Source organism: Erpetoichthys calabaricus, chromosome 1, assembly GCF_900747795.2.
Source record: "Erpetoichthys calabaricus chromosome 1, fErpCal1.3, whole genome shotgun sequence".
In the NCBI taxonomy this organism is placed as follows: domain Eukaryota; kingdom Metazoa; phylum Chordata; class Cladistia; order Polypteriformes; family Polypteridae; genus Erpetoichthys; species Erpetoichthys calabaricus.
This window is the reverse complement of record NC_041394.2, coordinates 54,080,985-54,330,717: the sequence shown is the minus strand read 5'-3', so window position 1 is coordinate 54,330,717 and position 249,733 is coordinate 54,080,985. Positions and strand designations below refer to the sequence as shown.

General features: G+C 38.4%; 2 protein-coding genes across 3 annotated transcripts; one reads left to right on the top strand and one right to left on the bottom strand.

The window, feature by feature from the left end:
* Positions 1-30,378: 30,378 nt before the first annotated feature.
* Positions 30,379-33,036, bottom strand: LOC114650672 (uncharacterized). The gene has a single exon (XM_028800861.2). It carries the CDS (start codon positions 33,034-33,036, stop codon positions 30,436-30,438), a length of 2,601 nt encoding a protein of 866 aa, XP_028656694.1. The 3' UTR covers positions 30,379-30,435.
* A 39,916-nt stretch (positions 33,037-72,952) lies between these two features.
* On the top strand, positions 72,953-218,669 carry ebf2 (EBF transcription factor 2). Of its 2 annotated transcripts, XM_028799604.2 has the most exons (16): positions 72,953-73,581; positions 79,858-80,014; positions 86,347-86,410; positions 90,220-90,275; positions 91,812-91,885; positions 99,614-99,682; positions 188,937-189,018; positions 196,150-196,291; positions 198,004-198,134; positions 198,769-198,895; positions 201,136-201,224; positions 204,019-204,084; positions 205,228-205,405; positions 207,914-208,096; positions 213,412-213,573; positions 216,592-218,669. In XM_028799604.2, the coding sequence occupies exons 1-16, from the start codon at positions 73,448-73,450 to the stop codon at positions 216,621-216,623; spliced, it is 1,746 nt and encodes a 581-aa protein (XP_028655437.1). In that variant the 5' UTR covers positions 72,953-73,447; the 3' UTR covers positions 216,624-218,669. The 2 variants fall into 2 exon arrangements, with proteins under 2 accessions (XP_028655437.1, XP_051784287.1); XM_051928327.1 differs by lacking the exon at positions 213,412-213,573.
* The last annotated feature ends 31,064 nt before the right edge of the window (positions 218,670-249,733 follow it).

Here is a 249,733-nt window from a genome sequence, read left to right as displayed (position 1 = left end):
TGAAAAAAAATCTGGCATGTGTGAGAGCTGGAGTGTAGAGTTCGGCTCAGCTAATGCTAGTGTGTCAGGCTTAATCATTGATCACACAGAAATAGTCCTTCAGGCAATAATCCTTTTTGGCCTTCCATATAAAAAAGTTTTCTTCATCCTCTGAGTCTGGTGAAACTACCCAAGATTGCACTGTATTATTTTTTACCTTGATTTTGGGATGATTGAATTTCGAGATATAATGCATAACAAACATGTGTTTTCTGCTGACATAACACTAATATGCTGTCAGCGTCACACTGTACTTTTGTGTTTGGTGTGGCAGGTACCCCTTCAACATTTATGGGTGATTGAAGGTTATGCCTTTGTGATTAAATCTGCTTTTGAGATACATATGAACTCCGTTGCCTGTTCTTGCTAATTGTGTTAGTGGGAAGTGATAGTTTCAACCTGTAATGCCAACTCTAAGCTACACCACTGGTCACTGAAAATGTTCTATAGATTGTTTTGTTACAAAAATCTAAGTAAAACTAAGTAAAATCTGCAGTAATGGCGAAGGTACAAGAGGAGTGACCAATGTGGCACTTCTTGTTAAGTGCCAGCCTGGGGCTATAAAAAGGCAAGTGGTTGGCTACCTGTCTGTTTGGCTCAGGCCAGTTTAAAACTTTGCCGCACACCAGCGAGTCAATTGTTTATGGATTGCATAGACACTTTCTTCTTTCTTTGAATAGTGGCAATGATCTTGATGTGAGTTTACTTAGAATGTCTTCTTTTTTGTTTATATTTTTAGAAAAAATATTGAAGAAATGAAGTCCAGCATTCTAGAAAATATCCTCTTCTACAGTTGCACTAGAGTACGGGATGAAGAGGCCTGCTGGTTGCTCAGGAGCTATGAAGATGATTGTCAGGCTACTATCCAATTACATGGCTGCCATATAAAATTGTTAAAATAAAATCATAAATGTAAATACATGTATAATTTAATTATGTATTCACAAGCAGTTGTATGTAATTTATTAAGATTATAATTAATTTGTCTTATACATTTCTCTTTGTAAGGATTTTCTTACAATGAGTCACAAAACTTCTGTTCTTTCACACTTGTGTAAGAAAACTAAATTGGTTTTCAGGGAGATGAAAGCCTTTACTTTTCAACAGTGCATTCCATGAATGTGCCCAAAGGGGTATCTTAGTTGACACTTGTCTGTTCCTCATGGATATACATACTGTGAGTCATTTCTTTTATTTAATCTAATCTGTATACAGCATGTGACTCTGCATTTATGCATAGTTGTTGGTTTCAACTAGTAAATTAAGTTTGAATTTCCTTTTCACACTATAATCTACAATCAGTAATTTAAAGTACTTAGAGATGAAATACCAAATTTTAAACAACTTTTAATTGAATAAAAGCAATAGATTAAATGTCATGTAAAGTTAATACCCATTTAAGGTAAATCCCATGACTCTATGCTTCATAGTTTGTAAAATGAGATTCCCTAAAGTAAAAAATCACTGATTTCTTTCTCCAGTCAAGTTGTAATATTTTTGTGTGATCTAAGGAATATACTTATGTGTTTATGCTACAAATACATAACCTCAATAAAATGTTGCCTTTTTATAATTAAATGGTTTCTGCATTTTGTTCTTCTATACAGTACAGTTTAGAGGAAGCCCATGTTCTTTTGGGGCAGCATAAAATAATGCATTCAAATTTGGGACATAGAGTATATTGTACTGTTGGTTTAAGGTGATATTTTTTATCATGTATACAGAGTTCAGTGAAATTCTTAATTGCATACACTAATTAACATGCAAATCTCAGAACAAATGTGTCATTACCAATGCAGGTTAAAATCATACTGCCAAGGTGGATGGATAAGAATAGTACTCAGTTATAGATAGACAGAAAAAACACTGTATATGAGAATAAATGCATCACTTAAAGTTTCTTACTAGTTCAACAACAACATTTATTTCTATAGCACATTTACCTACAAGTGGTGTAGCCCAAATTACTTTACAAAAATAAATATTTCAGAAAATCAGAAAATTAAAAAAAAACTTTAAAAATTGTCTCGGTAAAGCAGAAAGCAGCATAGCACTACTTAACCTTCATTTCTTTTACTACACAGCTAATATACTCACAATAAAATGTTGGAAATCATCAGAAATTCTTGAATGCATTCCAGCCTGACTTGTAATGGTAAAGAAAAGAAATACTACTCTAAATCGTCCTTGCATACCCTGCTTTGTGCTCCACTCAGTGCTAACTATCATCAGTTTACCAGTAACACAGTCATCCATCAATTACTTAAACTATGGATCTAATGCAGGACACGTTTCAAGGTAGAGAATCTCTTATATGATCCTCTTTATGCATGATGATTGCCTTTTTCAGTCTTCTCAGACTTTCTGAGTGTTTAACCGATGGAAACCACTATGGATTAAGACACTGAGAGATCTTTATATAGACAATATATTTGCATCCTATGAATAATTATTCTCCAAATTTACCTTCCCAGCTACTAACCTCTTTTCCATTTTACAGTGCCCTCCATAATGTTTAAGACAAGGTCACATTTTTCCTTGATTTACCCCTCTGTTCCACAGTTTAACACTGCAAAACAAACAATTCAGATGTGATTAAAGTGCACATTGAAGACTTTCATTTAGGGTAACTGCATACATTTAAGTCACGCCATGTAGAAATAACAGTACAACACTTTTTATACATGGTCCCCATATTTCAGAATTAATCTTGCTTAACTGTGTCCTATATTAACTCAAATAAGAACAAAATCTCGTTCTTTCTTAGGGAATAGATCTAAAACTTTTTTAAAAGTATGGCTAGAATTCATTAATACTATTTAAGGATAAGAATGCCTTTTTGCATGTATCTCTCTTCCTTTTCTCTTTCTTTTGGGTGGAAGTTAAATCATACTTTACTTTGTTTTTTTATCTTTGTACCTTTGTACATCTACTTTTTTGAAAATAAAATATTCAATACAAAAATAATTAATGTAATGTTATAGAATGAATTGATACATACAGAAAACAACAAATTTGACAAAGGAGAGGAAATCATTCATTACATCAAGCTTGCTTTTTTAGCTAATATTTAATCTATCCCAGTATCTCATCTAGATTCTTCTTAAAAGCTGTTAAGGTTTCTTCTTCAACTACATTTCTTGGTAGTTTCCTCCGGATTCCCCCAACTCTGCATAAAGAAGTGCTCCCTGGTGTTGTGGTATGAAATTTTGTATACAAGTTATTTTTTGTATGTCTTTATTTGAAACGTAGACAAAGCAATGTAATATTAATGTTTCATTAGTGAGAAGCATTCATGTTTACCACTCCGCCCCCACTCCCTTCGGACTAAATCAGGATAGTGAATTTTATGACAGGGTCAGGGGAAGTACCTAAAACCAGTTTGGCAATGACTCTCTCAATCAGCCCCCACAGGAAAGCCAGATTACCTAGCTGGCGAACATTAGCTCAACAAATGGTATTGGGGGCAGGTGTGAAACCATTACGTCATACCAGGATTCTATTGGTCTAAAGTTGCCTGCTTGGTTTTAAATCAGAAGCCATTAAGTACCATATTGGCTGTAGGGTTTGGGCAGAGAATCAATAAATTTGCTTGTTTTCCCATCCCCATCCCTCTCTTCTACCATCTGATGAAGGAGCATCTCACACACCATGAACTGAAAAAGACCACACCGAGGAGCATAACTTGGCATCCATATTAAGACAGGCATGCGGCCTGTTCTGAAGAAAGCTGACCAAAAATCATGCCTTAACTAGAGACATTTTAAATAACAAACAAGTCTGTGTGCCACCTGAAACTACACACCAGCATTTATCAGGTTGTATGGTTGCTAATATTCACTTGTACTTTGCTTATTGTTGTTTATTTATGAATATGATCAATAATACATTATTTAAAGTGTAACTTAACTCCTGCTTGTCTTTTACTACACCTAATTGTCTAATGTTATAAATGTAAAAGGGAAGGTGGGGAGAAATTATATATTACAATACCTTATAAACAGTGGTAAGTCTGTGACATTTGAGGCATTCTGACAAAGGCTACACATTAATAATACAAAAGGGGAAAGTAGAGCAATATAGAACTCTACCAGGCTTTAGTCTTAAGAGCAGTTCTCCTTAATTTCCACTGGTGTTCGAGTATGTGATTCACCCTTAATTTTACTTTATCTACTTTATCAATGCCTTTGGGGATTTTGAAGTCATGGATTAGGTCCCCAAACAGTCTCTTCTGCTTGAGACTAAACAGGTTTAATTCTTTGAGTCTGTCACAGTAGGACATGTCCATAAGTCCTGGGATGAACTTGGTTGCTCTCCTCTGCACAATGGCAAGTGCTGCTATGTCGTTCCTATAACCACATCTGCATACAATACTCCTGATGTGGTTTTACTAGTCTATTACATAGTCTAAGTATAATGTCCCTCAATTTACATTCAGAGTTTTTTATGATATAGCCTAAAATTGTTTTTGTCTTATTAATTGTCTGTGCACATTGCTCAGATGATGAAAGCATTGTGTCAACATAAACCACTAAATCAGTCTTGTATTTATAGTTGATGTTCCTTTTGCTCACATGTATTTTACACTTTTCTACATTAAATTGCATGTTTTAAGTATTTGCTCAGTTTTAAAACTTATCCAAGTCTTTCTGAATTGTTTTTGTTGCCACCTCATTGCTCCAATTTTCATGTCTTCTGCAAATTTCACAAGTTTACTTATTCTACTGGAATAAATGTCATTAATATAAATGAGAAAAAGTAGCAGTCTAAGGACAGATCCCTGAGGGATTCCACTGATGACATCACTGCATGTGGAACATTCTCTTCTTATCTGTACACTTAGTATCTGTACACTTGGTTTCTGTATACTTGATGTATATTTTTATACTTGATATGTAACTTCATTGAGATCTTTCATATACATATATACATATTATATACTTTGTGTCATTGTGTGAGGATTGGTCTTGTATAACAATTATAACTTCTACCCCGAGCCATGGGTTGGTAATATCATTTACCTTTTCTTTTTTTTGGCCTTAAATCTGAAGACAGATGACTTGCTAAATAATGATGTAACTTCCTCTTCCACCAGAAGTCCCACCTTATAAAACCTGACTGTAGCAGAAGTCAGCTGTCGGTTTAAGACTCATGTCTGAACAAGATGTTTCTGGAAGATCAGTGTGCTGGCCATTTTTTTCTTTTTATTTGTTATGTTTTGGCAAATCAAACTTCCAATTAGACAGAGTTCACCCTGTGCTATCCCAATTCATAGAAAAAAAAATAATAATTCTGTGATGACAGATATACAGAAGCCTATTGTCAGATGGCCAGGCTGGTGAGAAAAATAAAAACTCCAGCTAGTATGAATACTGGAGAAAAAAAATCTTTAAAGGTTCCAAGGCAAAATAACCATATGGTGAAATGTCTCTTCCCTGACTGAGGTTCAGCTTCATGTTTTATGCCTCTTTTGTTATTTTTTTGATCATTTTATTAATGTTGTTTATTTGCATCACTCACAAATTAGCCTGAGCATCTGGACAGAGAGGTAAACTGAAAGAAGGGGCAGAATGTTAGGTTAAGTTAAAAGCCTTCCTGAAGTGATGAATTTTAAGTTATTTTTTAAAGAATGAATGGAGTCAGCTGATCTAATTTATTTTAGCGAGGTCATTCCAAAGTCAGGGAGCTATATAGCTGAAGGTCCTGTCACCCATAGAGTGCATGAGTGTGAGGCACAACAAGATTGCCAGAATCAGAAGATCTTAGCAGGCAAACAGGAGCACAGTGATGGAGAAGGCCATTGAAGTAGTCCGGTGTGAGGCCATTTAAAGCTTTTTAGATTATTAATAGAATTTTATATTCAGTTTTGTAAGACACAGGGAGCCAGTGAAGGTGAAGCAGGATGGGTGTTATGCGTTCACTGTTGCTGGTCCATGTTAGGACTCTTGCAGCAGACTTTTGAATCAACTGGAGCTGTGATGTAAGATTTGAAGAGGCACTTGCCAGTAGGGAGTTACAATAGTCGATGCGGGATGTGAAAAAGCACAGACAAGTTTCTGAACATTCTAAAAGGAGAGGAACAAGCAAACATGAGATATGTTACGGAGGTGGATATAACAAAGTTTCTTAATGTGGTTTATATGGGTGGAATAAGAAAGGGAGGAACCAAAAATAGATAGATAGATACTTTATTAATCCCAAGGGGAAATTCACAAAAAAATGACACCAATATTCCTTGCAATAGAAGAAGGACTAATGAGCTCATCGCCTAGAGTGACTGAAAAGGATCTCATTTTCTTAAGTTGTGCTTAAGTGCCAATTTTCAGGATTTCCGTTTTGTTGCAATTTAATTTTAAAGAATTCTGCTCCACCCAGGCTTTAATTTCAGTGAGGAAAGTTGTGATCTGAGAAAGCTCTGATGAAGTTTCACTTTTAACATTGAAATAGAGTTGAGTATCAGCTCCATATAAATGATAACCTAGTCCAAAGCTACAAATAATATGGCCAAGGGGAAGCATATAGATAAAGAATAGCAGATGGTCAAGGACAGAGCTCTGAGGAACTCCTTGTGTGACTGGTGCTGAGCTGGATCTGCTGTTGTCAAGAACATTTACCTATCAGTTAGTTAGGACTTAAACACTGGAGGGCAGAATATTCTCCATTCTAGACAGTAGATTGTCATACTGTTGCAGTGTCAAATGCTGCACTAAAAAAAAGAAGAAATCAGGAAGAGAGGTTAATACTTTTTCAAAGCACTGTAGGTGACAGCAAAATGTTCCCATCTGTCCTAAGTGTCACTGTGCTACACATTATAAAGGACAGGATGCTTTGGTGGGGATATTTGGAACAGCTTGGGGGAGGTCAGGTGAGACAGCCTGGGACTTCTGAGGTTTTTTTCTTCACACTGGAAAGGTTCCAGGAACTGTACATGAAGTAAACCTGGCCCACTGAGCTTGGAATCAGGAAGCTAGTTGGAACAAAGAATAAAACAGTGTGGCCAGAAAGAATGTTTTGCAAGAGAGAAGATTGTGTGCAAGAAAGTGTTTAGATAGATAGATAGATAGATAGAAGAAGAAGAAGAAGAAGGCAATGTATTTGGGTGAAAGTACAGTAAAAAACTACCCTTCAAAACAGCAAGGTAACCAAACCATAATATTGAGCTTCTTTTGGGCAGCAACAGTGTATTTTATGTTGTATTTTTAAAATGCATGTTCCTTGGATCATCCTTTCCTTGAATGTTGTGCAATACACAGTCAATTTTAGCACATTTGTAGTATATCTACATTAATAAAAGGACAAGTATCTGTGTCTTTCTAGTTGCTACGGTTAGTAAGAAAATTAGGGTTAGGCTTAGGGGTAGGCTTAGGGTTAGTGACATGTAGAAGAAGGGTTAAATTAAAAATGAAAATGATAAAATATCCAAATAAGGGTTTGAAAATTAATCTTACCATCCTGTTCTGTTGTTCAGTGTTATATGCTGGCAACAGCAGCATGGTAGTGACATTCTTGCACCCACTCAGACTTTATTTATGAATTTATTTCTGAATGTATTCTTGATTCAAATAGAGATATACAATGATCCACATATTGACAAAAGTCCTTATATAAAGTCAGCTCTATTTAAAAAGCAATCTAAATAAATGTCATTTTTCCCACTCTCCAACTTCCACAGGCCCTTCCACCTCTCCTTAACAGTTGCAAAACCTAACTTCTCAATAAGTTTCTTTACTTTTTCTTCCATCTCATTTTTCAAACAGTTCTTCAACAACCCTAACCTCTGTGGTCACGTTGCTGATTATTAAATACAACTGGCATTCGGTTTTCCCTTCTTGACAATACTAATAAACAATAAAGGCTGAAATTTCAGTTCATTAGCTTTTCTTTTTTCTTACAGGATATATTAAAAAGTATGTCTATTCAGGCAAGCATCCATCAGTTTAAATATGAATGAGCATAAAGAAATGGGATACGTGTGGGAAATGAATGAAGCAAAAAATTAAAACTGAAGCAGAGCATGCATACTTTATATATTACCAATATATTAATATATTTGATATTACCTTATCAAATAACATTGATTGTACTGTTCTATTTAAGTGAAAACTTTAATCACGGAAGTCAATATCAAATATATATGCAAAATATATAAGCCCATATGTACTGTCCCCTAGAGCAGGAATTCTCTTATCTTTTCCTGCTACAAGTTAAGAAGGTACAATAAACACACTCAATGAGTTTTTTATTTGGTAAAATGGGAGTGTGTGATAGTGTGTATGTGCGTGTGTGTGTGCGTGTGTATGTGCGTGTGTATTGTCATGTTATATTCAGTTCTGAAAGGGCAAACAGATATACTATATCTAAACCAATATACTGTATATATATCTGAACAGATGTATCTAAATGTGTATATATATATATATATATATATATATAGTGTGATGGACGGCCGGGGATCCTCCCCAGATGGGGCGCCCTTTATAAGAGAAGACCGGGGGAATGGGCATACTACCAGGTTTACCTCCCTCAGGACACAAGATGGCAGCCCCCTTAGTTTACATCGGGGCCACTGATTTGGAGCCAAGAAGCTCAACCCGCTGGGGGTCCATGGCCATCACCAGGGGGCACCTGGACAGCTCCAGAGTCTGGGCATACAGCACTTCTGGGTGTGGCGGAGGAGAGGAGCGAGGTTCCTATGCAGCACTTCTGCCACACCCGGAAGTGCTGCTGGAGGTTAATCATGAGACACCTGGAGCACTTCTGGGTGCACTATAAAGGAGGCTGCCTCACTCCATTCACCATTCAGAAGCCAGAGTCGGGAGGAGGAGGACGAAGCTTGGGAAGAAAGGAGCAGAGGTGGCGAAAGGAAAGAAAGGGAAGATTGTTGTGTTATTGGAGCACTGTGTTGTGTGCGGGACAGTATAAAGAAATAAATGTGTGTTATTTTGGACATTTTGAGTCTATGTCTGTCTGTGTCTGAGCTGATCTTCTACAATATATATATTTATATATATATTTTATTGTCACGCACGTGCGTCGGAGTATCTCCTTGCGGGCTTACTCGAGGTAGGTGCTAATCTGCCAGGGTGAGGGGGGCGCTGCTGCTATGTCATCTCCTTTTCTCCCTGCAGCTCCGAGAAGCTGTTTAGTGAGGGGAATTAGCTCCACCCCTTCTGGTCCTCCAACTGTAAGAAGCCTGACTGCCTCCACTAAGCCATCCTTTCTGACCAATACCTGATGGCTGCACAGCTGCATCTATTATTTCTTGGAAAGGTTAATCAGAGACCTACTTTTCTTTAGTGTTTTGACCAATGGGCTTATGCCCTTTGCTGCCAGAAGGCACTTATTTCAGTTTAAAGAGGGAAGGTCAGAGAATAAAAAGGACGATCTGCCTGGCATGGCAGCTATGCTTTGCTTCTCTGTTTTTACCCACACCTGACCACACAACTATATATATATATATATATATATATATATATATATATATATATATATATATATATATATATACACATATATATATATATATATATATATATATATAGTGAGAAACAGCTTTATGCCTTTTCTTGATGATAGAATGGTGGAGAAACTGCAGGAAGAAGACAAACATTATTTCTGCCTCCACTCCACAAACCCTGGCCCTTCCATTTACATCGCTATTTAAACTGAGAGCTCACTGGAAGTCAGCATTCATTCTTGGTTCAGCTTCTGAACATGATGGAGCTCCTAGTAAGGCAAACTTTTTTTAACTATTTTGAAGGTGATTAATGCCTGCCTGCTTTGCTTATCTTTTATTCCCAGACAGACTTTGAACATTAAATGGGGCTTTGCATGCAACCTCAACTCTTCTTCTGATCCATTTATGGAATTTTTACAGTATATACTGGATATCCATCCAAGGCATATGAACCTATATATGGGCAGAAGTAGATTTAAATTTGTGAGTATGTGAAACACAGTTTATTCTTGTATTACGTGAACTAAGTGCCCTGTTCCATGGTGACATTCTTTTCAGTTAATAAAGCTTTTGTAATTATCATACCCTGCATGTCAGTTTCCATATAAACAATTGTAAACATACTTTTACTCACCCCTGTATATATACAATATATATATATATATATATATATATATATATATATATATATATATACAATATATATATATATATATATATATATATATATATATATACACAGTATATATACAGTATATACACACACAATCAAACCTTGATTATTCATCACTTGATCAACCGTCAATCTCTACTAACTGTCAGGGCCAAAAAAAAAAAAAAAACATGCACGCCAGCACCTACCTATTACTATACTACTACTGCCATTCAGTACCCTGCAAGCTTTGCACATTGGAACAACTTAACCTTGTGCTAGTGCGTAGTGTTCTTCCCCAGCACCACAGTGTCAGTTATGTACCTTTAGTTTTAATAGTGTTTTGTACCTTTTCTCTTTTGTTATAATTAATCTACTGCACATTGTTATGGCCAATAAATGTATGTGTGTGGTGTTGGAATTGTCACAAAAATTGAAATGTTTTCAAGTATTGCTTTAATTTACGGAGTAGGAAGGACAGTGAAAGATATAAAGCATGATGCCAACAAAATTGAAAAATAGGTTGAAAATGGAAACCACCAACGGCAATGCTGTTCTGTATTAATGTTAATACTCTTCTGTATTGTAATTTTCCTTTTAAATTCTTTTAAATTCTGTTTTGTTCATTTATTATGCCATGCAAGCTGCTTGTGATGCACTGTACTGGAGCATAAAGCATAAAGTGTGGAATGAATGCTGTAAATGATGGGCCTGGGTGAAGGGCTTCTGTTCTGTGAGGGGCTCTTAGGAGATCAGTGACAGGAGAAGTTAGGAGAAAAAGGAAAGTGTGGTGTAAGGAAGGTTTGAGTAGGAAGTCAGGAGACAAAAACAGGAGTGTTTGCGAATGTAAGTGGCATGAGATAACCTGATTGTTAGGGAAATCTTTCTTTTATTGTTTTGGAGTTGTGCTCTGTAACCCAGATAACAGGGATTAAGACAGGGTACTGTTTGTTACAGACCAAAGACTCCAAGTAAAACATAGCAAACTCCAGTACATCTGAATTGTATTTGCTTTTTACACTAGTTGTTTCAATATGATAAAAAATAATTAATTTTGTTAAGACTATATTATACTTTGTAAATATAGCTTTGCTTTGTAAATAAATATGAGTATTCGCTAAACTAATCTGTATATCATTTTTAAAGTAGCTTTTATCCATCTCTTCTCTTATCTGTCATGGCCTTGGTCCAACCCCTGACAAATACTCAAGGTTTTGCTGTATATCTATCTATATACATATATACATTGTGATTGCTGGCCAGGGTCCTTCTCCGGCTATGACGTCTATATGATGGATGGACCAGTTGATAGAGTGGGTCCAGGAAACTCTCCAGGGATGCTAGGTGGCAGCCCCTCTGGGTTGCTACAGGGCCACAGCCCTACTTGGTTCCACGGATGCTGCCAAGGGGAGCTGTGAAGGTTGAAGAGCCCTACTACATTGGGCTTTCACCACACCTGCGGGAGATTCCAGACCTGGCTAACGAGCCACCTGGAGCACTCCCAGAAATAGAATAAAAGGAGCTAGCTGCAACTACTCTGGAAGCCAGGGGCGGGAAGAGGTGGATGAAGCTTTCCAGAGGAGGAGAGGAGGAAGAGAGAGAGAGAGATAGAGAGAAAAAAGAAGGAAAGAAAGGACTGTGTTTATTTGTGCATTTGGTGCTTTTGTACTGTGTTGCTGTATACAGTATATATATATATTGTGGGGGACAGACCGGACATAGACAGGTAGACATGTTGGTTTCACCACACACATGTTAATTATACACTATATACATTGTCCAAGTGCACAAACCCAGTGCCGCAGCACCAATCACCCCTTAAGTCCTTGGCCACACAACACAATGCCTTCAGTCTTTGGTCCACCTCCACTCCTCTCCTCTGAGCTCCGTCCTACTTCCACCCGACTCTTGCCAATGACTGGAGGGAGATGGCCCCTTTTATACACCTCGGATGGACTCCAGGTGCATCCTGAGGAGCTTCTGTAGCCACACCCCTGTGTGGCGGAAGCTCTGGCGGTGTATCCAGAAGTCCTCCGGGTGTCCCCAATCCTCTTCCCCCCAGCACTTCCGGGTGTGGTGGAAGTGCTGAGGTCCAGGGCTCCCAAAGCAACCAGGAAGGATGCCCCCTCGTGTTCTGGAGGAGGCACAGGCCCTCCTCCAGTCCTCCTGGGCATTCCGGCCGGGCATGAACCCCAGCCGGGTACCACAGTGCCCCATCGCCAATGAAGACCCGTTTGTCCGAGCGACACACCCCGTTAGGGCGGTTCAACCCCGAAGTGGGTCCTACTATTTGTCCAGGGTCCAATCCGGCACCCTGGAACTCTCTTCTTCGGCACTCTCTCCGAGGTCTTCGCGCCCCTCTGTTCTGCGCCGCTCATGCCTTCGTAGCCTCCGCCAGTTGTGGGGCTGCTCCATCGCCAGCGAAGTGTCGTCCTGCCAGACGGTCCGTCTGATGAGGGTCGGCTTCCCACGAAGCAGGTCCTACTGCTCGTCCTGGGTCTAGTCCTGCAACACACAGAAACAAGGGGGCAGAGCCGCTGCCTGGACACCCTTCCCTGGCGTCCCTCTGTGCCGCGCACTGGCAGCGCTCCCCCTTTGACGGGGACCCCGGAATTAGCCTGTTCAGAACCCCCTTCATGGGTTCCGTGTCCCTCTGGATGACGATACTGATGGGACCGCCTGCATTCCTTTCTTTTTCACTGGCTTTGGGGAGTGACCCTTCTCTGGACGTGCGCACCCAGCTGCACGTCTCTTACTGTCAGAAGAACTGACATTCACCCTCAATCCCTCCTATCCCTCTTGGATGCCCCGGTGGTTTGAGTCTGCACATGACAAACGCACAGACCCGTTCCCGTCTGTGTCCACCAACACCGACGGGAGACTGTCGCAGGCTTGGGGCTTCAGGCTCTAGGACCCAGGGCACTCATCAGCCCCTGTCCTGTCTGCCCTGTCTCTGTCACTCCCCTCACCTTGCGAACAGCCTGCACCGCCGCATCCACTTTTGGGAGACCCACCAACATGGTTCCGATCACGGATGTCACGGGCCCCATCAGTCGGATCTCCCCTTTCCTTTACGGGGTCGGTCTCACTTACCTTCCCCGCTGAGTCCCTCCGGCTGAAGACTCCAGCGCCGCGCTGATCCGCCCACTGTCGCAGCATCATCACGTACTCAGCTGCCTTCACCTCCAGCTCCTTCAATCCTCTACGGAGGACACGCACCACCTGGAATAACAACTCAGCGGGCTGGAGACACTCCTCCAACTCACGCAGAGCCACTAGCAAGCACAGATCATCAGTCGGCGGTTGCCTTACCTTTTTGTCAGGCATATCCTCCGGCTGCTCTCTGAGGGGCCTTTCCACAGGCCCCATCGGATCCTTCCTCGGCCCGGGATGGACATTCCTTGGGCCCACCTCCATCCAATCATCGGCGGACACGCAAGATACACCGCCCAATCCCAAGCCTGTCCCGGGTAGGAACTTCTGGTCCGTGGCCATTTTGGCTCTGTTTCTTTTCTTCCTGGTGTGGCGACGTGCTTCTGAGGAGTCGAGCAGCTGCTGCGGCCTGTCGAGCTGAAGCGACCCCCTCCTCTTAGCATTGCGTGCTGCCGCCTCGGCGCCGACGACAGCCTGATGATTGGCATACCGCTGCCACTGACGCAGACCCGGGCAGTCCCTGCCTGCAACACAGAAGGTAAGCATGCCCCCGCAGGGCTGATCGCCGTTGGGCAAGGCACTTACCTCCTGGGTCTCGTCTCCCGGTGGTGCCGTCCTCGTCGTGCTGCCGTTACGGACATCCTCAGCGACAGTGTGCCTGCTGCAGCCCGTTGCAGTCCAGCAACGTCTTTGATGGTCTCCCCGCCCCAGGGGAATATAGTCGTTTAGTGGACCGGTGGTTTTCCATGAGGTGATTTGCTCACGCTGGGTTGTGCTATCACCACTCCCGCGGCGCATGTGTGGGCTAACCTGCTGCTCCAGACTGCCCACAAAATTATTTTTTTGGGGTCCCTGCCTTGTAGCAGGCAGAGAGTCCCATCTGGGATGCCATTGTGGGGAACAGCCCGGACACAGACAGGTAGACATGTTGATTTCACCACACACACATTTATTATACATATTTACAGTAGTTCAAGTGCACAAACCCAGTGCCGCAGCACCAATCACCCCTTAAGTCCTTGGCCACACAACACAATGCCTTCAGTCTCTGGTCCGCCTCCACTCCTCTCCTCTGAGCTCCGTCCTACTTCCACCCAACACTTGCCAATGACTGGAGGAAGGCGGCCCCTTTTATACACCGCGGATGGACTCCAGGTGCATCCTGAGGAGCTTCTGTAGCCACACCCCTGTGTGGTGGAAGCTCTGGCGGTGTATCCGGAAGTCCTCTGGGTGTCCCCAATCCTCTTCCCCCCATCACTTCCGGGTGTGGTGGAAGTGCTGAGGTCCAGGGCTCCCAAGGCATCGGGGTGCCCCCTGGTGGTGACCACGGGCCCCTACACGGTTGAGCTTCCAAGCTCTGTACCTGTGGCCCCCAAAGCAACCAGGAAGGATGCCCCCTCGTGTTCTGAAGGAGGCACAGGCCCTCCTCCGGTCCTCCTGGGCATCCCGGACGGGCATGAACCCCAGCTGGGTACCACTATATATATATATATATATATATATATATATCAGATTGTGACACAGACTACGAATGCAGTGAATATATCTATATATATATATTGTGACAGATAGGGTCTCCGTGACCCCTTGAACCCTCAGACTAGACGTCAGACACCAGGTAAAAGTCCAAATAATGATTTATTAATAATAATAATTGTGCACAAAGCACCCTCCTCTCCACAATACTCAATAATAATAATAATAATAACAATAACAATAATCCTCCACACTCCCAGACACTTTGCCACCCTTCCTCCCAGCTCAGCTCAGTGTACCGGGCTTCCCAGAGTCCTTTTATACACCCTGACCCAGAGGTGTTCCCATTCAACAGTCCACAGTTCCTTTTCCCTTTCCGGGTCAGGGTAAACAGTCCTTTTCTTCAACCCGGGAGCACATCGTTTCTTCCTGTCACGTGACCGTGACGTACTCCCGGGTTATAGGGCACATGCGAGCCTACGAGCCCCCTTACAGCGACGCCTGGTGGCCCCCAAGGTATCCAGCAGGGCTGTGTATAAAAACTACATAGTCCATGAGGCCCTGCTGGAACTCGGGGCATGTCCACGTTGCTGGGAGAGCTCCTCCTGGCGGCCTGGGGGTGAGGGCCGGAGTAGAAAGCCAGCAATCCTTCACAATACCCCCCCCCTTAGTGAAGCCAACTGGGGCGAAGTGACCAGCCACCGCGAGGGACGTCCTCCTCCAGGAGGACGCGTTAGCCGAACCGTGGCGACGTTGTCTAGGCTCCCCAGCGAACCTTGGGGGAACGGTGTATCTTCTGTCCCACCGCTCCCCTGTCCTCTGGGGACAACTTCGCCACAAGTGGCCTGGCCGACGGCAATTGTAGCACCGACGCTGCCCTCCTGGTAGTCTCTCTTCCCGAGACCTGAAACATCTCGGGAATTCTGTCAGTTCCACCCTCTCCTCCGCTAAGGAGGGTTTTTCGGCTGCTTTGCTGCTCTCTGCCCGTTTCTTTACTTTGTCAGGAGACCCGCTTTTTATTTCGGGGATCTCCTGCTTACTCTGGGGCTTGTGCACAGCGTGAGGCTCTCTATGGAGAAGAGAGAGCCTCTTTGCTGTTTGCACGCCCGTTGTCCTATGTATTATAGGAGGCGGCGTCATTAGCACCACATCGTTCCGGGTAACAGCACTTTCCAGCTGCCCTGGTTTGATTGGCACTTCCTCCGCCCCTCCAATAACTAATGACAACTCCCTTATCACTTTATCAGCAGACTCCCGTTTCTCTTTTAGGATCTCCTTTTTAATCTGGGGCTTGTCCGCAGTTTGGATCTCTTTATTAACAGAAAAGAGTCCTTTTACTGTCTGACTTTACATTAACCCGAGGCGGCGTCTTCAGCACCTTATCGCCCCGAGAGACAGTACCTTCCAACTGCTCCGGTTTGATTGGCGCTTCCTCCGCCCCTTCTGTCCTTATCCCACACTCTCGTGTAGGGCTCGCAGTGGTTTGGCACCCGCTACTTATCAAACGCGGGCCCATTTCATACTGCGTCCCTATTTCATTATATACGGTACCGGTATTTCCTACTTGTACCGCCAAATCATATAACACGGGACGCTCCCAACCTAGTCGCCGCAGGTATTCCTCCACCTTTCTAAAAGGCGCTTCGGCCGCTGCTCCCAGATCCCCAACGATCTTCTTTATCGTCGCCACAACCTGTAAGAAACTGTGCACAGGCTGAAGCAACTTCTCCAGCTCGTGCACGTCCAAAAAGTTATTTAATTCAGCCGGAGGTATGCTCAGGAGATCACTAGCCTTACCCTCCAGCTGGGAGCCAATGAGCACGTCCGCTGTCGGCACGTGCTCTGACGGGATTCGCGGAGGCTTCTGGGATTTGGAGTTTTCTTCGTCCGAGGGCCGGGTTGCCTTCTTTGGCAAACTGCCGTCTGTCTTTAATAATTTGTCGCCAGATCGAACAGCTACACCCCAGCCCTCCTTACCTTCTTGCGAGTTGAGCGGTGCTTCGCTCGCCTCCCCCTTCCTTTTCGGAAAAACCAAGTCCGTCTTTTCCGGGTTGAAGATGTAAACAGCTGGACACGGACCTTCTCCTTCGGGGTGGGTCACGTGTCCGTCACCAGCACCCGACATGCGGAAGTCTTTCTCGCTCGACTGCTCCACTGATGTGAGTGCACTACTGCCTTCTGCATTCTCTCCTGCCTCCCGCAGAACCTCCAGATGGACCCCTGGGAGGTATGTGCACGGGACAAAATGCGTTATTTTAAATAAGTTTTCAAATTCGCTCCCGGCACATACCTCATTTCCATCGTCCTCTTCCGGATGCTTCTCCCGAAGCACGTAGCCACTCCGTGGCTCATCATGAGAGCAGGCAATGTTGAGCCTTAGACCTCCGCTGTTGCTGGCGCTCTGCTTTGTCTTCTTCTTTCCCATGACGTCCTTGGTAAAGGTGAGGTTTGGCGATTTTTCTGTGTGTCTGGACGCTGCCTTCTCCGGGTTCTCTGCCCACAGTAAAATTTATTTATGTACAGGTCCTCTGCCAAATCGACGGCCAGAGGATCCTGCTGAGACTACGCCAACTGTGACAGATAGGGTCTCCGTGACCCCTTGAACCCTCAGACTAGACGTCAGACACCAGGTAAAAGTCCAAATAATGATTTATTAATAATAATAATTGTGCACAAAGCACCCTCCTCTCCACAATACTCAATAATAATAATAATAACAATAACAATAATCCTCCACACTCCCAGACACTTTGCCACCCTTCCTCCCAGCTCAGCTCAGTGTACTGGGCTTCCCAGAGTCCTTTTATACACCCTGACCCGGACGTGTTCCCATTCAACAGTCCACAGTTCCTTTTCCCTTCCAGGTCAGGGTAAACAGTCCTTTTCTTGGGTAAACAGTCCTTTTCTTCAACCCGGGAGCACATCGTTTCTTCCTGTCACGTGACCGTGACGTACTCCCGGGTTATAGGGCACATGCGAGCCTACGAGCCCCCTTACAGCAATGCCTGGTGGCCCCAAGGTATCCAGCAGGGCTGTGTATAAAAACTACATAGTCCATGAGGCCCTGCTGGAACTCGGGGCATGTCCACGCTGCTGGGAGAGCTCCTCCTGGCGGCCTGGGGGTGAGGGCCGGAGTAGAAAGCCGGCAATCCTTCACAATATATATATATATATATATATATATATATATATATATATATATATATATATATATATATATATACAGTATATATATATATATATATATATATATATATATATATATATATATATATATATATATATATATATATATATATATATATATATATATATATATATATATATATATATGTAGTGTCTATGTAAATAAACTATATGGACAAAAGTACTGGGACTCCTAACCAGCTGTGCTCTTCATTGTGTTGTCCTTTTCTGTTCATGCATCAGTTTGGTAAGAGAGAGAGAGAGTGACGGAGTGAGCAAATTTACGGGTTTCTGTCCAACCCCTACAGCCAATAGGACATCATGGTACTTAAAGGCTTCTGATACAAGCCTCTTCCAAACAGCCATACTTCATACTAATGGGGGGATAGAACATCTTCACACCTGCTCCCCAAACCATATGTTAATGTAAAGCTTGGCAGTTAGGCAGCCTGGCTTTCCTATTGGGGTTGAGAGACTTCAGAGAAACACTTATCAAACTTGTTTGAGGCACTTCCCCACAACCCTATTGTAAAATTCACTTTCCTGACTTAGTCCTGGGAGAAGGGTGGGATGTAAACATGAATGCTTCTCACTAATGTAACACTAAAATTACATTACTTTGCCTAAGTTACAAATGAAATACAAAATATGTATCAACTTGTTTGCAAAATTTGACATCACAACACAGTTCATCCCTGTCAAGTTCTTCCACACCAAACTCATCCAACTATGTCTTTAGAGAACTTGCTTTGTGCACTGGGGCACAGTCATGCTGGAACAGAAAACAGCTTTCCCCAAACTGTTTCTACAAAGTTGGAGGAATAATGTTGTCCAAAATATCTTGGTATGCTTAAGCATTAAGATTGCCCTTCACTCGAAGTAAGGGGCCTAGCCCAAACTCTGAAAAACAGGCCCACACCATTATCCCCCCTCCACCAATTCATAGTTGACAGAATTCAGTCAGGCTGGTAATGTTCTGCCAGCCTCCTACAAACCCAGACTCACCCATCTGACTGCCAAATAGAGAAGCATGATTTGTCAATCCTTCGAAAATGTACTTTTAACTGAGCTTCACCCAAGTGTCAGTTCCTGCCTTGAGCCAACATTGGGACCGATTTAAATAATGCATGGACTGCATTTTCCCAGCACTCACACCCAGTATAAGGAAACAGCATTGGAAAAAACCCTGAATGGGACAATGAGCAAAGATAGTTCCAAAACTATGGTTGTCATTTAACTCAACAGCATGCTAGAAAATATGGAAGAAAGAATGTTGCTTCAACCCTCTAAAGCCTTAACTGAAAGAAGTATAAAAATTAATATTTCATACCCATATTTTGCCTTATCATTGTCAGAGCAATATGGGGCTGCAGTTCTTAGCAATAACATAAATGGGTGAAATGTGAGTCAGTTTGCTCTAATCAGGGTTGGCTTCCATCTTGTGCCAATTCCTATTTAGCATTTCATGGAGGTAAGACCCTTTTCCAGAAGCTTCTGGTTCAAGGCAAGAACCAACTCTGGACAGGGCACCATAATATTCTAAACATTGTTTAATCCAATTTAAGTTCTTAAGGTATCAGAGCTTATCACGGAAGCATCAGGTCCTAAGCAAGAGCCAACTCTAGATGGGGCATCAGTTAATCTCTGGCCGCATTTGTGCACACACTCATGGTGCCAATTTGGAAATGGTAAGCAACCTGACACACCTATCTTTAGGATGTGAAAAAAAAATAATACCCACATAGAAATCCAAAGAACATGCAAACTCCAAATAGGCAACTACTCAGTCAGGATTTAAACTTTGGGTGGTAGATCCAAGAATCAGCAACACATGCTACGGCAACACTGTGCTGTCTGTTCATCTGGCTAGAACACATATGGATAATTCAGGTATGCTAGGCTCTTAAGATAGTTTTAGCAATCTAGCAATTAAGCGTATATTCAAAATCACACACACACACGCACACCCACCCACATGCACACACACTCACCCACACACACACATATGCACACTGCATTTACCTGACACAAAGCATATTGTATAATTACTAAAATGTTTCTTCTGAGCAGCACCCTACAGTTTAATGTGTTATGATAGTTCCTAAAGCACAAAATCCAATTCCCAAAATGCCCACTAGAGGGGGAAAGTGTCCAAAACTGGCAAGTAACATGGGAAAAAAAAGAATCTATAAAAAAGATATATCTCACAAAAAACAAATTGCGAAGCTCCGAAAGACTACAAAAGGCACAGAGGCAATGCCTAGAAATGGCAATTCCAAAAGTAACCAAAGTCTGAGTTTGAAATCCAGGAGAGGAATAGTGGCTGTAATAGTTAATATAAATATATGTGTGTATATAAATTTTATAATACATTAATATAAAATATAATATTTTTTTATGCAGTTGCGCCTTGTACTTCAAACTTAATTTGTTTCAGGAGGCCATTTGAAGTCTCAGTTGTTCTAAGTCCAAATCAATTTCCCCCATTAGAAATAATGAAGAGTGAATTGATCCATTCCCAGACCTTAAACAATACCCATTTCGATAAACGTAAACAGCAAATACATGTAATTTAAGGTAAAAATAACACAATTAAATGCCCTAAATAATAAATCAAAACATGAACACAAAAAATGCAATATGTAAATATTTTGTTAGTATAATAAAATGAAAATTGCATTCACAGTACCTGAGTTATGGTTAATTATGTTATGGGTAATAGTATATATAACCAAACATACCAAAAAAAAAGCAAAAAAAGCACTGAAAACACACAAGCGTAACGTGAGAAATGCTTTCACAGTGAGAACGAGAGACGACTTGGATGCACAGCAGATGACGTTTACGTTTGCTGCGTAAGCTCCAGCTGTTGCTGCATTTTTTTCCACTGCGTGGAACTCCAGACCAAATTTTTCTTGAATTTAGTGTTCAAACTCTGGAATGTTAGAAGTTAGAATCGTTCGAAGTATGACGCACCAGTGTATATATAATATATACAATACAACATATATTAAAGAAGAGAGAGAAAAACAGAGACACTTATTCAGCTATGCATATCTGCAGTAGATACAGCATGCACATAAGGTTTGTTTTCATTTGATTTCACATATTCAGAACTGACATAAGTTTTAAATTAATACATTCCAAAATTGACACCATACAAAAATTCATTATATATGGTTGCTTGGCATGTCAAAAAATTATATACAGTATGTATAGTATATATAAGAATATGTCATGTAACGCACAAGCACTTGGTTACCTCTTTAAATTGCCTAAAAGGGTCAACAATACCACCCCAGACAAGATGGTACACCATCATTAATACTCATCTTCTTTATCCACAGTCTGGAATTTCTAGACTGGAGAACTAATCGCATCACTTCTGCCTACTTCACAATCCACCTTTTCCTGTTCTCCACCTATAAAGGACACAAGCAACCAGAGCACCTTGTTCACTTTGGACCAAGAGACCATCTCATGCATTCGGACCTTCTTTCCTTAATGTCATACAGCTAAGGGTGTAATTTTGCACTCTTGCGTGCTGATTATTTTCACATTTTTTCACATCCTTCATTAAATGGGGTTGCCATTTGACTTCCCAACTTTCTGAGCTGTTGAACCTGTTTCTTTGCATTTATTGGGGCATAGTTGGCAGGATTATTGATGGAGCCATGACACAATGTGTGCTCTTTTGGGTCTGGGCTGGTAACTCGAAGGTTGCAGGTTCAACTCCTAGCAGTGACAGAAGGAATGCTGCTCTCTTGGGCCATTCAGGAAGGCCTTCAACATGCAATTGCTCCAGGGGCGCTGTACAAATAGCTGACCCTGTGCTTTGACCCCAAAAAACACTCAGTGTTAGTTGGGGTATGTGAAAAATAAATTCCATACACAAGAAGTTGTAAATGGCACATAAAGTAAATTAATTAGACGCTATCTGAAATGTGAACTAGAAGTTGCGTCAACTATAGTTACAAGTGGCAACATAACAAACAAAATTCTTGGAAGCAGAGATACAGTGGAACCTGTGTCTTTGTATTCACCACATGTACTTCCATCCATCCATTTTCCAACCCGCTGAATCCAAACGCAGGGTCACGGGGGTCTGCTGGAACCAGTCCCAGCCAACACAGGGCACAAGGCAGGAACCAATCCTGGGCAGGGTGCCAACCCACCGCAGGACACACACAAACACACCCACACACCAAGCACACACTAGGGCCAATTTAGAATCACCAATCCACCTAACCTGCATGTCTTTGGACTGTGGGAGGAAACCGGAGCGCCCGGAGGAAACCCACGCAGACACGGGGAGAACATGCAAACGGCGGCACGGTGGCGCAATGGGTAGCGCTGCTGCCTCGCAGTTAGGGGACCTGGGTTCGCTTCCCAGGTCCTCCCTGCGTGGAGTTTGCATGTTCTCCCCGTGTCTGCATGGGTTTCCTCTGGGCGCTCCGGTTTCCTCCCATGGTCCAAAGACATGCTGGTTAGGTGGACTGGCGATTCTAAATTGGCCCTAGTGTGTGCTTGGTGTTTGTGTGTGTCCTGCGGTGGGTTGGCACCCTGCCTGGGATTGGTTCCTGCCTGGTGCCCTGTGTTGGCTGGGATTGGCTCCAGCAGACCCCCGTGACCCTGTGTTCGGATTCAGTGGGTTTGAAAATGGATGGATATATTGTTAGGTTTGAGTTTCTGAGTTACACCCAAATACAGGCAGGATAGAACTGGGCAGTGAAACCTTTATTCTGACACTGGAAGTTATTAGAGTTTAATTTCAAATGCACAGCAAACCTGAAAAATTCCTATTGCTCCACTGGCAATCCTATGGATTGAAAAAATCGAAGGCAGGTTCCTTGGAGGGGTTCACAGATATAGTAGCATTGCCGCAGCTGAAGGTGGCCTGGATGGGACAGAGAATAGAACACCACGTTAAGTGTGGGGGCTTTTAAGCCTCTAAACACGATGTGATAACTGCCTTACATGCTAATGCCTGCAGCTGACTCCACATTGGTAAACTTAAAGCAATTTGAAAGTGTGTTTCTTTTGCATTGGAATGATGTTTGAAAGGCACAGAGAACAAAAGCTAAACATAATCAGTCACAATGCGTACACACATTGAGAAAACTTGGCTATTACTGCTTGAAATGACTAATTTATATTTTATTGTCCACATATGACTACTAGTCCAGTGTCCATATGGTAAAGCCCCTTCGCTCATCCTTAATTAAGCATGTAGAAATGCTAAATGGTTATTAGAGAAAATCCTGCTATGCTTTTTAGTAATGCAAGTAAATTTTCTTTCTTTGGATTGTAAAGGTGCTACCATTCATAAAATTCAGTACTAGGTCCAAAAATGGCATAAATGAAACAACTTTCTCAAGAAATACCTCTGTATATTTATGGTGTGCAAAATGAAGATTATTCCATGCGACTGATTGTCAAGAAACCATAAATACATACACAACTGTCAAGAACTGTGTTCAGAGAGTGGGATAGATCTAAACAGGATTGAAAAAGAACGAAAAGGCCCAGATGCACAAGAGGATTACTGCATCAGTCTGTTGAAACAGACACCTTGCATGTACTCAGTTGGCAGCTTTCTTAAATACACACCAAATACTAATGTCATCTGCCAAAGTAAAAAGACAACTCCAGGTTACTGGCAATAATACGCTTTTCCAGTTTTAACTCATCCATTTTATTTGTCAGTTTCAGATATGCCATTTTCTTTGAAACTCTGCCTTGAAGATGACGTGTCATCTTTTCATTGTAGCAGAAAGGTGTGTATCTAAGGATGGAGCCAACTGAGGTCCTGCAAGGCATTTGTTTCTCAGACTACAGACTCTAATGTACCTCTCAGCTGTGCGTCAGGGTCTTCCCTTTGTTTTTCTATCCTGCCTAGATCCATTTTGCTGTTGTCCCTCATGGTAGGATGCATGGAATGGTCTTTGTGTTGGAAGACATACGAGCGTATTCCTTGAGAAAGCTGTTTTGTTTAGTCCATTTCTGAACCCAGAATCAACTTGAGGAATGCCAGTACCTTCCAACCCATGGAAAGACATTTTAGATGACACAAATACAAAAGTTCTCTAATAATCAATTAGTATCTGAACCTGATTAATTACGAATAAGCTAAAAGAATTCACAATTAGGACACCAGAGTAGTAGCTGCTGATAGTGGGATTTTGCAGTCATTTGTGTGGCTGATGCTACTAACTCATAGCTCCAAGACATGTGTTGCAATTCTAGGACAGGTACCCTCTGTGTGTAGTCTTCTAACGCAACAAAATTAGCATATACAGAAAATAAAAAGAAAATTACCATTACTTGTTTTTGATAATATCTTTTTCTTTTTTCTTTTAGTTTTTCCTTACCAAATTGAGTTCATTTTTCAAAATCCTATATAACATCACTGACTAAAGTTTCAAGGATATCAGTTTCTAGACCTAAGGCTTATTGACATGGAATATTGAACAATTAACTAAATTTGTTGGAACAAAACAAATATGTAATTTAATAAAATTAATGAATACCATTCTTGGAAAAACAAAACCATATTTTTACACTCTGAAAGTTGCAATCATTATTTCAATGACATGGTAAACCTACTGTAAAACAATATAGATGAGTACACAACTTTTAATGCCATCCTTCAGGCCTATTTACAATAGAAAGTAAAATGCAAGCCAACAGAAAGAGCAATCCAAGACAAAACAAAATCCAGCTCTCAATGTGTATCGCTACCTTTTACACCTGCTGGAGTTTCTACCAGCAGCACTAAGTGTAAGGCCGGAGCAGAAAACTGGAAGGAATTTCAGTGCTTCACAAGTTACACTCAACACATACCCAAACTCAGTCAACATTTAGAAATTTAGAAAGAAAATTAGAATGAAAATTTCACAAATACAATATTGCCTATGCTAAACAAGATCAAGATTGCAAGGAGTGTGCTACAAAGATTGCTCACTGCCTTTGAGTAGCACTTACGAAAAAAGAGATTTAAGTGCAAATATAAAGGATATAGTACCAATGAATGTATTAAAAATTAATCCAGAAAGTACATCTTACTTGTTTCTTCCTGTTTCGTATTTCTAATGGAATCACAAACTTGGGCATTTCATAGTGAGGCACTTCATCACTGACTTGTTAGTGCTGTCATTCAAAAGTGATTAATGTGGTGAAACTGATCAGAGATAGGTGGACAGTTAGATACGCTGACTGATCTGTGGGTGGACAGATAGTTGAATTGGTAGAAGGATATAATAACAAATATAGCACATATGACAGATGTAAAAATGAATGAGTTGGAAGATAAATGGATAAGACATTTCAGGTCAGGAATGGGCTTCTACAGCTAGTTACAAATAAGTAGATGGGTAAACAGGGCTGTGCAGTCAGGGAGCCCTTCAGATGTCATATTTCCAAGGTATTTCTAAAAATTATATTTCTATAACAGGGTTCAAATGGTGGCACGGTGGCGCAGTGGTAGTGCTGCTGTCTCACATTAAGGAGACCTTGGTTTGCTTCCCAGGTCCTCCCTGCGTGGAGTTTGCATGGTCTGCGTGGGTTTCCTCCCACAGTCCAAAGACATGCAGGTTAGGTGCATTGGCGATCCAGCCTGGGATTGACTCCAGCAGACCCCCGTGACCTTGTGTTAGGATATAGCTGGTTGGATAATGGATGGATGGATTCAAATGTGTCTTTTTATGAAAACATTTAAAACTTCACACCAGCTGCTGATGTGCAGCATGACTCCAAATACCTGAGACGACTATGCAGCTAAAAGTGAATTTCTTAAATTTATTATTACAGTAGATTTTTTGGAAAGAAATTATAATTAGCAAAAGTATCTGGCATTGCCAGGCTATAAGCCAGGGAAAACGTTTTTTTGGAAATTCAACATGCTCAAATATAATTCACAATGAGACAAAAAGACAAAGGCTGTAATCCTGCGAGACAATGTCAAACTAATTGAGAAGAAAATGCTGTATGTACCTGTGGTCTTAGATGAGATTCTGCTTTAGCCGCTACAAAACGTTTTACGTGCTGATGATGAAATCCTCAACTCTGCACACTTTTGCGATGTTTTTATGTTGTCGGCTCTTGCATTGAAACACTATATTTTAATTTTGACAAACTGCAAGGCACATGCAAAATTTATCAAATTCTGTTCCATTTTTGCATTACTAGCAAACAAGCAAACAGACATTAAAACAGAAACAGCATCAAATTATATTTAAGTAGATTACTGATAGGGAACTTGAAAATTTAGAGTTAAGAGCAGTGAATGGCAAAAACTCATCTATTGGGAGAAAAAGAGGCCAGTGGGTTCCTTGAGAAAGGAAATTGAGGTAAGATGGAGTACTGTTGCATATTTTAGTGTTTTAGTGGTAAATAAAAGTGATTCTGATTTTGATTCTTGGGAAACAAATACTGGCTTAGTCCTCCTCTCCTGTTTCCCACCTGAGGCTTCCTAAGGTTCAAGCAGTGCGATTACTGCAGTATATCAGATATATATTTTTAACTTTGCCAGCAGTCACTGTTGCCTCCAGATTTGTATTCTATCTGTCCTTAAACCAGGCAGAAACAGAGCCTGGACTGAACCTGGTGGCCTACTTTTGAATGACACGATTAGACCACTCAGTAGCCTACAAAATTACAAGGAGGTTTTTAGTTGGAAATCTTTCATTCAGTCTTGATTGTTTGACTAATATAGCAAGTTTGGAGTCTTCAATTGATCTATGCAGAATGTTTTAACATGTGAGACAAAAACCAGAGTAGAAAAACCCAAGAGGACAGGGAAAGAATGTGTGTACTACTGTTGGTGGGTTTGTTGGTTGACCACAAGACTTTAACTTTACTCCAGGGGGAAACAGTTGAATAAACCACAGATCTTGATGTAATAGCAATGTAGTGTATCTTCAGCAACTCAACTTTTTCAGAAAAGGAACACATCATCACAGACTAAGGCATCAAACTAAAGTAACAAGGATTGAATGTGCAGCATACTGAAAACGCAGAAGACAGTGGGTGGCACTATGATGAATTATAAGTTGGGGCCCATGGGAACACTGCCCTTTTTAAAATTTACTTTAAAGGTTAATATGAAATTGTAATAAACATGTTAGCTATTTTTGCCAGTGGGAATAAAATAGATGGGCTGTCAGGCACCTGAGTCTGAGGAAATTTGCATGTGGATCTGTGTAGCAGTCAGATTGCTAAATATGTGTCAAAATCAGTTTCATTTAAATGAAAATATCCTTAAAAGTGCATCCTTCTATTAATCAGTTATTGAACTCACCCAGTTCAGCTTGAGCATAAAGTAGAAACCAGCCATGGAATTGATGCCAGCCTAAGGCTTAAATAATGGAAGTAAAAGAAATGTACATATTAAAACAAAGAGGACTTCTGAAGATAGGAAGAATGCCTTGTGAAAAAGAATTTGGAGTCCTAATGGACAAGCTAGGTGATATAAAGCAATATTTAAACTAGCTAATACATATCATTCACACTATGCACAATATGAGTCAAGAGAACAAGATTAAGTTCAGTATTTTTTAAGCTGGTGTTATTTCTCCACAATTATAATATATTTTAATTTGCCACCTGAAATAGTGTTCTAAAATGAAGCAAAGCATAAATTTAAAAACATAGCCCTTTCTTGTGTTCTATAATGGAAATAAATAGTACTGAGGTAACAACATGAAACAAAATGCATTAAAACATTCTGAATACTTTGGTTTTTCAATTTATTACTGTTATTAAGGATTGATCCTTGTCTTGAGATAGCACACATATTCCAAAGCAGCTTGTCCATGTCATTTTAGGAAGTAAAAAGGCAAAAAGAAAAGCATTTTTTGTGAAATTCAGACATTTTAAAAGGAAGTTAGCCACTGCTTATTTTCCTCTACTACACCCTTCAGCGCCAGAGATGTCATTACAGTCATTTGTTCTGTAGAAGACAAGACAGTAATCACTGCAAAAATTCACACTTACAATCACTCTCAGTCTTTCACTAGATGGAAGCTTAATTCTCTCTCAAAAAAAATAATTATTTTATTAAATATTGCTTACTATTGACAGTATCGCAATGCACACACATGCTTGATTATCTAGCAAGAGCAAGGTTGAGCACATACATATTGTGCTATAATGTGACAAAAGACAATAGACCAACATGTATGTTTAATCAGGATGAATTTTAATAAGTTTAGTACAAATGTTTTAGCATAGGCAGAGTGGTAGCGCAGAGCTGTCATTCCTGCCTCACAGCATTTGAGTCTGCATGGAGTTTGCACATTTTCCCCATACATTTATATTTATATTTATCGATTGATTGGCATCAGTTAGTGTTTCAAAAACACTGTCCTCAGCTGCTTTTTTATTGCCATATCCTCAGCAAAGGCGACTCAGCATATACTATAAAATTTGGCGTGTGGTGCTTCAATCTGTTTCATTTATGTTTGGCTCTATTGCACACTCTGCTGTTTTCATTTTCTCTATATTTTCTCAGTATTTTATAACATGCATGTGCATGACATGCCACAGAAAGTGTGTAATGCTGAGCATTGATTGAACCTGTGAGCTTAAGTGCTTACAATATAGAGGTACTTTGGCTCCTTCAAAAATCTAAGGCTTTTATAAAAAGATGTAATAGAGTGTAATCAGTTTAGTTAAGATTTATTATTATGTGTTTAAAGTGCAGTGAAACCCACAATGCCCACTGCGAGCAAGGAACATATCCTTACTTCAGGAAAAAGTACCAAGAATTTATATATATAAAAGTCAATGTATGTGTGTGTATGTATGTATGTTCCAGCATCACTTCCGAACGGCTTTAGCGATTTTTATGAAACTTGGTACACGTTTCTCATTGGTCAAATAAAAATATTTTAGGGTGAAATCAACCTTAACTCTCCACCTTCTGGGTTGGGTGGGGGGTGATCTTGCGGCGTTGTATGTCTGTTATCATCCAGTTGACACTCGGAATGCGCACCAGAGGGCGAACTGGAGGTGACTGCTAGCATTCATTATGTTTGAGCACCACCGTGCCCCTGTTGCTTTTGAAATTAAATAGAATTGGCTGGTTCCGAGCGTCTACTGGATGATAACATGCATACAAGACCGCAAGACAAGCACATTACTGAGTCTTCATTGTTTGTTCATTTATTTTTATTTTTAAAGTTGTGTTTTTTTAATTACATTTTCCTCATACAATAATAAAAAAAAACACTTTATGTTCCTCCCGGGCAACGCCAGGAATTTCAGCTAGTTTGTGATAAAATCTATTACTTCCAGTTTATTTTTGTTGTCACATGCATGCCTCAGAAACATGGAAGTCCTGTTTTTTTAAACACAAAACTCTGCTGTTTCTAAGAGGACATACTGGGTAAGTTTTTAGTCTATTATTTTCAATGGGACCCTTAACCTCTAAAATAAAGTGCAACAAGGAGTTTTTTTTTTTTTTACAAATTATAAAAAATGCTCCTCTTTAGAATGCAATTTCATGTGGTGAATTAATATATGCAAGAGATTGTGAAGAAATGACTTCGTCTTGACAAATACCAAACCAATCCTTTAAGCTATATGGCACAATTTCAAACAGTTTCAATCTCCATATTAAAAGAACAGCACTAAAGGCAGACAGAAGAAGAGTATCAAGACTGATTACAAGAATGTTAGGTGATTAAGTGGGGTAGAAACCAGAAATTACTTTTGTGATTTAACAAAAACTAAGTTTCATTGGTGGAAACTGGCTAAGAGTAGTTTTATATAAACGGTAGGAGAAATGTGGGATATGAAATACTGTATGTAGAATAAAACAGGGAGTAGTGGAGATGATGACAGTTCCTTTAAATTTTGACTGTTATAGAAACATTTGATAATGTTTGTATACGGGTTGTACTGGCCTCACTGAATCTCCTGTTCAATTATCCAGCAAGCTAAACACCTTCATGCAATAATTCCCGGAACCACGAAGTGATGTAGAGAATGTTTAATTACAAAAATGGTGTGAAACTGTAAATACAAATACAAACAAACACTAATAAGTACTTGTATAAGTAACATAGAGTAAATACAGCAGCATTTATAACTAAGAGCTTAACAGCCAAAGGCTCAGTAAATTTATGTAATGAAATACAACATTTACTTTGACACTCCTTAACCAAAGTTACTTAAACAAAGACTATAAAACTAGAAAAAAGAGAACTTACAGGGAATGCCTTCACAAGGGCTAACTAAGCAGGATGGCGAAGGATTGTTTGAGAGTACAAACACAGAGGTAATAAACACACCATGCTTACTGCTGCTGCACTCACTTCCTACTTCCTGCCTCCTGTCACATGGCTTCCTGCTTGCAGCAGTAGCATTAGGATTTTTATATTAGGATTACAAAGGTTTGCAGAAACAATTAGAACCAGAACACTCCCCGTCTGGTATCTTTAAGATACCACCAAAAACTGAGCCAAATACTTTAATCTGGTGATAAAAGAAAAACCAGTTCTGAAATAGGCCTGTAAAGGATTTTTGTTGCTCCTTGCTGAACTATCTTTATCTCGACCTTCCTTATTAATCCATCTTTGCTAGGAACAGCCTTCATTATTATTCCCATAGGCCACTCATTCCTCCTGACTTGCTTTTCCTTCAGAAGGACAACATCACCTTCTTTGATGTCAGGCCTTTTATTTTGCCATTTCTGTCGTGTCTGCAGAGTGCTGAGATATTCCGTTCTCCATCTGCTCCAGAATTCCTCAGCGAGGTATTGGACACGCTTCCATTGGTGTCTCAACATCTCACCTGTACCAAAGTTACTTTGAGACAGAAAAGGCGTGCCTATTTTTTGGGTGAGCAGCATGGAAGGTGTTAGGACATTAGGATGTTCAGGATCAGACGAAACAGGTACCAGGGGACGTGCATTAATTATGGTGATGACCTCTGCCATTAGCGTTGTTAACACTTCATGAGTAAGTCGTACACGACCAGACTGCAACAGCATGGAGTCTAATATGCGTCGTACCACTCCAATCATGCGTTCCCACACTCCCCCCATATGCGATGAATGAGGTGGGTTGAAAACCCAAGCACATCCTTGATCTTGTAGGTACTCCTGCACCTTCCCTTGCTTTGGAGCTTCCATTCCTAATTCTCTGCAGGCACCCACAAAATTTGTACCACAGTCAGAGATTAATTGTTTCGCTGGACCACGCAGTGCAAAGAAACGCCTTAATGCATTAATGAAGCTGGAAGAGCTCATTTCTTCAACAACTTCTATGTGGACTGCTCGAGTACACAGACAAGTGAAGAGTACTGCCCATCTTTTACTGTTTGCATGACCTCCTCTTGTGCGCCTTGTAGATACTTCCCATGGACCAAACAAATCTACACCCACGTATGAGAATGGAGGATCCATTTGGAGCCTTTCAGCTGGCAGATCACACATTCGCTGTTCATGTACTTTCCCTCTGAGCTTCCTGCAAGTCACACACTGATTAAGTATTTTACCTATGCACCGTTTGGCACCAACCAGCCATAGGCCACTTGCTCTGACAGCACCCTCGGTGAAGTGCCTTCCCTGGTGTTGTACCTTTTGGTGGTGATGCCTCACAAGAAGAGTTGCAACATGGTGGCTGCCAGGGATGATGAAAGGGTTAGTTTCTTTTGATTTAAGTCCGGACTGATTGAGGCGCCCACCAACTCGGAGGAGGCTGCTGCTGTCAATGATAGGATTCAGCTTGATGAGGGAGCTTTGTGAGGGAAGGTCCGATTTTGCCCTAATGCATCTGAGTTCTTTTGAATATACCTCATGCTGCACACTTCTGATGATTAAGCTTTCAGCCTTTACTAATGATCCATCTGAGATGCCTTTCTTACAAATATGCCAGCCAAGACAGCCTTCTGCTTGTTTTCGATTCCCAAAGCAGTCAGCAATGTGGCAGAGATGAGCCACAGCCTTGACTAGAGATGACCATCTAGAGAAACGTTCCCACCGTTTTGAGCTTAAGTGACTCTCAGAGGCATAAGTGGACAAAGAGATCACTTCAGGTCGGATATCTACATCACTTTCTGGGTTGATGAGGTCAAATTTATTTTGTTCTTCTGGAATTTTCTTTAGTGGAAGGCGAAGGAAGCGAGGTCCAGTAATCCATGTTGAACTGGAAAGCATGGAGGCTGAAATGGAGCGTGAACCATGATCAGCAGGATTTTGATCTGTTGGCACATAATGCCACTGTTCAGGTTGCACCCGATTATTTACATAGACACTAAAGCGTCTGGATTGATTGTGAATATAACCCAAAACCACTTTACTATCTGTATAAAAACTAGTGGAGTTTAGCTGGAGATCTATTTCCTCACTGACGACTTCCGCAATCTCCACAGCTAGCACCGCAGCACATAGCTCCAGCCTGGGCACTGTAAGTTCAGGTCGGGGGGCAAGTCTTGCCTTGCCGAGGACAAAGCCCACATCTATTTGCTTGTCATGGCTTAGAAATTTGAGATAAGCCACAGCAGCAATGGCATTAACAGAGGCATCTGAAAAAATGCACAGCTCAATGTGCAGGGCATTAGAAGGTGGAATAGCAGAATATATACGGGGTATTTGAATGCCTCTGAGGCACTGCAGCGAACTCTGCCATTGCACCCATTGTTCATGCATGCCTTCTGGAAGGTTGGTGTCCCAATCACTGCCGTGTCTCGAGAGTTCTCTAAGTAGTAAGCGCCCCCGGATAGTCACTGGTGCCAGGAAACCCAGCGGGTCAAAAAGACTATTGACCGTGGAGAGTACTCCTCTGCGGGTATATGGTCTCTCAGTTTCAGGTGCATAAAATGTAAAAATGTCTGACATAATATTCCATCTTACCCCAAGACTTCGCTGATCAGGTAGGTCATCCACAAACAAGTCAAGATTTTGTAGACCCTTAGCTCGATCTTCCATTAAGAACGCATCCATCACCTCAGCTTTGTTAGAGGCCACTTTGTGGAGCCTAAGATTTGAAGCTGCTAACATTTCCTGTGTTCTCTTAAGGAGATCAATTGCTTCCTCCACAGTGGGGACAGACTTTAAAGCATCATCCATATAAAAGTCTCTTTGAATAAAGCGGCACACATCACTGCCATACTCTTTTTCTCCTTCTTTTGCAACTCACCTCAGACCATAAATGGCCACAGCAGGTGAGGGACTATTACCAAAAACATGCACCCTCATTCTATGGTCAACAACCCTTTTGTCCTGGTCACTGTCCTCATACCATAGAAAGCGCAAAACATCCCTACAATCTTCTCGCACTAGAAAACAATGAAACATTTGCTGAATGTCAGCCGTAAGTGCAACGGGGTTCTTCCTAAATCTTATAAGGATACCCAACAGGCTATTATTCAAGTCTAGCCCAGAGAGCAGCACATTGTTAAGGGAAACCCCTTCAAATTGAGCACTAGAATCAAAAACCACACGTATTTGGGTGGGCTTTTGTGTGTGGTACACTCCGAAGAAGGGCAAATACCAGTACTCCTTACCTTCTTGAACCGGAGGCGCAAGCTCTGCATGACAGCTATCCAACATCCTTTTCATGAATTCTAGAAAATGAGCTTTCATCTCTGGATGTTTCTCAAGGGTGCGGCTTAGAGATCTAAAACGATTCATAGCATATACACGATTATTAGGCAATTGCCTACGTGCTTTGCGAAAAGGAAGTGGGGCCACCCAGCTGTTGCTGGAGTCTTGGAAGAATTCATTCAACATAGTTTTGAGAAACAAAAGATCTTCCATAGAAGGTGCAAGTTTGTGATCACTTTTTGTTTGGTAGAAAACCGATTGTCCAAGTTTCTCCCCATTTGCTCCAGTCAGATGGCTTTCACTGGGAATGTGGCAAAAGAGTTGGTGCTGCTCAGAAGGGATGAACCTCTCTTTGACCATCATATGGCTCTCGCATGGGTGAAAGAGACTTGGCCTGCCATTATCCAGTATGTAAGTTTTCATGATAGTGACCTCTGAAGGCCTGTGTGTACCACCCAGGCACACATCACCAATTATTACCCAGCCCAAGTCCAATTTTTGGGCATATGCTGCATCATGGGGCCCATTGATCTGCTTACGGACTTTATGCACCCTTAACATGTCCCTTCCCAGCAACAGCAGAATTGCTGCTTCTGTATCACGAGGTGGTATTTCATGGGCGATTGCCTTGAGGTGATGGTGATTGTGAGCAGCTTCTGGAGTAGGAATTTCATCCCTGTTGTCAGGGATCATATCGCATTCTAGGAGTGTGGGCAAAGGAAGACTTACTTTTTCATCTAATGACTCTATGATATAACCAACCGCTCGCCTGCCAGTAGTCTCAGCTATTCCAGAGCAGGTTTTCAATGTATATGCAGCTGAAGGTCCATCTATGTTGAAAATGTCAAAAAAATCTGGCCGAGCTAGGGACCTATTGCTTTGGTCATCCAGCATGGCATACATCCTCCTGCTTTTGCTGCGGTCACTGGCTGGATAAACATTCACAAGGCATATTTTTGCACAGGATTTCCCACTAAAGCCTTCACCACACACCTCAGTGCATTTGGACGTAATAGCGTCATCTGCTGCTTCTTTCTTCTCCCCGCCATGCTGTGCGAGGGGAGAAGGGGACTTGGACAGCCAAGGAGCTGGGCCTGGATGGAGGGCAGCTGAATGCCTGTCACTCTCACATTCAGAACATTTGACACTTGTTTCACAACATCTGGCAACATGTTTGGTTGATGCGCAGCATTTGAAACAGATGTTATGTGTTTTTAATATTCTTTTCCGTTCATCGAGGGGCATCTCTCTAAAGCCTCTGCACTTTCTCAGGGGGTGAGGTTTGCGATGAACTGGACATTGTCTATCTGGGTCATCATTGGCTGGGGAATTGGAACAGGGAGTAATATCTGTTTTGTGTACAGACACTGGCTTACGGGCATTACTGTGACTCTCGACGAATCTCTCTCTCTTGTTTGGGTTAACAGTGGAGGAGGGGAGAGTAAAGCTGGGGTCATTACGTGCCTTAGCTTCACCGCGTATGAACTGCAAAAAGAAGGAAAATGGGGGAAAGGTGACCTTGTGTTCTTGCTTATAGCGGGAGCCCTGCATCATCCACTTCTCCTGAAGCGCATATGGGAGCTTTTCTACTATTGGGTTAACACCTCTAGCAGTGTCCAAGTAGGAAAGCCCTGCTAAAAAACCATCTCGTTTTGCAGCCTCAACCTCAGACAGTAAATCACTCAGTTCCCTAAGCTTTTGGTGTTCTTTTGGTAATATTTTAGGAAAATTGTCCAGTTTTGCAAGCAGAGCACTTTCTATGGCTTCTGGTGACCCATAAATCTCCTCCAATCTCTCCCAAATGCGCTGCAGCCCAATAGACAAGTTCCGCACATTCGCTGACTTGATGCGACACGCATGTTCTGCAGATTCTGTCCCAAGCCATTTAATCAATAAATCTATCTCTTCTCCCGCTGTAAGACCCAATGTCTCTATGGCATTAAGGAATGTGAATTTCCAGGCCAAATAATTCTCGGGCCGGTCATCAAACTTATTTAGTCCGGATGATATCAGTTGGCTTCGTACCAGATACCTTGCTAAATCTGATGAGGCATGGTCACGAGAGTGTCCAGCAGTTTCATCCATGTGGTGGTTATAACGACTGGGGCAAGGTGTTAGCACAGGCAGGCTCCGAGCACTGCTTGGCTGATTACTTAAAAGGGTAGGATGGCTCCTTTGCCTTAAAGGAGACTCTTTATTGTGTACAGTAGTATCTGCAGGATGACCTGATGCCAGATAGCTTGCTTCTTCTCTGGCTATATTTTCATCTGCTACCAGGTTGAGGACACACATGTCCGGAATGGGGCCATTATTCAAACATCCTTCCCTGAATGAATGCCTGCCGCTATGCTCATTTACATACTGTTCAGTACGCTGCTGTGGGCTCTGTGCTGGCAGTAACTGGGATCCGAGTTCAATTTCTGCAGCCTCTAAGTTTGCAACTGCAGCCTCCATCACAGCTGCTTCAGCCAGCGCAGCCTCTGCCTCTCTCTCTTTCTCCAGAGCATCTAACGTGGCTTCTAGACGGGCCTTTTCCATTCTAAGTTCAATCTCCTTCTTTGAAAAGGCAGCTCTAGCTTGGGCAGCTTCTGCCTTAGCACGTGCTTTGGCTGCTGCTACACTGACATTTGAAACAGCAGAAGATTTAGTCGAACGACAAGCAACAGATCTAACTTCCAATTCTTGAAGCTCCATTTTACATAGACAACTGGATAATGTAGTAACTGTAACTCCTCTAGCAATTCTTGAGCAAATTACTGCGCTGTTATTTCTGCCTTAATATGCCTTATAAGACAATGGAGTCAGAGCCACTGAGCAATCTTGCTTGTAGGTCTCCCTTTTCACTGTACTGGCCTCACTGAATCTCCTGTTCAATTATCCAGCAAGCTAAACACCTTCATGCAATAATTCCCGGAACCACGAAGTGATGTAGAGAATGTTTAATTACAAAAATGGTGTGAAACTGTAAATACAAATACAAACAAACACTAATAAGTACTTGTATAAGTAACATAGAGTAAATACAGCAGCATTTATAACTAAGAGCTTAACAGCCAAAGGCTCAGTAAATTTATGTAATGAAATACAACATTTACTTTGACACTCCTTAACCAAAGTTACTTAAACAAAGACTATAAAACTAGAAAAAAGAGAACTTACAGGGAATGCCTTCACAAGGGCTAACTAAGCAGGATGGCGAAGGATTGTTTGAGAGTACAAACACAGAGGTAATAAACACACCATGCTTACTGCTGCTGCACTCACTTCCTACTTCCTGCCTCCTGTCACATGGCTTCCTGCTTGCAGCAGTAGCATTAGGATTTTTATATTAGGATTACAAAGGTTTGCAAAAACAATTAGAACCAGAACACGGGTACATAAAGCATTTTCTTCTCTGTTAGATTGGTATTGTCGTTTAAGATTACAGCTTTTGTCTAAGAGTTTGTCTTATTGTCCCTTCATGGGTTGTGTTTAGCCATGTGGAAATTCCAAAAGACTGTTTCCCCTGTTTTTACCCAGGCAATGCCTGGTACTTTAGCTAATTATATTTTCTTCCTGAAATATCTACTGTTTTGAGCTGAGTTACGTCTATTTACAAATAAAAATGTTTTATTGTCTTTTATTGCATTTACTGAGCATTTCTTTTAATGTTTTACATGCATGTTCAGCTGACCTAAATACAAAGTTTGGTCTAAAAGTACCTGCCTAAAATACTTTAAGTACACCAATAAGATGTACCAGATAGGTTCATATCTGACTGCATGGTAACTAGGTTCATATCTGACTGCATGGTAACTAGGTTCATATCTGACTGCATGGTAGCATGATAGCAAAGACCTTTCATTCAAAGAACTTTTACATTCCGAAGCTTTGCTTATGAAGAATGCAAATCACCATGCTTAAGTGTATTCACATTGAAGAAAAGGGAGCCAAGAAGAATGGCATAACTGCAGAACAACCAAGCAAAGGAATGAGTCCAGCTGTCTCCTGTGATGCAATAACACGGCAAAAGGAAACATATATAAAGTAGGTAATGAAAAGGGACTCTAAACTAATATTATAAATCTAAAATTAGCAGCAAATCACTCCAAAGTTATGCACACTCTACAAACAGTTATTGGTCAATGGAAGATTACAAATGCTGACTGATAAAAGTACAGGGAAACTGAACATTTATGAAAGATAACAGCCTTTGTTCTGTTTGCACAATTCTTTTTTTATTTTTATTTTTTTGCCTCAGTACTCTTAAGCACTGCAACAGTGGGATGGTTCTATCTCTTTCAAATACTCTTTCATTCTTCTTAATGCATACAATCACTGAAGCAATAAGTAAACAGCAGTCAGTACATCAAATATCAACAAATCAGAAATCATAAACTTAGACCATTTTACGTCTTTTCTAGTGTTGCCAAATGACTCAATAAAAAAAGATCCCATGGCCTTTGTGTAATTGTTATACTCAATCAGAACATGAACAGAGTCCAAATAATTGTTCTGCTAAAGCAGAAATTAAGTGTATACCTTGCATGTTTAAAAGCTGTGTTGACATAAAGCAAGAACTGGGTGTTGATTGGAGGAACTTCTTTTAAACTGAAGGATGAGAATAATTTAGAGGCTATTTGTAAGTAGTTGACAAACAACTCTTGGAGGGATTTGTCTTCCTTCTGACAAGTTCCTCTGAGAGGCTTTGAATTCTGTTAACTATAATGTCTACTTGTTGAGCTTAGAGGTAGAAATGTTAATGCTGATTATCAAATCAGTTAAACCAATACAAAAAGTTGAAAAACTATCCATGGATCCATGAACCAGCCATCTGGACCACAAGTGTGAACGACAATATTGACCACACCAGACAATATCTTTGGTTTAATAAAAGAATACTTTTGCAAAAGAGCTTTGGGGTAAACTAGTTTGAACTAGTGAACTTTTTCTGCTGCACTATTGAAAGTGTCCTGACTGGATGCATTATGATATGGTTTGGAAACTCCTCAAAAGAATTGTCCATACAGTTTCTAAAATAATTGGGTCTGACCACCCTTAGCTTCATACTATCCACTCAGCCAGATGTCTGAGGAGATCTGAATCCATCATTTCTGACGACAACCTCCCTGCTGATCCCCTGTTTTCACTTCTGCCTTCTGGAGAGAACTACTGGAGTCTCACCACTTGCTCCACCTGTTTCAGAGACCTCTTCTTCCACCGGCCATAATGTCACTGAACTCCCAGTAACCTTAACATACTTACCCAACACTGTGTACTGTACTCACCTGTTACTTTATGTGCAATTGTACTTTATGCTACATTTTATCCCACTCTTATTTACTGTGTTTATTTATCTTCTACTAATCTTATTTATCTACAGCATTTATTTATACTCCCACACAACTGTGGCACAAGAATTTTACTATGCTCTTGCAGTGTATGTAGCAATAAAGATCAATAATCTCTAATCTAAATAGAAAAATAACACAATTCTGTTGTGAAATAATGCAATACATCTGTGAAATTGTGCAATATTTTTTTGAGTGGCAGAAATAAGCATATAAATCAGCAACTGCCCACACCCTTAAGCTACAGACACCAAAGTCTTCAGTGAGAAAATACGTTATGGTATTTTCTAACCTGCTTAATCGTGACCAGGGTCATGGGAGGGTTAGAGCCTATCCCAGTTTGCACAGGGTGCAAGGCAGGAATAAACACTGGACAGTATGGCAGTCCATCCTTGGGCGAACACAGACACACACACTAGGGCCAATTTAGTATCATTAATTCATCTAATATACATGTCTTTGGACCTGGAGGACACCCACACAGACACAGGGAGAGCATGCAAAATCCACACACGGTGGACCTTGGACACCAACCACAGCCCCTATACTGTAAGGCAGTGGCACTACCACTGCACCACCATGCCATTTGCAACTGTGTATATGATTGTCTTTATTTGCTGATGATTAACACAGAAAGCAAAAATAAGATTTGCTCATTTACTGGTATTTAATATTAAATATACTTTTTGTTAAATTAAGGTATTCTAAAATCCATGATTATGCAATTATATTTAAACAGTACAAATATGAGGTAAAAACCTACTATGTTGGAATGGCACATGAAGCCTTGACATTGAGGAAACTAATCAAGGAAAATGGGTTTTTAACAAGAGAATTCAAAATAGAATAAACGCACATAATTGGAAAGTGATTTATGATTAGATAGACTTGTAAAGTAGTTTTGAAAACACATAAATGTAATTCCAAATCAAAAATAGTACAGTCCCGGGGATTTGTTCCTGCCTTGCGCCCTGTGCTGGCTGGGATTGGCTCCAGCAGACCCCCGTGACCCTGTGTTAGGATATAGCAGGTTGGATAATGGATGGATGGATGGATGGATGGATGGATGGATGGATGGATGGTTGACACCATAAGTATGTATCCTGGACTAATTAGTAACATCTATCCAAGCCCAGAACATGCAGTTTTTCTACACATTTTCTAGATCAGCCACTCCTGGAACAGTGTATTTGAGACGGATAGAACAATTAATTCCACCTTCTACTGGTTTATTTATCACCTACTTTGGGTATTTCTGGTTTTGGAATGACATAACAATTATGTCTACATATGTTTTTTGACTTCATCAAAATATTCAATACATTTTAACTCTTTTAGGACAGATGTTGAGTTTTGTCGACACAAGGGGTTGAGGGGGGTAAAAGCTGTAAACGTCGATACAACTTCCTGTTAGGTTATAGGCGTTGACGTTGAATGCCTGCATATGCTTGAATAGCGTAGTGTAAATAACGTCTACAATGGCAGCGTCATCGGGCGAATGCACAAAGCAAAATACTCCATGTAAATTTTTTATTTATTTTTTATTGTGTATTTTTGCTGAATCAGACTCTGACTTATCAAACTCTAATTTTGATCCAAATGATCTGGAATGTGAAAATGAAAGACAGGTACCTACATCAGCTGATCTGCACCAAGGTGATTGGTTCCTAGCTGATCGTAGTGCTGAACACACCCATTTAGCTGACACGCCCACAGCAACATTCACCCTGGGAGGACCACACAGACATAGATTAGTGGGAGGCAAGCCAGCTACTGGACTCCACCAGACAACACAGCTAGTGGACACTACAGATTAGCAGCCACTCGACTACTTCAGGTTTTTTTTCCAGAAAGTGCCTTTCAGTTTATGAGTGTTGAGAAAGCAGGTATGCAATAAGAATGTAATAAGTATGTGAATTTACATACTGTAGAGTCTCATGGAACATAAAACAGAGTGACATTTGTCATAAATAAGCAAACATTTTATGTTGCTTTATGTGTAAAATCACTGCTTCAAGTTTTTTGGGAAAATATTCAGCCCTGGGACAAAAGGAAAAGAAAATAGCCCTAAATGAGTGAAATCAATGAACATGGACCATATTTGATTAGCTTTTGAACACGTGTAAATATGAAGAGTTCAAACACTAAAAATATTCAGCGTTACTGGACTGCATTTTCAATTCATTTTGATACCCTCGGTGCTTTAATATTTGAATGTTTTGGTGACATCTGCTGGCAATTTTCTAAATCTACCATTTTCACTTAAGGAGTATAGCAAAAGTTAGATCCCTTATGACTCTGCAAGATGCTGAAAAATGAATGGGTTTAGTTGTCTAAATTACTGTAACGTACTCCTCCCAGGACTACCCAAGAAAGACATCAATCATTTGCAACCAATGCAGAATGCAGCTGCCAAAATCTTAAATTAGGAAAAGAAAATCTGAGTACATCTCTCCAGTTTCGATGTCATTACATTGTTTATCTGTGCCACTCAGAGTTGACTTTAAACTACTGCTAATGGTTTACAAAGCCTTAAATAATCTCACTCCTTCCTATATTTTGGAATGCCTGTCACCTTACACTCCAAGTCATAAATTTAGCTGTTCGAATCAGTGTCTGCTTATAATCCCAAGAGCTAAACTTAAAAGAAGTGGTGTTATGCACCTAAAATGTGGAACAGTTTACTGATAGAAATTTGCCAGGCTAATACAGTGGAGTGTTTTAGAAAACTGCTAAAAACCCACTACTTTAACATGGCTTTCTCATAGCTACATTTTTGTGTACCCCTAATAAACTGTATATTAATTGAATTATAATTTTCTTCATGTTCTTTTTCTGGTCTTTCAGTGGTTGCGATCTGCACCACCACCACCTGATCTGCACCATGCAGTCCCTACATTGATGGATTGAAGGCAGTACCCCATATCCACATGATCATCATCATCAAATTCTTTCATGTAAAGCGTGAAAGCCATAAGGTCTCTTGGCCTTGGAGCCCCTGCAGATTTTGTTTTTTTTTCCTCCGGCCCATCTGAAGTTTTTGTTTTGTTTTTTCTGTCCTCTCGGCCATTGGACCTTACTTTATTCTTTGTTAATTAGTATTACCTAATCTTACTTTTGTTTCATATAAACTTTTTTTTCTTCATCTTGTAAAGCATTTTGAGCTGCACTCTTTTTATGAAAATGTGCTATATAAATAAATGTTGTTGTTCTTGAGCATAAGCTGTTGGACTGGAGCGCAACTGAACTCAAGTTTAATTAAGTTCGGCTTGGCAACTGCTTTCTTTCTCCCTGTCTATTGCTTTTCTTTCTCTCTTTTTATTTAGTAAAACACAAGTGCTTTAGAAAATGTGAATGAATGTTTACTCTTAATAAAGTATGTGTAAAATCAGTTAGCCTGTGCCCTCCAATGTTGTAATTTTAAGTAAGTTTGTTATAATTTGAATATTTTTTATTTTCAATATTATGGCAGTTTTACACTTTCCCTCTCAAGCAAACAACTGCTTGGTTTCCAGAAAATTCTTTAAAGGGGTGCTAAGCTGCCAAGGCCAGTGTAATGCTGCACTACAAAACGACATAATGAGAGATTTGTACATTAAGTACATCAGATATGATAATTGGTATTTTCTATCAAATTTAATGTTATCTTGAGTTCACTTGTTTCATGTTGGTCGGACATACAAGTACAGGATTTTATTTTACTGTTGAACTACTGATTTAAATACTTTCCACAGTTTTGTAAGTTTAATATTTGAATGTTCTTTTGAGACTTGTGTTTTAAGATTGTGGCTATACTTATTTTAACAGTAAAGCTTTTTATGTTGTGATTGACTGTGTGGGGCTTGAGAAAGCTGAAAAATGGAATGGGGAATATAAATGAAGGGGAATGTGTCACTGCAAGAAAAAACTGAGGAAGGATTATCTGGCTTCTGTGCGTCTCATCACACCAGACAAACCTAACATCTTACCCTAGTAAAAATGTATCTGTACTCTGTACATGCCACAATACTACAATGTCCACAGACCAGTCGATCAGCTTTCCTTGAACTATCACAAGGGGTGAAGCCACCTAGAGACGCTGGCCATTAAAGTTGGCAGGTATAGCCTAGAATTTGGGTGGGGATGAGGCTGGGATGGGTGTTGGAAGGGTGCGATTAATTACAAACTGTCTGGAGGTGATTTCTGGTGCTTAATTAACTGCCCTGGCTGCATGGCCACTGACGTGTCTTCTTAAGGATCCAGGCTTGGATTGTTTCACAGAGTGGGGAATGTTAGGTAGATGATATTTTCTCTGAATCTTGGTCTGAGATAAAACCAATTCAATGAATGCTCAAAACATGGATAAGGCAGATGATGTAGTGATTTAAAGCTGACAGTGAGAAAGGAAAGGATGGGGAAATGAATCAAAGTCTTGGATAGAAGGAGGATTGTAACCAGAAAGACAAGAATAAGCAAGCGACTTTAGCCAAAACGCAAAACATACTTGTAATAGAAAAGGGCATGCAAGGATTCAAAATACCATGAAAAATGAATCAAAGGTTAGTCTTTTGCTTTTGAAGAATTCAGTCCCGGATACTGGGAGCTGAATCACACCAGTATTTATAGTGCCATATTAATGACGAAATTGTTGTGCAATGCAGGGCTACACCACCTAACTGCAACTGGAAGAGAAGTAAGCAATGGATACACAAAATGCAGATGAGGTCAATAAATGTTACAATAATAGTAATAATAATAAACTCCTCCCAAGAGACAGAAGCAATTACAAAACCCAACCAGGAAGATACTTCCTAAGAAAAAATATAATTTGTCACAGACAAAATAAATATTAGCCCCAAGAGGGATAAGAACTACACTTTACAATCTGATGATTGACAGCAGATGAGAATGTATGGAAATGAATGGAAGGCATCATGAAAGACCAGTGACAGCAGTGGCACCAAAGGGTGGCTAAGGAAGCAGATGGCAGTTTCAGCCATGGGAAGAACTAACAATCCTTTTAAGGGCTACCAGCCACCAATATTGACTTAATGCTAAATCCTTTTCTTTGTTCATCCCCTCCTCTGGTCATTACATTATGTTCTGTAATGCTACAATGAACCTAACTGAAATACTGCTGTTTTTTGGCCAGGTATTTTGTATATGATTTCCAATACTAAAAGAGAGTTCTGAGGCAACGAGCCATTGGGTATAAAATGGGGCTCCACTTGTCTAAAAGCTCTTCTGAAGGCTGCAGGAGTTTGGGGTGATCTTTATTCTAAATTAAATGATAAACATACAGTATTTTATATTTTATACAGTTAAGCCAAATTTTTTAGGGGATCTTTCATTCTCACTGTGGCAGTGGTGACTCTATTATAAAGTGGTAATAAATTTTTGTGAAATATTTAGAAGCGATAACCACACAAACTTAGTTATGCTTGAGTGATGTTAGTTATCCCCTGGCACACATTATTGTGTCATTTTAAATGTCTTTCAAATTACAATGACAATATTAAAAAGAACAAAAAAACAAATCTTGCTTGCAAAATTAGGTTTTGTAAAACACTGATTTACTTCAAAAGCTATGATTCACACCTGCCCTGGGCCTTCATGGCCAACATTTTTTGTGATTCAACACCTAATTCCATCCTGCTTTCACTCTGCTCCCAAAATATTCTGATGTCCACTAATTGGCAGGCATAATTTGAAGCCTGTAAGGAACGATACAATAATAAATAAATGCTGTTAATTTTGTTATACATTTTTAAAATATATTTTAAAATGGCACAAGTGCTATGGCACAGAACTCTAAAAGAAAGTAAAGTCAAAGAAAATAGTTTACAAGTAGTATAGTCACAGTATTCAAGGATTACATACATACTGTAGATATAAACTAAATATACAGGGGATACATGTGTTTATGAAAATAACAAATAAAAATAACTGTAAGAGCCATTTCTTAGTTACATAAGATTCATAAATGTTTTACTAAATGACAATGCATAATCTATGGGAGGTTCCTAGGCAATCCTCCGAATACCGGTCCCAAATTATTTAACAACTGTTTTCCTATCGAGTGGACAATACTACACTGAAAGCCGCGAAAAAATATTTATTGCAAGACAATAAGATGTATTTCCAATATTTTGTATTAATTCCAGCACAACAGCTGCAACGTCTCTTAGTGGTAAAAGTAGTTATTATAATTCACTATGGTGTCCCAGCTGGTCAGACCCTCAAACAACATCACATGCTTCGACTTCACGTCATACAGCCAGAAGTACATCATCATTATTATCTTGTCAGATGTCATGATGCAACCGATATTTTTAAATAAGTAAGCTGGTTATAACTAACCTTATTGCTCCCGCTCCTAAATATTGTCCACTCGATAGGAAAACAGTTGTTAAATAATTTGGGACCGGTATTCGGAGGATTGCCGATTCCTATAACCCCCATAAGTAGAATTGAATTGGTATATTCTTACCATTTCTAACAGCTCTGACTAAACATTATTCTCAGTTAGTGATCAGACTTGCCATGTGTAAGGTGTAGAGGGCACATGGTTTTAAACTGTGCCTCTCGTGCCTTTTGTGTGTGTTAAGTAACATGTAAGACAAAAGCACTTATTTTAATTGCTGCGTCGTACGCTTAAAGCGTACAGAAGGAGTTAAGAATCTTTAAGTATAGAAGAAGAAGTAAAGAACTTTTAAGTACAGAAATAACTAACATTTCTCGAGAAAAGCTAAGTTTAGAGAAGATACATTTTTCCTTTTTTTGTCTTTTATTCTACGTGTGTAACAACTTTTTTCTTTATTCTTGTGTGGATTATTTGCTTTTAATTTTTAATAAATATTTTTAAAACGAACTTTTAGACTGAGAGATTTCTTTACCCGTGCTTGAACTCGCCTTATACTTCGGCAGCTACAATAACACTGCAGTATCTCAAAAGTGAGAGTTTGCCATTTACTCAATTGAACTACTATTTTACAAGTCAAAGAACTACACTGACCTCTGCTGGTGAATTAACTATTTCTGAAATAAATTTCAAATAAAAAAACAAAACACACATCGACTTGTATTCGAAGTTAAAATAAACTACGTGCGTGTCAATTTGTGTTTAACTGCCTGAAAGGAAACATAAAAATCACGAATCAAAAACATTTACAATCAAATATTTCAAGAGTGGCTAATACAATAATTGAAAACAAAGGACTCAACCCTTGATGTGATAGATAGATAGATAGATAGATAGATAGATAGATAGATAGATAGATAGATAGATAGATAGATAGATAGATAGACGGACGGACAGACACTATTTTTAAGAATGCAATCTGTTTTTCATTAACATTCTTTAATGCATCCCGCCCTATAATCCTCCATTGTTTCCGGGGTTCGAACCCCAGTCTGCTAACGGTTTCCGTGGACCTTACACGTTTCTTCACATGCCACAGTGTTTTTTCGCCGGGCACTATAACATCCAATTGACATACATTTTGGTTATTTGTTGACTCTGCTTGGTTTCCGAATAAGCAGAGTGTGTGTCCATGAATATGCACTGGAAAGGTTTACAGGTCCGTTCACACGTCGAGCAGTCCCGGGATCCCGCGACCCCGAAGTGAGTTTCAGAAAGATGCACAATGATGTTACCTCATATATCATTACTCTTAGCACGGCAGACATTTGAAATTGAATGTAACATGATTTTAACAGCGAATTTCACGCAAAAATACACACTTTCAACCATTTTTAAACTAACACTGTGGTTCCTATACATATCCCGTGTCCCGTGTTTGAATTCTGCGCCTGTGTAAAGTACGCTTGTGAAGTATGCCTGTACCTAATTCGATTTTCTCCAGGTAATCCTCTTTTTCTTCCACACTCACACATAAAAGCATGGCAGTTTGAACTGCGATTGTAATGAGGGGGGCACAGTACTGGGTCAGAATGTATTATATTATGTATATTACAATAGAAATACTGTAAGTATTTTTTCTCAGTGGTTTGAGAGATGCTTTTACAAAATAACACAAATTTGGACAAGCAATGAAAACTGTACCGTACATGTGATGGTATTGCATACATTTCGGTAATTGTTACGGGTTTTGTAAATACTGTATTGTGTTATTTGTTAAAGTGTTTTAATATAAATTTCATATAAAGTACGGCTTATCTGTTTTTCAGGACAGATTAATCATAAACTAATGATAGTGCATTTCACGGTACGACACTACTTTAGATGTTTTAGGATATGGGACTCCGGAGAATAAACAAGCTAAAAGAGTAGAAGGTGCAGTAGACTGAATACAAACGGTTTTTCTTTTGATAACGCTTAAGCCAGAGTGCCGCACTACGAGTAACTGTTTGCTTTAAGTTTGTATCTCCGCAGAGGGGCGCTGCGCGTCTTCCTTTCCAGTAAAACCTGTTTGAGTCCGTGCGTTAAGACAACTTTGTGTATTCATGTGGTCGAGTGTTTTGCATGTAACTGAAGATTTCGCTTTATGTTAATTTTAACTCGTGTGAAATTTATGTAGTCAGTTTTTATGTTTGTGTTTACATTTCTTTGTACAATCGTTTAACTGATTTTCAGTTTTGTGAAACACGGTTGGTGTGGCTCACAGCGAATCTATAATCGCATTTTAATTTCAGTGTATAATTTGTTGTATTGCAGCCTCATCATTTCGTTTGCAAAATGCCTCTCTGTGGCGGTTTGTATCAAACGTTACAAAAAGGATGAGTCGGCTGCAATTTTAGTGTTCGATACTTAAAAAGTGTAATATAGATAATGTATAGGCTTTGTACAAGGTGATTGTATTAAGAATGCTAACAGAAAAGACAACGATAAATGTGATTTTCGTGCGTTTTCAAAGGCAAGAAGCCAAATGCCAAGGGAGAACTGCGCAATTTAATCTCCTCTGGGCACTTCACAGTTTTTGGACCCCAGTTTGGTTCCTCTTTCGGGTGAGATTCTCTCTCGGGGCTGTTCGTTTCCTTTTGATACATATGAGTTTTCTCCTCCAGTTGATTTTCCACAATCTAATGAAATGTCATTAAGTTAACTCTAGACTCGGTATGTGAAAGAATGCGATGTGATCATCTGGCGTCCATCATGTTTGGTTTATGCCTTGTGATTTATACTTCAGGAATAGGCCCTGGTGTACCCTACCACTGTACTGGGATATACAGTTAGGTCCATAAATATTTATACAGAGACAACTTTTTCTAATTTTGGTTCTGTACATTACCACAATGAATTTTAAATGAAACAACTCAGGTGAAGTTGAAGTGCAGACTTTCAGCTTTAATTCAGTGGGGTAAACAAAACGATTGCATAAAAATGTGAGGTAACTAAATAATTTTTTAACACAATCCCTTCATTTCAGGGGCTCAAAAGTAATTGGACAAATTAAATAACTGGAAATAAAATGTTCATTTCTAATACTTGGTTGAAAACCCTTTGCTGGCAATGACAGCCTGAAGTCTTGAACTCATGGACATCACCAGATGCTGGGTTTCCTCCTTTTTAATGCTCTGCCAGGCCTTTACTGCAGCGGCTTTCAGTTGCTGTTTGTTTGTGGGCCTTTCTGTCTGAAGTTTAGTCTTCAACAAGTGAAATGCATGCTCAATTGGGTTAAGATCAGGTGACTGTCTTGGCCATTCAAGAATTTTCCACTTCTTTGCTTTAATAGACTCCTTAGGTTGCTTTGGCTGTATGTTTTGGGTCATTGTCCATCTGTATCATGAAATGCTGCCCAATCAATTTGACTGCATTTAGCTGGATTTGAGCAGACAGTATGTCTCTGAACACCTCAGAATTCATTCGGCTGCTTCTGTCCTGTGTCACATCATCAATAAACACTAGTGTCCCAGTGCCACTGGCAGCCATGCACGCCCAAGCCATCACACTGCCTCCACCGTGTTTTACAGATGATGTTGTATGCTTTGGATAATGAGCTGTTCCACGCCTTCTCCATACTTTTTTCTTGCCATCATTCTGGTAGAGGTTGATCTTGGTTTCATCTGTCCAAAGAATATTTTTCCAGAACTATGCTGGCTTTTTTAGATGTTCTTTAGCAAAGTCCAATCTAGCCTTTCTATTCTTGAGGCTTATGAGTGGCTTGTACCTTGCAGTGCACCCTCTGTATTTACTTTCATGCAGTCTTCTCTTTATGGTAGACTTGGATATCGATACGCCTACCCCCTGGAGAGTGTTGTTCACTTGGTTGGCTGTTGTGAAGGGGTTTCTCTTCACCATGGAAACGATTCTGCATCATCCACCACTGTAGTCTTTCGTGGACGTCCAGGTCTTTTTGTGCTGCTGAGTTCACCAGTGTTTGTTTTCTTTCTCAGGATGTACCAAACTGTAGATTTTGCCACTCGTAATATTGTAGCAATTTCTCGGATGGGTTTTTTCTGTTTTCGCAGCTTAAGGATGGCTTTTTTCACCTGCATGGAGAGCTCCTTTGACTGCATGTTGTCTGTTCACAGCAAAATCTTCCACATGCAAGCACCACACCTCAAATCAACTCCAGGCCTTTTATCTGCTTAATTGATAATGACATAACGACGGACTTGCCCACACCTGCCCATGAAATAGCCTTTGAGTCAATTGTCCAATTACTTTTGAGCACCTGAAATGAAGGGATTGTGTTAAAAAAATGCTTTAGTTGTCTCACATTTTTATGCAATCGTTTTGTTCACCCCACTGAATTAAAGCTGAAAGTCTGCACTTCAACTGCATCTGAGTTGTTTCATTTAAAATTCATTGTGGTAATGTACAGAACCAAAATTAGAAAAAAAGGTGTCACTGTCCAAATAGTTATGGACCTAACAGTAAGTTGGACAGTTGGAATAATAGTACGAATGAACCGAATAAACTGAGGCCAATGAGGTCTCCAAATAAGATAAAGATTAGGCATAAAGATTGTGCCTTACGTTGATGACACTGATGGTGATACATTTTCCACTCTTAAACCACTTACTATGTTCATCAGTTAAAAAAAAAACGCTTTTCATGACAGGGTTAAATGATGGTGAATTTCATTGTCTAAGGTGTTCTTTAAAAGACAGTAAAAGATGTTACATTTTATTTTAGCACTGCCAAAACATTTAACCTTTTAACCAACAGAAATATAATTTAGTTTGACTTTAATAAAACAATCTGCTATAAAAATCAATTTTTAAACAATAATTACAGTCTGAAAAATGATCATATTTTTCAGTTTACATTTAATATCAGAAGTGTGTTTCTTTTTTAATCTATGACATCTTTATCAAGCACTTTCTACTAAAAACATTCCTCTTCTGCCAATCAATTCAATACGTCGCTATCAAAAGACATCTTCCTTTCTTTTTTTCCTTTTAGGACTTGTGCTTAAACTGTCAATTGGCATGACCCCCTATCTCAACAAAGTGCACTGTCCAGAAGTGATTTCTTTCTTTTCAATTCACTACATAAACAATGTGGATTGTGAAGAGGGTCTTTCCTTTTTATCAACAATCAGCGTCGCCAATAGCCAGGCTAAATGGATCCTTCAAAAAGCAAACAGAAGTAGAATAAATAAGACACATTAGCTCGTCCAGCCTTTTTACGCGCCGCTCTGTTGTTCTCTGGCTGGTGGTGATATGGCGGCAGCTGGTGGACCCCCAGGCTCCTAAAATAACCCTCGCGACCCCCGACAGCATCTGCCTGCGCTGCCCCTTGGGAGCCCGCCACACGATGCGCATTGTCCTAAAGGGCAGCCACTGGACACTGGAACAAGGAGCGGCGCACATGCATGCATAAACATTCACATCGGCGGAGATTCAAGCGCAAAGCAGGCCGACTTGGTGAGGAGCGCTGGCGCACACGGCTCTACGACAGCTGAGGTTAAATCGATTAGATTCCTCTCACCTCACACACTGAGAGAGAGTCACAAGCAGTGATTCATTTAGGCTCTCCTCCATACGCGGCAAGCAAACAAACGGCAGTTCGTTAGACTTATAACGTCCAGAATCCACCCAATAGCATCAAAGAAATGTTAAACGTTCTCCATAGACTCTATTGGCCAAGAAAGGAAATTCAAGGAAACCAGTACATTGGGCTCCCTTACCACGACGACAGAGCTTGGAATTTACTGTTCAGCACTGAAATAAAGTGCTAACACTATGCTGCTGAATTGTGAACTCTCGATTGGCCGACTCCGAGTTTGTGTGCGAGTGTGCCCTGGGATTGTGGAGTTCAGACCCCGGTTTATTCTGCCTTGCGGAAAGTTTTGGCTAGTAACCAAATGAAATAAAAAGTAGGCGGAAAAAATAAGCTGCAGTGATATTAAATGCGTAAAGAACGGAAATCGGGGGCATTTCGGGGGTCGTCAAGTGCACAATATTTTTAAAATCATACTTAAATTTTGGTGTCGCTGTTTGTGTTTCGGTCCCAAGTGGTTCTTACTAAATTGGAGATACCCTTCAGATCGGGGAGACAATGTATATTGGCCAAAGCGTGGCGATGTAGGGTGCTTGGTTACTTAATAACTTTACCAGTTGTGGCACTCCAATAATTTTTTTAGATCGCTTTTTCTTTGTATTACGTATAGTGTTTTCGAATAGCGAGCAAAGCAGGAACAAGCCTTTATCAGAATACCAGTATATCACAAAAAGCACAGATACAAGTCTTTAGAGTTTGGCAGTAAACACTGGCAGGGCAAACATACAAACAAAAATATTGACCAGACGGGATCCCTTTCTGTGTTCCAATAAATTTTGTTGAAGGTAACTCATGGTTCACCGCATTGATGTAGGAAAATGACCAGGCATTTAGTTCGACATTTACACACACGCAAATACCAGACACGCGCGCGCGCGCGCGCACGCACACACATATATGTCGTATGAATAATAGTAATAATAATAATTCCTTTTCAAAATTAGGTACTATCTTTGTAAGAATGAAAATCTGAGCACAGGTTAAGTTGTTGTCTCATTGGATTTTTTTTCAGCAATTCAATCAACACTTTTTCTGTGTATCGGTAATGCCTTCGTGTTCATAAAGTACAATACACTATTAATAAGTTTAATGCAGCACAATATGTATAAAATACAATTCAGCGGAATAAATTAAAACTTCTGCAGATTAATATTGACACAATTTAATTACAAACGGAAAATGAGCTTGTAGTAACTGGATTACATCACATAGAACTTTAATAATTCATCTACTTAACTATGATATTTCCACATATAATTCTAAACTCATATGATTAGTGCATGTTGCTAAGGTAAAAATTCCGTAGTAAGTAAGAAACATTCACTGCCATTTTTAATCAAAATAAATGAAAAATAGCAAGAAATAACACTACAATAGCAAAGGTATGAAGTAATCAACATACAGTATACATATTTAAAGCGGGCATCAATATATGGATTAACAACTGCTGAAAATGTCAATGCTTAGAAACTTTATTGAGTTTCACTGCACTCTCATCCACTGAGGCATGTGGAGACCTCACAAGTATCAGGAAAGTACCTCATCCTTACCTTGTATTTTATAGATATCCTTGATCTTTCAAATTGTATTTATTCTAAAAACCTCTCTTCAAGTTTAGAAAAAATGCATAGAGGTAAGCATTTTTGAAAAGTTGGTACAAAATACATTCATCTGTTGATGCTGTTGTATAGAGTTGGGTGGGCAGCCTTAGACTTACAAAGCCGCAACAGCTACAGGGCTTTCTGAATTTAATGTCAGTCTTGCTGTTAATTGAACTCCTTGTTCAATAAGACAGCTCACTCTTCTTCTCAGTCGGGTGTCTCAAAAATGAATAACAATGTGATATTTACTTCTTGTTGAAATTTTGAAAGATGGTTAAGTGCTGCTGTGATGTTTTGTGCATAGCAGTGTCTTAATCTTCTTTTTTTGGTTTTATTTTAATGAACTAGATTGCCAATAGTTTCATGTTCTTTATTGTTTCTTTTTAACTAGAAAGCAACAAACAATGAGCTATGAATAACAACAAGGGAGACCACAGCTGATCAGCTAAATTGGTCCTGTTTTCATTATATGTATTATATGTGTGTTTTTTATTATTAAGTATCTCATTATAATCCATCCAGTTTCCAACCCGCTGAATCCAAACACAGGGTCACGGGGGTCTGCTGGAGCCAATCCCAGCCAACACAGGGCACAAGGCAGGAACCAATCCCGGGCAGGGTGCCAACCCACTGCAGGACACACACAAACACACCAAGCACAAACTAGGGCCAATTTAGAATCGCCAATCCACCTAACCTGCATGTCTTTGGACTGTGGGAGGAAACCGGAGCGCCCGGAGGAAACCCATGCAGACACGGGGAGAACATGCAAACTCCACGCAGGGAGGGCCCGGGAAGCGAACCCGGGTCCCCAGGTCTCCCAACTGTGAGGCAGCAGCGCTACCCACTGTGCCACCGTGCCGCCCTCATTATAATATATTTTTAAAAATATAAAAAAAGAAAAATGAGGTATTCAATGGTCTTAGGTACATTTTGCTGCTTTTGTAAAAAAAAAAAATCAAATATAAGCCGGATGCAATTTCTGAATCTTCCAAATGATAACAGGGGCAGGTGGCAAAATATCAAATTGAACTGGCTGTTCTGTAAACAAGAGAAATTGGTATCTAATTAAGAAATTAGCCGGAGCAAAATCCTGCAATGCTGTAGCCCTACAGAACCAGGATTGCCTATCCCCGGCATAGTTACAAGGTTACAAAGTTGTGTACTCATCTTATTTTAATGAGAAGCAAAATTAAAAGAGATGCAACATTAAACAATCCTTTACGCATTTTGTGTGAGTTCTCCTACTTTTTGGCTTTATCAAACCTATACGCTATATATAAAAGTATCTGCAGTCACTGATCATTTCTTTTTCCATTAATATTTTGTATGCATTGCATTCCTGAAACAGCTAACTCTTATTAAGACAGAAATCAGCAGTGATGCTCAGCTGAATACCTTGTGGTTTGCTTGCTCATATCCTTCACCACACACTTGTGACTGATACTAGAAGGTTACTAGCGCATATTCTTTAGTGCATTAGTTCAAAACATTGAAGATAGTTTTCTGATGTCATAGGCCCTACATCAAACTTGCTATAGTATAGTGTATAAAATTTAGGATGAATAAGAATACTGTGTAAGTTTACCTGGAGTTTTTTTTTTGGCTTTAAATATTCAAAACGCTTTTTATTTTTTCACCTCTAAGCAATTTGTATGGATTGCAGGCAGCATTGCCTATTTGAGTGACAGGTTAATTTCAACTGGTGGTAAAGTATACAAAACATCCAATAATTATGAAATTTATTTATTTATTTTGTTTTTAATTAAAAACGATACTTGAAATGAAGATCTATAGAAAGCTTTCCATGGGTTAATTGAATGGGCTCATTCTCAAGAGATCCATTATGCCTAACAATGCACAGGGCTGGCTGATGTGACCGGCTTCATGGGGATTGTTTTCTTTACCATCAATTGTGTTTGATTGGCCTAATCCAAAATGATCTTCATCTCTTCATCTCAACTTTTCATGCTGCAAAAGGGCAACATCATTTAAATGGTGTAAAACTACTGTGCCCAAAAGAAGAGCAGGAAAAACCCACAACTCTTAATCATCCAATACAGAGGGATGAAAGAGAGTTCAGATTCATTGAAAGCCTTCACAGTTTGTTGAATTAAGGATGATTTTTTTCACATTTTTGTCCAGATTTTAACATTTTACTTAAAACTAACATGGGTTAAACTATTCTTCTGAAGAGAATAATTATGTCAGTAACTACATTAATTAAGATACAAACTAAAAATTGCTTCAACTTTCTTTGAGATAATCATACTTTGTTTAATAACACCTTTGTGCAAGTGCTCTTGTTATTTATCTTATAATGCAACTAATGATGAGATATATCAAATAATGGACTGAATACAGATGATAATAGAAGTGGATGGTATAGTCAAAAATAGAGAGTCCAAAAAAGAAAGGATAAAACAAAAGGCAACAAAAACTGTCACAGATTGTCATCGAACAGGCTTTAAATATTTAAATGGAAAGACCTTTAGTGGCAGAGCCATAAAACTGAATCAACATTCAGCAAGTGCCAAGAGGCTGGCTTTATGGCCGAGGGGCCACTTCTACTCTCCCTGTGTGTCACCTAAGCAGTGTTAATTGTACTTGTGTGGTTTTATTTTTGTAAGATTTGTTAAATGTATAGCAAAAGTTTCTTTTCAGAACACCCCAGTTTGGCTGCTTGATGTCGAAAACACACAAACATCTACCGATCTGCTCTAGCCAGCAGTACAACTTAAATTGCCTTTCAGCATCACTATTTATTGTGATATCTCCTTTGTGTACATTAACACTTCAACAAAAGCTTTTAAGGAGATTTCATGTTTTAATAAATTATCGCAAAACTACAGAAGTGCTTCTTGCAATAAGTGACTACCCTTTCACAAAGAACCTTGAACTTTAAATTATGATAATGTATATTTTTATGTAAACTAATATTCTGATGAGATAGGTTTATTGCCTTATCCATTTAGTTTTGTAACTGTTGGTGACCTGGTGGAGAATAGTTCACTAGTCTGCTTTCTTAGTGAAGATGTCTTTTTCTCAGACATTTTGGCATCTTCCAAGTGGATATACTGTATATTCATTTAATTTTCTTTCTTTATCTTTAAACTTGGAGGTTTCCAGGCATTGGTGTCTCATATAAAGAACATTTTTGATTCATCTCAATTATAGAGCCAATAAGATGAATTTCCAATCAGTGACAGAGAATTTGAAACTAATGCCCTTATCCATATTTACTTGGCCAAAGAAATCAGTTGACTTCACCTAACTCTTCTTTATATTGAACTGTAGTCCAGCACTTCAAATTTCTTGTGTTAAACTCCTAAAGACTGCTGTTCAATAATTTTATTTTACTTTTTACTTTACTTTTAACTATGATAAATGGTAATAGTGTAACTGACATACAGTGCATCCGGAAAGTATTCACAGTGCATCACTTTTTCCACATTTTGTTATGTTACAGCCTTATTCCAAAATGGATTAAATTCATTTTTTTCCTCAGAATTCTACACACAACACCCCATAATGACAACGTGAAAAAAGTTTACTTGAGGTTTTTGCAAATTTATTAAAAATAAAAAAACTGAGAAATCACATGTACATAAGTATTCACAGCCTTTGCTCAATACTTTGTCGATGCACCTTTGGCAGCAATTACAGCCTCAAGTCTTTTTGAATATGATGCCACAAGCTTGGCACACCTATCCTTGGCCAGTTTCGCCCATTCCTCTTTGCAGCACCTCTCAAGCTCCATCAGGTTGGATGGGAAGCGTCGGTTTACAGCCATTTTAAGATCTCTCCAGAGATGTTCAATCAGATTCACGTCTGGGCTCTGGCTGGGCCACTCAAGGACATTCAGAGAGTTGTCCTGAAGCCACTCCTTTGATATCTTGGCTATGTGCTTAGAGTCGTTGTCCTGCTGAAAGATGAACCGTCACCCCAGTCTGAGGTCAAGAGCACTCTGGAGCAGGTTTTCATCCAGGATGTCTCTGTACATTGCTGCAGTTATCTTTCCCTTTATCCTGACTAGTCTCCCAGTCCCTGCCGCTGAAAAACATCCCCACAGCATGATGCTGCCACCACCATGCTTCACTGTAGGGATGGTATTGGCCTGGTAATGAGCGGTGCCTGGTTTCGTCCAAACATGACGCCTGGCATTCACACCAAAGAGTTCAATCTTTTTCTCATCAGACCACAGAATTTTCTTTCTCATGGTCTGAGAGTCCTTCAGGTGCCTTTTGGCAAACTCCAGGCAGGCTACCATGTGCCTTTTACTAAGGAGTGGCTTCCATCTGGCCACTCTACCATACAGGCCTGATTGGTGGATTGCTGCAGAGATGGTTGTCCTTCTGGAAGGTTCTCCTCTCTCCACAGAGGATCTCTGGAGCTCTGACAGAGTGACCATTGGGTTCTGGTCACCTCCCTGACTAAGGCCATTCTCCCCCGATCGCTCAGTTTAGATGGCTGGCCAGCTCTAGAAAGAGTCCTAGTGCTTTTGAACTAAGGCCACTGTGCTCATTGGGACCTTCAAAGCAGCAGAAATTTTTCTGTAACCTTCCCCAGATTTGTGCCTTGAGACAATCCTGTCTCGGAGGTCTACAGACAATTCCTTTGACTTCATGCTTGGTTTGTGCTCTGACATGAACTGTCAACTGTGGGACCTTATATAGACAGGTGTGTGCCTTTCCAAATCATGTCCAATCAACTGAATTTACCACTGGTGGACACCAATTAAGCTGCAGAAACATCTCAAGGATGATCAGGGGAAACGGGATGCACCTGAGCTCAATTTTGAGCTTCATGGCAAAGGCTGTGAATACTTATGTACATGTGCTTTCTCAGTTTTTTTATTTTTAATAAATTTGCAAAAATCTCAAGTAAACATTTTCATGTTGTCATTATGGGGTGTTGTGTGTAGAATTCTGAGAAAAAATGAATTTAATCCATTTTGGAATAAGGCTGTAACATAAAAAATTTGTAAAAAGTGATGCGCTGTGAATACTTTCCGGATGCACTGTATCTACCATTGGTAACAGCCCCAGTATGGATTGCAGCTTCTTGACTCAAAGTAATGATATATTCCTCCCTTAATAATAACAGCTAGATATTCAGAATGAAAAATGCTAAGACTGGTATCTTTACAATTTAAATGGCTTAACTAAGCATTTGTCAAGCCACCAACTTTCATTTTTGGGTGGACAAAATGAAAAGCATTACAGCTGGGTCATATTCTGCTTAAATCAATTTTTTATCCATAATAATGAGAAGTCAAGCAAAATGACACCTTTTATTGGCTAACTAAAATATTACAATATGCAAGCTTTTGAGGCAACTCAGGCCCCTTCTTCAGTCAAGATGTAATACAGAAACTGGAGTTCCCTGTGTTTATATAGACACCAGGACAGCCTCAACATTGGAAAACCTTTAAGTGAGACATCTTAAATGTAAAAAATTAGACAGGATAACAATCTATAGGCAAGATCTTTGGATAAGATAACTGCCCAACAAAGTATTTTGAAGTTTCTGATGAATTTGCAATACAATGTGGATCTGAGTCAGTTCGAGAGATGAACACAGGTCAAAAGATATTGTAATCTTTTTAGTTAGCCAATAAAAGGTGTCATTTTGCTTGAATTCTCACTACATTCATAATGACTAACATGGTACAACACCCTAGTATTATCAGTAATAATGTATCACTAGCTAATACTCTAATATTAAGCAAAGCCATTTTAAGTCTTACAAAGACAAAGCTGCTTGGAATCTCAAGGACTACTAGAGATACCAGTTGCTGTTTACATTTATATTTTAAGGCATGTGGAATTAGTTATTCAAACATCAATGATATGCATCTCTTTAGTTAGATATTTGCTAGTACCTACAGTTAAATTGTCATTAAAAATTATTACCTTGCTTATGGAGTTTGTAAGATTCCTGGAACCTTGAATACTGCAGTAAAGGCCAACCAGTCAGAAGAAATGTAATGATTCTTGGGAGAGGTCCCAGTTATCCTTGTAGATGAAACCAAGCCTCTTGTACAAAGATTTCAGACAGGAGTTGGAAGATTCTGATGAAGGTTTTGTCTGCTCTTTTCTTTAACTTTAGGAGCCCAAAAATGATGATTCTTGTGGCACTAATCCTCTCTCTGACCACTTTAGAACTTTAGAAGAGATGAGATGTCTGTTTTTCATACTTCTGATCGGTGGTGGAAAATGTTGTTAGCTCTTAATTACAATCCCAGCATTCCTGTGCTTCTCAAAGACATGGTGTGCATTCCTTACAATGCTGAAAACATGAGTGTCAGGATAGCAGGACAGAAAAGTCTTGAAGACAGATAAGGAAAAGTTCAAGTTATGGGGTAAAGTGTCTCCAATGATGAGCACATCTCGGCAGTGCCCCGGCAAGTTAAGAGAGCGGAAAGCTTCAAATTGGTTGCTATGTCAGGTCAGCCTGAGGAAAAGGGGGTGGCCTAGGCTTGGGCTTCTGCATGGGAGGTGGAGTAAAACAAACTAGGCTTGGTCTGAATCTCTGTACCATTTGTTGGCTCCACAACTCACTTCACAAAGTCGATGTTGCCGACTCAGACCGACAGAGTTCTCCAAGGTGCACAAGTTCTCAATCTTATGCCGGAGCTCACCACTTTGTGCTCTTCATTTCAGTGTTCTAATGTGTAGAATCCATTGAGTTAAATTAAACCAAAATAATTTAATGTAGGAAAAATTAACTAAAGGCAGGCAAAGAGAATTCAGAATAATGTAGCGACTACCCCAGCAACTGAGTTTAAATCCAAATTTCCTGGTAAACACTTACAGTCTGGTATGGGCTTTACTACCTGGAACTGTCCTCAGTAGGCTGTGAGTCTCATGTGCTTACTGAGTAAGGAGTATATTTTTATGTATTTGATATTAGATTTAATTTCAATTTCTTTACTCTTTACCAAAGAATTATAAAATGCATTCTGAAAAAAATGTATTGAGACTGTAACAGACAGCCTGTTGTTTAATGTCTGTTCTGCCCTAAACGATTATTCCTATACAGTAAGTTTAGTATGAGTTTGATTGCTAATGACAGGCACAAAAGAGTTACGTTAGGCTTTTTGCCATGATTGATTAATTCTTAATATGTTCACTGTGGAAAAAAGTTGTGGTGACACAAAGATTTCACCATCCAAAAATAATTTATTTTAAAACGTTTTAATAGACTTAAAGGCAACTCATTTCCATTGAGTCATAGGAACTGATATTTTAATAATTTAGTTAATACTTTCTATTAAAGGCATCTGTTTAACACCAAAAAATGCCCTCAATGTACTACTGAGAATGTTGTATAGTTGTATTGTCATTAGAATTCTAACTCCTTCATTACTCTTACTGAACCATGGACCACTATTGTATTGCCTGTCCTTAGTTTTATTAAAAAGGATCCTACAGTTCTCTGCTAAAATTCAACTGTTGTCTTCACTTATTACCTTTATCTTATTTGAACAAATAAAGCTGACCAATTCCCAGTCACCAAGGGAGGTCATAACTGGGACATCTAATTGGTGGAACAACTGCCATTTGTTTCCACTGTTTGTCCAAGGTGATTTCAGCATTGGTTTTGACTTATACCATTTGAATTTCTTTCATATATGGCCCCTGCTCTACTGTCTCTCTTTCTCAAGGCTAAATGTAAAGAAGTCAGAATTGGCTTCATGTGTCTCCTAAATCTCATACTTTAGAGAGATGAGGTGAACTTTAATTGATGTTAAATATTGATCTTTATATCCTTCCAGAATGGCTAGGTGATACTAATAGCTTAAATTAATGAAGTAATATATAATTATGCTATTAATTAAAAGAAATACTGCACTATACTGTTCATTGCTTGGTTCTGTGAAACACTTTTTTAACAGTTTTGAGATGAGTATCTGTAATATTGATATTTTAATGGAAAACGGGACCCTCAACAAAAGCCTCCAATAGCTCTAGTCGGGACTAATAGGTTTTGAGGATGTTATGTTATAGTGCTAAATATATACACATATGTGTTTGTTAATGGAAGTGTAGCTTTTGAGAATAATTTTAAAAGAATTAAAATGTTTTTTTTTCAGAATTATGAAAAGACCCAACACACTCTCTTAATTATATACTTGATCTAATTACAGCATGTTGTTGAATTTCAATATGTATTTACCTGGGTTTGTAATGAAATCATTGAGATCATTATTTAGTTATTTGTGATCTGCCTGTGTCCTTGCTAATTACTGCTCAGGTAAGAACCAGAATAATGAGGCACCTAAATTAAAGGATTACTTCAAAGTTCACTGACACTCTGAGAAGCACAAACCATAGCTGTAAGACAAGTGTAAATTAGCTTCCAAATAATTACAACTCATCCATGAAACAGAGTTTAGATGAAGTAGTTCCTCTCAAAACAAATGTAATTAAAGTTAAAAGGAATTCACCATGGCTTAATGATGCCACACATTCTCTTCAATTAGAATGCTGTAATGTAGAGCATAGCAGAGCAGTGAAATGAAAGTTTACCATGTCCTCCAAACTGAGAGCAGCAGTAGATCATATGGCTTCTATATGGCATGTTCTGTTTAATATTTTAATTGTAATTATTTGGGGAAAATAACAATAACTTAAGTTTTTTTATTTTAAGAGCAGATCCATCACCCTGTTTATTCAAACCTGCCAATTCATCAATGGGTACACTTACTCATACTAACCCACACCCACTCAAAGCAGGGTAAATTACAGGTATCAGTTAAATTATATATATATATATATATATATATATATATATATATATATATATATATATATATAAGATTGAGTTTTTCAGGTATGATTTTCTCAAACAATTGCCAGAGAAAAAACTGGATGCATTTCTTTAAAAATAAAAAAGATTGTATCAGCATACCACTTTCTAATACCCTGGATCTCATTTTATCACTCTTTGCACATGCCACCTATCCATCCATTCATTTTCTTACCCACTTTTTCAGTTCAATGGCAATATCACTTGACAAAATGAGAGGAACAACCCCAGAAAGCTTCACAAAATGTTAGGCAGTAGCCATAACATTGTGGCACCATGTCACCTAAACTGCACATTCCTTATAAGTGAATATGTTTAAGAAAAGAAACACATTAATATATTGTCAATGATATGAGAAAGAGTTATTGTGAACTATCAGCAGTTGTACTTTAGTAGTTAATGTCTTACTTTTTAAAAACTCTTCACTATGTGCAAAAGCACCATACTGGCAATTTTTGTTCAAAGGTTACATGCCCTTTCAGACCATATTATTAACAAAAAGGCTTCAGAGAAAGTATTGATGGACAGACGTTTGAGCACAATACTACATTGGTTCCAATCTAGAACCAATGCTATTTTCTATGTGAATGCCACTAGTAGCAGATATTTGTACACAGTAATTTTCACACCTTATACAAGTGGCACTCAGCTCTATGTATCAATCAAACATAACAATGTTTGTTTTAAAATATCAATAATTATCAGAGGTGAAAAGTAAAATCTATCTGTCACAAGGATTTCTAGTATACTGTAAATACAACTAGAATTCTGAGTACAGATTGGTAATTGAAACTACTGCACGTAGTACTATGGCCTGGATGCTACCAGAATTAGTTAAGCCTGTTGTCAGAATTTGCCTCTCTTCTGCAATGAAAGTGAAGTATCACAGGACCTGCAAATGCTTTCAAAATCTGTCTTTTAATTTGTATGGTATGTTGAATGCAACATGAAATACATTGAGGTTAGACCAAAGAAGTCTTTTGCATGTAACTTCTAGGGCAGATCCATTGAGAAAACTGACCCTCATAGAAACCATATCACTTAAAGAGACAGTACAACGTCTGCAGCATGTATTGTCATTAGCTGTACTCACCAATGGGAAATGCTCCAAATTGTTGGGAATTTGTATAGAAGCTTAAAGTCAACTGAATGCAGTCTGGTTAATTCTTATACTGTGTTCTTCATTAATGAAAGGCTTAGAGGGCTTACACACAAATACAAAGCTAGCAAGATCATGTAATCTATATATATATAAAAGCCAAATACCACTGACTCACTCATCACAAAATCTCCCAAACCATGCAAACTTGGGACTTGTAATTTGGAAAGTAGGTTACACTTGGCCCATAGGTGCTTGCTAAGAAACGGTTTTAAAAATTTTGTGGTCCAAGCGCGTTCTGTCTGTATATCTGTCCACTTTTCACGAGAGAATTACTTAATGGATTTGGATCTGGTTCATCCATCCATCCATCCATTGTCTCCCGCTTATCCGAGGTCGGGTCGCGGGGGCAGCAACTTGAGCAGAGATGCCCAGACTTCCCTCTCCCCGGCACTTCTTCTAGCTCTTCCGGGAGAATCCCAAGGCGTTCCCAGGCCAGTCGAGAGACATAGTCCCTCCAGCGTGTCCTGGGTCTTCCCCGGGGCCTCCTCCCGGTTAGACGTGCCCGGAACACCTCACCAGGGAGGCGTCCAGGAGGCATCCTGATCAGATGTCCGAGCCACCTCATCTGACTCCTCTCGATGTGGAGGAGCAGCGGCTCTACTCTGAGCCCCTCCTGGATGACTGAGCTTCTCACCCTATCTTTAAGGGAAAGCCTAGACACCCTGAGGAGGAAACTCATTTCAGCCGCTTGTATTCGCGATCTCGTTCTTTCGGTCACTACCCATAGCTCATGACCATAGGTGAGGGTAGGAACATAGATCGACTGGTAAATTGAGAGCTTCGCCTTGCGGCTCAGCTCCTTTTTCACCACGACAGACCGATGCAACACCCGCATTACTGCGGATGCCGCACCGATCCGCCTGTCGATCTCACGCTCCATTCTTCCCTCACTCGTGAACAAGACCCCGAGATACTTGAACTCCTCCACTTGGGGCAGGATCTCGCTACCAACCCTGAGAGGGCACTCCACCCTTTTCCGGCTGAGGACCATGGTCTCGGATTTGGAGGTGCTGATTCTCATCCCAGCCGCTTTACACTCGGCTGCGAACCGATCCAGAGAGAGCTGAAGATCACGGCCTGATGAAGCAAACAGGACAACATCATCTGCAAAAAGCAGTGACCCAATCCTGAGCCCACCAAACCGGACCCCCTCAACACCCTGGCTGCGCCTAGAAATTCTGTCCATAAAAGTTATGAACAGAATCGGTGACAAAGGGCAGCCCTGGCGGGGTCCAACTCTCACTGGAAACGGGTTCGACTTACTGCCGGCAATGCGGACCAAGCTCTGGCACCGATCGTACAGGGACTGAACAGCCCTTATCAGGGGGGCCAGTACCCCATACTCTCGGAGTACCTCCCACAGGATTCCCCGAGGGACACGGTCGAATGCCTTTTCCAAGTCCACAAAACACATGTAGACTGGTTGGGCAAACTCCCATGCACCCTCCAGGACCCTGCTAAGGGTATAGAGCTGGTCCACTGTTCCGCGACCAGGACGAAAACCACACTGTTCCTCCTGAATCCGAGGCTCGACTATCCGACGGACCCTCCTCTCCAGTCCCAAGAGCCAGTTTCTGTAGCCAAGGATCGGACCGCCAAGGTCCCCGCCTTCGGCCACCACCCAACTCACACTGGATCTGGTTGTTTTCTATAATTTGATTGAATTTTCTGGTTGATTTTGCAACTTCTCTCATCGCGCTAAGTACCATAGTTCACTTGCAGTACCAATGTATTTATGCAAATCCAACACAGTGGCTGTGGGCCGAGAGCAAGGGGGCGGGGCCTTCCTCATTCCCTCGCCAGCCTCTGTTTGAGTTGGTCTACGTCTCGCCACGTGTTGGAGCGCACCTTGCCTCTGTTTAGTTAGCAATACCTGTTTGTTCAACAGACATTATCATCTACAAATTGTTAAGGAGTAACATTTGACGTTTTTGAGAGAGACATCAGAGCTACGTGTGTTTTAGAGGGTAGCTGCTGATTGCCAGAGATATCACGGGCATGTGCTTTTCTCCCCACACGGAGAACACTCTCCCGTCAGAGCTGAACACTCTCAGATATAGTAACAATGTCTATTGGTTTTTAAAGTATGTGGGCGCAGCCACAGGGTACAGCTAGTATTCAATAAATGTTAAATGTTTATGCACCCTTATTGAAATTATACATTTTTTTGTTTGATGTTAAGAATGATATTTAGTTACAAATTACTAATTTTTCAGGAAATTTTTTTTTTAAATGTTTAAATGCCTTGGACTAATACTTAACTAATACTTTGTGGAAGAACCTTTTACTCTAATTAATGTGATTAAGGCAGTAAGACTGTTCAGAAAGTTCTTTATCAACTTAGCTCATCTGGATATTTGAGCCTATTACTTGCTTAGCAAAAGAGTTCAAGTTCAGGGAAATTGTGACGGGATCTCCTGAAGACAACCCCGCTTTAGACAGATCTATACATTTTTTATAGAACTAAGTTTTGGGCTCAGACTGGGCTATTCCAGGACATTGGAGTTCTTTTTTGAAGCCATTCCTTGAAGTGTCTGCCTTGAAATGTTGTTATGTTGCAAGGAGACATTTCTTCTTCAAATTTATTTTCCTGCAGGTTTTGATCCAAAATATGTGCTATTTAGGACTATTCATTTTCCCTACTATCTTGACCAGAGCTCCTGATGCCACTCAAGAGACACCCTTGGCATTATGCAGCTTGAACCATGCGTGTCAGTGTATCTTTTGAGACAAACACTAAAACATTGTTCCCTGTCCTCAGCTGACCAAAGAAGATTTTGTGACATGGGTTTGGGAGGTACATTGCATCTTCTTGCAAAATGTATATGCATCTAATTTAAGTGTGTACACATGACAACAAAGTTGAATTTGTGAAATAACTTCCATCTTCCCAATCCTACAGCTCAAAGTTGCAGAGAATGCTCAGAATTATTGTAACATTCAGAGGAAAAACCAAGGCATCTTCATAGATGGAGACAAGTTCAAGGTTAGTAGTACAGCAAGGTCAAATAAAAAAGGAAACAAAGTGAGCCCAATGCTAGCGATCCTTGGTGCTATGTCATCCTCTTTCACTTTCCTAGAGATTTAAGCTTAAATCCTAGCCCACAAGAAACAACTGAAAACAACTTCTGTGTTTTGCATTATTCGTTATGTTCATTGCTTCTCTTGTGATCCATGCTAATAGTATTTTTTCTCTTTGTATTTCCTTGATATTCCTGCCTTTGATTTTTGCCTAAACTTTATACACAGACTAGCAAAATGTCTCTTCACATTAAGCCATACTGTAAACATTAACAACAACATTCAATGCTCTAGATACGATTGTTCACAAACTTTGTGTTACTTAAATGCATGCTTTTACTAAAAATAACAGAGCATAGCACTTTGATGAGTTCATCAGTGTGTGACACCACAGTCACTAAAAGAAAAAAAAATACGAGATATAAACCAAGTAGACAGCTGAAATAGTTAGGAAAATATCAACAAAGATGACATAAAATCACTTATGTATACAGTTTTTTATATGACTTGCACAATATTTTGCATGAATATTACATATCTTGATACTTTTTTTCCACAACACATTATGCCTAGAATGTGTATAAAAGCTCCATTTCAAAGGTTGTTTTATCTTTAAGAAGGTTTAAATCCTTGATATATATGAGAGTGGCACATCTATCCAAGACATTGCAGACTGAATTGGAAGGCCTGCCTGCACTATAAAACGAGTTACAAACATAGATCCAAACGGACACACAGACCCAAGACAAATCCATCCAAAATGATGAGAGATGAGGAGGACTGACAAATATGCCATGTATTGATTATAGACTGCAGAGAGTCACAAGACTGAACATCACCTATTATCTGCATGATGTTAATCTGTCACCTTGAGTTCAGTTTCAATGTCTCTCTCTGACCCCAGAAACAGCAAAGACTTGCTCAGTGTTGAGAAAGAATCCATTAATACTATGATTGTGCTGTCTTCACTTAAATGATTTTTTCTTTCAAATAACCTTTAGTGTTTGTCGGGATCTCAAAAGGACAAAACACTTCGAAAAAAAATATATCACCAACACCTAATGTCATGGCTTGTGGAGCTATAGCATGGAAAAGCTGATCCCAGGTTAGTTATCAATGATGGCAACATAACTGCTTGATAAATGATGATATGCCATGTTGTCATCCCATTCAAGGGAACCATTGAGGATGGGGGTTTGCAACACAATAATACGTAGCACTAACCCGAATCTAACTGAACATGTATGGAGCATTGTTGGAAAATACCTGGATTCTGTCATCACACCATCCAGAATAATGGCTAATTCAACAAGGAAAACATAATAAGCATTGGATGGCAATCCACAAGGATGTATTTAGGCCTTTATAAGATCTTTATTGCAAGAAAATTTTGAAAACTAGTCCCAAAGCCAACCATATATGAAACCATCTGTTTCATATAGAGGTTATGGGCATTGCTTTTGTGCATTAAGGAATTTGGCTCATGCCTTCAAAATGTTGTAGATTCCAGTTTCGACAGTGTACTTGGCAGTGTCATTTGGTGTTTGGTGTGAAAATGCATTACATCCACTACAGAGCTAGTGAAAGAGTGCAACATAACATAATATATCAGTGTTACAAGCGAGCCTATGTTGGCCGCTTGTCAGGAAGCAACCATGCCAGCCCACAGCAAAGTCAAGGCCCAGTTTAGATCCCAGCTTAGACTATACATGAATTCTTTGTCGAGATGCAGGTCATCTTTGTGTTACCATGGGTTCTAATAGATCATTTTTTTAATCAGATATTCTAAAACTTTTATTTAACATGTTTTATATTTTCTTGGTTGTTGATTCATTCATGAATTTTTCCAAAACTGTTTACTCCATAAAGGGTTACAGAGAGATGATCATTTAAAGTTCACATATTTGGTTGACTGTCAACTCTAAATTGGCTTTGTATGTTTGAGTGTTTCTTTTGGTGTGCCTTATGATGGCCTGGTACCTCTTCCAGTGCTATATCTTTATATGCATGATGCTGTTGGGGTAGGCTCCAGCTGTCTGTGATCCTATAGTTTGATTGAATGAATTTGGAGGTCAATGATATAAAAACACAGTATTTTATAAAATTAAAGGGGCTGTCTGCACCTTGTGCTTGACTATTACACTCCAGCATGGCAGCAAAGAGGGCCTCAGTGACTTTGAACAGAGTATAATTGATGGTGTGTGTTTAGCAGGCCCTTCAACAATAAAGACTGCAGAAAATGTTAATGTGTGATGAGAAAAATGGTCTGGAACTGTCATCACAGCTGATGATTGTTGTGAAGAAAAGGAACCTTCTCCTTCAGTGAAGCAAGACAGAAAAGCAACAGCTGGCACACTGTGTACCAAGTTCAGCATGTACAAAGAAGCTTCGATATCACTAGTGGGCTACATTACATTTGTCAGCAGACATTTGAGCATTCAGAGTATGATGTTAAAAAACACAAAACAGGCTACTGATCATTGTAGGAGTTTGACATTGTGTGACAAATTATTATTCTTTGCTGTGTTCTTCATGGATGGACAAGTATGTGTACACTGAAAAAAAAAGGTGATTCACACTTAATATTTTCAATCAGAACCAATATAATTCTTTTTAGCTTATTGATCCTACAATTTTTAAGTTGAGGCAAATCATTTAGAGTGATTGGGTGCAATTCACATGTTTTATACTTAATCTATTTTTTAAGTTGTTCTTAATTTTTGGCAGTTGGAAAGCCATCACGCTGGAAAGTTCGACTGGAAGAATATACAAATGGCCCCTCAAACACAGCACACAAACAAACTAAAATATTAAGTTAACTGAAATAGGATTTCTACGTTTATTCCCTCCACCATAACTTACTTTGGTACAAACAATTTTTTTTACTTTGATTGAGATCTGAAACCAAATATTTCAAGCTACAACACTAAATGACTAATCTTAAGTTGTTTGAAAGAGAAAATTTACGTTGAATGAACAACATCAATGTTATACTTTTTTCAGTGTATAGCAATAGCTTACAAAAGACTAAATATACGCTAAGTGTAATGGCTATGGCTGTCGTCAGTGCAAAGTAATTATCAAGATCCAGTAATAGTTTATGTTGTCTTCTGAGTGGAACTACTGTTCTCCCAGATGGTAATATCACAGTTTTCTGATGTACACACAATTTGAGGAGAGCAAAAAGGAAACTGGTGTTATTGTCTTTCCAGCCTCCATCTCCTGCCCCATAATAAATTTAGGGAAATATCTGAAGAAGGATCTTTTTGAAGAATAGAATTAGATTCCTTCAGTGCAGCTGCAGACTGCTAGATGTTTTATATCTGACGGAGGGACTTTTTAACCTTTAAATTCTTTTCTCCATTACCATTAAATGTTAGGTTTAGCAAAGGGTCACTTTCCTTTTTATAAATGTATGTGTTTTATCATCTTTGCCTCAGAATGCTAAGGGATCTTTAAGATTTTTTAAGAATGTTAGGTGTACCTTTGAGCTAATCTATTAGAAGCACTCATTTTGAAAACAGAAGCAAACTACGAGGTCATGTAGTCTAAGTAGAAAACTTTACAGCTTTTGTAAAGCATCTGGATAAGATAGTGGGGCAGCTCAGATTCAGCTAACCAAATGATTGTGATGGACTGAAGCACTGCCTCTTGCTTGTCAGAAGTTTGAGGTTATTTTGTTCTAATCAAACCCATGATATATTATACAGTATTTCTTACAGCTGACTTCAATGGAAATGATGGTGTCAGTCTACACCAAAAAACACTAACATAACTGTATATTGATCCAATTTTGTGTTTAAATGTTAAATTCAAGTAAATCTAAGTAATCGTATTTGAAAGGCAGAGGGACACTGGATATGCCTGGAGAACTAATCACAATAAACATTTGTGTAATTCTCCAAACACCACCACTTACGTCTTGCTAGAAAAAAAGTTTTAAAATTAAAGCAACTTAAGAAATTTGACATAATGAGTGATCAGCACAACCTGTTTGCTTGGTGAATTAACTAATTCTGCAGAGTGCAGACTGAGCAATTTAGTTTTCCTTCAAATGTAACCTGCAAAGTGTAATAATTAGTGTATTTTAAAACATAATAAATATCTTTCAGGCTTTTTCAAAGTAACATTTACTTCTTAAATCTGACTTTTATCGTGTTTTCTTTGTACAATGTACGCAGCTAATCATTGCGCTTCCCTTGAATTTAACTAAATACTGTGCTACACCTTACTTTGTTTTTAGGAGTGCATTATTATTGACAACTTTTTCAATTAAAATGCTATCAATAAGTTGATTCAATGTAATAATGTTACTGCAGTGTAGACAGGACTACGGCTTCACTGCTGCAGAGACCTGAGCTTGGTTACCATCCCCTTGTGGGGAGTTGATACACTCTTCCTGTGTTTGTGTGGGATTTCTTTGAGTGATTTGATTTTCTTCCTTGTTTCATGTTTGGCTAAATGAGCTGCCATGAATATGTGGGATGGGGATGTATGAGTCTGGAGCTGGGTTTGACTCCTAGCTCAGTCACTGTCATTGTGGAGTTCACATGTTATTTTCATGTTTTCCTGGGTTTTCTCTACTTCCTCTGGCTGTCTCCCACATCTCCCACAAGAATCCAGGATTTGTTCATGCATTATGTCCAAAGCTGTCAGCTTTCGGTCCAGTTTCCATGCACAATTCTTAAATAGTAAATTACAAAGGCGGATATTTATCTGTGAAATTCACTGACCTAAAATTGTACTTTTATATGAGAAAATATTCAGTAAAACATTTCATATAAAGGATTGCAAAAATAATCAGTGACTACAGCTGGCATCTGGTCCCCCAAAGCATACCGTAATTCATATAAAATAAGGAGAGACAGCAGTTCTTACAGACCCCAAAGTTTAGTTTTTATGGATCTATTGAAACTCCAAAGCTTCTATTTAGTTAAAGGAACCCAAACTGGATGGAAATACAGTTTAAAATATTAAAAATATGTCACCAGTTAGTCTTTCTTGCAGGATTTCGCATAGCAGGGAGGAAACTTTCTGGAAATGTTGGAACAGAAAACGTTGTACAAAACAAATTCAGAGCAATAGTTACACATTAGACTTATGTTTACAATGTTGAAATTACTACACCAAAGTAGTGCAAAATTCAAGCGCGTCTAATAGGCCAGAATTGTCATTAAAGAAAAGATGGTTTAAATAAAACTTGCGGTATATGTTAATAAATTAATACACAGATATCGAATATTGTACTCAATCTCACATACAGTATGGCCCAGTCGCTTCCTGAAGTTCACGTCGCTGCCTTGATAACTGCTCTCAGACATAATTAGAGATTTTTTTTCCCTCCATTGTTAAACTTTTTAAGAAGTTAATTTCTGGCATGTTTAAGAGCTTCAGCTAACAGCATCTACCGGCTTTGGGGTTAAACAGAAGTGTCAGGCCGGAGGACCAAAATCGTGAAAGGGATTCCGGGGGCTGCCCCTTTAATTGGGGGAACAGCTGACTTTGTAGCCGGCAGATGGTCTCTGAAGAGAGATTTGCATTCATTGTTCTATGAGATGTGTCTGCGAACAATGCCACGGCAGGACCAAAAACTTTCCTTTTCAATGAGAGAAAACGGAAATTAATGAAAAAATGCTCCTCTCAGATTTAAAAACCAAAAAAAAAAAAACAAACAAAAAAAACGGCTGTGCGCTGTATAATTAAGTTTTCAAAATGTCACTTCAGCATCATCTGAAATAAAAGTACTCGCAGACTGAGAACACATCGTTAAAGTTTGTCCCTCCTTTTACATGTGATTTTTATATACACTCGAGCTGTCTTGTATCTTTTCTGTTTGAAAAAAAATCCACACATCTGGCATTTTTATACTTTAACGTGAAAATCTTGAATCGACGAATTATTCCAATGAACAATAAGAAACGATATTGGGCCAGATTACTGTAGAGCCTATGCTTTCATTGCACCTTGTGTGCCACAGACGTAGGATAGGAGGTGGTAAATATGGGAAAAGACACTGCGGTAGCTGTAACAGCTTTTTCATTTTCGCGAGTCGACTTAAATGTAGTGTCCCCTATAAGTAAATGAAGGAAAACGAAGACCTACAGAAGTACAATTAAACAAAACAAAACAAACAAAAGAAAAACAAAAAAAAAACGTTTAACTATCTGTATAGCCTACTTGCAGGTCCTTAAACATTACTAGAGCAAAGGTCTGCTGTACTTGAATCGTTTTGGATTTTTTGTGTTATATGTATCGATCAAGAAGTTTAATTAAAGCTAATTGAACCCCGTTTTTTCTTTCAAACATTATTCTATACAGATGGACGAACGATGCAGTTCGGATTCTTCGGTATGGGCTTCTGGTTACTTTGTAGAACTGTAGAACGCTAAAAATGACTTCGGGGGAATCCATTGAGCTCCGCTTCTTCCTTCGGTTTGCAGATTTTATGCTTTTTTCTTAAAACAAAAAAATAAAAAATAAAAATAAAAAATAAGAAACTGCGTAACTCTGAAAGCAACACTAATTGTATAGATATAACTAAGTAGTTTTTTTAAAAAGTTGACTGAAGAGAACAACAAAGTGAAACCACTGTAGTTAATTAGACTCCTTTGTTCTTATACGCTTTGTTTATAAAAGTGCATCGCATGTTTCATTATCATTTATTACTTTAAAAGCTTTACATCTTGAATACCAATTATGTGTTGTAAAATATCGCTTAACGCTGATTTTTTTCTGAACATTTTAGACGTCTTCCAGATATTCCGGATTCAAGGGGTCATGCCCATTTGTTGTTTCACTTTTTCTGAAGTGCTCATCCCGGCAGCTCAGATAAGCTCTAAATAATTACATAAACGACCCCTAAAGCATATACATACTTGGGATCCTAGTCGGTCCTCTTATCGGTGACCTGGCTTTTCACATAAATTTGCTCTCTACATATGCAAATACAGATTAAACACTGTCGCCCAACTCACAGAAAGCACATTCACTCATAAACCAGTGCTTTCAAACACGCAAGCACAGAAGATATATTCTACGGCTTTTAAGAAAGTTCCAACATTAGTAAAGCAGTATTCGATTCGAGAAGAAAATGGAACAACCTTGTATAAATGTAGTGGTAAATGAATTAGTTTAATTCTTAATATCGTTGTTTGTAGATCTGACATACACATTTTTCTACACACAAAAATGCTGTTTGGTTTAATTTCAAAAATAACAGAAGTTGCTTTTAGGAGAAGGCAAACGTTCCCATATGACCCCTGATATTCTACATGCAGATTTGCTGGGCATATTTAAGTTCGTCATTAATAATAGTATTTATTAGTATAATTCCAAAGAAAAGAAAGCATCATAATTGTCATCCGTGTTTGGTTTATTCACCAAATTGAAGAATTGTGGTTGTCTGTAGTCCCAAGAGAAAGTTTATGCGACGCGACTGAAGAGCAATGATTGGTTGTTAGTCTTGGGGCAGGTCACAAAACTGTCAAGTGTTATCCAATCGAAATAGATATTTAAATAAAGGGCTTTCTAGCACGGGCCACAACCCCGCCTCTCCGTGGAATGTAACTCATTCATGCCGAAGAGAATGAACTGAGCACTTTCAGCACCCGGAGCTTATGTATGCGTTTACACTGCAGTTTCCTCCTAATCGCGTACCTGACCTGGATTAAAGGACACTATTTTATTGCACCCTCGTTGTGTTTGCGTGTGTATGAGTGTGTGCGTGTGTGTGCGCGCGCGAGTGTGAGTGCTCTGGCAAGTGGGCGAGTGTTTACGTTTTACGGAGCAGGTGATCTTTGATAACAGTGACTCCAGTTGGGAAGCATTTCGCTTTGTCGTTTCAACATGATTATGTCCCGAGGAGAATAAATCTATTTTTTTTTTCTTCAATGACTCTTTTGAAAAAAGAATACTGCATTTTTCCACATCAGATCAATAATCAATTATATTAATAATTAACAATCCATTCGTTGGGATTAATTTACTCTTGTTTCTTTAGTTTTTTTATTCACAATTCAATTTATTGTTAGACCTCCTGTATTTTTGACTTCTCTAAATGTTTGGAATCCAAGACCATTTAGCCAGAGGGGGACCTACCGTAAAAGACAAAGCTTTGGGACTGGAGATGGACTCCGTGAGGACTTGGGTGCGCAGTGTTGGAGTTGTGGATGCTAACGTAGCAGCACAAAGGTAATGTACTTGGAAATAAAATAATAACAATACTGAAAAAAGAACCATAAGGACCCTCAAGTTTTGATATCTGACAAAGTAACGTGCATTACCATAGCCTTAACTTACTGCTTACTGACAGGTAAAGAGTGCTTCAAGACTGAGGTTCAAATTGTACTGTAGACACTATCAAATCAAAATCATTTACAGATTAATCACAAATCTTTTTAACGGCTTTATTCAGAACTATTGCTGGTACTGGTCATGAAAATGCAGAAAAAAATCAACTCACGTAACACAAATGATTACATTAAATGCACTCTATAAAATGTAAAATGTGTCAAAATAATAACATTTCAGTGTTATCTTTTATAGTAAATTTAGCATGTTTGCTCAAATGCAAAGAATGTTTTCTGCCTCTGTTTTTAAGTGGTTGACATATCTTACATATATACTTAGATGAAGCATCAATGAGCTATATTGCAAAATATACATTTACTTATTACAGGTGTGTTCCTGCATAGGGGTGGGCAAAAGTAGGGTTACAGTTGTGAGTACGTGAAACACATAGTTTATTCTTATATTACTATTTATCATTTATTGTTTTTCTTATTTGTATTGTCTTCTCTGTCTTTTTCAATCATAACCACGTCTTTTTCCATACCAACATCTGTAAACCTACTTTTGCCCACCCCTGTATATTAAAACATTTAATTTACCCGAAACAATTCGAAAAATGCGCTTCTTTTGTAGTTTCAAACGCTAGGAACGTAACATGCGATAACATTAATGATGAAATACATTTCGAACACAAAAATAATTTAAGTGGTTATTTAGTAAAAAATTATAAAATTTTAAATCTCAAAAGCCATGCTTTATATTTTATTTGTGAAGCGCTGCACAAGTCTTGAAACGGTTCTCCGAGTTTATATAACGGTATTACAAAATAAACTTTATTACTATGCCAGCTGCGGTCAGTTCCCGATACATATATGAATTTAGATCAACGGCATTTTAATTATGCAAATCCAACATTTTTAAAATAGCAACAGGTCTACAGCACACAAACACACACACACAGACGCATATATATATATATATATATATATATATATATATATATATATATATATATATATATATATATATATATAGTGTAAGTGGGGTCTTAATACAAAGCAAAACATTCATGCCTTACATTTCCTCCGAGCTCGTATCTTTCTTGGTTAACGTGATAACACTTTTAAGTGCTTTGTAAGCATTTCATTAGCAACTTTCAAATGTGCTTCTTACTTTAGAAGTCACGCTGGAAGTCAATCTACCTAACAGTATACATGAACTCACCATCTGCCGCTTTCAACCCAAAGGCCTAAGCTACAAGTATGCATTGCCGATCTATCTCTTCAAGTTTACCAACTTAGTTCAGTGATTGGCTGATGCTCTGCAGTCAAATGTTGGTTCCCGACTTTCCTCCCTGCCGTACTCCCATGCAGCTGACAACGACCTTACCTGAAAAAGGACCCTTTAAAAAACTGATGGACGTTAGTTACTCCGTTAACAGCTGCAAACAAATACACGCTGAAACAGTTGCGCAAGTAAGAGTTAAAGGTGACATTTGTAACATTCTAGGTATATACCGATACCGGAGTCTTGAGAAATAATCGAAAATAGGTTTATATACAGACAGGTTTATAATATCCTGTTAAATATTTTAAACAGAGGTACAGCGGCGAGCAAGATAGTGGCTTTTTACTATCATGGCTGCTAAACTTTATTTCATATTAAAGCGGTAAAGCAGTAGAGTGTTTTTTTTATTTCATAAAGGGTAAATAATTTTTTTTCTCGTGTACCCAGCATGCACAGAGTTCTTAGAACCCATAACATATTAATTACAGCGACCGTTTTAATTCTCTGATAGTACTGTTCACATTCTCATCTTAGGTAAATGTATTAAATAGTTCATTGAGGCTTTATTCTCCTCCGGACTAAGTTTTCTATAATCACGTGGGGATGCACAGGGTCACTTGTCAAACGATACGACCACCTGTATCAGTGTTTGACTTTTAGTCTGTAAATCGTGCACGTCAAGACGTTCAAATCGACAGAAAAACAGTAATAATTGAGCCATGAAGCCAGCAGTTCCGAGAAATAGCCATCCATCCACTCATCCGTATCCTGGCCTGATTATCGGGGTCGGAGGGAGCGTGCAATAGTTATGATTAATGTCTTATAAATAAATGTAATGATCTCTTGTTAGTTCTATACTTAACATGATTAAAATATTGACCAACTAATACTTGTCCTACTAAAAGACAAATAAACTCCGACATCATCCTCAATTACTTCTAATTATTAGTATTATAATTATTTTATAAAACAGTTCTCTAGGTGTAATCAATGATGCATTTTCTGTTATTCTGATATTTTTGTGTATTATCACTCCGAACGGATCAATTTTTCAACTTTGAAATATAGAGAAAGGAGTACTGACTTTAATTTAAAAGATGAGATTTGTTTCTTGTTTGTTTTTGAAGTACAGCATCACAATATAGTCCGCAGAGGCACTGAACTCTCTGAATATAAATTTCGATCCCACATAAGTTAGTTTTATTGTAAAATCATCTGAGTCACGTAAAATGTAACATGGATTGAAAATCAAAGTACTGAAAGGGTGACAATCGGAATAATAATCGTTTTAGTGCGAGACGCAATTGAAATCACATCGTACAAGCAAACAACTTTACAAGAAATGAATAAAAGAACAAGAGGACGATAAGATGGCCGTTTGACCAACTAAATTGAAAGCAACATCTTGGCATTTATAATATATTTACTGAATATTAATGATGGGTTAAGAGTATTCCAAGATTAGTTGGTATAAATCATATAAACTTCATTTTTTTTTTTTTATCTCTGGCCATAGTTTGTTTTATGAGATTCAGCTATCTGTTACTAGTTTTGACAGTAGCATTGGGCAAATTCAGTACCCACTGAAACAATACTTTAAAAGGGTTAATTAACGAAGAAAAACGTGGTTTTAAAAATATCATTATTGTACCAAATGTGAGCAGTAATTTGCCAAACAGCAATAATGTATAAAGAATACTATCGCATGTGAAAGATGAGACTAATTCATCACTAATTCTGACACCGATTAGCAATGGCATCGCAAGGAAAACCTACACGGCTGGTAGGGTTTTTATTCAAAAGACAAGCGATTATCATGAGTACACTTGATAGTATTCTTTCACATTTTCAGTGATAAGCCTAATGCCATTATTATTGTGCTGTCACCATGTAGAACTGTTGCAAATGCACCATAACCTGTTGCACAAAACGTGTTTAATCACAGAGACAAACATAATCTCAAAACATTATACGCATGGAAATCCAATATTTATATTTGTTTAGCTTGCCGTAGCATAAATAATTGGTAGGAGGAGAGTAATGCCTGTCGTTTTATTTTGTTTGTTTTAAAAAAAAAAAAATTCAGTAATGTGGTTTTCTTTTAGTGGTAATTACAAAATACATGCCATACATATTAAAAAGAAATGTGGAATATATATATATATACCTTTATCACTTTCCTAATTATGCCATAAATTATATTATGAATGTGTATATTATTGCCTACCAGTAGTTTGGTTTCTGCTCTTTTTCAGTCTGCGTCACCTAATGCTTTATAAACATAATATTAAATACTGAGCAAGTACTTCTTAACGGCTTAAACATAAGCCATTTTAATTTTTCGTTTTTTACACTTCCGTTGTATTCTACACAATCGCCTTCATAGATTTATAACGTGCGCGAAATAAAATCCAATCAGAAAGGCATTAGGGTGATGAAGTACTTGTGCGCGTGTCAGGTATTGTAAGGAACTTACGAACTATGTCTGAATTGCCCAGTCAGCCGATTTTCTTCTTCTGACAGCTTTCGTGCAGGCGGTAGTTTGATGAATCGATGTTTCACGCGTTTAAAGAACATATGCGTGGAGATGTACAAGAGGACGCTGTTACTGCGATACATATCGAGATAGTATCATGAAGTAACTAACCAAATCTTCAGTTTAACATTTTTTATTTATCAAGCAGTATTTGTTTCAAAATAAAAAATCTATCTATCTATCTATCTATCTATCTATCTATCTATCTATCTATCTATCTATCTATCTATCTATCTATCTATCTATCTATCTATCGTTTCATAATTTAGAACATCAGAATATGTCTTGCGAAATCTTTAAGGCATTGATTCAAAAAACACTGCCAGCTTTAAGGCGGTATTATTTACACGTCAAGAAAATTAAATGCGTGCTTACACTGTTTACCACAACTTATTAATATGACGTATATATGTTTAGGTAAGTTATATTTAGGTAGTTGAGACTTAACTGAACTACATAAGAAAGGGGAAAAGTCACATTAAGAAGTAACAAGTGCACGATGACAAGGTTGAATCTAAGCATTCCAAACAGTATTGCATGAATGGAATGATTTTCCTTATGCATGTCTTAGGTTATATTAAAGTACGACAAACTGATAGAACAAAAACTGCTATGCATAAACAAAACTTTGGGAATAAAAAAGGATCAATCTAATGATTGAGTTAAAATAAAAAGCAGAATATGAAATTCCGTAAAAGCATTTCGCAGATCACGTTTGTCCTATAATTTCCAAAACCCAAAATAAAATCGATAAGAAGATTAAGAATTCTGTTGGTTCACCATTTAATATAATATAATATAATATAATATAATATAATATAATATAATATAATATAGACACGAACACATTTCTATGTTCATTGACAGAAAGTAAAATATTGATTTAGTTATCAACAAAAAGCTCACATTTATAGCGCCGTGTTAATTGAAAGGAAATCCTAAATGTAAGTGTGTGAAATTGCAACAGCTAATTAACGAAGAGATTTCAAGTTTAAATTCAAAACCCAATCATATCCGAGAATAACTTAGATTTTTTCAATAAATTATTTTCTGCAAATACTATCTATCTATCTATCTATCTATCTATCTATCTATCTATCTATCTATCTATCTATCTATCTATCTATCTATCTATCTATTCACATATACCGTTAATCAAATATTTCATACATATATCTTATATTAATTAAATTAATGACTTGTGGAAAGTTAGATAAGGAAGTTTAATAGCTGTCAGGAGAGGGAAACGTGTTTTATTTGAGTACCTAATTAATAGATGGATAAAATGATCTTTTTAGAAAAAAAGTCATTAAATACATTTTTTCAAGAAGGCAAATAATCTGCGCAACACTCTCAGATAAAAAAAAATCAAACAGATAAACACAGTTTTAATATTCTACAAAGAAAACACAAACTAACACATGAAATTCGCTTGTGTCAAATGAAAAATTATTGTGTTACTCATAAAACATGTAAAAAAGTGCCTCCATATTTTCACCTTAAAAATTGATTTGACATTGGCAACATTTTGCTGTTTATTAGTCACAATTTATTTCTTTATTTCATTATAACCGATATGATCATTTTTGGCTTTGCTTCAAACTACGTTCTTCAAAGCGAAGTACAGTTAAACCTGCTGAGCAGAAGTTTTATTATTTTATTCGATTACAGACTGTTAACTCTAAGAGTCCGTTCACCTCGAGACCCCCGTATATGTTATATACTCATCTTGGCTATTAAGCACCCGGAAAGAGAGCGCGCTGATTACTCCAACATCATATTTAGCTGTAAACGGAAAAGCGGCAATCATTGGCAAAACAAACGCTTGATTTGAACGGCAGTACGTATGACATGTACACTTAAAAAAAGAGAATCAAAAACTGTTGCTGCTGTTCTCCGCCGAAAGCCATTACTTGCGAAGAAGGTTTTCATAAAAATATACTTTATTTCAATTGCTGTAGTTTGATGTGCAGTATGAAGCGCAGTGAGGATCATTCTACATTCTATGATCTCTAAACAATAAAATGAAAACATACTGCAGAAGTTGTTGCAAAATGTTCTTCAATACTTATCGAAGTTCTGACAATGGTTTGTTGCATTTTAAAACCGATATTTTAAGTTTTGTCTCACCTCCGACACGCACTCCACTCCACATTTTCACGAAATTGTTTTTAGAGCAGAGTTTTTTGACTTTCTGTGAAAAGTTTCAATGTGGCTTTAAACTTAATGTTTTCTCAGGGGTTATCTAACGAGGAAAAGCGAATTTTTGATAATGGACGAATGGATAGGTGAATGACTGAACGGCCATTATGACCGACTGTTTAAGGCTGACGCTCGTTTTCTCTTCCCCACAGTGGCGTGGCTCTGTCACGGGCGCACTTTGAGAAGCAGCCTCCTTCCAACCTGCGCAAATCCAATTTCTTTCACTTCGTGTTGGCACTGTATGACCGTCAAGGGCAGCCCATAGAGATCGAGAGGACGGCTTTTGTAGACTTCGTAGAAAATGAAAAGGTAATTTATATCTTTTTTCATCATTCTAGTGTCGGTGAAGGTTTTGTCCTGGGGTTTCAACTAACATCAACTTTTCAAAACTTTCTTTCTCATAAAGTTTGGCTGCTCAACCGAATAGAAATGGTTTAAAATTATTTCAGTCATGAAAGGATAAAAAGATATCCATTGTAAATAGTTGAATTTAAAACTTTTGAATTAAGGAAAATCACCTCCAGGTTCACACTTATAAGGCTTTTCTTGAATGTCGTTGTATCAGAAGCAGTTTTTTGTTTCCTATTAACCATTTACGGAAAGGTCTTTAATGGTCTCTGTGTCATTTCTTGTTAAATGACAGCAAAATAACCTCATTAGTGTTTTAAGTTTTTCTTTGTAAAATAAAAAAGAAGAAGAAAAAAACTAAATAAAAAGACCATCCATCACATAAGTAGACAGAGACTTTGTGTGGACGAGGTACCAGGATATGTCTAGTTGTGGTAAATGGAGATGACAGGGTGCTGCCACACAGCGCTGTACTCCACGGTCTGAATCTCAGTGAGACTGTATGGGGTTTCTCTAGGTGTTCCAGTTTTCTTTCCTTATCTCAAAGACATATTAGGTTAGCTTAATTGCTGGATTTAAAGTTACAGGACAGTGTGCCCTGCCATAGACTAATATCACATCCAGGATTGCTTCATTTTCTTTGCACTAATGCTGCAAACCCACATTTCCAAAACACTGGCATTTGTGAAACAGTATTTAATAAGACCAAAATTTGTCCCACACTTAAAGGCACTGCTGTTTTACACTTACAAGTTGCATGTAAGAGAAAATAGTGTCTTGTAGGACAGTCAAAGACATAAAAAAGGAAGTACACACAATGATAGTGCCCTGAAAAGATACATTTTACTATCATGGTGATGGAGATACTGTGTAGAAACATCCTGGTGTCTACCTGTCAGAACACGAAAGCAGCTGCTGAAGATGCTGCACCCCAAGTTTGACCCTAAGTTTGAAACAAGGATTAGTTACTAAAACTAATAGCTTTGTGGCTTTAACTGAGAGACAAATCACAAACGACTTTTAGCATTTGCTAATTATAACCCCCTGGATTTGTAACAAGGTGATTTCAGGCCAACTGTCATACCATGTGGTTTGAATTAACAACAAGAGAGCTTTATGGTCTGATGGTTAAAAGTAAGAGACAGTGTGGCCTTGCAAGCATATTTAAAAATAAGCAGGTAATGCTGTCCATCACTCAAATGCATGGGAGAGAATGTCCTTTTAGAATTCATTGAGAGGGTGAAAATGAAGTACTGGCTAGCACAATTCACAACCCAAGGCTCTTTAAAGAAGATGAAACATCCAATAAAGTGGTCAGCTACAGTACTCTAAGTGGTTTTCTTGTTGATGTAGATAGTGGTATGAAATGATGGACCACAAAGAACAGTGGCTTTCAATCTATGACATGTAGGAGTTGTGGTTGGAAATGAGAGGCCACTGATTTCCCAAAGCTGAGTTAAGGGTGACCAGGTGGTGTGCTTTATTATCCAAATTTCACATAAAAAGTGGCCTTGTATTTTAAGCAGAGAGACTCAGAAAGTTAAGCGCCAGCTTCTGAGCTAAAGATCAGGGAGCGACATGATAGACAAGTATGTTTTAGTGACTCAAGTGTTGTGCAAAATGGGCCAACTTCCTACCAAGACTCCTTCTCAGTAAGACATTTAACCTGTTAGCACTGTAGTTGTAGAAATATGGAATAATGTACTAAGCCCTTGTGATTTATTAGTGACTGTAGATGAAACTAAATAATGCACATAGAATAAATAGGAGGAACATCCAACACGGTGGTCTGCAAACTGAAGGAGGGCATTGGCTGCATGTGTTTTCAATCTGGGCCAAAGATCTAGGGTGGTCGGCAGAGCAGAACCTAAAGACTGTGTGGTCTCCTTGTTGCAAGTGAGACAAAGAAGGTTAGATTTAATAGTTCAGAAATCAGCCATGTCTCTTCTTCTATCACAGATATATTAATACTTTAAAGACAATGTAGTTAGGAGGCAAAATCCAGCCTGGTCCTGTACTGGAAGTAATGTTATTAATTGGTCAATTCAGTTTTATAGTTTGGAGATTTGATTTTAATTACACAAGGAGTGATGATGAGAGGACCCATGCTCTCATTTTGTCACACCCCTCCAACTCATGTCTGTCTTTGCAATGATACATATTCACTGTCACGTTAGAAATGCCCTGACAGATTTAAACACGTGCAGAAGTGACTCTTCTGTACAAATGCTTATTTTATATGTTAGTGCCAGCACATATTTTCAGCATTTGCCATCTTTGCCCAGTTTCCAGCATCCAGCTCTCTGACATGTGTCCAAATGAATGGAGAAGTCACTCGGTAAAGGGGGTTGAAAAGCGTTCATTTTCTGCATGGTTGCTTGACATCTGTTCAGTGACAACACTTTACTTAAGAATTTTATTGAATCTGTAGCCGCCTATCCACCCCCAATAAATGCAGTCACCACAGACAGAAAATACTCGAAGGTACATTTTAAGTTTTGCTTATTTCAGCATTAATGGCAGTTTAATTTCTGTAATTGGAGGTCCAAAGAATGCTTTCTTCAGTCCATACCTGTGACCCTCCTGGAGTGTAAGGCAGGAATCGGCCATGGACAGCATGCCAGTGTATCAATGGGCACACTCAAATACACCAAGACTAATTGGAGACACCAATCGACTTGACAGATTGGTGCTTTGGATCTGGGTGGCCACCTGAAGGACACTCATCTGGACATGGGAAGAACATGGAAATACCATGCCACACAAATGATGATCAAGGTTTCTGGACTGTGAAGCAGTGATAAACTTCCTGTTTCTATTCAATTGATGTGAAAGTGACAACCTCCTTAATAAAATACACGGTCTTGATTTTTTTTTTTAATTCAGATGGTTGGAAAAAATGGATGAACTGTATTTCAAAATGTCAGTTTTGAGATATTATGGAAAAGCTTCCTAAATAAATGCCATTTTGTTGGAGAGGAACTTTCTATTCTCTTCTTCTTCTTCTTCTTTCGGCTGCTCCCGTTAGGGGTCACCACAGCGGATCATCTTCTTCCATATCTTTCTGTCCTCTTCATCTTGCTCTGTTGGAGAGGAACTTTCTATTCTATTTCTAGTTTTTCTTAAAATGGACAGGGATTCATGTTCCATCCTGAGCTAGTTCCTTTTTTTGTGCCCAACAGAATATGGGTTCCCCATAAAGCTACACGCAATAAATATGTTGAGAAAGTAGATGCCTGGATAGAGAAAATGGGCAAGGAATTATGCTGAGATGTATTGAAACATGTGTGACACTTCAAAAATGGACAGGAAGTTATCTAAAGTATGTAATTCATCTGGAAAATATTGAAACAAACAGGAAAAGTTATTGAAAAAACAGGGGAGTTTTAAATAAGGATATCTTGAAATGTATGAGACGTTAGTAGAGATATACTAAAATGCATTAAATATATCCTAAAATAAAAGAGTACTTAATTTTTGATTTTTCAAGGATACATTTGAGGGATTACCAAATATACAAAGGCAGCACCATGCATAGTAGTTACACCTGCAATGTCAGGTCTCTGTAGTTTAGAGTTTGAACCCACACCCGGTCACTCTTTACGTAGAATATGCACGTGCTCCAGTTGCCTATGTGGGTTTTTCTCTGAGTACTCTGGTTTCACTCCCACATTTGAATAACAAGCATGTCAGACTAACTGGCAGCTCTAAACTGACCCTGGTGTATACATGAGTAGGCCCATTCAGATCTGCAGAGCTGGTTCCTCCTTTGTGCCTAGCACTGCCATGTAGGCTCTGACCCTGGTGACCCTGAAATGAATTACATACAAGGTCAAAATCCGTCCAAGATATCATAGAAGCCATTTCAGATATCTTCAATATAATAAAATTGAAAACATACTTTGACAAATCTCAATCTGCAGATGTCATAAAAGAAAGTAAAACATTTGCAAGATAGGGGATTTTTACAGGCCTTGATTCTGAGGTATCTTCAGATGTACAAGATGTCACTTTCAATGGTTTCCTGAGGTGCATTTTTAATAGACAGAAATGTATTTAAGAGATTTAAAAAAATAAAGCTAGCCAATATTAATGAAATATTAGAGACGGAAATTTTTTAACAAACATTAGTGGCTGGAGCTCGCCTGTGCAATGTTGGCCACAAGCAGTAAGCAACACAAGACTGGACACTATTTGAAATACAGTTCAAACATCTTTAATGAAAACTGCAGAGATATGACAATAAGAAGAAAGTTATTTCGTAATTTTTTCATATGCAATTAAAAATCTGGATATTTATCATATGTTAAAATATAGTGGCAAGCTGACACTGCTTCCTTATAAATATAGCATGCTGGCTTCAAGTCAAGTCTTGTTTGTGTGAATTTTTCTCTAGTAACTCCATTTTACCTCCAACAAATGTAAGTATTACATTAACTGTTGACTGTAAGCAATGTGAGTGTACACATGAGTAGGCCCTGTGATGACTTGGCATCCTATGCATGTGTGATACCAGTGCTGCTTAGATATCCTGTCCTCTGCAATCCTGAATTGGATAATGCCGGTTTGAGAAATTAATGTTGTATGTGATGATGTATAAACAGGAGGTTACTCTGAATCACTTGGAAAATTGTTAGACGTATGCTAAAGAGAAGTGCTTATATCTCAAAATGAATTTCAAATATACTCAAATGAACTAGAATTAAATTAATTTAATTTAAATGAATATTGTGTATCTAATTCCCAGCACTACATTCTGAAATGTTCTCTAATGTTAATTTTCCCCGCTTTAATTGACAGTATTTCCATTAAGCATACTGTTTACATGATGCATGTCAAAGAAGAGCATAGAAGAATTCTTTGGTGTAATTTAAAATATTTGTCTTTATGTCTATCCATTGAAGTGACCCCCTCTATGCCAGAGAGTGAGTGTTGTTTAATGGATTATTTCTCTTTCTCAGAAGGCACCTTGAGTCTCCATATCCTTATCCCTATTCATCTCAATTGCAGTACCACTGCAGGATCATCCTCTATATCAGGGGTCCTCAATCACAGTCCTGGAGGGCCGCAGTGGCTGCAGGTTTTAGTTCCAACCCAGTTGCTTAATAAGAAGTCCTTATTGCTCAAATAACACTTCTGCTTCACTTTAGTTGTCTCACTCGTTGAGATTTTGAACCCTTATTGCTTATTTTAGTCTTAAACAGCTGCATTCTTGGTTTTTAATTGTTTCCTTATTAGCCATAACATGCAAATGACAAAAGAGATTAGCATTTCTCCATTTAGCTTGGTACCATTTACACTTACTGTGTATTTATTGTACACTATTGGGTTTAATTAAATACTTGGAAGGAAAGTGAAGAGAAAAAAGAGAAGGACTGAGAATTACTCGGCCGTTTTAGACTTCAAATCATTTTGATGATATCCTTAGAAAGGGGAAGAAAATCTCGGATATGAGAATGAGCTGACATAGTGGAGTTAAAGCACTAACAAGCCATGGCAAGAATTGCTTTCCAACTAAGCAACTGGGTTAGAAGAAAAACCTGCAGCCACTGCGGCCCTCCAGGACCGTGATTGAGGACCCCTGCTCTATATGATCCCCTCCATTCAGGTGGAGACAAAATTAATTTCATTTGCTAAGTTAACTTGTTAAAGTTTTCTCTCTGTGCAGGTGAACAGCCAAAAACATATCGTTTTGGTCAGTCCTCATGGAGTCTGATCATCTTTCAGTCCATCTAAATATGTATGTAACTGTAAGCATTCATTTCTGGGTAGAGATTCACTAACTGTCACTTCATTTCCAGGTTCATTACTATAATCTTTCAAGGTTATGTGTTTTTTATTATACAGCCAAATAAACTCAAAGAAATTCCACTCTGCCCAAATGAGAGACACTCTGCCTGTCCTTTCTGTCTAGATAATTAAAACAATTTCCTGCCATGCATGTGTCCAGTTGAGTTCATTACCAATAATCATTACATCTATCACTTTATTCAGTTGCCGATGGGTGAATATGAAAGCATCCTTCTACTAACATGAATGAATCCAGTTTTGTTCTCTTTTTACTTAGGCATTGATTGCTATCACAGTCAGCCCTACAAATAATGTGGCTGTCTGTTCTTAAGCAGAGTCTGAAACAGTCACATCCTGAAAAAGGGTTGAATATTCATAAGCAGGCAATAGGAAACACATACATTAGTACTAATATGGCTACTTTTGCTGCTTGTGTATTCATTCAGAGAGTTTTTGATATATATGCTGTATATGTTTTATTTTTTGTTTTTTGTTACTTGAAGGAGCAGAGTACAGAGAAGACAAATAATGGCACTCACTACAAACTGCAGCTGCTGTACAGCAATGGTGAGTTAAGTGACCTGATTAAGAAGCTTAGAACAACATTAGGGGAATATAATAATCCTAATTCCTCATGTGTACTGTTATCAAAGTAGATACCTGGATGTTGATTTACAAAAGAAAATGTATATAACTTCTAACAATACCCAATAAAATGTATACCTGCATAAATAGTTCATATCATCTTTTTGTTTGTATGATGACAATTAAATCTGACTATATTTTATAAGGTAGCATACAGCTTCAGTTCCCACTACTCACTGGTGGCATGGTGACATAGTAGTTAACATGGCTACCTCTTGGGTCCAGTGTTTTGGGTTCAAATTTGGCAACAGTTTTCATTTCTGTTTGTTTGGAGTTTGCACATTCTGCTTATATCTAGGGTTGCTTCCCTCCAGCTACATCTGTTCACCTAAATTCCTAAAGTCATATCGGTTAGGCAAATTGGTGCTTGAATGTGGCCCTGTGATAGATTGGTCAGGGATTGTTACTGCCTTATCTCCAGCTCCTGTTGGAATTGATTCTGGATCCCCACAACCTTATGTTAGACTAAGTGGGTGTGAGCATGCTATTTTCTTATAGGTTTAAGAAAGGCACAATTTAGTATTTTCATATAGGTTAACAAATCCTTCTTGAAAAAGTTTTACGAAACCATAAACTCATTTATATGAAACACAACAAAGCAATACATTAAAAGGATGATCAAAAGTAGAAGGTCCAAAGGCATTACCTGACTTCCAGCTTTACTACTGGATTGTGAATATTTCTACTTTGATACAATGGGAAGAAATGGAAGGTAATGGGAATGTACCTGTTTGGATATCATTAGAAAGAAAATTCCTCCCCTCTGTCAATTTACTAACAATCCAGCTGTGCACCACTTGCCCAAAATATGGATCCAATATATTAAACTTGTTAAGGTAGAGTTGTTATTCTCTGCAGCTTTATTACAGGGGAGTTTTAAATTCAAACCATCCTTAACTTCTATAGTGTTTAATATGTAGAAGTTATTAGTAATTTGCACTTTTAGAGATCTTTGTATAGACAAGAACTTCGTACTCTTTGATCAACTATGTCTACATCATTCCTTCAACACCTCATTTTTCCAACTTACAAGTCAGAAAGTTTGTTACAAGGGACTTGCGTAACTTTCTTAATCTTCCATCAGCATCAATGTATAACTAAATCTGAGTTAGTAATGAGGAGAATACTGGTGTTTTTTTATCAAATGGCATAGTGTGCACCTCTAAATGATCTTAGACAATGCTGGGAAAAGGACCACCCTTGTGATATCTCAAGCAGGGAATGGAAGTCTCTTATTGATAATATAACCCATCCATCCATCCATCCATCCATCCATCCATCCATCCATCCATCCATCCATCCATCCATCCATCCATCCATCTATCCATCCATCCATCCATCCTTCCATTATCCACCGCTTATCCGAGGTCGGGTCGCGGGGGCAGCAACCTAAGCAGGGAAGCCCAGACCTCCCTCTCCCTGGCCACCTCCTCCAGCTCCTTTGGGAGGACCCTGAGGCCTTTCTAGGCCAGCCAGGAGATATAACCCCTCCAGTATGTCCTGGGTCTGCCCTGTGGCCTCCTCCCAGTGGCACATGCCCGGAACCCCCCCCCCCAGGGAGGCGTCCAGGGGGCATCCTGACCAGATGCCCGAACCACTTCATTTGACTTCTCTCAATGCGAAGGAGCAGTGACTCTACTTCAAGTCTCTCCCGGATAACTGAACGCCTCACCCTGTCTCTAAGGGAAAGTCCAACCACCCTGCGGAGAAAACTAATTTTGGCCGCTTGTATCCGTGATCTTGCTCTTTCAGTCACTACCCAAAGCTTGTGGCCATAGGTGAGGGTAGGAACGTAGATCGACTGGTAAATTGACAGCCTCACCTTTTGGCTCAGCTCTCTCTTCACCATGACGGACCATTGCAGTAGCTTGCATTACTGATCCGTCTGTCTACCTCCCACTCCGTTCTTCCCTCACTCGTGAACAAGACCCCAAGATACTTGAACTCCTCCACTTGAGGCAGTAATGTGTTCCCAACCCGGACAGAGCATTCCACCCTTTTCCCGCTGAGAACCATAGCCTCGGATTTCACACTCGGCTGTGAGCCGCTCCAGTGAGAGCTGGAGGTCACTGTCCGATGAAGCCAACAGAACTACAGTACGTCATCTGCAAATAGTAGAGACGAGATTTTGAGGTCACCGTACCAGACCCCCTCTGCTCCTTGGCTGTGCCTAGAAATTCTGTCCATATAACTTATGAACAGAATCGGTGACAAAGGGCAGCCCTGGTGGAGTCCAACCTCAACAGGAAATGAGTCCGACTTATTACCGGCAATGCGGACTAAGCTCCTGCTCCTCCTGTACAGGGACTGAATGGCTTGTAACAATGAGCCTTGTACCCCATACTCTCGGAGCACACCCCACAGGATGCATCGAGGGACACGGTCAAATGCCTTCTCCAAATCCACAAAACACCTGTGGACTGGTTGGGCAAACTCCCATGCCCCATCCAGGATCCTGGCCAGGGTGTAGAGCTGGTCCAGTGTTCCATGGCCAGGATGGAATCCGCATTGTTCCTCTTGAATCCTAGATTTGACCATCAACCGAACTCTCTTCTCCAGCACCCCTGAATAGACCTTACCGGGAAAGCTGAGGAGTGTGAGCCCCCTATAGCTGGAGTGCATCCTCCGGTCACCCTTCTTAAAAAGGGGAACCACCACCCTGGTTTGCCAATCCAGAGGCACTGCCCCCGATGTCCATGCGATGTTGCAGAGACGTGTCAGCCCCAGAGCCTTGAGGAACCCAGGGTATACACTATAATTCAATTACAATTATATATCATTCACATCTTTATGAATTAAAATTACCTAAATATATCATTGATTGGAAACTAATTTTGAACAATCACATATGTTTTGGTATTGTCCCAAATTGAGACCATTTTGGAGAAAAATATCTGCTTAACTGTCAGATAATGTCTGACTTACATGTACTCCTAATCTTCTAATGCTCTGTGCAACATTGAGTGAAATTGGATTATCTAGCAGTATCTTGTAGTCATTTCCTACTCTACATTGTTGTGCCCCCCTAAAATAATCTTGATACATCCTTTTTCAAACAGCAGGAAGATAATGTCTTATAAATAACTACAAAAAATCAAACTTTATTTGTTTGGAAGAGGGCAGACTTTTTCAGAATTTTGCAAGAATTTATTAATATTATTGTGAAATAAGTCTTGTGAGCTCCATCCTCTGTTTCTTATCTACCTCCAGTGTTCTCATATATATGAGGACCAAGGGCAGTATATTACAGAAACAGTGGATTTCCAGAGGTATTAAAAGTGTCACAAACTGGTTTTAACCAAATGTATCTTGCAGTAGTCAGTATATTCCATTTTTATTTCTCAACTTGATGGGTTCAACTTTAAAAAATGAACATGACTATTTTTTAACAAATAAATTCTAGAAAGAGTATGTGTGATATTAAACAAAAAACAAAACCCCAATATTTGCAAAAATAATTTATCTCTGCTCAGGTAAGGTCATTGGAATGCATAACTAAACACTCAAGAATTAGGTTAAAGCCAGTTTATTACTTGTTAGTTATCAAATAATGAACTCCTCATGGGGCTGAAGGTTTTCCTATACTTTCCTAATGTTGATTTGATTATTACGGATATTTTGTGTAGTCTTAACCCATGGAAACGTGGAGATTTTGACAAGATTAAGAAAATGTAGTATCAAATAAGTTGTAGGGAGATTATAGAAATAAATATTTTGCTTTCTGCTTTCAGGAGTGCGGACAGAACAGGATCTCTATGTGAGGCTCATTGACTCCGTCTCAAAACAAGTAAGGAATGACATATGATTACTACTGAATTCAAAGCATACAGATTTTTAACCTTTACATTTATGTATATATAATGCTACTCATACAGAGACTCTTTCTTTGCAAGGGTTTGCAAGGTCAATTTTTGTAGAGTTGTAAGAAAGAATTCAATCGATGATGGATAAGAAAGCTGAAAACTAACATTCACAGTCAAATAAATAGGTGTCTTCAGGGACATAAGAATGAGAACCTGAGATAGTAGCAGAAAACCATCAGAGGTCCTCTATGCCAAAAGAGGATACTGGAAAGGGTCCAGAGAGAGCCTATTTTCATGAATAGCCTGGAAGCAGTCCTGAGTTCCTGTCTGTTTTGCTGAATTTCAGGCAAGCATGAATACAATGACAATTTAGATTACCACAGGTAGCTCACTACAACATTTATATTGAATACCCAAGCAATAAAAAGGAAATAATTATTAATCTAGTAGTAATAACAGTTTGGAAAGTCAGCAATGGCACATGTATGGATGATCAAAGACCCAGATGAATAAAAGCTTACATATTCTTCATGGCCTAACCAAACAGCTTTTTGTTTTCACTGTTAAGTTTGACTGATTGATATCTAAATTAAATTCTAATTTCCACTCAAAGATGAACTAGAATTGACTAGAATTTAGCAGTCATTTAATTTGGGGAATCAGTTTTCATCTCAAATGTCAAGGGGAAAAGTGGTGCTAGTACACCTCCTGGACACCTTTGCCACAGCTGTCCTTTTGATGCTACCTCCATTTTAAGAATCACTTAGTATAATTGGCTACATGCTCCCTTTTCCTGAGTAATCATTCTGTTCTCTTTTAGAAAGTAGTTGAGGAAACTTGAGCAGTATGTTTCTAGGACCCAACAGACATAGAATTCCTTCATAATGCAGGCTTAATGATGCTAATGCTAAACATTAGGTCAAAAAACACTATAACAGAACATACAATCCTTCTGTGACAAAATATTGTTAGGCCATTTAGTGTTTCCAGCCGCCTAATAGGTATTAATGTCCTGCCATCCCCTAGTGGCTCCTCTGTGCCCTCACCGATTATTGAGGGCTTCACTTTGAACCAGATTTAAAGCAATATCTCTTGTCATTCCTTAGCCTGTCAATTGCTCTCATATAATCCTTTGTACTTTTTCTATGACAAAATTTGGCTAATCAAGTGCTTAACCTCTTTACAGTATGCATTAAACTCTGCATTATTTACAGTACCATTTATTAAAGCAGGAGTATTTTTAAAGAAAACACAATCTGTTTATTTATTCATCTATTAACCATAGTCAGATTTTATATTACTAATATGAATATATCATGTTGACTTTTCTAAGTAATGGTGATACTGGCTGTTATATTTAGAAAATGTCAGAAATATGTGGAAATTAATTATTAAACTCAACACTTGGTTACAATTTTTGAGTTTTTTTTTAGCAAATTCATGTTATATGTTATTATTTTAAAGATGTACACAGTGGCCAAAATCTGTATCTAAAAATGTTATTTTCTGTTCCACAACAGCCTATCTCATATGAAGGCCAGAACAAAAATCCAGAGATGTGCCGGGTCCTCCTCACCCATGAAGTCATGTGCAGGTAAGATTCAGGTTCAGGTGAAGAACATTTATATTTTGAAATATAGATGACCCGGGGTTTGTTTCCTGCCTTGCGCCCTGTGTTGGCTGGGATTGGCTCCAGCAGACCCCCGTGACCCTGTAGTTAGGATATAACGGGTTGGATAATGGATGGATGGAATATACATGAGATAGGATAGTCATTTTTTGACAACAAATCCAACTATCAGGATTTTAGAAATCATCCAACAGCTATACACTTACACGGTAAAAGCACCGGTCTAATATTGTGCGGGTCCCCATTGTGCCATCAAAACATCGCTGACCGATCTGAGCATGGACTCCACAAGATCTCTGAAGGTGTCCTGTCGTATCTGGCACCAAGACGTTAATAGCAGATCATTTACATTTACATTTACAATATTTAGCAGACGCTCTTATCCAGAGCGACTTACAACAGTGCTTAGTAGTCTACGACTGTTCTTCAGTCTTTTTAGGCTAGGATTAAATCTACTGTCATTAAACAAGTTACCGCTGACCAAGTTGTACACAAAACCATGCTAGAAGAAAAGAGTAAGTTTAGTACAATTTTTTTTTTTTTTTTTTTATATATATAAAGAGAAAGGGTAGAAAAAAAGTATGGGGACTTTAGTCCCCCAAGTGCTGTTTAAAGAAGTGTGTCTTCAGATGACGTTTGAAGACAGTGAGGGTCTCCGCTGTTCGTACAGCAAGAGGAAGTTCGTTCCACCACTGAGGAGCCAACACTGCAAAGAGTCTTGATGCATGTCGTCCTCTTCTTTTAAGTAAGGGTGGTTCGAGACAAGCAGTGCTTGATGTTCTGAGAGAGCGAGAAGTGACACGCTGCTTAACCAGTGCTGATATGTAAGGTGGTGCAGTTCCAGTTTTGGCCTTAAAGGCAAGTGTTAGGGTTTTGAACCTGATGCGGGCAGCCACAGGGAGCCAGTGCAGGTTCCGCAGCAGAGGTGTAGTGTGAGAGAATTTGGGAATATTAAAAACGAGTCTTGCAGCTGCATTCTGGATCAATTGAAGTGGTTGTGTTGCCTTTAGTGAAAGTCCAGACATCAGAGAGTTGCAGTAGTCCAGCTTAGAGATGACCAAGGTCTGGACGAGAAGCTGAGTAGCCTCTGTAGTGAGAAAGGGGCGGATTCTCCTGATGTTGTAAAGAAGATATCTGCAGGACCTGGAGAGGTTGCTGATGTGTGGAGAAAAAGACAAGTCTTCATCTAGAGTGACACCAAGACTTCTTGCCGTTTTTGAGGGGACGATAACCGAGTTGTCAAAAGAGATTGCAAGGTCAAGATTCGGAGATGAGTTGCCTTTGATGTACAAGAGTTCAGTCTTGCTGGGATTCAACTTGAGGTGGTGGGAAGTCATCCAAGAGGAGATATCAGCAAGGCAGTTTGAGATGCGGGTTGAGACCTGCTGGTCATCTGGTGGAAAGGAGAGAATGAGTTGAGTGTCATCCGCATAGCAGTGATAAGAGAATCCATGTCCAGCTATTACCTTCCCAAGAGAACCTGTGTATAAGGAGAAGAGAAGGGGTCCTAGGATAGAGCCCTGAGGAACACCAGTGGTCAGTCTTCGTGGAGTTGACTGGGAGCCTTGCCAGGCAACCTGGAATGACCGGTCAGCAAGGTAAGAAGCAAACCATTGCCAGACAGTGCCTGAGATCCCAAGACTAGACAGAGTTTCCAGAAGTATCTGATGGTTGACCGTGTCAAAGGCTGCAGATAGGTCCAAAAGTATGAGGACTGAGGACAGGTTGGTAGATCTGGCTGTGTGAAGTGTTTCAGAGACAGCAAGAAGTGCAGTCTCGGTAGAATGAGCTGCTTTGAATCCAGACTGGTGAGGGTCAAGAAGGGCGTTATTAGATAAGTCCCGTAAGTTGTAAGGTGGGGTCTCCATGGATTGGACTTTTTAACCAGCACATCCTACAGATACTCAATCAGATTGATATCTGGGGAATTTGGAGGCCAAGCCAGCACTTTGAACTCTTTTTCATGTTCCTCAAACCATTCCTGAACATTTTTTGCAGTGTGGCAAGGTGTATTATGCAGCTGTAAGAGGCCACTGTCATCAGGGAATGCCATTGCCATGAAAGGGTGTATGTTGCCTGCAACAATCTTTAGGTAGGTGGTACACTTCAAAGTAATATTCACAGGAATTCTAGGACCCAAGATTTCCCAGCAGAACACTACCCAGAGCATCACACTGTGTCCGCCAGCTTGCCTACTTCCCAATGTGCATCCTGCTGCCGTCTCTTCTCCAGGTAAACAACACACCTGGTGATCCATATGATATAAAAGAAAACACGATTAATTACATCAGGTCACCTTTTTTCAGTGCTCCATGGTCCAGCTCTGATGCTCATGTGCCCGTTGTAGGCACATTCACTGGTAGACACAGTGTGGGCACTCTGACAGGTCTGAGGCTACACAGACCCATAATTAGCAAGCTGCAATGTAATGTGTGTTCTGACACCACTCTCTCTCTGCAGGCATTACATTTTTTTAGCAAGTTTTGCTACAGTAGGAATTCTGTGGAATCAGATCAGACAAGATAGCCTTTACTTTCCACACACAACAAGAGCCCTAGGAGCCATTGACCCTATCACCAGTTTACTGATTATCCATTCTTGGACCACTTTTGGTAGGTACTAAGTGCTGCAAATCAGGAACACCACATAGGATCTGCCGTTTTGGAGATGCTCTGACCGAGTGGTCTAGTCATCACAATATGTCCGACATTCTGAATACAGTGTTTTAGCTTAACATGATTAATGGACAGGCTATGAATATTAGGTTTGGTTCCTTTACCTAAATTCTATTTAAAATTTGAACCATCTAATCTCTAAAAATTATTATAAGATGTTAAATAGCCTGTGAACATCAAACATTTCTTCACTAGAGTCTTCAAGAAGTCATGGGAGAACACTGTCACAGATTCAGCTAAAGGACAGCTTATGGCAGAGTGTTCGCTTCATCCTACACATTCCTGCTTTATATTTGACCAGCAGTAACAAAAAGCAAGGGCATTTCAATTTTGCACTTTGAAAATAAGTAGTCCACTACAGGGATGTTATTGCATTTCATTAACATACAGTAAGCTTAAAATATATTGGCACTTTATGAAGTGCACCTATTCATTAAGCCAATAATGGCACTTCAACTAGCATGCAGATATGGTCAAGTGGTTTAGTTGCTGTTCCACCACACGTTGGCATGAACAGGACGTGTCACTTAAGAGATGTTAACCATGGTCTTTTACTACTCCTGTCAGGTTAGATAAAGCTACAGTGAGCACTTGATCACTAAAACTATAAAAATGAAGACTGGGAAAATGTCCCCTGCTCTGATCAATTTCAATTTCTACTGCTATGTGAAGAAAGTCAGAATTTAGCATGAACAACATGAATTAATGGATCCATCCTACCATGAGCCGTCGGTACAGGCTGGTGGTAAAGTATAATGGTGTTGGATATTTATTCTTAGCACACATTATGCCTCTTAAAAATAAGTAAGTGTTGTTTGAATACCACAGCATATAAAAGAAAAAAATACAGACCTCATGCATCCCTTTTAAATGTCTTCTACTAGCTGAATTATGTGCCATTTCTCAAAGCAAACATTAATATCAAGCTGCCTTCAGTTCACTTAAGTAGCCTTCACAGTCCCCAGATCTTAACCTAATAGAGCGCATGTGAGATGTGGTGGAACAGCAGGTTCTGGGAATTAATGTGTGGCAAAAAAATGTGGAGGAAATGCGTGATACATGAGTTAGCATGGACTGTAATTTCTAAGGAAAATTTCCAGTGCATGTGTTGAAGAATTCCCCCTGTCCTCCCCAGTACCATATACTTGATATAATTAAAAAAATCACGGTTGTTATACTTTGAAATCCCGCCAGGTCACTTTCCTTGTGTATTTTATTGATATTTCTGTGATGAAATAAACTTTTCTCTGAGTGCTTCCATTTTATCTAATACTGAAAAAAATATGCATATTGGCATAGTGCGAAGAATTGGCATCTTGTCTAGGGTTGACCACTGGCCTTGTGTCCAGTGCTTCCAAAATAGGCTCCAGCTGTAGTGCCCCTTCAGTGGAATAAGGGGGATAGGAAAAATGAATAAACACGCAGGGTAGAGAGTTCAGATAATCCAATAAATGATAAAACATGAGTAAAAGCGATGGAACATACACTATATTACATTCAGGATACAGTATGTGTATTTCTTGTCATAGCTCAAGATAAATGAACAACACAAGCTGCATGATATATCTGTCTTCCACAGGGAGTATGCTCAGTTTGGTATTATTGTTTTAGTTTTTTTGTTTTACATTTGGAATAATGGTGACACCTTACTCGGGATAACATAGTGAGTCAGTGGCAGGGACTGAACTGGCAGAGTTTGTGCATTACAGTTAAAGTCAGAAGCCATTAAAGCACTAATAAAATTAATGGCTTTATCCTCCTGATCTAAAGGTATTGTTCCTGCTTGTCTTCTCCTTTTGACTAGCATGTTGTTGGGGGTCTTCTTGCAATCCTTCACAGTCGACTCACCAATAAATAATTTACTATTTATTTTACATAGAAACTTTCACACAGAATGTATTCCTTATTGTTCTATCTGGAAACATTATGCCAAAGTAGTTTTGAATGGTAGTAGATGTAGACATTTTTATCGATTTTAAACAGTTTAAGAAGTATTATTATTGTCAGTGACTTGGTGGTGCAGTGGTTTGTGCCTCACAGTTCCGGAGATCAGGCTTGAATTTTTAACCTGGCACCTGTTTGTAGGAAATTGGAACATTCTTCTTGTGTCTATGTACACTTTCTCTTTCAAGCATGCTTCCTAAAAGATGACCATTTTAGTTTGATTAATATGTCTAATGTGAACTGTTATAATTGAGTGTGGATGTGAGCTCTGGTAAATTAGTATCTGTGCTTGAGGTTGGCTTTTGCAACCCAGCCCCTTGCAATAGATAAAGCTGGTTTAGGAAATCAACTAATTATCACTATTCTTTTTAGAAGACCCCAATGCCCAAACCATTTTCATAAATCAATATGTAAAGACACATAAAATATACCTAACTTAAGGAAGAGCAAAGTGAACAATTAACTGGGAATAACAACAAAAATCCCTATTTCTGATTAGCCTCCCAGATTAAAGTTTCATTAGTTGACATCAAGTCAATGCTTTAACATATAAAAAATAAACGTAAACTCTTGATATTGATGAAAACATTTAGCACTGCTTTTGTGCATGTATCGGGCAGAAAAGTGAGCAAGTAGCAGATTTTGTAATAATTCACACAGTTTAGCTTGTTTCAAGCTGTCCCAGCCTCAAATATTTTAATAATTTAATAATTTAACAGATTTGGCAGATCCCTTTACATTTAATAAATGATCTTTCAAATGAAGCTCTAATATAATAAGAAGGAGCTGTCTGTCATTTCCCAAGCTGAACTCCTATAAGGCATTGTAATCAGAGCAGATGCCCAAGCTGACTCACAGCTGGCTAATAACAGAGAGAGGGTAACCTTCACAGCTGGGATCTGAGCTGTGGGACGATATGGGATAAGGAGGGGAGGGGATCTGGGACAGAAGCCAGTCAAGCTGGATGGATGGGTCTGGGGTTGGGAGGCATGTAGGCCAAGCAGCCTGGGAGGGGGTGGAGTTGCAGTTTGGCAGATGGTGTGAATTGAGTTACTTTTGTTATATGGCTGAGGGGAGGGGCTCCTGCTAGCAAAACAAAGCTTGGCTGACTCAGGGAGGTGGCGGTATTGAAGGGGGTGTTTGATTTGAGAATTAGTGACAGATTGCTCATGTGCTGGATTATGACTTTTCTCGGGACCCTCCTACATTGTCATGTGAATGGAGCTTAAGTTGACAAAATGCAGCAACTACGAGATATTGCTCTAACGGTAATAATGTTTTACTATACGGATTTTCAGTTTATGAAAATTTCTAAATTGCGTCTAACACATACATATTAGGAAGCACATAGTAATGCAGACATGACAAAAATCATAATAGTCATAGAAAATTCTGATGATGGTTGAAACAGAGGCAAGAAAAGAAAATTATCAACCAAGAGTAGCCATGGACTATACCACAGTGGATGAGAAACTGCCAAGGGGAATTTTGGAATCAATGAAGAAGCAAGATGAATGATAACTATTGAGGACATAGGACAATGAAAAGATACTATTGTAGACTTGTCATGTCCTTTCTTTTTAAAATAATCAAGTGCATGAATGACGCAGACTTCCAGGTACTGATTGGTCCACCAGGCACATACTGTAAATGAATGATCATAAAATAGATTTTGCAAGTAGGAAAACAGGGAAACCCTTTTTAAGCATACCAGACAAACCAAAAAGTACATAAGAAACAATAAGTTTCTAGTAATATACTAGAGTAATATACACTCTTTACATTACAAATATTTTTTCAGAGGCACCTCTAGCTGTGAAGTGTGATACAAAATATAATATGAACTGCCCTATAGTTACCACCACCAGATGGTTGTCTTTTCCTTACATACCGTATGATTTTGGCTGTCTTTATAATGTTGATGACACCATTTATGTATGCCTTATATATCATTATCTTATTATCCTTCTATTCTAGAACCCCAATCAAGAACTGAGTAGGAGTAAAGTCTATCCAAACACTATAGGGTGCAAGGCTGGAACCATCCATTAACAGGGTGCCATTCCTTCTCAGAGTACACTCATGTACACACCCACAAATTATTAACAAAATTTACCTGCGTATCTTTGAGACCATGAGGGAGCAGCTGGTGAAAGAAAATGTGCACCAGAGAAAAAATGACAAACTGCACAAATACAGTGACTGAACCAAGTCCATCTCATGGAGCTGTGAAGAAATGGCACTCTTGTCATTGTGCTACCCATTATATCATGTTTGGATCTGAACATAGCGCTTAAGTTTATAAAATCAAAGCCATACATTCATTTTCTAGATGCACGGTTGTAATGAGTTGGTAACAACATCATTTGAAATTACTTAGACTTTCCAATTATATATACTGTATTGTATATGTTTAAAATGTGGGGAAAAAGAGTATCAGGGCAGTCCTCTTAAACAGATGAAGCGGACATGTAAACAACACATAGACATCACTAAGGGGTTAAGTGCTCTAAAAGGCCAGTGTACCGCCATGTCAGTCTGTCACTGTTACAATGTAGACATTATATGGTATTATTAAAGAGCTGTATCAGCATGTTTTTTTAATGGGAAAATGGTTTGAGGTAATTTCCATGCTGCAAAGGAAAGAAGTTAAGAGATACAACTTTTCAGTTGTTTAACCTTCATCAGATGTGTGAAGGCTATAGAGCCGATACTATATAAGACATTGTCTATGACTGTCTATTCATTGCAAGAACTGCCTTTCACCTTACAAAATAAACTAATTGATGTTTATTTTTCTTTACGTGTATGCGGGTATATGTAGGTGTATATACAGCATGTACTTATAACTGTATATACGAAGCATATGAACTTGTCCTTCTCCATGAATAAATGAGGTCTGTAACAAGGATGCCGCTGGCAGCTATCAGTTTACAGCATTTTACAATGTTGTTTTTTTGTTGTTGGGCATATTTAAAATGGCTTATGTGAAACTAAAACTTTGGCTGCTATGCCTAACTGTTTACTTTCAATTATTTTAGATTAAAACAGTGATTTTTGTTCTCTTTTTCAGTCGCTGTTGTGAGAAAAAGAGCTGTGGCAATCGCAATGAGACACCATCAGACCCAGTGATCATTGACCGGTAGGATGTGCTCTTTTCTATTTATACAGCTATTACACTTTGGGCAAATTGCAGGGTTTCTAAAGGCAGTAATTACTGATGTATTGTTGTGAAAAAAGGGAAATGTACTTGACAGTTTTATGATTGGATAGCCTTGCATATTTCCAACTTTTAGAAATGACTATGTGTGATGATCATTGCTGATAACTCAAAGTCCAGCAAAGAAATGTTTGAGATTGGACAAGCAGTATTTGCTTTCTTCTGTAAGCTTAGGCCAGAGGCAACAGGCTGCAGTCTTTTGAAGTTCCTGTATGGTTTATTGAAGTTTGTGTGTGTGTTGTTATGTCATCTCTGCCGCATATTTCAGTGGTTTTAGTATGTGCTAGTGTTTGGATCAGGCTTTGATTTTACACATTAAAACAGTCCAGTATGCACATGTCTGTGAGACTAGATCTTACAACTGAGTTTAAGGAATATTTATGTGTGATAGGTATAAAGCTCTCCTGGAGGGATTACACCTACAGTATCCTTTTGAAAGGAATTTAATTTTCTAAATGAGTGATGCATACTCTAAATACAGTATATCCTTCAAAAGAGGTGAAGAGACATCTGTTTTCTATACTCTTTTAACCCCATTGATACTTGACAAGTCCAGTTATTGTACAAGATCTGTACCACTCTAAATACATAAACATCTTACAATCTCAAATTAGTCATGCCAGCAATGTCAGATAAAGAAGCTACTGTGTCCGCAAGGTGTGGCCCAATGCAGTAGTTAGCACAGCTGCCTCACAGTTCCAGGCTCTGTTCAGCTTGCAGGCTGTCCCTGTGTGCTTTCTCCAAATGCTCTGGGATGAGGATGGAAACCTAAAGATTTATATGTTAGTTAATTGACAACTCTACTTTTAAATGGTGCATATAAGTTTCATTCTTGGAGTGTGTACAATGTGTATTTAGCAATGTATTGGCATCCTGTCCAATCTCTAACTCTTAGTTACCCTGTAAAGGAAAAGAGTTAACAATGTATTCATCAGCTTCATCTTGACCAGTCCATCCTTGGCGATGGGTCAGTTGTTTTTTGCTCTGATTTCATAAATGATCTCATTTTGAAGAGTGTGGAAACTCTCTATGGAAGAAGTGTAGGTTTACATAAGAGGCACATATAAACATATCGAAATATTCATTAAAACCAGGGCAATTAAACCTTGCAGTAAGAAAGTTGGGGCCTGAGAGGATCTTGAAATACCTCAGATATGTAACGTGGACACTGGGAGAACATTTACTCTTGATACAGAAGGAGTTCAAGTCTTTTTACTGAATAAATACAAAAAAAAAGGAAAAAAACACTCAATAAAAACATGCAAGATGTATAAAAAAAACTAAATACTTTGTTTTGTATTTGTTAAAAGCAACTGAAATGTTTTACTGATTCAATGGATTTGTATAATTTTGGAAATTTTATACAGTTTCCAGGAATTTTTGGAGAGCTGGGGAACTACAGCAGAGGAGAATGCATTTATGTAAATTATAACTGAGTTTTGTGAACAAGATTTGCTTAAAATCTTACTAGCTCATTTACATTGGGACATAGTGTCCTGTGCTGATCAAATGCAGGGATTCTTCTGGGTTCTTTAGAATGGTATAATGGTAGAATTCTATTTGAAGAAGCCTGGCCTCTACATTAGTAACATGGAAGATGCTGTCTCTGAAATACATTCAGGTGGGTCTGCCTATATTATGTCATATAACCAAAACTTGTGACTTGCACATTGCTCTCAGAATGTTATGGTAAAAATATAAAATTGGATGGAAGATCTTTCTAGTTTAATTCTGAGTAAGTATTATTCTGTTAAATATAAATTTATGAACAATGTTGCACTTCCTCTCTCTGACACACTGACACTCAGGACTTTCAGCGAACGAATCATTCAGTAGAAGTGTGTCAAGAAACACTACTGGGGGCTCCTTTATACCAACAGCAATATGTCTGCATCATGCTTCACTGCGACTATAACAGCCAAGTTTTTATTTATTTTTATTTTTTGCCCTTTTTAGTCATTCTGGTGTGTGTTCAGGCTATAGTGTGTATGTAAGCATCATGGAGCAAGACCAAAATCCTGCGGCACCAACAGCAGCATTCTGGTTGCATGGCCATCCGCCTTCTCTAGATGCCAGCCAGGCATCAGAGAGAGAGAGAGAGAGAGAATGTATACATATATGTATATAAATGAATATATATGCAGTATATATATATATTATTTAGAGGACTTCTGTAAAAGCTAAAATAAAGTTCTATCTAATCTAATTTAACATCTAGACACCCTTTCTATTGTTATTTTGCTTGTATTTTTGTTGGCTTCATTGAATTTGTTCCTGCTTTATTTTCTTTTAAAAATGTAATTTTCATTGTTGGAGTCAGTAACCAGTAGAGCAGATTTTCTGCCCAAGCTTTGCCTTAGAGTAAGTCTAACAAATTACGAGGAATGGTACTTTAGTATTCTGCACTTGGGGCTGAATGAGTTGTTGTCACAGGTTAGTTTCATATTACTCTTCACCTTCAGTAGCACACTTCACAATGGGAGAAATTCAATCTATTAACAATCGATATATTGTCCAATTGCATTGTTAATTTTCCACTAGCCTGTTTAGCAGTTGTTTCTACTGATTATCACATCATTTCTATTAACTCTAAAGATCAAATGTGCAAATGAGAGCGGTTACATCCCTGACTTGATATTAGCTGGTTACTCTTAAGTACATATCAAATGAATCATATACTAAGGAATCAGGACCTGCAGGTGGCTCAGGAGAAGTTGTCTAGAGTGGAATGGAAACACTGAAGGTTATAACATGTTTGAGCACATCTCCTAGAGAGGAAAATAAAGTGAAGGATCAGGAAATTTCAAGTGTCTACAGAGTAAATTGTGATTCGTTGTCTCCATTATGCTTCTGGGACAGCAATACAAAATCAACCAGCAGGCCTAACACTTTGTGAACTCTCTCAGGCAACAACAAAATATTAAACAGTAGTTTAATGCTTATATGATGTCTCCTGAAGAACAATACAGCATCAGCCAGTAATATTGTGTCAAATTTTTCTGGAGAAAATTTAAACCAGTGGTTTAATGCCTGCACCATGTCTCCCAGAGAGAAATGTAAAGTCACCCATGGCATTTGGAGATCTCCTAGGAAGAAACCCAAGTTCATTTTGTGATGCATGTGGAGTGCAACATCACCCAGATGTCTCATGGCTCCATTATAGCAAATAATACAAGATCAGGCAACATCCTCTTCTGTGGAGCATATTTTCTAAAGAGAAGTTCAAGATGAGTAGGTGGCCATGTATTTGTTGCATGTTTCTTCCAAATGAACAGAAGATCATCAAAAAACGCTTGTCCCCACTCAATGCCCAAGTGACCAGCACATAAACTCAATTGAATTTTTGGGCTGACAGAAGGAGATTGAAGTACTGAATTACTCCGAAAATGTCAGGCAGCATCTACTTTGCCTTCACTGTAAATCCTCTCTGCTGAAATTTCCCTCAATGCTTAGTCTGTCATTGTAGGTCTTTTTAAAGGTGTTGTCAACTTCACGTATCTTCCTTTCTGCCTTCATTTTCTAAATACTCTGTTTTCTTTCTTTGTCTACCTGGTCAGCATGTTTCTTAGAACAAGCCAAAGTTCCCCACCCCTGCTCACCCACCCCCTTCCCCACTGAACTCCATTGTAGAGCCTGGCTGGCTTGCTGACAGTATGTCTCAGAGGATCCCTCAAGATAGTTTTCTTTAAACATAAAAAAGAGATGGTTTTGTTTTTCTGGTTTCCCAGAATTCCTGAACACAGATGTTTTTGCCATTTTTAAAATAACTTTCCCAACCCCCAAACCTCACGATTTCAGTACAAATGCAAACAAGTACATTTGAGACAGTGACTGAAAAGGTTTTTATTTAATCAAGGGATCACTCAGAGTGGTGCTTGCAAACAGAGGGCATTCTTCCAGTCAACAGCAGGCAGAGTGCATTGCCCCACGTTTAAACAACATTTTCCAAAACAATTAGCCTCAATGGCGCATCTCTTACCGGATTTTGTGTTTTTGTTACTCTGGGGATATGGCAGGACTTTAGATTGAAAAGCAATTTGTATAGGCAGTCAAGGAAATATTGGGATTTGGAGGAATAAATAGGTACATTGTAAAGGTTCCGAGTTGTTTGAATTTTCTTTTTCTTATGAAAACAGTGGTGCTACTGATTTACATGCCAAATTACTGCTGCATCAGTGTTGTCCTCACAATTAGGTGGGCAAGTACCCATCTTTTTGATGACGACGAGTGATGCTTGTGTGTGAGTGTGTGTTAAATACAGCACGAGATCAGTGCACACTCCCTGTATGACTGTGTGCATGTACATGTGTGCTTGTATACAACAAGTTATGTGTCTGCACGTTTGTACATGTACACTGCTGTATGTTCTTCTATATAACTTTATAAATTTGTATAAGAGTTTGTGCACATACAATAGCCTAATTGAGTCTGCTTGTGTGTTGACCTGTGCCTGTATTCCTTTATAAATAAAAATCAGACCTTATATACTAGTGTTTGAAGTTCTGTGCAACTGTGCTATGTGTGTATTTGTGTGCTTATGAAAAACAGTGGTGTGTTTTCGGGCCTGCATGTGTGCCACTCTGTGCCTGTGTGTGTACAAGTATGACACGTGAGTCTATAGACGTATACATGTGTTTGAGCCAGTACTGTATGTACACCCCAGCTTTATAGTGAGTCTATTTAAATCTCTGTGTTTAGCGTGAAAAACAGACAAACGTTCTGAATAATGGAGATACCTAGGAGAAGGAATGTCAAAACACTTGAAAAAGATGTGACACCAAAAGACAGTCCCATCTTTTGTCAGACCAAATCACTAAACTGCAAATCAACATCAAAGACAGGAAAAAGTCAGAAACACCGAAAAGACCACGAACAATAACATGCAGAGATTTCTTTGAGTTATTTACAAACTCAGGCGAAACATGGCCACCAGTGCTGACCTTTAAACCTGTTGCCTTCACAACATCAGATGTTGCAATCTTTGCAACCACACCTCTGGCAGCCGGGAACCACATCTTGGCAAAGGGATTCACAAAAAAGCGGCACTCATGAAAAACAACATGCCATCAGGAAACGATGCAGTAAATAACTAACCATTAGAAAGTGACTTCTAGTGAACAAATAGTATTAAAATTGGGTTCTCCAACTACAAAACCTATGACCAGATACAAAATATCATCAATTAAACACAAATAAATGTGTAAAAAAATAAACTTAAATGGAAAGTATAATACATATAAATGTGTAATTAGGCTTGCATGTTACTGGATGGCTCTATATAACTATGGGTGCATGAATATCTATTTCTATACCTACTGTATGAATATATAGATGTAAAGGTAAATGAGCATTGCTGGGTGGTTGCATGCACTCTAGGTGTGTCACTGCATTCTTCAGTAAACCTTCATGTGTTTATATTTTACCTTTACAGGTCAATCCATCCATTTTTTACCTCACCCATTTCAGTATCACAGCATTGGGCACAAAACAGAAACCAACCCTAGATAGGGTGGCAATCCATTGCAGGACACACTCCCACATACGCATATACTCAATCACACAGGGTCATTTTAGAGAGGCCAATTAACCTAACATGCATGTATTTGAGATGTGGGATGACAAATAGAGTTCCTAGAGAGAAACACACATGAAAACTGGGAGAACATATATGCTCAATATGCAGCTCTCTGGGCCCAGGGTTTGACCTTACCAAATACCTCTTTTTGTTAGCATATGATTAACAGTATCTTTGTCCTCCTATTAACAGATAAATGTCCACTTAGGTGATAGTCTGTTAAGCAGCTTGAAAGGATTTTCATAACGGATAGTTGGACAAATGTGTCAACGTATAGTCACTCTGGTCTGTCCTTACTGTCAGAATGAAGATGGTAATGTCAGATATTTGTGGTGTTTGGTGACAGTGTGCTTCTGGATGTTTAGGTCTATTCCCTATTACACACCCTGTATTCCCTGTATTGTCAGAAATTTCCTTTATTACTTAATGACAATGACGTCCATTTAAAGATTGTTTTTGAAGTTCCAGTATAAATAAAAACTACACAGGGGGTCCTCGGGTTATGACACAGTTACGTTCCTACAACAGTAACCTGAATTTTTGTTTAAGTTGAAACACACCCTAGCCTAAGTTACTTACCTATCCTAACACATTTGCAAAATCATAATCTAGAACATAAAAACACAGCTTAGCCACAGAAAAAGGAAAAGGACATAAATATACTGTACTGTACACTGTACTGTAGTAACAGAAAAAATGAGGGTTAAAAAAATCCTTACCTTTATTCCTTCTCACATCTCAATTTTTTAAAAGTTTTTATGGCAGTGAGCGTTGTAAACTTGAAACGTTGTATGTCGAGACGTTGTAACCTGAGGACCCCCTGTACATACTTTTTATTGTTATAAATACTGTTTGAAATATATATATTTTTTAATTTACAAATAGTTGATTACTCTCTGTGTTTTTGACCTTTTTCATTCACTGTGTGGATACCTAAGTGCACTTCTTTCATTAGAAAAGAGGATATTTAAATATTTTCTTCTTTTGTAAATATTGTCCCAGTTTGCTTACATCTATTCAACCTGCCACCCAAGACATGACAGTTTGAATGTGGATTTTATAGGGTACTTCATATTTGTCCCGACAGAAATGTGGGGTCTTATTGTACTGGTACTCTTGAATGGATTGTTTTTGCTTGTTGCTGTGTAATTGAAAGCATAATAAATTTTAATTCAAAAGAAAGTGAAGGCTCTGCAGTGACTTCTGTCTGTTTTCTTTGAGTCGCACCCTGAGGGTTGGATGTGCTTTATATGCCTATATGTGTTGGTGGGGGTGTAACGATGGACCCAAGTGGAGACGTGGAGGGGGGAGTATGACCCCTATCCTGACCTTTCCCTGGTAGCTTCTTGCTACCTAAATAATTCATGTTATTGATGTTGGTCCTCGCGAAGCCATTTGTTTCCTGAGCAGCAGTAATCAGGAGTCTCATTTGGAGCTGCTCTGACACCTGTTCTCCAATTAACATCCCGTGAGCCGAAGCCCAGGCCGCCCCTTATACTCATCTCATATTGAAGTAATTAGGTAGGTCTGTTACAGCACATTAGGGATGTAAACGGAATAATTCTCAGACTATTGTGCAGCCCTTTTACTCTGAAAGTAAAGTGGGTCTTGGATTTGAATCTTGTTTGTTTACTTCTTTTGGGGGATGGGAAGTAAAAATTTTAATCCCAGATTAGAATGCAAATGATTTTAGGAGAATGAGATAAATAATTAAATAAATGAGTGTAAGGTTAATCACACTTGCTGGTTTACATCTCTAAGGCAATGTGAATATTGTTCATGTTTAATTATTTGAGTAATTAGCAAAATTCTTTTGTTTTGAGCCTAACCCCATAAAAGACATCCCACCAGAATCGAATTTACCATGTCCAAAACTTTCCCATTACAAATATCTTGTGTTTAATAGGACAAGACAAACAACATGGTCAAACTTTACATGACTAGGGAGCACCTTTAATGATTAAAAAGCAAAATAAATCAATAAATAAATCCCACTGAAAATTTGGCAGGCTTAGAGCAATTGTGAAGATGAGGGTTCCTAGTGGTGTGCTTTCAGAAGCATCATAATAACTTTTTAGGTCTCTTTTTGCTCCCTTGAGCTCAATCTGAACATGCTGGCACCTATTGCTACATTACCACTTGTACTGCTGAGCCTGCAAGACTGCCAATGGCGGAGGTAGGGATTGCGCTTTAGCTGCTATTTTTCAAGGCAAAGCTGACTTAAGGTAATAAGTGGAATGTGCTTACAGTTACATAATGAACATGATTAAGAAAAAAATGCTGTCTTTAATTGAATCCTATATGCTCTTTAGCAGTAATATTTTCTTCATCAAGATGAAAGATGCATGTGAGGATATTTGCTTGGAAGTAACATAATAAGTGAAGAAAGTGAAAATGAAGATCACAACCCTGAATGCCTCTGACTAGATATTCCAAGTGTAGGAGTTACTATGTGTAGTATCTTCAGTTGTGCCAGCCTATCCATGGTGAGAAAATTGAACACGGACCATCTCATATCAAAAGTTGGTTGAATTGGTTGTCTCAGTTATAGAAGTTACAGCATTTCCTTGGATCACCATGGCAAACTCATTTTAGTAAGGAAATTTCTATTTAATTTAGTCACAGCTCTCACTCAGTTAAGGCCAGTATCTGAGCAGTAAGAGAAATTTAATTCAATATGAAACATCTCGCAGCCCAAATTCTTTAACACTAAGTAACTTAATGCAAAATTGAAATAAAAGGGACATATTTCACAACTTTGAATCAGTCAGACTGGAAAGATACTGTAAAGATCAGTTTTACTTTAGCCCACCAGGCAAAGTAAGAAAACAGCATATTAAATAGATCTGGACAGCATCAATCAGGCCAGACTGAACACCTCAGGTTTATATATTATAGTATTCAAAAGTCTCATATTAGCCAAACCTTTCTTACTAGGAAAAATTTGCCATGATAATTTTATTTTGGCGAACAATTCAGATAAATTACCACTTTCAGTAAGTGGAAATGGGTCAAAAGTTGCAAGAGAATTTAGTAACGTGTGTAATGTAATACTTGTACACAACATTTCATTTATGTAGAGCGAAAACTTTGTCAAATATGTATGTATTACCTTTTGAACGTCAAAAGGAAAAATGCGATTATCTTGAAAATCGGCTGTTTTTCAAAAAAATGCAAAGGGATAAAAAATGCTTAGAATGTGGTGCTTTACCATACAATGATGTGAAATTATCCAATTTTAATATTTTTGGGGAAACGCTTCAGGTAAAGTGCCACTTCCGGTTGGCAGAAATAGCTCAAAAGTTGATGGAAGTCTACGTTTTGTACCTAATACTTGTATGCAAAATTTGGTTGACCTATGTGAAAGCGTACTCCAGTTATCTCATTTATATATACACACACACACAGACAGACATACACACATAATTCCAAAAATCGTATTTCCAGACTCAGGGAGGTCAAAAACATTGGGATTTATTAAAATCTTGAAATCGAATTTTTGGGCGATTTCAATACTTTCCCTATACTTTGTATACGAGAAAGTAAAAAACTACATGAGATATTTGATCTTACCTGATCTTGTAAAATAAATTAAACAAGAAAACCTCTGACAGCCTTGATACACTGTAAAATTTCTGTATCCATGAGCTTCACTTTTAACAATTTATCTATAGTGAGTGTGCTACATACAATGTGAAACACATATAAGTGACTTGGGCAGATTGGCTATCTATTGGAAATACTGTATCTTGTGGCAGATAGGGGTGCTATAACCAGGCGAGTTGGCATTCTAAAAAAAATAATTTTATTAAGGAACAATAATGGTTTATACAAGACAGTATACTGTACAGTATAACAGAAAGATAGAACATTAGGAAATACAAAACCAAACAACAAACAACATGCCTCTTGAGCCTAATTATACACAAAAATGTCTTTAAATAGCTCAACAGTGTTTTTCTTATTACTGTCAAATGTTCTCCTTCTCACCTCTAAACGTGTTTCTTCTCACCTCTAAATGTTACCTTCTAATTTTGACCTCCTTTTACTACTTCACACCAGACAATCATTGGCACTGGCTTCTTCCTGACTCCATGCCCCCCGTGAAGCCTGGTCTGGGAGCAGTTCTGAAGCTATACTTCGTACCTTTGTAACACTTTTGGGTCAGCCAAAGGTCCACAACAGCAATGAGGCCAATTCATTGCAATTATCCCCCATGTCCACAAGCAGTGCTGCCACTGAGATTACCAATGGTGACTTCAACTCTATGGAAGTCTGAATTATAAGCACAGTAAATCATGGATGCCCTCTGTTAGCTAGTAGACTGAACTAGAATGCCAACCCAGTGGTTTCTTGTCTGGGATCTTGAATTGCTTGCAGTTTGCCCTGCCAACCAAGTGTATTTTATAACTTCTCTTCTCATCTTTAGCCAGATCACAGCACACTTCTAAAATTTTCAGAGAAGTACCCAACACTTAAATCATACCTTTTATTTAGTCATACCGCCATTCTAGATACAGTTACTTCAGTAACTTGGTTCCTCTTGTTTTGCCACAGTCCATCCATAATTGAAACTCTGTATAGTATGTTCAGTTGCATTTACCATCATGCCATTCTTCATATTTACAAATAAAATACAGTTAAAATAGAACATTAAAAATCATGCACTGTATACTTATACGCACAAATCTATGAATGTAGACTTGTGATTTTAAATAAATTACACAAGTTAAGTTAAAGGAAATTGGTAGAGAAAAAATAATGTCTAGTTTGTTGAGCTCCTGGAGAAAAATAGATCCATGAACCCAGTACCTCTTGGGACAATCTACAATATACATGCGTATAATTTCAATGGATTTAACCTTAGTCTGCTCTTGGGTCTTTCACCTTTTACCTTTGCCTCCAATCCAGTCAGAGGTCTTCTGAACAAAATAATAGTGATGTCAGCAGCCACCAAACAATCTTGATAAAAAAAAACAATGGAAAAAGTTTACTAACTGTTGGTTCCTATGACAATTACCATTATAGCTAAAATGCAATATGCAAACATACACATTCAGCTTTAAGAAATGCATTTTATGCTAAAGCTGAAATACTGATACAAATGGAGCATCACTTTTAATTAAATGGACTCTATAACTAAAGACTCTGACACCATCAGTAGATTGATTCAGCCTTAAAATAGTAAGTTACCCTGCATCATAAGATGGAATTAGTATGTTCTCGAGGACAGACATTACTAATTTCTGTAAGGTAAGGGGAGACAAAGCTGTTTATGAATGAGTATTTCAGAAGGATGGTTCTGAGATCACTACACTGGATCCTAAGAAGGGACGTACCAGTTGGAGTTATGCCTTGAGTGTTGAACAGTGATTAAATGATTTGAAAAAACTTGTGGTAAAGTATTCTGTCAGTAAATTTTGTTCCATACAAGTGAATTAAATATTTTTTCAGTATCTCACTGTTATGATTCTTTGTACTTTAATATGTCAAAAATGCCCGTTTCAGCTTTAATAATTATTATTTTAGTTATTTATAAAAATAACCCTGCAATTTCTCATCAACTATGGAAAAAACCTGATATGTCAAATCTTTCAAGTATACAGCAAATTGAGAAAATGATGTCGCCCCTATAACTAATAATCTCTAGATTTCATTTTTTTAGATTTCCAATATGTTTTTATCATGAATCAAAAACACCTGCCATTTAAATCACGAAGTCGCAGCATTTAAATCACATGACTGTAATCTGACGTTTTCATTGGTAAGCGGTCTTTCCTCATTGGTCAGTGGAGTAGCTAGGCTTTTGTCTTGCAGTATGTAAAATACTGTGTACATACTAGCTTCTTCCATCATGCTATGATCGTAATGAAGACATATTTGGCCATTACCACTATCTTATAGCATTAGGAAAGACCTAGTAACTCCAAAAACTAAAAAAACTCAGATTTGAAAAAAATAGCAGTTATTAGGTTTTTCCATTGCATGTGAGATTTTTCACACAGTTATTATTTTTTATGGGTGTCACCATGTTGAGTTGCCATCATTACAACATATTGTATATACTGCAATTAACATGATTGACATGATGATATAAAAAACAATACATGAGACATGTCATTATCTGAGTTTGCCGACATCCTTATTAAACAATCTTATGTGCATGTGTGTTCAGTTCTTGTGCTTTAGATTCCTTGGTTTCTAATTGTTTGATTTTGTGTGCACACTGTGATTATTTGGTTAGCGTTTTGCGTGTGATGAATGATATGGTACATCTCTGGTTTTAACTTTGGCTTATGGTTATGTCTCTTCTCCTGTTCATTCCCTTTTCTCAGCTCATCTTTCTTAGGGCAAGGTATAACATTTTGATTAATTTCAAAAGTTGATCCTAGATAGCACAGAATTGAGATGTACAAAAATATATTAGTATCAAAGATAACACTGAAATTCCATGTGCATTCAGTCAGGATAAAATCTTGCTATCTGAATTAAGATCTGGCTTAAGTGTTGTCTTGCTATTTGCAGAATTTCCTCCCACTAATAGGACTTTATGGCATCTGCGTTTAAAATCAAGCAATTTCAACTCATTTACTCTTCATTGAAGCAGTTAATTAATGACACACTATAATAAAGATCAGTTTTTTTATTGATGATTACTCATGGGTGTCAGTATATACAAACAAAATAATTTTTCAAAAAGTCACTGAAGTTTGTACATACCCTGCTTTTTGGTGTTGGTTTTCTTCTTGGTACTCTGGTTTTCCTTGTATATAGCGCCCTCCATAATGTTTGGGAGAAATCCACATTTTTTCTTTATTTTCCAATCTTCTCCACAGTTTAATATTGCAAATCAAACCATTCAGACATAATTAAAGTGCAAACTTTCATTTAAGGGTATATGTTTTGGTCACACTATCTAGAAATTACAACACTTTTTATACATGTATGCAGTCAAAAGAGAGCAAGTAAAAATGTCTTTTCACTGTGCTGATTTGTTTTCCTTAATTAAACTAGAAAGATGTTTGAGTTGTTTTTTTAAGATATTAGTGTTACTACATCACAAAAAGAATGTGTGATAGCATCACATAAAGCATAAGCTGGCAATGGGCATTGTTGGCATTAACAAATGGCAGCACCCGTATACAATGAAGAAGGACAAGAAAAGGTTAAAATATGTTTCAAAATCCAAATAATGACAACTACCTTCTCTGGGATAAATTCATGCCTTGCACTTGATGAACTTAGGATAGATTCAAAACTTAATTTCATAATGGGCTATGATAAATAAATCAATATACTTACAAATAATATCTACTAAAAACAACATATAGAAACAAAATAGAACTGGTCTCAGCTATGAACCTTCAGAGATGCCATCACACGTGGAAACTTTCACACACCGAGATCTCAGGCTCACCTAATATAGGTTGAGCCAATTAGATACAAAAGATCTTTTGTCCCCAGAGCCATTAGACTCTTTAACTCTTCTAAAACGGGGCAGGAGAAGGCAGAGTTCAGGGCTCCTTCTTTGGTTATTAGGTATATTAACTATGCATTAGATCCGGTATGTCACTACATGGTCACTATTGCATAACTTTTTTTCATAATGTGTCACTTTAAACGTGTTACCCTATCAGCATAAGCTATGTCACTTTATTTTACTTTTACTTTATATTTTATCACTTAGTGTATGTCACTTTATTATTATGTGCCACCTGTCAGTTGGGTATTTGCACAACTCCCACTGCACTGGCATTATTGTATGCACCATCTTCATTGCCTGTATTGGACTGTAAGATTACAACCCCAGTGTACTTACTCAATGTTGTTTGTGTAGTGTGTACATAAATGTTTGTACCTAACTTGGTATAATCATTGGCTACTGTTACTTAAATTTCCCTTGGGATCAATAAAGTATCTATCTATCTATCTATCTATCTATCTATCTATCTATCTATCTATCTATCTATCTATCTATCTATCTATCTATCTATCTATCTATCTATCTATCTATCTATCTATCTATCTATCTTACCACTGAATCTAAAGTCAAGAATAATATCTTACACTTAAATAACTATTTACTATTGTTCTTAATAGAGATGATCAAACATTTATTTAAATAAATTAAATAAGAAAGATTCAACAGGAATGATGAAATACAATAAGGATTAAGAATTAAATCATTTGAATATTCAATAAAAAGGCTAATTAATATTTTAATCAATTTAGTCTAAACATTTTAAATATCAAAGTCTTGTAAAGCAGAATTCCTTCAATATCAACCAGTATTAGATTTCAGGAAACAAACTGTACATAAACAACAAAGAGGAAGAAATAAATACTTATCTAACAAATCCTCAAAATCCCTCAATCAGAACTAGAGAAGAAAACAAAATGTATGAAGCAAAAACTAAAAACATGTTAAAAAAAACCTTGCCAAACAATCTGAACTTTCCCTGAATATGTTCCTGGCAGCATGGGGTTGCAGTGGTTAGTGCTGCTGCCTCATGGATCCAAAGCTCTGGGCGTAAATCCCATACCCTGGACCTTGTCTATGGGGAACTCATTTGTTTCCTACACGTCTGTGTGGATTATCCTCTGGGTACTTTGGTGTCCTAAAAGATGTACAGAATAACTTAATTAGGGAAATGACTTCCTGTGCATGTGACTAACCTGTGATGGCTTTGTGTCCTGTCCAGGGCTGATTCCTACCTATGCTGTTGGAATGTTATGTTATATTATTTTCTTGAACAAAACAGGCTACAGGCAAATAATGATAAATGCTTGACCAATGCTAAGACATATTGCTACCCTTATATTTTAGTACACCCCCTTCTTTTGGGAACTGAAGGTACATTTGAAACCTGCATAATGTTTAGGAATATTTGGGTCTAAGCTTGATTTCTTTAACAAAGGCCTATGAAATGAAACAATTAATACTTAACACTTAGGAGAAACAGAGAATGCTGGCTAATAATGATGTCTTAATATTATTCACCATGGCAACTGCAAATACAGTACTATAATGGGCTTATCCTGTAATTTAGGTTTAATTTTGTCTAAATGGTAGATTTCGAATTTAATTTCTTAATCTATTATTATTTTACAGTAGCTCAAAATACTGAACAGAGAAGATTGACCATTTCAGTTATTATAACTCAGACATCTCTCAATCCTCATTAACTCACTCTGGCTAATTCAGGTGTTGGAAATAATAATACAGTACATCTTTCTGAACTGTATAGAAAGCTCCATACTTAAAGCACTGAGACAGACTGAAACTCAGTCTTGGCTCAGTCAAAATAAATGTCAAATTTAAGGAAACAAAATTAAGCATGTTAGGATTCATAGCAGTTCCTGGGTTTCAAACTCTTTGTAAACAGCCCTTTCTAAAGTGTCTTCTAAAAATTCACGTAGTGACAAAGAGTCCTGGTCTATGCCAGATAGAAGTGGGCTATTTGGTGTGGTCCCAACTATTGTCATAGTATTGTATTTAACCTTTTTATTGTCAGCATCCACCAGAATGCGCTTCAAACATAGTAGTACAGTATACATATTTTGTCTAGTAAAGGTTACTGGCACTGGGTAACAGTAAGATGTCTCAGTGACCAGCTGCTTCACCAATGAACAAATCATTAGGAAATGTCTGCACACTTTAAGGTGTATTTCTTCACCATAAGATAATGAATGACTTGGCTTAGGCAACATCCCATCATGACTGAGTTGCTAGACAGATGAAGCATCTCTAGCCTCCAAAAGCAAATTGGACCAGAGCACAAACAGCTTGCCGGTCAGCATATTTGCCATCTTTAAGAGAAGAAAAGCTCCTTGCTTAAAATGCAGGTATTGATTTTTGATCCAGAGGGACAGGAACAGCGATGGTTCTGCAAAAATACACAATTCATGAGGGACATCATTGCAAGCGCTAAGCTGCTTCCTTATTAGCAAAGCTTTATCTCTCAGAGAGTTTCCTCAACCCACATAAGCTCAGAGCCATCACTTTTCAAATTAGCATTGGTACCTGAATTAAACAATGAAAGGCCCCAGCAGCCTCGGACAGGCACTTCATGAATGTGAAAGACACATATAACCTTGGGATCACTTTTAAAAATGATGTTTTACTCCTAAAATCCCATAAGGAAATACCTTATAGGAAAAAAAAAATATTGTGCATAGTAAATTTCACAAAAAGAACAATTGACCTAAGTGTTCCATTAGTTTGAATGTTGTGAAATGTACATAAATCCATTTCAAGATAAAAGAAGTGAAGACTCATTTTGACAAAGTCAAATCTTGAAGATGAATATGTCCATTTCCAAGTATTTTGAAAGGATTGTTTTGTGTTCTTAGATATAATTGAGACAATTGCAACCTTTGCTCATAATCTTGTGTGTGAATTGCGCCCACAATATGAAAGTGATCTAGTTTGAATGTATTTGCAAAGTGTATTCAGACCCTTGATTCCATTCATCTGTTTCCTGAAACCGTATCATCTTTTTCTACAGGTAATGTCACAAATAGGTAGAGCATATTGTAGCAGCAGCACCAGCCACAAATCAGAAAAACAGCCTAGACAGAGATCCAGTGCATTATAATATAGTTGGGCTTTCAGTAGCCAATTTGAAAACAGCAGTTAGGTTAACCAGCACATTTTTAGGGCACATCTCCTGTACAGTATACCAAAGCATATATAAAATGGAACATTACATTCACATTTCAGCCTCAAAGAATCCAAAATGTTTAAAAAAGTAGCAAATCTTTGAGGTAAATATTTATGATTTTGCATTTAACAGATTCTAAATGAAAGTATTTGATTTTGCATTAATAAATTCTTAAGGAATTGTTTTTTCCTTAGAATAAACTGTATTTATTGGAAATGCAATAAAATGTTACCTTCAGAATGTAGACTGTAAAATTGTTATAGAAACTTATAAGAATGGCATATAACAGGGACTTTCACTTCTCCAAGTTAAACATATTTATGAGCACTGTACTGTATATCCAGTGCTAATGGCTAAATACATTCATCAGCACTACCTTAGAGATCTCAAGCATAAAATTGCCACAAATAGTATCACTATTTTAAGTATCCTCCTGTTTTTGCCTTACTTTTCATTAGTTATGAATACTGAAACATACAGGGACTGCTGCTTGGGTAGGATGAAATATCCAAAAAAGTACACTTCACGATTTTTCCAGCAATGTTTAGCTGCGTGCTTCATTCACAGAAACCTAGCAGGTCGAAGGCAGTCACATTGTGTTCCTGTGACTGTCAGTCATGTAGTCTAAAATCCCAAGTCACCAGTCAGTGAGTTAAAAGAGAGCAAGCAAAACCAGTCAGACTAGCTTTGATTTTCTAGGAAGTCGTAGGGCAAGCTTGTGTGTTTGTGTGTGTGTGTGTGTGTGTGTGTGTGTGTGTGTGTGTGTGTGTGTGTGTGTGTGACAGCTGACAAAGAATGTTCACTTACCTTTAACTACAATGCATATAATGCAGCTACACAGAATAAGGAGCATGGCTCTTTTGGACCTGGCAAACAGAAGATAGATTTATCTGTCTAATGTCTCATGTTTGACATACCACAAAACAATAGAAAAATGAAATAAAGGATGAGATTGAGGCTGAAGTTGGCATACCTGGAAAGCATCCATAAAGGCATAGGTGCTGTCGTTCCACACAACATGGCAAGCTTGTAATACTTTGGAAATGTGAAACTGCGTTGAAAAATCATCCCAAATTCATTTATTTTGTTATTCCTTGAACTTTCTAGTCTTGTAATCTACAATCCCAAAGGCAATGAGATCTAATAACTGTAGCTGTCAAGTTTAACATCCTCTCCAACTAGAAGTCATGTAAAGTGCTGCCCGTTTAAGATTCAGCCTCCTTTACTGATGTTTATAACTTTATGACATTATCACAACTTAATATTTCCCTTTCAGATAATAATTCTGTGAAGTTTGTTTATTGTCTACATATAAATGCTGCACACCCTTTAAACTAATCTACATGGTTTTTTTTCATGGAAATGCACATATCTTTCCTTTCTTTCCTTTTCTCCATGCCTGATTTCTATCACTTGTTGGGCTCCAACACTATATATTATGTGTTTGGGTAAAAGTATTCTCAATTATGAATATCTATTCTTAAATTTAATAGGCAACTGAAATTTCATATTGCAGTCTCAGCGCCAAGCACCGCAGTGGATGGATTGCTCTTTACATGACTCTTTGAGGTGGCTCACTAATCCTTAAAAGGACTACTTGCCTTTTGCCGCACTAGTTGGAAAATGCACCTGTGTTGCCATTTTTATAGGCACTCCTGCTACTGATGATACAATACCAGCTCATTCTTTTGGTGACTCATCCCTGGCTGATGTAATTTGTCCAGTGCTGTTGCATAGCTCTCCCTTCAAAATCGCTATCCCCGGTGGCCACTTCCAACTCTTTGCAATGGTGCACAAACTCGTTGAAACAGTATAGTGGACTTCTCTCCCACTTCAGCAGGGTTTGGGAGCACTGTATTATTGGATGGTGCAGTAGGGATTTTAAGTACTGTGATGTTGTGTGGTGCAACATTGGTGTTCAACACCAGTCAACTGTAGGCAAGCAGGCAAACCTCCTTGTGTGGAGATGCAGATGTACTACTCTCTTTGCTGTTTTCATTTACTGAACTGGCACTGAAAACCACATTACAGGTCTGGATCTTAGCTTTGAGACTTTCCATTCACCACCACTTCACAATGCCAATACAATTTGCCTTGTCCTTTGCCTATGCATTTTTACCACCGATCTTGCTTCTCACAGCTAACTTGGGGTCAGTGGCAACTCGATCTGCCACACTTTTCCCCAGCTCTATGAACCTGAAGCTCCACCAGTGTGGGCACCTGGGCTAATGGTCCTTAGCAGTTGGAGAAGCGGTGGTGGAGCTGCAGAAATGTCAGTCTCTTAGGTGTCTCCATCCGTGTACTGCTGCTGCAAACGGCACTCCAGATTACAGATCTGAGCCTTGAGACTCTGCAGCATCTCCTCTAAAGAGCCAATCAGGTTCATTTTAGGTCTCCAAAGCACTCTGCACTCTGCTGAGTCAGACTGTAGGTCTTCTCCATATCCCACTTCTAACACCAATGAAGCATTGGCACTGAGCTCTGCAATGGATGGATTCTTTGCTCTTTACATGGGTCCTTGAGGTGGCTCACAATCCTTAAAAGGACTGCTTTCTTTTTGCTGCACTAGTTGGAAAAAGCATGAGCAACAGTGCAGCATTGCAATTTTCATAGGTGCTCCTGGTTTTGATGATGTAATGCCAGCTTATTCTTTTGGTGTCTCATCCCTGGCTGTTTGTCCAGTACCGTTGCAATATCAGTTTTGGCTCACTGAAAGTGATTTTGATAATTTCTAATCAATCATAAAATGAGTTAGATGGGATCTAAATTTCTGACTACTGGTATAAGTGGTAGTGCTGCTGCCTCGCAGTTGGGAGACCTGGGGACCTGGGTTCGCTTCCCGGGTCCTCCCTGCGTGGAGTTTGCATGTTCTCTCCGTGTCTGCGTGGGTTTCCTCCAGGCGCTCCGGTTTCCTCCCACAGTCCAAAGACATGCTGGTTAGGTGGATTGGCGATTCTAAATTGGCCCTAGTGAGTGCTTGGTGTGTGGGTGTGTTTGTGTGTGTCCTGCGGTGGGTTGGCACCCTGCCCAGGATTAGTTCCTGCCTTGTACCCTGTGTTGGCTGGGATTGGCTCCAGCATACCCCTGTGACCCTGTGTTCGGATTTAGTGGGTTGGAAAATGGATGGATGGATGGTATAAGTGGTCTTAAAAATGTTTGCAGTATAGTCAATCATTAAGGCAACAGAATAATGTGATGAATAAAAAAGCATCAACTGCCACAAAAAAAAAACCAAAAAAAAAAAAAAACAGACTTGTCAGAAAATCAGCCTGTAATTGTCATCTACTACTATATATGTTCATTGCCATCTGATGCCATCTGATAAATGTACAGATGGCTAAGAAGATAAACACAATCCTTGGTTGCCTTTCAGTGAAAACATGCTAGAAAGCTAGATGATCTTTAGGTAAATAAAGTGCTGAACATATATCCAGTTAAATGGTAAAACAGCAATTCTTTTAATGATATTTGAACCAATACAAGTTTATGGTGAGTCAAATCCTGCACTCAAAACAGAAAAAAACAGCCTGAATGGGGCACAGAAAAAGGAGAAATATCCAGGAAAGACATCCTGTAGAAAATAAGAGCAATTGTAATGAATTACCTTTGTATCATTAGAAGTGTCACTTAGTTGGTGGTCATTGCTACATACAATGAAGTTCTCATTAAGAATGTCTGCTATTATAAAAAGGAAAATCAGCAGAATATTGACAGGCCTCATTAAGTGTATGTTTCTTGTTAAATCATTTTTAAGTTTCAGACATTAATCTGATTTTGTTAATAAAATGGGGCTTGTGTATCTAGGTTAAATGCTCTGCAAAAACACAAATAGCACAACAAGGCAGATTATATTGCTTGGAATGAATGTGAGACTCAAGATTTCCCTTGAAGCCGAAAAACACTGATCCATAAATGCATTATTGAGGAAAAAAGAAAAACCCCAGTAGGCTCAGGCATGAGGAATCATCATTTCATACTGTGCGGAAAGCAACCTCATAATAATATCCATCCATTTTCCAACCCGCTGAATCCGAACACAGGGTCACAGGGGTCTGCTGGAGCCAATCCCAGGCAACACAGGGCACAAGGCAGGAACCAATCCTGGGCAGGGTGCCAACCCACCGCAGGACACACAGAAACACACCCACACACCAAGCACTCACTAGGGCCAATTTAGAATTGCCAATCCACCTAACCAGCATGTCTTTGGACTGAAGGAGGAAACCGGAACGCCCGGAGGAAACCCACGCAGACACGGGGAGAACATGCAAACTCCACGCAGGGAGGACCCAGGAAACAAACCCAGGTCCCCAGGTCTCCCAACTGTGAGGCAGCAGCGCTATCCACTGTGCCACCGTGCCGCCCTCATAATAATATAAAGAAAGAAACTGTATTTCAAAATAAGATATTTTGAATCCACATAGTTCCTTAATTATTGGTCATATCATTTAGTAAGATAAACTGGCCCTTGTTTTGCTTGTCTTTTGAGAAATACTATTTTGTAATTTACTTTTCTAAAAATCAACAAATAGAGCAGTGGGTGAAAGTGGTTAACAAATATTAAAACTCTTCTTTTTTATTTATCTACTTTCCTTCTAAATCCTTTATCAAACTGGTGTCTTCATAATAAATACATGTATTGCAGGTGTAAATTATGGTCACTTAGCTTGGTAGCTGCTGTCTATCGTTCTATTTATGCTATTTTTCTATTTGAAATAAAAGTGAATTAAAAACCTAATAAGTGCAAACAATGCCAAATCATAATTCACTTTCTCTGTGAGATTGAAATAATACAATAAAAATATTAAATGTGGAATGCTCAATGATTTACAGTAAGTGGCATGGGTGCTCATTACTCTAGGAAGCTAATTCAATTCTGGGCTGTGTTTTCTGTGTAGATTTGGCAAATTTTCACTTTGTTTGCATTGGCCTTCTCAAATGTTAGATGCTGGCTTATTTAATACCTCTAGAACTCTAAATTAATTATAAGGATAATGAAGTGGAAAAGGAGGAGGTCCACTCAATGCTCATCCGCCAGTGAGGTATAAGAAGTGTGCTATATAAAAATAAATTGAATAGAATAAAATAATATGTTTAATCCAAACATGCAGTGGCTGTCAAGGAGATTAAATATGGATAGACAGCAGATTGAAACAATTAACTCAGACTTTTGCTACTGAATGACAATGGTATTATAAAATGCAGCTAGTGGCTCATCCCATTTGGTGTTTGGGGGAAAAGTTGAAGGATCAATCACGTTAAGAGCCTTCCCAAGTATTATGAGTTTTACTTTGTTTAAAGAAAGATTAAATCTAATTCATTAGAGTACAAAAGGTTCATTTGAACTTACTTGTTTCACAACTCAAGCTTCTCAGTTATATTTAAATAATAGCTTTGTTACAATACACAGCAGTCATTAATGTCGCTCACACACACGGGATAAACACAATGTAAACTAACTGTAGCCAGCATCAGAATACAGAGTGAGCCATAGGCATTCAAAAGTGACATGAAAATACAAAGAATGCCACTTATTAACTTAACAAGTGTGATCTTATTCACGTGCTAGTGATTTTTTGATTATATTTTTTCCAATTTTTCTTTTGTCTGTGGAATAACAAATGTGCCAAGTAAACATGAATAAGGAGTTCTGTGGACTGGATTCCCTACAGTTTCAAGAAGTGCCTTTTTACCAAGACTATCAAGGTTTAATAATTTCAGTATGGTTAGCATTTTTTCAAAAAGTTTCTTTTCCTATTAACACATATCTAAATGCTAAATGTGTTTTTTAGGTTATAGCTACAATGGGTATCCTACCATATTTCCACTAAGCATTTGCTAGTCAGATACCTTTCCACTGAAATATAAACTATAGGAATTCAGCTCAAACTAAAAGATCTTTGCTATCACTGCTCTGCTAAGAAAAGAGAAAAACCAATGTGGCTGGCAGGTTGACCTTTTCCAAGTTTCCATTCTGCTATCGTTTTTGCTTAATGCTACAGTGTTAACATTGCCCATGGTGTCAAAATAACCATCCGGCGTTATGTTTCTCAATTTGTGCTCTGAGGCAGTTTTTTTTTTTTTTTTCTAATAGGGAGACTCTACATTCTGAGGCTGATGAGTGTAGAGCAGTTGGAGGAAGGGTATCCAGGGACTTAAGTAATGACCAATTACATTGGGGAAGCCTGAGGACCAATTACAGAGTCCCTGAATCAATACATTGACTGACAGAAAATGAAAACTAAAAACAAGAAAAATCAATGCAATGTTCTATCTATTTAATTGATCGCTTGTGACAGTCTGTTCTTTATACGAGCTGGGACTTCTGGGAAATTTGCCGAGCAATCAATGGACGGCACAATTTCATCACCTTCCTTTTGATCTGGCTTTTTATGTTAAATTAACAACAGTTATTGAGAGTGGATTTTTAATAATGAGGAAAACTATTCAGATGCGATAGCATACAGGATTTATGTGATTGGTTAAATACTAGAATACTTGAGTTTCCTTAAACTTACAGTTTATGTAGTCCATAGCACATGACAACCAACCAATGTTTCATGAACAAAGGTCAGTAGCTAAACAGGAAATAATATACTGCTACTGTGTACTGCAGTGACAATTTAAGCCAAAATGAAGAATTTAATGTTTTAATTCTCAAGACAATATCTCCATTCGTCCACCGATCCCTTTGCACTACACACATACTCTTAATGAAATACAAAGCTTAGGGCAAGCTAAGAAATTGAACAAATCCTTAGAAAGTCAGTATTTTTAGCATTTTTCAATAAAAACAGACAAGAAAGCAAAAAAAAAAAGACATTAACATACCTTTCCTTATCGAGAGAAAGCCATCTAAAAGACAGTGATGAGAGAAGCCAACATTTATTGTGATTTCTTTGAGAAGGATTCTGGAGGAAGAATATCCCACAATCAGCCTTATCAATTTAATCTTCTTTGTCTTCTAATAAATTCATTGCAATCATTATCTCTGGCTTGGAGAGTCTCTGCCTTCATCCAGGCTATACACCTCAGACAAAGAGTTGTCCGTTTTTGACACATGGAAGGTGAAAGGTCGCTAGTGTGAGCAAAATCTAGAAAGGAAGGACTGATGTCAAACTGAAGGAACTGCACAGTTCATTTACAAATAGCAAAAGCTACAAAGAGTATAATAAAAGACACAAAGATTATCAGCGAAAGAACACTAATATGACTGATGGAACTTCTTTTCTCTGTAGACTACAAACAAACCTGCCTGCAAGTCTACGCAACAGGAAGACTTGACTACTAATGCCTCTAAGGTTGTACTCATAGTACTGTGAAATGTGTATTTGTCTTTGGGTTGTCCAGCTGGTTAGTCCCATCTAGGCCACTTTGGCTTCTGGCCTCCTTGTGCCTCATCTTATGAAGAGGAAAAAGAGCAGATGATATATTGCACCTTGTCAATACTGTGTCAGTTCAGGACAGTTTATTCTACGGAATAGGGGTGCAAGAAGTAATTTATATAAGATATTAATAGTCTCATTGAATATGAACAAATATGGAATGCAAAAGAAGCAATACAATGTAATAAAAACTATTGGTAGTGATTAACATGCTTTTGAGGCCACTATGAGCAGATTTTGTCTGAGCATTACTTTAAGGACATAAGACTACTAGAGAGATTTCACGGAAGAGCTCCCAGACTGACACGAGGAGTATCTTGAATGAGCTATGAGGAAAGACTGAAGGAGCTGAATGTAGAGACTGTAAGAGGATATGATGGAGAGGCTTTAAAATTATGAAGGGGCAAATGGGGTCATACCAGCTATTATTTAATTACTTATTAGTTATTTAATAACATTGAGCTAAGACACAAGTTAGCTAAGAGACGTTTGTAACAAATTTCATGAAGTGTTTTTCTGTTCAGAGTACTTAACATGCACAGTATGGGCTAGAAAACAGTGTAGATAAAAGTAGTACAGTAATCCCTCCTCCATCGCGGGGGTTGCGTTCCAGAGCCACCCGCGAAATAAGAAAATCCGCGAAGTAGAAACCATATGTTTATATGGTTATTTTTATATTGTCATGCTTGGGTCACAGATTTGCGCAGAAACACAGGAGGTTGTAGAGAGACAGGAACGTTATTCAAACACTGCAAACAAACATTTGTCTCTTTTTCAAAAGTTTAAACTGTGCTCCATGACAAGACAGAGATGACAGTTCAGTCTCACAATTAAAAGAATGCAAACATATCTTCCTCTTCAAGTCAGGAGCAGATGTCAGAGAGATAGAGAAAAAAAGCAAACAAATCAATAGGGCTGTTTGGCTTAAGTATGCGAAGCACCGCGGCACAAAGCTGTTGAAGGCGGCAGCTCACACCCCCTCCGTCAGGAGCAGGGAGAGAGAGAGAGAGAGAGAGAGAGAGAGAGAAACAGATAAAAACAAAGAGTGAAAAATCAATACGTGCCCTTTGAGCTTTTAAGTATGTGAAGCACCGTGCAGCATGTCGCTGCACTAAGCAGCTGCACACAGAAGGTAGCAACGTGAAGATAATCTTTCAGCATTTTTAGATGAGCATTTGTATCGTCTAGGTGTGTGAACAGCCCCCCTGCTCACACCCCCTACGTCAGGATCAGAGAAAGTCAGCGCAAGAGACACAGAGAAAAGTAAGTTGGGTAGCTTCTCAGCCATCTGCCAATAGCGTCCCTTGTATGAAATCAACTGGGCAAACCAACTGAGGAAGCATGTACCAGAAATTAAAAGACCCATTGTCCTCAGAAATCCGCGAACCAGCAAAAAATCCGCGATATATATTTAAATATGCTTACATATAAAATCCGTGATAGAGTGAAGCCGCAAAAGGCGAAGCGCGATACAGCGAGGGATCACTGTAATCTGAACATCTTGAAATCTTAGTCCAATAGTTTTGAAAGATTAGATGAGTGGAGTGATGACACAAGGGTTAGAGTTAATACCTCCTAGCTCTAGAGTCCTGTTTCAAATGACAAGACTGGTCATTTTCTATGTGGAGTTCTCACATTTTAAATGTGTCTGCATTCCTCTTGCATAGGTTTTTTTCCCAAATCATTAAGATGCGCTGATTCGATTAAATATGGAGGCAGAGTGCACTCTAAGATGGACGGATAACCCATAACGTATATTGTCTTTCTCAAAAATCAACTAATGTTTGGTCTAATACACAATTACAGACTTGTGTGTTCTACTTTCAATTGTAACTTGTAAATGTACAATAGCAAAAAAAAAACATTTCCACTTTGAAAAAAACAAAAAACAGAAAGAAAAGGTATGTGCATAACATTTCACATATGTTTTGTTCCTTATTTGCACCCGTGACCTAGATGTGACAGATTTCAAATTGTAGTAGTAATAGTAGTGGTTTTAAGATGCAATGCCCTCAGCCTTTTACAAATCGTATACTAGTGCCCTACAAGATGAGACTAAGTTAATGTGATACATGCTAAACCTTATTATCTACTGCTAAACCTACTAAAGCATTATAACTTGATCAATTAATGCCATACTGAATCACATTTTGCCTTTTTTGCTTTTGCCTTAGACAAAGTACTAAAACAATAATGATTGAAGTCCAGAATGGCTCTTATATAACTTTAATTCATTTTATTCTCAAATGTAGTTTAATTTTACTCTAATGAGTACCAACATATATTAGCTAAAAGCCAGAAGGAGTACATTTTTAAAAGCCATTCCTGTTTGAAGGCTGTCATAACAGTTGATTGTGGTAGCTATTGATAAATATTTACATCCATCCATTTCACACACTTGTTTCGTGTCACAAGTCTTAAAAATCTGGACTCTTTCTTGGCAGCATCAGATGTAAAACAGGGACCAGTCTTTGTGGTAGTGGCAGTTAAATGCAAGGCATATTCAAGCATACATTCTTACCATGGCAAGTACAGGGTGCTGTTAACACAACACACATTATCTTTGGGTGCAGATAAAACAAAGTACTGTATATCAAATCAAAAATACGAAGAAAGAATCTCACATGTATTTAAAGAGAACCCACAAACTCAACAGAGAGAGAGAGTGAGAGACCAAGTCAGGGTTCAAGCCCAAATTCAATCAGACTAATCACGATTTCCAAAATATGTTTATTTGATATGCTCAGCACGTGTAACAATATTGACACTCTGGCTTCAACATATACGATACCTAAAACCTCAACTTGCGGTTTTTGTTTTCATGGAGTAAGGAAGTTAAACTCTTAGCAACTTTTACAAAATGTATCACTACTTGGCACAAATCAAAAATGCTTTCAGATGAAGCACTAACTGACCTGATTAAAAACACTTTCCAAGACATGCTTCATGTTTATATACCAGGCAGAATGATCTATCACACCACGCAATTAGGCCTGAATCAATGCCAGTTAAAATTGTCATGGGCACAAATTGCCTCAGGTCATCTGTGAGCATTGTGAAATATAAATTGTACTAAATAAAATAAACACAACAAACTGATTGCTGTTTATTTGTTCAGTAAACTCAATAAAGACCTAAACACAATGTAATGGATTCCAAAGTTTGGCTGCATGCTTTGCTTTACCAAACATAACCGACAATTTAAGCAAATTCCACATTTTTTTTTCTATACAATGAGTGAGAAAAAACATTATGCATCTTTTTTTTATTGGCAATGCTTCTCAAAAAGGCTTCTGAACCTGAATATGTTTTAACCCTCTGTCTTCCAGAGTCAGAAAATAGCAGATGACCAAGTGGTGCTGATCAACAAGCAGCTTGTATTTGAAATTGCACTTTTATATCATGAAAAACATCCGCAAGCATGTTATTACTACAGATTCATAGTACAACTATTTAAATATTTGCTTTTTATTGTTGGATCACAGGCAGGTTAATTGACTTGCTCAGGGTCAAACAGTGGCTCTGGGGTGAAAATTGAATTGTTAGCCTTGTAGTTTAGAGTCTGGTTCCTTATCCTCTGCACAACTCCATTTAAAAATTGTTTCAGCTTTTCTGAGGCAGTTCTGGTATCACTAGGTGCAGGGCCTTTTGGAAGATAATAGCATTCCTACCTGTCTTTAAGAATAATTATTCACTTCTGTAGTACAGGCATACAATGTGACTGACTCAGTGTTACAGAAGAAGCTGGGAGTTGCACTGAAATGGTGTCATTTTTATTTAATTGCCTTAACTACTAGACATGCTACCTGAAGAAGAAGATGATATGGTAATTTACTGAATAAAACATGAAAAAACATATAAAACAAATCAAATACTGCAAAAAACGAATAAAAGTTATTACAAATATGTCTAAAAACAACTGAAGTAAAAATATAAACCACATTTCAGAGACTGAATACATTCTCATCACTATATATAGTCAAAAATGGAGACCCATGGTCTAAAAATCAACCAAAAAAAGGTCTCTGTCCCTATAGTATTTTAGCCTGGAGGTTGTGAACACTGGCTTTTCAAAGTTTGAAAATTTAAGGTGCGTTCAGGAATGTTAGCTGGAGTCATAGATTCTGCTATTTAAAGCATGGATACCAAAACACAAATTTTACAATAATTTTGTATTTTCCATATTTTTACATGCAGATTTAATAATTTGTATAAAGTATAAGACACACCAGATATTCTGATAAACAAGACCATGTAAATGCTAATAATACAATTGTGGAGTTTTAAAAAATGAATGTGAAAAAAAATCTATTAGTGTTCTGTACCCACTTTATCCAAAATCCATAGTTTGTATGAAAACTGCCTGGAGCTCAGGCCTCACTGAAACACTCGAATACACGTGGAGTTGGGAGTACCCATTGAACTTAACACACAGCCCTACAGAATGGAGGGAGCAACCAGATTACCTACTGAGAATCCACATCTCCATAATTACAAAATGCATATGCCACACAGACCATGCATGTGCTGACATGATGCAACAGTGACAACTACTGCCACCCTTAAGTGACATTAGGCATTTTATTAAAACACAATTAAATTGCATTATCTAGTATGTTTGAAATAAATAGTTAAACAGCATGTCAGTACTTTAGAAATGTGATGTTTAGAGAAAAAAATTCATGTTTTTATTTGCCATGGGGCTTCATTCATATTTATCTGCTAAAAGATGCATGCAAGGTTGAAAAAAACATTAAAAAACAAGGAGATAAAAATGAAAAATTAAATAAATTAATAAATTAAAGAAAGTTAGAAACCTTACATTTTATCTCTTCTGTTATCATGTTTCTTAGCAAATACACAAGAAAGAAATTAATAAATTAAAGAAAGTTAGAGACCTGACATTTTGTCTCTTGTGTTATCATGTTCCTTAGCAATTACAAAAGAAAGAAAGAAAGAAAGAAAGAAAGAAAGAAAGAAAGAAAGAAAGAAAGAAAGAAAGAAAGAAAGAAAGAAAGTGGGGTGTGAGGGCAAGTGGTATGTTTATTAAAAGCCATAAGTGACAGGTCTGGTTAAGGAAGTGTCCCTGTGAATCATTTATTTTCTCCTATTCAGGTTCTTCCAAAGACTCTCCACCACTGATGTTTTTCTTGGTCATTTTAGTTCTGAGTTATACAGTTTTGGCTCTGATCACCACACAAGTGTGGATTTAGAAGCTCTTTATTTCAATAGCTGTTGAGCTCTAATCTCACAACTACTTGACTCTCTGATTTTAAGTTCTACTGTGCCTTACTTTTCCTTTTTTTGAATATTGAATGACTAAAGAGATGCCTCACATACAATCTGAAAGGACCCCCAGACCTGAATGGGGCTCAGGCCTGCAAGCCACCAGACAAAGAGTTGACATTTTCCCAATGGACTTGTGAGACACTGTCCCTACCCTGTTTTAAAATTCAAGTGTTGGAGACTGCAACTCAGGAACTTCATCAGTGGGCACCGGGACAGTGAAGGTCTACAAATCCCATGACAACACATCTGACATGTTAGTAGGCATGTTCACAAGGGAAGGCCCTGAGTGATTGAGGGATAACTGAAATCAGCTGCTATGAATTATTACTGATGCCTAGAGTGCATTACCAAAGCACCTTGAAACAAAACCGCCAATCTCCTGCTTTTAGAAGCTGAAGGTTAAGGAACTCATCTGGTATGCAAGGTTTGGGTCTGTTTGATAGGGCTGAGATAAAAGCATAACAAATTTTGCTTGACTCCAGCAGTTCAGGACAGACAAGGAAATCAGGCCTCCTGTCTCGATCTGTTAAGGCAGTCTGAGGTCAGGTCAGTGCAGATCACAACTCAGTTACATAGAGCCAGCAGATTATTGTTTGTTAAAACCATGTGATCTGTCGACACATGTGGCCTTTAGTGAGAGACCTGAGATGTTCTTAAATTATTTCAGAGGTGAAAGTCTGACACTGAAAATCTGATCTATCTTTGCTAACCATGTCTTACATCATCCCTACTGCACATGCAACTGTGGTGAACAGCAGCTTTATCCAACTCATGAAAGTTTGCTTAGAACAACAACTTGTTTAATTTGATTTCTAAACACACAAGTATGTACGTGCAGTAGAAACCAAGGACTACATGATGTCTATAATGATGCCATTTCAGTGGATTTATTTCACACAGTTATTGCTAGATGTCTGTTTTGGACAAAATCTTTTTTAAAAGCATATTTTAACTGAGTGACCCGTCCCTTAAGAATGTAAGAAAAAGTTCTGATGAAAACAGGCCAAGCATAAGTCATCAATTTCTGTTCACCTCATGTCTTGAAGGCAATAGAGGGTTGAGATTTAAAAGGTCCCCAGGGTGCTACTTTACAGCAAGCTGCTAGTTAACTGGATTCATAGATTTTCAGTTCCCAGCAAATTATTTTCTAATACATGTGTGAGGTTTACTCTTAACCAATTTTGAGTTTTGTTCCTCCACTCCCTTTGATATATGTATCTTAATGTTCTGCTCTTAAATTTATCCATGTCAGAATGTTAATAAATTGTCAGTTTCAAATATTCCTGCTATTTGTTAAGCTGAGAGGATTCTGCTTTAGTCCTTCTTCATATTTCACTTCAGTCTTGGAATTAATCTGCTGCTGTAGCTCTTCTCTCAGAAGAGGTCATTTAGCCGACACTTGTTCATCTATATTTAAGGATCATATTAAAATAACGAGTATTTTTATTTTAAACTCTAATAAAGGTATGAATAGTAAACTGCAACATCTCAGTTTCCCAATTGATATATTTTTGCCACTGACCTAGTGGTCTGAAGATTCCCTTATAGTAGAACTTCCTTCCAACTGTTTAGTTTCCTTATTAAAGAAATGATACTAGTTTTTGTCACCTGTCACACTGCTATGAAGAAATGCATTCCCTTTGACAGTTTAGCATTCTAGGAACCTCAGATAACCTTTCCTTCTTGGACATTATTGAGCTTTTATGTCAGCAAGTGTTGCGCTAACTTGGCACATTCTTAATGGAATCCCAAAATTGACACTATATCTTGGACCATCATGGTGCTCTAACCCAAACTGCAGTCACCTTTCTTTGGTTTTCTCATGTCCATTGTTTCTGATGTGCTTGTTACTTTATTTTATTTTTTGTGGGTGGTCACTAAAGAGTTGATCCTTGATGTATGTGTTCCCATTTTTAAACTATTTTGTAAATGATCCAACACCGATAGCACTCTTGCTACTTATTTCCAAATACACTCTGGAGCTGTGTGTCAATGTCAGCATCAGAGATTTTTTTTGTCTAACAAGAAATTCAATTACTACACTTTGGCCAAATGACAAGACCTTTTCAGCCATTCTGTTACAGCGAACTATGAACATGTAACTGAATCAGATGACATCATTTTTAATACAAAACTGAGGCAATTGAAGAAACCGCTGGCTTTGATGTTGCACATTTCAATATTATTAGGCATTTCTTGATAATTTCAATATGGTCAATATTTTGGCATGACTATCACATATCATCTGTGTACTGTATATTCAGTACTAGAGTTATTGATTAAGAATTGCAATTCTGGTTATTGGTGAATTCTTGAGTTTGTTTTCCCTGCATTCGTGCTTTCTGGCTTCAGTTATTTGTGCCTTACTACAATTGCTGCGTGTTTTTAATATGTTTACATGTGTTCCTATACAGACAAGAAATTGTGAATGCAGTGAATAAAGAGGTAAACTCAGAAGTACAAGGTTGTCAGTTTGTAAATTGTACCAATATGATAGATAGATAGATAGATAGATAGATAGATAGATAGATAGATAGATAGATAGATAGATAGATAGATAGATAGATAGATACTTTACTAATCCAAAGGGGAAATTCACATACTCCAACAGCAGCATATTGATAAAAACAATATTAAATTAAAGAGTGATAAAAATGCAGGTATAACAGACAATAATATGCCTGTAGTTGTATTATTACTTAACATCCTTTGAATTCGTTTTAATTGACTTGTTTTTTAAGATTTGTTCCTCTGAATTTCTTCATCATTCCTCTGAATTGCTTCCTTAAATGGCACCAAAACAGAAATGAAACGTGAAGTGAGGGAGCCAACAGAAGACCTACTAAGTCAGGGCCTCAAACTCCAATCAATTTCACTCCAACCAGTTGCTTAATTAGGTGTTGATTCTTGTCGTTAATTAAACCCGTTCTTTAATTCCATGGCTTGTTGCTACTCTCATTGTGCAATAGCACAGTTTGTTGATTTTCTAAGAGCACTGTTAAAATGTTTTGGACAGCTGAGCAGATCATCATCCCTGAAACCTTCATCTTTCTTTATTTTCAGATATTGTATGATGGTTACAGTTTGCTGGCCCAGTTTTGGCTCATTTTGTATCTCATTATTGTTTGGCTGCTAATTAAGGAAAAAGAAACAATTAAGGGATCTGAGTCTTCAAGAACAAGTCAATTAAAATGAATTCAAAGGAAGTTAATTAACAGCAAAAACAGGCCACTAATTAAGAAAAGTGTTAGAATGAAAACCTGCAGCCACTGCGGCCCTCCAGGACCAGTGTGGGGGACCCCTGACTTCTGGACAAAGCTACAGTCTAATCTGGGGTACTCAGCTCCAGTCCTGGAGATCTGCAGTGAATGTAGGTTGTTTTTCCAACCAGTTTTGTAATTAGATGCCAGGCCTAGCAGATAATGAATCTTGGTATTTAATTATATAGCTTATTAGTGTTTTCATTCTTCCAAGACAAATCTTTTTCACATTGTAGATTTTTCATTTTTTCGAGATGACATTACCCATATGTTTTATGGACCTAGCTCTTGGTCCTTCCATTCTCTCTCATTTGTTTCAAAACAGAAATACTTCACAATGCATATAAACAGTTACAAATGGAAGCACGTTAGCTGGAGAGCTGGTGTTTCCTTTATCATTTACACCTCATTATTAATGATGGCTGGTTAAGAAAACAGGCAACAATTAAAACCTTAATGCAGGTGTTTAAAATAAAATTAGGCAATTAATGGTTCTGAATTGTAACAAATGAGATCATTAAAACTAAACCCCCAAAAAAACAAAATGCTTTAGTAGTAAATAAATGCGTTCTAATTAAACATTACTTTAATGCAAATACCTGCAGCCACTGCAGACCTCCAAGACTGGTGTACCCCTGCCCTAATCTCTTGATTAGAAATGCACATCCATTTGTTCACTATAAACATTAAAGGAGTGGGGGCTACTGGGGAGGTAATATTTAGCCATGTTCAAATGGGATTTACAATGATGAAAAAACAGAATATTAAATATTCTCTGAAAAAAATGACACATCCTAAAGGAAATGTCTGTTTATGCCTATGATATTAAGAAGGTGCTAATCATAGAAACCAGAGATTTCAGGGGTAATTTTTGAGGTCTAGTGGTAAAATAAAAAATAAATATGCTGAGAAAAGAAAAAAAATGTAAACTGCAGGACAAAAGATTGGTCACACCTAGAAATATGAGAAACAACACCTTACATGTCCTCAGATGCCTTCTTCCTTAAATCCAAATACCAGTGTTGTCTACAAAAGAGAAAAGTCACCTCCAGGATGCTGACCTAATTTATTTTTCCAGTCATCTTCCATCAAAAGTTCTTTTGCCTATTTTAAACTTTTTTTATTTGCCAGTTCTGATACAACCAGCATCCGGGAATCATTTTTTTTTTTAATTTTGCAGATGACATTGATGTTTGTTTCTTAAACTTCAGACTCTGATGTTCTTCTCCTCTCATGCAGTTGCCACTCTGGGCCTCCCCTTCTTCTTCTATCCTGGTTAGATCGAGTTTTCCCTCTTCTCTCAAGACAGTAACAGACACCTTTGTATGAAATCTTCAGCTTCTTGACAACCTGTCACATGGAATAACCTTTAAACTGGAAAGAATAAAAGGCTGAATCATTTCTTGAGAACGATGTTTCATTTTGGCCATTTTTGAATCTAGAACTAAACTTTGGGAAAGCCAATACCTTGTAACACAAGTAAATTGTATAACAGGGTTCGGCGGTGCGGATGCATTTGTAAAGGTTTCTCTAATAACCAATTAGGATTTTTACATGACAAATTAAGGATAAGCAAATGGAGTTGAAGGATTGGCTACTAAAAATCGCACTTTGTAGTTATTTGTGAATAATACATTTAAAATCATTCTTTTCAAGCAGTATGTATTGGCTGCAGTTTTAATGAATTTAACAGTGTTTTGTGAAAAAAAGTTATAAATTTCTATCAAAACATGAGTACTTGGGTGTTGTACCGTGTTAGCCATTATGAATGTAGAGAATGCTTGGCTTTTCTCTATCAAAACATGAGCATTTCTGGGTGTGTCCAAACTTTTGACTGGTATTACTGTATACTTCATAGAACTCCCTTAAACAAATTAATACACAAATGAGTGGAAGTGGGCAGTATTCACAAAGACCAATAAATAAACAAAATGGGGTAAGAACTTACCGGAGGTGCAGACTGAATTGGGCTTCCTGCAACATTGTCTTCCCTTCTCTTTCATCACATCACTTTCCTTGACTGAATCTGCTGTTTTGTAACTTGAGCTGTTTGTTTTATTTTCTAACTGGGATGCCACACAGAAAAATGTGAGTCTCCTCATAGACATCAAGTAGATCCCCCGTAGCTTTAATGAATCCCTCCTGTGAAGATTCATACCTCCCCACCACTTCACGCCACTTTAAGCTTTATTTGGAGTCTCTGAAAGGAATTTTCTGCTTTTGCACGCTGAAAAGGACGTTCTAACATTTATTTTTTTGCTATATACTGCTGTAGGAAAGATGCATGAGTGGCCACTGCAAAATTCATTGTTACAATTTTGTTTGTTTTTTAAAGAAAGAGACTACTTTTGAATTTGCCACACAGAGGACCAGAGATACATAAAAACATGTTTTCAAGCAGTCCATCTTGTCACTTGGAACAACTCGCAAGTTGATGTTATTTTGCAAACTTTAGATAAATACTAATTGACAAGCCATGTTAGGAAGAATGGACTATTGTTCTCAGACTTTTCCTTAATGTCTATTGTTGTTTGCTTTTCTTTTTATTGGGATCTCAACTGTACTGGTAAAATGTGCTTCTGGGCTTACATGTGTTCAGTGACAGCATGGATTGAGGAGATTTTTAAAGGCTAAATTCTTTCTTCTAGTCAGTTTCTAAAATTACTCTGAAATGTGTGGATAGAGGTGCAAACACGTAGAAGAAGCATGTAAGGAAAGCAAAGTTATTTATATGCAAAATTGCAACATATAACTGATAAAGGTGCTGTTTGTCTATTCATGAAAACTTCACACTTACTAAACTTGTACTATTTGATATCTATATTATTTTGTATAGTTTTTCTATTTATTTGAGCGTACTATTGAAGTTTGTGTTTTTGATCAAGAAAGTGTTAAATTTGTATAGTGGTTTGCAGGTAAATGGTGGGTTGAAATTGTGTTGTCTTGACATGGTAATGTCTTGTATTCCATGTTTTTGTTTTTTTGTTCTTTATTTCGCCTTATACAATTTCTTGTATTAGGAATTTGTTAGTTTTTGCATACCCCTTGGGGTCAGAGCGCAGGGTCAGCCATTGTACAGTGCCCCTGGAGCAATTACAGGTTAAGGGTCTTGCTCAAGGGCCCAGCAGAGTAGGATCTCTTTTGGCAGTGACGGGGATTCGAACCGGCAACCTTCAGGATACCAGCGCAGATCCTTAGCCTCAGAGCCACCACTCCACCCTATTTTGCACATAACCAAAGTCAATTCTGGTATGTTTTACAAGCTAGCAATAAAGTGATTCTGAAACTGAATGTAGGAAGTTGATCTAAACTTATCTGTGGCTACTTAATAAGTAAACATGTTTGATAGATCTGGAGTATTTTGCTTCTTTGTGGAAATGCACAGGATTTTCATTCATTGTTCAGAATGAACATATTGATCAGGAAAGCTTCATAGGACCTTTGGACCATAGTGACCTGGAGGATTAGCATTAGCATGGTGATACCTTCAGATAACTGCTGAACAATTTATTCCAGAGGCTGGAGGCCTGTTGAGCAATTTGAGGGCAAAATACGGAGGAAAGTGTTTGCTTTAAGCAGGTGTGAAAATTATTGATAAATTAGTTAAGCACGGCAGTGTGGCTGCTGACAGACTCCCAGCAGGCACGCTGGGATCCAGACAGCCTGTATCTTTTCGCAGCGCCCAACATTTGCTGTAGATTAGCTATGGGGTGTAAATTATGACAGTGCAGGTTTTGATTTCAGAGGCCTAAGTGATTCCATACTGGCTTCTTCACACATTCCCCTGTTCTGAAGTCCTAAATCATTGCCCCGAGGCTCGACTGTCCCAAATAACCTTCAGCAGACAAGACTGCACACATTGGCTTTCCTTCTACTCTCAACTTCCTCTCCCATTTTTCCTCCTTGTCTTCACTTGTTTCTAAGAGTGATAAAACAAACATCAGGATTACTGCCAATTCTATAAAAAAATATTTACAAGCAACTTCACTTTTTCTCCTCAGGATTTAATGGAGCTGCATATGTTTTATATGGTTAAGTGTGTACTGTAAAGATTCATCAGTTCCAATCAACAAAATATGTTACTGTTTTATTATAAACAAGACCACCAGAAATTGTAATAATTTTATGAAGGATATAGAACTATTCAGTATGAGAACACAAGACCGGGCTCTTCAGCCAAAGCAGCTCACAAATTGTATTTACTTATTTTTTCCAAAATAATTCACATTGAGTTCTGAAGGACTATAAAGTAACACAGTCTACCACAAATGATTATATTCATATTTTTAAATTATTTCATGGTCTCAGGGAGTAGGATCTGATCCTAACAGCTGGAATTCAAGATCATTGGTCCCTGATTAGTCTAAGAAAGGGTTCACTCACATCTAGAGGGACACATCAGAGTGGGTTCAGTAAATGGATGGACAGACTTTTACTTTAGTGTTGTATTGTGGTTCAATGGCTAGTGCTACCCCAATAGCATAAAGAACCAGGATTCAAATCTTCACCATCGCTGTCTGTGTAGGGTTTGCACATTCTTCTCATTTTTATATTGATGTACTCGTGTTTAGAGTATACTGTATATGCACTCCCTATTTCCATCTAGGTTTTCTCTTAATACTCAACTTTCCTCCCACATCCTAAAGACATGCCTGTTAGGATATTTGGTGACGTACATGGGTTTGTGTAACTATAACTGTGACAGGTTTAGGTCTCATCCTGGTTAAAGGCAAATGCTGCTGGGGTGGAATTAGCTCAAGCAACTCACAACTCTCTAATAGAATAACCAAGTTCAGAAGATGGATGGATTTTTTGTTGCAGCTCTTTCCCACTCTTTTCCACTTTAATCATTCACAGTTTTCAATGTTAATTTAATAAATCCGTGGTTTCCAGCATTTTTCATGTCTCTGTTTTCTTCCAGCCTACATTACTTTCCAAATTCTGGAAGTCATGCCTTTTATTTTTCCTTTATTGGCCAGATCTCTTGATATTCTCATATCATTTTGTGTAGCAACATGAAGAAAACAGCTTGTAAAGCCTTTAAGATGACTCATATTAAAGTCCATCCAAAAACTCAAAAAAATATGAAGGCCTCACCCCCCTATAATTCTATAAAGGAATTAAACTGAGCACTTAATTGATTTAGAAACGAAAAGTCATATTTCTTAGTAAAGATATGCTAAAAGGGCGGCATGGTGGTGCAGTGGTAGCGCTGCTGCCTCGCAGTTAGGAGACCTGGGTTTGCTTCCCGGGTCCTCCCTGCGTGGAGTTTGCATGTTCTCCTCGTGTCTGCATCGGTTTCCTCCCACAGTCCAAAGACATGCAGGTTCGGTGCATTGGCAATCCTAAATTGTGCTTGGCGTGTGTGGCTTGCGCCCTAGGTTTGGCTCCAGCAGACCCCCATGACCCTGTAGTTAGGATATAGCTGGATGGATATGCTGAAAGTAGTAAAGAGTTACGTATATTTTAAAAGTTTGGTAGTCATGTAGAAAATTTTCTAGCCATCTATAAATATGAAAGAGTTAGAATGGAAACCCAGCTTTTATTTTATATTCTTTTACTGCAGAGAGGGGTGTCAGTGAAATTTGTTTCTATTTCTGAATTACCCATCTAAGAGGACATTGACACTTTCCTTTCATATTGCTTTTTTTTTTTCTCGCTACATAATGCACACATTGGTGTGCCCCGTAGTCTAATGGTCAAGGGGTTCTTGAGGATAATTTAGAAGATTGCCATTTCAGTCCCAGAACTGATTCAGCATGTGCGTGTCACTTAACATGCCTGTGCTCTGACTGCACATCTGTAAAACTGCTGTACTTATAAAGTGCCATAGGATAGGGTTCACTATACAAAAGTGCCCTGCTAGATAATGTGCTTAGTTTGTGTAGATCATCTAAGGTAGAAACCTGAAGAGTTACAGAAAATAACAGATTTCTGCTGGTGATAAAAACAAAATAGGGTGGAATAGGAACTTAAAATCAACACAAAGAAATGTGTAGGCAGTTATTCCTTGATGTCCGGATAAAAGTCTTAGTGCTTAAAGGAATGTTCTCAGTCCGTTTTTTGCTTTCAAGTTAAGCTACTGCTTTAAGCACTGAAGCATAACTTGGAACAAGCACTCAAGAAAAAAGCAAGTTTGATAAATGGATGACTGAAACAGTCCAAATTCTAATCATTCATCAATCTAACCTTGTTGATTTGAGTTATATTAATTTTTTGGTGATTTAAGCGGCCCTTTGCTCATTTGGTGGTTAGTTTTGTGATACACAGCTGTGTGGATGTCTCAGCAGTAAATTTCCATGTAATGAGAGTGAATGTAAATGTCTCCCCAGGTCCTCATATGTACAGAAAGACAATTGTGTGTGTGTGGGTGTTTGTACACAGAAAACTGTGTTCAGGTTTCTGTATCCTGCTCAGCAGTAAATACTACTCTTTTACTCTAGGATTTTACCAGCAGAATGTTAGTGAAAGCTGTCGTTTGGTCCTTCAAAAATCAACTAGCTTGTATATCACTGTCCTGAGCTTACTGGCTCTGGGGACAGATGGGGAGGGGTGGGGGATTGTTGTGAGATCTGTTAACTTCATTAACCTTGTACAAATATTTGCATTTTGCTTGATAGTTGCCCACCCGACCTCCACCACATACTCCTCCACCTCTCCTGTACCCCCTGGAATACCACCTCTATAAATCAAAAAAACAAAAAAAAACAAAACAGAAACCCTTCGGCTGTGCTATTCTTTAAGAGCAGTGCTTTGTATACAATTAGCAAAAACTTTAATCACCGTTTCTATCCGAAACTCATTGCCCTCAACTGGAAAGAAAGTCTGATCAAGTATTTAAAAACAGTAACAGTATAATCTGCTGGTTTAAAAAGTTTAAACTTTAAAACTACAGTAGTTTTTAATCTCATTAGAAGTGTTTCTTAATTCACTCTACTGTATAAAGACAATAGAAAGTTGCAGTGAATTGCATCTCTGCATCACCACTTCAAAGTCCTGGACTCGGGTCTCAACGAGGGCATCTTCTGTGTGGTGTTTGTCTGTCTCACTATAATTACGCGATTCTACCTTTTAATTTTGAAATATACAAAAAAAATCCCAATTGTACCCTTAACAATACCCCTTCTGCTTACTTGGCTCTATTCAATATGTATATCAAATGTAAGGCCTCTCTCTGATTTGAGAGATAGAGAGTGTATCTTATCAGAGAGATTATGAAATGCTAAATAATTTCCCATTGTCCCTACCCATAAGTGATTTTATAGCCTAGTCACAGTCTTTGTGGTATTTTCATGTTCTGCCTGTGACTTCACAGAGTATTCTAATGTATTCCAGGTTTCCTCCCAAAGATGTTTGCATTTGGCCTTAACACCTTGTGACCCCGATTTGAAATTTCACTGCCAGAGTGACATCCTCTAATCAGCTATTGTTCAGTTAAGTTTTGCCAGGAAATGTTTATAACAGGAAAGGTGAAGAAAAATCAAATGTGATGAGACTGACTAGAGGAAATGATCGAAAGAAACAAACAGAGAATAGAAAGAACAAAAAAAACAAAAAAACAAATCAGATTGAGAATGTACAATTAGAAATAAAAAATGAAACACAGGTCGTGACTTCTTATTCCGTGTTAGGTTCACACTTTACTACCATGTCAAATGGGGTGCTCACCTAGACTTTTTAATCTTTAGTTATGTGCATACAGTGACTTTTTGAAATTTATTATTGCAATCTCATCATTAATTGTAGAAAATTGTTAGTCCTGGTACTCTCCCTAAAAAATCTATCCAGTTCCTGGACCCGCTTATTCCAACTTCAGAGTAAGAGCCAGAGAATATCCTAGCAGCATCATGCATGAGGGCAGGGAAATGTCCTGGGTGGAATGCTCCTGCATCACAAGCCACACTCTTGCGTTTACCCTCAAATGCAAGTTGACAGTTGTACTAACAAACGTGCTTGAAGAATGTGGAAGAAGACCTGAAGAATTCCTGGAAGAAATATCCCCATAGACATGTGCAGAAAATACTAATCAAACAGAAAGTAAACAGAATCTGAATATAGTCTTCTGGACTTGTGAGGCACCATGGCATTCAAAGATTTTATATAAAAAATATATGTTTGAGTGAAGAGGATAATTCCAGGCAAATATAATGCTTAAGGAAGTGCCTGTCATGACTAGAGTCCAGTATTCACCATTAACCGTCCACCTAAGCCAAGCATGTCACTAAAATCTATAAGAACATAACTTTATAAGACCAGAAGTTCACAATGTTGTGCCGCATCACTCTTAGTACCCAGGAGATGGCTATAAAGAGGTGAAGGAGGCTCTCAAAAGATGCCTTAATCAGGAGTGGTACTGATAAAACATGTGTATAGTTTAAACAGTAACAGGGATTAAGTAAGAGAAAGTTTGCTCCACCAACTATTTGCACAGATTCTTTTAATAATAATAATTTATTCCATTTATATAACACTTTTCAAGATACTCAAAGCTTTGGGGAGTGGGGAGCCACTTCAACCACCACTAATGTGTAGCATCCACCTGAATGATGCGATGGCAGCCATTTTGCGCCAGTATACTCACCAGACATTAGCTGTTAGGTGTTGAATGGATGAGAGATAGTTAGCCAATCAGAAACAGGGGATGATTAGGGGACCAGAATGCCTAGGCTGTGGTGGACAATTTAGCCAGGACTTCAGGATACGCCACATCTTTACAAAGGATGCCCTGGGATCTTTTATGACCACAGAGAGTCAGGACCTTGGTTTTACATCTCATCTGAAGGGCGGCACCATTTTTACAGCACTATGACTGCACTGGGGCATTGTGATCCACATTCAGACCACTGAGTAAGTGTCCCCTGCTGGCATCACCAACAAATCTTCCAGCAGCAGCCCAAGCTTTTTCCTGGTTGGTCTCCCATCCAGGTACTGGCTGGGCCCAAATGTTCTTAGCTTCAGGTGGATGACCTGTTCTATTTTAATTAATAGGAAACATAAATCCACCTACCTGATGTACTCCCCATACTTGTTAACTCACTAATATTTTATATCTCAAGATCCCAAACCAACTCTTATTTTGATGATTTATTCGCTTACTCCTTTTTTAAGTGTATGATTTGAAGCTTCATTTTACTGTCCCTAATGTTTAAACTTTCATCACTCCACCCACAGATAAGAGGATCATTTGCAAGTGATGAGTGTGAAGAACATTTATTTGTGGAGGAATTTTCAAGACAGTAAGGCTGTATTTGTACTCTCTAAAATAGCAACGCAGTATTGATTGAGACAATTTACAAGTCACTCAAGTACTGCGAGCAAGACTAAAACAGATGAAGATGGGTAATACTGAAGGAGTGACCTCCAGTGCTTGCTGCCAGAGGGAGATGTCTGACATTACAGGCAAGAATGAGTCTTGAGTTTATAACAGCAATGTACAGGCTAAGGGCAGGAAATTATGCAGGCTATGGAACTACCAGAATGTGATAAGTTGTTGCATAAGTTATTTGTTTTGGATCATATAAAGGAAATTTGTTGGATTAGACCAGACAGGCCTACGTATGGAACAAAATTCAAAAAGGTGTATAAAGACCAAAAAGCTAAACTGAAAGAATAGGGAAAACAGATTGAGAGTGACATGCTGTTGTTCAGAAGCATAGGAGTTGGGGGAATGAAGCAGAAGAAGAATAAGAACACAAACAAACCAAGAATATGAAAGTACATTGGCCATGTTAGCCAATTTCCAGTTATATATATTCAGAGTTATGGTTGGCTCAGTTGCAATTTCAAAAACTAGGAATCACCAGAGAGACTTTAGAAGTTATAGGCAGCACAGAGACATCACTGTTCTTATAATGAAGAAGAATGGCAGTATCCATCCAGGTTAATGAAATATTCTTTTTACTCAACAAGAAAACTCACTTGGTCTTCCAGTCCATGGGAGGATGGGAATAAACATGTCATTTGTTTGGTTCCAGAACACACCAAAAAGGGCGTAGGAGAGTAGGACTTTATATTACCTTATTAGACTGAATGTTCTTGTTACATATCATTCTACTCATCTAATCACATGTTGAAGATGCAACACAAACCTATTGTACCATTACTTTTTTTTTAATCGCAGAAGGTGCTAGCAGCTTGTTTTGGTCATCTATTTGCAGAACCAGCTCAGTCCAAGTCTAGGGTTCCAGCAAGGAAATGCTTATTTAGGTCTTGTTAAGCACAGTGCATTAATCTTGTCTAGTCCACAGTCTGCCATCTCTCAGAAAGCCCATTCAGAGTTGGTTATTACTTAACACACATCTCTTTCAGAAATGGGAGGATATCCACATAGACATTGTGGAGGACATGAAAAATCTTCACAGTGTCGAGTTTCAAACCTAGTCTATTGGAGCAGTGAAAGTTTTTGTAGCTACTGTTTTTGTTTAAATCTAACCTAACAATTTGGAATATTTAAATTATTCATCAGGTATCAAAACGATGCTGTAAAGACTACAAATTTTAAAATCTCTAAATTATTGATCCTATGCTCAGTTCTGGCTTCGCCATATTTGTACAAATGGTAGTTCAATACTGCGGTGTGCTGGCACCCTGCCCGGGGTTTGTATCCTGCCTTGTGCCCTGTGTTGGCTGGGATTGGCTCCAGCAGACCCCCGTGACCCTGTAGTTAGGATATAGCGGGTTGGAGAACGGATGGATGGATAGTTCGATAAAAAGTGACTCACCTTCTGGTGTGATAATAAAGATTTGGCAAGCAACTCACCAAGGTGATGGAGAATCAGGTTATTTGTTCTCTGATCTCCTGCTTTTTTTCTATGTCTTTTATCATAGCTGCTTGCTCTGCATTGAGGCAAACTCAGGAATTTGCTAATTTTTTCTCTTTGTAGGATTCTAGGTGTACAGGGGCACATGTACAGAGAAATCCTTAGTTTCATGTGTTAATCAACATGCAACACATTGCCAGGCTCAAGCTTGCAATTTAAACAACAGTGTGGATTATAGGAGGAATATGTGTGACAGGGCCCAAAAAACGAGAAGGTTTACAGCAAAAATCCAGAATTGTCAGTTTCTCAGAGAGGCAAAATGGCTGGCCTAATAAGAGTTAAAGTTATCAACACATCAACGGAAAGACTAAAGTGATGCTCTCCATGGTGGTTTTGGCTTTTGTGGCCCACCCTTCCACTGACTACAGTAGCTGTAACACACATCACACATCCTTCAGTGTTCTCTTCCCAGCAGAAGCCACAAGGGAACACAGAATGCATACCACTGCAGAAATGAATAAGCAAATAGATTTTGCTCATAAAGAGAAAGCTGGATTGACTTGGGACTTGCTTTGTCCCTGGAGCTTCACTTGGCTCTTCTCTTTGGAGAAATTTTTCTGTATAATTACCAGAAACAATTCTCTTTTTAATGTTGTTTAAAACCACAGGAATCCAGCAGGGAGGGTGCTTTAGAATTACAAGAGCCCCTACATGGCCTACAAGTTAAGATGCAGTCCAACAACTCAGCCACCATTAGATTTTCTTTCTGTCCAATAAGCTCAACATGCATAAAGAAGAAATGTCATGTATTTCTTCCTTTTTTTGAATACGAGTCCAAAAGGCAGGTTTATGAATCTCCCTTGGTGTTTAAACACAAATTTATCATGTTTTACTGTTCCCATAAAACAGAGCTGTTTCCTTGAGGGGAGAGGGGTCGGCATGTAAGTTATCTTACTCACCCTAAAACTCGGTTTTGAAAGACTGCAGTGCTTGCATGTAGTTGTTCCAGCCAACCAAACATTTAGAAGTGAACACTTGGATGACTTAAATTGTTTTTTTTTTGGTTTTTATAAACAGTAGGAGAGAGCTGCTTTTCTGGCATTACTATATTGCTTTTAGTTACTTTAATTTTAGTATTCCTCAGATTTTCACGCTTGTAATGGATTGACATTGGCGTAAGTAATAAGTTATAAATTAGTATACATCAATCACATTGATGTCTGCACTTCACAAGTAGGGTAAATACATGTCAGTGATCTCAAAAATGATACAACTTTGTACCCAGTGAGTTGGGTACTTTAAAATATGGGACAAGGTCAATAAGGGCTAAAATTAGATGAAAAATGTTCCATTACCTGGGTTGTTAGTAAAAGAAGCCTATAGTCGGCCCCCAACCTCACCACCTACCCCTACTCTTGCAGAAACATCCCCAAGAAGAGACTGGGGAGTAAAATGTCACAATCGGGCAATCAGAGGTCTGCTTAATACACAGAAACTGTGGATCAAATAATGCCAGTGGTAAAAAGAAACCCATGGCAACACCAAAAAGGTGATACCTTGAGCAGTATAACAGTACACAGATTGGGGCATCCCTGCTTAGGTGTCACATTAGTTTTCATGTCACATAACATTAAGAGTTGGACTTCAAACTCCAACTCCCACTTCTTGCATCTTCTAAACATCATAAATTTGAGGAAGCCACATGTCTCCTTCCCACCACATACATTTCATATATTTCTTATGTATTTCACAAGCCAGCTTTTAAGTTACAAGCTAGTTTTTTACATTCAAATAGTGAATGACGTGGCATACATATTCAGCATAGCAGAGGTTGAGAGCCAATCCCAAACTATCCCTTGACATGGTCATCACAGGACCATCTTACAATACCAAGAGAATACCAGAGAAAAACCAATGCAGACAAAGGGGGAGAACTCAGACTTTTGAATCAAGGACATTGAAACTGTGAGACAGCTTTTTTAACCGCTTTCACCCAAAATTTAATTTTATTTACAGAAAAGAATTCATGAAGGAAACAAATGTTGTCAGTACCCACCCAAGTGCCGAAAAGACAATGCTGATTAGAAGATTTAGGAATACCTTGTGGTTGAATATTTAACCCTGACAGCCTTTGGGTTGGACCATGTCAGGGTATTATACAGTTAAAACAGTCCATTGCATTATGGGGTCAATGAAATTATAGATAAGCAGTATAGAAAGTGTGAGGTCCGTGCTTCAGTCCTTGTGCATCTGCCCATTGACTGCACTCTTCCTTTTTATTTGCTGCCTTATGTTTTGATTAATTTTGTCCGCAATTGTGCAAAAACTGTTTACTGCACTTCAAATGAGAGATGCAATGCATATGATGTCCTTTTCACTTAGCATATCTGATAGTTTGCTTTGAACCCTGTTTGACAAACATGAACCTCTCAGTTATTTTAGAAATAAAAAAAGATTTAACCAGATGCTTAAATATCCATTTTAATTTGTCCTATTCAAGACCTGAGCATTTGAGAACTTAAATCAATATTTGCAGAATTCAGTCCCCTTGAGTATTTCTTCACAAATAATTCTCACTTTCTGGTTTAAACGTGCATTTTCAAGACCACCTAATGCTGGTTCAGTGATTAGAACTGGTGCCACACAAATCCTGCCCCAACCATTGTCACAGCTTTTCTTTGCATTTAAGTTCTCTGGTGTTCCTCCTGCAGAGGGCTCTAAACTGATGCAGTGATTGTTTAAATATAAAAAGTGATTGATTAAATGTGCCCTGTGATAAACTTGGGTCTCTTTTTGTTCTTTATTATATGCCGACATCATTTTTCTAAGACATTTTCCATGGCATGAGGGCTCTAAACCTAAAAGAGTTATATTTCCGCTCTCATGCTCTTCATACGCATAAAGAAGGTGAGATGTGTGATGTCAGTAAACAGATCTTAATATTAAATAGTGCCTTTCATAGTGTATATAGCTATTAAAATGTCTTGTGAGTTAATTGAAATACTGTATAAGAAAAGGAAGTCAAATATCTATAGTAGATAATGAGCTTTTCTTTTGTAATATGTGTGGGCTTTTTAGGGGAGCACCAGTAGCTTGTTTCAGTTGACAGCTGGGATGCCTTTTGCATGGAGCTTGTATTTTCTTCCAGTTCTAATGTATATTTTCTTGGACAGTTCAGAATCAGTACTTGTGTTGGTCTATGACTCTAAATTGGCTTTGTCTGATCTAGGAAGCATTCACAAAAGTCAAGTCTGTCTCTGCCAGAATAGGCTTTTGCACCAAATAAGAAAAACATGATTCAAAAAATGCATGGTGGATTAATACAGTATTTGCTCCAAACATTTTAATTGCACTGTAAAAAGATTTTCTAGAGATCATTCCAGAGATTAAAATGAACAACGAAACAATTAATATCAATAAAAGCACTACATTGGCATTAAAGATAGTGATCAGATGTGTGTGTACTCGTTCATTATAATCCATCACTTTTTGAACTCACTTAATCTCATTCAGGGTCCTGAAGAGCCACGGAGTAATCCACAATTGTGTAAAAATTAAACCACATATGAGAATAAGTGCAATTAAGAATTTTGCATTTTAAGTTTATTTTGAGGTGGTACAGTGATGTTACCTCACACCTCCAAGGTCCTGTGTTCAGTTCCCAGTTTGGTCACTGCCTGTATGCAGATTGTGTATTCTCTTCAATTTCACACAAGTTTTCCTTTGATTTTGGGTTTAGGGAATGAATAAAACAATAATACTGATAATCCGTATGTGGACAGACACTAAAAACGTGAGATTCAAGTCTACACATCACGATTCTTTGTCTCTGTTTGCTTTCATATTCTTTCATCTAAGTATCGAGGCATCAAAGTGGCTAATCATAAAAAGGGAATGTTGCCTTTACCTTTTAGTTCAGCAGTGTGGACAAATCACTTGTGGGGGGACCTGCAGACTTGGGCTTCTGCCAGTCACAGGACGGAACAAACTATGATATCGGTCAGATTTCATCAGTGACATACGAGTATCATTGTATGGACCAAAAGACACTGGCTCCTTTAGTTGCATGCAATGCACTGTGCAGTCACTGCTATAGCAGGTTCATTAAAGAGTTGCAAGACACCACTGCAGACTTGGGAAAGATGGTGCTTAGTGGTAATTACTCATTTCTGCTAGAGTACAGAATGTACAGAAAAACAAGTTATTTGCAACATTGTGTAGTGAATGTGTATATTTAGAAATGAAGACACGTGCATCTCAAAGTGCTTACTGTTTAGTTACAAAAACAGCTGAACCAGTGAAAAAGCCATACTTCAGTGAGAAGCTGGCATGTTTATTTACTACAAGCTACTTGGTAATATTATAGTAGATGCTGATCTCATCAGAAAAGTTAAAGCTTAGGCTTTAATGTGGTGTAAAACACTTGAAAAGTTGGCCCAGGGGGGTTATAATAGTTTGCCACGTTTAAAGAAGAAAGAGTCTGCCTTTAAAAGGCCGCAGGAAAGGTGAGAGCCAAAGACTGGGGCCGCACTGTTTGTCTGGTGTGAAAGGTCCCTGGTGTGGTATGCAGCAGGGTGGGATTATTTTGCGGACGGCTCTGTGCCCCATTAGCAGGGTCAGAGGTCAGCCGTCCTGTAGGTTGATCTCCATGACCCCCATCGTCTGGCATCAGACCCAGGGGAGAGGAAATCTCAGGTTGGAACGAATATTACATATTCATTGCTCCAGTGGTTTTTTGGTCTGGCACTTTTTTGAGTTATTTTGACAATAATAATAATAATAACAACAAGAAGAAGAATAATGATATTACTGGCTTCCAGTGCGTGGAAAATTATATCCTTACCTACCATACTGAAGACTTTGGAAAGGATTACATTAGTGCAGGTTTCATATGGAAAATATTTTATACAGTGCTCTCCACATAAGGTGCTATAAAGAAAAAAAAATGGAAGAAATGCCAAAGCAAATTTAGGAGATCAACTTCTTATTTAAAGTTATTTGTTTATGATGCATTTAAGCATATGCAGTATTCATTAAAGTATATAGATATGTGTATCTATGTTGCATCCCATTTAAATATGTAATACTTATGTATGTGTATGTATACTGCATTTAATTCATATATATGTATTTGTTTTCTTGAGCAATAGATACTGTTAAGCTGTGAACCAAGAATTTCTAAGGTCATGGGTTAATAAACTTTAGTATAAATACCCATTATATGTAGCTATGAACAAACATAATAAACAATCTATTTTTAACATAAAACAATTAAAAATTACACTAATTTACTATTTTGTTGATAGCCATTGTTAATGGAATAATTAATAAAATATTTATAGACTTTTAATATCTGGCTTATAATAAATATTAAACAGTGTGACCAACGAGGGTTTCCAATTCAGTTCAAATAAATGCAGATAAACTGAACAGTAGCAATCAGTGTTAAGAAAATGGGCAGCTAAGAAAAGGGTTCCGTTTGTATTTTCCATTCTTTTTAAATTAAATAGTGTTCACTTAATCCAAATGATATACATTTTCTCTTTTTCAAAACACGTAGCACTGATACAGGACAAGCTCATTACCGCTTTGTTCAAAGGCCTTAGGGGAGGCCAGGATCCTGGAAGTAGAAGAGTTTCACAAATAATTACATGTTTTCCTTCTGCCTTTTATTAAATTTAACCATTGACTTATTTTTAGGAAGCAGGATGATAACAAATTCTAAGTCAAGGTCGGTGACCAATGCTCCTTAATATTAAGAAACTCACGGACAGAATTTCTAGTTTGTAAGATTATCAGAGATGGCAACAAGCAGGTGGAATATGTCGTCATGCTCTTAAAATAAAAATGTTAAATCCTTCAGGGTGTTTTTGTGTATTTCTAAGGTTGTCTTTAAAAAAAGCCGAGGCATCTCAGCTACCACATTATCAAGATGGTATACTGGATGTCGTTGATAACCGAGTTTTCCGGATGTTCAAATTACTTTAATAAAAATTACATTAAGGCTATTATGTTAAATTAAAACAGAAACGGCAGGCTCAGGGGAAAGTGAATTTATCATCAAATGTTTTTCTCAAGTCATTCTCATACTTGCTCAATTCAGTCCTGGGTTGTGAGGAGCCCATCTGGGCAAAAGAAACCTGGAAACAGCTCTGGGCAGAAGACCAGTCCATTCCTCACCTCAATCACTCTCACAGGATCAATTGAAAATCGCCAAATAACCTAACCTCCATGTCTTTGAGTGTAAAACCAGAGTACTAACCTCCACGTCTTTGAGGATGGGAGTGTAAAATCAGAGTACTTGGAGCAAAACCCATGCCGACACTAAGAGAAGATGCAGACTCCAAAACAACATCCAAGTTTGGAATTTGAAACCAAAACACTGGACCCGAGAAGCAACAGTGTGAAATTTGAACCTTTTATCATCTCCAAAATAATGAATAAGTCTGAAACGTTTTAGGATTAGTGGAATATGCAGAGACTACTGGCTCAGGCTGACTAGACTTTGATGAAAGCAACAAGTCCATGTTAATGGTTTGCTGTGTATCGTGATCAGCGCTGCTTTTGTAACTGAACAGAACTTCATTGCTTACAAACACGAAGTGATGCTGCTGATGCAAGTTGGGCAAATTGAGCTTTTCTTGTCCAGTATGATGCATGCGACAACACAAGCTCCATGACAGTGGGACAAATTCCCAGAGGATCATAAATGAGCGAGATGGAGCCTGCAGGAAGATTCAGCAATCAGATGTTTCCCAGGGGAGTCCCCCTCTCTCCCATCTAAACTTGATCTTTGACCTGCAGGAGTGCTGAATGTGTGGAAAGTGGGGATCCCCTGAGAGGCTGAAGCACAGCCGATCATTTCATCAACCACAGAAGCACAGCAAAGGAGGAGATGGTAGCATACATGAGCATGAACTTACTTCTGAGTATTGCAAAACTGCAAGCTAAAACTTTGCACTGAAACAGCAACAATGCAGGCACAAGTTATTCTTGAAAAACTGGCATTTTGATATGTGAACCAGTTAGGATAGCAGCACTCCATGTAAACCAGAAGGCAACTGGATTACTTAGTTAGAGGAGCATCTTGAGTATGGTGTTACTTGTGCGTTCTGTCAGCAGTAGAGATGAGAGTGTGAAAGATTGGCATTGGTGGGCACTAGATGGAGAGCCTGGTCTCAGTTACAATATATTTCTACTACAATTCATAAAATTTGACTTTCCCCAGACACATTTTATTCCATAATCTAAACAGAAATGCTCCCTTTTGCATATCAATATCTTCACATATTTTGCATAGCCCTCTATAATTAGCATAACAACATTGTGTGGGAAGCCTAGCGGTGAGCAGTGTTGCTTCATGAATCCAATGGCCTGGGTTTGAATTCTGTGCCCCGTCAGGAGTTTGCATGTTCTCCTCATGTCCAAGTGGGTTGTTGTCTGGGTACCCCAATTTGCCTCCTATATCAACAAAGACATGTAGATTGGATAAGATAGCCATTGTCAGTGAATGGGGGTGAGAATGGGCCCCATAATGGACTGACCCCCTGTTCAGGGCCATGTCCTGCTAGGATATATGCATTGGCCCCTTGTAGTTCTAAATTGGATTAAATGGTTTTGGGAAAAAGCAAAACTAAAAATCCGGCATAGCACTTAAAAACGAAGGGGTGGTCGGAGTACCCCATAAAAAGTGGACATTGAACTATTGGAAGGAGTTTCAAATTTGCTCTGCAATCAGAGCTTGAATGTACACCTAGACATGAGGGAGGCTGTCCTGGCATTCACCTAAATTATTAAATGGCATAATGACTTTAATATCTCGGTTAATAAACGTATCATGGTAAAAAGTACTTTCATATTTTTCTCCTTTCTTTTTATTTTTTAACTTAAGGCCAAGTAAAAGTAAGAATGCTTTTGTCAATATGACTCACAGCAATTCAGTACTGAATTTGAACCAGTTAAGAACGTTTATGACTTGATTCAGCTTACTGAACAGTATGTGGAGACAGGAACATCAGAATTAGATCTTTAATTTAATGTGCCATAAAAGTGACATAAACTGAATTACTATTAGAAATAATCTCTTGTATATTGTGATAAAGGTATTGTCCCTTACCAAAAACTATATTAGGCTGATTTAAACATGGATCGATTGGGTTGAACTTGTATCATTTGCGGGGTCTACGTACTCCAACGATCCTTAAATGTCTCCCGGATTCCTTAATATGAGATATGTCCATGCTTTCAATTTCTGTTTGAGTTTAAATACGTTAAATGACAAAAGTCTTGAAACCATTTGGGATCGTCCTACAGGGTGCTGCATACTTCACCTTTGTTTAAATGGAGGGTATGCGCAGCCCCCGACATCTGAGAATGTATGAAGCACCCAGCGATGGCTTGTCAAGAGGTGACTCCTATATTGCACCTGATGTTTCCAAGACAGGCTCAGACACTCTGTGACCATGAAGCAGAAGCAGCAGGTTCACAGAATGGACAGATGTCACGAGCATCAATAAAACTGGAAGTTATAAAAACCGAACGCTAGAAAGTTAAAGGTGATGTGAAAATATAGCAACCACTGTAAGGAAATTATTGTGCCATTCGTTCAACTGTATTACATTTAATCCAAACGAATTTCTTTTTAAAAAATGATTCTTCCGCGAAGTTATTAATTTTTTTAACCGGCTAATTTAATTTCCGTGTAGTGATCGAGCGCAAATCGGGAAGACACACCGGACAGGACACGAATCTGTTTAGCAACAGTAATGTATCTAACCACGCTGAGGCATCAGCTATTCTTACCTGCATTTCTTTGTTATGAAAAATGAAAGCTGAGATTTTTTTTTAAAAAGAGGACAGCTAGAGGATATGCAAATTCCACACAGGTACTGACTGTTCCAAAAAGCGCGAACCCCCGGATCGGTCCCTAATACTGTGTTAGAACGAAAAGAGTTTACAACAACAAGCAACGGTGCTGGTTTGGAAGAATTCCGTTTTAAAGAATATCTTGCGATCCAACTATCCTTAATCGAACCAAGCAGTCGATTCGCACCGCTTTTGGGAATCCAAAGCATTTTTTTTTTTGCCGTGCGGCTTCACTTGTTATCAGTGCTGGCGTTTCACTTAATTCTCTAGTAAAACACCATAAGAAGGAGTACACATCACTTACATAAATAACACTTGCATGACACACTTCAGCATTGAGCGCAATGCAGGTAGCAGTCAGTCCGTAGAGTTCACTCTCGCAGTCACACCAGAGCCAGTCTGATATTGTTAGTTAACCAAACACGCATTAGGATTTTCAACGGAAAAACGCGAGTCCCCTGAGGGAAACCTGCAGACTGACACTCTGGAGTAAAGGGATATGTAGGCTGCAAGAAAGTCTTCATTTTATTAATTTGTATTCTACTTAGATTATTATTGGAATACTATGAAGAAATAAAGAAAAAACACGCATGATTTCCATTACCTAGTCTTAAATGAAGCATTAATTATAGTCATTAACACTAGTCCATTCAAACAACATTGCGCATCAGCTTGTGCACTTCGCTAGCACGCAGTGCTCTTGTCTTTAATACCCGCAATCATTATCATCACACATTAAATTCCTGATAATAAACCTACTAGTAGCCTCAGCGGTTACAGCTGATACGCATGACAATGATGAGCCATGACGGGATTCCAAAGCGATCGGGCGCAGCGATCTATTCTGACCATCTTGTTTGTTTGACTTTCGGAGCGTTCGTGACAGCGGGTTTAATTGCGCGAATTGAAAGCAATTTCAGCTCAGATTAAAACAGAGAATTTGAAACCCTTCCAGCACAGGAGCGTCCTGTTTTTATTGAGCCATCTGGTCAAAACTAAAAGTAACGTAATTTACTGTTCATTAGAAATCTTTCTTTGTCAACCCCAACCAAGGATGTAATAGTAACAACTGTCTGAACATCAAGATAATTCACAAAGCAAAAGCACTAAAATAGTCGGTTCTCTTTTTTATTAAAAAAAAAAAAAACTAAGAAATTTACCCTGAGACTAACTGAAAAATGGCTTTGTTAACTGATTGCTCATTTAAACACTTTTAATGTTTCTTCTGCCTTTCAAATGTATCATCTGACAAACTGAAAGAAACTTTGCCGTTAATCAAAAACTTAAACATTAATTTCAGCTTAAAGCAATCGTTTTAAAAACACTTATAGCTGCTCTAACACCTTCCAAGTTTTAGTTGTGCTCATATTTTTCAGTTATGAACGTTTGTGTTTTTTTTGTGTCATAATATATGGGTTTGCTGAATCTCACCATATGGGTGTGAGAAAGCAGCAAGTGTTTTGTTAGCTGGTGGCAGATCACCAGGGGATCCTCCATTGGCAGCTAATGAGAGATTGCTGCGTTGAAATGAGAAAAAGTTAGGAGCTGGCAGCACAGCGTGAAGATGACAGACACTATTTGCCTGCCTTTACAAGCAAATGTTCCTCCATAACTGACAGACGACTTAGAGATCAACATGCTGCATGACTGCAAACATTCAATGGCCTAAATAAAATAATCAGCTCCTGATTTATAAACAATCCGTACCTCATCTTAATTGAGAAGCATTTGGGAATCAACAGCTCCTTAAAATCTTGACAGTGGAGGAGTCAATGAAAAGCACAGAAATATTCAAACTGCTGCCCAGATTCTGCTTGCTTTCACTCAAGACAGTCATATATAAAAATCCTTGATTCTTTAATTCTGAGAATACAATATGTCCATTCAGTCACTAATTCTTAAACATGTTTAATGCACTTCAGGCTATGGCATGTTTGCAATTCAAAAAAAATAAATGTGTTACCTGCATGCTTGGGCGGCATGGTAGTGCAGTGGTAGCACTGCTGCCTCACAGTTAGGAGACCTGGGTTCCCTTCCCAGGTCCTCCCTGCGTGGAGTTTGCATGTTCTCCCCGTGTCTGCGTGGGTTTCCTCCGGGTGCTCCGGTTTCCTCCCACAGTCCAAAGACATGCAGGTTAGGTGCATTGGCGATTCTAAATTGGCCCTAGTGTGTGCTTGGTGTGTGTCCTGCGGTGGGCTGGCGCCCTACCTGGGGCTTTGTTCCTGCCTTGCACCCTGTGTTGGCTGGGATTCGCTCCAGCAGACCCCCATGACCCTGTGTTAGGATATAGCGGGTTGGATGATGACTGACTGACTGACTGACCTGCATGCTTCATCAGTCAAGCTGCTGAGAAAACAGGTTAGGAGGAAAAAATCAAGAGAGGCATTCGGACATCCATCCATTTTAAGAGTCACATTTTTCCACTTCAGTGTTTCCGAGAGCTACAGTCAGTCTAGGCACACAGCCAAGCACCCTCATTCCAGGCCATGTTATGGTAACCACCAAGGTTTGGTATCTGAGAGGAAGCTGAAGCATTTGGGGAACATTCCCAGTAACTGAGGGACTCCACAAGGAGGCCATATTTCAAGCCTAGGGGTCTGGAGCTGTTGAATAAGTTGTACTGCCATGCGAGTCAAGCAAGTCTTACTTTCTATAGCACCTTTCTAGAGTGAGCAACACCCCAAAATATTTTACGACAGCCCTACAGAGGTATTGCATACATACATTTTTTTTGCATTTGGAATATAGGCAGGTTACTACATGACTGGCTTAGGGTCACACAGTGAGTAAGAGTCACAGCCAGCCAGTCTTCTTCCAACCTGCTAATACAGGGTCACGGGGGTCCACTGGAGCCAATCCCAGCCAATACCGGGTGCAAGGCAGGAACAAATCCTGGGCAGGGTGCCAGCCCACCATAGGGCACACACACACACACACAGCAAGCACACACTAGGGACAATTTAGGATCACCAGTGCACCTAACCTGCATGTCTTTGGACTGTGGGAGGAAACCGGAGCGCCTGGAGGAAACCCACACAGACACGGGGAGAACATGCAAACTCCACGTAGGGAGGACCCGGGAAGCAAACCCAGGTCTCCTTACTGTGTGGCAGCAGCGCTACCACTGCGCCACCGTGCTGCCCGTGAGTAACAGTTATAATTCAAAAGGTTTTTTTATCCAAGTATTTTCATCTCTGGGGCACATGCAGCCACAAGCTCTATTTTTTCTCTAAATATGTTAGAATGCAGGAATGTTGTTCTGGATGTTATACCTTGCTAGAGTGTATGGGAACATGGTTAGACCATCCTCCCATCCTGTGAAAGTCACTCTATGTGTTCTTCTTAATCAGAAGGCTACATGTTTATTTTCTCAGACACTCAAGGTGTGGGAGGGTCAGAGCTTGACCTGCATAACGAAAGGGCCATTCCCTATAGTGTCTCTTGACTTCGTCCATAAAGGATCAGGCTACAATAAATCCCATCGGGATCAAGTTCCTTGCTTGTTACGGACACATCCGTTAGGTAGAAAAAAAAAAAAAATCTGAACAGATTTTCCCGAGATACTGCCGCACACACATTATGGGAGAAGAAAAGGTAATTTATCTGGCAGAACCCACTGGGAAAAAAAAACAATCTTCCATGCCGATGGTCTAAAATTAGATTGATTAATACATGTACCTTAACATTGCAGAGCATTTGTGTTGAATGTGCTTTAATGATTCCCTTATGAATCAAAACAGTTTGGATTTTATGTTTTAAACACTAATAAGCATTGGGATATGTAGCAGCTATTTTAGAGTTAGCTACGAGTCAGAAAGTGCGGTCACGTTAACTAAAGAAGGCTCAATCAGAAAAAAAAAAAGTTGTAATTTCACGGAGACACAGGAGTCCTTGAAAAAGAGTGTTCATTACAGTGCTGTGCAACATGTCGCGTAGAGCTACAACGTCCAGCTGGCGAGGCGGAACTGGTATTCCTTTTTTAATGAGTTTTGGAGAGCTGAGCAGCATACTGTATAATCACTTGTTTGTTTTAGTGGTCCAGAGGATGAGCAAAAAAAAATGAACTAATGCAAACCCCTGGTCAACAACAACAACAACAACAAAACATTAAAGATAAATAATCCTCCTGGATTGGATGATTATAATTTGAATGAAAAAAAAATTCTTTACAGAAAAGGAATCACTGATACCATCTAGAGGATCAGAAGTCTCCAACCTGCCCAACTCACGTGGATTTTACAGGAGTTACTATTCTGAGGTTACTATTGAGATGATTTAGTAGCATTTGCAGGCAGTGTGGCATAGTGGTTAAGAGTTCAAACCCTGAGGTTGTGGTTTCAAGACCTGCTGCTGACACTGTGTGACCCTCAGCAAGTCACCTGACCTGCCTGTGCTCCAATTGGAAAAGCTCAAAGAAATGTAACCCATTGTATCATAAATGTTGTAAGTCACCTTGGATAAAGGCATCAGCCAAATAAGTAAACATCAATTTGTTCCTTCATTGGTTTTAATACATGAAATAGCAAACACATTTATTACTCTTTCTTTTTTTTTATCATTTTATTGAATTTATTAAATGCAAATAATGTTCCATACAAGCAAGTCACATTTTACAAAACTAAGTTCATATCAAATCAACTCTCTACTTATCACTCTTTCTTTTAATATTAATGACTGTGTGGTTTGCTACGCCTTTTACAACGAGGACTCCTGATTAGGGTTATTACAATCTACCTTCACCAACAGAGGACAGCAGGTAGTTTCTAATGATTCATAGCCATAGTTACACCTTTTCTGTAATGTTGATTTCTTTGTTATAATGCTATGTATTTTTCTAGGCACCCACTCAACACAGCCACTCAAATCACCTAAACTAAGTTATTAGTGCAATGTTGACAAGTCATTACACATGTGGAAGCCACAATTACAACAAACAATTTAGAAAATTAACGCATGGTGCAACATTCTGGTGTGTTCGGGGAACTGATTTAAGAGTTGGAGCATTTCATGTTTTTGTTGTTTATTCAAAGAGTCAGTTACCACATTTTAATTTATAAATATATTTGTGACAATGAGTCACATGCAAGAATAACAAAATGCAGTTACATGTGTTAGTAAACTGTTTTAAATACATGTTGTTTAACAGCAATTTCCAATGTCATGTACTTAAAAACAGCCTAAACAGGATTGTGGTGACCCAATAACTTTTAAAGACAGCAGATCTCATTCAAAGGATGAAAAGATGGCATGCACTGATCTTTACCAACTAATCCAGGGCAGGGTTGCAGGAGCAATTCTTGGCCTAGGTAACAGTCCATCACATGGTGAATACACTGTGGCACGCGGCTGGGGGTGGTGTCCAGCCGGGATGCCCAGGAGGGCAGGAGGAGGGCTCATGCCCCCTCCGGACCACGAGGGGGCAGCCGCCCTGGTTCCTTTGAGGGCCACGGGTGCAGGGCTTGGAAGCCCAACCCTGGAGGGGCCCGTGGTCTCCGCCAAGGGGCGCCCCCATGCCTGAAGGACCCGGAACCCCAACACTTCCGCCACACCAGGAAGTGCTGGGGGAAAGAAGACAGGGAACACCTGGAGGGCTTCTGGGAGTATAGCCGGCACTTCCGCCACACAGGGGAGTGTCTTAGGAGTGTCGGGAATCACCTGGAGCCCATCCGGGTAATTATAAAAGGGGCTGCCTCCCTGCAGAGAAGGACTGGAGTCGGGTGAGGAGCGGACAAGGTCGAGTGCAGGAGAGTGGAGGCGGCTTAAAGGAACAGGCACTGTGTTGGAAGAGGCCTGGACTTTGGGGGAGTTTGGTGCGAGAAGTACTGGGTTGTGCACTTTATTGGACTTTAAATTATGTTTAATAAACGTGTGGTGGACTGTACAATGGTGTCCTTCTGTCTGTGGCCGGGCAGCTTATCACAACACATAAGCCAATGTACCAACAGCAATTCACCTAACCTGCATGTCTCTGGAAGGAAACCTAAGGAAGAAATGCAAACACCATACAGGGAACATTTGGGATGTGAACACTGGTCTTGTTGTTGCAATGCAGCAGCACTTCCAGTGTGCCACCCCAAGCTACAACTGTTGGTTGCTCGACACTAAGATGGAGAGCAGGCGTGGAGTTTTGCTGATAAATTAATGTCTAAGAAATACTGAATCATTGTAATGTGCTCATAATGTAGCCATAAGGTTATTTTTAGTGTAATGTAAAAACTGTCTACATATTTATTGTACCTTTACAAAGCAATGCCTGCACAGTTTCTATCCTCTTACATTCCTTCATAGAATGATTAACTTACCTCAAGCAGCAGGAGAAGTGAGCTGGTGTATAAGTGGCTTGCATTTGTCTAACTTGTATTGGGGATCCATTTTGCCGTCAGAAGTGACTGTCAGGCAAGTAAAAGAATAAAACATATACAATAAAGATTTTAGTGACCTCTCTGACGGTATATTTGGAACTGCAAGCTAATCTGTAAATTAAGTCCCACAGAATGTTTCTCTGGTTAAGGGCAGAATAGTTCTCAATGTTTTTCAATAAGGGATTTTGAAAATTAAAAAATGTGTCCAGTGAATGCTAGTCGAAATATTTCAATGACAGTTTAACTTTCCTGACAAATTTCCTTGAAGAATAAGTGTCCAAATTTTAACAAAATTGGTCCACTGGGAGCTCCGTTGTTTTAAGCAGACAGCCAGACATGTAAAAAAGGAAAAACACACATACTGCTACAGGCAAAACATTTATACTGAGTTTAGATGGCAATATTATTGAAAAATTAGGTACATTTTAAACAAGATAAACTTTTAAAATGTTCCTAATTAGCTGGAGGTTCTGGGCAGCTTGTTCTACTATATTTATCACCTGAAGTTGTCTTTTGCGGAGAGCACAGATGGCCAAAGCAAACCATCTAATGAGCATGCCTGTGGGTGTGAGCATCACAATCACTGGACATTTGATTAGTCAGATCTTCTGTCTGTTGTGAAAACAACTGATTTAATTGGAAGTTAAATGTAGTTACAAAGTAGGGTGCCCTGGATACAACAAAGTGTGTAACATCTGCGAAAGACAAATGGATAATGTCTAAAATTTGGGACATAAAAGTTTTTTTCAAGAATATGCAAGGTTGGTTCTTGAATTGCTTTGGGTCTTCATATGCGTGTAATAAAAAATAGATTCAGGAAATTGGTATGCAGGGTCATGCAAACAACGTTGCCCCCTTCAACTTTTCTTCAATATTTTGTATAGTGAAAGATTTTCAGTGAAAACCTTACATTAAGTAAAAGGAACCCTAAGTAAATGAATTACAGTACATTGCATTTTAGTACTTTTAAATAACCGATGCAATACCCATTGCTCCATATGAAAATGAATTGGTCCCTTAGAATGAAGAGCTAGTTATGTCACCTTTAGCAATACTAACTACAGCCACATGTTTATATTACAGATAACCATGTTAGGTTAATTGATACGTTTAAACTGATCTAGCGTGAGTTAGCACACTCTATAATGGAATGCCGCCTCAGCCATGGTTGATTCTCATCTGATGCAGCTAAGACCGTTAACCTTAAATCGAAATAGAACAATTTATAAAATAAATGGGTGAAAATTATAGAATTATTTCATTTCATATTTTTATTTTTTAAGTTTATGTTGTTGCTCAACAAAGATTTTCTTATTTAAGACTGAACCAGATGGGCAAAAGCCATCTAATTTTGCAGTCTACTCTTGGAGGAACTTTATCATTTGTAAAGTCTTGCTGTCCAGTCATGGACTACTAATTTAATGTCCATCTTGGCTGAACAAACTTGTTGGAAAGCTAAATGTTGGGCCCTAAATGCATTTTAATGGCTCACATCTGGTTTTCCCGTTTGCTGCATTTATCCTGAAAGAGAAGTTGTGTCATGTTTAGCTGGATGAATGATGACTAAGAAAGGACACCCACTACTTTTTTTATCTCTCGGTTCTTCTCATCTGCTCTCTTCCATCTCTCATTTACTGTATTTCTTTCTATACATGCTCATTCGCTCCCAGCTTTCGGGAATCTCCAGGGATCAACATTGCTCTGACCTCATTCCAATAGGATACATCGTTCCCAGACATTTTTGCTTTAATTGAATCCACTGGATCTGTCATGCCTGTGACAAAGTGCAGAAACTTTCTCACATCAAGCACATTTTTTCACTTATAGTACATACTATCAGTAATATTTTTAAACTCTTTAAAACTCTCTTTTTCCATGTGTTGTTTGGTCACTCCCACTTCCAAAAATCTTATATCTTTTTGAGCAAAGCCTCATGGGTCATGATTCCTGAAGCTTTGGCACTCTGGTCATGTACCTCTAGAGCAGCATTCCAAGATATACAATACCAATATTCTGATAAAAACTTGTGAATTAAGGTTCCTAACACTCCCGGTTCATCACCGATGTAAATGTTTTACATGATATCACAATCCCCTTTCATTGAAGGCTCATCTGTTTAATGTATACAGTATATATTTTTGAGCGTACTATATATGTGTCCGGCTGGACCTTCCTAGAATGTGATCAAAGAAAGAGAACTCAGCACACGTTCTCAGAAAAGACATCCTGAGTGTCATTTGCTCAAATCATAGTGTCATATGCAGTGTCTACAGAATGTTTATTCATGGGAGAATATTAAATTGGCCAGTGACACAGTGATTATCGATGCTGCCTCACAATTCTAGAGTTCTGAGTTCAAAGTCTGGACTTTTATCTGTCTATGTGGTGTTTGCATGTTCTCCAGTGTCTACTGGGTTTTCCTCTCACATGACAGGCATGTTTGGTTAATTGGTAAATCTAAAATGTTGAATGAATAGATTTCAGTCTTAAATTTGTAGAAATGGTTAACAAAAATGAATAGAGCAAATAAGCTAGATTTTTTTCTGTTTATTTTTAAACAAGGACAATGCGTTCATTCTAGCAACTAAAAGTGATATACTTTTGCGGCATATCTACAGCTTTCAAACTTATTAATTTAGGTCCATGATTTCCACTTACTTGCATGTAGGAAATTGGCAGATTTAAATAAATGGATAATCTTCTTATGAGGTAAACACACATGCTAACTGAATTTCAACAAAAGCAAAGGACTTTAGGTAGAGGTGCTGCCATATTAAATGAGCTTCCCATGCTAAGCATAGAGCAGCATCAAGAAATCAGAAGACATTTTAGAAAATCTCAGGGTTCATACAAGATAATGTGAAAGAGGTGCAAAATATGATTTAATGTCCAAGATTAGTATTTTTACAATACGTCCATCTTCTTCTTTTCCACCCTTGACTTGTATCTTACCTTGTACATCATGAGTCCATATAGCAGCTCTATGTTGCTGGTTTAACTGAGCTGAATTGGGCTATGTGGCAAGACTAGGAGAACAAACAAGACACACTAGAAGGCAAGTGAACATCTGGGAATTCCCTAGGGTCTAGTAGAAGCTGCTGAAGATAGACAGACTTAGTTTGTGCAGTAAAGTTTGCATTATAGGGCTTAACAAACAGTTCAAGACCATCTTAAAACATGCATGGCAACAGTATTACTGAGTTGGATGAGGGGTACTACACAGCCTGGTTGTTGTATTCTGTTAATGCTTCAACAGGAAGAGAATGTAGGTGAGCTGTAATGAAGCTTGGCAAAATATCTGTGTGCATGAAATTGAGATCTCCGATTGACATTATTAGGAGGATGTTAAGAATAGATGAGGTGTGGCAGTTATTAAACAGGCCACTGTCAAAAACATATTTGTGCCTGAAGTATGAGCACAGCTACAAAAACTGGCAATTTAAAGTAAATGTGAACTGTGTGCATTTTAGAAAGTCACTCTTGGACAAAACAAACAACACCATGGATAGCTTTATAAATAAAAAGCCATGTCATCACGTATATGAGGCTATGGTTTCTTTAACCGAGAGAATATCTAAATGTGTGTGTAGCTGCGGCGTTAAGCTCATGGCTGAATTTTTTTTCTTCTGACAACTGGTGTGCTCTGGGAACATTTGTCACTCTTTTTATGAATTCTGAGTAGATACGTATAAATGGATAGGCTATGCTGACTTGAAGCAGGCAGCCTCAAATCTTCTTATAATTATCATACATATAGTTTATAGCTTATACTAGTCATTAAACAGCTACATGGACAATTTACCAAATAACACTTAGGCCAACAGAGTAAACTGTAGGAAAAATAAACTTCGACAAACAGAAGAATGACATAATAAATATACGGATGTTTAACTGTGTGGAAAGTTCAGAGAAACTGACTATGTAAGACACTAGCCCTCTGTTAGGAAATACCATTGGTCTATTATGGAAATACAATGAAAATCATATAGAGAATTCAAATTAGGAAAGTTTGATAAAGAAGGTGGAAACTGGAGTGAATAAAATGTAACAAAACATTTTATATATAAGTCAAATGTGAATAAAGTGTATTGCTACTCAAAAACTGAAATTGGAAAAATAAAACAGATAGAGTGACATTCAAATAATTAAGACACTAAGATAGACAGATTGATTTATATGAAGGGCACTCTATAATAGATAGATAGATAGATAGATAGATAGATAGATAGATAGATAGATAGATAGATAGATAGATAGATAGATAGATAGATAGATAGATAGATAGATAGATAGATAGATAGATAGATAGGTTAAAATACATGATACAATAGACAGATAAGCTATTTTAATAGATAAATAAACATATACAGTATAGAGAATAAAAAAGCCTAAGGAGGCCACACATAAGCAAAAAAGGACATGTCTTTAACAAATAAAACACACAGACAAAGTAAAAACATAAACAACAAACACTAGAGCAGCTCTGGGCCAATCTCAGCAGATTTTGTATACCCATCTAACTCTAGGGTCTCTTGTCAACTTGTCCACCAGCACAGTAACAAAAAAGACTCCTTCTCTTCAGTCCTCCCTCATTTTCAGTTTTCCAGACTTTCTCTGTGTCTGTCTGTCTTTCTCCATTTCACCAACCAAGTACTTTTTCCCTCTTTCTTCCCACTACACTCTCAGCTATCCTTTATTAGGGAGGGATATATAAAATCTCCCCTGGTCCAGCATGAGGGTAGCTCTACGAAAGTAACATAGAGAGCAGCCCTGGGTTCCCTTTTGTGATCCCTGGTGTCCCAGCACTAGGCATCACTTGAAAGTCTGAGCTTGCCTCTTTCATATAAAGGACATTACCACCTTACTTGTGCTTGTCCTTTGCAGATTTCCCTCTAGTGCCTTCTTTTATGTCTCCCTTTCTTTCTTCCTGTCTGTTAAGTGTCAGCAGATTAAAGTATACACACTTTCATAATATCAGTTGCCTGTCCCCTTGAATGGAGATGGAATAATAACTACTCCTGTTGTACCTGCTAGTTGTCCTTTTCATTACAGATGTTCCTACCCAATGCTTGTCTGTACCACCTATTACACATGAGATGATGGACATCTCCTAGTGGTGCCACTTCATCCTGAAAATGTCCCTGCTTGCCTGTGTATCCACCTCCAGCTTTATGTAGCACTTGGACACAAAATACTGTCTTGTACATTTGGACATTGACAGCTGTTGTGATAAGCTTTTTGGTGCCAACAAGCAAAAAAATAACACAACAAGAGACAACAGACATCAGAATGCAGGGACAAGAGGCTGGGCAGTTATTCTGTTGGTGAGCAGAGACAGCTTGCTTTAAATGCTATACTTTATTATGAAATGGAACTCGGGTAAATGTGTGTGTCATGATGAACTCTGTTGCTAAGTAATAGACAATGCCGCTGGCTGACAGAAAGGTGGCTATAGGCAAGCACCAATGTAACAAAAGCCACTGAATTTACCACACAACCATTTGCTCAAAATTTACACTCAGCACTGTACTCCCATTATATAGGAAGACTTGAAATTAACATCTCACTTGGGGTTTCTTGCACTGTTGAATGCTTCCTAGGTAAACTACAAACCATTGTGCGCAACAACCTGATACCCATCACGAAGAGGAACACGGGGAGGTTCTCCTTATTTATGTTAAACTTTTGGAATGATGCCATGTGTAAATTAACAACAGGAATCCCCTGACGACTTCCCTCAGTCAACAATTTCAGAATCAGCAATGGGTTTATCATCCAGTTAGAAGTGAACCGCAATGAACAATTGAAGAGCTCTGCTTGAAGCCTAATTATTGAGAATATCAAGTAAACAGAATTAATTGTTAAAGGCGCTGTACGTCACACCTGCTGCGGGGGCAGGACTCATCTCTGCTGCGACAGAGCATGGATGACAAGCCGAGACACTTGTCAGCTGAACCACACTGCAGACCTAACCTGGGAAAGCAGCCGTTTGATTGTTACTAACTTGAAGTTTGTGAGATTTAGAGCGTACAGTAAGGTATTGCCTGATCTACAGTAGTTTTTTTTTTAAACGAGGAGGAGGAATGTTTCAGAAAACTATAAGCTGCTGTTTTCTTACAGCTAATTTTTCCAAAGTCACTGTGGGAAAGATATCGGTAAGTAAGGTGCAATTTAAAGCGTAAATTCTAAAAGGCTAAACCCATTGCCTTGGCAAAAGATCAGGATGGTGTGGCTGGTGGCTCTGGAACAACTGATATGTCTTTAGCAGTTTGAAAAATGACTTCCCTCTTTTAAAATAAAGCCATTCTAAGTTTTTTGCTATCAAGACCATATGAAATGAATAGCCTTGACACACTAAAACGGTTCGGGGCAGCCACCCGTATACTTGAACCCAGGCTGCAAAAAGGCAGGTATTAAGTACAGATGTGTACAGAGTTGAGTCCAGAACAGAACTGAGTAAAAGCAGGATATGGTCTGGCTTTTATGGCATCATCGAGGCCAGAACCAGAAGTGAAGTTATCAGGGCTCGGAACCGGTAGTGATGTCACCGGGGCCGGGAACCAGGCAGAATTCCCCGTGTCTGGTCTGTAAGGATAACTGAGAAAGAGCACCCCACCACCCTCTGGCCTGCCGTGGAGTAACTTTCTTACACCATTACAATACAACTGGCATGAAGGAATTGTTGGGGTTTTTTGTTAACTTTTGGGTCATTGTTTTATGTTAATGTTACATCCAGGTGTTTTGTTGGTGGTCTACCAAGAGAAGAGGCCTCCTGCCAATCACCACCAGGAACTGCCCTCCACCCTATAAATCTGGAGAGTCTCCCATAGTTCCTGGCGGTTTGATTTGAATGCGCTGGGGAGTTTTGTTGTTTTGCTGTGCTTTTGTGAAATTCTGGATTTTTCATCGTCTCTTGCTCTGTTTTTTTGACTATGTTTCCTGATCACTGTATTAGGACTTTGTGTGCATTAAATTGCCTTAATGTTTTGGGCAAGTCCTTTGCTTCTTGGGCTTTACAAAGCTTCATTGTATTGAACAGCATTTTGTGAAGAATAAATCTTTTATTTTTTTAAAGACTCTTTGAGGCCCATTTGTATCTAGCTGGGGATTTTAATAGTGCTTCTCCCCCGTGGGCATTACTATAAGTGCTTTTGAAACTTTTGGGCCTTATTTGGTATGGAAGTCCTAAGACTGGTTTAAGTCCTAGCAGGGGGCACATCTATATGGATTGAAAGTTCTCCCATGTTTGTGTGGGGTTTCCCCCAGGGTTTCTCTGTTTTTCCACCACTCTGAAGTCAGTCATTGATTCTAAATATGTTTGATTGTATATATGTGTGTGCCTTGTAGTGAATGATGTCATAACTGTTGTGAATTAGAGTCCCAAAAAAAAGCAAAAAAAGTGAGGATTCCAAAATAGAGGCATAAAGCAGGTCAGATTTTTTACTGGCAAGCCAGAAGAGACTCACCCAGACCAGCTTGCATCTGATTATTATCTGCTGGCTTTGGCTTGGCTAGGCCCAAAGTGATGAAAACTAGGTTAACATTTCAAAATCTCCAGAAATACCCAAAAGCAGGAGAATGGCTATAAACCTCAGGCTTGTGTGCGAAATGTCAAACAAAGAATCTATATTAATAAAGTGTTTGCTGAAAGAAATGCAAAAATCAGGAGAAAACTCTGAAAAGAGTAAAAATAAACAAAAAGAAGTTGTCCAAAAGGTAATCCTACACCAGTACGTAATCCAGAAGCAAAACTCAACGACAAAGCAGAAAAAAACAGACTCTGGCCAAAACAAAGATCTCCAGACCAAAACCAACAATCTCCTGAAGTGCTGATGTCAGGGTGACCTTGTCTCACTAGGTACAAAAATCTCATACGCCTACAAACAAACAAAAATCAATTTGAAGTAGCCAGCAATATATACTAGGTTTAGGGAGGTTATCCCACAATAATTTTTATCATTACCCACCCATTTAAACTTTTTTTGAATTTTCTTAACTCTATTACAGGACTGCACAACCTGTTTTGGCATTACATGGCAGGTAACTTAGTCCACCCATGGCACACATTGTCACACAAGTAGGACAATTGTTAAAGACATCAAAAGACTATGGCTACATTTGAGATACTGTAAAAGTAAACATTCTGCCACTGCTAATGCCAAAAATATGTCCAAGGTTTCTGATAAAACCAGAGTATTTGGAAAAATCCATGTGGACGTGGTGAGAATGTGTAAACTCCAGAGTGCCAGAGTGTAACATCCCATAAACTGGATCCAACCATCTGATTTCTTAACCAGATGAGCTTCCAGTTCTTGCTCCTCATAACCTGTTGTTGAATAGAATTCCATGGGAAATAGATTGATGGGTTCAGTATAAGGATAGATTAATGGATAGAATTATGAATGGAGCCATATTTTTCACATGGAATGCTGTAATTCAGTATTAGAACTAAAACCAATCACATTTCCAATATCTATTCAGTGCAAGACATTCAGTGCAAGAAGCCCATTTTCAAAAATAGCATTTTTAGTTAGTGAATCTTCTCACATATTGGTAGAATCATTGAAATACTGAATATGTGACTTATGACCCTGACTTTATAAGCATAATTCATAACAGATGTGTACTATTTTATGAGAATGACTAAAATTGTTTGAGTTTTGCAAACCTATTTTATCCAGTCCTCAATTTATTATCAAGTACAAATAGGGGTACAGGGAGTAGAGCCTGGTAGAGCAGCAATGAACAAAATATAAGAACCAGCCCTGGATAGGAGGAACATCATTCATTCATTCATGTTCCAAACCTGCATCTTCCTATATATGGTCTCATGGGTAGTTTTATAAATGTTCTCTTCAATTGTATTTAATGTCATGTTTTCAAAGAGCCAAAAACAGGTAATCCAACTTGTGGTTGACATTAATTAGGATTAAACCTGGACAAGGTTCTAGCTCATTCCATAGTCACTATTGTTTAAAACTATCAAAAATGCTTCACAAACTTTAAGCAGTCAAGGATGAATAAAAGCTTCAATTTGAAATTGTGGATGAGGTGAAGGTGAACGTATACTGTAAAGTAATAAACTATACTGCAGCTTTTTTTGAGAAAAAATGATTCAAAGCAGAAGTGAATAGCAAGAGCATTTCACGCAGTGGTCTTTGGCTATAAGAAGATGAACAGATGTTGTCATTCCTCTGTGCACATGTTACGTGGGCAGCAATCGTTGTTGGCTCTTCCTTCTCATTAACCTTTGCTTTTCGCCTCTTTTGGTTTTGCTGTATAATAGAGTTATCTGTTTTATAGTAAATGATAATCCAGTGTAGCACACTGAACTTGCATCTGTTGAGAATGATGATATTGCATTGAAGTCAATGGCAAATATGATGTATTGTCCATTTTTTTTCATGTCCTTCCCCCAGTCAGCTGCAATGGTTAAACTGGAACCAAGAAATCAGGTTACAGAAGGAAATCAGGCTCTGAGAACGTGACTGGGAGTTGGGGAGTTTCCACAGAGGATGCTGAATATTAAAAACAAGCTGCGGCCACAGCTTCAGCTGCTTGTCAGACACGCATGCAATGGAGGATTGTGTAGGCCAGAGGCAAACTGTCAAGTCAGTCATCAGCTGTACCCAGAGCCCCCCTACATCCCACAAACTGTAATGAAAAATGTAAAAAAAGCAGGAAAAGAAAAAAAGATGAGTGAAAACAAAGAAGTAAGAGAAGATACTAAGTGTTACATTTATATTACTACAATGTATGCCTTACTCCATTAAATTAGTCCTTACCACCTTCCCAAGTAGTGCATCTTCATGGTTAAAGCAGTTCCTTTTCTAACCAATGGCAGCAAAGCCACAAATGGAAGACCATTTTCATGGCAACATGGTGTCCCTCTGTGTTCATTGCTTCTATCTCAGCATGGATCCCACATTTTAAAAATAACCCACAATGCCAAGGCATGCATTTCCACTTTTCTAAATTAATTTTACTTATGGATCCATCCATCCATTATCCAATCTGCTATATCCAAACTACAGGGTCACGGGGGTCTACTGGAGCCAATCCCAGCCAACACAGGCAGGAAACAAACCCCGAGCAGGGCGCCAGCCCACCGCATTTACTTATGGATTGAAATACATAATTGATATATCAATGTGATGTTAAACAAATTTTAAATGATGTGTTTATTCAATTTTTCTGTCAGTGTGAACTGAAAAACAGCTTGCATGATTATCAAGTACTTAATAAAACAGGATGTTCAGGTCATAAAGGTATTGGGTCTGCACAGCCAGATCTGACCTAATTAGTAAAATTGTAAATTAAAAAATAGTATTTCCATAGTGTTTAATACTTCCATTAGTTTTTTTTTAGTCTCTGTCATACTGATCACACGTTACATGTGTTTGCATTTTTTGTTGCTCTACTGTATATTGAGGTATTCATTTTAATTTTTTGAAGTAGTGTAGGACACACTGTTCATCTGACTATAAGTACCAGCCTGCTGCTTCCACTTGGACAGCATAGCCAATCAGCAGTGAGACTCTGTTTTTTTTTTACTAAAAATCTCAGTAACCCAAATGCAGTTACTGTAACACTATGATATGTAGTGATGTGTGAATATGACTTTGGAGTTTGATTTAGTTGGTTTTGCTGAAATTGTTATAGGTTTACGGGCATCGGCCCTATGTCCAAATGAGCTATAGTAAAAATATTGTAACTTCTAACTGCAAAATCAGTTCTCTCTTGGTTAAAGAAAAATCAAAAAACAACAACTGAGTTGAAAACTGTGACTGTCTTTATTCTTTTACACAGATATTATGGACATTTTTAAAACAATTTATATATATATATTATTTTCATGTTTGCCAACAACAAGATGAAGACCTTTAGCACTGTCTGTAAATAACCCACCAAGGATCAGAAATTTCTGTCAATAAAATGAGATCAATAAAAATGATTTTTGACAATATAAAAACACATGAATGAGACCTACCTGAGCAGCATAAAGATAACAGTCAATTTAAATAAGCTAATAAGTTTTTTTAAACTTTCATTGACACCATAATTTCAGTGGCAGTACAGTCATTATTATTCACTACAGCAACAAGTAAGGAGGACAATGACAATTAGTCTCGGCTCACCCTCTTCATGTTCAGTCTAATTTCAAAAAAGAGAAATCACCTTTTAAAAATTATTTCTTCAACCAGAGCCACATTATATCTTATATAAGCAAAACATACAATATAACAAAGATACCACAATTCATCTGTTAGTCACAATTTTAAAAATGCCAGAGATGGATCATTTCTTTGCAGACAAATGCAGTTTAAGCAAATGCACATAAAACAATGTACAAAGACAAAAAAAGTGGCTACTGAAAAATTGTTAAAGCACAACTGGAGCTTCACCATAAAGAAGTACACGGTTCAACATTGTCCATGGTCTCCAACCAATTGTCAAAGTGAAGAGAAGAGCAGAAGCAGACAGCAAAATAGGCTTTTCATTTGTGACAGCTGCAGGACCACTGGCCACTAGGAGTGTCTGTGCAGGAATACTGAATGAGACAGGTTCTCAAAGATAAAAACTAAGAAAATGATATTAATTAATTTATAAATATCTGGCTTTTAGCAAAACAAAAAAGAGTGAAAGTATGTTGAAAAATAAAGTAGATAATTCTCAAACTAAATGAATGCATAAGAAGACAGAATAATAATATAATATAATATAATATAATATAATATAATATAATATAATATAATATAATATAATATATACAAACTGTTTTATTATAGTTCATGTTAACAGAGGCCTACCAAATCAAACTAATTAAAAGGACAGGCTCAGTTATGAGACACACTCTGGACCCCCAGGAAGTTGTAGTGAAGTTAAAAAAGAAATTAAAGCAAAGCTGAGTGCCATTATGAATAATGCTGCACATCCCCTCTCTGACAACACTAACATTGAGGACTTTCAGTCAAATTTATCTTTCAGCAGAAGTGTGTCAGAAAGCATGACTGGGGATCCTTAATACCAACAAAATTTTGCCTGTATAATGTCTAACTGTGACTGTGTGTGTCTGCCAAGTCAGAAGTTTTTTTTTTCTTTCTTTCTTTTTAGCCATTCTGGTGTAAATTTATTTACAAGCTGTGTTACCCAGCTCTTCCGGGCAAATTTAATAGGTCAATAGGCCTCAGTTATAGTGCCATGTATTAATCAGATGTATCAGAAGTGCTGTGTAACTAAGACCTTTTTTGTATACAATATTTTCATTTTATTTTTTAAAAGGGCTAATAATATTATTTCACATACGCTGTTTACTGTTGAACATGGTACATATAGTCCTCAGTGGTGTTGGTGTGAAAACAATTGCAGAAGAACTCCATATTAAAGTGATATTCAGCAATATTTCAAAGGTGATTTAAAGTTGATTCATTCAAAGCCAAAGACTGCTAACAATCTCTCCATTGGCATCATGGCCAAATATTAGTATTGCCTCAATATCCAAACATTCCTAATTACATTTACCACGCTGACCGACCTCAAAAGCAGTATCCCGTTCCCTTCATATCACATTCTTATAGAAAAAAATCATGCTTCGTTCTGTTCAGTTGTGACTTGCCTACATTGGTTAATTTGTGGTATTTTTTTTTATTTTTTATTTCCTTATTGTTTAATTAACTTCAAAAGCACTCAAAGCTGATCATTGATTGGTATTGCAAGCTCAATAACGATATGCAGATGGACAATTGTGTTAGCTTTTTTAAAATTGCAAGGCTACCGTATGTACCGATTAAAATATAGTCTAGTCAGATTATCTCAGATTTATTGTCCCATGTGACACACTCCTCATCTGTTGAAATGATCAAAAATGCTGTGCAATATTTTTCAACATTTCTAACTGTGTTCATTTCACCAAGGAGATCCCGTCCCCTAAAGTGATCTTTTAATCATGCTTAATTCATGATGGGGAGAACCCTCTGCCCTCATCAAATGCTGTTTGTGGGTCATCAAAGAATGTAAAAAGGTAAAACTGGGTGCCAGGGCCACAAAGGTAATATATCTATTATATACTGCTTTTCTTATCTATCTATCTATCTATCTATCTATCTATCTATCTATCTATCTATCTATCTATCTATCTATCTATCTATCTATCTATCTATCTATCTATCTATCTATCTATCTATCTATCTATCTATCTATCTATCTATCTATCTATCTATCTATCTATCTATCTATCTATCTATCTATCTGTCCAAATAGGGTGCGGCAGGAGCACAGTCTTTTCACGTATCTAATGACTTTGGTTGAACTTCTTCACCAGTTTGTTGTGCATGTGGAGTTTTCACATTTTCTCCATGTTTGTGGAGGTTCACCTTTGGTTGTTTTCCTTCCCCATGACCAAAACTGAACTGGCCATTTCAAACTGTTGTAGGTGTTGATATGTGCATAATTGGCTTTTGCAATGGACGGGCACACTGTCCAGGGCTGGTTCCATCAAACAGAGAGTACTTCACTTTGGAAATGTTTCTTCACTGCAGTTATAAATAGTGTTGGTTGATATCCATGAATATCCATGAATTCAAACTTCCCTGATTCTCAGCAGGATGTCTGCCATGCAAGAGTTTCAGTAATTTGTTTTCAAACTTAGTGAAACACAACTACACATTTTTGCTTGGCTTTTTGAATCAGTTATTGTAACTAAATTGTTGTTGCGACCCTAAACTGTCAACAGAACAGACCTCACTGTAGGTTTGTAGGTGTCTTACATTTTGCTGATGGTTTTTAACATAATATAGAGAATGCCTCCTATTGTGAGATGCAGATACAGAGAGAAGGAGTGAGACACCTGTTGTGAGACGGCTGGGACCTGTCATTCTCTGTCGCACCCAGAGACTTGCATATCTTCCTGTCACCTTCAGAAAGTGATCCTAATTGCACACGACAGCAAACAAAAACTGAGCTCTCTGCTGTTCTGACAACAGATCCTCTGAGAGAGCTGCCGCGCCTGTGCGTGCATGCGTGCGTGTGTCTGTAAGATGGCCAGCTTCTTTGTCATGTATATTGAAGACTTAAACACATAGTGCTAGGCCAGTGAATGGACATGCAGTGGTGTGTTTGGACACAACAGAGGATTTGCCTGTGATTCTTCTCCTGAATTTAATTAGTGTGGCCACCAGATTTTAATGATTTGATCTCTGGACCAGACTGAGGTTGACCATGTGACCACTTCTGTGTTTCTGCATTGTAAAAAGCTAAGGTGAAATGGTTATGCTGCTATCCCTAAAAGCCTGCCTCAAAATTTGTTGACCTACCTTCATGCTTTGCCTGGGCATGTATCTGTAGTTGGACTTTACAGATATTTAGCACATTAAATTCAAACCAGTTAATTTATTTAGACATAATACACTTTTATTTATTGAGAAGCCAAAGTGAGTGCAAGGATGGAATCAATTCGTGATTGTTTTTTTCCTTCTCAGTGTTTTGCCATTCAAGAAGATCTCTCTACTTTTCTTTGCTGAGTAGACTTTTTATTTAATGAATGGGCCCCACTTTCTATACTAGCTTTCAGAGGTATAGAGTCACACCAATTCTTGACACTGCCAATCAAGCATCAGTTATGACTGGAAAGCCAATTTTGTATAAATTGTATTTCTTTAGCAAAAAATGATCATCTCCACTGAACTCATGTAGCCTCTATTAAGTTTTCACTTTTTTGGCTGTAGGGAGTCTAAGTCTGCCAGTATCAGATGGAACATCGACTATCACATCAGTCCACACTCATGCACACATGGCAAATTCTAGTGTTGACCTAACATTAAACTACCATGCATGTGATTAGTGAAGGATGTGGAGGAAACCCATGTGGATACAGCTCCACACACACAGCCAGGTAGAACACCCTGGTGCCAAGGAGTGTGAGTTAGCAGCATTAACCAATAGTTGTAAAATAAGCAAAGCAAAATCATAAATCCAAGTAGTATGAAATCATCCCATCATCTCTCTATTAACAATTTTCACTCGAAGGTTTGCCACCTATTTCATAAGCAATAGAGATGAGACAGAATATTTAACAGTACAGGTTAATTGCTATATAATTGTCTTGATTGCACTGGCACCCTGTTTTTTGGCCTAAGATGTAAGGAGGACATGCAAGGCTGAACTTGCAGTTTGGGTGTTTTAATGAAGAGATGATTATACCCAGCTGAACTGTTATGAAAACACCTGTCCATCTTCCCTTTAGTTTGGCTGTGGAAAGTGAAGTTCCTCCTTTGGCTGTGATGTGTACGTGTCATGAACCTGTTCTCTATACAAAAAAACAAACAAAGACAAGAATGTATAGTCCCCAAATACAAGGCACCTTAGGTTTTACCCGCTGGTCAACATGCCACCTAGATTAAAAAAAAAACTCTTGTCCAGCACCTATTAAACAAAATGTACATTCAACTGATGATTATTGATATTTAGGTATAAGAATTAAAGCAAGTCTCTGCAGGCATGTGGTAATTTATTCTATTTATCACTCCTGTTGTATGGAAATTAATAAAAAAATTCCTTAAAGAAACCTTCCACTTTCAGGAATGAATTTGAGCACACTAGATATATTCTCAGAAGATGTGTTGATTTTTTCCCCCGTCGCCTGGCCTTTGATTTTCATTTTGTGGGCATTGCCTGTTTGATCCCCTGTATTTCTCCATCAATTTTCAATGCTCCGAACATTTCAGACTCTGAATGCAGATTTAGAGCCCTTTTTGAATTTCAAGCACATTCTGGTGCGTATGCCTGGGCAGGAGGTGAAAGGCTGACAATGGGAGGCCGTCTGCTGCCCCCGCCCCTGACTTACAGCACCGCGAGTCAGGTCAGAGTCTGGGAACCTGAGAGCTCCCCGAGACAAGCACATGCACTCCGATGCGGAGGGACAGATGTCTTCCTTCCATTGTCCCATACCTCACAGCCACTCCCAGACATCTGCACTGCGCGCTGAGTTCTCCTGGGAGACCTAACCCCTCCGCTCACTTTAATCACCAGGCAGCGTGGCCTGGTGGGCAATACTGGAGGCAGAGACCCCACCCCCTCCCCCATCCCTTCCGGGTTAAAATTAGCCATCTGTACTGCTCCAGCCCTTTGTATACATGCCCCATTTATGTTATAAACTTGATAAATATTTAGCAGGGGCATAAACACACAATAAATAAAGCAATGAAGCAGTCCACTGTGATAAATTCAAGGGAAAGAAGAACAGTATACACCACAGTAAAACAGAAATAAAATGACCGACAAGCATCAATCATTAATTATACATTTTAAAGGGCTGTGCCTCCATTCCTCTTTTGAATTAGATGGCTGATATGGCTTTATCTGTGCTGAGGTTACAAGCTGATTTAACTGCACAATTTTTGACTGAGGGAAGAACTCTTTGTGGTCATAGAAAGAGCATGCAGACTCTGTACAGAAGTCATCCCACCCTGAAATCACTTAGGTCCAATTGCTGTGAGGTAGGTAGCTCCTGCACCATGAGCATTTCCACTTTTTTCTTTGTAAATTGTGTTACTTAAAATGTTGAACTGGATTATTGGATGAGTTCTGATGTTTTTGATGTTTGGGTGGAGTGGGGACTCTGAGGCTGGGGATCTGTGCCAGCCATCAGAAGGTTGCCAATTTGAATCCTTTAAATGCCACCACTGACTTTTCTCTGTTGGGCCCTTGATCAAGGCCCTTAACCTGCAATTGCTTCATCCTGGGTGTAACGTTAACCTGGCAGCAGGTCCTCCTACTTACATGGAAAACTTGGGGATTGGTGTTAGGATTGGCACTCTAGCAACCATAAAAAAATCCTCACACTGTTCCAGTGTGGTGCTGAGGTGTCACCCACTGTACTCGGGTCCCAATCCAGGTGGTTTGTTGTGTGGTGGGTGCGGCAATGTCCTATCAGTGTATGCTCCCACCCTCTGAGGTTGACTATACTTCATCTACACTCTTATATTTACCTTATGCTTTCTTTCACCAGTTTTCAAAAGAAAAGGGCAAGAAACTCTAAAATAGGGTGGCAAGAAGATGAATGAGATTTGTCATTTGCACTTGTTTTCAAGGCAATCAAGTCACTATAAATACCCTTTTGGGTACTATGCTGTCTTGTCAATGAAATTACCATGTGACTATCAACCGTGGAAGCTTCAGACTTTACCTTTTGGTGCCTGGTCAATAAGATTAGCATTTGACTATCACTCATGGAAGCTTCAGACTTTACCTTTAATTGAAATCTCCTATTTTAGAAAGAGTCATCCACCAAGAGATACTTGAGCAATTATTGGACGACCTTTGTGTCAATAACATATATCCATCTAGTCGCTAAGCAGCTGAGATACCGCTGAAATGCAAGATTTCTACATTAAGGAGACAGCCTTCTTATTAGGTGAGGAAATGGCAATAAACAGCACAGCAAATACTGTGCAGCATGGAATAATGATAGGAACAGGATCAGGTAAGGGTGGCACAGTGGATGGTCATTGAACTCCAGTTTATTTTCAGGGTAAAATGCCTTCAGATTCTTCCTTTGTTCTGTGTAATCCCATCATGCAAAGATATGTAGTCAAGTTAGTTAATTGTTAAAAGGGCTGTGCTGTGACAGTGATTGTGAGTGCCCTGTTGTCTCCTGCCTTGCACCCATTCCTTCAGGGATTCCCAAGCTTCTGACCTGCATGTATGGATCAGAAAATGATGAAAGGATGGACCTAAAGAACTTGTCATTTTTAGTAGACTGGACTTCATGTTATTCTCCACACAGTATCCCCTCATTTATATTTTTTCTACAAGAAGGTGTTGATTCAAAGCAGTGAAGTTCAAAAGGAGTTGTTTTTATTTACTGTGACATTATCTTATGTTTAACTCTTTGAGGGCTGAATATTTTTTCCAAAAAACTGTTTTCTGAAAAGCCCACAAAGCAAAAGTTTGACAAATAAATCAATATAAAACTTCTGTTGCTGCAAGCTGTGGCCGCCAGTTTGCCATCTCTTGTGGCTTGAGCTGCTCATCATTTATGATGGTTGGCAGGAATGTGTGGCAGGCTGGCTGCCAGGCTGTCTTCATGTGACGGGATGGGGGTACTGCAGTAGTGGTCATGGTTGCAGTGCAGTGCAATCTGGTATATACATCTTGTCATCGTAAGTGGCAGTCCTCCCATGTGAACATTGGCATAGGTGCGTCAGCTACACAAGCGAGTTCAGCACCACGATCAGCTGAACTTTCGTTTTCAATCTCGATCTCCAGATCACTCGCATCAAAATCAGAGTCCAACAAGTCAGATTCCAATTCAGTGATAATACGCAAAACATCGTCCATGCGGAATTTTGCTTTGTGCTTTCGCTTCTATCTCTCACTAGATGTCGATGCCATTTTTGCCGTTGTTTGCTCTACGCTACACACACGAGTACAGGGAATCTCGGTCAAACCAATGAAGCAAACTTTCCTTCTAGCAAACTACATGTAACAATGGGTTGGTTTGGTCACCATTTACAGTTGATTATTGCCTTGAACCTCTCCAGTTGACAAAAGTCGACACCCGCACTGAAAGAGTTAAAACATTGTAAGAGAAAAAACATATGGGAGAAAGATTACATTGACTAATTCAGGTATTGCAGTTTCATTCCCATAAACATATAGTAGTAATTAAAGCATTATAATTATTACTATTATTATACATGTGGGCTCATTACTCCACATGGGGTCAATTTTGTCCAGTAGGATGGGGCTCTGTCCTTATACAGTGCAAACAGGTTGTCTGGTTGACAAAACTTTTCTCCTGAGGCAAAAATGTCAGTATGATGGTTCAGGGGAAAACCACAATGCACAATAATAGAGCACTTTGTACATGGCAGTGTAGGTCAAGGGGAATACAAAGTGATGGTACTTCTGTAGATGTGTCACCTGCGTTGCTGCATTCTCTCAAAATTTTGGGGACTTTTAGAAAGCTGCTGAAGGTTTCTCTAACCAAAAGGTTACAACAAGAGTATCTAATGTGACAATACAGGACCATCTACGGTGAAGGGCAGGCAGTGCCACAGACAGTGATGTTACTCAGGGTGTCATTCTATTGCGTGCATTTGTTGGGAGGGGAACCAAGTGTCAAATAGGCTAAAATGTTAACTGACTTTTCATTGGGTGAGGTAAACCTTTCCAGTGTGATGTGCCCACACCCAACCCATATACAGCCATTCTCCTGAATGCAGATATTAAAAGCATCAGACCCCATTGAAGGGAAGGAGGTGAATCTATGAAGAAATGATGAAAGGCCAGTGAATCTTCTTATAAGACCGCATTTTGAATTAGGAGCATCCATCAACTAAACAGCTTGGTCCCTGCTGACTAACATGAGAGCAGGCAGCATGATATCCACCAAGAATGTGTGCCCTTCTTAACATTGGTTGAACTGGGGTTCAAGGTTCAAGTTGAAACCTGAGATTTTAATGAATAACCTAGATTCTAAAATTCAGTTCAGGCATTGGACTTGAAGAGATCCCAGGTTTGCAGTTAAATGCTGGTTCCTTGCTATAGGTTCAATTAGTCCAGATTGAAATGAGTTCAGCAAAGGCTCACTAGGTATGTCAGAAACAGGAAAAAGGTGAAGGAGTTAGGTATCCCCTTTATGTGATATTGGAAGGTGGGGCAGGCAGGAAAGCTCTTTCACCAAACAGACAGGGCTATTCACCTGGTACAGATGGGGCCCAGTGAAACCTTGCTTTTATGGTTACTATTTCAATTCTAAGTTCATAGTCTCTCTATACTGTAATTGGTCTTCCTGCTCTCCTATTTCTTTATGCTAAAAATTTTTTAAAAATTAATATTATTTTCATCCATCCATCCATGTTTCCAACCCGCTGAATCCGAACACAGGGTCACGGGGGGGTCTGCTGGAGCAATCCCAGCCAACACAGGGCACAAGGCAGGGGAACCACTCCTGGCAAGGGTGCCAACCCACCACAGATATTATTTCATTCTCAGTTAAAACTGTTTTGTGGTGTTCACCTATATATATATATATATATAATATATAAATATATATATATATATATATATATATATATATATATATATCATTAAATTCATTGAACCTTCATATCACAGTTTTATAGATACTGAAGGCTATAATTGCAGCATCTAGCAAAAGGCAGGGAACCAACCCTTAATGAGCAGCCAGATCTTCACAGGCATCATTCACATAGTCAGTCACATGCATTCCCACACTCACGGCACAAAAGACCAGTTTAGAGGCTTCACAGATGCCAATTAAAGTAAGGTAGACACGGGGAAGAAAATCAGGGAGATTCATATACACTAGCTGTGTAAGGCCATGTTTGTAAAAAGCCTGGCTACTAGAAACTATTGGTTTCGTTTTGTGGACATGCTCATCCCCCCTTGTCTATCAGCAGCTTAGCGACTTTCTTTCTCCTTTGTCTATCCTCGGTGGTTTCACTTTGGCGACAGAGGTCGCTTTCTTTCAGCTACAATGCTGTAGCCTCATTCTTCTTTCTTCTTACTGATTCGTTAACTTGGAGCTGCCTTACCGCTCTTTGAGCTTCATGCTGTAGCCTTGCACTTCGTACCATCTTGGACTTCTGGGCCAGACAGGACAGACACAGACACTTCCACACATAGACATTTATATGTAAGATATATACTGTATATATACACTTGCCTTGGTCTCATCAGAAAATTAAAATCTGTCTCTCCCCGAATTCAACTATAGTTTTCTGTCCTCATGTTCAGCACTCATTACCAATCTTGTAAATCTTATCAAATGGTTCTTGTATTTATCGAAGTCATTTTCTTCAATACTCTTGCTTCCCTAGCCTTAATTTTCTTATCTGAATTTCCAATATTGCCCATGACTGTTTCTAAAACATTGCGCTCCTCTAAGCATGTTGTCATGTGTCCAGCCTTTGATCTACTTCTGTTCTTTGTTCCATGCTAAAATAAATCTATTTGGATAAAAAAAGTAACAACATTTACATTTCTAAGAAGTTTGCAGGATAAATGTTCTTTGATCAGCCTCATGACAAGATATCGATCCACTTTCAGAATTGATTTCTTTTCTGTTTGTGAGTGGTGAAGGTTGGACATGCCTGTATGAGAGCTGAGTGTGCCTGTGTTGTTTTCTCCCCTTTCTAATTAGCAGACTCGTTGTGTTAATTTCCTAAAGATTGACAATTTGCTTTAATGCCCCCGTTAGCAGGACTTTGCAATTAGCAGCAGAGGCGCTGTGCTGTAATTAAAAGCAAATGCTGCCAGCAGCCCTGAATTGGCAGAGCAGATGGGGCCTCACAGCAGCTGGAGAATTCCCCGCAATAAACACAACAGCCCCTGGCTTCTCCATCTCAAGCCTGAAATATTTTATCTCCAAAAGAAACAGAGGATATATAAGATTCTTATTATCACTCAACAGCTTACAGATGTGAATATGGAAGCCAGAAAGAAAGAAAGAGAGATATTGAGAGTGGGAGGAAAAGTTTATTTTTTTAGGGCCACCTTTCAAACTCTCCATTTGCCAAAGGTCCCAATTAGAAGACCTCCATTGTTTGGAAAGGTTAGTCCCATAGAAATTTTCGAGAAGAGAAAGGCTCTGGTGGTCGATTTCCCATGTCTATAAGGCAGATACAGGATCTAAAGCCTAGCGTGACAGCTCTTTTGTTTTAACTGCTTGGGAAGTGGACTGACTGAACTGACAGGGCAATCGCTGCTTTCTCACGCTGACCCAATTCCCTGCACAGTTTCAGTAAGTGCTCATCGCAAGACAGCTATGTGACACTCTGCACTGTAGTCACCATGGCACAATAGTTTTTGTTTCATGCTTTTCTTTTAAAATGAATTCTTTTTCAAATGCCTCAAATACCTGTTTGTATACCAATTAGTGTGGAATCGAGGGCTTATGTTGCTATTGACATCTTTGAGTAAGATTAAAATTGATTCTTGACATCTATATTTGACTTCGGTAGGCTAAGAAGCTTTAACTCAGAACTCACTAAGGTCAAATAATTTCCAATCTTGACTTCTTCTCACAACTCTATTCTTTTATCTGAAGCTCTCATTCTTCCACCTTTGAGTTGGCTCATATATTCTGTTTCTGTGCTTTGCTTACAGGAGCTATTCATTGCGTCTGTGTGTGGGGTGACTTAGATCTAAAAAACTGTCAAATGCATACTATGTAAGCACAGATATTATCAGTTAACATACAAATAAGATAATACCTAACTACTAAATAATTAGATGGAGAATGATGGAGAGATTACTGTCCTCACAGAAGTTTTGTTCAAAGTCTGGCTGACTTTGGCCAGCTGACCACCAAGCTCCTCCAAGGTCAGTCTCTAATAAGTAGTCAGTCTGTCCAGGTAATCGTCTCTGAAAGTGTAATGAGAATTAACCTTAAAGTAGGCTTCACTGCACTGCCTGTCTGTTCATTCCAGCTGGTCTTCAGAAGCAGGAAAGCATACCCTACAATGAAGGACCATTCACCCTTTAATCCTTAAATCCATCTCATTCCAAACCAGGTTTTTGGGTGATAGAGTCTGTCCTGTCAGCTTTCAGGAAGCAAAGTTGAACAGATGTCAGTCCATCACAGTGTTCACCTCTTATACACATCAACAAACACATTTGAAACAAATAATTAATATCCAATTAATGTGGAATATTGATGTAAAAACCCAGAGAATTATGAGAAAACATACACAGACAGTAAAAAAGAAACAGTGACATCAATTCCCTGGAATTGTTAGGCAGCTACTATGCACCTGGCTACCATGAAGTGTTGGCCAACAGTGTGAAAGCTGAGTCCTGAGGCCATATCCACCATAGTTCATATGTCCGCTCCTGCTGGTGAGCGCTCATTTAACTTTGTGGTTCTCACTATATCTCAAATGGAAATGATCAACATTAGAGTAAGTGATATTATTGAAAGTGTCTGATGTTTGTAATACTTGCTTCAACTGCTCCTTCTTTTGCTCTTATCTTATCCCTGTCATATGTAGCTGAACAGTCTACATTTAGTCCATCCATAAGCTCCTTCAAATTCCAAGTATTTTTACTCTTGTATCATCTTAATTGCGGTTTAATGTGATGCCCACTATGAAAAGGAATGCCTACAAGGGGGTAAAAAAAGACTAGCTGAGTGAATAAAAGCAGTAGAAGTCTTTACAGTACAATTTACCAGTTTGTACTTGTAAAGTTGCCTAGACCATTCTTGAATATTCTTTTTCTTATTATTATTATACAGGAGTGGGGAAAGAAGAATGAAAAAGTGAACAGCATTGTGCTTGGACTTTGCTTTAATCCCCAGCATGGATGTGTCCTGCAAGATATTTGATCCATAATTGTGTAGTTTTATGTAAGGGACTCCCATTGATAACTGGGTTAATTGGAAACTGGAAACTGTCTCAGGGTGAGGGAATGTCCTCTGCTTTGAATTAGTGTCCCGGAATGTCCTTAATACCCAACACTTCTGATTGGTAAAGAGCGGGTTGTTTTGTGGAAAGAGTTTACTGCAGAAAAGGTTAACACATGGAAAGTGAAGTCTTAGACTGGCAAGCAGACAACAGTTGTGTTTCTTTAGCTAACAACAACACCAACAATGTTTATTTGTATAGCACATTTTCATACAATTGATGTAGCTCAAAGTGCTTTACAAGATGAAATAAAAAATAAGTTAATATAAAACATAAAGAAACAAGATTAGGCTATAATACTGTACAGTATGTAACAAAGAAAAGGTAAAGTTGGATGGCCAGGGGGACAGAAAAAAAAACCTCCAATTAGGCTGCAGAAAAAAACAAAATCTACAGGGGATCCAATGCCAAAAGAATGTCCAGCCCTGACTGATCATTCTACCTAACATAGATGTGCTAAATCAGTCCGCATGGCTTTCAGGCTTCACAAGGAAGAATTTGATGATGATGGTCATGTGGACATCTGGGATACCCACCATTCAATCCATAAATGCAAGGGGCATATCATCACCACAGAAGAACTGGAAAAGAAAGCACAGAATGGTACAGATTAGTACGGAATTGCAGAGCCCAGAGGAAAATTATCATTCAATGCTCTTGTTGACTATAGGGATACAACTAAAATGTAGCTATGAAAGGGCCATTTTAAAAGAATGGGTTTTTAGCAGTTTTTCTAAATTGTTCAACAGTATTATCCTGGAAAATTTCTATTGATAAAGTATTCCAGATTTGAGGTAGATAACAGCAAAAGCTAATTCACCACTTCTTTTCAGGTTAGGTAAGAGGGGTAATTGTCAAAAACTTCATTTATCGGCTTACGCAAAGTTCAACAAAGGTGATAATCAAATCTGAATGTTTGCTTCACACATTGGTGCTTATTTCTAAAAAGAAATATTCACTCTTTCCATAGGTGTTAGTTATAGGTGCGTGGATCTTCCATAAATTGACTCACCTACCATAACAACACTTAAACCGACTATTCCTGTATCCGAGAGGTAGTGTACATTTCTTTAAAACTACAGAGATCTGGTGTGATGATGGAAAAGCCACGACAAGCAGAAACTTAATATTCAAATGTACTGTAGGGCGGCACGGTGGCGCAGTGGGTAGCGCTGCTGCCTCGCAGTTGGGACACCTGGGGACCTGGGTTCGATTCCCGGGTCCTCCCTGTGTGGAGTTTGCATGTTCTCCCCGTGTCTGCGTGGGTTTCCTCCGGGCGCTCCGGTTTCCTCCCACAGTCCAAAGACATGCAGGTCAGGTGGATTGGTGATTCTAAAATTGGCCCTAGTGTGTGCTTGGTGTGTGGGGGTGGTTGTGTGTGTCCTGCGGTGGGGTTGGCACCCTGCCCGGGATTGGTTCCTGCCTTGTGCCCTGTGTTGGCTGGGATTGGCTCCAGCAGACCCCCGTGACCCTGTGTTCGGATTCAGCGGGTTGGAAAATGGATGGATGGATGTACTGTAAGATGTCCTGCTCAGGAATTTGAATTCATTGATATACTTCCAAAATTCTACATGATTTAAGGGGCTATAAAGATCACATCCTTCCAGAAGTAATAAAACAGAACACTCAACTCAATCCTCCAACCATTTTCTGAATCTGTGTTATAGTATGAGGTTATTGAGAACTTTCCACTGTCTAAGGGGTGATGGACAGGACCAAATGCAGAACAGGATATCCATCCACTGTGGGGCACACTCACACCCATGCACCCTCACCCTTTAGATCTACCATTCAGTATATCAGCATGTCCTTCTACTTGTGGAGGAATCCAGAGACATTGACGGAAAATACCAGGATCATAGAAAGAAAGTGAAAACTTCACACAGAAAGTACCACAGCTAATAACAAACCTATGTGGCAGTAATGCAACCCACTATATGTCTTTTAATAATTGCAACCCAGGATAAATATAAACAATTTTAAACAATGATACACTCTAGCAATGTGCCTTCCGTGCCCTCCATCTTTTAGACTGTCTCAATGAATATAATCAGAGCATTAGTTTGCATTCAAATTAATTTCCCATTTGAGCAATGCAATGCAAATTACTGTTTTTCCTGTACCAGTCTAATGGATGTATGCATGTGTATTTAATTTTTATAAAGAAGATTTTGCTCTTGCTTGTGTTTTCAAGAAGGAAGCATCAACTTTACTGTCTTAAGGCAAGCAGTTCACAAAGTTCTCACACTGTAATTACTTAACAGATCTACGCAAAATAACAACAAAAAAGGAAAAACAAAAAACACAGGGGTGCAAGCGTGTGTGGGTGCGCGTAAGGGGGTCCTCTCCTTATTAATTATGCAAGATTAGTCTAATTATAATTCCGCAAATGAATATGTGGCAGAAGGTGTTTGGAAACATTGCAGCAGATTTGCATGTTAAGTGGATGGGGAGGCTGGGTAATGCATGCTAATTTATGCATTCGCTTCTCGCTTTAATTTGGAAATTTGCAGTTGTGTGTGTGTGTGTGTGTGTCTATGTGTGTGTGTTCTTCTGTGTGTTTTAGGAGAAGGAGTAGTTGAAAAGTTCTGTTAAGTCTAATAGTGACAACAAGGAATCAGAGTATGACCTGTGCAGCAAAGATGAGACTCACTTATACCTGAAATCTGCAGTAAATGCAATCACCTGCAGAGGCAGTAGTGAACATCGATGACAGTCAGTTTGCAGAAAACTTCAGCATTAATGGCGCAGAGTGCCTGCCATGTCCATTTTCCGCTCTAACAGAGTGAAAAAGCATTCATAAAAGTAGCAGCTCTTGCCAGCTGTCACTGAGCTGGCCTTTCTGGACACAATACAAATTCATCTTTTTTACCAGGGCTTCTCAAACCTGGTACTTCAAAAACAATTTGTCTTTAATTAAACTTCTTGTTTAATTGGGTGGCTTATCTAACACATCCATATATGTCTAATAAACTTTCTACTATTCATGGCTTTGAGAGAGGCCTAAAGGCGTTGTCACTTTCACTGCAGTTGTATAAAACACTCACCCATTCATTATCTAATCCAGTTTCGGTTAATGGTGGGGTGGAAGCCTACTTCAGTAGTTTTGAACAGGATACTGGAGCCAAGATTGAATGGGAAAACACTCATGAAAAGACCCCTGTTTAGAGTTTATATTCATGTCTTTGGGAGGAAAATGAGAGTGCCCAGAACAAAATCGAACACTGGTAAAAGCAGTGCACACATACATCATACAGTTAATGGCTGAACCAGGATTTACACCCAGTCTACTAGTGCTGCACAGGAGCAATTCTAACAACTGAGCCACTAACAAGCATCCATTCAAGTGTCATTTTGCATCTGTGTTGGCTCATCCCACTTCTAACATCACAAACATTTGCAAAGAAGTATATAAAGCACACGTACGCTCATACAGGGCATGCACTGTGACACCCACTCATACTGAGTTAGGGTCACAGGGTGAAGAACAAACCCTAATTACAGCAATCACACTCCTGTAATGCAGCTCATCATTTTGGCATGAACAGTGCAGACATTAGCCAATGGGTTTAAGAAATGTATAATAGTTAACTAATTTTATCAAATCAAAAACGCCCATTCATTTATTTTCTAAACATGTTGGATAGCTTAGAAGGGTGTGGAGTCTAAAAAAGCAACAGTGTACAAACAGCAACAGCTTGCCTTGATGTGGAATGCCATCTCTGGGCATTCGCTAATGCAACACTACGTCACAACATAGAGATGCCAGGCAGCTTAGCAATGTGTGCTTATGCATAAACAGAAGAAGGACACGTTATTAAAAACTCAATCCCACCATGTTAGAAATACCAGGTGATGAACCAGACTTAAAAAAACTTTATGAGGCCAAGAATCTTCAGACATAACAACATCAAACTATGGATGACGTGGTCTGTTTTCTCTGTATACTTGATTGAAAATAGATCAAATTAATGGTCCCTAAACTTCTTAGCTCTAAAAGCACATTGAAAAAATAAAGATGAAATGAAAACCCCAAATCTGAGAAACTCAATAATTATGTTTTATTTCAGAAAGTTTTCAAAAGCAGATGTGTTTTACGTTTCACATTAAAACATCAAATCAACAGGCAGCTGACTAACAACAGGCAGGGATGAAAAGAGGAGTGGACTAGTCAGAAGTTGAATGGGGTGGAGGGCGGATAACCTTCAGCCTCATCGTGCTGCGTAGTGATACCACTGAGTCTTCACGGCAATTCATTGATGAACTGCGTGTCTGGAGATTTAGGAATTGACAGTTGGAGCTCAGGGAGTCATTAGAGAGAGAGAGCCTTCTAACATATGATTATTATGATTGGGAGTATGATGTGGCAAGTAGATTTTATTTTGTATCAAGGTTTTTTTTTAATATATAAATAGTATTGCATATTGGTCAGTGAATAAGAATGCCACACAGATTAGAGAGGGATGCCACTCCAGCATTCAGATATTCATTATCAAGGTCATAGTATCACTGGTCCATTTTTGCACTAATTTGCACTATGAAAACTCATTTTAAGTTGTCTGTTTATTAAAGCCAGACTCAAATCAGAAGTTTGCTCATCGTGACTGTCAAATGAAGTTCATGCCAACTGCTACACCAGCAGCCAGCCTAATGTTGATCAGCGAGAACACCCAAGTGTAGGACTTGGTTCTTATTGTGTTCATTGATACTTGGAACACTTGACTCAATTTCCTGGAAGTAAAATAAAATCAGACATCATAAAAATGAACATTTTAAAATTTTTAAACACATCATAAGTTAACTGAGGTTTTATGAAGCGATGAAGTGTACAGTAGATATCTTTAAATTTCCAGGTTGAGTTTTTTTTTCAGTTTTGCCCCCATGCTTTTAATAATTCATCATAATTTCAGTAATTCTCTAAAGTTTGTCTCACACATGTCCTAACAATACAACAGCCATCAAATGACTGTTGTAACTGAAGTAACTACAAGGTAAGGCTAACTCCTCAAAGGTGACCTTTATTCTACAATTAAAGGTGTCATCAGACAAAGTAGTTAAAGATAATCTACTGTATTTGTCGATTTCTGTTTTATATAGAGCTTTCAGAGTGAACCCTTTTATACCGACCTGTGCCAAAGCTAACAAGAAAACAAGTTTTAGGGAAACTGGCTTCTTTTAAATTTTACCAATAAGACAAGACTTTACAAATCTTGAATTGGAAACATTTTACAAAGGGTACGCAGTTTTAGCTTTATGATTTGCCATTTTTTTCCTCAATTTTGTTCTGATTTTGCTAGTAATTCATAGTTCCCCCTTCACTAAACTGTTTGTCAGTCAAGACATGGTAAACTCCCCAATGGCAACCCCATATTCTACAGTAAAGGCGCCATCAGGCTACATTGCCAACCAAATAGACAATAATCTACTTTATTATATGGTAGCCACTTTATAAGACATTTCTCAAAATATAAAGGAAAGCAGATTTTAGGATAAATGTCCTGAAATTTTGTTGGAATATTGTCTTGATTGTTATTACAAATACAGAAGCGTGATTAAACATTTCAATTTTAAAACTCTATTTCTTTTTTAATCTGAGAAACCAAATACTTTGGGTCAAACTTTTCCCTTGATAAATGTTTATCTTGGACACATACTTGTTGTTTTGTTTTGTTTTGGTTTTTTTTGTTCTTTCTTATTTTGACTTTGAGAGCTTTGTGTATTTCACTGTAAACTAATCTGTCAGCGGCTTGCATTCCACTACTTCTCGCCCAAATCTTTCTAAACAAACACACACGCACATACACACTGGCAGTGTTGTGGAGCAGAGAAGGGGGCCTTGAGATTGCGGCAAAAACCCGGTTGCCATGGCGACACAGACGAGCGAGTGCCGAGACTCACCTGGGAGTTGGGGTTTTCTCCGCAGTACTGGAATTATTTTCAGGGACTGCTGATCTCCCCTAACAAAACAATTCTCAGTTGGGCCTTCCACTGCTGTCCGATTTGGGGGGATGTAGGTGGGGGGAGACTTGCATGCTTTATATGCAGTCCCTCTGGATGAAATGCTTTGGTCCAAAACTGTGGCCTACTTCTGATGAGATTAGGAGATGATATATTGGAAGCAATTAGTTGTTGCCATGCTGCTTCTTAAAGTTGGCTGGATTTTTTTTTTTAGTATTCTGTAATATCATGGCATGAACACTTCTGTCCTACATTTAAAATGATTAAATAATACATAACTCCATATGTGGGTGCTGTCTTGCTGCTCCAGAAGACTGGAATTTGGCCAGATGTACATGCATGTGTGCCCCACGATGGACTTACATTTTCTTTCTGGTTGCTTCCTACCCCTGCCCGTGAAGTTCTGGCTCCTCACTATATTTTCATTAGAAAAAAAGGCGTTAAGCAGAAGTAAGATTAAATTTGTTCCATTTCATCATTTACGTGAGGCTTTATCCCTGGTCTTTACTACCATATAACTTCTTTAATCAGTCAATGAAAATCTTATCTTAAGGACCATGTCTTAAAACTGAATTGTCTCAACCAGTTAAGCTAAAATGGAATGAAGGCTGTACTGTAGTAGTCTTTTAAAGCAATATTATTTTTTCCAGTATTTTTACACAAAATAGTAATAATACTGATAGTAATTCATTTTTACTTTTCATATATTTTGAAATTTCCTTGTGTGGGGAAGCCTTGGGTGCTGTGTGCAAGTGGTAGAGTTTGTGTAATCGTCTAACGTGTTGGCACATATATACATACATAAGGATCACAGTATCTAGCCACATCATGGGTTCAGTATCCTGGGCTGAATTATACGGGCACTGCACAGGGTGGGGATATCAATTAGACTTTCAGACAAAACATTCAGTAGCTTATAGAATTGCTCTGAACAAATGGTGATTATGTGCAAACTTTGGTGAAGATATGTTCAGTGTTGGGGATATGCATACCAGAACAACATACAGAAAAACACACATTCTATAGGACATAACAGGTTATTTCCTTATTGAAATGGAAAAAAGTAAGAGACAAAATGCTCTGCCTATATATATATATATATATATATATATATATATATATATATATATATATATATATATACAGTATAAATCTCTCAGGAAGCATGCTGTGTATCATATGTTCAACACCTGGCCACAGCTGAACCATTAAAAAAGAACAGTTTCTTGCCATGATGCTTCCCTCTTTAATGAGAACATTTATTCCTGTTCTGCATTACTTGGGATGGCCAAGGACAGCAAGACTTGTACATCTGCACTGCCCTCTGCTGGACAAGAACAAAATCTAGACATCTTGTTTCTCCGCTTCAGACTTTTCTTTACCCAGATCTCTTGGCACAGCTGACATGCTGGTGGTTACTGCAGAAAATGGTAATTTAATCGCGAAATGATTTCAGTGTGTCAAATAAACAACAAGCTGGACTTTTAAATTACCTTCAATTACCCTTGGATATAAACTAAGATGACATATTGCAAAAAAAGGTAGAAATATAACAGGCATGTATTATTAATGTAAATGTACTTATGAACTTCTTAAAATATACTTATGGAAATCTCTTTATTTTCACAGATTTTTCTTGAAGTTTTTTCTGAAATGCAACCAGAATTGTCTGAAGACTGCAGGGAATCCCAGAGACATGAGACGCTTTCAGGTAATCAAGAAGTTGTCTAGATTAGTTTGCCAGGAGGCACATGTATGAATTCAGATTTACATTTTAATTTACACTGTTCCCTTTGTGGGACACTCTCGGGACAGAAGGGTTGCCTAAATGCTCATTTTTCACTTCAGCCCAGCATCAGGTTGACTGAGTAGGCTTAACTCTATCCAGTAAACGGGTATCATTTATTTGTTTCATTTGCTCATTAATGTGAAAAGCCTGCTCTCGCAGTCATCTCTTCATACTTCTATACACATAATGGGATTCAGACATGGTTAAGTGGTTTGGTTGTTATTCAACCAAATACTAGGTCTAAGTAACTTTGACCATGGTATGATTATTATTGCCAGACATGGTTTTTCTTTTTCATGTGTCTGGCGTTGGATTCATCATGCTTTGGCTACATAGACAGCAAAGTGAAACTTGTTTTAGTTGGCCCCCTGTGTCCCTGCAGCCTAAAGCCTGCTCTATGCCAGGGACTGTGTGTAGTCCACTAAGAGTTGGGCAGTGGAATTATGACCTCACACTTAAATGGACAACTTGATCTTAGCTGCTCCATTAACAGACACTGTGTTGTTGCATGATGGCCAAGAGCCTGCCATCCATGGTCTATCACTGTGACACACACTGTCTCTCTTTCTGTCTCTCTTATTTTGGTGCTTCTACCTTTTCTAATTATGGGATATCGTGCAGGACAGAATTTAATATCCCTTACAGTTTGTCTGGTGACTGTATCCTTCCCGGTGCCATCCTGGTGATACCCTTGGTCACTGAAACCCTTTGGTTGCAGATACTCCTCACTATATACAGTTTAAAACTTCAGAAGACTTTATATCAAACTGTTTTTTTATTGTAAAGAATTGTGGGAAGGCAATGATGATAGTATAAGAAAGAGAAGCAAATACCATGCAAGCTAGAAGAATTGAACAGTACTTGTTTTCAGTGAGGAGGATGCTCTCCAGTTTCCAAATGGTTGTCTCTCTTGAACAAGAATGGGAAGAATGCTTTTGTTTTTTAATTTCTTATTTGAAATCCTCTCCTCCTTGATTTTGTTCTCAGGCAGATGAATAAAATAAACACATCTTCAGATGTGTGTTTAATCTTATGTTGGAGTTACTGTGCACTGTCAGTCACTCATAGGTGTTGAATAAAATACATTTTGCTTAGAATTAGACGTGGGCTCTCTTCTCCAAACAGGCCCGTTGCAGTGGTATAGTCTCACTACTTTATAGAATGTAAAGTCACAAACAACAGATGGATTTTTAGCTCAAGATGTGAGCACATTAAGGAAAAGACTGGTTTCCTAAAATGTGTTAGCAAAGTTCTCTTCTAAACAAAGTGGATAGACTATAAAGGTACTATTAAACATATGGCAACAAGGATCACATACTGTAGATAACATTCAAGAATCAATAGCTGACATACAAACATTAGTCATTCATTCAGCTGTTCCCATGTATTTTGTGCTTTTCCTGAATGAAAGCACTCTTAAGTTTCTCACTGCTGTTTTCAGCTTCTCCCAAACATCCTTCAGTAATAGAAAACCTCCTGTAAAATATCAGGGAAGTTTACATTTAGGACTACAGATTCCAGTTACATTTTTGGTTCAGTAATAAGATAATCCATCCATTTATAAGCTTATTTTTATTAGTATCTTATTAGTATTAGAGACAAGGCAGACACAAATCCTGGAGGTGAGGCAGTCTGAGCAGTTTAGCGCCAACAGAAGTACACAGATTAAGTCAATGTAGACATAAGGAGAACTCCACACAGACAGCACACTGCCACACCGGTCATAAGTGATTCTCACTTCTGTTTTTAAATAAGACTTTCAAATTCTAATTGAAATACAAATGTTTCTTGATGAACAAAAGTAATGGGAAATTTCCGAATATATGTATTATTACCCTTGATTTAGCTAAAAACCTAGCACCAGTCTATGCTGAGCCCCATGAAGCCAGCAGGCACGTTGTGAAAGAATGAACTAATACTCATAATCATCATCAGCACCAGCTTTACACAGCTCATCACAATAACGTCATGCAATGTGACCAAATGTTTTAGGCACTGAACCCCACCCACTAACAATTTGTATTCATTCAGTGCTTTTAAAATCACTGCATAATCCTGAGTGAGTCAATTAAACTGCATGTAATCCATTTCTAAATGTACATTTTTAGAAATATATTAAGAAGGCCTGAACCAAGCTATGTGCAGCAGGCAGTGATGTACTCTCACTTGTAGAATGCTGGACGTTGAAGCAGAAGTGTCATTGATTGGTTTGTCAGATGGTGGTCCAGTAATTTTTGTTAGACATGAAACCCCCTTCTGTTAGGTACATAACCAATGCCCTACTGGGTTTGTGGCAAAATATAAGTGATGTCACCATGCCCCTTGTAATAAAATGCTGTTTTTCCTAGCTATGCCCTGTTTGAGATTATTCTCACAAAGTTAGGCACTATATCAAACAGCAGTTTGACTGACATCGAGAGAAGGCAGAGTAAACAAGCAAATAGCAGTCATCAGCAGCCCTCAATCTTCTTGTAAAGAGCTTCCTAATTTAGAAAAAATTGGAGAGTGGAAGCGTTTGCAACAGTGCTTCTGTTCATTCTGAAAAAGGGCTGATCAGAAACTATGATCTGGTCCTTATCCATCTTTTTTTAATAACCTTGATTCTCCACCTTGTAGGAGTGGACACAGCATCTTGCTTTAATTAACTACACATTATTCATTCATTTCAGTTTTCATTATTTACACAGATAAACCAAGATTTGTTATGTTGAAAGTGAAAATACACCCAAATCAAGTATCAGTGGCTCTTGTCAATTCTCAATAAAGAGAATTTACCTTTGACAAATACTGGAAGATGTGTTCTTTGCTGACAGAGAAAGCTATACAGACAACTTAAAATACTGTAGGCTCTCGGCCTGCCTACTGTACCCCCCCCCCCCCCCCCCCCCCTTAACTCCACACATCAGGGGAGTGAGGCAGGAAATGGACCAACGTGTTTCAGGAAGTTGTCAAGAGTTGAGTGATTGGCTCCAGATGGAGAGGTCACTGTCTGTGACCCAGGAAGTGGTCACTTGGGAGACTCCCGCCTCACTTCCTCTGTCTTTCACCACCAGCTAGCTCTGTTAGCACTTTTCTTTTCCTCCATACTCCTAATGTCTTTCAATTAACTGTTTCAAGGCTGCAGATGCAAGCTTGTCTCTCCAGCCTAGATTACCACAGTGTTCATTTTGGAAGCATTTAGAACCTAAGTTCCCTAATCTGTAAATGCTGCACAATTAGAAAATTCTAATTCAGATTTGTATAGCCATTTGTGATTAGTATTCAACTGTAATTGTATTTTTGTTTAGCAAAACAAAAACAAAAATGTAAATAAATAATGCAATGAATTAAGAAAGCTAACACAATATAAAACAAAACACAAAATGAATGTAGTATGTAAATAATATAATACTTTTCAGCACTGGTGTTTTAGGATAGTTGTCTTTTACTGAAGGTATTTCTGAACTTGCAGGTCAGTGTTTGGATGCCATAGTGCTAAGGTTATTGCCTCGGAAGTGACAATAGCTTTTCAGCCAACATGGCTAAAATTCTTTGACATGGCACAAGCAGAGTTTGGTGTACATCTTTGGAGCCAATTTGTGAAATACATGAACAACAATTTGGATTGGCTTACTGTCTCACATGGTTACGTTTCCACACCAAACAGCAACAGCACCAGAGAAGAGACAGCGATCAAAGATCAAAATGATCCCCTTATTTATACCTCCCATCTCAGAAAGTGTAGAGAAAATAAGTTTTCCACCAATACCTGGATCCATGCAAAATGAATCTTAATTTCCACTATTTTCTAATTTCCTTGAATGACATTTGGTCATGTCACTTGCTTAGTTTTGGCTCAATGCTTATATATGGAAACCATTCTGAGAGTAACAATGTCAACAAGTCCAGTAGGAAGGCGAATGACAAGACTGTAGGGAAGCCTGAGCACTCCCCATTCTCCTTGTGTTTAAGTGGGTTTCCTCTTGTAGTCCAACATTCTGGTTAGGTGAATTGGTCTTAGTGTTGGTGTGTGTGTTTATGTTCACCCTGCAATTGGTTGTCACCTTATCCATGGTTTGTTCTTGCCTTGTGCCCGATGATTGCCGGGGTTAGGTTCCAGCTTCCCCTCGACATTGCTCTCGATAAGCAAGTCAGGAAAATGCTGGATGGATTAATGACAGGACTTCAGTTGATGCATTTATATTTAATGGCATGTTATTTTTAGTTGTTTGGATCGGTAATTTGTTTTTTGCAATTTTCAGTTATAAACAATCAAAATGGTTTCTCCATAGTTATAATGTCTTTAGGTTAACTTATTCATGCCTGTATTTTAAAACTATCAATGAGATCCTTCTCCATATCTTCTCAAAAACACCTCATGTGACCCATCTCCAAAAGACATTCTCCAAAACAGTCAACATAATCATCTCCAAGATGACATCTCAAAATTAACTTTACAATTACAATTTATTTTTGTATAGCCCAAAATCACACAAGAGGTGCCGCAATGGGCTTTAACAAGCCTTGGCTTTTGACAGCCCCCCAGCCTTTACTCTTTAAGAAAACAAGGAAAAACTCACAAAAAAAAAAACCTTGTATGAAAAAAATGGAGAAAACCTTGGGAAAGGCAGTTCAAAGAGAGACCCCTTTCCAGGTAGGTTGAGCATGCAGTGGGTGTAAAAAAAAATGGGGTAAATACAATACAATACACAGAACAGAACACAAGTAATCCTTAATACAATATAATAGTGCAGTACAAATATTACAAGTACAGAGAAGAATTCAACAGTAGATGATATTAAATAATATGATTTGGATTTGTTCAGTGTCCTGGAGACCTCAGCCATCAAGCTGCCTCCCCCTATTGGCCATTCGACAGCTGAGACATTGCCAATTTGATGAAATGACCCCTCTACTGCAATCCTCCATCAGATATGACTTTACTTTAGGCAGGCAAAACAAGTTCACAGTAGGGCAGTGGCACCAAGTGCCACATTTGAGTACAGAGAAGAGAAACAGAATAGGTGAGGGTTAGTAACAAATTATAACGATCATGTTACTTACTGTATGTTTTAGTGCTAACGACTAACAACAGAGATGCAGTCTGTACAGTTAATCAGCACCTTTAGTCAGGATATGCTAAACTGAAGTAGTGAGTCTTCAGCCAGGATTTGAAAGCTGAGAATGAAGGGGCATCTCTTATATTAGCAGGCAGACCATTCCACAGTTTAGAGGCCCTGTAGCTAAAGGCACGACTTCCCACTGTTATTTTTTTAATTCTTGGAATCATAAGCAGACCGGCATCTTGAGATCTTAACATACGTTCTGGGTTGTAAGTCATGATAAGTTCAGATAAGTAAGCCGGACCTTGGCCATTTAAGGCTTTATATGTTGAAATCTGCCCTAAACTTAACTGGGAGCCAGTGTAAGGATTTAAGAACTGGAGGTATGTGTTCGTATATTTCTTAATCTTGTAATAATTCTTGCAGCAGCATTTTGGGTTAGCTGTAAAACAGTTGATGACATTTCCCCCAGACGTTTGTCACAAAATACTCAATATAATCATAGAAAAAGTAAATCTCAAAAGAGAGAATAGCTTTTTTTCCAGTGGTTCATCTCAAAATAGTCAATGAGATATCCTTTACCCAATGATAAATATAAAAACAGTCAACATGCACTCTACCAAAATGGTGGATTCCATCTTCAGAAGTATATATTAAAAGAACCAATGTGAACTCTGCCAAAAACTATACTGAAAATCATTCAGCAGAGTTTCTAGTAGTACACATAAAGATGGTTAATGAGGTCCTGCTTCAGAAAAAACAACATAATAATCACTGTGGCCTGCCTTGAGATGTTTGTTCTAGAAAGGTCCTTCTCCAGAAGCAGTCACCGTTATAATACAGTGTGTGTGTCAGACTCGTCAGCCTGATCATCCCTAAGAACCTCATCCCAAGGCAGTAAAGAACTAGTCTGCCATATGTTTCAAAGCACTTGAGACAATTCACTTTTACATTCAGAATATGAATAAACAAAGTAGCTTGTGTGGAAAGCACAAGGATGTCAACTGAGGATGAATATATGTGTGATTAATTGTGTTGTAATCAGAAGATTTAAAAGACTCAGTTACCTTGTACTCACTAGCTTTGAGATGGAGTTTCATTTGAATGGATTTCCTGTCAGTTATTCTTACTGTCAGAATACAGTATACCAGAGCTACCATTTTAAAAAATATTTTTCTTGCCTGCTTTTTGGTGGAATTTTCCTTTAGCAACTAAAGTGCCTGTTCACGGTAGGCAGTAATGGGGCCTCTGCAGTGACTGGATAAAAGAGCTGCCATCACTTTCTCCTCTAGATCATCAACTGATGTTGGAGTAATGTTATTTAAACTGGCAAGCTTGCATTCAATGAGGGTGTGGGATCTCTTGGCTGGGTCCTACGGGGGTCTTGTATATAAATTATTTCCACACTTTATCAACACTTAATCACTTCCATATGTTTAATGCTGTTGGGAGCTTTCACATACACCCCCAATGTGAACTTAGTCAGAGGACACTGCTGAAAGGGAAAGAAATGGAAGGAAACTAATCTTTACACACAGTTCAGCTACCGAGGCTTGACAACCCTTTATTAGCCTATTTCTGTAGTTTGAATATTATAAAGAAAATGTTTAATTTCATGAGTTGTTCCAACATCTTCCAAGCTGTTATTTAAAACAATTAACAATAATAATAATAATATTTGCCAACAACACAATCCTAATTTAAATAAAAATGAGGGACAATAATTGAAAGAGTGAGTGGATACAAATAACTTATTTTGTATCCCCCTCAGCTTCATGACTTTTATTTCTTTTTGAAATATTACAATTGCTTCATTGTAAAGGAGCTGCCTAATACTAGAAGACAGTAAACTGCATGGCAGCTAATAATGGACTTTGGGAAGGGATTCTTTTAGCATTTCTTGTGACGTCAGTGATATTGAGAAAAGCGCTATATAAATGTAATGAATTATTATTATTATTGTTGTTGACTTATAGAATTGTGTAAATGCCATTCTTTTTATGTCTTGTAGGTTGTTTTATCCACAACCGTCAGTGTGGATGGCCATGTCTTAGCTGTCTCTGATAACATGTTCGTCCACAACAACTCCAAACATGGTCGGCGGACCCGCAGAATGGATCCTTCAGACGGCCCAGAACCTGGCATGGAATATGGTATGTCTTTGCTCCTATCCTGCCATAAAAGCACACAATGAAATGCTTGCTCTGACATTCTGTCTGCCTTTTTGATCACTGCTTTTGGATTATGGACTTGTATACTAAAGCAACAGTACCTTACCCTTCTCAGTTTGTGTTTTGTTGTCAGCTCACACTGATCTGTATAAACACTGTGCTGGGTACAGTCAGCTATACTTTACAAAGCAGCACAGTATGATGTAGAGTTTCCCGGACCCTAAGTCCACGAGAGAGCTAAGTGAAGTACAAGTTCTGTAGTTGCCTCAAGTGAAGATATTTGGTACAAATACCTGTATGCGCTCAACCATATGTGTTATCTAAGGGGACTAATTAGTTATTTGGCCTACTTACTTAGAAATTATCAACATTTGCAAAGAAAGAAGAGGTATATTTTACATGTCAACTGTTTTATAATTTACGCACAAAGTAAATTTTAAATATATAGTGTACCAACCCAGTTGGAGATTCTAACAATGGGAGTTACATGGTGAACTTGATTTATGGAGACTAGGATTTTCAAAATCAGAGCTTAACAGTTTTGTCTTTAAATCCTAGCTTGGTTACTGTCTGCAGAGTTCACACCTTCTCCTCTAGTTCATTTAGGTTTTCCTCTGGTTATTTCACTATTCTTCTCACATCCCAAAGACATGCATGTTAGTTAACAAGTCCATTATGAGTGAGGGTGGGAGTCATCCTGTCCAGCATCGATTCCAGTCTTGCACCTAACAATGCTGGGATGTTTCTGCTATACTGACCCTAACTAATTGATTTTTAAAAATTAATGGATGGATAATAACAGATGCCCTGTATGTGAAGATATCATTTATTGCTGAATGTGATTGTAATAAATCTTAAAGTGATCCAAGTAAAAATCACATTAAAAAGCTGACAGTGCTGAGGATAATGACCATACAGTATACAGTATTAGATGTGTGATCAGCTGGTTTTATATGCTTTTTTGATTCTAAAAAGGAAAAACAAAATGATGTGAAGACAATCGTTTTTCTTTCTATTCTATGTGCTGTGAAATGGTCTTGTTTGTAAAAATGATGAAGAACATGAATACAGAGTATATTCCAGAATTGCTGAAATCCAATAACATGTGGCATTTGAGTAATTCTTCTGTTGTTTATGCTGTTACTATTCTAATAGATATTATTTTAACATGCTGGCAGCCATACAAAAAAATGATATTACTTGTTGAGAAAGCATAAAAATTTAAATATCTGGAAGCAATAGAGAGCAGTGTGGTGGTTACTGCTGGTGCCTTACAGCTACTGAGGTTTGGATTTGATTCCCTAAAACGTGCTCAATTTGCAGCACAGCCACTCTCTGTGTGATGTCTGCATGTTCTTCTTGTGAGTAGTCGATTTTCCTACCATATAGAAATGATGGCCTGTTTGACTACAGTAAGGTGTGTGAGTTTGTTTCTGCTTTTCTCCCAATGTTCCCTGTTCTTTTACAACTCTATTCTAGAAACAGTGAGTTCACAAATAAATGGATGGCAGCAAAACAAACACAAAGTGTGTACTTTATTATGTTTATCTGATGCCCAACTTGTTTCACAATAAACCAAATATACAGAATTTTGTACAAAAAACAAACAGTTTTGAACAACTGTAGTATATTTCCAGCATAGGTCTGTTTTTTTAGGAAGAGTTTTCAATTTTGAATTTTTAATGTTCTGACAGCAACACCTTGCATCAAAGCTATCAGTCCCAGTGAAGGATGGACAACAGGAGGAGCCATGGTCATTGTCATCGGGGAGAACTTTTTCGATGGGCTCCAGGTGGTCTTCGGCACTATGCTGGTGTGGAGTGAGGTAGGGATCCAGAAAATTATTTCAATTATATACCTAACTCTAAAAATGTCAGTCAAATAGGTTTCATTTCCATGAATCCCACTGAGTCAGCCATGATGTTACAAGAGAAATCCAACTTTGAAATAAAAAAATATATAAAATTATAAAAAATAATTGTGGAGACCCTTTAATCGAAAACTCATTTCGTTACATTGTAAAATTGTCACTGTCAAAAGTGTCTATACATATGAATAGTGTTAATAGTTTTAAAGAAACCTTTAAACACTGAACAGTTTTGGTGGGAACCTAAACATTATTCTTTTCAATATCTCCTCTGACTGGGCCTTAAAAGCCATCTGGAAGAGGTCACTCTACTTTACTCAAGATTTCCATAATCCTTCCTGGTGTTCTTCCTAAAACACTACTCCCTAATCTGACAAATAAACAACCAATACAACAATATTTAGAAGCTAAGCAAAAAGAATCATCCAATAATTCTAAACCTGAAAACAAGAACAAGTTTGTAAAGCATGTCCTCAGTGATTTGAAGCATTTTTGGTTGTTGGGTAGGTTTCAGATATGCTGGATCTAAAAAAATGGCACTACCTCTTTGTTCTGAATTTCTTTGGCACACCTCTGGTGTCATTTGTTACAGCTAATTACACCACATGCGATCCGAGTACAAACCCCACCTCGGCACATACCTGGAGTTGTGGAAGTCACGCTCTCCTACAAGTCGAAGCAGTTCTGTAAAGGAGCCCCTGGTCGTTTCATCTACACTGGTACGTATCTAGCCCTTTTGGGCACTACTGCATTTTGCTTCTTTATATTTTTTTGAGAACAAGTGACCCATAGAGAAATCTGCTTTGCTCCTTCAGGTCACTGAAATGCAAAAATTTTTAACTAAACATCCAAAAGTCCCTTAAGTGAAATATAACTCAATGGCAGTAAACCGTGTATAGCATGTGATGATGGGGAACCAAGTGCTGCTCACTGAAGTTTTCTTTGCATGGATATTTTTGTGGAGATAAATTGTGTAAGAATGGAGATTAAGCAGTGGCTGCACAAAACATGTAATGTCCTAAATCTGGCTAAGCAGGATAAATACACCTCTGTTAGGTTCAGTATTATTTTGATAGATGAGAAATTAGCAGTCACCTTGGGATCTATTATACAGTGCCTTTATTATTTATTTGTCAGTCTGTCTTGGAATGAAAGCAAAGTGATAGACAGTTTTTAAAACAATGAACACTACAGGCTATATTTCAAGTGCCAAGGGATCACACTTCTCCTTTTGAAACTCTTTGCTGGGGTACTGAAACTGAAATGAAGATTTCATGTAATAGGTGAACCTCAGATTCACGAGAATCATTGTGGGGACTCTCTCCTGGCCTATAGCAGTGTCTTTTTTCTTGCATAAATATATGAGGAGCCCTGGAAATTTGCCAATTCTGTCCACTTTTGCTTTGTGGACTTCCAGAAGGCTTATGACTGTGTACCCTGTGCCGTGGTATCTCATGGAAGGTGCAGCATGAGCACGTATGAAACTATGAGTCACTGTTGCATGACATTCAGTCTCGGAATTTGACAAGCAATACTGTCTGTGTTGTGAAGTAGAGTTGGTTCCAATATGGGTGCATCTGTCTTACTGACAGCCACAACTAAGCTTGGAGAGTATCTAGTTAGAGGATCTGCACACCGAATCTCTGTTGTTTGCTAATGATGTTGTCCTCATTGTTCATTGATCTCCAGTGTGCATTCAAGCATTTTGCAGGAGAGTGTGATACAAACGGAATGACAATTACAGTAGCACTTCTAGATTGGAGGTCATGGTCGTCTGCTGGAATTGAGTAGTTTGATCTCTGCATGTTAAAAGTGACTTGTTGCCCCATTTGAAAGATCACTGACTTGCTCACATATACGGTGATCAGAAGAGTCAGCCATGAATTGTGGGAAGGTGGAAGATAAAATCTTAGGAGAGGATTTTTAACTATTGATTAGTCTATAACCTCATGCTCACCTATGACCACAAGCTATCGCTAATGAGAGCAATAATAAGATCAGAAGTACAAGTAGCTAAAATAAAGTTCCAATGAAGAATTTTCTGAGTCCACTCTCCATAAAGGATTGAAAAACTCAACAACGGCCTTATCATAGAACTACTGCTTGTTTGGACTGATAGGAGCCAGGTTGTTTGAGCATTTAGTTAGGATGCCTCCCTTGTTGACTCCTATAGAGGGTGTACCAGATTGTTTTTTTGGAGATGGGTGGATTGGGGGTTAAGTGCATACCCAGGGTACTGGAGTGGTGATATGTCTTGTAAGGCTTGGGAACGTCTGGGGAGTGTTGTTATGGGATTAGAGATTAGAAGACGTTTTCTGTTCACCTTGATGTGTTGTCTCTATTTCTGCCACCAAGATAAATGGATGAAGAGTAATGTGAAGTGATTTTGTTAAGTAATTATGAAGAGCTTAAGTTAAAAGAGTTATTCTCAGATAAGAAGTGTGCTGAAGCTTTAACCATTTTTTGTTCAGTTTCTCATATAGTCTTCTTGTACTTAATTCCACTCTGACATCACAATCACTAGAATGCATGATTTCATTATACTTCTATTTCAAGGACTTTAAAAGCCTTCATTTTTCTGTATAGTTTTGTTGGTAGAAAGAAGTCAACTGTATAGACATCTATTCCCTAATTACCAAAATTCTTATTCCACCCTTAGACACTGCTGTGTAATTTTTTTCCTTTCCACCCATTTGTTTATTATTACCTTGGTGTTTTCTTCTTGCATTTGTTGCACACTATGCCTGATGTGTTCTATTGACTAATATTGCTGTGGGCTGAAAAAACACTTTGCAACAGTACTGACAAGAATTGGTATTAAATAAAATAAAATTTTGTAGATAAGACTGCTGTATCGCACTGGGTGCTGTTGACTTACAATGCTACCAAGGCACTTACTATATTTCTAACAAGTGCAAATATCTTTTAAGACACGTAATGAGATGATCTTTCTTCACAGCCCTGAATGAGCCAACTATAGACTATGGGTTTCAGAGGCTTCAGAAGGTTATTCCACGCCACCCTGGGGATCCAGAAAAACTAGCAAAGGTCAGTGGATCTCTCCTTTTTTTCATAACTTCTAACTGACATGACTCCAGGATGATGACTATGATACACATTTTCAGTCATCTTCTGTCCAATGTCTCAGTTCCTTTGCTCGTTTTTAACCTTTCTTTTTATTTACCAGTTTCATATATGGCTTTTCCTTTGAAACTCTGCCTCTAAGGATTTGGCAATTTTTTAAAAAAGTCAAGGGCCTCTATGTTGTTTGTTTCTCATGCTACAGACTCTGATGTTCTTCTCCTCTTACTCAGTGGTGTGTCTGGGCCTTGCCCTTCTTTCTGTCCTGGTTAGATCCAGCTTGTCCTCTTCTCTCAAGACAGTAACAGACACACACACAAAAAAAAAAACAAAACAATAGACTGACACATTTCTTGAAAAAAACATTCTATTTTGGCTATTTTGAATGCAGATCTGACTTTTAGGAATCCACAACAGAATAAGAGGTTTCAGCAGTGCTAATGCAATTGCAAAGGTTTCTCTAATAACCAATTACTATGTAAACATGACTAACTAAGGATAACCACAAGAAGTTTACCATTAGGGCACTGAAGGAATTACTGCTGAAAATAGGGTTTTGCAGCCATATGTAAATAATAAATTAAAAATCAGTCATTTCAAGTAGTAATATCCATTCTAAACACTCTATATTGCCCTGGCTATAGTTTTAAACCAATTTACTAGTGTCTTGATAATAAAAAGTATTAGTATCTATCAAAAACATGAAACTGTCTGGGTGAACCTAAACTTTTGAATGATAGTGTATATTCTACATGTTTTTGGAACCATACTACAGGGATGCCAATACAATTTCTTAAAAGAAATTGCATCATTTTCTGTTCTGATTACCATGGGGGAGAATTGATTCCTGATTTGGTTACTTTCATCAGTAAATTACAATAAATGTATATCAATTCTGAGTGATCAGATTCCATCCTGATGGTAGTAAAATCTTCTAAGATGATTAGAACCCCATCCAAATTGCACAAGTGGTCAATGAAGAGTTTGAACAGCATGGCAATAATTCAAACCATATACCACAGTCATGGAAGACAGTCTGATGTAGTGGTCATAAACGCCAAGGCTGCTGGATCCATTCCTGGCTCTCACTTGCTGTGTGACCCTGAGATAGTCACTTACCCTACATGCGTTCTAACTGTACAAGTAAATGTTTAAACTGTGGAATGTCCTATTCTGGTAAGTCACTTTGGAAAAAGGCATAAGTGAAAAGAAAAGGTAAAAACAGACAAAAAAAAAAGCAGACATCGAAAGGTGGATTTCTGAGTGACTCCAAACTTGTTCCCATTTTAACATTTTTTTTTTATTTGCAAGCTTCTTTTTTTATTAAATTTAATTAATTACAAGCAAATCAAACTTAACAAAACCAAAATTCAGCGCCCATCCAAAAGAAAGAAAGAGAGGAGAGGATTTGCAAGTTTCAAATCGGCCCATTCTTTGAAACTCTGCCTCTATACCAGCATCTTAGAGTTATCTTTACACTGTTGCAGATTTTGTTGCAGATGTTGCAGACACTGGTATTTGGCGTGTATGTAAGGAATCAGACAACTGAGATCTCTAATGTATCTGTTCCTCAAACTATAAACTCTGATGTTCTTATTCTCTATTGCAGTTGTGCATCCGGGTTTGCTTTTTTTTCGATCCTTGTTAGACCCTGTGGACTCTTTTGTTTAAAATCTTCACTTTCTTAGAACTCTGTCACACGGAATAGCTTTCATATCATGAATCAACAATAGACTGAAGTGTTTTTTGAGAAAGCTGTTTGGTTCAGTTCTGGGCCATTTTTGAACCCAGAACTGAACAATGAAAATGCTGTTATCTTACAAACCAAAGAAATTCAGTTTACTTGCTTTATTGTGCAGAATAAAAGATTCAATTGTGCTAACATCATTGCAAAGGTTTCTCTAATAACCAATTACCATTTAAGTATAATTAATTAAGGATGATCTAAGAGAGTTTACCTTTTTATAACACTGGGGTAATGGCTACGGAAAATGGGACTTTGCTGTCATATGTGAATAATAAATTCAAAATTAATCATTTCAAACAGTAAGAGCAACATTAGCAATCATTTGGCTATATTTTAAATCAATGTAATGGTAGCTTGATTACAAAAAGTATCTGTCAAAAGAACAAATATTTTAAGGTGATTCCAAACTTTTGAATGGTGCTACAGAAGAGATTTAATTAAGACACAAAATATTTGTTAAATATGTATTTGAATTTAAGATTACATGCTAGAGAAATTACATATGGTATGACTCCAATGTTGTTTAGTTTAATGTTCACGAGGCTCATACTTAAATTTATTTGTTCAGACAATCATTCATTAAGATGACTTAATGTAACAGCAAACATTTTTAAATGACATTTACAGGATGTAAGCATTGTTAAATCTGTGTTTTATTACAGCATTTATATCTAGTTGTTTTAACAAGTTTCAATATTATATCACAAAGTTTCAAAAATATATGAATGAGATAGATTCTGTTGTGTTGCCCAAGAAAATAACCAGCTTCAGCACCGTGGAGAGTTCAGTAGAGCGGCAGCTGCTTCTACAAGCTCTGCTCAGTGTTTCTGAAAGAAATTGGTGTCAGCCTGAAATCTTAAAAAATGAAACAAAGAAATTTTTTCTAAGGGTTTTGTATCACTGTTATTAATACTGCCAAACATGATAGGTCCATGCCTAACTTGTGAAAACCTGTTCAATCTTAAATAATGTCTAGAATTGTAAATGTGAGTGTTATTTTTATCCCGTCTTTAGGAAATGCTGCTGAAAAGAGCAGCGGATCTTGTTGAAGCGCTATATGGGAATCAACATAGCAACCAGGTAGGTCTTTGTTTGTTCAGAAGACATTCTTTCAAGAGCGGTTGTTTAACAAAGTGGAAGACTTAGTAGAACTCCCCAGCATTTCCCAGGTTTAAACCCTTAGACTGAAGGTCATTTCCTGCCTTTGTACACAGTTACTTCCTCACTGCTCTCTTTCCCAATTCAATCAGCAGCCATCTCCATTTTTATTTATTTCAGAGTTATTATGTGTATGTTGCCTCAAAATGTGAAGGTGCATCAACAATGCACTTCTTTCTTCCTGCCGCACACATTCCCTGTACAGTATTCAACGCTCACCAAGCAGTTTGAACTCTACGGCCTTCTGCTGTAGGTAACAGCTTTGGTCCTAGTGTACCAAACCAAGTTGCTCCAGACTCTTGGAAAGTGAAGAGGTTTTCAGATTAAAGAAATGCTTAGTTTTCAGCATTAGATGACAAATTGGCAGCCAGCAGAGTTAAGTCTTCTGTTCTTCATTCACATTATGTTAATCCATGGTTACTGCTTTGCCACTCTCTGTCTCTCTGTTTTCTTCACCCAGCCATACTACATTGGTTAATGCAAACCCCAAGCTTAAAATAAACCTGGATATTCCACTTACTTGGTCTGAATTGGTGTGTTTCACATTTTAAACTCAGCTCTCAGCTATACCCATTGTCAAGCTCTGGCTACTCTCTAAGGACTCTCCCTAGATAACAGCCCAGCACCTTGAGATTTTCTTGGTTCCTTTCATATCTTAAAATAGGAGCTAAATGTGTAGAAAATGTCCCTTTAACCTTTTATAACATCATGTCTGTAGTACTCATTGGTATAGATGTCATGGTGTGTCTGAGTATTGGGAAAACTGAAGGCCTGGTCTGGGAAGAAAGTCCATCTCAGGTATAATATATCATGTGTTCTTCCAATGAATCAATGGGGAGTGAATTCAGTTTGTTATGATTCACATTAATGGTATTTGATAGCATTCAGAACTTATGTGGGTTTTAAGCATTAAAGGCATGGTAGTTTACTTGTTCATATCAGACATTACTAGCCAAAACTTTTTAATAGAAAAATGTTATTTTGTCTGTTGGTCAGACTATTCCTTCTACTTGTTTGCTCCCCCCTTTTAATGTCTTCCAAACTCTGTTATTGTAACTTTCTTAGGATATGTTGCTGAAACGTGCTGCCGACATCGCAGAAGCCCTTTACAGTGTGCCACGCTCTCATAGCCAACTACAGGCTCTGCCCAGCTCGCCAGCTCATGGGAGTGTCATGGGGCTCAACTCTTACAGTGGCCAGCTGGGTGTCACCATTGGAGAATCTAGCCAGAGCAACAGTCAGAGTAAGAACAGCAGCCTCCTCTTTACTTTTGCTTTGATGTTAAACTAACAAAACAGCTTATTAATTTTGCTAGATTAAGTGTTAGAGCTAAATTGGTTTGAATTAAATAATTATATGCCATTAATCAAGAGATCCCTTTATATAGTAATTTTCTTTGTGGAACTGTGGAGAATCATCGCATAAAGCATAAAATACCATATATGTTTCAAGAAAGAATGAGTACAATGTACCGAATAGCATAACATGATTGTAAAGTCAAGCAAATGGTGCATAAAATAAGTTGAAAAACAGAAGAAGTTTCACAGTATCATCTTAATGCTTGAATTGTGCTCTACCCCCGTGTCACATGACCTATCACAGACTGTCCTCACACAAGTAAATATGAACTAATCATTCAATGTTATCATGTGAGGAACAATAGGTTCCATTCAATCCTTCGTCCTCACTATAAACACAATTTTAGGCCAACAGGAATGTGTTGTTAATGCTATTACCACTGATGTAAAGAGATGGAGCAACTACTGCATTTTCTAGCTGCAACAAGATCACCTTCATTGGCCAAAAACCATTTTGATTGATCTATTCTTTATATTTTTATATCTGGTTTGCTGCAGTTTGAATCAAGTAATCAAAGATGTCTTTAAAATGATGTCAATACCAAGAAAATTAATAAATAAATTGAGTTCAGGGTGGTGCAGTGATAATTACTGCAGCTTCACAAATCCAGCACCCTGTGTGTGAGTCCTGCAACTAGTTGCTGTTTGTGTGGAGTTTGCATATCCTATTTGTGCCTTACAAATGTTTTCTTACCACATCCACCAAAATGGGCATTTTAGGTATTGGCCCCTATGTGAATGTGAGCATGGGGGTATTTTTAATTGAGTCTTTCAATGACTGTCTCCTGCCTTGCTGCCAGTGCTGCTCAGATAAACTCCAGCCCCCTGAGATCCAGAAGTAGATTGAGTCTGAGAATGTTATATAAATTGAATATATAAATTTTGACGTGCTCATGCCCTGAAGGTGCTGTGCTTTATATAGCCTGAGAAGAGAGTGAAGTACCTTTAATCAAGAATTTAACCTAAAAATGTCTTTCAGTCATGGTTGAGGATTTTTGACATACTATCACAAGTTATTACACTGGCATTGGCATGCATGACTGAATGATGAAGACTGCAGCACTAGCAGAAATTCTTGGCAGCAACAGTGGATATGCCAATGAATAGTGGTGAATGAGGAAACACTGCATAGTCACTAAGACAAGCATGAGCCAAGGGTCAAGTGTACTCTCCATCAATGCAGGGCATCAAGTCTTTTCCTGATAATACCATGCAGCTCACTGTTCTCTTGTAACTATAGTGTAAGGCATTAAAAGATCGCTTAATTTTGCAAACATAGCGCAATCAAGCTTTCTGAACTAGTCTGCTATTATATATCATGTGAAACGAGACAAGAAAAGCCACGATAAAGGTTCAGGGATCCACGCCGTAAACTTGAGAAAATAATGGAAGTTTCAGGCAAAACAATACAGGGACAGAGTAGTGTTTCGAGACTAAGTCCAGCACAAGACTAAATGGGAGACAAACGCCAGAATGACTTAATAGCAGACAGGAAGGAAGAGGAGGGCAGTCTGGGCTGCACCCGAAAGTGAGGTCAGGCATGGGACCAGATGGGGGGTCGATTCTGGAATCTTCTGAGGATGTTTAGAGGAAGGAGAAAAGGCACTGTGTGCACTGCCAACCCTTGATCCGGCATATCAACACATTTAGTCAAGCCCATCGATGGCTTCCCATGTGCACGTGTGTGACACAGGGCTAACATAAAGGGGTGGTGATGTTGACCTGTTATGTAATATTCTTTCTGTTACTGCATCCTATCTATGGCTTCCTAATTTACCGAATATATTTTATAGAACAGTAGTTATTATCTGCTTCACTCTTTAATTAGAGCCTATTATTCATTTATGAAGCAGACAATGTGCACCAAACAGGCTCATTTCTTTACCTTTGATTTGTCTTCTCCACTCTCCAGTGCACTGTTACCAGCAATGTGCATTTTGGGCAAATTTAGCAGTTAAGAGGTTCACCTTTTAACAGAATGTGCATTCTTCACCAAGTTCTGTAAGAATCAAAAGCTTCACTAGATTCCTTAGAAAAGAAAAGAAAAGAAAAGAAAAGAAAAGAAAAGGAAAGCAGATATTGATCAAATGAGGAACTTCTGAGTAAAAGAAATGGGCAAAAAGAACATCATTTTGAACTTAGCAGGAATTGGCTTCAGATTGAAAAAATGGCTCTGAAGAGCATATGCTGATTGACGTTTGTCACTGTACCTTAAGTGTTCCAAGTTTTTTTTACTGCACTAGTGGTTCAAATCAATTACTGCAAAGCTGTGAAAAGTTTCTGTGTTATTATTAAATAAATTGTTTTAACTATGAACAGGTAAATTATTATTATGAATTATATGAAATCAGCCAGAATTTATTAAATGCGATTGTTTTTTGTTCTTCCATCAGGTTACATTAGGAATCCAAGCAGTTTGTCTCCACGAGGATACCCTTCAGCCTCCACCCCCCAGCAGTCTGGCTACAGCAGTTCAGGCAGCATGAATGGTTATGGCTCCGTACCCATGTCTAGCCTGGCCGTGCCAGGATCGCCTGGCTTCAGTGGCACCTCTCCAAATGGCTCCCCTTATGGCAGTGAGTGCTTCATTCTTAACAAATCACTCGTTAATTGGGCCTACTGACATTTTTTTGCAGGAAAATATCCTCAGAAACATAATCTTCTGACACACATTGTGTTTCTAGCTTTCCTTTCACTTTTAAAGTAAAATACATTTTTACCTTTCTATCTTTTTTCAGATAGTCTAGAGTTCAATTTCGTGTACACACATGCAGTCTATTTAAACACATATTACATACTTCAGTCCCAGGACTAATCCCAACAGTACTGAAAGGAAGGGTGCCAGTTCACCATGTGGCACACACACTGCCCCTCACCTGCACATCGTCATCTGGAGCAAGTTGAGAGTTACCAGTCAACCAACGCAGACAGACAGACAGATTATCAGTTCACAATTTTAGCTTAGAACTACAAGAGTTTGCAACTATGCCAAGTAGTGTACCACCATACAGGAATTGTAAATATTCCTAATTCTCTCTTATTTATGATATACAGTATACAGGTGGGCCTTGATTCACAAATGAGTTCTGCTTGTGTGGAGGCTCACAGCTCAATTTTGTATGTAACATGGAGCTTCCACTGAAAATGGAAAAATCTGCAAAAATACATGGTGCTTTATTACTAACTTTTACTAACCAGTAACGTCTCACTTGACTTGAGCATTCATAGTTTTCATCCTCTTTCTCTGCACGTTTACCTTTTGTTTGCTCAGAGGTTGATGTGCTTGCTGTTTCCTGAGCAGCTCTTCTTTTCTCCACCCTAGCGCTCCTCTTCTTCTCTTCTTTTGTCAGCACCTGATTAAGTTAGTGTTTGTGTTGCAATTACTTAGTACATTTTTCTTTAATCTTTAATTTTTCACTTAAGCTCACACTTAAGTTTTCAATCTGCCTCAAGAATGATTTAAGATATGAAGAGGTTAGGAAAATGATGGCAAAGGTAGTAGGGATGAGAACGGCGCCTGTACACATGCGCCACACGCCTGCCCTGCTGGCTACTGCCAAGACTTGATTCTACAATAAATAAAAATAAAAAGAGGAATAAACTTGGAGGTCAATCATCACCCTGAAAGCGGACAGTAGACGTCAAGCAGTATGTGTACCAAATTTCAGGTAAATAGGTCAAACGGTTTGCGAACTAAAGCTGATTTAAAATCCTGGACAGACAAATGAACAGCCATGGTAGCGTATTATATATAAAGATTTTACAGAAAAGTGTTTCAAATTTATTAATAAAATAATAGTGAAAGTTATTGTACTTTAAATCATAAAACACAAATAATTTAAACTAGTATATGCTACAGGTATATACACTATTTTCGATCTTTTGCTTAAACATGAGCTTTTGATATTGTCACAGAGTTAAAAAAGCTGTAATGATGGCATGGAGACCCAACACTTAACTGATGTTTGATCCCTCAGGAGAGACATGCCACTATACAGCTTTACTCCCTGTGATGACATGGTTAAGACACGTACTTGGTAATGCTGGGAATTAGAAGCAACAGTTTCTACTGCTAAGCTAGTCACTTACTGATCAGGCTGCTTACCTGTGAAAAGCTTGGGTTGCTGCTGGAAGAGATGTTGGTGAGGCCAGCAGGGGCCGCATACTCTGTAGTCTGTGTGTGGATCCCAATGTTCCAGTACAGTGACTGGCACACTGTGATGTAAATATGATGCCATCCTTTGGATGAGATGCAAAACCGAGGTCTTGACTTTCTGTGGTCATTAAAAATCCCTGAGCAGAGTAAGATTTATTCTAATGTCCTGGTTAAATTTCCAACCACAGTCTGGTGATTCTGGTCCCCAAATTATCTCTTGTCACTTACTGGCTAACAATCTCTCTCACCTCTTCACCACCTAATAGATAATGAGTGCTGTGCCTACTGGTACAATAATGGCTGCCTTTGGATCATCCAGATGGATTCTTCACATTGGTAGTGGTTGAAGTGGTTCACTTTATGTCTGCGTGTAGCACTTTCAGTAGTGTGAAAGTGCAATATAAATGTAAATAATAATAATAATCATTATTGCCATTTCCAATTGGTTTCATATGCAGTTGAAAGCAAAAAATGATAGAAAACAGTGGCAAAGTCTCTTCTGCGCAGCACTATTTCACAGCATTAGTGATGTGACATTTATAGATTCATCTGCATCAAAACTAATTTGTTTTATTGGTAAGTAAAGAATATGTCACTAGATGAAAACTAATTCAAATTCAGTTGAAATGAAAAAAATGGGAGGTTTCATGTGCTCATTCTTATCAGTGGAATTGTTGTTAAGTGGAGCCCACTATAACCAGAGACCTGCCTGATATTAAGCAGTTGAGGCAAAGTTAGTGTGGAGAGAAAAACGATAGAGATGGTTGACTTGCCACAGCACATGCTTAAGTTAAGTTTAATTCATTCTTGTTTAAATCTTCCCATAATCTGCCAATGACAGGTGCCATCCTTTAATTCAGAATAGGCAGGAGCCATCTACATGTAGTGATATTCTTCACATTTTATATTCTTGTGAGGCGCCAATGCTAACCACTGTACCACCACATAATGCACACACATAAATGTCTATTTATTCAAATTTTATATTCACACATCTATCCATTTGTTATTTCATCCACTTCATGGTCAAAACAGCATTGAGTTCAAGATCACATTTTTAAAAATAAAACAAGAACATTTAATTCAGAACATTTAAAGACAAATCTTAAACAAATTCTGGTTGTAAGATACACACTATATATTGGGGTGGTCAGCTCCAATCCTGAAAAGCTACAGCGGCTGCAGGTTTTTGTTCCAACCCAGTTGCTTAATTAGAAGCCAATTCTCCCCAATAAGAGATCTTATTTAATGTCTTGGCTTGATAGTGTTTTAACTCTGCCGTATCAGTTCAATCTTAAATCAAAGATTTGTTTCCCTCTTTAATGATACATGTATCATCCAAGAGATTTGAAGCCTAAAACAAATGATTAATTTTCAGTTCTTCACTTTAGTTTCTTTCTAAATAATTAATTAAACCAAATAGTGAATGATGAAAGCACACGGGTGGAAACTGAGACAAACTAGTTGTAGACCTGCTGGTTTCTTTGTCATTTGCATGTTAATTGCTAATAAACAGCAGCTAAAACATTGAATACAGCTGTTTAAGATTAAAATAAGCAATTAAGGGTTCAAAATCTTAACAAGTGAGACAACTAAAATGAAGCAGAAAAAGGTCACATGAGCAGTAAGTGCTTCATCGGTGACAAATGATTTCTCATGAAGCAACTGGGTTGGAACAAAAACCTGAAGCCACTTGGCCCTCCAGGACCAACATTTCTCAGCAAATAAATTAAATGAAGCTAATTACCAGCAAAAACTAGTGACTAATTAAGAAAATAGTTAGAATGAAAACCTATAGCCACTGTAACTCTCCAAGATTGGAGTTGGCCACCCCTGCTATATATGTTTGGGCCTGAAGAGCCCATCTATGTGTCTATTTTCCTGACTCACTTTTTTGCATTTCTGCGTCAACAGTTTTTATCCTGGTAGCTTCAGGTCCAGGAAATCAGTCCATTACAGGCAACACTTCTGCAGACGCATACGGGAACAATTTTAAATTGTAATTAAATCTTTGTGCATGATTGTTGAATGTGGGAAGGAAAAAGAGAAAATCAAAAAGGGAAAAACCAAAACTGCACATGAGTGGTTTTGGAATTCTGTAAGGTAGTGGTACCTAACAATACACCATCGTGGTGGCCACTTTGGAAATGGCTCTTTGCATCCTCAAACCACAAACATGTAATCAGAAATTACATATGGATCACTTGGAGTGTATATTCCTGTATAATAAGAATAGCAATGTCACTGTTTCCATTTTCCCTAAAGGATTTTTCCTCTTCTAATCTAGATCAGTAAAACTTTGAAAAGCAGCAGACTTAATATTATTTCGAGCAGGAGCCATGCAATCCACGCACTGACTTTGTGTTGATCTGCAAGCCAAGCTGTGATATTCCTCTTTATCTGAATCACCTCTGAGAGGTTCACTCTGGTGAACTTACTTTATAATCAAATCCATTTTAACATTTCCTTTTAAAAGTATTATGAATTCCAGGACCATTCAACATTCTCTGCTAGACCACATCAACAGTAATTTGCTGAAACCACTTGGGAGAAGAGATCATTTTTAGTTAATCTATGTAAAGGATTCCCATGGTTGTTATTTTTTTTTTAATGACCCATGAAGACATTTTTTCTGAATGGAAACAATCATCCGGTAATGAAATACCATTTCAGATTCTTCCTTTGACAACGGCTGTGGTTTTCTGTGAAGCCTTGCCTATAGTCATGTATGTCTCTGGAATTCTATGCAGAACATTTGGGATCTGTGTATTCAACCATTGTCTAAAAGAGATTAGACATATGTGGCCATTTATGACACCTTATTATTATGGGATGATGCTCAAAGATGGATAAATGGATGAAATTTATGTCCACCTCAGGAGAAAGTGATCACTTGGCCAGTGCTGTTTTTCTATCACTTGTGTAGTAATGACTGGGAAATCACTTTGTGGACAGTGTGAATCTCACTGATATGGCCATTCTCTCCAAAAGTGACACATTTCTGAAGTTTTAACAAATGATTTATTTATCGGTTTAAGTATGATTTTTTTTTCTGATTTGTGTATTTCTATTGCACTGACAGAAAATTTGTGAAAGGGAAGGCATCATCTTGTTATAATGAATATCGTGGGGCCCTGGGATGCAATTTTTTCTTTATATTCAAATGGAAATATTTTTGAAAAATGATCCCAGTTCATAAAAAAAAGTTGTTAATAATGACCACTCCAAAGGTAGAAGTGTGCAATAAATCATTAATTACCATTAGTCAGTATAAATCAAATGTATTTATTTTACTGTTTCACAGCAGTCGGCACATGTTTCAAGCTAAGTATTAATGCAATGTGAATACATGAAGTTCTTTTTTGTTATTCTTCCGTAATGGTTGAATGCTTGCTTGCCATTGCTTTGCACCACACATGCCTTGTCACAAGTTTGCCCATCAATCCCTGTGATTTTCTTTTCATGGCTCATGGGCACACAATGTTAGTGTTATTTCACATTCAGGCTTGTCGGACTGAGTCACTTGCAACTTTTAGTGTTCTCGTTCTTCTCAGTGCAAAGCAAATAAACAACTTTTATTAACTCAACACTAGCAATGTCCTTCTTGTCTCAGGCAGTTTTTTTCTTGTTGTTATTATTTTCTTTTTAATGATGAGCCACATTGTGGGCATCTATTGGCTTACACTTTGACATCACGCCCTCATTCCACCTTTCCTCTCCTCTCTCTCCCTACAGTCATGCCATCCAGCCCAACGGTCCCAGGTTCTGGATCCTCTTCCATCTTACCCTTCTCATCATTCCCCTCAGTCAAGCAAAAGAGCGCTTTCGCGCCAGTGATCCGACCGCAGGGCTCCCCCTCGCCGGCTTGTCCAGGCACTGGGGGGAACAGCTTCAGAGGTAATCCTAATACGCTACTTTTTTCTGTAAAGAAATTAACAGTTTTGTAAAGGATTGTGACTTTAACTTTTTTGTAATCATTCATTTTCACTTTCAAGCTGAAGGGCTAAATGAATTTAAGTTTTACAAAGCAGTTGTGTTATTTGGGCTTTGGAATACTTGGCTAATTAACATTTCTAAGTATCCTGATTTGTTATTTTCATTGGCATAGTCCTTAAAGGAACATATGTGTGTAATGCTGTAACAATATGCATATTCTAAACTACGCAGCTCAAACTAAAAGAATGAATGTTTTTACTTGTTTTGTCCAAATTTGTAACAGTGAGACATCACATTTAGCTCCTACCTGAATGTTGCAGATGCAAACAATAAACATGCAGATATTAGTGATTTAGAACAGCATGAGGTGGCAGCCTTGTGGCTTGAGGGATACGAGTCAGATGTCTGGGTGGCTTTGGATGCTCTCCCAGTGTCCCCATGAATCTGTGAGTACATGAGGGTGACTGTTGACTCTAAGTTTGTTAATGTGTGTCAGCCAGCAGTAGACTGGCATCCAGTCCTATTTTCGCTTTGGGTCCCAGTAATGCTGGGAGACCGTGTCATAGAATGGAATGATGGATAGCTGTTGGTAATTTTGTTTAGTTTGTATTTAAAATTAGAATAATATCTATTTGAAGAACACAATATGCTTTTTCATTTTTTAATTCACAGCTAGATAATCAAATAATATAACTGTCAAGATAATTAGAAACTTTTTAAATAATAAAAAGAACATAGAATGGTTTTCTAAAAAATACGAAGGCCATTGTTCCATGGATCCAGCTTAGACAACACAGCCTGCAACCCTGAAATTTTTCCTTAATGCCAGTCAAAACAAGTAAGAAGTTTCTCAGCTTCGCATTTCTTTGAAGGTGAGCCGCCTAATACAGTTTAGGGTGGGTATCAGATTGCCCTGTCCAGGACTCGCTGTCAGCATGCAAGGCCCTCTGGGAGTCTGGTCTGAGGCGGTCAGCTCCCAGAGAAGACGAGCTTCATTAACCCTCTTTTAAATCCCAGACGCCCGGAGACAGGCTGGCAAAGCAACAGACCCCCCCCCCCCAATCGACACCCCCAGCCCTTTTGATTATGGAGAGAAAATTAACGTGTGCCCTTTTCACACAGCGGTGTGTTTTTGGACAGGCAGCTCAATGTGTTTAGTTTTGGAAGCAAAATATGCTTCCTGGTTTTACTGAACACAGAAATAATGGGAATATTGTGGTGTGGATTAAGGTAGCCGCTTGTATTCCTTCATTATGTTCATATAAGGCTTCCCTCAGTGGATGTAATTTTCAGGATTTTCTATTATAGAAATCCAAAAAGTGAACAAATTGAAAGCACTGAAAATAATAGCATTCCATCATAGTGAGACTACTGCTTTTAGTTTAGGAAGTCTGTAAGGATGCTTTTTATGACTTACAGTATATTTAATTGTGTTCTGTGGATAGTGTGATATAAAAGTGCATTGGACATTGAACCAGTAAGATGCTGGTGTCTCTTATTTCAATGTGTGACACTGAGCAGTTCGGTAAAAAATTAATGTAGGTAACTATATTTATCTTGTAATCTGCTTTGGATTAAAAGTGCCCACCTAAGCACCAAAAATATTCATAAGTGACGATTCATTCAGTACTTTCAAAGGCTTCAGCCATCCTGCACAGTCACTTTGCTATACAGGACCATGAGCACTCACACCAGTAGGTTCAGGGACAGTTTCTACCCTCAAGTCATACATCTCCACAAAACCTACTCATGCTGACCATTGCATGAACGTTCCTGAAGTGTGTTTCTTACTGTATATCACTCACCTGATGTTGTACTTACAGTGCTGTATTCATTGTCTGTTTTTGTATTGTACTGTCAGTAGTAGGGGCGGACTTGCAACTCATTATACTCATTATACTCATTGTACATATGACAATAAAGCTGAACTTTATTTTTTACTGTCATCAACAATACTTACAATATTGTGTGCAGCCCAAGATACTCAAATGCTGGGCCTGAGGCTTCCTGCAACTTGATATAAACCTGCTGATTGACCTGTTTATCGTGCAATGTGCACAAACATGTCATTCTGTACAGCACCATTCCATACCGAACATCCTGCTTGAGTGCTGCATGAGTACACTACACTTGTTCACACTTTGTGCAAATTTTCCCAACTCCCAAAGTCTACCATACCCAGTACCTTTTTCAAGTTGTTTGAGAATGATTGATGAAATTTAAGTCCAAAGGTAAAATTTAGACTTGGTAATCATTTCTTATGTTGTTTACTGTGTAGTTATATTCCATGAACAGACACCCAGCACCACCTCAAAAATGACCAAGAACAGTCTGAGTAGATTTTACTCTTAACTTGGACCACTGGCAGGAGAAGTGACTAGCTAAGGGTCAACAGGGAGTCGGAGTTTTGGACTGAATTGGTCACTTTGTGAACGTATAGTGTCTTGGCCACCAGGCCACACTGAGTGCTTGACACAAAAAACGTGTTTATGTAAGTGCTTTGGGTAGCACCTACCCATAATAACATAACATAAATTCTCAAACCTGCTTACCAATAGCAGAAAAGAGAATTTGACAGTTCATTGACATCATTATCTATACTCAATAGCTTGCACTACTTCCTCATAGCCTCTCACCTGGGTTCAGATTCCCACCCAGGTGCTGCCTATTTGGAGTTCGCATGTCCTCCTATGTCTGTGTGGGAATGTCAATTTTCTTTCCATATCGCAAAGTTGGCTTGATAGGACTTTGTACATCCCCCGTGAAGCTCTTTCACCTCATCCAGGGTTGTTCTTGGGATGATGAGAAGTTTGTCTTTCTTCATGGAATGATGTTTTTTTCCTCAAATACAACTGAACAGAACAAAAATATAAATACTTAACTAATTTAATCATGCAATCCAAAACAGAATTTAAAAAAACACACACACATCTCAACTAATGATTAAAACAAGTCTCCCTTTCTTGTACTGTTTTGCAGCCATGACTGGTCTTGTTATCCCACCAATGTAAGAGACTTTTTCTTGGCTCAGCTGATCGACATCCAAGCAGCGACGCATCAGCAGACCTGGGCTGTACCTTCAAATGGTAGTGGACTGACGGCCACGACAGGCATGAATGTGATTACATGGACCCTTATTGTGGCTTCTGGGGGATACTCTTACAGTGAAGTAGATTGATGAGACCCCCCAAAAAGCTGTCTTTCCAAGCACAATGGCACAAACAGCTGTTATCTGGATATTTTGGAATAGAAATACATAGAAAAAAGATTGAACAGATTAATGGGAAAAAGCCAGATTGGAAAGCAAACTGTATAAATGCAATATGGACCTTACAGGAAAGTGACTACGATGATTTTCTTTTTTTATATTTGCTATCCCTTCTTCACGTATGAACTATACCAGGCTTTTCTGGGGAAATAGTGAATCGCTGTTACCGAAAATTAGGACGCTCTCAGGAAAGACTGACCCATGGAGCTCCTCTGCGGTTCATTATCGACGATTCTGGCTCCAGTACAATCACAGAACCTTGACGTTGGCAGAAAAGCCAACCAGCCAACCAGTCAGCCAGCCAGCCAGCCAGCCAGCCAGCTTCACTCACATCGCTGCATTTTCCCATGAGTCCTGGATGCCACTTCATCTGGATGAAGCTAGAGATTTAGCGCTTGTGTTTGAATGACTGATTGATGTGACCCTGTAAACGCTTCTTTTTATGTTATTTAAGTGAGAATGTTAACTTATTACTACGGTATAACTAGAATTAGGAATAATAAAACTTTTGTCTTCCTTTTTAAGATTAATATTATTACAGTTCTTTTTTATAAACTGTTTCATCTTGTTGCATTCAAATAATTGAATATAAACCAGAATAGTTAGTTCATTATTTAAAAAAGAGACTGGTGATAATGATTTAAGGAGAATTGTGGCAATTTTCTTTACTTTATTTATATAATCACATTCTAGGGTAATTTGAGAAATAATACATGTTGAGCCTCATGTATTCTTGGCAGATTTTTAAAGAGATGTGGACTTAAAGAGTACTCACTAATGGCTGGGGTGATTCTAATAATGTTGCATTATTTTTCATGGCTTTTAATGGTACGTAGAGAAAGGTGTCCTCTGCTCAGTGCACCTGATTAAGAATGAATGCCAACATAGGACTGGGGTTACCTGTAGTTGGAGGGCAGTGATATTGGTGTGTGCCTATTTCATTGGAACCCGAAAATGAAGTCCCGTCATCTGCCTTACGAGCTTCTGTCCGTGTCTGGAGTGGCAGATGCACTGTAGCTTTCATTAACCACTTCACACACTTTAATGAAATGAATGAACAAACCATTCTCAAACCTGCTGGGTCAGGGAAGACATAGCCAATGTCAGCAGCTTTAATGCAAGGCAGGAACGCGTAGTGCAAAATGCACCACAAGAGCAATGCCAATTGGTCAGGAAAAGTCCAGTGATGTGCTTATCCTTCAGACCACACCAGCCATTCATCTTGGACCACCACACTATTGTTGACCCCTGCTTTCATCTAAGTTTTTATCAAAGGATTATAAAAGGGAACAAAGTGTCCCAGTCCTACAGGGTGCCAATGCCACACCCCAGACTGTTTGGGACACAAATCTGCTGCACTGCACATGCAAGCACAATTTAAATATCCTAGGAAGCTGATCTGTGGGAAGTGGGAAAGAAAAATCCACGTGAGTCCACACAAAAGGTGGCCTGCCTCAGAACTGGACCAGATCTATCATAGTCCTACTACATTTAAAAAGAAAAAGCATCTCATCGATATTTTAAACTTTAGAAATCTGTTTATCGTACTTGCAAATTAAAAGAATGGACATCTTTTCTCAATGATCCTGTAATTTATAATACTTACTTTACGGTAGAATTCCTAACAGCAGTAGGACATGTCTGGGGCCCATCTTAAAGTCCACAAATGAAACAGCAGTTTGTTCTCTAATTTAATTGATTTAGTTAACAAACTGGCCACAAAATGAATAACTCAGAGATTTCCATTGAAATTAGCATATCAGAAATGTCTTCAGATGAACTTCCCGACTGTCAGCGTCACTTCACTATGTGCAGGGTGCAGGGAGCTGCCCATTCCTTTACACTTCTATTTCTTTTCTCAGCACATTGATTATTATGCATGAGTTTCATATTATTTTATATATATATATATATTTTCTGTAATTAAATAATTGTTTTTAATTTTGTATAGATTTTTTGTATTGTATTATTATTATTATTATTATTATTATTAATTATTGTTATTATTATTATTTTATTTTTTATTATTGTTGTATTATTTTAAAGTTTATATCCCTACAGTTGCTATGCAGTAAATACTTTTATAAAAAAATAATATTTACAATAACTCTTAGGCTTTACTATTACAAAATGTGTTCAGTATTACGAAGGAAAATTGCAAAATGCACAATTTAATGTTGAAACAGAAAAGGAAATAAGTCAAATAATTTTCAAATAAAAAATTCATACTGTGTAATGACTGCTTTGGAGTAAAATTCATGTGTTTGTACTTCTGAGGACCCCGGACATGCTCGGACTGACTTTCAAACTGGATTAGTGCATAGAGGAGGCAGGCTTGGTGTGTGGTGCTGCCAGGACAAGGCACAGGGCAGTCACTGTCAGTTATGAATGCAAGATGGGAGAGACTGTCTTACAGGATGCAACCTCTGTAAAAGATTTAGGGGTTCATTTTAATACAACTTTTTCATCATCTAAGCAATGTGTAGAAGTCAAAAATAAAAAGGTAAGTGAAATGTTAGAATGTTACCATACTAATGGTTAAATATAAATTGAGGGACATTATGCTCAGACTATATAATATATTCGTAAGACTACATCTGGAGTATTGTGTGCAGTTCTGGTCACCACGGTACAAGAAAGACATAGCAGCACTTGAAGCTGTGCAGTGGACAGCAGCCAAGTGCATCCCAGGACTTAAGGACATGCCCTACTCTGACAGACTCGGAGAATTAAACCTATTTAATCTTGAACAGAGGAGACTACTTGGGGACCAAATGGAGGTCTTCAACATTCTCAAAGGCATTGATAAAATCGATCAATTCCTACAACTTCATGGTGAATCATGTAATAGAAGACATCAGTGGATATTATGGTAAGAGAATGTAGGACTGAAGCCAGGAAGCACTACTGTACTTTACTCAAAGAGTTGTGGGATCTGGGAAAAACTACTGAGACATGCAATTGAAACAGAAACCTTGACAATCTTTAAGAAGTATCCGGTAGAGACATTGTGACAACATAGCTATTAGCTATTAGCTATTAGCTAAACAAATGAGCAACAAAGGACTGAATGGTCTCCTTTAACTGTCAAATGTCTAATGTTTTTATGAGGTAGATAGTAAAATGGCCATTAACACTTGATAGTGTTTATGTGGGAACAATGACCCCAAGTAAAGACTTGTGTTCATTTTAAACTGGTGGCTTTGCTGTGTGCTTATCATCTTTTAGGGTCAGTACCAGGAGGATACCAGAATTTTTCAGGCTAGTTATTGCCGCGACTGGCAGTGTTGAACCTCACAGCTGGAATTGTCCTTCTAGTGACTACATTTTTTTTTGTTTTGTTTATGGAACATGCATGACAAAGCAATACACCCAAAGAAACCTTCTGTATTGTTTGTAGCAGTTTCATTTACATTTGATAAGAAACTTCTGCATTTTACTGTAGGAACAAAAACAAAATCAATGAATCATAGAATTAAGCTAAAAACCCAAAAATACAGGCCATACAAACAATGTGCCTAAATGACAATCAGAAGAATGAGCCAAACTGCACTCTGCTTAGCAATTTTTAGCACGTCCTTCTGAGCATCTATTGAAAACAAAACATATAGCAGAGACAAATGCAAAACGAAAAGAACCTAAGCTTAAAAAGTTGCAACTTATTGGGTAAAATGTTGAACACTGCATGGAGATCATGCTAACCTTTTATGGAACAAATTAAAGAGATAATGCCTGGCACAGGAAGGATGATCTCATTACCATGAACACCACTAACCCAGAAGAGGAAAAGAATTAGCCATGGATGCAGACTTGACACCTTTAAAAGAATCCTAGACTAACAATCCACAGATTGATGATGGTCAGGAAGTAAGGGGAGACTTCTACTCAAATGACAGTGACAAAGATGGCACAAACAGCACAAGGGACCCATGGTAGGTGACAGTATGCTAGCACATGTTCCTGACCCCAGATCCTTTGAAATAATTCTCTGGTACCAGATCTACTTTAAAGGTGAGTACTTTTCTTGCACTTACTGTAAACAAATGAAATAATTCTTAAAAATAGTGGATAGCATTCTTGGAAAAAGTATATTTTTAAATATAAAGGTTGCTGTGGAATGGATCAAATTAGCTTGTGACTTGTTTAAGAGACTTTTCTGTTATGATTCTGTATACTGGCAAATTTTTGTACTTTTTTTAAGCCTCTTTTGAAAAATAGTTAATTTCCATTACAGTTTTTTTTGGGATACTGAATCTGATTTTTCCACTAATTTTATTATAGAAATTGTTTCAGCTATTAGAAAACATTTTGCCCCACTTTCGTCACCATTTTGTTTTTCTGTGGGTATCACCATTATGTATTTCCATCATCATGAATCGATGGCAGTTGCCATCGATGTGGTCCTGAAGGTTTTGTGGATGATGTCATTGGCTTGCCACCATTAGAATCAGCACCAGATGATTGATAATCAAATTAAACTCTTTATGAGTGAGTTAGTTGTGCTGTTAAGACTTTTGCTTTCGTTTCTCTTACTACGATTCTTGGGTTTAGATTTGGGTTTTGTCGTTTAACAGGACTGATTGTTAGTTTTGACTTTCTGCTCTGTTACGGTTTCTCTCCTGATCATCCCCTTTACATTTGGTAGCAGCTCAAGATTTATTTTACAAAGCTTGTCCAATGACACCCTCCCTCTTGGGTGTGAAGGGTTGTGCCATTTACCTGAAGATGTAACATTAGGTGAGCCACTAACTCAGAACAGTGTACTGCAAGACTAAATCAAATACATTCAATCCTTCCAACCATTGTGAACTTTCTCCTCCAGTTCAGGGCAATTGGGACTTGTAGCATCAGGGTAGCAATGCCAGGAATGCCAGTCCATCACCAGGCCAATTCAAAGTGCAAATCATTCCACCAGTTGTTTTCACTTCCTAGAATTATGAACATAAGAAGTCTGACAAACAAGAACAGACCATTCAGTCCATCATGCATTTCAGCTTATTACCTGCAAGTTGCAGGTCTATTGGCTCTGCTGGCAATTTGTTTAATTTCTCCCCCCATAATCTGTACATTTATTGCTGAAATATCCACTGCAGGAGTGAACTGTAAAGATGAAGGGCTGTAGAATCAATGTGGCACATAATATAAAGAAACACCAACTGGAAAAAATGTCCTGATTACTGGTAAACCTCCAGTGAGGGTTTTCTTTTTTAATCTCCGCCTCCCCCCATACAGGTGTCCTTCCTGTATCTCTGCTCCACACTCCAGCTCAGTAGGTGGTGGTAATTCACCATTTATGTTGGTCTGCCAACTGCCATAAAAACCCAAAAGAAGAAGATGAAGAAATTAAGTGAATGGAGATTGTTGGCTTGAATGGCCCATTCTCATCATAATTGTTTTGTTACTTTAATGGTCTTTTTACAAGTCTGGGGTGAATAATCAATGGCAAAATAAAATTTAAGCTCGGATTAGCTGATCATGTTATTATATTCCTTACAACTCAGGTGGAATGGCAGCCATTGGGACACACAAAAAGGGAATACAGAAGGGGGTTGTGACCAAAGAGGACATGTTTGTGAGGAAATCTCCAACCTCAAGAAGAACCTTAACCACAACCTGCCTTCACACCTGGCCTTGTGTTTGTAGGCTTTGATGCAAACAAAACCAAGCCACATCTCCATCAGAAATACACTAGAAAATACGTTTATGTAAAATCAGCTATCACTGAACTGGACTGCATTTTCCTTTCTTTACAACAACATTAATGATGGTTTCTCCATTTTACTCTCAAAGATGAGTTGGGTCCTATATTGTGTCAACGCTGTCTTATTCCGATCTCTCAGATGGAATGAGTGGGTTCAGGAAGTACATGAGTGGGTGGGCTGTTTTGACTGCGCTTGTCAAACTAGAGCTAGAAGAACACTCACTCAGAAGAGATGAACACTATGCATGCTGTTTTAAAATTGAAGAGGAATTTAACTGGAACAGGAAAAGCCTTCAAGTGGATGTCTGCAAGACCTATACGTAGAAACCAAAACGACACCAGAAAAATCGAACTGAATCCCCCCAACGGGAGCTGATCTAGGATTCTAGAAGGTAGCTTGCCTGCTTTGAAATGACTTCTCATTGCTAATGTAATTAGCGGCAGTACAGCAAGGGCTTAATTACCAGTTTCTAAGATCAAGTAATTAATGTTGTGCCAGCAAAACAGCAACTGTTTCATTAGCATGGCACTCAGGGTGGCGGGGAACCTCGGCCCGGTGTGTGCGACAGACTGAAAGACGGCGACGGCCTGCCTGTTAACGTCTTCAAACACGTCGGGCAGCTGTCAACATCTGCCGGCTTGTTAAATTTTAAATAATATTATGAATAATAAGGGAATAGATTCTATGAGCTAATAGCCTATTAACACTTACGTATACCGAGCTGGCACTGAACTTCTCTCGTTTGCATAAATAAAGCCTCAGCTGAAAACAGGAGATTTTAAACTGCAGTGGCATAAATGTGTGAACAAGAGAGGTCCTTTTATAAAATGGCTGCAGTAATCTTCTCAAAATATGAAATTATTTGGTAAACACTCTGGTCATTATTCAGTGTCAGTTGGTGAGGTGACCAACGCTGCAGCCACACAGCAGGATAACCGTATGAATCTAAAACAAGGACGACTGATCAATCAGTCATCTAAATCAAGGAATGAATGAATGAATCAATAATCAACTAAACTAGTCAGAATCAAGTAATCGATAAACCAGCCAATCACTTAACTAAATAATCGGTCAGGGTTATTGATCGATTAACAGTAGTTAGAAATTTGATTCTGTTCATCTGGACAAAGTTTTTAAGTGGGAGAAATATTTCGAGACTTATCCAAGTCTCTTCCTCAGTCTCAATTGACTGCAGGTTTCCCCAACCTTATAAACAGTACCTTTGCTTAATCACAGAGACTAGCACCATTGACAAAGGGCCAGTTGATCAGTGATATGCAAATTGTCCACTGATTATGAGGAAGAGACTTGGATAAGTCTCGAAATATTTCTCCCACTTAAAAACTTTGTCCAGATGAACAGAATCAAATTTCTAGGATTTCCTTACCTGGATTATTGAGCATGCATTGAGACAACAGTAGTTAGCACCTGACAAAATGAAAAAAGCTGAAACAAATGTTTAAAGTCCAGAAAATGAAGAGACAAAATGGAAATCAAAATCTTGTGTGATCAGAAGCCAAAAATTCAAAAATCCAATGTGTAGGTCTAAGATCTTAAGGAGGCAGTTGGCAGTGCACTCCCATGAAATCAGTCGCGTAATGTGACATGCCCAGTGACTCACTCCAACACTCGCCCATCAAACAGGTTTGACTTTGTTTGTCTTTAGTCAGAGGGGCAAGCTCTGTGTGCATGAGAACTGACAACAAATGAATGATCATCCAGAAGTGCAATGCATACAAAGTAGTGATGACAAATAAGCAGTGTAGGCGTTTTGTACCTAACAAAATGAAGTGGAGCTCATCTGTCTGAAGTCTCGTGTTTTACAATCCACAATAGAATGGAAAAAGAAAAAGGGAATGAAATTGTGATTGAACTCACCAGGCCTGCTAACCTTTCATAAAGCAACTGCACACTATTGGCTGTCAGAAAAAGAGGCAAGAATAATCTGTTTTTGGAAAATTGTTACCAGTAACTAAACGTGACAAGCCCAGCAATTTTCAGTTGTGTAAATTGACATGGTTTGGCGACAAGATCAGTAACTGCACTCATAATCATAGATACCCCGTGGCTAGAAGTCACCTAATGTGCCATTCATTGGCTTTAGTCGTAAAAAAAAGAAAAGTTCTACTTCCCCAAAAAGATTCTTTAGCTGGTTAATGTCACAATCATGGACACCCGCATCGCCTCAGTGAGGGCTTAAATGGAGTCGTGGTCATAACATCAAATGATGCAACTCCCAGTCTTCATGCAGTAGCAACACAAAGCCATTGCTAACAAAATGCACCATTTGCCAACACCACGAAAAACAAAATGGCGGTAAGGAAAGAAAATAACAATGGCAAGTCCAAAGCAACAAAATGCAATGCCTAGTGTTAAGAACCTGAACCTGATGTTCATGACGTCCATGTTGAAACTAAATATGAAAGTTCAAAATGCAGCAGAGCACTTTATTGGATTTTGGGCCCTTTTTATAATTTCCTGCTGTACTATTTTTGTCTCTGTGATGAATTTACTTTTTGCTTTATTTTTAGAATTTTTTATATATCCATCCATTCTCCAACCCGCTATATCCTAACTACAGGGTCACGGGGGTCTGCTGGAGCCAATCCCAGCCAACACAGGGCGCAAGGCAGGAAACAAATCCTGGGCAGGGTGCCAGCCCACCACAGGGAACACACACACACACACACACACCAAGCACAGACTAGGGACAATTTAGAATCGCCAATCCACCTAAAATGCATGTCTTTGGACTGTGGGAGGAAAGTGGAGCACCCGGAGGAAACCCACATGCAAACTCCACGCAGGGAGGGCATGGGAAGCAAACCCGGGTCTCCTAACTGTGAGGCAGCAGCGCTACCACTGCGCCACCCCTTTTTTGTATATTTATTTCTTTTTTATTATTTATTTAATTGTTATTCTGGCAAAGTAATTTAGTTTTTTGCTTGCTGAATGTTATAATTCTGGAACTCTGTACTTCCTAGTTAATTTCTGATCACTTTTTACACATTAATTCTGTATTTCAGGTTACATCGTAGAGGGCCATTTTGAGTTCATATATTGCAGCTGTTTATCACAATAATGTCCATCAATGCTATCATCAGTTAATTGGTATGTAGTTAAGATGGCAGCGTATTATTTTAGTACCTTAGTTCTACATAAAAAACAGACCTTTGTACTAGAAACATCATTAACTCTTTAGTGAATGTTGTACTGATTCCAGTGCCTGGTGTTTGTTAATCTTTTCTGGTTTATGGGCTGCAAACATAACAGTCAGTCCAGAAAATTAAACAGTGAGAGGCAGGAGAAAGAGCGGAGTCAAAGAGCAAAGCCACTGTCCTTTAGTATTTAAATGAAGATCTCCAGTGGAAAAAAAAAAAAAAACAACAAACGCACCACATGAGGTGGGAATATCCTCAACTAGGATAACACAGTTGCTAGGTAACAGCGGAAGGGGCGGGGTTTGGCCTGGCAGCTTCCCATGTCAGGAGATTTTTCTGTGGAGGAAACCCAAAAATGTACAGGATGGTGTTTTTTAACACAGAAAATGTTTTCAAAAAAACAAAAATGCAGTGCACTCTACAGTGGTGATGTAAAACAAGAGGCATAAACTGACTTGATTTTACCAGTCTGTTACATGTTACATGTGTCACACAACTGCAGAAAAGACCATAAGCAAGCCTGGGAGTGTTCAGGAGGCATTAGGATGTGCTATTACTTGTTTTCTACTCACTTATAACCCCCCCCCCCCCCCCCCCCCCCAATCTCTTTAGTGAGTTTTAATGCAAGTTTTGTGAAACTGTATGCCAGTTTTACTCATCACTACCAACCACCATAACTGAAGTTGTTTGAAATGCCGCATGACACCCAGGTGAGCAGCCAGCAGTCAAAGCCAGTTCATTGAATTTAAATAAAAAGGCTGCCAAGGAGAGCTGAATAACTGACGTGTTTTATATAACAAATCAACACAAAATAACATGTGCATCTGAGGATCAGGTATGCTGTACCAATCCAGGATGAGAGGGGGCGCTGTCGCTCACTGTCTTCTCTCTTCCCTCTGCAGCACAGAGAAGGTAACCCCGGGAGCTGACTGACCACGCCCCCGTTGCTTCCTCAACTCCCGCCCCTTTTGGTCTAAAACATATAAAAAGAGCTCATCCCCGGAAATTGGCGTCTCACCCGTACTTGCAGCAGGATGGAGCTCCCAGTTAGACAAACCCAAAGGATATTTTGTGTTCTAGTGCCCCCGTGATCCTTTTTATTTAATTGCTACTTGTTTGCTTTGAAAGAAATATAAACAGGGTGGCCCAGTTTGCACCCCAACTAATTTTGGGACTCTGCAATTTTATTGGTTCACCACAATGAAATTAAATTCAAAACAGACCATTGTGATTAATGTTTTTATTAGTTTTAAATGTGTTTATTTTTTTCCTTCTTTTCTATTATTTAATTTTATTGTTCTTTGGGTAAGGTCATCACAAAGCCATTTTGTGTTTGACTTGACCATCTCACACCTGAGTTTCAGGTCTGCATCTAAATTTTTTATGGCAATGACACTGATTACTATTACATGACCACTGACAATACAACATGTGATGTCACCACGCATAAAGAAATTAAGATGACGTCGCAACATCCCAGATTTTGATTCATTCTACTAGAGGTTCTCTTTCTTTAGTTACGGATTCCTTTTCTTAGCACTGGTTTTTTCAACCTTTTTGTGGCCCTGACTTTTTAAATTCTTTTTGGTTTAGTTGTCAGTCTGGTCTGCTTCTCATTTAAATGTTTTAACAGCCGACTGATTGCTGTATATTCTCTGCTCTTAATATTTTTTATTTCCTGATGCTATAGGCTCTTCATTTTAGAAGAGTGGACAGTTTTTCTTTCTTGTGGATCATTACACTGACACCCTTTAAATGGCAGTGGAAAGGAGGATTCACTTAACCTGCCTGTGCTCCTAAGATGTGAGAAGCACTTTGGAATAATGATGATGATGATGAGAGGCGCTATATCCAAGCAGCACCAACTGATTTTCCAAGATATGCAAAATTGATGTGTTTTGATTCTCTCTGTTGGCAGAGAAGGTGTCTGGCTGCTTTGATCTCAGGGTCTCCCTGCGGTCCCAAACACATTTGTGTGAAGCCTTCTGGGTGTTTGCCACAAGTAAACTCATTCATCGTTTTACACAAATCCATACATTCAGGAAAGCATCTGAGCATTTTTTGCTAAAATATTATTAACCATTACTTCCTAAAGCCTCTGCATAGAATGTAAACAGGAAAGATGTAATTCTGACAATGTCATGCAATGAACTGAAGACAAAAGATTCTTATTTAATGAATGAGGGGGAGAGGCAGGCTTGGAAACATAAAAGGATTCCTAAATAATGGCAAAACAAACAGAAGGAAAGCCCTGACAATGATGGGCTAAAATGCATTGCCCTCTAGTGGCTTGGGGCACACCATAATAAGATTTCTTCAGTTTGTCCCAGGGTCTTGAATAACCCAGTCATTGAACAGTAGTGCCCACTGCTGGTCACAAAAGATGCTGCCACTTTGATGTCCTTTGTGAAGATCAGAGTTAGCTTTGTTGATTAGATTAGATAGATGTTATTAACCCCATGGAGAAATTCAGATACATACAGCATCATCAACACAAAAATCAATAAAAATAAACTTAACGAGTACATCGGGAGCGGGCATTGATGTATTTTGTCACGCGTGCACGTGTGATGTTCGCCTTCTGTGGTTATCAGAGGTAAGCAATACCACTGTGGGACACAAGGAGGCGCTGTCACTGGTGTTATCATTTCTTCATTCTCCCACAGCCCTGAGAAACCACCCACGGAGGGCAACTGACTCCGCCCCTTCCAGTCCCTCCACTATAAAGCCAAGGTGCTGCTGGAAGGGGACTGCAGAACGGAGCTCCCACCTTAGTACCTTCTGCTAATTGCTTTGATTTATTACTTTTAAGTCCTATTATTATTATTAATTATTATTATTATTATTATTATTATTATTATTATTATTATTATTATTATTATTATTATTATGTGCCATTTAACTTGTTTGGACTTTTAAAAGGGGTGACCTAGAGTTCCAACATTATTTTCTATGACCAGTGTATTCCCTCAACAACTTATAGATTTTTGATAAATAAAATTTGTGCTCTCTATTACTTTATGCAATTCTTTATACACAGTATTTATTTCTTTAATATTTTTTTTACTTTCTGCTTGATGTTGAGGCCCAGTTTTATCTATTTTTGTTCAGTGATGACCCTTTATTAGCAATAATTGTAATGTAAACTAGCTAACATCTTCCCCTCAATGGCACACATGAACAAATAAGAGTAAATACAATGCTTAAAATTTAAATACAGTGTATATAACAGATGAAATACACATGGTACTCATCCAAAAATAACTTGATATGCAGGTGTTTAACACTGAATCAAATTTAGCGTCCATTTGTCTTTTTAATGGATGACCAGGGCCTGTCTGATTTTCACAAATCTGTCAAAATTGGGGTAAGTGAAGAGAGCTCAGAATTTGTTTGAGTTTGCTGGCAACTGACTCGTCTAGAAATTCAATGCACTTCTCTATTGCACAAGACAAGATGAGCTCTTCTGCATTTGTTGTGCACTTTCTTATATTTGTTAAATACATTTGTTAAATTGTTAAATGGGGTGGAGTGGTGGCTCTGAGGCTAAGGATCTGCGCTGGTATACCGATGGTTGCCGGTTCGAATCCCCGTCACTGCCAAAAGAGATCATACTCTGCTAGGCCCTTGAGAAAGGTCCTTAACCTTCAATTGCTCCAGGGGCGCTGTACAATGGCTGACCCTGTGCTCTGATCCCAAGGGGTATGCAAAAGCTAGCAAATTCCTAATACAAGAAATTGTAAAAGGCGAAATAAAGAACAATAAAAAAATTCAAAGTGCTGGCTTGTTGTACAAACACACTAGAATGTCTTCTGTGAAGCCTCAAGATTTTTATTTTTTCTTTTAAAAAAGTCGAATAATTTACTTCTGTAAGTAACATGGCATGTTTCTAAATGTCTTTATAGTTTGGTAGTACCACACCACAGATATTGCACAACAGCTGTTGCTCACCACACTTCATGGTAAAAGTAAATCTTTATGTTAGAAAATCTAGCTTGTACTGTATGTTCTTTTAATATTCCTGTTTGTTTCAGGTTTTTGGGATGAATCTTGTGAAGCTGATATGGAATTGGATGAGTTTGGAGTAGGTGATACTACGAGGCATTTGAGATACTTGGCCATGGCTTTCTTAATGAGGCGTGTGATGTATATCAGGGTGTCATTTGCTCTTTTCTGCTCTTCAATTGTTTCAGTTTCCCAGTATGCAGGAGCACAATATCCCTTTGAGTGGCGCACAGTAGTGAAATCAGTAGTCCCCTCAAAGATTAAAGCGATGGCCAATGTGACTTTTTTTTACCTAAACCAATGGCACATGTATGGTGTCCAGCAACCCACATTTGGATGAAGCACTGCCTTAGAGGCTTGAGTAGACCCCTCAAGCACCATCTCAATGATAGAAAAAATGAGTGTAGAGTCTGAGCATTGGGCTGTTTCAGATATCTGTCAGAACATTATTATTAAGATTTGAGATTCTGGGCTTGAAAAGCCACCCAAGATGTTACCCTTGATTTTTAGAGGGTCGACAATTTGGAGGCTTTGTTTCTCAGTCTTGGCTCTCAGTATAATGAGCATGAGGCTGCTCTGAGGATGAATCGTGACTCTTGCAGAGCTTCTAGCCCTTTTTATTTCTACTTTAACCCGGCTCTGATACAATTATTACAGCGGGCCCCTGGGGACGGCAGAGTGTCATTGTGTTTGTAAAGCCAATTAGCCCGCTGGCCACTTTGATCTGGCCTCGGCCGCGTTAGCATAGTTATCACGAGGGTCCCAGTGGGAATGCACTGTAGATTAGCTCCGTTCGCCGTGTCTCCCTCACTCTTCACTTCCTCCATCAGCCACTCCTGCCGCGTCCCTCAGGTGCTGATTTGATGGGACGCAGCATGCCAGATGGGGCTGACAGGAGTCCACCTCCCCCCCTCCAGCCCCCCCTACCCCTCCTGGGACTGGCTGTCTAGTTGTTGACTGTTTGGTTTGATTTTGTTAAATTGCACATCCACGGTGGCAACAAAACTGCGTTGGCTCCTCTCAGTGGTATGAGACACATGTCCCACACATTATGCCGGCACGTCAGAGGGAGGCTTTGATGGCCGACTTACATTTCAAACAATAGGTTCAAAGCAGGAGTATCGGGTTGCTTCATCTTTCTATCACAGGGCAGTGTGGTGTGACAAATAAGGCCCTAGACCTGAAATCATGAGGATGCAGATTCAACACCCTGGAGGGAGTCACTTAAAAGTCGGTGCTGCCATTGTAAAAATACACAGAAGCCACCATAATGTATCTTCATTTTGTAAGTCACCTTGGGAAAAGGCGCCTGCCCAATAGAGAATAATTAAAAACATTTCTTCATTGGAGACACCATGAGCCAGAATGGGAAGGCAGAGAGATGCCTGGCATTGAGTGCCTTTATTGTTTTCATGCTTTGCTGCTATTTTTTAACACTTAAAGAGCCATGGGACCACTTACTCAGGTAGCTGCTGAGAGCTTTGGAATGGGGGCTCTATGTCCGCACAGTTAGCTCACTCATACAGCGGCACACTTATTTTTGTCTGCATGTGTGATATTTCCTGAGCTGTCTATGCCGAATATAGATAAATGGAGCCTCTGATTGATTATTTAAATAATAAGCTGCATTGGCTCAGATTTCTCTTTCAGCTTTATTCAGCGAGGGAGATGTGACTATCATGTAAAGCAGGTTCACATTTCACGAGGCTTTCAGCAGAGGAGGGAAGCTGCCATTGAAGATGAAGTCAGCAGGTGAACAGCACACATCTGCCGCTAGATGCCGAATTTCCTTTGACTCCATAACAAAGAAAGGAATGAAGCAGATTTGATGTAATGAGATTACATTCGGCAATTTCTCTCCACGCACTTTCCAGGCAGATCAGCATTGCACACAATTATCACGCAACGGAAAAGAATGTGGTAAACAAGAGACTTGTTTTCAATTACCACTTCTGGAAACTGTTTAATCACACGTCATCACTGATCTGCTGTTTTGAAGAACCAAGAAATGAAATCATTTGCTTCATTTGACACCTTTTTTGCTGGTGTGTGGTGTCTGCTTCAGCAGCAAAGGTGTTAAAACTTTCCAAACTGAGATGCTATAAAATAAAGTCCTGCTTTGATGATGATATGAAAAAGGCAATTTTTTTTTATATAAGATGGTAGAAGAGAATGGCATCCACTCTTAAAAATAATGGTTCTTTAATGGCGTTTTATGGTTCTTTAGTGGGTTGTATGGTTCATCATAGCTCAACAAAGCTTGACAAAGCACCATTTCATTCTGGGAAGGGTTCTTTGCATGTGAAGTTGGTTCTTTGTGATTTGAAACACTTCCTAATATGAGGAAAAACCTGAAATCTTTAATGAATGGTAGACTACCTAGCAGGACCGAACAGATTAAGAAAACCTGAACTCAGCCTGTGTTACTGTATACAACAAGAGTCCTTCTAAAATTCTGACTCATCGGTATTTCACAAATCTGTTGCCATCTCTTCATGGTTATTTACTGTATGGAGCCTGTTACATATCTAAATAAATAAAAGGTCTTTCTGGAACCTTCATGTGGATGGGACTTTTTGGAAGCAAAAATATTTCTCCTATGGCATCACTCTGAAGAACCGCTCTAGCAACCTTCATTTTTAAGAGTGGCAGTGAAAGGATGTTGAAAATGTTTGCTCAATTAAGTGATATATGCATAAAGTCAAGTGAAGGGAAGTCAATTTTATAATAACAAATCTTCTTATCTATTATGCTACCATGGATGTCCAGGATTTTAAATCACCTGTAGCTCACAAACCATTTGAACTATTGACCTGAAATTTGGTACACATATACTACGTGACATCTAATATCTGCTTTCGGGGTGATGACTGACCTCCAAGGTTATTCATCATTTTATTTTATTTATTTTATTTTATTGTAGAATCAGCTCTCGGGAGTGGCCTGCAGGGTGGCCATGCAGTGCATGCTTATGAGCGCCATTCTCATCCCTACCACCTTCGCCGTCACTTCCCCTACCTGCTCACATCTTAAATCATTCTTGAGGCAGATTGAAGACTTAAGTGCCAGCTTAAGGGAAAAATTAAGGAAAAGGTACTAAGTAATTGCAATGGAAACCCTAACTTAATCAGTTTTAACGCGAAAAGATGCCAACAAAAGAAGAGAAGGCCGCTAGGGTGGAGAAAAGAAGAGCTGCTCAGGAAGCAGCAAGCGCATCAACCTCTGAGCAAACGAATGCTAAACGTACAGAGAAAGGGTCTGAAAACTATGAATGCTTAAGTTAAGTGTATTCATGCAGTACGCCATTACTGGTATACAGTATATATCAGTATCAGCTATATCCTAACTGCTGGGTCATGGGGGTCTGCTGGTGTCAATCCTACCCCACACAGGGCACAAGGCAGGAAACAAACCCCAGGCAGAATGCCTGCCCACCGCAGTATATATATATATATATATATATATATATATATATATATATATATATATATATATATATATATATATATATATATAAATATATATGGCCAAGACTGGCTGGCCTACCACAACCATTACTGCGTAGATAACCACCCAAATCATCAAATTGCGATTCAGACCTAACTTTAATACTTCGATCTTCACTCTATCAATTAAGTGAACCTTCTGCTGTGGTGCAACGTCACAGGCTTCACCTCAGGCACTGATGTCTGAAATTTGATGCAAAAGTGCGTACACCTGACAAGCCCCAATAAGGGTGAAACACATATTGTGTACTCTTTGTATTATTTAGCAGATACTATATATATATATATATATATATATATATATATATATATATATATATATATATATATATACAGTATATATATATATATATATATATATATATAAAATGAGATAATATTTGCTAACCAACATATCTCCAACCTTCACATTCCTTTTTAATCAAAACTATTCAAACTTAAAACACTTTTTTGTCTTAGACCATTGTTTGTTTTTTCAACACGATTTATTTGACAACAGGTTCTTTCAATCTCCAAGTTTTGATTTTTATTTTGATTTGAGTGTCTCTGCACTTGACCAGTCTCAAAAAAATTAACAGCTATATTTTAGATTTGATTTTTGATATAGAAAAATGTGAGGTGAGACCCTATGGGTTTGACATGAAGATGTAGGAAATTAGAGACGTGAGTCTCACTTAAATGCAAGGACAAGGTCAGGCCTAAGTGGGAAGCATGGTCTACTCACACACCATGAGTCAATTTAGAATTACCAATTAATCTAAACTGCACGTCTTTGATGATGATGATGATGGAGGAAAACACCACCCAGGCAGCAACCAGACATGCAATTTGAACCCAGCACCATGGATCTACTGTGATATCTGTCAGACCAAATCAATAAGATTTAATGATGAAAAATACAAAAATAAGTTGGGGTTAAAGTTGTAGCCCAAGGCAGCAAGAGATATAATGGGGGATAAAAAAACCTGGGATGAGTAGACAAGGTAGGAAAATCAAAATCACACCTTCTGATGACAATGAGAAAGTGAGCTGCTCTTGTCCTGTCTTCTTCAATCTGTGGGAGTGGAATAGTAGACCTTCACTTGTTCTGCCTTAAAAATCAAATGAACCAAAAACAAAACTTTCTGACTTCTAAAAAGATTTTTAGTTTACCAAACATTGTGAATCTAGAATCTTGGACAGTGTGGAGTGTGTGGTGTAACCTTAAATAGGAGGGACACAGTGATCTCATATAGAATGTCATGAGACTTACATATCACAGGACTAGCAATAATGGACATTGCTATAAACGATATGTTCAATTTAAAGTCAAAACTCCTGAAATGGTGGCCCACCATTAACCCAAAGTAAACCAGAAAATGGTAGTGCAATAATAAATGAAAATAATGATGAAAAATAATAGCCAAAACGAAATAAAAAAAATGCCAAAGAAATGCCGCAATGCGTTCTGTACTTTCAATATATCTAAGTTATAATATCACAGTAAACTACCCATAGGGAATGAAAAACAATGCAAAACCCAACACTGCATATCTTAATTAGAAAACAGAAAGAGAATTAATTACTAAATACAGTATTAATGGAAAGAAAGCACATTTTAGTGAGAATCAAAAGAAGCAAGAATAAGAAATATTTATACACATCAAGAAAAGACAAGACAAGATAAGATAAGATAAGATGGCACAGAAAAATTTTGATTACATTTGTTGATCCAAGATACAAACCTACCTAATGAAGAAAGAAAGAAATAAAGAAACCCAAATTTCTGAAAGAAAGAAAGAAAGAAAGAAAGAAAGAAAGAAAGAAAGAAAGAAAGAAAGAAAGAAAGAAAGAAAGAAAGAAAGAAAGAAACCCAAATTTCTGAAAGACACCTGACACAAGAAGGTGCTCAAGGCACTGTGCCTACCTGCTCAAAGTCTGATGCTGTGTTCTGTGCTATCAGACAGAAGGCAAATATGAGTTTCCCAGGGTAAATTTCACTTGTATGCCCTATAAAGTGGGATCTCCCAATGGGAAAAGTCATTGAAAGCAATGTTAGCCAAATAAGCTCTCTTACTTCTTTCAATAATTTAAAACAAAACAACAATAACCAGATCAACCAGAAATTGCAGACTGTATTTGGAGTGTTGCAATGCATAATGATTGTGCTCATTGTCAGCTCCTATCCAGTGTCTTACTAGCATCAACAAATGGTTCAAACTGAGCAATAATTTCCTTTACCTAAACAAGGAAAAAAATATTGGCAGCAGAAAAGAGAAGTGATTTTAGAAAAAAAAAATCTGAATTAGCATAAACCGCCCAGATTTTGGATGTTCATAAGAAATGTAAAGATTTACTTCATAAGGCATAAGTAAATAATAAACAAAAGTAGTTTTGTTAAACATGTTTAAATGCTAAAAATCTAAATTTTATTGATTGTAATTGAAATTTGTCATTTTTCACCTTCTGATAGAAGTCCATGCACAGTCAGATCCTTCTGTCATTTTTAACCTTTTCTGAGTGCTTTAAAGGGCAAGAACCACCGGTTTTCTTCTTCTTTCAGCTGCTCCTGTTAGGGGCTGCCACAGCGGATCATCTTCTTCCATATCTTTCTGTCCTCTGGATCTTGTTCTGTTACACCCATCACCTGTATGTCCTCTCTAAAAAATCAAATATCAAAAATTATTATATTTGTGATAAGTAAACCTCAGAATAGAATAACACAACACTCCATATGCTTTTATTACTGATCCCCATTTTTTCAAAATATTATACATGGAGTAACTTTGACTCCTCATATCTCATCAGGGGGTGAACTCCTTGGGTCAGTTGATGTGGTGTGCAGAACTTCATGTCCTTTAGATCTTTTTCAGACACCTATTGGTTTACTTTATCATAATAATGTAATTTCCTGAACAAAATATTAGACACAAATGTCCTAAAATAAATGTTTTTTGGGGCTACAAGGTCTAAAAATAGTGTTGAACTCCCAAAAGCTCTGCATCTTGCATAAGTAGACATCAAGACGTGGCAAACTGTATATGATATGTTGGGGGGTTTTTTCATCCCAGTGAGTCAGGAGGTTCCATGCAATAAACAAAACTAACAGAAGCAATTCTTATGAAGTAAATAGACCATCTTGCTTTACAAATATGATGAGAAGTCAAGAATCTCAGCCTTATTTTAGATTCAGAGCAAGACTTCAAATCTCACATTAAACAGTTTACAAGCACATTTTTTCACTTAATAAATATCACATAAGGTAGATCTCTTATATCATTGCAGGATGCTGAGAAGTTAATACATAACTCTGTCTTTAGTCTTCTAGATTATTGTAATGCAGTCCATTCAGGATCACCTAAAAAAGATGTCAGATGACAGCAATTAGTCCAAAATGCAGCAGCAAGCAATTTCACTATAAAATTGAGAACATCTCACCAGTCTTAGCATCACTGCACTGGCTGCCTGTGTCATTTAGGATTAATTTTAAAATACTCTTAACATATAAAAAGTCTGAAATAATCTGGTTTGATATTTTGGAGTTCTTGTCCCCTTACAGTGCTAATTGTAATCTTAGATCCTCTAATAATGATTTGCTTAGCATCTCGAGAGTGAAGCATGAAACAACTGGTAAGGCACATTTTGCTTTTATGCACCAAAAAACTGAAACATTTTACCATTAGGCCAGTACAGTTGAACACCTCAAGAAACGACTGCAAAACCACCCCTTAATTTGGCATTTTCTTGATCTCTTAAGAATTTACTATCATCACTAGCTTTCCCTCTTACTGGGACTGCTAGCGTTGATAAAATAACTCATAAAATGCTGTTTTATTTGCTGTTTAATAGACTGATCACTAGTTGTTATTTTTATATTTTTTCTGGTACATGATGGTGGTGTAATGTTCCATAACCCCCTGGTCCAAGTATGCCACAGCCACCTGCCATGAAGATGAAGAGAGCTCCACAAGAATGTCCTGTTAATGGTGACACATTCATGGACTGTGGAACATCTGGGTTTGGGCTTGGTGGTCTTTTGGCCTTGAAAGCCCACAGGTTTGTTTTTTCTGGCATCTAGCTGGAGTTTTTAATTTCCACTCCTCCATGTCTGTCTGACCACAGTTTTGTTATTAAGCTGGACATATAAATAATTATTTTTAAGCTTTTACATATTTTCTTTTTAACCATATTTAAGCATTACTAGCCGACGCCCGCCGTAGCATACGGCAGTGTAAGAATAGGAACGGAAAACGGTGAGAAAGGAATTCAGAAATCAAGAAGAAATAAATACTTCTTAAAAGATGCAGTATGCATGTAGAATTTCCGGCCAAGCAGGATTACATTTGAAAGTGATAAATAAATCAGGCTTTCCGAATTTATGTACTATGGCCATGGCATCCTGATAGTTTTGTTGCATGTATCTTGGACTTCCTGGAAATGTGGACGGTAATATGATCATTTTGCCTACAAGTACGTTATTTTCAGCGTTTGCTTGCAGTGCATCTGATAGTCCTTTGTATAGTTCCATGCGCAGATCTTGTTGATGTAATCTGAGATAGTTGAGACATGCGCCCTTTGTTTTAACATACGCATCTACGACATACTGTTGGAATAGTTTGCCGCTGGAGTGCAAAATACTAAATGTATTCTTCATTGCTAATCAGTACGCATAAAATTGGCATTGAGTAAGCCTTATTCGTTTGGCGGTTCTTTTATCTGGAACGTGTTGTAAATCTTTGTGCCAATCAATGTCTCCGTAAAGGAATAAAAGTGGGTAAACCATAGGATTGCAATTCATATTGAGCTTGGAAATCTGTTTACAGGAGTTGCCTATGGAATAGATACAAATGTCCCTTTCGGAAGGCTGTTCGCCATCTTCTCCGACGAAAATCCATTCAACATTGGTGTGACATGTTGGGGTATTGTATCGTCGTAAATCTTGCCTAGGGGTTTCCTTGAAAACCATTCGTACAGATGCTGTTGGATTGGACTGAGCGATTTCATGCATGTTTTTGTATGATTTAGCGAAGGGGTTGATGGTTCTTAGCATGGAATCTAGCTGGAGAAGTAAATTTTCGCTGCATCAGAGATTGCTTTATTTTGTAATCGTACTTCAGTAGCTTGCGCTGTGTCAAAAACATACAACTGTTCATATCCTGGAGAGGTAGAAGTGTTAGCGTGTAGTGGAGAGATTTGGTGATAAATTTGCCCGTGTATTTTAAAACAGTATGGTCCATGGCCAAGAGGTTGAGTTATCTATGCACCCATGGAAGCAAACGCTAGAGAAGAGTTGTATTCTCGAATGTGTTCACGATAATTTTTAGCTTCTGATGTTTGCTGTGTAAGAAGTTGTTGTAAAGACACAGGTGGCTCCCGCAAAGGTGGTAAAGCTACTTTACCGTTGTGGCAGCACCTCGAGTACTTGTTGGATGTATTACACTCAGCAGGCCAGTATAGTGCATGACATGGAAAGAATAGGAATTGAGAAATGCCGTGTCAGCTACGTGTGGGTGGGACAGGTTTTGAAGTGGAAGCAGGACGAACCAAAAGAGAAATATATATAAGAGATTACCATAAAGCATTTTGAGCTCCTTTAATGCATAAAAATGTGCGATAGAAATAAATGTTGTTGTTGTTGTAGTTGGCTTTTTCATAAAAAATACACCTAATCTCGAATTGTTTGTTTGTGCAGATCAAGTAGCGAATCAAATCAGTAGTGATCTTTCATTTCTTCTAAATCTGACCGAATAGTCAAATGAATGCAACAAAATTGGAAAACTGATGGTGACGTTACTGTAGGCAACCAGGCTATCAATGGAGCAGATCACAGCAACTGGAGGCCATGTCTCCATAGGCTCTGGCTTGGATAATCTAAATAGCCGAGCCTGAAAACTGAAAAAAACTCACTTACATAGCAGAAGGAAGAAAACTAAATGAAAGCAAAAAGGTGGCCCACAGGCTGTTGTAAGTCAACGGATGGTGCTATAACATAGTGTAGCTCCTTTTGATCCAAAGAAAAATAAGGAAAAGTTAAGAGAGAATGGTGACACTTTGCACCTCCTGCCACGTCTCTCATCTGCTGTCTTGTTGATTTTGTTGTCTGCTGTGCATCAGCTATCAGCAAAACAAAGCAACTAAGGGGACCGCAAAGCATCTTGTGAAATTTCAACAATGAAGGACATTTGATTGATTGTTGTGCTATCAGCTTGAAGTACTCTTAGTGAATGAACTCCACCATCACTGTTATCCCAGATGTTTCAGCAACAGGAAGGTTAACAAAACTCTGCACTGCTTTAAATTAGTGCACACCATTTGACCAATGAGCAAGGAAACCTGAACCACAAAGTAGTCATCTCACCTCCACTTCATCACTCACACACAATTTTACCAGACGAAATGTTGAAGTCATTTTAATGGCAGATTTGTAACTGAGACGCCAGCAGCGGTGCAGCAGACTAAAGTAAAAATGACGAGAACTTGGACACCCGCGGCTTGCTGACCTTTTTAATGCATGTGATAAAAGGTTTGATCAGCAAGTATCTAAAGATCACCTCCGCTAGTGAAGTGTAGGTTCACTTTTCATTAGGAGGGCGGCCAGCTGTGAAACAGGGACAATCCGCTACCGATTTGTGGGATGACTCCTGTTTACACTGGGGTGTGGAAAGGCCAGGGAGCCATGCATTGTGTGATTAATCATGGATAGAAAGAAGGGCGGGGAACAGATGACATAGCTCTGAATATGGGGGCGAGTGCTTGCCCTCTGCTGAGGAGGAGCCCCCATGTAATTGACCCTTCTAGCGTAGGGCAATTAATCATTTCAACTTTGGGCTCCCTGCTCCTGACTAGGCCTGAGGAGAGAAGGCAGCCAAGGGCAGCTTTAATATACTTATTGTGCCTTCTGCGTTAATATTCAGCAAAATGGACCTGTGTCACCACTTTTTAATATGCTCTCAAGGCACTCAGTCCCTCAGGCCTGAATGTTGGAAACGAAGACTAGTCATAAATTAGATGGATAAATATTAAATTACTAATCGTATAACACACACACATAAAACACTTGATTTTTAACTGTTTCTCATAATTCTCCTGGGCTGGCCAGCAGACACTGACAGAGAGGACAAAGCATCCAGCAGGCTGCCACATATTGCCAGCACAGCATGAAAATTGTGTTGATTAAGGAGCACCAGTAGACATATTGATGTGACTGGCAGGCAATCTGATACTCCTGGAATGAGGATTCTGGAGATAATTTAAGAATTTACTTTTAGGTTCATCATTACTGTGGCTGGTGATACCCAATGTATCCAACATCCAGAGCTGGATGTGTGCATGAGTGGACATTATGATGGACTGACACTCTGTCCAAGGCTGATGCATGCCCTGTGCCAAATTCAAGGCTCCAGCCCCCAGTGACACTAAATAGGAGTGGGTTTGAGAATGTTCTCACACTGTAACTGCACATTATGGTTTTGTCACATGAGTTGTACCCTGTATGGTGTCGGGATCAGAATGGATGAAGAAACTGCAGTTCTGAATTTCATGTATTCATTTATTTAGAAAAAGGTTAAGTGCCTAGAAAAATCTGCAAAAGATGGATGAAACAAACCCGTCTTGGTGTTTTATTTTAGTACTGGTTTCTGCTCAGATTTCTGGTTGTCAGACATGTGTAAGAAGTGGGAAGACTAAGGGCTTGTGCATCAACTGTAATACCCCACCAGCTGCTGTCACTCACAGGTTTTCCTCTTCAATCTGCAGACCTGAAGATCCAAAAGTCAAAGACAGCTGAAGACACACACATTACCTCTCCAAACCTTCCCCTTGTGGGGTAAAACAGATACAGTGGCCACCATTACAAGAAGAAGTCAGTCTGTTACACGGACTCGTGCCTGGAAAGATGTTTCTTAATTTCTTGCAACTTTTTTGTACATTTTATTTCAAATTATATGAGGAACATCAGCTTGGATTAAAATTCTTCATCTTGGTTTTGCCTTAACGTTTACAAGGTCTATAACAAAGCTAACTGAATGTACAAATCCAGAATAAGGTTTAATTCTTTTCCTCTTATAATGTCTTCTTTCATCTCACAAAGACACGGTCCTTCTCCGAGGGTCTCTGGAAGGTTTAGTCTCCTGCAGGTTGACACATGTTGGATGCTCTCCTTCATTTAAAATTTTGAATTAACAGAAAACTACATCACATTATACATTTACCAAAACAATTTTTGTTAGATAATTACCAGCAGGTTTTAAAAGAAATGGTTTTTATTATATAATAGTAACGGTTGGTGTTACAAACCACTATGCCACTCTCTCTCTCTCTCTGTGACTTTGGTGTATTAATGAATGACAGTAGAAGACATAAATGACCCTGTACCTGAGGTATACTTCTTCACTTACTAACCCATTCATTTTCATTTCATAATCATGGTGTTCTGAGGTTTATCTTGGAATCATCCATGAATAAGATGGCATGAGCCTCTGTTACTCATGAACATGAACATCTTCAGGATGTCACATGTAATCCACAGTTGGAGTTCAGTGAAAAAAGAGTGCTTCAGTGGTCCATTCCCCAAATTCACCATATTGCACCACAAAAACTGCAGTGGGGGGCATGAGTAGAGGAGTATTGGTGGGATAGATAGATAGATAGATAGATAGATAGATAGATAGATAGATAGATAGATAGATAGATAGATAGATAGATAGATAGATAGATAGATAGATAGATAGATAGATAGATAGATAGATAGATAGATAGATAGATAGATAGATAGATAGATAGATAGACTTTGGAAATTAGAAACTCTACAGAAAAAAGAAATATATAAAATATCTTTCTGTATGTTCCCTTTACAATCCGTCTGAACCAAAATTTGCATTGTTGGACCATATGGACAAGAAGGACTACTCTGACCCTGAGGATCCCAGTGGGTTTTTTCTTTCTTTGTATTTAACACATTTTTGGGCACTCCCAACCCATCTAAAAGGGGATTTCTCTCTTAATTAACTTTCCCAAGAATCTTTCCATTTTTTTCCCTGTAAGGTTTTTTTGGTGAGTTTTCTATTGTTTGCTTAAGGAATCAAGGCTGTGGCGCTGTCAAAAATATGGCCTGTTAAATCCCATTCAGGCATTTCTTGTGTGAGTTTAGGCTATACAAGAAATACATTGTTGTTGTTGCTTTTCACACCAGTGCCATCTTCTGGATCAGAGCAAGTGAAACATATAAACAAACTGTAGCCAGAATAATAGATAAAAGCGCTTAACATTTCTTACCTGGTCAACACTGATTGCGGATTCTATGTGGTAGTATTGTGTGCTGGGGGGTGTTGGGTGAGGCCTAATCGAGAGTGGAGGTGCAGCGCAACACAAAGGAAAATCAAAGGTCTGCTGTTTAATTCCTGTTTTGTTAGCTTTTCTTCACAATTTAAGCACCACAAACTGACCACCTTGAACTAAGAAGACAGGTCAGACATGACGTTTTGCTAGACATGCTTACAAACTAGCAAAGAGTTACCACAGCTCTGGAATCTAATCAAACCCTAAAAGAACAAAAACAAAAGAGTAGAGACATTGATTGGAGGCAATGTGGAGGACAGATAGGGACAGCTAACAATAACAACCGGGTCACCATTTATAAAATATATTATCTTTATTTTATTTTCTTCAAATACAGGACTGGGTACCTCGACTAGTACAATACTATATATAATATAAATATAAATATAATAACAAACAAACAACAACCACCCAACACACATTAAGACTTTCTTTCTTGGATACTGATCCCACCACTATGAGAGAGACAGGGTTGTTTCAGGATATTGTGCGCTGACAGTTTTCTATATTTTCCTCACCTGTTTCATGAACTAAAGCTAAATATGGACATACTTAACTACCAGCTTCAGAAGAAGGACATTAATGCAGTCTTCATTCAAGGCATTCTCAGGAAGTTCATTGACACTGTAGAAAGAATCAGGTAAATTTGTTTTATACTGTACTGCTTATTTAAAAACTTTAAATCATATAAGTTTTAATGTGCATAGTTTGAAGGTTACTATTTGTTAATTAAAATGTAAAGCTATGCATTCAATTACTAATTTATATCTGGTGATTGATATAATAACAAGATTCCTGAACATAACAAAAATGATGTTCAAGCAGACAGTGAATCAATGCATGTTTAGGATCTGCCAGCAAAACAATGTTAGACCACTGGGAGCAGAGGAGCAACACAGGAGAGCTACAGAGGTGTGTAGTTAAGACATTATTTTTTGGAATTTAAAATATTTACAATAAGCAAACTTGTATTTTAAAAATGGACATTGTGTGCTGCTGCCATGGAAGATGAAAGACAAAAGGATATAGAAGGATGCCATTTTGAAATTTCTTAAATAAGTCTGTTACACTCATACTAAGAAGCGGTTTGCTTTTATCAACCATCTCATAAGTGCCACCCTGTTACAGGGAAACTTATTAAGACAACCCAGATCTGCATTCCCAGATCAGGCAGCCAACACCCCCTCCACTGCAAAAATATCACAAAGCTCATCACTGACCTCTCTGTTGTATTTGGTAACAATGACTTTTAAGAATTGCTGTGGTGCACTGGCTCCAGCTCAAATCTTGGAGAAACCTTTTCAGAGACTGTAAGTTTTCTTAAGATCCTCATTACTACACCCATGTCCACATCAGAGGCCAAGAGCTGTTTTTCTACTTTAAATGTGATTTTGACTTTCCTGAGAAACCCTTTGAGATAGCAGCAGCTATCAATGCTCAGGGACATTTCCAGACTTCAACAAGAGGGCGAAAGACAGGCAAAACTTCAATTTTCTAATTCTTGCCAAATAATAAGGCACACAGTGCTAGGCTTTTTTTGTAAATTCATAAATATGTATGTAAATAATTTGAATGCAGGTTGTGCGTTTGGAACACTTTTGAAAAAGTTTGGTAAGATTGTGATAATATGTAACATGTAGCACACACATACAGGGGGGTAATGTATATTATATACTTATTTCTGTTGTTTGTATTCTGTGTATTTAAAGTGTAAACACTAAAAAGTGTCATTTATGTAGTTTGTTTTGTGCATTTGTCAGTGCAGGTATGTTACCTATACTGTTAAAAGTGCAAAGTAACAGAGTTGAATACATTTGCCCTCCACCTGTTTAAAAAATCACCTTCCCCCAAGGCCACCCATTCTACAGACCCACTTATCTAGAGGAGGATCATGGGGCAGCCTGTGCAAATCCCAGAACAAATCAGTCACAAGGCAGGAACAGCCCCAGGCGGTGTGCCAGTCCATTGCAGGGCAAACACACACATATACACCAACATATACGGGGGCCAAAGTAGTATCCCCAGCTCACTTATCCTGCATATCGTAAAGAGGCAATCCATGCAGACTGACTGAGAATATGCAAACCTCACACAGGGAGCTCCTGGGACACAAACCCCAGTCTCTTTTCTGTGAAGCAGCAGCACTACCACTGGTTCCCCCATGCTAGACCATAAGTATTGAGAAGCAAAGCTTATTAAATATTCTACACTCATTAGAAAAATGCAATCAATGATGACATTCATGTCTAATATAAAGTCAAACTGCACAGGCTCTTTGGTTGCTTGGCTGTATGTACAGTATATAAACTATAAACAGATGAGGGTTGCAGTGCCTTCTTTATCCACCAGGTGTCAGTGGCAGTCCTCCCATGCACAGAATGGCAGACGGCTGCAACAGATAAATAATGGACAAATAGTCGAAGGAGAGAGGCAGTGAAGATAACAGGGGGAAGAAGCGGACCATGGGGAAGCAGTAAAGTGAGTGAATACATCTAGGAAAATGCTTATCATTTAAGATTAATCAGTTCAAAAAGATAATGATATATCCTTTAAATCTGTAAATCATTTCCCCACATTAAATTCAAGCAATTTGCTTGTTTTTGTTTTTTTGTACATTACTTGATATAAAAATAATTCCTTTTACTCCACTCCTACTCCGCAGTACACTCCTCCAACTCAGGACATTCAAATGACAAATGACTGAAATGTTTTCAAGTAACGTTAAAAAAGGTCACCATCTAGTCACCAATTTTAGTCCTAATAATTTTCTAGAAGGTCTCCATATCTCTAATAAAGTTGTGATAAGTAAACTCTAGTTTTACTTAGTACTTCACTAGCACTTTCAACATCAGTAATCCTTCAGTAGTCATCAAGTTAATTTCTTTGCTTCTTCTTGGTTTAAGAATCGCTAGCTTTGCTTGGCTGAGAAGAAGAGTGCCCAGCACACTATTGCTTCTCTTTTTAAGTCTGTTTGTTTACCTCCAAAAATAAAGCAGACAGTGGATACAAACAATCCCATCCAGTCAAAAAGAGTACTAAGAAAAGCCCTTTGAGTCTTTTGCAGTATAGAAAAGGTTGAGAAACAGTTTCTCACTCTTGACATAAAGGACAACAGCCTGATGTTCCAGAGAAAATCACAGCTAGAAATGAGTTAGTGCTGAGAGCTGCATGAAGAATCCTCCATTGCAGGCTGCCAAGTCTCTTCTGCAGAGACAGCTTGTCATATTTACTTCTACTTGATATAAGTCATTTTTTTCCATCACATCAAATTGTTTGTCTGATAGACTATCAAATCTGAGAATAGAGTCTGGCCACTCGGTACAATCTGTAACGTTGGACTTGACTTGAATGATGGGGTCGGTGACATCTGAGTCAAAGATTTTGTCGTCTGACAAGATGTGCTCACATGGTGAATGTGCACCTAATTTAACTAAGGGCTCTTGGAACTAACAGAGTAACCAGCTATTTGGACCTCCTGCCCAGGAGCAGTGAGGTGTACCCCATGCCAGTGTACCTATTAAGTGCTAAAACTTTTGATTCAGAAAGAAAGATTGTGAAACTATGATGTGGCATTTTATATTAATGAAGATTTTTTGCTTTGGTTATCTGTTTAGTGTCTTGAGCCATGTACTGTAACACTGAATGGCACAATATAAGAATAATACTGGTCTGGTTTCATTGCTAAGTCTGATTTACGCTGAAACACTCAAAGCAGATGATCCACCTTGTCATCTGAGACATCTTGTCAGAGCAGCTTTCAGTTGTAGGACTTTGTTACAAATAAATTTATTTACATGCATGTATTTATTTAGATGACCATTTCATCCAAAGTTACTTACAGTCCCAAAGGCACCATTTCCTCCATGTTTCCAAAGTTACACAGACAAGTGAAATGACTTACATTCTGTAGGTCACACATTGAGTCGCAGATGGAGGCTGAACCAGCAGCCCTGTGGTTTACAGCCCAATAAGTCAGCTACTAGGCCACACTGCTGGCCACATTACCCACAGACACTTGTTGACATTTACACATGAAATTAATTCAGTTTTATATTTTGATTTATTTTACCCTTCCAAGCCATGTTCGTTATGGCCTTCAAATAATGATTTACAAGTGTGGCATTGAAAAGGATGTGGTGCTTTCATGTTGCATGTCGTAAAAAAGAGGGTTTGCCCCGTCTTCTGAACTCAAGGATTCCCTGTCCATTGCCAGACTGTCAGAGTGGAAATCCATCTTTGCATTGGTGCTTCCGATCAACATGTGGTTTCGCTTTCCGCAGCTCTGTGCAGGAAATGGTGAAACAAAAAAAAGAAAAGAAAAAAAAAAACAGAAATGAGCAGGATAAATGATTTCTCATCCCGATGGGCATCTTTAACTGTCCAAGGCCTCTCCAAAAATAGCACCTTGCTTTGTAAAGTTCCTAATAACTGAATGTAAGGTGCAAAGAAAGAAAGAAAGAACTCTGTAAATAGCTGTAAGGGTCTGTTTTGTGAAAACTAATATCTTAACAAACACACCGATAAGACAGTAAGAATATGTAATGACTATCACTGGTACTTTAAACTATTAATGTCTGCCAATGAAAACATAAATGCTTATTATTTGTAGTAAATATTTTACATAAAAGAGAAGTTATTAAAACAGAAGCAGTAACAGTGCACCAACAGATTTATCACTTTTCAGTTTAAAAAAATGGAAATACCATGCAGCTCACAGCACATCAAGGAAATGGAAAATCTGCAAAATATTATAAAAGGTGCAGTGTGATAGATAGATAGATAGATAGATAGATAGATAGATAGATAGATAGATAGATAGATAGATAGATAGATAGATAGATAGATAAGCAATCTTTAATTTGTTGCTGTGTAACTCTAACATGCTCAGTTACACACATAGTATACTGTGCTATGTTACTAGTCTAATAATTAAGTGATTTTAATTTTCCTGAAGTTTAAACAGGAAGAAGAGAAGAAGCAGGGACAATCATCCTCAAATCAGAAGCTGGAATTTCCCAGGAAGCTGAACTTTAAGTACAAACTGTATGCAAAAAAGTGTTGGGGCCAATAAGAGAAGGAGAAGACTACCTGCCTACTATTCATTATATTTTTCATCAATGTGCTTTATTTGTACATTATATATTTAATGTTGTAAATTATTACTGCCTTTGTGACACTGTTCTGAATTTCCATAGGTGCATCCATTATGTTTATTTTTTTTTTGGATTGCTTGGACATTGCTATGCATGTGAACCATGTTAGTTTTTGTCACATAAGCATCTGCTGTATGCATATTTTTACATGCTTTGTGTTATGGCTTATGAGGTTTAAATTATTATTTTCTTTATGTTTTCCTTCTGCCATCATGATATTTTGTTTTTTGCCATGGGAGTTGCTGTGTGACACATTGATGTCACTGCCACAATTGTTTATAAGCCTGCAACAGGTGTTTACTTGTATCTGAGTGTGTGAATATTTAAAAACAGAGCTGGCAAGTTATTTAATGTGCTTCTGGCTTTGAACTTTAGTGCTTGCTTCTTGACTTTGATTCTGCTTAGCATTCTGGATTTGGTATTAGTTTATTGGTTTTGCTTTGGTATTTTTGATCACAAACATCTCTTGATCTATAAAATGTCAGCACATGTTTTGCATTCACCACATCTTTCAGTTTCCTGTGAGTTTATTTTCAGGCCATTATTCAATTAAATGAAAATCTTTTGCCACATAATTTGACTTAATTTGAGGCTAATACCAGACACATACAATGAATGAAAACTTTACTTTCAGTTCAAATTGCATATAATCTCAAATACTCCTTGTAAGTAATTCAAATAGCTTTAGTGATGTCATTACACTCCTAATAATCTTCAGACAGCTAGCAGGACATCATCATAGAGAAATTTTTATTTACATTCACTTGCAAGATTTACTCAAAAAGGTTTTAGGAAAAAGAAACATTCACCTTTAACAAAACATCAAAAACATTTTTAAAAATGAATTGGTTTTTCCACAGTCCTTGGAATATTTCGGTCTTACTAGTAATTTTGTAATGCAGAGTTTCTGGTTTTGCATGACTAAAAGCAAGAACTTTAATAAATGAAGTTAAGCCAAGTAGCTTTATTGTCATACCACCAGGATTGTGACATCTGTAGTAAATGTAGTAACCATTGTGTATGAATATTTTGTTTCTAAAAAGGTAAGGCTGATCCCAATCAAAAATGATTACATATAATATTTTTTTAAGATCTGGCTATCCTAAAAGATAAAAAAATATATCTGAGAAGTGAATCCTACATCAATAGATAGATGATAGATAGATAGATAGATAGATAGATAGATAGATAGATAGATAGATAGATAGATAGATAGATAGATAGATAGATAGATAGATAGATAGATAGATAGATAGGGGTGTCACAGTGGTAGCGCTGCTGCCTCACAGTTAGGAGATCTGGGTTCGCTTCCTGGGTCCTCCCTGCTTGGAGTTTGCATGTTCTGCCCGTGTCTGTGTGGGTTTCCTCCCACAGTCCAAAGATATGCAGGTTAGGTGGATTGGCAATTCTAAATTGGCCCTAGTGCAGCGGTTCTCAAACTGTGGGGTGTGCGAAGTAACAAAAAAGGGGGCGCGAATGTTGCCATGTGTGGTGTAATTTCGCTATTCGTAGGGAAATTTTAAACTTGTAGTGGTATATCAGCAGCAAAAAATATAGCAATAAATTTTATTAGGGTTTCAAAAAAACGTTACGGGGGCGCGATTAAAACTGTTATGAAAACTCGGATAGCAAATACTTAAAGGTTGAGAAATGCTGCCCTAGTGTGTGTGTGCTTGGTGTGTTGGTGTGTGTGTGCCCTGCAGTGGGTTGGCACCCTGCCTGGGATTGGTTTCACCCTTGCGCCCTGTGTTGGCTAAGATTGGCTCCAGCAGACCCCCGTGACCCTGTGTTCTGATTCAGCGGGTTGGAAAATGGAAAATGGATAGATAGATAGATAGATAGATAGATAGATAGATAGATAGATAGATAGATAGATAGATAGATAGATAGATAGATAGATAGATAGATAGATAGATAGATAGATAGATAGATAGATAGATAGATAGATAGATAGATAGGAAATGCACTATACAGCCATTAGCCAGGTCGTGAGCTTTTGCAGAAGGCGAGC

Excerpts from the sequence above, each read along its gene's own strand:
- LOC114650672 (XM_028800861.2), bottom strand. The coding sequence starts at position 33,036 with ATGGATGATGCTTTAAAGTCTGTCCCCACTGTGGAGGAAGCAATTGAT.
- ebf2 (XM_028799604.2), top strand. The coding sequence starts at position 73,448 with ATGTTTGGAATCCAAGACCATTTAGCCAGAGGGGGACCTACCGTAAAA. Across the intron at positions 73,582-79,857 it reads GCTAACGTAGCAGCACAAAG|TGGCGTGGCTCTGTCACGGG; the intron begins GTAATGTACTTG and ends TCTTCCCCACAG. Across the intron at positions 91,886-99,613 it reads ACCCATGAAGTCATGTGCAG|TCGCTGTTGTGAGAAAAAGA; the intron begins GTAAGATTCAGG and ends TCTCTTTTTCAG.